Raw genomic sequence first — 271,781 nt, 5'->3', positions numbered from 1 at the left:
CCCTTCAGTTTTGTCTTCAGAAAGTGAAATGCATGCTCAATCGGATTCAGGTCAGGTGATTCACTTGGCCATTGCATAACATTCCACATCTTTCCCTTAATAAACTCTTTGGTTGCTTTTGCAGTAAGCTTTGGGTCATTGTCTATCTGCACTGTGAAGCGCTGTCCAATGAGTTCTGAAGCATTTTGCGTAATATGAGCAGATAATATTGCCCGAAACACTTCAGAATTCATCCTGCTGCTTTTGTCAGCAGTCACATCATCAATAAATACAAGAGAAGCAGTTCCAGCCACACATGCCCACTATGCCATGACACTACCACCACCATGCTTCACTGATGAGGTGTTGTGCTTAGGATCATGTTCCTTTCCTTCTCCATACTCTTCTCTTCCCATCACTCTGGTACAAGTTGATCTTGGTCTCATCTGTCCATAGGATGTTGTTCCAGAACTGTGAAGGCTTTTTTAGATGTTGTTTGGAAAACTCTAATCTGGCCTTCCTGTTTTTTAGGCTCCCCAATGGTTTCCATCTTGTGGTGAACCCTCTGTATTCACTCTGGTGAAGTCTTCTCTTGATTGTTGACTTTGACGCACATACACCTTCCTCCTGGAGAGTGTTCTTGATCTGGCCAACTGTTGTGAAGGGATTTTCTTCAGCAGGGAAATAATTCTTTGCTCATCCACCACAGTTGTTTTCCTTGGTCTTCTGAATCTTTTGGTGTTGCTGAACTCAACGGTGCATTCTAAACAGTTGTTTTGGCCATGCCTAATGTTTTGGCCATTTCTCTGATGGGTTTGTTTTGTTTTTTCAGCCTAATGATGGCTTGCTTTGGATCTTGAGAGTTGACGGCAACAGATTGCAAATAGCACACTTGAAATGAACTCTGGACCTTTTACCTGCTCATTGTAAGTGGGATAATGAGAGAATAACACACACCTGGACATGGAACAGCTGAGAAGCCAATTGTCCCATTACTTTTGGTCCCTTAACAAGTGGGAGGCACATATGCAAACTTTTGTAATTCCTACACCGTTCACCTGATATGGATGTTAATACCCTCAAATTAAAGCTGACAGTCTGCAGTTAAAACACATCTTGTTTGTTTCATTTCAAATCCGTTGTGGTGGTGTATAGAGCTAAAAATGTAAAAATTGTGTTGATGTCCCAATATTTATGGACCTGACTGTAGGGAGGCCACTGTGCTCTTGGGAACTTTCAGTTCTGCAGAAGTCTTTTTTTGTACCCTTCCCCAAATCTGTGCCTCCACACGATCTTGTCTTTGAGCTTTACAGGCAATCCTTTCCTTCTGAAGGCTTGGCTTTTCCTCTCATTGTCAGCTGTGAGACCTTATATAGACAGGGCTGTGTCTTTCCAAATCCTGTTCAATCAGCCGAATTTACCACAGGTGACTCCAATCATGGTGTAGAAACATTTCAGAAATTATCAACGCAAAATGGGAGGAGCCAGAGCTAAATTTTGGGTATCATAGCAGAGGGTCTGATGACTTATGTCCATGCAAAATGTATTATTTTTTTCTTTATTGAATGTGCATAAATGTCTAAAATACCATTTTCACATTATTTATTATTATCATTATTATTATTATGGGGTATTAAAGGAGTAGTCCAGTGGTGACTCAGTGGTGAGCAACTTATCCCCTATCCTAAGGATAGGGGATAAGTTTGAGATCGCGGGGGGTCCGACCGCTGGGGCCCCCTGCGATCTCCTGTACGCGGAAAGGGGGCATGTCGACCTCCGCATGAGGCGGCGGCCGACACGCCCCCTCAATACAATTCTATGGCAGAGCCAGAGCGCTGCCTTCGGCAATCTCCGGCTCTGCCATTGAGATGTATTGAGGGGGCGTGTCTGCCGCTGCTTCGTGCGGGGGTCGACACACGCTATCTGGCCGGAGAGCCGGGGCCCCGTACAGAGAGATCGCAGGGGGCCCCAGCAGTCGGACCCCCCGCGATCTCAAACTTATCCCCTATCCTTAGGATAGAGGATAAGTTTTTCACCACTGGACTACCCCTTTAAGTGCAAATTAATGAAGGAAAAAAAATACTTTTTAGATTTTAGCACAAAGCCTCACACATATAATTTGTATGTCACAAAGAAAATAAAGAAAATGTGTTTAAACATACATATTGCAATGTTTTTATATGATATTATATTTTCAGAGTGGACCTAGCATTGCAGAATTCATTAATTTTATAAGATCTATTTTTCGTGCTTTTGTGTTTTTGTTTTTTTTGTTTTTCTTATAAACAAGTTACTTTACTTGTAAACGTGCTGCGCCACATTCCCCCACCAGAAGTCCTCCAAGGAAAACACATCCATCATGCCATATATACATACAGGAAGAGGCCGCAGAGGCTCGTGACAGAGCTTGGTTCACGAATACAGAGCTTGGTTCACAAATACAGAGCTTGGTTCACGAATACAGAGCTTGGTTCACGAAACAAGAGAAAATAGACAAATATCAATATATACAGTCATTGTCCCCAGTATATACTGTCACTGGGCCAGGAGTAACAATCGGATAACTAAAGAGGGTTACACAGCTGACTGCTGAAATGTAAACTATACATAAATAATAGTCAGAACCAGGAACAAGGATACAGGAACCTATATACATCAAGTCTTCCTCCAATGCAAAGAGAACCAATCTATATACCGACCTATATTACTTGTCACGTTTGATTGGTAAAATTGTCACTTTGTCGTGGATTAAGCATGCTGATAAAACTTATAGTTTTCTTCCTTCTAGAGCAGTGGTCTCCAACCTGCGTACCTCCAGATGTTGCAAAACTACAACTCCCAGCATGCCCGGACAGCTGTTGGCTGTCCGGGCATGCTGGGAGTTGTAGTTTTGCAACATCTGGAGGTCTGCAGGTTGGAGACCACTGTTCTAGAGGAAAACAAATTTGCTTACTTACCAGAAATCTCATAGTAACCAAACCATGGTCTTCAATGAGTCAGTACCGCCTCCAAAAAATATTATGCTTTAAAGGGGTTATCCAGGAAAAAACTTTTTTTTATATATCAACTGGCTTCAGAAAGTTTAACAGGTTTGTAAATTACTATTAAAAAGCTTAATCCTTTCAGTACTTATGAGCTTCTGAAGTTAAGGTAGTTAAGGTTGTTCTTTTCCATCTAAGTGCTCTCTGATGACACATGTCTTGGGAACTGCCCAGTTTAGAAGCAAATCCCCATAGCAAACCTCTTCTAAACTGGGCGGTTCCCGAGGCACGTGTCATCAGAGAGCACTTAGACAGAAAAGAACAACCCTAACTTCAGAAGTGTCAGGATCCGGGTACTGTGAGGATACTGGTGGTGGATCGTCTGTGTCAGTGGGGTGATGACGTGGGCCGTACCAGGGGAACGGAGTCTAAGGGGTTACTGGTATTCACCAGAGTCCGCTGCAAAGTGGTATGGACTTGCTGCGGCAGGTAACCCCCAGGTCGTTCCACCCGATATCGACTCAACCCCGACTGACTGCTGAGATAGGTGTGGTACAAGGGATTAGGCAAGAGCAAGGTCGGACGTAGCAGAAGGTCAGGGCAAGCAGCTAGGATCGTAGTCAGGGGCAACGGCAGGAGGTCTGGAACACTGGCTTGGGACATACAAGGAACGCTTTCACTGGCACAATGGCAACAAGATCCGGCAAGGAAGGGAAGGGGAAGTGAGGTGATATAGAGTAGTGCACAGGTGATTTCACTAATTTGGGCTAGGCGCCAATCAGCGGCGCACTGGCCCTTTAAATCGCAGAGAGCCGGCGCGCGCGCCCCCTAGGGAGCGGGGCCGCGCGCGCCGGGACTGTACAGACGGGGAACGGGTCTGGTAAGCGGGCTGGGATGCGAACCACGAGCAGGCGTGTCCCGCATCGCGTATCGCATCCCTGCTGGGGACACTATCGCAGCACTCCCGGTCAGCGGGTCTGACCGGGACACTGCGAGCAGGTAAACGCTGCGAGCGCTCCGGGGAGGAGCGGGGACCCGGAGCGCTCAGCGTAACAAGAAGCTCATAAGTACTGAAAGGATTAAGATTTTTTAATAGAAGTAATTTACAAATCTGTTTAACTTTCTGGAGCCAGTTGATAAAAATATAAAAAAAAATTTTTTCCTGGAATACCCCTTAAGGACCCAGCCATTTTACACCTTAGGACCCGGCCATTTTTTGCACATCTGACCACTGTCACTTTAAACATTAATAACTCTGGAATGCTTTTAGTTATCATTCTGATTCCGAGATTGTTTTTTCATGACATATTCTACTTTAACTTAGTGGTAAATTTTTTTGGTAACTTGCATCCTTTCTTGGTGAAAAATCCCAAAATTTGATGAAAAATTTGAAAATTTTGCATTTTTCTAACTTTGAAGCTCTCTGCTTGTAATGAAAATGGATATTCCAAATATTATTTTATTTTATTCACATATACAATATGTCTACTTTATATTTGCATCATAAAATTGACGAGTTTTTACTTTTGGAAGACACCAGAGGGCTTCAAAGTTCAGCAGCAATTTTCCAATTTTTCACAAAATTTCCAAAATCACAATTTTTCAGGGACCAGTTCAGGTTTGAAGTGGATTTGAAGGGTCTTCATCTTAGAAATACCCCACAAATGACCCCATTATAAAAACTGCACCCCCCAAAATATTCAAAATGACATTCAGACAGCATTTTAACCCTTTAGGTGTTTCACAGGATAGCAGCAAAGTGAAGGAGAAAATTCACAATTTCCATTTTTTACACTCGCATGTTCTTGTAGACCCAATTTTTGAATTTTTACAAGGGGTAAAAGGAGAAAATGTATACTTCTATTTGTAGCCCAATTTCTCTCGACTAAGCACATACCTCATATGTCTATGTAAAGTGTTCGGCGGGCGCAGTAGAGGGCACAGAAGCGAAGGAGCGACAAGGGGATTTTGGAGCGTACGTTTTTCTGAAATGGTTTTTGGGGGGCATGTTGCATTTAGGAAGCCCCTATGGTGCCAGAACAGCAAAAAAAAAACACATGGCATACCATTTTGGAAACTAGACCCCTTGAGGAACGTAACAAGGAATAAAGTGAGCCTTAATATCCCACAGGTGTTTCACGACTTTTGCATATGTAAAAAATGTTTAAAAAATTTTCAATAAAATGTGTGCTTCCCCCCAAATTTCACATTTTTGCAAGGGTTAATAGCAGAAAATAGCCCCCAAAATTTGTAACCCCATCTCTTCTGAGTATGGAGGTACCCCATAAGTTGACATGAAGTGCACTATGGGCGAACTACAATGCTCAGAAGAGAAGGAGTCATATTTGGCTTTTTGAGAGCAAATTTTGCTCGTGGGCATGTCGCATTTAGGAAGCCCCTATGGTGCCAGGACAACAAAAAATACCCACATGCCATACCATTTTGGAAACTAGACCCCTTGAGGAACGTAACAAGGAATAAAGTGAGCCTTAATACCCCACAGGGGTTTCACGACTTTTGCATACGTAAAAAAAAATAAAAAAATTTCACTAAAATGTGTGTTTCCCCCCCAAATTTCACATTTTTGCAAGGGTTAATAGCAGAAAATACCCCCCAAAATTTGTAACCCCATCTCTTCCGAGTATGGAGGTACCCCATAAATTGACCTGAAGCGCACTACGGGCAAACTACAATGCTCAGAAGAGAAGGAGTCATATTTGGCTTTTTGAGAGCAAATTTTGCTCGGGGGCATGTCGCATTTAGGAAGCCCCTATGGTGCCAGGACAGCAAAATAACACCCACATGGCATACCATTTTGGAAACTAGACCCCTTGAGGAACGTAACAAGGGGTACAGTGAGCATTTACCCCCCACTGGTGTCTGTCAGATCTTTGGAACAGTAGGCTGTACAAAATTTTTAATTTGCGCAGCCCACTGTTCCAAAGATCTGTCAGACACCAGTGGGGTGTAAATTCTCACTGCACCCGTCATTACATTCCGTGAGGGGTGTAGTTTCCGAAATGGGGTCACATGTGGCTTTTTTTTTTTTTTTGCGTTTGTCAAAACCGCTGTAACAATCAGCCACCCCTGTGCAAATCACCTCAAATGTACATGGTGCACTCTCCCTTCTGAGCCTTGTTGTGCGCCCCCAGAGCACTTTGCGCCCACATATGGGGTATCTCCGTAGTCGGGAGAAGTTGCATTACAAATTGTGGGGGGCTTTTTTCCCTTTTACCTCTTGTCAAAATGAAAAGTATAGGACAACACCAGCATGTTAGTGTAAAAAAATTATTTTTTTTACACTAACATGCTGGTGTAGACCACAATTTCACCTTTTCATAAGGGGTGAAAGGAGAAAAAGCCCCCCAAAATTTGTTAGGCAATTTCTGCCGAGTACGGCGATACCCCATATGTGAGCCTAAACTGTTGCCTTGAAATACGACAGGGCTCCAAAGTGAGAGCGCCATGCGCATTTGAGGCCTGAATTAGGGTCTTGCATAGGGGTGGACATAGGGGTATTCTACGCCAGTGATTCCCAAACAGGGTGCCTCGAGCTGTTGCAAAACTCCCAGCATGCCTGGACAGTCAACGGCTGTCCGGCAATACTGGGAGTTGTTGTTTTGCAACAGCTGGAGGCTCCATTTTGAAAACAGTGGCGTACCAGACGTTTTTCATTTTCATTGGGGAGGGGAGGGGGGCTGTGTAGGGGTATGTGTATATAGTGTATATGTAGTGTTTTTTACTTTTTATTTTATTTTGTGTTAGTGTAGTGTAGTGTTTTTAGGGTACAGTCACACGGGCGGGGGGGTTACAGCGATTTTCCCGCTGCGAGTTTGAGCTGCCGCGCAAAATTAGCTGCATCGCAAACTGTAGCCTGATACTCGCTGTAAGCCCCATGCCCATGTGAATGTACCCTGTACATTCACAAGGGGGGGGACCTCCAGCTGTTGCAAAACTACAACTCCCAGCATGCACAGTCTATCAGTGCATGCTGGTAGTTATAGTTTTGCAACAGCTGGAGGCACACGGGTTGGGAAACACTGAGTTAGGAAACAATGTTTCCCAACCAGTGTGCCTCCTGTTGTTGCAAAACCACAACTCCCAAACATTCTCAGGCATGCTGGGAGTAGTAGTTCGGCAACATCTTTAGAGCCAGATGTTGCCGAACTACAACTCCCAGCATGCTTGGAGTTGTAGTTTGCAACATCTGGAGGACTACAGTTTGCAGACCACTAATACAGTGGTTCCCAATCTGTGCCCTTCCAGATGTTGCAAAACTACAACTCCCAGTATGCCAAAACTGTCCAGGCATGCTGGGAGTTGTAGTTCTGCAACATCTGAAGGGCCAGATGTTACAGAACTACAACTCCCAGCATGCCTGGACATTAAGGGCATGCTGAGGATGTGTAGTTTTGCAACATCTGGAAGGGCACAGTGGTCTCCAAACTGTGGACCTCCAGATGTTGCAAAACTGCAACTCCCAGGATGCCCAGGCGCCAAGGGCTGTCTGGGCATGCTGGGAGTTGTAGTATATAGGGTCCCAATACAGCAATGCATGTCGCTTTACGGCGACGTGCATTGCTGTAAAGGGCCCGACCGCGGCTGAAGATCTACTCACCTGTCGCCGCCGACGCTATCTTCCTCGCCGGGATCCGGGTCTTCAGGGACGAGGTAAGTACCGGGGCCGGTCCCCAGCACTCCCCCGTCCCCCGCCACGTCCTCCGGTCTTCCTCCCGTCCTCTCCGGACTTTCATGGGCCGGGCAGGACGGGAGGAAGTAACCGCCCCCCCTCCTGTGATTGGTCGGTTAACTAACCGACAGATCGCAGGGAATAGGAGGAGGTGGCCGGCTTGCCACCTCGCTCCTATACGTTAGCATGGTCCTGGCTGATCATGCGAAATTACCGGGCGGTCGGGTCCCAGAGACCCGATCAGCCCGGTATCGCCGCAGATCGCAAGGGCGATTTCCCTTGCGATTTGCGGCGATCGCCGACATGGGGGGCATACATGGCCCCCCTCGGCGTTTGCCCTGGATCCCTGCTGAAGGATTTCAGCAGGGATCCGCTTCCGATCTCCGCCGGGTGAGCGGCGGAGACCAGGAAAAGACATGATGTATGCATACGTCATGGGTCCTTAAGACCCAGGGTGTGAAGACGTATGCATACGTCATGGGTCCTGAAGAGGTTAAACTGCTTTCACCGCCATAGTCTGCAGCTACAGTGGCTTCCGATTAGTGATGCCATGTCTATTGAAATGTCTCCTCACATGACTATAGCAGCCAATCATGATGCATCCACAGGTTGGATCCAGGATTGTCAAAAGGAAATCAGCAGGTCATAATGGTATCAAAATTTCTAGTGCGGTTTTCCCAAATCACAGTAAAAATGACAAATTTTCACAGTAATTTGCACAACTGCTGCGAAATAGCACCCATGTTGCCACTATTTTCAGAAAATTTTGGCAGAACAGAAAATGTGTGAACACAGCCTCAGGAGAGGTGTATAATTACTATATATCCTGATCCCATAGTGATAACAGCAGCAGTATACAGATGTGGGAGGGGAGGGGTGTGTGAGCTAGCAGGAGGGAACTAGTATGTATAATGATGTCCCAGGAAGTCAGCTGTTCCAGGACTGACCAATTAAGCCATGTACCTTTCTGTGGGTCAGACTGGTGATCACATGACCAAATTAGAGTAATGAAGCGCATAGGTGCAGCTGTGCTAAAATGAAACAAAGTGCATTGTATAACTAGTGATGGTAAATGTCCATCATTCGTGCAAAAAAAACCTAAATAAAAAACCGGAGTACATCTTATAAAGGCTGCACATGATGAGAAAACAGTAGAGATGAGCGAACTTACAGTAAATTCAATTTGTCACGAACTTCTCGGCTCGGCAGTTGATGACTTATCCTGCGTAAATGAGTTCAGCCTTCAGGTGCTCCCGTGGGCTGGAAAAGGTGGATACAGTCCTAGGAGACTCTTTCCTAGGACTATATCCATCTTTTCCAGCCCACCGGAGCACCTGAATGCTGAACTAATTTATGCAGGAAAAGTCATCAACTGCCGAGTCGAGAAGTTCGTGACGAATCAAATTTACTGTAAGTTTGCTCATCTCTAGAAAACACATGACAACACTACACACAACCTGACAGGGGTGTCACTATTCTTGTTTTTGTAATTCCACTCCAGTAAAAGTCAATGGGGGAGATTAATCAAAACCTGTGCAGAGGAAGAGTGGTGCAGTTGCCCATAGCAACCAATCAGATTGCTTCTTTCATTTTCCACAGGCCTCTAAAGAGGCCTGTGGAAAATGAAAGAAGCAATCTGATTGGTTGCTATGGGCAACTGCACCACTCTTCCTCTGCACAGGTTTTGAGAAATCTCCCCCAATGAGAATTGTTGCCTGACTTTGGCTTTGGTCACATTTCACATATTCCACTTACAATAAAAGTTTGTGGGATGAATAAATCTGGACATAGGGAAAGTGTAAAAGCCTGATCCATTTTACTCTGCAGTAATGTGACTTCACGGTGTCGTTTAGCACCGGGTATTATGCAAGGCTGACTGCATTAAAAGCCGTGCGTCTATGTCGTTTCATGGTTTAAACATGAGCAGTCCATTTTATCCATTTACCAGGGAGCCATTTGCTATATGAGGACATCAATAATGCACATTTCTCAAGCAGTTTGCTGTGAACGAGAATATGGAAATGAGTGAAACATTTTGTTTTAATGTGTAAAAATAATAGTTATTGCTTTGGAATTTTTAGTAAGTAATTATCAGACGCAAACTGGAAAATGCCTGTTAAACAGATATTTCATGATGTGTAAACATTTTCCACCTGTGCCAGGGCTGACAAGATGGGCACGTTCATCTGTTTTGGCTGCTGCGCTCACTAAATCAGCATATTTAGGGAGCACCGATATGTCGGAGAACCTTTTTGTTGTTATCTTGATGTATTCCGATAACATACTGCAACAATATGATGTGGATGTGTGGATGGAGCATGATCTTTTGTTTTTGTGTTAGTATTTAAAGGATATGGGCATCTATGTAGTGAATTATTATTAGTGTTGATTTGTTTCCTGAATGCAAAATGAAGCATCTTTCTGCATAGTCGTCATTAAACATTTCCTGCCTTTTAGCTTCTACTCAAAGAAAGATAAGACAAATCTTTCAGACGAACATTTGCCCGATCCAGCCGGCGCTAGGACCGTTCGGAAATGGTCCTACTCATAGATGCCAATGCATTTCCTCACAGACATAGACATGTCTATTCTTTCACGCGCCACTTGAGAAACCTTGGCGTTGGTGCGCGGGCTCTGGTATGTCCTTCATATAAGGATACACTGGCGAATGTCTCAATTTTAACATCAGTGTTGAGGGATTAGCCAATGTCATTGTATACATCTACCACAGTAGTGCACCTAAATTTCTGTATTGTATTATTCTAATTGTTACACATCCACACCGTTCATCTGGTGTAGGATTCTATTGTGGCACTTGTAGTCCGCTGCAGGCATCCCCCATTGTATATATACTGGGGGAGCAGGATCTGCTCCCCCAGTATATATGCACAACTGCATTTGGGGTTGAGCACCTCCTGCCATTTGAGACCACGTCTTTGTTGTTGTTTATGTCTATTCTTTCTGCAGAAGCCGGAATCAGCATTTCTGCAGCAGAAACATCTGGCGCGAAAATTCTGCCGTATGCACAGTGCAGAAAAATCTGATTGAAATCAATTGGACTCTGCTTCAGTAGAATGTCTGTGCGAAATATTCCTTGCGGACATTTCGCACCAATTATGCAGTGTGAATGAACATACCCTTAGAGATAGCTCCGTGGGGGGGGGTTACACAGCAGTTCAGATTGTGGACTGTGGGAGGGGATCCTTGTAGGACAGCTCACACAGGCTGAAGATAGGAAGGAGTGCAGATACAAGGAAGTCTGTGAGAAATCATATGGGCTGTGTACAAGTGTAGAGAGAAAGCAGAACTCACACAGCAAACTGCAGAGGCTATACAAGAGAAATATTTTTTAAATAAACCTATTGAAAAAGTTAGAAAACCAGAATAAAAAGATTGTTTTTGAAAGTCGTCCATAGCCTTGAAGTTTAGGATACCTAGCAACCACCTCACTGCTGTGTGACTACTATACAAGTGCATGGGGTGATAATGGGAAGTTTTATTTTCTATAATAATATATTGCAGCTCTACGATACTCAAACATGTGATGGGTGTCTCACATTCATGGAACAGGAAGCATAACAAGTCTCCTGCTGCTTCACGAAGAAACCCAGCCAGACGAGAGGAACATGTGCGAAAAGATTGTGAGTCCAGGGGGAGATAGGGATTGGAGATAGCCGAGAAGTCCTTACTCTCATGTACTCGATCATAAAGATTTATTAACAATGAATCTAATTTCAGCATAACTGGTGGAACAATATAACAAGAGTTTTTATTATTCATATTGCAGCAAGCTGGCAGGGAACAATAGGTGGACCGCTAAGTCCATGCCAAGAGGAAGGAAACTACAGCAAGTGTCATTTCAACATATTAGCAAACAAGAACATTCTTTTGTTAAATAATTCTTTTAAGACAAATACAAAGTCTAATTGGGTGGATAAGATGATATAAAAACACGATACATACCACAACTCTCTTGTGCACTTTTTACTGAAGCTTACTGTATATACTCGAGTATAAGCCGACCTGAATATAAGCCGAGGCCCCTAATTTCACCCCAAAAACCCAGGAAAAGTTATTAACTCGACTATAAGCCTAGGGTGGGAAATACATCATCCCTCCCTGTCATCATCCAGACCCCCATCATCATCACCCTGTCATTATCACCCCCGTCATCATCACCCCCGTCATCATCACCCCGTCATCATCCAGACCCCCGTGATCATCACCCTGTCATCATCCCCCCTGTCATCATCCCCCCTGTCATCATCTAGACCCCCGTCATCATCACCCCCGTCATCATCCAGACCCCTGTCATCATCAGCCCGTCATCATCCCCCCCTGTCATCATCCCGACCCCTGTCAATCCCTTCATCAGAGGTCTTCAACCTGCGGACCTCCAGATGTTACAAAACTACAACTCCCAGCATGCCCGGACAGCCATCGGCTGGGAGTTGTAGTTTTGAAACATCTGGAAGTCCGCAGGTTGAAGACCACTGCAGCCTTCATCATCATCCAGATCCCCCTTTAAGTTTTCTACTCACCTCCCCTCGGTGGGAAGGAAGGGTGAGCTGGTCCGGGCCATCTATGCTGCAGGGACCGTCCGGTGGGGAGGGTTAGTCGTTCCGGGCTGTCCATTTTCACCGGGAGGCCCTCTTCTCCGCTCTGGGCCGGCCCTGGACTAGTGACGTTGCCTTGACAATGACGCACAGGGACGTTCATGCGCAGGTACATCTGCTCCGCATGGAAGTCCCTGTGCGTCGTCATCAAGACAACGTTACTAGGCCGGGGCCGGCCCAGAGCAGAGAAGAGGGCCTCCCGGTTAAAATGGACAGCCCGGAACAACTCACCCTCCCCACCGGACAGTCCCTGCAGCATAGATGGCCCAGACCAGCTCACTCTTCCTTCCCACCGAGGGGAGGTGAGTAGAAAACTTAAAGGTCTGGATGATGACGAAGGCCGCAGTGGTCTTCAACCTGCAGACCTCCAGATGTTTCAAAACTACAACTCCCAGCATGCCCGGACAGCCGATGGCTGTTCAGGCATGCTGGGAGTTGTAGTTTTGCAACATCTGGAGATCAGCAGGTTGAAGACCACTTAGAAAGGATTGACAGGCGGAGACTTCACCCGAGTATAAGCTAATCATGCTGAAAAACTCGGCTTATACTCGAGTATATACGGTAGTTTATTACTCGGTGGATGAACATTTCCTTAAATTTTTAAGGGAATGTATTGGCAGAAAAGTAACAATGAGTTGTCTGTAGTATAAAAGTTTCTGTGGTCCATGTGGTTGCTGTAAAGCAAACCTCTCAACTGCTGTTAAAGGGAACCAATCTTTAGATTTTTACCATAAAAAATGGGGACTACTTACGGGGCCGGCAGGGGAGAATTACTAACTTTACATCCTCACCATTCCTGTGGGCAGGGACATTCCCTAGTGATGGTGAGGAAGAAGTTTTTACCATATATATCGTGTTGCCACCATTATATATAGTAAAGTCTCATGATTGGTTCCCTTTAACAAAATGGAGTAGCAGCTCGGGCATAGATTCCCCTATAAGGCTGAGTGAACTTTGCAATAATGTACTCCATTCTTAATACACATCATTCTGTCAAAAAAAGGATGCAAAACATACCACAGCATACTACAGCAGCCCCATTATTAGCCTGAATATAGTCATCTAGTGTATGTGTTCTGGCCACTTTCCTGTAAACATTTATTTTGTGGTACTCAAGCATGGTCTCCTGAGAAAGCATGCGGTGGCTTTTGCTGTTATTGTTTTGCATTTCCATTGCATTTGTAAGATGCCCCAGTGTCTGCACAGCTACACTTAAAGGAATTGTTCGCCCAGTAACAGTTTTTTGAACTGCAGAGTTAGAAAGAATGCAGCTTTATGTTTCCCAGGCCACGTTAAAAAACTGTACTTGGCAGGAGAACCCCGTAAAATACAGTCATGGACGTAAAGAATTTTTTCAAGAAAACAAACTATTTCTCTCAGAAAAGGATTGCAGTAACAAACCCGTTCCAAAGATATTCAAGCTGTCCTGCAGGTTCAGGGAGCATCAGTGTCAGCGCAAACTATCCATCAATATTTAAATGAAATGAAACACTATGGCAGGAGACCCAGGAGGACCCCAATGCTGACACAGAGACATAAAAAAGCACGACTACATTTTGCCAAAATGAACTTCAGTAACCAAAATCCTTCTGGGAAAACATCTTGTGGACAGATGAGACCAAGATAGAGCTTTTTCTACTGTTTAGTGAAAATGGAATGAGGCCTACAAAGAAAAGAACACAGTACCTACAGTGAAATATGGTGGATGTTCAATGATGTTTTGGGGTTGTTTTGCTGCCTCTGGCACTGGGTGCCTTGAATGTGTGCAAGGCATCATGAAATCTGAATATTACCAACGAATTTTGGGTCGCACTGTACAGCCCAGTGTCAGAAAGCTGGGTTTGCGTCTGAGATCTTGGGTCTTCCAGCAGGACAATGACCCCAAACACATGTCAAAAAGCACCCAGAAATGGATGGCAACAAAGCGCTGGAGAGTTCTGAAGTGGCAGCAATGAGTCCACATCTAAATCCCATTGAACACCTGTGGAGAGATCTTAAAATTGCCATTGGGAAAAGGCGCCTTCCAATAAGAGAGACCTGGAGCAGTTTGCAAAGGAAGAGTGGTCCAACATTCCGGCTGAGAGGTGTAAGAAGCTTATTGATGGTTATAGGAAGCAACTGATTTCAGTTATTTTTTCCAAAGGGTGTGCAACCAAATATTAAGTTAAGGGTGCCAATAATTTTGTCCAGACCAATTTTGGAGTTTGGTGTGACATTATGTCCAATCTGCTTTTTTCCCTCCCTTTTTTGGTTTAGTTCCAATACACACAAAGGGAATAAACATGTGTATAGCAAAACATGTGTTACTGCAATCCTTTTCTGTGAGAAATCCTTCATTTTCTAGAAAAATTTCAGGGATGCCAACTTTTACGGCCATGATTGTATTTGCACATGCTCCTCTGCTTTACTCAATAAATCAGTTCAGCCCTGGCTATCAATCATGCTGGGATAGGTGGGGGTGGGGGGGGTGGGTGTCAGGGAGACTCGGCACCACCTCTCTGCCTCTTTGGGCCAGATGGCATGGACAGCAAATATGAAGGTAGATTGTATATTTGTACCCTACATGCTTTGCTTATCTGTCAGCCTTAAATTGGGTCTGTCAGCTAAACCATGTAGTGCAAAACACGGGCAGCATGAAATACACACAAACACCCGCACTAAAATGCACTAGGATTTACTATGAATTGTTAGAGCAATTCAGAGAAATCATAGTTTTATGATGAGCCACCAACTAGGTAAGCAGTGAGGGAGGGGACTCTCCGTACTTCTCCCCACCTCGCTCTGCTTGACTGACAGGTCTGGTGTATTCCGGAGAGATTTTTCAGTGACGTCCAAGGAGACAGGGGGCAGTGGTGGAGAGCTGCCTCCATGACTTTATGTTAAGTTCCTTGTCCATCCTTAAAACTATGATTTTGCTGTTGTTTTTTCTATGTAAATCGTAGTGTATGCGAAAACAAATATGATATGTCTCACCGACGTCAGTCTCCTACCTCATTCTAATGATCGGGGGGTCTGAACTCTTAGACACTGACCAAAATCATGTTTGGTCATAGATTTTTTTAAAGTGGTTACCCAACAGTGGTGGGGCAAGATAATGTGGCATTGTCTAATTCACTTGAATTGCTTCATAGGAACCCAGACAGGATTGACACATGTCATCTAACCACCCAGATTCCATGGACACTATTGACTGTGTCGTCTAGAGGGTTAAATAACTAGGATCAGCGATGTCTTCATTCTGGACTGCTATCAGTAGGTGTCATTCGTAGTTAGTAGCCGGCACCCACTGCATATGGAGTAGGCTCAGTTCCTGTATTCTGTCCATACACCTGGACTCAACATTTGCAATAAGGCAGAACTAAACTTGTTTATAGGGGTGGGAATTGGTGGGAAGAATTGAAGTGTCATTTATGTAATGTTTTTATGTATAAAAATAAAGATTTATATTAGAAAAAAGTTTTTATATGTTGTACATCGTGATAAAACAATAGTTTTTCTTATATACTTCTATAACCCCTTAAGGACTCTACCCATTTTGGCCTTAAGGACTCAGACAATTAAATTTTTACGTTTTCATTTTTTCCTCCTCGCCTTCTAAAAATCATAACTCTTTTATATTTTCATCCACAGACTAGTATGAGGGCTTGTTTTTTGCGCGACCAGTTGTCCTTTGTAATGACATCACTCATTATATCATAAAATGTATAGCGCAACCAAAAAACACTATTTTTGTGGGGAAATTAAAACGAAAAACGCAATTTTGCTAATTTTGGAAGGTTTCGTTTTCACGCCGTACAATTTATGGTAAAATTGACATGTGTTCTTTATTCTGAGGGTCAATACGATTAAAATGATACCCATTATTATATACTTTTATATTATTGTTGCGCTTAAAAAAATCACAAACTTTTTAACCAAATTAGTACGTTTATAATCCCTTTATTTTGATGACCTCTAACTTTTTTATTTTTCCGTATAAGCGGCGGTATGGGGGCTCATTTTTTGCGCCATGATCTGTACTTTTTTTTGATACCACATTTGCATATAAAAAACTTTTAATAAATTTTTTATAATTTTTTTTTTAATAAAATGTATTAAAAAAGTAGGAATTTTGGACTTTTTTTTTTTTTCCGTTCACGCCGTTCACCGTACGGGATCATTAACATTTTATTTTAATAGTTCGGACATTTACGCACGCGGCGATACCAAATATGTCTATAAAAAATGTTTTTTACGCTTTTTGGGGGTAAAATAGGAAAAAACTGACGTTTTACTTTTTTATTGGGGGAGGGGATTTTTCACTTTTTTTTTACTTTTACATTTTTTTTAATTTTTTTTTTACACTTGAATAGTCCCCATAGGGGACTATTCATAGCAATACCATGATTGCTAATACTGATCTGTTCTATGTATAGGACATAGAACAGATCAGTGTTATCGGCTATCTTCTGCTCTGGTCTGCTCGATCACAGACCAGAGCAGGAGACGCCGGGAGCCGCACGGAGGAAGGAGAGGGGACCTCCGTGCGGCGTTATGAATGATCGGATCCCCGCAGCAGTGCTGCGGGCGATCCGATCGTTCATTTAAATCGCGCACTGCCGCAGATGCCGGGATCTGTATTGATCCCGGCACCTGAGGGGTTAATGGCGGACGCCCGCGAGATCGCGAGCGTCGGCCATTGCCGGCGGGTCCCTGGCTGCGATCAGCAGCCGGGATCAGCCGCGCATGACACGGGCATCGCTCCGATGCCCGCGGTTATGCACAGGACGTAAATGTACGTCCTGGTGCGTTAAGTACCACCTCACCAGGACGTACATTTACGTCCTGCGTCCTTAAGGGGTTAAACATTTTTCACATTTTATTAAAGGAGTAGTCCAGCGCGTACTTTTTTCCTTTTATCCCGTCCGGGCTGCAAAATAAAAGAAAACACACTTTCTCTTACCTGCCAACTAGCCCCCGGAGCTCCGGTACACTCCGGTACAGGTGTTCGGTCCCAGGGCTGTATTATTCTTACTTCCTGTTAGCCCGGCACGTCACACGGAGCTTCAGCCTATCACCAGCCGTGGCGGGACATCACTGCGGCCGGTGATAGGCTGAAGCTCCGTGCGACGTGTCGGGCTAACAGGAAGTAAGAAGAATACAGCCCGGGGACCGAACACCTGTACCGGAGTGTACCGGAGCTTCGGGGGCTCGTTGGCAGGTAAGAGAAAGTGTGTTTTCTTTTATTTTGCAGCCCGGACGGGATAAAATGAAATAAGTGCGTGCCGGACTACTCCTTTAAAGAAAACTGCCTTTGAAAATCCCACCACTAGGGGTCCCCTTACCTTGTGGGACACTGATGAGTCCCACAGCAGCATAAGGGTGTCCAAGGGTCATGGACACGAGATGGATGATTGACAAGGCTGTAGGAGGAACACAGCTTACAGTAATACTGCTGTACCAGAGTTTTCTCAAACATGTGCCTCCAGCTGTTGCAAAACTAGAACTCAAAGCATGCCTGGACAATCAATGGATGTCTGGGCATGCTGAGAGTTGTAGTTTTGCAAAAGCTGTAAGCACACAGCTGAAGGCAACACTGCTGCAAAAAAGAGATCCAAACACTGTACCTCAAACTATTCCAAAACTACCAAGTCCCAGCATTACAGGACTGGCAAAGAATGATACACATGAATAGAAGGATGTAAGTTATACACTCACCATATTGTCTTTGGTGGTAGAGTACAGGCAATCTCTAATAATCATTGTGTGTGTGTGTGTGTGTGTGTGTGTGTGCTCTGTAACCCTTTCCTCTCTTGATTTATGCTGTACACCAGTGTTTTCCAACCAGGGTGCATCCAGCTGTGGCCAAACTACAACTCCCAAAATACCCAGACAGCCTTTGGCTGTCCGGGCATGCTGGGAGCTTACGTTTGTCCACAGCTGGAGGCACCCTGGTTGGAAAACACTGGTGTACAGCATAAATCAAGAGAGGAAAGGGTTACAGAGCAGGGCTGCCTAGCTCCAGAGAGCAGTAAGTCAGCAGAGTGAAGGAAGGGGAAGAGTCATTACAGTGCAGGGAAGAGAGGACACACACCCTCCCTTTGATAAGACAGTGAGCAATGTTAATATGCTATTTTTTAGTGAAATATGGGTGATAGAGACATAAAAATTACATTATCAGGATGAGGTAACATAAAAGTTAATTTTTATTTTTTTGTGGGAACTGACAGGTACACCTTAAGACGTCTTTTCCTCTAAACTAAATAACCCCAAGCTTGATAACCTTTCTTGGTCCTGTAATTCTTCCATACCATTAATTATATTTGCACAATCTCCAGTTCAGCCATGTTCTTCTTATATACAAATGCCCAAAACTGGACACAATACTCCATATGTGGTCTGACTAATGATTTATACAGAGGCAAAGCTATGTTTCTGTCCCGAGCCTCTATGTCTCTCTTGATACATCCCATGACTTTCTTATCCTTGGCAGCCGCTGCCTGGCACTGATCACTAAAGTTGAGTTTACTGTCCCCCAATACCCCCAAGTCCTTTCCTGAAGAAGTTATACCTAATGTTTTATTATTTAGCACATTATTGTACATTTTGTTTTTACGGCCCAAGTGCTTAAATGGGCACTCTCATTAAAACTAATTTTTGCTATTGTACTCCTTATGGTAAATAAAACATCTTTCTAATGTACTTTGTTTAAAAAAAAAATATGTTTTCTATGTTTTATTTGTGTTTGAAAAAGCTGCCACTAGGTGTCACCCTACATGTCCAGAGCACATTTTCCCCCATCTTTTGCACAGATGTTGGACTCCTGCTGACCTGGCAGAAGCCCAAAATCAGGAAATGCTGGGGAGGGGGGTGTTCAGCCTTAGCCAATCATAGCTCACCTCACACTGAACTGCTCTGGGCTGTGTGTAGCAGAGTGAGGGAGGAAGTTCTCCCCTGTATGGCTTCAGATGATGTCACACCTACTGGGGAACACCCCTTCCCAGTCTGTGAATATGACTGAGACTGAGCAGAAAATATAGAGCAATATCAAGGTAGAAAACTAAAACATAATAAAAATAAAGAACACAGTTCAGAAGCAAGATAGTCGGCACAACTACCCCTATTTAACCCTTTTGTGAATGGACTTGCTTCATTAACACTGTGCAGGTGTATGGTATCCCGTGCAGTTGCTAGATGAGAGTGAACACTGCTACCTCTCGGGTTCCAAGTCCCGTGAAATCAAACAGCTGTTACCCAGCACCACGCTGACTAGCTGCGTCCCTGGAAGACCGTCCGCTGTAACTCCCTTTTAATGCACCGAAGAAAATAAAAGAAATGTTTTACACTGCAACCCGGTGAGTGACGTCCCTTTTTTCTATTTCCAGTATATAATAAAAAATAAAGGCAGGGGGTGATTTATCATGATGGGGGGCAGTGAACTGGGAGGATTATAACATTTAAAAAGATCATTATAGGTACTCTTTAACTTTACATTTATCCACATAAAATTAAATTTGCCATGTCTGTGCCCAAGCCTCCAGCTTCCCCAGATCCCTCTGTAATATTATGTTGTCATCCTCTGTGGTGATCACCTTACCCAATTTAGCATCATCTGAAAATATAGAAATTCTACTCTGTAATCCCTCTACAAGGTGATTAAAGGAGTACTCCAGTGGATTTTTTTTTAAATCAACTGGCTCCAGAAAGTTAAACAGATTTGTAAATTACTTCTATTTAAAAATCTTAACTCTGTCAGTACTTATCAGCTGCTGTATGCTCTACAGGAAGTTGAGTTGTTATTTTCTGTCTGACCACAGTGCTCTCAGCTGACATTTCTGTCCGTGTAAGGAACTGTCCAGAGCAGGAGCAAATCTCCATAGCAAACCTCTCCCGCTCTAGACAATTCCTGACATGGAAAGAGGTGTCAGCAGAGAGCACTGTAGTCAGACAGAAAATAACTCCTCAACTTCCTCTGTAACATACAGCAGCTGATAAGGACTGAAAGGGTTAAGATTTTTATATAAAAGTAATTTACAAATCTATACAACTTTCTGGCATCAGTTGATTAGAAAAAAAAACCTTTAATAAACATATTGAAAAGTAGTGGACCCATTACTTACCCCTGCGGTACCCCACTTGTCACCCAACCATAGTAAGTTCCATTGATACTCACCCTCAGCTTTCTACCACTGAGCCAGTTGCTAAACCATTTACATATATCCTCACCTAGTCCCAACATCCTCAATGTACTAACCTTTTATGCTGACAGTATCAAATGCCTTAGAAAAGTCCAGATATATAACATCCACAGCTTCTCATAGAAGCTGATCAGATTAGCCTTACAGGACCGATCGCGTATAAACCCATGTTGGTGCTCAGAAGGTTGTTTTTTTCGTTAAGATATTCCAGAATAGCGTCTCAGAAAACCCTGAAATATTTTACCCACAACAGATGTTAAACTTACAGGCCTGTAGTTCCCAGGATAAATTTTTTTTAACCCTTTTTTATATATTGGTACCACATTAGTCAAGTGCCAGTCCTGTGGAACAATCCCTGCCAATATAGAATATTTAAATATTATAAATAAGGGTCTGTCTAGCAGGGTACTTAATTCCTGTTTTTTTATGTTACTAAGGCGGCTACGCACTTAGGCGATGCAAGGCGAGATTTACTGGAGAACCCAAAGAATCCCTCTATCATGCTCCACTCTCTTAAAGCTGCACTCCTATAATTTAACCCTATGCAAAATCAGCTCAGGGAGGGGGATACTTAAGAAAAAAAAAAAAACTTTACCTTCCTCGCTCCCGCACCCCTGCCGGAATCACAGGACTCGGTTTCTGGTGTCCCACTCTTCTGACTGTGGTGATGTGCCGTCACATGTCCCACCTGAACCGCTGATTCAATGGGCAGCCGTGTGACGTCACCTTCCCAAACCTGGATGGAAAAGAGGGTTTTCTTTTTTACTGTCCTCCTCCCCAAATGGATTTTACATTTTGCTAAATCACCCCTTCAACCATGCACAAGGCATAACACAGTGTACATGTTTTTCCCAGATGTTATACAATGAATTTGCCTACAGGTCTACAGGAAGGCATCAGAATGAGTTGTACCAAAGACCACAACATCTTGGAGGTCTACAGGAGGGCATCAGAATGAGTTGTACCAAAGACCACAACATCTTGGTGACAAACATATTGGTGCTACACCTGTACAGTATCATAAGAAGTCTCTAGATGACTGACTACCTTCATGAACTTTGTTCCCTCAGCTTATCAGTTTTTTTCTACAGCAAACGCAAATATTACACAGTAGTGATTCATCCGGCACAACCAGTTTGGTGGAATGTACAAAATCACTGCTTGTTTGCACAAGATGGCAGCATGGAAAAAGACAACAATATCAATGGTGACAGGGACCCAATGACAAGATTAATGTCAATCCTATCATAGAGATATTTTTAGATATTTAAAGGCTTGGCTATCAGAATGTTTTCTTAAATATACCAGTAATTTGCAAAATAAGCATATATATATATATATATATATATATATATATTCGTCCCTTTTAGCTAGTCGCTACAGGTCTCTCATCCTCAGCTAAGCCAGGGCACCCTGCTGTGTACTAAGGAGGGGCAAGCACCCCGAAACAGCTGTCTGCAGATGGGTCCTCTTCCCTTCTGGGGAGAACTCTGACTTGGCATAAATCCCAATCAGCTTCTGAGACTTTGTAACCAGAGCCAGAGCTGATCAGAGGGCATGCTACCGTATATGGTGGTGTGATGAGAAACTTTGCATACTTCATATATATATATATATATATATATATATATATATATATATATATATGTACACTGTGGTCCCTCACCTTACAATGGCCTTAACATACAATATTCTCAGCATACAGTGGTCTTTTCTGGACCACTGTAACTTGAAGATCTGTGAAACGTGTCAATGGCTGGAAGAACTGACCAATCAGAATTGACATTTTACTGGTAAAACCCCTGTATTACTGAAGTGCAGGCACTGACTGCTGTCTGGAAGTGACTCCCTACAGTACAGGGAGGTATTACATGTTCTGTTCTAGTCTTCACCTGTGCCAGGGTTAGCAGTTTGTGGTATGGGGTGTGAGATGCAGGGCAGATGGAATTACCCTAGGGGAAGATGGCATTAACCCCTTGTATTCGTGAAGCCAGGGCGTGGTTTATCTTCAATACCACCCGAAGGTATATCACTAGATCCTGGTCTAGGCACGGGGGGGAAATAATGACTCTGACGCCAAGTTACAGATAACGGCAGCTTTACTGAGGTTAAACAGATGGTAAAGTCTATACAGTTCAGCCAGGGCCCAAGGAGGTGACTAGTGACTCAGAGACCTTAAGGGCTTGCTGGGACTTGTAGTAGATGGGGTCAATTTAATGCAGGCCACGTTGACCTGACAAATGATGACTGTGACTGACAAGACTTGACTGATGACTGACAATACTGAGACTGTGGCTTACTTCTAGCTGCAGACTGGACTTGAAGCCTCCTATGACTCTGGACACACACATAGACTCGACTGCACTGGGCCTCAGCAGGAAGCAAGAGAGCAAGGAAAGAGCATGAGCTAGCTCCTCCCAGGGCTTATATGGGGAGACTAGCAGGGAGACCATAGGCCACCCTTTGGTCATCTAGTCCCTGATACCTCCTGGGTAACAATCACATGACATATCACATGTAGGGTTGCCACCCTGCCGGTATTTTACCGGCACAGCCGGTATTTGCATTCAGATTCCGGGCTGTGCCGGTAAGTTTGGATGAAAAATACCGGCCATGCAATGGCCGGTATTTTTCATTCACTCTCATCACACTAACCTTAAAAAAAAACTCCTGTTCTGTTCGGTGCCGGCACCGCTGAGCGGGAGTGCAGGCCGCACGCCTGCACCCCCGCTCAGCACAGCACCCTATCTGACTCTTAGGCTGTCCCAGTCACAGTCTAAAACTTTACCTGTGCAATGCTGTGCGGCCGGATCTGCGGAGGGACGTTGCGCAAGTGACGTCACTCCGCAGACCCGCGCAGGACGTCACGTCACTCGCCGAGACTGAGAGGAGACTGGAAAGGTGCTGCGGTAGTAGGTAAGTGTGTCTGTGTGTGTCTGTTACTTTGTGTGTGTCAGTGTTTGTGTGTCTGTCGGCCAGTGTTTGTGTGTGTCAGTGTGTGTGTGTCAGTGTTTGTGTGTCTGTGTGTGTGTCAGTGTGTCTGTCGGCCAGTGTTTGTGTGTGTCAGTGTGTGTGTGTCAGTGTTTGTGTGTCTGTGTGTGTGTCAGTGTGTCTGTCGGCCAGTGTTTGTGTGTGTGTGTGTCATTGTTTGTGTGTCTGTGTGTGTGTGTGAGTGTGTGTGTCTCTGAATAGCACCCCAACCACCCTAATTCCCCTGTGGCAATTCCCCCCCCCCCCCCACACCCCAATTCCATTCCAAGAGGGGGGGGGTAACTTACTATTCCTATGGGGAAGAGAGAGGGGGGGGGGGGGTAACTGCCTATTCCTATGGGGAAGAGGGGGGGGGGGGTAATTGCCTATACCTATGGGGAAGAGGGGGGGGGTAACTGCCTATACCTATGGGGAAGAGGGGGGGGTAGCTGCCTATACCTATGGGGAAGAGGGGGGGGGGGTAACTGTCTATAACTATGGGGAAGAGAGGGAGGGGGGTAACTGCCTATAACTATGGGGAAGAGGGGGGGGGTAACTGCCTATAACTATGGGGAAGAGAGGGAGGGGGTAACTGCCTATACCTATGGGGAATAGAGGGGGTGACTCTGCCTATAGGGAACGGGGGGGGGGGGGGGTGTAACTACCTATACTTATTGGGGGGGCTACCTAACTTTATACCTGGATGCCTAACTACTTACCTACATACCAGGCTATCTAACTATGTACCTGGCCTTCATACATGGCTGCCTAACTACCTAGCTAGCCCCCTACCTACCTGGCTTGTCACCTACCTATATATCTGGCTTCCTGATCTACCTACCTAGTTACCTATTTACCTGGCTACCTACCTACCTGCCCTTTTACTGTGCAGGACACCAAGGAGGGCATTATTACACTTTGTGGGCCTATAGATGGGAAGATTGTGTAGAGGAGGGGAGGGCACTGAATATATGCAGAGTCTGACTTGTTTTTCCTGCAGATATTAAGAGATCCACATGGCGGTCTTATCCGGACGGAGAAGAAAAGGAAAGAGGACGCTGCTGATCAGAAAATATGTAATTGTGAGTCCCAAAATGTAACTGTAATCACTTATATGGTATATACATCCTGTGTACAGCTGATATCTACCGCCATATGGTCCTGTATATAATCACTTATATGGTATATACATCCTGTGTATAGCTGATATCTACCGCCATATGGTCCTGTATATAATCACTTATATGGTATACACATCCTGTGTACAGCTGATATCTACCGCCATATGGTCCTGTATATAATCACTTATATGGTATACACATCCTTTATAGTATACTGGTCTGTATATAGTGGTTTTATTCAGTACAACATTTTCAGTTTTCCACCTACAGAGCTATATGAGGGCTTTATCGGTATCAATTTGGTTTTGATGATTTTTTCATCCTATTTTTTGTTGTTGGTAGTGTGTATACAGAGGAGCTGTTACAATGTTTGCATTTGCACTATTTGGTGAGGTTGTCAAATGTATTAATATTATGTTTATATTTGCTGGGTATCCCCTTAAATTTATTGCCTGTTGTTAAATAAATGTTATTTACAATTGTAAGTTTTATTCTCTAAATGTAATTTTTTTGTGCAATATAGGAAAGTTCCCCCCGCATTTATATTGTATCCATCCCATCCCCTGTGCCATTTCTTTACCCCCCCATCCCCCATGCCATTTCTTTACCCCCCCATGCCATTTCTTTACCCCCCCCCATCCCCCATGCCATTTCTTTACCCCCCCATCCCCCATGCCATTTCTTTACCCCCCCCATCCCCCATGCCATTTCTTTACCCCCCCCATCCCCCATGCCATTTCTTTACCCCCCCCATCCCCATGCCATTTCTTTACCCCCCCCATCCCCCATGACATTTCTTTACCCCCCACCCCCCATGACATTTCTTTACCCCCCATCCCCCATGACATTTCTTTACCCCCCATCCCCCATGACATTTCTTAAACCCCTGATCCCTCGTCCTCTGTGCAATAGGCCCATCCCCTTTTTTTTAGCTCCACCCCACATAGCCACACCCACGACCGGTATTTTTCTGAGGGAAAGGTGGCAACCCTAATCACATGACAACCTTCTTAAAGTTATAACACCTCTTTACACATTTTATAATACAACAATTGAGGACCCTGGATAGTGAGTGCAGCTCTGGACTGAGATCCTGAGTTACCCCTCTGATTTGGTACAGTAAAATTTAACAGTGGCTTACAGTACTGTAATGTCCCAGTACAGGATATACTCCTGTACAGTACTTAGGCCTGGCAGGTTGAGTCCCTCATTGTCCTAGGGGCTCTCCTGTAGCATCTCCCCCATAGTAGTAAGTCTAATGTTATGTATAGAGTTGTAAATATAGTGCACTAGCTTTTGCCCATGGCTTCACTCACGTTAAATTTGGGGTAACACAGATCTACTTTTTACGATCCTATAGTAATGAGGCCACTCTGGGTAAAGTCTACGGGCATCCAAACAACCCGAATTCTTTCAACTTTGATCGCCGCATCTAAAGAGTTAATGCCGGACATTTGCTGGAACGGCAATGTCCGGCATTAGCCACGGGTCCTGGCTGCTGATAGCTCCTGAGCTTGCTTCATAACCCTACCTTGCCACAGCGCCGGGTATAGGGGGCAAGGGGTTAATTCATACAAACTTTGCACCCCCGTTTCATGCCTTCAGTGGTGGAATTTTAGAAAACTTTAAAACACGTGTTTCTTTATCTCTAATTGTTAGCCTAAAAACAAAGTTTAATGCTTCTAGCTTAAAAAATGAAGGACTTCCAAACAAACTTTCAATCCCTTTCTTATTCCTCATCTTAAAAATAACACCTGTGAAAAAATTCAGCTTTCTAGGTCCAAGGGTTTAGGCCGGGCGTTGATGAGTCAGTGAGTCAGGCCTTCTCTTTTTATATCTATAGATAATGTTATGTATAGGTACCGTATTTTTCGCTCCATAAGATGCACTTGACCTTAAGACTCACCTAGGTTTTAGAGGAGGAGAACAAGAAAAAAAAATATTCTGAACCAAACCCCCTTGTGGCCAGCAGGACCCCCCTTGTAGCCAGCAGAACCCCCCTTGTGGCCAGCAGAACCCCCCTTGTGGCCAGCAGAACCCCCCTTGTAGTTGCTTACCGGTATATCACTACCGCTCCGCTGCCCTGTTCTGCCGTCCGCATAATGTAACGTTACGCTGGGCGCAGGGGAGTGACGTGTGAGTCACATGCTCCTCCATAAGACTCCATTATGCGGACAGGAGAACGGGACAGCGGCAGTGGAGTGAATCAGAGGCAGCGGGGCAGCAAATCACTACAGACCCAGGAGCAGGTAAGCTTAGCAGCCTCCCCTGCACTTCATTCGCACACACATTCGCTCCATAAGACGCACAGACATTTCCGTCCCACTTTTGGGGGAGAAAAAGTGCGTATTATGGAGCGAAAAATACGGTATATAAAGTATAAAGGACCTTTAAGGACCTTTGAGGTATCACCTGTTATGTTCATATGATGTATTATGTTACCCAGAGAGCACCAGTTGACCACCTGACCTGCAGCTTGACCTATGGGCTTCTTGCTCAGCCCCCCTTTATAAGAGGGGAGCCATTTCAATCTCTCTCTTTCTGCTGAGGAACAGCAAAGCACAGACATCACAGATCATGTGTCCAGTACACCTGGAGGCCATAAAGCCTGCACACCAGCCACATTGTCACTAAGTCAACTCATCTATTTCTGCTGTCTCTCCCAAAGTCTCTACCACTAGTCAGGTCAATTATAGTCAGTTATAGTCAATTATAGTCAGAGTGGCTGTATTGAAGTCTGACCCAAAAGTACTGCAAGTCCCAGCAAGCTGCAAGGCCCGTTCCGTGTTACTGGTCGACTCTCTGGCATTCTGGCCTAGCTGTAAAGACTTTAACAACTGTCTAACCTTAGTAAAGCTACCGTTAACCCTTACCTGGTCTTGGACTACTATTGCCCTGCCTAACCTTGGGATAGCGGTGCTACCGTTCGGGTGGTTATTAGAAAAACCACTCTGGTGTCACGAACATTAGGGGTTAATAACACCTTGCCCCTGGGCTATGCCATCTGCCCATCCACCTACACCCTTCACACCCCGTGGTCACATCACAACTTTGGCGTCACCACAGTACCATGTCATGCGGCATGTGGATATGATTTTACATTTTATTTATATGTTTTCTTATTACCTGACCTGCAGTCTGTGGACTGTGCAGGTGTTAGAATCGCCACGCAGCACACACCAAACCACACAACAGTGTAGCAGCGGCTGTGGCACTGTCTTCTGAGTCTGCTGGCGAAGTACCACCAAACCAGGACGTACATTTACGTCCGTGGTCGTTAAGGGGTTAAAGGGTTTGCGCCAAATTTTGCACCTTTATAAAAAGTTGCATTTTCATAAATTCCTGACCACTGCAAAAACCCAACTGAAAACACACATACTGCCGCCAAGGAAAGGAAAGTGTGTAAATGAAAAGGTGCAACAAAAGGTGCAAATAACGCACTGTGCCATAGTTTTGCGCCAAATAAACCCCAGAAAACAAGGGTAAAGTGCTTCATAATTACCCTCCCCCTACGCCTTATGCCAGTTTTGGAAAGTCTCTTACTCCAGATGTCTTTACAATGTAAAAAAGAGCAGATCCTACTTTTCTAAACCAAATGGTCTAGAGAATTCTTCCCATCCCAGGGGTTCTTATTTATGACAGGGTAAAGAATATTATTTGAAGCTGTCGTCTCTGACAATCCACTGTAAGTGAGAGATTCAAGGGATCGGTAACTGAGAAACATAGTATCATTGTCTTCTATGAAAAACTGGAGCTACCAGTTACTCTTCTATGGAAGATGGTGATAGATGTTGACTTCAGAGCCTGAGAGATATGTTATGTAGTGAGATACACCCTGTCCTTATGTCCCTAGCAGGTCTTTTCTTATGGAATCTGAACAATGTAGATACAGTATCAATCCCATAAAAGAGGTTTTACAACCTATGAAATTTGATACAATGAATTTCGAAAGTCTTTAGACACTTTCCCTTTTTTCATACTTTGTTATGTTGATGTCTTGTGCTAAGAAGCCCCCCCATCCAACTGCACCCAGTACCCCATAATGAGAATGTGGAAACTGTGCTTTTTATATTTATTTATATATATATATATATATATATATATATATATATATATATTTTTTTTTTTTTTTATTTAAACACAAGACTTCAATAACAAAATATGCTAAAAGGATCTGAAAACTAAATCTAAATACTTTAGCTGTCGGATGATCCCAGGGACCTATGTTTTAGGGTTGATAATCCCTTGGGAGGCCGGAAAGGATTTAAGAGAATTCTCTCATTTTAGCTTTTCCTAATTTGTGAATCAGAGGTACCGTGTTAGAGTCCTGTAGCCGAGACACCATCTATAACCTGTATTTTAGGGTTTTAGGAATTGTCCTCTCCCCAATTAAATCTGGGTAAGAGACTCCACCTCCTCCCGACGTGTCTCTTCTGAGATTCAGAATTTATGAATATATCAGAAAATCATATCATGGAAAAGTTATTGTACTGTACATAATGTGGTGCTGCCACACCAGTGCACAGATTGTGTTATCGCTCAGCCACATTCACTTCTCTTCAGACACAACTCTGGTATTGCACTTTTTTGGGAAAAAGCAGCCGTGTCATCTGTTCTCATCCTGTGCAACCTGTGGAGCACTTTTATCAATAGTAAGTTTACGATATATTATAGATTAATGTATGCAGAATAACTTTCCAATAGCATGTTATTAAAAAATATGCTTCTTTCTATTTAATTTTCCACTTTGAAAAATGACCACTAGGGGTCTCTCTACCAGTCCTTTTTTATAGATTTCAGACTCATGCTGAAGTCCTAAATCTCAGACTGCAGCCGGGACACAGACAAACTCAGCACTGCTCCCTGCCAGGGAGTTTGTCTGTGTCCCGGATGCAGTCTGAGATTTAGGACTCCAGCACGAGTCTGAAATCTATGAAAAAAGGACTGGTAGGGAGACCCGTAGTGGTCATTTTTCAAAGTGGAAAATTAAATAGAAATAAGCATTGTCACGATGCCGGCTGGCAGGTAGTGGATCCTCTGTGCCAGAGAGGGATTGGCGTGGACCGTGCTAGTGGACCGGTTCTAAGCCACTACTGGTTTTCACCAGAGCCCGCCGCAAAGCGGGATGGTCTTGCTGCGGCGGTAGTAACCAGGTCGTATCCACTAGCAACGGCTCACCTCTCTGGCTGCTGAAGATAGGCGCGGTACAAGGGAGTAGGCAGAAGCAAGGTCGGACGTAGCAGAAGGTCGGGGCAGGCAGCAAGGATCGTAGTCAGGGGCAACGGCAGAAGGTCTGGAAACACAGGCAAGGAACACACAAGGAACGCTTTCACTGGCACTAAGGCAACAAGATCCGGCAAGGGAGTGCAGGGGAAGTGAGGTGATATAGGGAAGTGCACAGGTGAACACACTAATTGGAACCACTGCGCCAATCAGCGGCGCAGTGGCCCTTTAAATCGCAGAGACCCGGCGCGCGCGCGCCCTAGGGAGCGGGGCCGCGCGCGCCGGGACAGAACAGACGGAGAGCGAGTCAGGTAGGGGAGCCGGGGTGCGCATCGCGAGCGGGCGCTACCCGCATCGCGAATCGCATCCCGGCTGGCAGCGGAATCGCAGCGCCCCGGGTCAGAGGACGTGACCGGAGCGCTGCAGCGGGGAGAGTGAAGCGAGCGCTCCGGGGAGGAGCGGGGACCCGGAGCGCTCGGCGTAACAGTACCCCCCCCCCCTTGGGTCTCCCCCTCTTCTTAGAGCCTGAGAACCTGAGGAGCAGACTTTTGTCCAGGATGTTGTCCTCAGGTTCCCAGGATCTCTCTTCAGGACCACAACCCTCCCAGTCCACTAAAAAAAAATTTTTTCCTCTGACCTTTTTGGCAGCTAAAATTTCTTTGACCGAGAAGATGTCCGAGGAGCCGGAAACAGGAGTGGGAGGAACAGATTTGGGGGAAAAACGGTTGAGGATGAGTGGTTTGAGAAGAGAGACGTGAAAGGCATTAGGGATACGAAGAGAAGGAGGAAGAAGAAGTTTATAAGAGACAGGATTAATTTGACACAAAATTTTGAAAGGACCAAGGTAGCGTGGTCCCAACTTGTAGCTAGGGACACGGAAGCGGACATATTTAGCGGAGAGCCATACCTTGTCTCCAGGGGAAAAAACGGGAGGAGCTCTTCTTTTCTTATCCGCGAACTTCTTCATGCGTGATGAAGCCTGTAAGAGAGAATTTTGGGTCTCTCTCCATATGATGGAAAGGTCACGAGAAATTTCATCCACAGCGGGCAGACCAGAGGGCAAGGGAGTAGGGAGGGGGGGAAGAGGGTGACGGCCGTACACCACGAAAAATGGGGATTTGGAGGAAGACTCAGAGACCCTGAAGTTATACGAGAATTCGGCCCATGGGAGGAGATCTGCCCAGTCATCCTGGCGGGAGGAAACAAAATGTCGCAAATAATCACCCAAGATCTGGTTAATTCTTTCTACTTGTCCATTGGACTGGGGATGATATGCAGAAGAAACATTTAATTTAATCTTGAGTTGTTTACAGAGAGCCCTCCAGAATTTAGACACGAATTGGACGCCTCTATCCGAGACAATCTGTGTAGGCAACCCGTGAAGACGAAAAATGTGTACAAAAAATTGTTTAGCCAACTGAGGCGCAGAAGGAAGACCAGGAAGAGGGATGAAATGTGCCATTTTGGAGAATCGACCAACGACCACCCAAATAACAGTGTTGCCACGGGAAGGGGGTAAATCAGTAATGAAATCCATACCAATCAGAGACCAAGGCTGTTCGGGGACAGGCAGAGGATGAAGAAAACCAGCGGGCTTCTGGCGAGGAGTCTTAGCCCGGGCACAGATAGTGCAGGCTCGCACAAAGTCCACAACATCCGTCTCCAGAGTCGGCCACCAATAGAAGCGAGAGATGAGTTGCACAGATTTCTTGATACCCGCATGACCTGCGAGATGGGAGGAGTGACCCCATTTGAGGATTCCGAGGCGTTGGCGAGGAGAAACAAAGGTCTTTCCTGGAGGAGTCTGCCTGATGGAGGCAGGAGAAGTGGAGATCAGGCAGTCAGGTGGAATGATGTGTTGCGGAGAGAGTTCAACTTCTGAGGCATCCGAGGAACGAGAGAGAGCATCGGCCCTAATGTTCTTATCGGCAGGACGAAAGTGAATCTCAAAATTAAATCGGGCAAAGAACAGAGACCACCGGGCCTGGCGAGGATTCAGCCGTTGGGCAGACTGGAGGTAGGAGAGGTTCTTGTGGTCGGTGTAGATAATAACAGGAGAACTTGATCCCTCCAGCAGATGCCTCCATTCCTCAAGTGCTAATTTAATGGCTAGAAGCTCTCGATCCCCGATGGAGTAGTTCCTCTCCGCTGGAGAGAAGGTCCTAGAGAAAAAACCACAAGTGACAGCATGCCCGGAAGAACTTTTTTGTAGAAGAACAGCTCCAGCTCCCACTGAGGAGGCATCAACCTCCAATAGGAAGGGTCTGGAAGGGTCAGGTCTGGAGAGGACGGGAGCCGAAGAAAAGGCAGACTTGAGTCGTTTAAAGGCGTCTTCTGCTTGAGGAGGCCAGGACTTGGGATCAGCATTTTTTTTGGTTAAAGCCACGATAGGAGCCACAATGGTAGAAAAATGTGGAATAAATTGCCTGTAATAATTGGCGAACCCCAAAAAGCGTTGGATAGCACGGAGTCCGGAGGGGCGTGGCCAATCTAAGACGGCAGAGAGTTTGTCTGGATCCATCTGTAGTCCCTGGCCAGAGACCAAATATCCTAGAAAAGGAAGAGATTGGCATTCAAACAGACATTTCTCAATTTTGGCATAGAGTTGGTTGTCACGAAGTCTCTGAAGAACCATACGGACATGCTGGCGGTGTTCTTCTAGATTGGCAGAAAAAATTAGGATATCGTCCAGATATACAACAACACAGGAGTATAACAGATCACGAAAAATTTCATTGACAAAGTCTTGGAAGACGGCAGGGGCGTTGCACAGGCCAAAGGGCATGACCAGATACTCAAAGTGTCCATCTCTGGTGTTAAATGCCGTTTTCCACTCGTCCCCCTCTCTGATGCGGATGAGGTTATAGGCGCCTCTTAAGTCCAATTTAGTAAAGATGTGGGCACCTTGGAGGCGATCAAAGAGTTCAGAGATGAGGGGTAAAGGGTAGCGGTTCTTAACCGTGATTTTATTAAGACCGCGGTAGTCAATGCAAGGACGTAGGGTGCCATCTTTTTTGGACACAAAGAAAAATCCGGCTCCGGCAGGAGAGGAGGATTTACGGATAAAGCCCTTTTTTAGATTCTCCTGGACGTATTCGGACATGGCAAGAGTCTCTGGGGCAGAGAGAGGATAAATTCTGCCCCGGGGTGGAGTAGTACCCGGGAGGAGGTCGATAGGGCAATCATAAGGCCTGTGAGGAGGTAGAGTCTCAGCTTGTTTTTTGCAGAAAACATCCGCGAAGTCCATATAGGCCTTGGGGAGACCGGTTACTGGAGGAACCACAGAGTTACGGCAAGGGTTACTGGGAACCGGTTTTAGACAGTTCTTGGAACAAGAGGACCCCCAACTCTTGATCTCCCCAGTGGACCAATCCAGGGTTGGGGAATGAAGTTGAAGCCAGGGAAGTCCAAGGAGAATTTCCGAGGTGCAATTGGGGAGGACCAAAAGTTCAATCCTCTCATGATGAGATCCGATGCTCATAAGAAGGGGCTCCGTGCGGAAACGTATGGTACAGTCCAATCTTTCATTATTTACACAATTGATGTAGAGGGGTCTGGCGAGACTGGTCACCGGGATGTTGAACCTGTTGACGAGAGAGGCCAAAATAAAATTTCCTGCAGATCCGGAGTCCAAGAAGGCCACAGCAGGGAAGGAGAAGGCAGAGGCAGACATCCGCACAGGCACAGTAAGACGTGGAGAAGCAGAGTAGACATCAAGGACTGTCTCACCTTTGTGCGGAGTCAGCGTACGTCTTTCCAGGCGGGGAGGACGGATAGGACAATCCCTCAGGAAGTGTTCGGTACTAGCACAGTACAGGCAGAGGTTCTCCATACGGCGTCGTGTCCTCTCTTGAGGTGTCAGGCGAGACCGGTCGACCTGCATAGCCTCCACGGCGGAAGGCACAGGAACAGATTGCAGGGGACCAGAGGAGAGAGGAGCCGAGGAGGAGAAACGCCTCGTGCGAACAGAGTCCATATCTTGGCGGAGTTCCTGACGCCTTTCGGAAAAACGCATGTCAATGCGAGTGGCTAGGTGAATAAGTTCATGTAGATTAGCAGGAATTTCTCGTGCGGCCAGAACATCTTTAATGTTGCTGGATAGGCCTTTTTTGAAGGTCGCGCAGAGGGCCTCATTATTCCAGGACAATTCTGAAGCAAGAGTACGGAATTGTACGGCATACTCGCCAACGGAAGAATTACCCTGGACCAGGTTCAACAGGGCAGTCTCAGCAGAAGAGGCTCGGGCAGGTTCCTCAAAGACACTTCGGATTTCCGAGAAGAAGGAGTGTACAGAGGCAGTGACGGGGTCATTGCGGTCCCAGAGCGGTGTGGCCCATGACAGGGCTTTTCCGGACAGAAGGCTGACTACGAAAGCCACCTTAGACCTTTCAGTGGGAAACAGGTCCGACATCATCTCCAGATGCAGGGAACATTGGGAAAGAAAGCCACGGCAAAACTTAGAGTCCCCATCAAATTTATCCGGCAAGGATAGGCGTAGCCCAGGAGCGGCCACTCGCTGCGGAGGAGGTGCAGGAGCTGGCGGCGGAGATGACTGCTGAAGCTGTGGTAGTAACTGTTGTAGCATAACGGTCAGTTGAGACAGCTGTTGGCCTTGTTGCGCTATCTGTTGTGACTGCTGGGCGACCACCGTGGTGAGGTCAGCGACAACTGGCAGAGGAACTTCAGCGGGATCCATGGCCGGATCTACTGTCACGATGCCGGCTGGCAGGTAGTGGATCCTCTGTGCCAGAGAGGGATTGGCGTGGACCGTGCTAGTGGACCGGTTCTAAGCCACTACTGGTTTTCACCAGAGCCCGCCGCAAAGCGGGATGGTCTTGCTGCGGCGGTAGTAACCAGGTCGTATCCACTAGCAACGGCTCACCTCTCTGGCTGCTGAAGATAGGCGCGGTACAAGGGAGTAGGCAGAAGCAAGGTCGGACGTAGCAGAAGGTCGGGGCAGGCAGCAAGGATCGTAGTCAGGGGCAACGGCAGAAGGTCTGGAAACACAGGCAAGGAACACACAAGGAACGCTTTCACTGGCACTAAGGCAACAAGATCCGGCAAGGGAGTGCAGGGGAAGTGAGGTGATATAGGGAAGTGCACAGGTGAACACACTAATTGGAACCACTGCGCCAATCAGCGGCGCAGTGGCCCTTTAAATCGCAGAGACCCGGCGCGCGCGCGCCCTAGGGAGCGGGGCCGCGCGCGCCGGGACAGAACAGACGGAGAGCGAGTCAGGTAGGGGAGCCGGGGTGCGCATCGCGAGCGGGCGCTACCCGCATCGCGAATCGCATCCCGGCTGGCAGCGGAATCGCAGCGCCCCGGGTCAGAGGACGTGACCGGAGCGCTGCAGCGGGGAGAGTGAAGCGAGCGCTCCGGGGAGGAGCGGGGACCCGGAGCGCTCGGCGTAACAAGCATATTTTTTAATAACATGCTATTGGAAAGTTATTCTGCATTCATTAATCTATAATATATCAAAAGTTTTTTTGATGAAAGGTACCCTTTAAATGTTTGAATGCTGATTCCCCTTAACCCCTGTACACATGTACACTTACTGTGGCTGAGCATGGATGTGTTCTAAATTGGGAGACAACTCCTTTAAAGCCATTTACGCACTACCTCACAACCCATTCACTGAAGATGTGTTCAGTGTAACAATGGCAGTGTTCTTCCATAATATATTAACCCCTTAAGGACCAGGCCAATTTTCACTGTAGGACCAGAGCGTTTTTTGCACATCTGACTAACTCTGGGATGCTTTTACCTTTTATTCTGATTCCGAGATAGTTTTTTCGTGACATATTCTACTTTATGCTACTGGAAAAATGTTGTCGATACTTGCATCATTTCTTGGTGAAAAATTCCAAAATTTGATGAAAAAATTGAAAATGTAGCATTTTTTTACTTTGAAGCTCTCTGCTTGTAAGGAAAATAGACATTCCAAATAAATTATATATTGATTCACATATACAATACAATACATATACAATTTATCAATTTTGCCTGTTGACAGTTTCTTTTTACCCTTTTTTTTTCACTTTGGTTTTCGTGGACATGCACCACATTTATCATTTGGTGCAAGTTGTTAGTAATTTTGGCTCAAATGTTGAAATCAGCCATTCACAGCGCCTTTTAGGCTAGGTTCAGACTACGGAATTTCCGCCAGAATTTTCGCTTTGAAATTTCCGGCAGAAATTCCGCTTACTATAATGCATAGTGTAGTGAATGGTTTTCCGTTCACAAATTCACACTTCGGAATTTGTGAAGCGGAAAATCCGGATGAAAAATCCACTAGAAAATTTCTGCCTGAAGAAAGGGGTTGCTCTTTCTTCAGGCGGAAATCCTAGCGGAACACATAGCGGTCTATAGGAGACTGCAGTGTCCGCGCGGTCCTAGCGTCGACTAATTCAGTCGGCGCAGGCGGAACTCGGAATCTTCAGGTGGAAATTTTCTGCCCGGAGATTCCGTAGTCTGAACCTAGCCTTACACAGAACTTACCGCCACAGAGGACGCGTATTTTACCCTGTAGAGCAGCCATTTCGGAGTCCCTCCTGCAGTATATCAGCAAGTGACCTGAGTTATTTTCTTTTGTGGGGTTTATAGTCACCATGTGAAATGGATTTTATTTTCAACTTGGGTAGTTTGTTTTTTTAACTTTAGTGCAGTGGTCTTCAACCTGCGAACCTCCAGATGTTGCAAAACTACAATTTCCAGCATGCCCGGACAGCCGTTGGCTGGCCAGGCATGCTGGGAGTTGTAGTTTTGCAACATCTGGAGGTCTGCAGGTTGGAGACCACTGCTTTAGTGCTTACCTTTCCTGAACCTGTGCGGCCATGTCCAATGCTGGCTCAATGGAGGGTGAAGGTTCCTCAGAGACAACTATGTCGCAGGATAGTATTGAGCAGCCCTGAAGGCGTCGATGCTTTCACAAAAAAAAATTTGTAATGTATTTTGACGCCTTTACATTTTCTGACATTGCTAAGTGTGTTTTCCATATGCAAAATTTCTTGGCGGGGATTTGCGCCAAAAAAACCCAGGATTTGCGCCAAAATTGCGACAAAGATCGATTGGAGCAAATGATGAATTACTGACTAAAGTTAAAATCACACACAGGACCGTGTGATTTTGAGAAAGTTGTAAAAATGACAGTGGAGAAGATGCACCAAACTTTAGCGCAAAAAGACACTGCGCCAAAGTATTGCGCCAAAGTTACATGAAAAAAACACATAAATCCTTTGATAAATACCCCCCAATATGTCTACTTTATGTTTGCATCATAAAGTTGCCATGTTTTTACATCAAAATTCAGCAGCAATTTTCAAATTTTTCACAAAATTTTCAAAATCGGAATTTTTCAAGGACCAGTTCAGGTATTGATTTGAAGGGCTTTCTTATTAGAAATACCGCATAAATGACCCCATTATAAAAACTGCACCCCTCAAAGTATTCAAAATGACATTCAGAAAGTTTGTTAACCCTTTAGGTGTTTCACAGGAATAGCAGCAAAGTGAAGGAGAAAATTCAAAATCTTCATTTTTTACACTCGCATGTTCTTGTAGACCCAGTTTTTGAAATTTTACAAGGGGTAAAAGGAAAAAACACCACTCAAAATTTGTAACCCAATTTCTCTCGAGTAAGGAAATACCTCATATGTGTATGTCAAGTGTTCGGTGGGTGCAGTAGAGGGCTCAGAAGGGAAGGAGTGACAATGGGATTTTGGAGAGTGAGTTTTTCTGAAATGGTTTTGTTGCCAGGACAGCAAAAAAAAAAAAACGCATGGCCTACTATTTTGGAAACTACACCCCTCAAGGAATGTAACAAGGGGCACAGTGAGCACTTTTCATTACATATGGATGTGTAAATTAGTTTGTTTGTTTTTTTCACTAAAATGCTGGTTTCCCCACAAATTTTACTTTTTAGCAAGGGATAATAGGAGAAAATGCCCCCCAAAATTTGTAACCCCATCTCTTCCGAGTATGGAAATATCTCATGTGTGGACGTCAAGTGCACTGCGGGCGCACTACAATGCTCAGGAGTCACATTTGCAAATTTTGCTGAAATTGGGGGGGCATGCCACATTTAGGAAGCCCCTATGGTGCCAGAACAGCAAAAAAAAACAAAACACATGGCATATTATTTTGCAAACTACACCCCTCAAGGCATGTAACAAGGGGTACAGTGAGTCTTCACCCCTTAACGACGAAGGACGTATATTTATGTCCTGCGCCGGCTCCCGCGATATGCCGCGGGGTGACGTGGTGACCCCATGTCATATCGGGTCGATCCCAGCAGCCATCAAAGGCCGGGACCCGTAGCTAATACAAGACATCACCGATCGGGGTGATGCCCTGTATTAACCCTTCAGACGCGGCGATCAAAGCTGACCGCAACGTCTGAAGCGAAAATGAAACTATCCCGGACACCTGAAGGGACCCTACCTGCCTCCTCGGTGTCCGATCGGCAAATGACTGCTCCATGCCTGAGATCCAGGCAGGAGCAGTCAAGCGCCGATAACACTGATCACAGGCGTGTTAATACATGCCAGTGATCTGTGTAAAAGATCAGTGTGTGCAGTGTTATAGGTCCCTATGGGAGCTATAACATTGCAAAAAAATGTATTAAAAAAAGTGTTAATAAAGATCATTTAACCCCTTCCCTAATAAAAGTTTGAATCACCCCCCTTTTCCCATAAAAAAAATAAAACAGTGTAAATAAAAATAAACATATGTGGTATCGCCGAGTGCGTAAATGTCCAAACTATAAAAATATATATCATTAATTAAACCACACGGTCAATGGCGTACACGTAAAAAAATTCCAAAGTGCAAAAAAGCGTATTTTTGGTCACTTTTTATACCATTAAAAAGTGATCAAAAAGTCCGATCAAAACAAAAATGGTACCGCTAAAAACTTCAGATTACAGCGCAAAAATTAGCCCTCATACTGCTCTGTATGTGAAAAAATAAAAAAGTTATAGGGGTCAGAAGAGGACAATTTTAAACGTATAAATTTTCCTGTATGTAGTTATGATTTTTTCCAGAAGTACGACAAATTTAAACCTATATAAGTAGGGTATCATTTTAACCGTATGGACCTACAGAATAATGATAAGGTGTCATTTTTACCAAAATATGCACTGCGTAGAAACAGAAGCCCCCAAAAGTTACAAAATGGCTTTTTTTTCTTCAATTTTGTCGCACAATGATTTTTTTTTTTTCATTTCACCGTGGATTTTTGGGTAAAATGACTAATGTCACTGCAAAGTAGAATTGGTGACGCAAAAAAATAAGCCATAATATGGATTTTTAGGTGGAAAATTGAAAAGGTTATGATTTTTAAAATGAAAGGAGGAAAAAATGAAAATGCAAAAACTGAAAAACCCTGAGTCCTTAACCCCTTAAGGACTCAGGGTTTTTCCGTTTTTGCACTTTTGTTTTTTCCTCCTTACCTTTTAAAAATCATAACCCTTTCAATTTCCCACCTAAAAATCCATATTATGGCTTATTTTTTGCGTCGCCAATTCTACTTTGCAGTGACATTAGTCATTTTACCCAAAAATGCACAGCGAAACGGAAAAAAAAATCATTGTGCGACAAAATCGAAAAAAACCCGCCATTTTGTAACTTCTGGGGCTTCCGTTTCTACTCAGTGCATAATTCGGTAAAAATTACACCTTATCATTATTCTGTAGGTCCATACGGTTAAAATGATACCCTACTTATATAGGTTTGATTTTGTCGCACTTCTGGAAAACTCATAACTACATGCAGGAAAATTTATACGTTTAAAAATGTCATCTTCTGACCCCTATAACTTTTTTATTTTTCCACGTACAGGGCGGTATGAGGACTCATTTTTTGCGCCGTGATCTGAAGTTTTTATCGGTATGATTTTTGTTTTCATCGGACTTTTTGATGACTTTTTATTCATTTTTTTAATGGTATAAAAAGTGACCAAAATACGCATTTTTGGACTTTGGAATTTTTTTGCGCGTACGCCATTGACCGTGCGGTTTAATTAATGATATATTTTTATAGTTCGGACATTTACGCACGCGGCGATACCACATATGTTTATTTTTTTTTACACTGTTTAATTTTTTTTATGGGAAAAGGGGGGTGATTCAAACTTTTATTAGGGAAGGGGTTAAATGACCTTTATTAACACTTTTTTTTTTAAATTTTTTGCAGTGTTATAGGTCCCATAGGGACCTATAACACTGCACACACTGATCTCCTATGCTGATCACTGGCGTGCATTAACACGCCTGTGATCAGCATTATCGGCGCTTGACTGCTCCTGCCTGGATCTCAGGCACGGAGCAGTCATTCGTCGATCGGACACCGAGGAGGCAGGTAAGAGCCCTCCCGGTGTCCGATCAGCTGTTCGGGACGCCGCGATTTCACCGCGGCGGTCCCGAACAGCCCGACTAAGCAGCTGGGATACTTTCAGTTTCACTTTAGAAGCGGCGGTCAGCTTTGACCGCCGCTTCTAAAGGGTTAATACCGCACATCGCCGCGATCGGCAATGTGTGGTATTAGCCGCGAGTCCCGGCCGTTGATGAGCGCCGGGACCGAAGCGATATGATGCAGGATCGCAGCGCGATCCCGCTTCATATCGCGGGAGCCGGCGCAGGACGTAAATATACGTCCTGCGTCATTAAGGGGTTAAAGGGGTTAACACCCCACAGGTGTTTAATAAATGTTCATTAAAGTGGGATGGGAAAAGGAAAAATTTGACTTTGTACACTATAATGCTGGGGTTACCCCAAATTTTTCATTTTCACAAGTGGTATTAGGAGAAAATGTCACCGTAAATTTGTAAATACATTTCTTTGGAGTATGGACATACCTCATATCTGGGTGTAAACAGCTCTGCGGGTGCACACTAGGTCACGGAGGAGCAGGAGGGCAGTCATGGGCATTGAGCTTCTGCATAGCTGCCTATGGAGCCAGAACAGCAGGACCCAACCTCAAGGAGTGTTACATGGGGTAAATTACTAAAGTGGGGTACAGTGGGACGTAAAATTATAAAACAGGATATGTTCCCAGAATGATGACCCAGAGCATAGCCAAAACTAAAAAATATGCCCACTCCAAACCCTATGCTCTGAATCATCATTCTGGGAATGTGACATGTGTGGCCATCCCTAACCTGTTGCCTCAAATGCGCACCCGCTCAGGTGGAGAGAGAGCGCTGCGCATTTGAGGCAACATAAAAAAGTCCCGATGATAGTGACTCATGACCCATTTTTGGAAAAAATACCCCCAGAGGTCTTATAAGGTTTTTCTTTTTTTTATAAAAGTTTTTGTGGCAATTTAGTGGTTTCAGGGGTTAAAATTTGGAATGTACTCTGGACTTGGTACATTGGGGTCAAATTATGGAAAATTTAAATGAAGAGGAAAAATGTAGTACTGAATGGAAGTGTGATACTCCCTGAAGCAATCCTTAATGCAGAAGCCTGGATGATCGGGGCAAGTGTCGCATTGAGTGATGGTATCCTTCCGAATCCCCCTCCTGTTACACACTCTGCATTTTTTCTGGGATCGTCCCTTCTTTCCAGTGTGGGGGACTTCACCTGGAAAGTGTTGGCCTGGGATGATCCTGGCACCTATAATTTCAGTTCCTTGGGAAGTCCGGCCTGCTCTTTTCCGGTCACCAAAGATCCGGACCTTTAGGACTTCTTCTTGGAACTGGAGGAATGTCCCTGTGTTGCCAGCGTACTGGGACAGTACAAAAGAGTTGTACATGGCAACCTGTATCAACTAGACCGCAACTTTTTTGTACCATACCAGTGTTTTCCACATGGCCATATATGGCTTGAGGACTTGATCAGAAAGATCAACTCCCCCCATATACTGATTGTAGTCCAGAATACAATCGGGCTTGAGGACCGGTGTTGTGGTACCTCGCACAGGGACAGGTGAGCTGCCGTTACCATGAATAGTGGTCAGCATAAGGACATCCCTCTTATCCTTATACCTGGGTAAAGGATGGGACTCACCCTTGGGCATAGGTTTCTTGATCAAATTTAGAGGGAGGCCTCTCTGGTTCTTCCGCATGCCCCACAAGCAGACGTGGATCTGGCGGCAAGGGATGTGAACAGAGGGATGCTGGTATAAAAGTTGTCCACCTACCCTTATCCAGCAATGGAAGTATGTAGTGTGTGTGCTTGGTGTGACTTTATATATAACGGTGTGTGTTTATAAATCACACTCCATTATATGGGGGGGGCGGGGGGGGGGGGGAACGCTGCGGCCACAAAAAAAGGAGGCAAATCGCAGCGCTCTGAACCCCAAATAAGGCCCGGGTCATGCTGAAAAAACTGTGGCGGACCCTTGAGGATCTATTTGGGGGGGCGAGGGGGATTTTTTTTCCCCCACTCATACCTTTCTCTTTATTGTATTCTCTCCCTGCACTACAGCGATGTCTTCTGTCCTGAGGGGCTCCGATCTTGGCAGGGCGGGGGGGGGGGGGGGGGGGGCCTGGCTCCTTCTTGCAGCCCTGACCTCTGACTGAACTCAGTAAGAGCATAGAGAAGAGGCTGCTATTGGACAGACAATAACAGCGCTCACCATGTATCTCTGGGTCATCTGGTCCCACGTGACCCGTATGACCCCAATCGCCGTAGATCGCCTGTGTGAATTCACTGGTGATCTGCGGCGATTGCCGACATGTGAGGGTCTGATGGGGGGGCCTGGGCATTTGCACGGGGTGCCTGCTGATAAATATCAGCAGTCATCCTGGTCCGGTCCCTGCCCAGCCGCGCGGCAGGAGCTGAAATTCCCATGAACGTACGTCCTTGGTCCTTAAGGGGTTAAAAAGTACCTGTCACCAAATAAACTGTTCTTAACTAACTTAGGCTATGTTCCCTAACTACTAACACCCCTCCAGCCCTTAACAAAAATTTCAGAGCTTTGAAAAGTCATGTATCTTACCTTTATTCTTGTAATTTCCCAGCAGGAGAAAGTGGGTGTTTCCCAGCAGGCATGACATCACTGAAGCCTTCTGGGGGACCACTTCCGCCCTCATATGGTTGCAGAGCTGTGATGAATAGAAGACCTCAGGCTCGCATGTTTTAGTCTGGGTTGCTATCAGTGATACTCTCCTGCAGCTTTCAGTCTGTGCAGAAAAAGAGAATCTGTGGAGCTTTCACTTTCTATGCAGCTGACAATCAAGCTCAGTGCAGTCAGAAGCACTTCCTGAGTTTGGACTCCTGTCAGGCCGGGAGGAGACCAAACTGTCACTGTATTAACCCCTTAAGGACCAGGCCATTTTACACCTCAGGACCAGAGCGTTTTTTGCACATCTGACCACTGTCACTTTAAACATTAATAACTCTGGAATGCTTTTAGTTATCATTCTGATTCCGAGATTGTTTTTTCGTGACATATTCTACTTTAACATAGCGGTAAAATTTTGTGGTAAATTGCATCCTTTCTTGGTGAAAAATCCCCAAATTTGATGAAAAATTTGAAAAATTTGTATTTTTCTAACTTTGAAGCTCTCTGCTTGTAAGGAAAATGGATATTCCAAATAAAAAAAATTTTGATTCACATATACAATATGTCTACTTTATGTTTGCATCATAAAATTGACGTGTTTTTACTTTTGGAAGACACCAGAGGGCTTCAAAGTTCAGCAGCAATTTTCCAATTTTTCTCAAAATTTTCAAACTCACTATTTTTCAGGGACCAGTTCAGGTTTGAAGTGGATTTGAAGGGTCTTCATATTAGAAATACCCCACAAATGACCCCATTATAAAAACTGCACCCCCCAAAGTATTCAAAATGACATTCAGTCAGCGTTTTAACCCTTTAGGTGTTTCACAGGAATAGCAACAAAGTGAAGGAGAAAATTCACAATCTTCATTTTTTACACTCGCATGTTCTTGTAGACCCAATTTTTTTATTTTTACAAGGAGTAAACGGAGAAAATGTATACTTGTATTTGTAGCCCAATTTCTCTCGAGTAAGCACATACCTCATATGTCTATGTAAATTGTTCGGCGGGCGCAGTAGAGGGCTCAGAAGCGAAGGAGAGACAAGGGGATTTTGGAGAGTACGTTTTTCTGAAATGGTTTTTGGGGGGCATGTTGCATTTAGGAAGCCCCTATGGTGCCAGAACAGCAAAAAACCCTCACATGCCATACCATTTTGGAAACTAGACCCCTTGAGGAACGTAACAAGAAATTAAGTGAGCCTTAATACCCCACAGGTGTTTCACGACTTTTGCATATGTAAAAAAAAAATTTTTTTTTTCACTAAAATGTGTGTTTCCCCCCAAATTTCACATTTTTGCAAGGGTTAATAGCAGAAAATACCCCCCAAAATTTGTAACCCCATCTCTTCTGAGTATGGAAATACCCCATGTGTGGACGTCAAGTGCTCTGCTGGCGCACTACAATGCTCAGAAGAGAAGGAGTGCTGTTGAGCTTTTGGGAAAAAAAAATGTTTGGAATGGAAGTCAGGGGCCATCTGCGTTTACAAAGCCCCCCGTGGTGCCAGAACAGTGGAACCCCCCACATGTGACCCTATTTTGGAAACTACACCCCTCACAGAATTTAATAAGGGGTGCAGTGAGTATTTACACCCCACTGGCGTTTGACAGATCTTTGGAACAGTGGGCTGTGCAAATGAAAAATAAAATTTTTCATTTTCACGGACCACTGTTGCAAAAATCTGTCAAACACCTGTGGGGCGTAAATGCTCACTGTACCCCTTATTACATTACGTGAGGGGTGTAGTTTCCAAAATGGGGTCACATGTGGGTATTTTTTGGGGGGGGGTTATGTCAGAACCGCTGTAAAATCAGCCACCCCTGTGCAAATCACCAATTTAGACCTCAAATGTACATAGTGCGCTCTCACTCCTGAGCCTTGTTGTGCGCCCGCAGAGCATTTTACACCCACATATGGGATATGTCCGTACTCAGGAGAAATTGCGTTACAAATTTTGGGTGTCTTTTTTTTCTTTTTAACGCTTGTGAAAATAAAAAGTAAAGGGCAACACCGGCATGTTAGTGTAATTTTTTTTATTTTTTTACACTAACAAGCTGGTGTAGCCCCAACTTTTCCTTTTCCTAAGGGGTAAAAGGAGAAAAAGCCCCCCAAAATTAGTAGTGCAATTTCTCCCGAGTACAGAAATACCCCATATGTGGCCCTAAACTGTTGCCTTGAAATACGACAGGGCTCCAAAGTGAGAGAGCGCCATGCGCATTTGAGGACTAAATTAGGGATTGCACAGGGGTGGACATAGGGGTATTATACGCCAGTGATTCCCAAACAGGGTGCCTCCAGCTGTTGCTAAATTCCCAGCATGCCTGGACAGTCAGTGGCTGTCCGGAAATGCTGGGAGTTGTTGTTTTGCAACAGCTGGAGGCTCCGTTTTGGAAACACTGCCATACAATACGTTTTTCATTTTTATTGGGGGGACAGTGTAAGGGGATGTATATGTAGTGTTTTACTCTTTATTAGGTGTTAGTGTAGTGTAGTGTTTTTAGGGTACATTCGCACTGGCGGGTTACGGTGAGTTTCTCGCTAGAAGTTTGAGATACGGCGAAAAATTTGCCGCAGCCCAAACTTGGAGCAGGAAACTTACTGTAAGCCTGCCCGTGTGAATGTACCCTGTACGTTCACATGGGGGGGGGGGCAAACCTCCAGCTGTTCCAAAACTACAACTCCCAGCATGTACTGACAGACCGTGCATGCTGGGAGTTGTACTTTTGCAACAGCTGGAGGCACACTGGTTGGAAAACCTTCAGTTAGGTTCTGTTACCTAACTCAGTATTTTCTAACCAGTGTGCCTCCAGCTGTTGCAAAACTACAACTCCCAGCATGTACTGATCGCCGAAGGGCATGCTGGGAGATGTAGTTATGCAATAGCTGGAGGTACGCAACTACAACTCCCAGCATGCCGAGACAGCTGATTGCTGTTTGGACATGCTGGGATTTGCAGTTTTGCATCTGTTGGACTACAGTTTTAGAGACCACTGCAAAGTGATCTCCAAACTGTGGACCTCCAGCTGTTGCAAAACTACAATTCCCAGCATGCCCTGACAGCAAACAGTTGTTTTAGCATGCTAGGAGTTGTAGTTTTGCAAGATCTGGAGGGCTACAGTTTAGGGACCACTATATAGTGGTCTCAAACTGTAGCCCTCCAGCTGTTGCAAAACTACATATTCCAGCATGCCCAAACAGCAGTCTGGGCATGCTGGGAGTTGTAGTTTTGCAACATCTGGAGGGCTACAGTTAGAGACCACTGTATAATGGTCTCAAACTGTACCCTCCAGATGTTGCTAGGCAACTCACCGGCTTCCGTCGGATCCAGCCGCACGTCATCGCCGCCCGCCGATCTCCGTCGCCTGCAGCCTCCGACGCCCGCCCGGATCGGTAAGTGGATCTTCGGCGCCGGTCCCCGTCGTTTCCCTGTCCTGCCCCGCCTATTGTGGGAGGGCAGGACGGGGAAAACGAAAGTAAACCCCCCCGCCCCCGATCTGCTATTGGTGGTCGCGTCTAGACCACCAATAGCAGGGATAGGAGGGGTGGCACCCGTGCCACCTCACTCCTATCGCTTCAGGGGGATCGTGGGTGTCTTAGACACCCGCGATCCCCCTTACATTGCGGGTCACCGGGTCACTATAGACCCGTAATGACCCGGAATCGCGCAAATCGCAAGTGTGAATTCACTTGCGATTTGCCGCGATCGCCGACATGGGGGGGTCTGATGACCCCCCTGGTCATTTGCACGGGATGCCTGCTGAATGATTTCAGCAGCCATCCCGCTCCGATCCCCGCCCGGCGCACGGCGGGGACTAAAACTGCCCATGACGTAAATGTACGTCCCTGGTCCTTAAGACCCAGGGTGTCGGGACGTACCGTTACGTCATGGGTCCTGTAGGGGTTAATTGTGGCAGGGAACAGAACAGAGCCACCTAGTCTATTTTTTATATTACATTTTAAACATATTTCTGTTGAAAATTTTTAAAGCAAGTGATTGGGAAAGTGTCTGCTAATTACACAAGGAACAATATATGAAAAGTTTTATTTGGTGACAGGTACTCTTTAATACTACCATAGGCAGAAGTCTAGGGTTGTTATTCCAGAAACCTAAATAGAGATGTGCTACAATGTCCGACATATCCTAAGAACCAAAGGGACCCTTTTTTTCCACCCTCACTTTATTAGAGATTTGAAAGCATATCCATATACTTTTTTTTTTGGGCCCACCAAGAGAAAAACTACTACAGATTGCTTCTGGACGGCAAACGTACATAGTTATGTAGTTATACAGGGATGGGTGATGGGGGGAGATTTATCAAAACCTGTCCAGAGGAAAAGTTGCCCAGTTGCCCATAGCAACCAATCAGTTCGCTTCTTTCATTTTGCAGAGGCCTTGTTAAAAATAAAAGAAGCGATCTGATTGGTTGCTATGGGCAACTGGGCAACTTTTCCTCTGGACAGGTTTTGATACATCTCCTCCGATGTCTTTACATAGCAGATTTTCCATTTAAAAGGCTAAGGAAGCTTTTGAGAGCTGTAATGCTGTCGTCACCCAGCTTTCCCAGTAACTGGTAGAAGTACTGGACCGAAAAGAATTTAGAAGTCAAGGTGCAATTTTATTTGAGGGAAACACTCTTTAACCATACATGTAAATCAGAACTTTTGTGGTATTTTCTTAGAGCTATTGCTCAGAAATTTCTAGCTTTAGTCACCATACCAGCTTTTAAAAGGTGCCTTCAGGCTACATATAACCAGTTAAACGTGTCTCTGTACTTGGAATACCTTTACTGTACTCATGTAATACTGTACTGCTGACACTCCCCATAAAGCGTTTACAATTCCAAGTATATCATTTGGTATTGCAAATTGAACTTACTAAGTAAAGTCTTAGGCTGTGTTCACACCTCGGAATGTCTGCACGGAAAATCTCGGTGAGGACGTTCTGCAGACTGTTATAGATGGCAATACATTGTAATACATTCCGTGCGGAGTCTGCAGAAAGAGTGGACAGGATCTTTCCTTTTGGGGCATGGAAATTGGAATTTCCGTGCCAGAAACATCTGGCGCGGATATCCCGCCGTGTGCACAGCGCAGCAGAGTCCCATTAAATACAATGGGACTCTGCTGTAGCGGAATCCGCACGGAGTACCCCTTTAACATCAAGTTTGTACATCATACCCATGTTTGTGTGGGCTTCCTAAATATAGAGGTAGGCCAACCAGCCTCACTTATAGGGTATTTGTAAAGCTCGGTTCACACTACGTTAATGCAGGTGTCTGCACTAATTCTTCCAGCAGAAAAAAACGCAAACTATCACAGAAACCGAGAATAAAAGAAAGGTATGGAGCAGCTCACAATTTAATTAGCCGAGGTATAAAATGGTTGAACATCTTCACCTTAGGTGTAAAGTAAATTTGTAAAAAAAAAAAAAAAAACAGAGGAGAATTAACCATTACCTCAAGGCCACTATCAGATAAACTGATACATGATGAATAAGAATGAACCGTGCTTCAAATGTAGGATGAAATCCTATAAAAGTTTATTAAAACACATATATCAATCATATAAAAATGGATATTTAATAATAATAATCCTCCTTTCACAGGGCCCTTGTGAGGAGGTATTAATATAACAAGTTGTAGAATCACACCACTGCAAAAAATGCAAAAAGAGAAAACTTTCAATAATCCGGCATCTGATAGTTCAGACTGGTATGGATTTAACACAGTCCGTGCATTAAGGCAAAATGGATTTGTATGTCCGAGTCCATATATTAAAAGTAGATGTATAATTACCAGCCAGAGGAAATTGTATAGATGAATTGGCTTCCAAAGAAACTATTGCCAGCCCACTATCCTTACTATTGACGTCAGACGCCAAGAAACTCGGTCCAGCTACCGCGGTCCAGCTACCGGGAATCTGCCAGCTGCTCTCTCCGACACTACAGCGGCATACATCGGGTCTGTAGCAGGCAGACCAGCCGCAGAAGTGTACGCCAGCGCCGGTATTCAGCGCACACAGACCCCGATCCATCTATGTAATTTCATCTGGCTTGTAATTATACATCTACTTTTAATATATGGACTCGTTGTACTTAGAAGTCCCAGCAAACCAGTGAGGAACCTGAACTACGGTCCTCTATGCAAAGACTGTTTTGTTACCTGCAGTTGCATAAAATATGCAGTAAAGTTTATTCCTGTTTTCATCAAATATCTGCTGTGGACATTTATTTTTTTCTCCCTACCGTTTCTGGGACGGTTGGCGGTAGGACCATTACTCTAAGGAAACCTCATCCTGGCATCACAACAACATAGGGTTAATACCAGCATACCCTACACTATTACCTGCACCATCCAGTCACCAAATGCTCTTCTGGCGTCTTACGAACAGGATACGGGTGTGTGCCTACAACTATTCAGCCACCATTATTGAAAGCAATAGTACTCCCTCTGTCAAGAACTGTGATATATGAACTGTTTAGAATTTTCGCATGCTGCGAATATATGTGCGCACGAAAGTGAACGGGACTTTGCTATTAACATTGTGTTTGTCCGGTGCGCAAGAAAAGTAAGGCAGGAGGCGAAGAACTCTGTGTGGTTGCATTCCCTACCTGAAAGGGTTAAAGTCAGCGCCGGGCCTTCCCGGGCGCAAACAGCCGCAGCTCCTCCCCCCGAAGCTTCCGCAGTCACGCCTCCAGTGCCGGCCGTCTGGAATGAAAAGTTCCTCTTGTGTTGCTGGGGGGAAAGATTTCTCTTCGGGCGCAGCGAAAATTTTAACGTACCGGCAGCTGCGCCCGCATCTATACACAGCATCCCCGCTGCAGAAGCTCAGCAAAAGCTGAAAGAAGGATCCGGGCAGCACAGCTGGTACAGTACACTGCAGCAGCACACCACACAAGTTGCCGCAACAAGCTACAGTCCTTTTTAAAGGGGCAGTGCACTATAAAAACGCAAGTGCCAGATCAACGCACTCAAGTTCCAGATCAGCGCCAGCAAGCTGCATTTAAAGTGCCAGCGCACCCAACCAAGTCTACAAAATGTCAGCACCTACAGCATCCTCACCCCCACTTAACCAACAGGATGGAGGTGGTCCGTCAACCCCGCCAGAGGGGTCACCACCGTCTGCACGAAGAGTGTTACCTGCTTCACCTCCAGCTCAGCGACTCAACTGTAGCCGCACCTGTCTTCCTGGGGAATCCAACGCTCCCTACCTACAATGGGGATCCCTTCACATTGCGGGACTTCAAGGAAAAGATACAGAGTCTCTTTGTCTTTTTTTTTTTCCCCCTAATCAGCAGGTGCAGTTACTCACAGGACAGCTACAGGGGTCTGCGTTGGAAGAGGTCTGCACCAGGCCAGCTGCCGACAAGGCTACCGTAGTGCAGATTTTTGAGGGACTCTACCAAATGTTCGAGTCTCACTCCCAGTCAGGATCCGGATACTGTGAGGATACTGGTGGTGGATCCTCTGTGTCAGTGGGGTGATGACGTGGGCCGTACCAGGGGAACGGAGTCTAAGGGGTTACTGGTTTTCACCAGAGCCCGCCGCAAAGCGGGATGGACTTGCAGCGGCAGGTAACCCCCAGGTCGTTCCACCAGATAGCGACTCAACCCCAACTGACGGCTGAGACAGGCTCGGTACAAGGGATTAGGCAAGAGAAAGGTCGGACGTAGCAGAAGGTCAGGGCAGGCAGCAAGGATCGTAGTCAGGGGCAACAGCAGGAGGTCTGGAACACTGGCTTGGGACATACAAGGAAACGTTTCACTGGCACAAGGCAACAAGATCCGGCAATGCTGGGAAGGGGAAGTGAGGTTATATAGAGAGGGCACAGGTGTGAGCACTAATTGGGCCAGGTGCCAATCAGTGGTGCACTGGCCCTTTAAATCGCAGAAAGCCGGCGCGCGCGTGCCCTAGGGAGCGGGGCTGCACTCGCCGCGACAGAGCCGTCGGGGAACAGGACGGGTGAGGAGACCGGGATGCAGGCCGCGAGCGGGCGCGTCCCGCTACGCGGGTCGCATATCCGACGGTAACATTAATGCAGCCAGCGCTCCCAGTCAGCGCGTCTGACCGGGACGCTGCAAGAAGGTGAACGCCGCGAGCGCTCCGGGGAGGAGCAGGGACCCGGAGCGCTCGGCGTAACACTCCCCATGTGAGGTACGCCTACGACTATACGAAAGACGTCAGAAACCAAGTGAGACCCTTCGGGCATATGCTGTGGCATTACAAAATGCCTTAGAAACTGTGCAGAAGTTAGATGGCATTACGCCCGAGCAGGGTAATAAGGTGCTCATGGACAGATTCATAGATAAGGCACAAAATAAATGGGACAAGGCCCAAATTAGGATGCTGGCGGTGCAGAACTCTGATATATCTTTCCCTGCCTTCAAGAGGTTAGCCATAAAAGTTATTGAGTCAGTTCCCAAAGCAGAAGAAGTTAGTGCCCCTTCAGCTGAGACACTAGGAGCCTCTGCCAGACTCTGCACAGCCCTTACTCCCTGTTGTTGCACCAGCACCTGCCTCTATAAGTCCTGCGCCCACAGAGCTACAAGGTGTACGACAGGATATTGACCAATTGACTAAAGTGGTTAAAGAACTGGCGAGCAGGTCTAGTCCACCCAGTCAAGAAAACTTCTCCATAGAAAACCTGCTCCCCGTCCTGCCAATCCACTGCATTACCCCCCTGTGAGGCCTCCAGGGCAGTGGCTCCCGGGTGCGGCTCACAAGGGGGGTGCCAAGGGCGGACTGACCTGCCGCAGCCGCCACCACTACTGAGGATCCGTGACACTCGTCCTAGATCCCCAGCTGACAGCGGTGCATTCTCCTGTATGCGCGGTACACGCACATACAGGAGAAGGCGTCCCCTCTGTGTGAGCCGCATCTGCAGCTACACAGAGGAGACGTGACCTCCGCCCCCACGCAGCACGCAGTACAGGCGCCGATGACGTCACTCATCGGCGGCTGTACTGTGGAGGGGAGAAGACGCGGGCCCCTGCTGAGGAGATCGCTGCATGGGATATCAGGTGAGCATCCTTTTTTTTATTTATTTTTCTCAACTCTGCATACACCTATGGGGAAGGGGAGGGGGGGGTTACTCTACATATACCTATAGGGGAGGGGGGGTTACTCTACATATACCTATGGGGGAGGGGGGTTACTCTACATATATACCTATAGGGGAGGAGGGGGGGTTACTCTACATATACCTATGGGGGAGGGGGGGGTACTCTACATTTACCTATAGGGGAGGAGGTGAGGGGGGGGGGTTACTCTACATATACCTATAGGGGAGGAGGGGGGTTACTCTACATATACCTATGGGGGAGGGGGGGGGGTTACTCTACATATACCTATAGGGGAGGAGGGGGGGTTACTCTACATATACCTATAGGGGGGGAAGGGGGGTTACTCTACATATACCTATGGGGAGGGGGGGTTACTCTACATATACCTATGAGGAAGGGGAGGGGGTTACTCTACATATACCTATAGGAGAGGGTTGGGGTTACTCTCTACATATACCTATGGGGAAGGGGAGGGGGGGTTACTCTACATATAGCTATGGGGAAGGGGGGGTTACTCTACATATGCCTAAGGGGAGGGGGGGTTACTCTACATATACCTATGGGGAAGTGGGGGGTTACTCTACATTTACCTATAGGGGAGGGGGGGGGTTACTCTACATATACCTATGGGGAAGGGGGGTTACTCTACATATACCTATAGGGGAGGGGGGTTACTCTACATATACCTATTGGGAAGGGGGGGGGTTACTCTACATATACCTATGGGGAAGGGGAGGGGGGTTACTCTACATATACCTATGGGGAAGGGGAGGGGTGTAGCTGCATATACATATGGGAAAGAGGGGGGGTGTAACTGCATATACCTATGGGAAAGGGGTGTAACTGCATATACCTATGGGAAAGGGGGGGGGTATCTGCATACACCTATGGGAAAGGGGGGGGGGTGTAACAGCATATACCTATGGGGAAGAGGGGGGGGGGTGTAGCTGCATACACATATGGGAAAGAGGGGGGTGTAACTGCATATACCTATGGGAAAGGGGGGGGTGTAACTGCATATACCTATGGGAAAGGGGGGGTGTAACTGCATATACCTATAGGAAAGGGGGGGGGGGTGTAACTGCATATACCTATGGGAAAGAGGGGGGGTGTAACTGCATATACCTATGGGAAAGAGGGGGGGGTGTAACTGCATATACCTATGGGAAAGAGGGGGGTGTAACTGCATATACCTATGGGAAAGAGGGGGGGGGTGCAACTGCATATACCTATGGGAAAGAGGGGGGGGGTGTAACTGCATATACCTATGGGAAAGGGGGGGTGTAACTGCATATACCTATAGGAAAGGGGGGGTGTAACTGCATATACCTATGGGAAAGGGGGGGTGTAACTGCATATACCTATGGGAAAGAGCGCGGAATGTAACTGCATATACCTATGGGAATGAGGCGGGGGGGTTTAACTGCATATACCTATGGGAAAGAGGGGGGGTGGGTGTAACTGCATATACCTATGGGAAAGAGGGGGGTGTACCTGCTCATACCTATGGGAAAGAGGGGGGGGGAGGTAACTCTGCCTATACCTATGGGGAAAGGGGAGGAAAGGGGGGGGGGGTAACTGCCTATACCAATGGGAAAGAGGGGGGTAACTCTGCCTATACCAATGGGGAAGAGGGGGGGTAACTCTGCCTATACCAATTGGGAAGAGGGGGGGAATCTGCCTATACCTATGGAAAAAAGGGGTTTAACTCTGCCTATACCTATGGGAAACGGGGGGAGTTTTTTTTTTTTAACTCTGCCTATAACTACGGGGAAAGGGGATGGGGGGACTCTGCTGCCTATACCTAAGGAGAAAGGGGGCTTAACTCTGTTCCTATACCTATTGGGAAGGGGGTTTAACTCTGCTGCCTATACCTAAAGGGAAGGTGGGCTACCTAACTTTATACCTGGATGCCTAACTACTTACTTACATACCCAGCTACCTAACTATGTACATACCTGGCCTTCATACATGGCTGCCTAACTATCTAGCTAGCCCCCTACCTACCTAACTTGTCACCTACCTACATATCTGGCTTCCTGATCTACCTACCTAGTTACCTATTTACCTGACTACCTACCTACCTGCCTGTTTACTGTGCAGGACACCAAGGAGGGCATTATTACAGTTTGTGGGCCTATAGATGGAAAGATTGTGTAGAGGAGGGAACTGGAAAAATGCGGAGTCTGACATGTTTTTCCTGCAGATGTTAAGAGATCCACATGGCGGTCTTATCCAGACGGAGAAGAAAAGGAAAGAGGACGCCGCTGATCAGAAAATACGTAATTGTGAGTCCCAAAATGTAACTGCAATCACTTATATGGTGTACAGATCCTGTGTACAGCTGATATCTACCGCCATATGGTCCTGTATATAATCACTTATACAGATCCTTTATAGTATACTGGTCTGTGTATAGTGGTTTTATTCAGTACAGTATGGCAGTATTATCCAGTTATTGTATGGTGGTATATATTTACTCCTTGTATACCAGTATTATTGGTCATGGAAATTTACCTACGTTAAAGTGTTTCTTATATATATATATATATATATATATATATATATATATATATATAAATTTTAGTTTGTGTGTGGGATTAAGGTGGAATAGGGGCGTGGCAGAAGATTGACGAGCTGCAGAGCCTAGTAGGGGCCCTTGCTTTTTTTTGGTCCGTGGGCCCTGAGTGTTGTCAGTCCGCTCCTGGGAGGGGGTGTAATTAAGGGGGGGGAGGGGGGGGTAAATAAAGGGGGGGGAGGGAGCGGGGTGTAATTAAGGGGGGGGGGGGTGCCAAATGCTCTAGGTACGCCCCTGCTCCAGGGACTCAAAGGCCCATCTGTAGCCATTGCAATAAATCCGGGCATTGGAAAAGTCAGTGCTGGGCTTTAAACGGGAATCCCCTGAGGTCGAGGACCGCCCCTCAGGAGCAACAACCTTAGGTCCAGAATCAACCGGCACCAACCAAAGTTCCAGTGGCCTCAGCAGCGGCCATTAATTTTGTTGTAAGTGTGTTCTGTCACTTTTGTCTGGAGTCCCCTCAGCCAGAGTCCCTCCATGATAATGGGCTCTCCTGAAGGGCTAACCCCTAGTCATCTCTTAATCTGGTGGTATTTAATGTATATATTTATAGATGTGATTAATATAGGATACCTATGTATAGGACCTCAGAGGTCACGTGCCTTTGATTTATGTTATGCTATGGTTTAACCCCTTAAGGACGCAGGACGTAAATGTACGTCCTGGTGCAGTGGTACTTAACGCACCAGGACGTACATTTACGTCCTGTGCATAACCGTGGGCATCGGAGCGATGCCCGTGTCATGCGCGGCTGATCCCGGCTGCTGATCGCAGCCAGGGACCCGCCGGCAATGACCGACGCCCGCGATCTCGCGGGCGTCTGCCATTAACCACTCAGGTGCCGGGATCAATACAGATTCCGGCATCTGCGGCAGTGCGCGATTTAAATGAACGATCGGATCGGGGATCCGATCATTCAGAACGCCGCACGGATGTCCCCTCACCTTCCTCCTTCCGGCTCCCGGCGTCTTCTGCTCTGGTCTGAGATCGAGCAGACCAGAACAGAAGATCGCCGATAACACTGATCTGTTCTATGTCCTATACATAGAACAGATCAGTATTAGCAATCATGGTATTGCTATGAATAGTCCCCTATGGGGACTATTCAAGTGTAAAAAAAAATGTAAAAAAATGTAAAAGTAAAAAAAATGTGAAAAATCCCCTCCCCCAATAGAAAAGTAAAACGTTCGTTTTTTCCTATTTTACCCCCAAAAAGCGTAAAAAATAAATAAATTTTATAGACATATTTGGTATTGCCGCGTGCGTAAATGTCCGAACTATTAAAATAAAATGTTAATGATCCTGTACGGTGAACGGCGTGAACGTAAAAAAAAAAAAAAGTCCAAAATTGCTACTTTTTTAATACATTTTATTAAAAAAAAATTATAAAAAATTTATAAAAAGTTTTTTATATGCAAATGTGGTATCAAAAAAAAAGTACAGATCATGGCGCAAAAAATGAGCCCTCATACCGCCGCTTATACGGAAAAATAAAAAGTTAGAGGTCATCAAAATAAAGGGATTATAAAAGTACTAATTTGGTTAAAAAGTTTGTGATTTTTTTAAGCATAACAATAATAGAAAAGTATATAATCATGGGTATCATTTTAATCGTATTGACCCTCAGAATAAAGAACACGTCATTTTTACTGTAAATTATATGGCGTGAAAACGAAACCTTCCAAAATTAGCAAAATTGCGTTTTTCTTTTTAATTTCCCCACAAAAATAGTGTTTTTTGGTTGCGCCATACATTTTATGATATAATGAGTGATGTCATTACAAAGGACAACTGGTTGCGCAAAAAAAAAAGCCCTCATACTAGTCTGTGGATGAAAATATAAAAGAGTTATGATAAGGGGTTAAGGACCTTTGGGTCATGTAATATACCCAGAGTTCCTGAGGTCAGGACTGACAGGTTTGGCTGTCCAATGAGCTTTGTAAATTATAAATTCTAAATTTTAAATTCTCCCTCCGGATTATCAGAGAAAGCACATCTCAGCACAAATCATCAATTCAAGCTAGGCCTGAAGCCTTATCTTCCGCAGCCACTAAACCGTGAGTTATCCAGCTCAAAACTACTAAAATCCTGTGTGACTACTGCAACTCAATTATCTTCGAAACCATACACATATGGGAAAGAGGGGGGTGTAACTGCATATACCTATGGGAAAGGGGGGGGTGTAACTGCATATACCTATGGGAAAGGGGGGGTGTAACTGCATATACCTATAGGAAAGGGGGGGGGGTGTAACTGCATATACCTATGGGAAAGAGGGGGGGTGTAACTGCATATACCTATGGGAAAGAGGGGGGGTGTAACTGCATATACCTATGGGAAAGAGGGGGGTGTAACTGCATATACCTATGGGAAAGAGGGGGGGTGCAACTGCATATACCTATGGGAAAGAGGGGGGGGGGTGTAACTGCATATACCTATGGGAAAGGGGGGGTGTAACTGCATATACCTATAGGAAAGGGGGGGTGTAACTGCATATACCTATGGGAAAGGGGGGGTGTAACTGCATATACCTATGGGAAAGAGCGCGGAATGTAACTGCATATACCTATGGGAATGAGGCGGGGGGGTTTAACTGCATATACCTATGGGAAAGAGGGGGGTGGGTGTAACTGCATATACCTATGGGAAAGAGGGGGGTGTACCTGCTCATACCTATGGGAAAGAGGGGGGGGGAGGTAACTCTGCCTATACCTATGGGGAAAGGGGAGGAAAGGGGGGGGGGGGGTAACTGCCTATACCAATGGGAAAGAGGGGGGTAACTCTGCCTATACCAATGGGGAAGAGGGGGGTAACTCTGCCTATACCAATTGGGAAGAGGGGGGGAATCTGCCTATACCTATGGAAAAAAGGGGTTTAACTCTGCCTATACCTATGGGAAACGGGGGGAGTTTTTTTTTTTAACTCTGCCTATAACTACGGGGAAAGGGGATGGGGGGACTCTGCTGCCTATACCTAAGGAGAAAGGGGGCTTAACTCTGTTCCTATACCTATTGGGAAGGGGGTTTAACTCTGCTGCCTATACCTAAAGGGAAGGTGGGCTACCTAACTTTATACCTGGATGCCTAACTACTTACTTACATACCCAGCTACCTAACTATGTACATACCTGGCCTTCATACATGGCTGCCTAACTATCTAGCTAGCCCCCTACCTACCTAACTTGTCACCTACCTACATATCTGGCTTCCTGATCTACCTACCTAGTTACCTATTTACCTGACTACCTACCTACCTGCCTGTTTACTGTGCAGGACACCAAGGAGGGCATTATTACAGTTTGTGGGCCTATAGATGGAAAGATTGTGTAGAGGAGGGAACTGGAAAAATGCGGAGTCTGACATGTTTTTCCTGCAGATGTTAAGAGATCCACATGGCGGTCTTATCCAGACGGAGAAGAAAAGGAAAGAGGACGCCGCTGATCAGAAAATACGTAATTGTGAGTCCCAAAATGTAACTGCAATCACTTATATGGTGTACAGATCCTGTGTACAGCTGATATCTACCGCCATATGGTCCTGTATATAATCACTTATACAGATCCTTTATAGTATACTGGTCTGTGTATAGTGGTTTTATTCAGTACAGTATGGCAGTATTATCCAGTTATTGTATGGTGGTATATATTTACTCCTTGTATACCAGTATTATTGGTCATGGAAATTTACCTACGTTAAAGTGTTTCTTATATATATATATATATATATATATAATATATATATATATATATATATATATAAATTTTAGTTTGTGTGTGGGATTAAGGTGGAATAGGGGCGTGGCAGAAGATTGACGAGCTGCAGAGCCTAGTAGGGGCCCTTGCTTTTTTTTGGTCCGTGGGCCCTGAGTGTTGTCAGTCCGCTCCTGGGAGGGGGTGTAATTAAGGGGGGGGGAGGGGGGGGTAAATAAAGGGGGGGAGGGAGCGGGGTGTAATTAAGGGGGGGGGGGGTGCCAAATGCTCTAGGTACGCCCCTGCTCCAGGGACTCAAAGGCCCATCTGTAGCCATTGCAATAAATCCGGGCATTGGAAAAGTCAGTGCTGGGCTTTAAACGGGAATCCCCTGAGGTCGAGGACCGCCCCTCAGGAGCAACAACCTTAGGTCCAGAATCAACCGGCACCAACCAAAGTTCCAGTGGCCTCAGCAGCGGCCATTAATTTTGTTGTAAGTGTGTTCTGTCACTTTTGTCTGGAGTCCCCTCAGCCAGAGTCCCTCCATGATAATGGGCTCTCCTGAAGGGCTAACCCCTAGTCATCTCTTAATCTGGTGGTATTTAATGTATATATTTATAGATGTGATTAATATAGGATACCTATGTATAGGACCTCAGAGGTCACGTGCCTTTGATTTATGTTATGCTATGGTTTAACCCCTTAAGGACGCAGGACGTAAATGTACGTCCTGGTGCAGTGGTACTTAACGCACCAGGACGTACATTTACGTCCTGTGCATAACCGTGGGCATCGGAGCGATGCCCGTGTCATGCGCGGCTGATCCCGGCTGCTGATCGCAGCCAGGGACCCGCCGGCAATGACCGACGCCCGCGATCTCGCGGGCGTCTGCCATTAACCACTCAGGTGCCGGGATCAATACAGATTCCGGCATCTGCGGCAGTGCGCGATTTAAATGAACGATCGGATCGGGGATCCGATCATTCAGAACGCCGCACGGATGTCCCCTCACCTTCCTCCTTCCGGCTCCCGGCGTCTTCTGCTCTGGTCTGAGATCGAGCAGACCAGAACAGAAGATCGCCGATAACACTGATCTGTTCTATGTCCTATACATAGAACAGATCAGTATTAGCAATCATGGTATTGCTATGAATAGTCCCCTATGGGGACTATTCAAGTGTAAAAAAAAATGTAAAAAAATGTAAAAGTAAAAAAAATGTGAAAAATCCCCTCCCCCAATAGAAAAGTAAAACGTTCGTTTTTTCCTATTTTACCCCCAAAAAGCGTAAAAAATAAATAAATTTTATAGACATATTTGGTATTGCCGCGTGCGTAAATGTCCGAACTATTAAAATAAAATGTTAATGATCCTGTACGGTGAACGGCGTGAACGTAAAAAAAAAAAAAGTCCAAAATTGCTACTTTTTTAATACATTTTATTAAAAAAAAATTATAAAAAATTTATAAAAAGTTTTTTATATGCAAATGTGGTATCAAAAAAAAAGTACAGATCATGGCGCAAAAAATGAGCCCTCATACCGCCGCTTATACGGAAAAATAAAAAGTTAGAGGTCATCAAAATAAAGGGATTATAAAAGTACTAATTTGGTTAAAAAGTTTGTGATTTTTTTAAGCATAACAATAATAGAAAAGTATATAATCATGGGTATCATTTTAATCGTATTGACCCTCAGAATAAAGAACACGTCATTTTTACTGTAAATTATATGGCGTGAAAACGAAACCTTCCAAAATTAGCAAAATTGCGTTTTTCTTTTTAATTTCCCCACAAAAATAGTGTTTTTTGGTTGCGCCATACATTTTATGATATAATGAGTGATGTCATTACAAAGGACAACTGGTTGCGCAAAAAAAAAAGCCCTCATACTAGTCTGTGGATGAAAATATAAAAGAGTTATGATAAGGGGTTAAGGACCTTTGGGTCATGTAATATACCCAGAGTTCCTGAGGTCAGGACTGACAGGTTTGGCTGTCCAATGAGCTTTGTAAATTATAAATTCTAAATTTTAAATTCTCCCTCCGGATTATCAGAGAAAGCACATCTCAGCACAAATCATCAATTCAAGCTAGGCCTGAAGCCTTATCTTCCGCAGCCACTAAACCGTGAGTTATCCAGCTCAAAACTACTAAAATCCTGTGTGACTACTGCAACTCAATTATCTTCGAAACCAGTAGCACAGTGGATAGCAAACCAAAGATCATTAAACTCAGCAGTCCCAGCAAACCTGTGAGGAACCTGAACTACGGTCCTCTATGCAAAGACTGTTTTGTTACCTACAGTTGCATAAAATATGCAGTAAAGTTTATTCCGGTTTTCATCAAATATCTGCTATGGACATTCAGTTATTTCTCCATACCGTTTCTGGGACGGTTGGCGGTAGGACCAATACTCTAAGGAAACCACATCCTGGAGTCACGACAACATAGGGTTATTACCAGCATACCCTACACTACTACCTGCACCACCTAGTCACCACAAATTTGACCTGGGCTCCTTGGCTGTGCAAAACCTACTGAAGCCTCCGAGCTTTTACTCGGGACTTGCGGCGATCTTGGCAAGTAAGCAAGCGGCAAGTTCTGAGTGGGTGCCTGGAGCGGGAATTCTAGATGCACCAATGATAATCCAGCCTGCAGTTCCACTTTTCAAAGGGAAAATGACAGGCTGTTCACCCACACTAAACCCAATATACTGGCGTTTCTATGCGCAATGGAGGCGGGGTGCCGTCTCGCCATGTTTTCCTGTCTCCTCAATATGCAGCGCTATGCTGCCCCTTTCTTACATAGCCTCACTACACCCAACTTGTGTAGCGAGGTAGCGGCACCTGCGCTCTGCTACGAGGGCAGAGCACTAACTTACCAGCAGTCTCTCGCGTCCTAGTGACATTAGAGTGAAGAAATTACCACATTTATTACAGTGGTGGGCATAGCAAGGCATATTGGGGAGGCAGGGGAGCATGGCGAGTCGGCTCCCCACCATCATTGCGCAGAGAAGCACTATAGAAATAGGGGCTTCAACGGTCAGAACTTTGGCACTACAATCAAAGTAAGTGACCCCTTGTTTTAATACTGTTCACCCACACTATAACCCAGTATATCAGGTTCGGTGCGGGTGAACAGACGGTCAGAACTGTGGCCACAACTGTAGGGGATAGAAATCCTTAATTATCGGGGATGCATCTCCCCACTTCCTACACTCATGGAAAACAGCCTAAGGCTAGGTTCAGACTACGGAATTTCCGCCTGCAATTTCGCTTTGAAATTGCAGGGGGAAATTCCACTTGCTAAAATGTATAGTGTAGTGAATGGTTTTCAGTTCACAAATTCACACTTCGGAATTTGTGAAGCGGAATTTGTGAACGGAAAATCCGCTTGGAAATTTCCGCCTGAAGAAAGGCGTTGCTCTTTCTTCAGGCGGAAATCCGCGCGGAACACATTGCAGTCTATTGGAGATAGATTGATTCAGTCAACGCTGGCCGCACTCAGAATCTCCGGGCGGAAATTTTCTGCCCGGAGATTCCGTAGACTGAACCTAGCCTAAGAGACATATGCGAAACATATGCGAGTGATTACAATCAGTGCAATATGGTAATACTATAGAAATAAGGGGAGAAAAAGAAAAATGGAAGCAATTAGAACAGATTGACAAACTACCAGCAGCCCGAGTGTTGTAATCAAGTGTTACGACATATACAGTAAATAACAGGAAACAATAACAAAAAGTATATATACTATAGAGCAGAGGTAAAAAAAAAAAAAAAAAGTCACACTCCAAACTACCGAAACTTCAAGGAGGAATGTGAATAAAATGACAAGCATTCAGATAACAGATGGGAGCTCCTGGTCTGGCAGCATGGGGGTCCCACCAGACTCTCACAATAGCTGTTCACTGCTGCAGGGTTTCCCCACCAGGGTGCCTCCAGCTGTTGCAAAACTACAACTCCCAGCATGCTAGGACAGCCGAAGGCTGTCCTAGCATGCTGGGAGTTGTAGTTTTGCAACAGCTGGAGGCACCTTGGTTGAGAAACACTGACTTGGACCAGTGTTTCCCAACCAGTGTGCCTCCAGCTGTTGCAAAACTACAACTCCCAGCATGCCCGGACAGCCTTTGGCTGTCCAGGCATGCTGGGAGTTGTAGTTTTGCAACAGCTGGAGGCACACTGGTTGGGAAACACTGACCTAGACTAAGTGAGTGTCACATTCACCAGCAGCACAGAGCACACAGCTGCAGGCTGCACCTCCTCCATGTGTGTGTACAGGGGCAGGGCCAAGGAGCAGGCTGCAGAGGAGGACTTCCCTAGGACTGTTGTAGTCTCTTTCCTCCCAGCCAGCTTACATCTCCTCTGCTCTCTCACATGGTCCTGGTGAACTGGCATGGACTGACTCAGGACTCCTTCACTTCTGGGACCTTCTACAAGCTGCCAACTTTAGTCTGCAAACTTTGACAGTAACCCCCCACCAGGAGTGACAGCTCAGTCCCTATGTCACCTCTTAAAGTCAGGACTTTGGGAAGTCCTTGTTGATCTCCAGGACATGAGCACTCGCAAGAGAACAGGCACCTGGCAGGACGAAGTAGCTAGGGGCTTCTCCAGACTCTTTTCCAGGACATCATCCCAGGAGAAGGAGGAGGAAGGGGCCAAAGACCAAGCTGAGGAGCAGGACAGGAGTGACAGGAGCTTGTCCAGGCTTTTCTTCAGGAGTTCATCCCAGGAAAAGAAGGATGGAAGTGACAGGACAGAACATGGAGAGGAGCAGGAGAGAAGTCACAGCCCCTCCAGGCTCTTCTTCAGGAAGATAACCCAGGAGAGCAAGGGGAGCAGTGACCATGCCTCCTCCTCCAAGGGCAATAGAGAGGAGCAGGACAGGTCCAGGGGCTTCTCCAGACTCTTCAGCAGGACCTCCTCTCAGGAGGAGGAAGGGGACAGCTCCAGGGGTGCAACTGAGGACCACAACAGGTACTACTCCACTATTGTTATCATAATATTATCATTGTTATCATAACAACTATTATGTTGTTGCTATTATTATGTTACATTATTATCACCAGCCTTAGTCACTATGTCATAGATATTGGTGCAGATTTCTTAGAATTATTTACATCAGGTTTAATCTGATTTCATTTATTTATATATATATATATATATATATATATATATATATATATATAATGATAGTGTTATATTGTAATTAAATAAAAAATGGTCTGAGGACACTAGGACCTCCTCTCCCAAGTGGTTAGGCGAGTGCTGATGTCAAGCAGCTCCCGAAAGGCCCGGGGCTCATTTTTATCTTTCCTCCATGTTTAAAGGGGTATTCCAGGAAAAAACTTTATTTTTTATATATCAACTGGCTCCAGAAAGTTAAACAGATTTGTAAATTAGTTCTATTAAAAAATCTTAATCCTTTCAATAATTATCAGCTGCTGAAGTTGAGTTGTTGTTTTCTGTCTGGCAACAGTTCTCTCTGCTGACATCTCTGTCTCGGGAACTGCACAGAGTAGAAGAGGTTTGCTATGGGGATTTGCTTCTAAACTGAGCGATTCCCAAGACACGTGTCCTCAGAGAGCACTTAGACAGAAAAGAATGACTCAACTTCAGCAGCTCATAAGTACTGAAAGGATTAAGATTTTTTTAAAGAAGTAATTTACAAATCAATTTAACTTTCTGGAGCCAGTTGAGATATATAAAAAAAAAAAAAGGTTTTTCCTGGATAACCACTTTAAGGGTAGGGTCACACATGCCGTATTTTGCTGCTGCACAATTTCTGAAGTCAGTGTCAATGGGTAGTAATATCAGCTGCATATTTTTGTACCTGTTGACTTCAATGGGTAGGAAAATACACATCCGACCCTATCCTTGCACTGCTTTTAAAGTCGCCATGCTGATTTGCATGACTATGTTACCCTACGGAAATTTATTAGGGGATCGCTCAAAGTCGTTAAAAAATAAAAAAAAGTGGTGGTGTTTTAAAATTTTTTTTTTTTTTATTTATTTTTACTTTCTATGAGGGCCAAAAGTTATTACAGCAGTGTAAGGACTACAACTACAACTCCCAGCATGTTTGACCAACCATTGGCTGTCCTGGCATCCTGGGAGTTGTAGTCTTGCAACAGCTGGAGGTCCACAGTTTGGAGACCAATCGTGATCTCCAGGGTGGCCATAAGTTACATTAAACTCTTTAGTGAAATAAAAAATGCACTGCATGCGACTTGTTTTGGTTTGTGCCCGTTTTGTGGCTTTTGTGGGTCCGTTAAGTAAAAGACAGCTTCTGTAGGACTTTAAAAACGGATGTACAAAATGACTCGGAATAGAAAAAATGCCACCAAAAATTAAATGAAAAACGCTCTTTTAAACCACCAGAGAAATACACTGCATGAGGCTAGGCTCACACCACTGCTATACATTTTCGCTGTTCTGCTCCGTCATAGAAGCAGAACATCAAAACACAGTAATAATGTCGAAATCTGACGCATGTGGAACATCCATGGCATCCAATGGATTCCATCGTGGTCAGTCTTGTTTCATGGTGTCCAGCATTTTACGGGACAAAATAGCGATCCCTGAGCCGACTATAGAGAGTTTCCCTCTAGGCCTGTATGGAAGTTTGGGGATGCTCCCATTGAGAATATTGGGAATGGCTATCCATGCAGTGCCGTAGTCCAATAATGTCATTGTGGCATCATAATCATTTGGTTGCACACTTGACGTATATACATTTATTTCACGTTTCTCTATCTCCCTTTTAGGATAAAGTTACCATGACAGGTCAGCCAACTTCTTAGTAATATGACTGTAGGGGGTCAGGAAGTCTTTAGGGATCACCGATTGTTCTCAGACTTGATCAGCTGATGGTTTTGGACAGGGCTCTACTTAATGAAGTTATATTGAGAAGTGTATATTTGACTTGTTTAGTTCTATAAAAAAAATAAAAATAAACAAATTATTAAAATAAAATACAACACATAGCGTTATATCTTTCAGCCCCCAAAAACCTATTCCGTAAATCAGTGGTCTCCAAACTGTGGACCTTCAGCTGTTGCAAAACTACAACTCCCAGCATGCCCGGACAGCCGTTGGCTGTCCGGGCATGCTGGGAGTTGTAGTTTTGCAACAGCTGAAGGTCCACAGTTTGGGCACCACTGCCCTAGATACTGAGTGCGATGATAGTACTGAGATAGTAGCATACTCCAGGTCATATAAACTGATAGGGCTATATTAGGCCATGTTCACACGGCAGAAATTTTGCAGAACAAGGGTAGACATTCTGCAAATAGCTGGTACCGGCTGACTTCGCCGAAAGAAATAGCATGTCAATACTTTCGGTGGAGGCCGTAATCGGGATTTCCTTGGCAGATGTTTCCACTGGAAATTCTGCCGCATGCACGGTGCAGCAGAACCCCATTGAAAACAACAGGACTCTGCAGCAACGGAATTTCCAAGCAGAAGATTTTCTGCCAGATTCTACTGGGAAATTTGGTCGTGTGAACACGGCCTTAGGTGACCCAAGCCACATTGTAACCGAGAGCCAATTTTGTTGATCAGCCATTATTTATAGAGCCTTTGGGTATGTCCATGCAGAATTTGCCACAGAAATCCTGATTCCGGCGTCATCAAAAACATTGAACCTGTGCAATGTTTTTGAGGATTCCGCTTGGAAATGCATTGCCGCATTTCCCAGCCGTCCTAGCACCGGCATGTTCTGCTGGTGCTCCGCTGTCTGTGGAATGTCCACATGGCAATATTCCGTGCGGACATTCCGCTGTGTGAACATAGCCTTTGCTGTAATGAGCTGCGCAGCCTCTATTACACCTGGAGATGTGCAGCCAATGGCCAAACCCATCGTCCTATTACACAGGGTGACAATGGCCTGTTTGGCTGATAATCGCCTCATGTAATAGGGTCCTTATATGGAAATTAATTAGACCAGGATTTTTGGAATAGAGTGGTATGGGTGGCAGATTTTATTGCAGAAATGTTTGCGACTGAAAATCTTTTCTTGGCGCAGATGGATTTTTATAATAGAATATACTGCATAAAGCTCACAATTTTCCTATGGTTTCTATTAAACTAATGTGGTAAGCTGGAAGGGTAGTGATATAGGGGTATTGCAAGGATGCTACAGGGTCTGGTGGTATTAACCCTTGATTTGTCGTGACGCCAGGTTGCGGTTGTTTTGTATAGAAGGCCCTGCCGACAACCGGTCCACAAACGGCAGGATAATAAACGGAATGTCCACAGCAGATTTTATGAGATAACTGGAACTTTTACTGAACTTCTTATGCCAACAGTCTTTACAATTAAACAGTTTCTCTTGAGGTAACCGGGATGCAGGTTCCTCACAGACTTTCCTGGGACTAATTGAGCAGGCCACTGTGCTACTAATTAAAGGATTTGAGTTGAATAGTAGTCACAAAGAATTTGTAGATGGAGCGTTATAACTCACTGTTTTAGTGGCTGCTGGATCTTTAGGCTTTGGCCTAGTTGAGATGAATAGAGAAATGCTGATTGTGCTTGCTTTGGATCTGGGAGATAAGAGAGTGAATTTAGTGACTACAGCCCCTTGTATACTAGGGGGGCTGGACTAATCCCATTGGTTGCAAAGCCTGTAGGTCCTGAACCCAGAGAACTCTGGGTACATCACATGACATTATCACATGACCTAGGAAGGTCCTATACATTTGTATTACCTCTATATACATATTGTACAATATACAGGAACACATTTATACAATGCGAACAAGGGGTAAGCCCTGCAGGAGAGCCCTGTGGAATGGAGGGACTCTAACTGAGGGGAATTAAGACAGGCACAAGACAAGGTCCTGTACCGGGACACCGCACTAACCTTTTGCAATGATTGCCATTAGGATAGTAAACAGACTGAAGATACTAGGACCAGGGGCTGATCTGTGCTTCAGGGCCCATTCCTTCCTATCACGTATACAATGTCATGGTGTACCGTCACACAGTGTCTGGCCTGTATACATTATAGCAGTAAAGTGTTAATTTGTATAGTAAGACGGCTCTCTCTACAATTGTTATAGTATTATGTAACATGTCACCACACCTCTGCACTGCCCTTTTGTAAGAACCCATGCATAAGAAGGTTTTACAGGTTTATGTAGTATGTATTTGTAATTTGGCGCTATGGGCTCGTACTGTACCGTACCCTGTGTGTGAGTGCTGTACCGTGCCCTGTGTGTGAGTGTCCTGTTATATCATGTTTATCAGATAACACATTGCTTCATGGGGAGTTCCTACAGTAGTGGTCTCCAAACTGTGGACCTCCAGCTACTCTGTAACTATAGGGGGTGCTGAGGTAGCAGTCGCATTGGGGCCCTGGTGCCTGACAGGACCCCAGACACCTCTGCCCCATAAGAAGACAGCAGTATTATAAATGGCAAATGGTACACATGGGGCCCTATTACACACTGGGTCCCAATAGCTACAAGTTGCGCCTCTGCCTCCGGATGTTGCAAAACAACAACTCCCAGCATGACCGAATACCCCTGGGCTGTCCCGGGCATGCTGGGAGCTGTAGTTTTGCAGCAGCTGGAGATCCACAATTTGGAGACAACGGGGGAGATTTATCAAAACCTGTCCAGAGGCAAAGTTGCTGAGTTGCCCATAGCAACCAATCAGATTGCTTCTGTCATTTGTTAAAAATGACAGAAGCGATCTGATTGGTTGCTATGGGCAACTTTTCCTCTGCACAGATTTTGATAAATCTCCCCCAACATCCCTACAGGACTGTAATACAAGCCTGCATGGACACCTTTTTGTCATGTCATTGTACAGAGTCCGCACTCAACAGTATCATGTGTATGAGCCCTTTATAGTTGTGTGTAGTGTTGCTCGCGAATATTCGCAATACGAATTTTATTCTCGAATATCGCATATTCGCGAATATTCGCGAATATAGCACTATATATTCGTAATTACGAAGATTTTTATTTATTTTTTTTATAATTTTTTTTTCCTTCAGTACACATAACAGTGATCATCCCTCTCTGCTTCCAGCTTGTGTAGTGTAAAGAAGGCTCTAATACTACTGTGTGAGACTGGCGTGCGAATTTTCGCATATGCGAATGCATGTGTTAATTTTTCGTGCACGCGAATAATTGCATATGCGAAAATAAAACACGAATATTCGCGAATATATGACGAATATTCGTCCATATATTCGCGAATTCGAATATGGCCTATGCCGCTCAACACTAGTTGTGTGTGCAGATGGGCCGCAGGGCCCTTTTGGGTGCTGGGATCTAGGTGCAAGTGTGTATTCTCTACACCCCTTTTAGCAGCTGCATTGCTCTGTATAGCAACGGCACTGAACAAATCACGGCTTTTATAATCAAACCATTATAATACCATCTCAGGAATGACTATAAGAGTACACAAAGCTGGCCGGGTTCAGTACTTCGCAGGGATCAGCTTTCAATTGCAACACATTGCTAGAGCCTAGAGTCCCTAGAGCAGTGTTTCCCATCCAGTGTGCCTCCAGCTGCTGCAAAACTACAACTCCCAGCATGCCCGGACAGCCGAAGGCTGTCCGGGCATGCTGGGATTTGTAGTTTTGCAACAGCTGGAGGCACACTAGTTGGGGAACACTACCTTAAAGGGTGTTAGCCATGAGTCATATGAGTGTCAAGACTAATCTCAGAGGTCCTGAGTCACTTCTAAGTGGACAGCAGGAAGTGAGACTATGGTTGATGATGAGTTTCCATCTTAAGGCTGCGCCACATAAAAAAAAAAAGACTAAAATAGCATTAACCAAAAAAAAGAATCACCCGTAAAAGAATTGCTGTCTGTCAGGTTGTAGAGACTTTCTCGGAGACCTTGTCTCTTAGCTTTCCTTGGCTAGATAATTGTAAGTCAGCGTTAGGCCAGGTTGCCCTTTCCCTTACAATACAGTTAAAGGGGTACTCCGGTGGAAACCTTCTTTTTTTAATTTTTTTTTTTTAATCAACTGGTGCCAGAAAGTTAAACAGATTTGTAAATTACTTCTATTAAAAAATCTTAATCCTTCCAGTACTTATTAGCTGCTGAATACTACAGAGGAAATTTGTTTTCTTTTTGGAACACAGAGCTCTCTGCTGACATCACGAGCACAGTGCTCTCTGCTGACATCTCTGTCCATTTTAAGAACTGTCCAGAGTAGGAGAAAATCCCCATAGCAAACATATGCTGCTCTGGACAGTTCCTAAAATGGACAGAGATGTCAGCAGAGAGCACTGTGTTCCAAAAAAAGAAAATAATTTTCTCAGTAGTGTTCAGCAGCTAATAAGTACTGGAAGGATTAAGATTTTTTTTAAATAGAAGTAATTTACAAATCTGTTTAACTTTCTGGCACCAATTCATTTAAAAAAAAAAAAAAAGTGTTTTCCACCAGAGTACCCATTTCATTTTGCTGTATGCAGAAACGTAGTGAACTACGCTATTGTGTAGGCCAAAAACTATGGGGGAGATTTATCAAAACCCGTGCTGAAGAAAAGTTGGTGAGTTGCCCATAGCAACCAATCAGATCGCTTCTTTCATTTTTCAGAGGCCTCTTCAAAAATGAAGAAGAAGCAATCTGGTTGCTATGGGCAACTCAACAACTTTTCCTATGGACAGGTTTTGATCTCTTTTTTTTATATATATATATATATATATATATATATATATATATATATATATATATATATAAATATATATATATTAATATCTTTCGGTCTGTTTTTGTTTATAATGTCAGTCAACGGGACACGGATGGCGAACAGCATCATTCGTTTTTAGCATTTGTTATTGAATACGTTTTTTTTCTCAGTGGCAGTTTTTCAAAATCACAGCATGCAGAGACTATGGCGTTTTTGTTTTTATTTTCATTTCCCATAGACAAACCGCCATTAAAACACAATGGGGTTTATTTACTAAGATTGGAGTGGAGTTTTCTTTGGGGGTTTTGATTTCTGGCAGGAATTTTCCCAAGGTATTTACTAAGGTTTCCCTACATGTTGCACTTTTCCCTACGTTTATTTTTTATTTTTATTTTTATAACTGTTGTGATCTGCAGGGTTTTCCTCAGCTCAAATCCCCAACATATTCTGGTGAAACCTTAGTAAATATGTTGGGATTTTTCAAAACTGTCGGGACACGCCCCTTTTGCCGGGACCACGCCCACTGTCTCCCATTGCCATGCCCCTTTTCGTTTTTTCTTGTAAGATGGAGGGTTTTTGTGTTTTTTTGGTCGTAAATTGTGTCGCATGGAACGTACGACACAATTTGGGTGCAAAACCCAACAAAAAAGAGTCGGGATCACGTTAGTAAATAAACCCCTATGTGGGTTTTACATCTGCAGGTTTTTTTTTTCTTGCCTTTTGTAAATTAAGGGTACAAAAGGGCTGGACACAGAAACAAGAAGAACTGCCAAAGAAATAAAAACACAGTTCCTACACAAAGGTAAAAACGCCAGACTAACACAGAAAACACAAAAATGCAGAATAACACAGGGGCAGTTTTTCTGGCATTTTTCCAGCCAATTTTTCCAGCCGAATTCTACCATGGAATTTTGCAAAATATAAGACTGATCTTTTATTATAGCAGAACGCAGAAATCCGAATTTGAATGGGACAGTGGAATCCCACTGAAATAAAGGTAAAGTGAATTCTGCACAGAAATTCTGCCGTCTGGACAGTGCAGAATGCTAATTTGCCACTTAGGAAAGTTAACAGGTTGGCGTTGTAGTGGGATTCATATTGGTTAACCAGCTTTGTAGCTTCGTTCTAGTTTTCCAACTTAGTAAATTAGTGAAGGGAAATTTCCACAATATCCACATCCCTGTCCACATGACTAGCTGATCGGTGGGGGTCTGACCGCCATGATCCCCCAGCCCCCACTGATCACATAAACCAAGACCCAACAGTCTCTACTATGTGATTGGATTCACACTAGTATAATACATACATTTTTTGTTGTTGTCCGTATAGGGCTGCAAGTCCCAGCCCAACCTCGGGTCTGATGACCAAAATGGACGGCTGTGAGATCGAGTCATCAGACTCACAAGTCATATAATACTGGTGTAAACCCAGTCCTATAGAAGTGTGGTGTCAGCGGGGTGCAATGCAGGGTAGCTGTTAAAACCCTAGGGGCAGATGTCTTGTCGTGATGCCAGGGTGTGGTTTAGCCTTAACCGCCCGAAGGTAATACCGCTGGTCCTGGGCTCGGCACAGGGGCAATGAAGACACCGACGCCAAGTTATGGACAATGGTAATTTTACTGAGGGTAGACAGATGACACAGTCTATGCAGTACAGCCAATATCCCAAGGAGGTGACCAGTGACACAGAGACCTCGCAGGCTTGCTGGGACTTGCAGTATGTAGAGACACTTTAGTGCAGGCCACGATGACTATATAGAAGACTTGACTTGACTGACTTGACAATTGACCTGAAGATGACTTTGAGCTTATTTGAGCTTACTTGTGGCTTCAGACTTCAATGCTCCGAACACACTCTGAGATGACTGCTCTGGACCTCAGCAGGAATAGCAATGAGCTAAGAGAGAGAGAGTGCAGCCCCCTCCCCTGGTTTTTATAGGGGGGCTGTATAAGGAGCCATAGGTCACTTGGGGGGTCACCTGGTCACTAGTGCCTCCTGGGTAACAATCACATGGTAACAGCTATTAAAGAAACAGTACATTTTATTATACAACCTATGTACATAAGGGATAACACATAAAGGGGGCAGTGGGGACATGGAGAGACTCTGCCTGACAGGGCAGGTGAAGTACAGGGACACACCATCCCGTACTGGGCCACCACAGAAGCATGCCTAAGTAATAACACATTGGCCCTGATTTACTAAGAGTTGAGTGTAGTTTTCTTTGTTGGTTTTAATTCCCTACAATTTCTTTCCACTGTATTTACTAAGGTTTCCCTACACTTTGCTTTCTTTACACATGCTCTGACCTGTAGGGTTTTCCTCAGCTGAAATCCACCACATTTTCTGTGGAAACCTTAGTAAATATGTTGGGTTTTTGTGAAAATGTCGGGGACATGCTCTTTTTCCCGACGGCCATGCCCCATTTTTGGGTTTTCTCAGTAAAATGGAGAGTTGGTCGGGTTTTTTTCATTTCTGGCACAATGAGACAGAATTTGTCGCAAACACAATTTACAATAGTAAATCAGAGCCTGAGTGTATCTGTTTGTTGCTGCCAGGATGCCACAACTGGTTTGCAGCTGTAGGAGCGCGAAGGTTGTGTTGATTTTTGCTAAGTGAAAACATGCAGGCTCGAGAGGAGAAACTCAGCAAAATTTATAACAAAGACTTATGAGAAAAAAAAATTCTTTCACATTTGAGATTAATTTCTTGTGGTCACGATTGCTGTCACTTGTGGGTCGCAATGCAACCCCATTCCCTTTTATATAGGGTCACAAAGTCACTTGATTCAGCGGCGCAACACTGTAATTTTTGCATGCTTGACAGATATCACCTTGTTCCCTTAGCACAATCTTAAAGGGCTAATCCCAAGGATAAATGTTATCCTTTATCCCCAGGATAAGGACTAACTAGATGATTGGAGGGCATCCGACAGATGGGACCCACACTGATCATGAGAGTGGTGGTCAAATGTCCTCCAAGTGAATGAAGCCATAATGCACATACCCATCAGCCACTTTATTCATTCTCTATGGGACTTCTTAACATTGCTGAGTTCAGTACATGCACACTGCCATTCCATTTACTTTGTGGACAGCAGACCTCCCTTCTTATGATCGGTGGGTGTCTCAGTTGGCCACCACCAGGACTCCCCTTGACTACGTACCCTGAAGTTTTAAACTATGATTACTCTGTAACCCCCAAGCATATCTAAAAAAATGAATAGTGTTCTGGCATTGCACTGCCTGAACCAATTTTATGCTGCCCTCAGTTTGGGCAGCATAAAACTGATAACAGGTTCCCTTTTAAAGGGTTATTTTTGGATTTTTTTTTATTGGACTATGCTACAGGGGCTGTAAAGTTAAAGTTCATAATATACTGTCTGTACCTATGTTTCATGGTGGTTTCGCAATATATTACCGCACCACATTCTGTGATTTTTTGCGCCAAGGTTTATTTTTAACAGCATACAAAATGAGTGTCGTCTCAGGTTTTCCCAGGTTGCAATGCAGCCCGAGACATAGCATCACTAGTCAGGTGATCAAAGGAAGCCTGTCTTTACTTCAATGGGTGGAGTGACTGCTGGGTGGGAGGAAGATCATTGTGCAAGTATTGTAGTTTTGCAACAGCTGGAAGCGCCCTGGTCAAAAAACACTGGTCTGTTGTATGAAAGGGATCAGAGGTGTGTTTTAATGGGCGGGTTGGCTGATGTGTGGGAGGGAGAAAAGAAATTATGGGATTTGTAGTTTAAGTGAACGAACTCCAACACGAAATAGCCAGTTCACAACATAGTCATTTAGCCCCCAGACAAGCGCGGATCCTTTCCGTTACTGCCTGGCAGGTATGTACTTAAAATCACCTTATGGTGGATTACCACTTTAAGGCTCTTTTGCAGTGTCAGACAGGGCTATACATCATTGGGCTTCCCAAAATATCTGTAAATGCTGTGACAGATGCTGCTTAACCATATGTAGACTTCCATGTTAAAAAGGTATACGGCACATTTTTTTTTTCTATTTGTTTTTATTTTTTATTTTTACTGAACTTGGACCTGTGGAATAGAGCAGAGGTCTGTGATATTTCATCAAGTTAATACGCAGAATCCTCAATGGAATCTACCTGAACGGAGGCCAGAAGGATGCTCTTTTTGCTTCTGCCAAGTAATGGGGGTCTATGGATACATTTGCCATATGCTTCAGAATTTGCTGTTTCCCAAATGGATATAACAAACATGATGTGAAAAGAGCCAAACATGGGAATAGTCCAGCGTTTAGTCATTCCGATGATATATGAGCCATATAGTAATGAACTGCTATTTCTGGATCCTCTAACGCAGTGGTCTCAAACTGTGGCCCTCCAGATGTTGCAAAACTTCAACTCCCAGCATGCCCGGACAGCCAACGGCTGTCCGGGCATGCTGGGAGTTGAAGTTTTGCAACATCTGGAGGGCCACAGTTTGAGACCCCATGTCCGTGTAGGTTCCTCAGAGGTTTACTTTGACTGTATACTATACTACAGATATCTTTTACATTGTAATACAGTGACCCCCCCGACTTATTATGGCCTCGACATATGATGCTGCTGTGTGTAGGGGCCATCATACAAACAGCTATCTGACAGCGCAGACAACTTCAGTAACTGACAGATAGTTGTATAATGTGCCCCGTGTGCCCCGTTCTGCCTCCTGTTACTCTCATGCTGTCCTGCTAACTCATACAGGCTTCCACTGTGAGCTCCAGCTGTTGCAAAACTATTACTCCCAGCATGCCCAGACAGTCAATGGCTGTACATGCATGCTGGGAGTTGTAGTTGTGCAACAGCTGGAGGCACCCTGGTTTGTTAAACACTCCCCATACACTCCACATACAATGGTCATCCCAGAACCAATTAGCAATTTCCCATAGAGATATGTATTCAACATACAATGGTTCCAAGGCCCCAGAACCAATTACCATTTTTACATAGACATATGTACTCGACATATGATGGTTTCAACATATGATGGTTCTCCTGGAACCAATTAATATCATATGTTGAGGGACCACTGTACTGACTCTATTCTCTATACAGTCCAATTATTCCTCTCCAAATGTGCACGTTTCCCGCTCGTTCTGACTATAAGCCCAAATCCCAATGAGAAGCAGAGATTTAAGATGGAAATTCACATCTGCATTTGGCAACTAAACACGAGCTGGGTGAAATACCTTCCTGGAAGGAAACAGAGCTCCGGGCATTGGACTGTCTGTCATCATGAATTACTCTGCATGACATGGCGCAGACCCCTCACGTTATATAATATATCGTACACAGGGAGGAAGTTAATGGCTTGTGAGATAATGTATATATCAGATTAATTTTTCAAAAGTTCATTCTTATTAATCAGGAATGTGCCACAAGCGTGGGCCAAGCCTTAAAATGAAATGCCACCATCTGATTTTAGACAGATTGATGGTCGATATATCTGGGGAGTTGATTTGCGGTTATTATCCTTCTTCTTCATGATAGTGGACAGACGTGTCGCCATGGAAGTCGAAGAACTATGGAGGCGACTTGCGGTATTCCTGATTTAGAGGAATTAGTGAATTACATTATAAACCAGTACTTGGGATGTTGGGGTTGTCTATTGCAGGAGGAAGATGTCTTAAAGGAGATCTCCGGCAAAAAATAGCATATCCCCTATGCACAGGATAGGGAATTAGTAGCTAGTCACGGGGGGTCAGACCACTAGGGCGATCACCAGGATGGGACCCAGCACTCAGTGAGAAGCGTGTGCTGCAACTGGCATGCGCTCCATTCATTCCTATGGGAGTGCCGAAAAGACCAGAGTACAGCTCTCAGGCATCATTGGCGCACAAATAGAAATTAATGGAGTATGTGCTGTCTACCGGTAGACAACATACTGTTAGGATTCGGCAGGCTGGATGTGGATCCTCTGTGTCAGCGAGGGATTGGCGTGGACCGTGTCGGTGGACCGGTTCTAGATTGCTACTGGTATTCACCAGAGCCCGCCGCAAAGCGGGATGGTCTTGCTGCGGCGGTAGCAACCAGGTCGTATCCACCGGCAACGGCTCAACCTCGCTGACTGCTGAGAAGGCGTGGGACAGAAGGACTAGGCAGAGGCAAGGTCAGACGTAGCAGAAGGTCGGGGCAGGCGGCAAGGTTCGTAGACAATGGCGATAGCAAGAGGTCAGGAACACTGGTAAGGCAAACACTGTAAACGCTTTCTCTGGCACAAGGCAACAAGATCCGGCAAGGAAGGGAAGGGGGAAGTGAGGTTATATAGACAGGTGCACAGGTGGACGCTAATCAGACTGATTGGGCCAGGCACCAATCATTGGTGCACTGGCCCTTTAAATCATAGAGAGCTGGCGCACGCGCGCCAGGACGTGACAGCCGGGGACCGGGACAGGTGAGTGACTTGGGATGCGATTCGCGAGCGGGCGCGTCCCGCTATGCGAATCGCATCCCCGTCGGCAGTGTCAGTGCAGCGCTCCCGGTCAGCGGGTCTGACCGGGGCGCTGCAGAGAGAGGAACGCCGCGAGCGCTCCGGGGAGGAGCAGGGACCCGGAGCGCTCGGCGTAACACATACACTCCTCGCTGAAAGCGCCGGCATCCTGTCCCAGTGATCAGGGGGGCGGACCATCGGTCGGACCCCCTGCAATTAGCTACTTATTCTCTATCCTGTGGATAAGGGATAAGTTAATTTTCGACAAAGTACGAAAGGAGCACTTAGCCGAGCACTTCTCTGGACTCGTTCTAGAGTTGGGGTCTGGGCATCCAGAACCTGACTGATCAAAAGTTTTGACATGTCTCTATTGCATGTAAAAAAAAAAAAAAAAATATTACATTTTTTATTTTAATTTTAAATGACGATATCACTTTAATCACTCACTATCACCTGTCAGTCTCCTGATGGTCCCGCAACACACCTTGGAACTGCCGACACACTTAAGTGTTACGGGACCTAGTTTGGAAAGCCCTGCCATAGATAACTAGTCATGCTGTCAGCAGAGAAGTGAATACATTTGTATCCAGTCCAGACAATGATCTGTGAGCGAAATAGCAGCTGCACAAATCTTTCTTCAACTTTGCTACAATGTGCCATTCTGCAGTACAGGATGTTCAGCTCACAGAGCATTGCCTGGCTTGGATATAGTTATATACATTTTTCTGTCTAGAGCAGGAAAAGCAATTTTTGAACGTAGCCAATTTTTCATTTGTTTTCTCCACCTCATGCTTCATTTCTAACATTCAGTTGTTCTTGAGCTAGTAGGCGGAAACTAGCTGCTATGATGGCTCCCATACACTGCACACACATAGAAAATGTGATCTTGTTCTCATATAGCCCTGTAGCACAGCTCTGAAGCAACAGCAGCATGGAGGACTTTATAGAGCAGTGTAAACTGGGAATTAAAGGGGTATTCCAGGAAAAAACTTTTATATATATATATATATATATATATATATATATATATATATCTCAACTGGCTCCAGAAAGTTAAACAGATTTGTAAATTACTTCTATTAAAAAATCTTGATCCTTTCAGTACTTATGAAATTCTGAAGTTAAGGTTGTTCATTTTTGTCTAAATCCTCTCTGATGACACCTGTCTCGGGAACCGCCCAGTTTAGAAGCAAATCCCCATAGCAAACCTCTTCTAAACTGGGTGTTTCCCGAGACAGGTGTCATCAGAGAGGATTTAGACAAAAAAAGAACAACCTTAACTTCAGAAGCTCATAAGTACTGAAAGGATTAAGATTTTTTAATAGAAGTAATTTACAAATCTGTTTAACTTTCTGGAGCCAGTTGATATATATAAAAAAGTTTTTCCTGGAGTACCCCCTTAATCAGTTGAGAGAGAGAAAACTTAGTAGAGCTTTCAGCAGCTTCCCTTTGTAGCTCTCTTTGCCTTTGTATCTGCAGCTAACTCCTCCTCTCCATAGACTTCAATGGGCATAATGTAACCTGTTCCCTCAGTATGCTAATATATATTTTACAACATTTCATATATTTACGTGTACTATTAATATTGTAGAAAAGTTAGTTACCATTTAAGGATTAATATTTTTTTTTACATATGTTAATATGGCTTGTAAAAATCTGTCCCATAGAAACAGCCCCATTCACGTGTATGAAACGGATTTTCAGTCACTGTGCATACAGAAAAAGCTGATCAGTATCAATTGTATACATAATGCCAGGAAAAGACAAGCACAGCACATAGAGCCCTCGTGTTCCTGGCACAGCTTGCAGGATCTGCGGAGCTGTAATCCTATGTTTGCGGTGCAGGATGAACTAACTCTGGGTTTGTTTTGGCTAATAATAGTAAATGATGGTTGTAAAGCTCCAGCTGTGCAGAATCTGCTTAAAAATAGCAATAGAAATCCAGCCCTCAAATAGCAATAATTAACACGAGCTAATGATACGGCAGCGGAATGATAAAACACACTGTACCGCCGCAGAAGTCAGCATTTAGCAAATTAGAGAAGGTGTTATTGTCAGGAGACTGCCATTCATCCACAGACCAGTCTTACTTGGTAAACCCTTATAGATGATGTTAACCCTTGCTCTTCTGCAAATGTTTGATGGCTTCTTCGCTCTGTTATTTCTCCATTACTGGGATTAAGCGCACCGCCATCTTTACCACAGGCAGTTGGATTATCTAAATGCTTTTAAATGCCTTAGATTTCTGTTTTCCTTAATATAAAATGTAAACAAATTCCTGTCAATTTAAAGGGGTACTCGGCCCTTAGACATCTTATCCCCTATCCAAAGTATAGGGGTTAAGATGTCTGATAGCGGGGGTCCCGCAGCTGAGACCCCGGTGACCTCTTTGCAGCACCTGACGTTCGTTTAGAACGATGGGTGCTGGCGGTCGTGACATCATGGTTACACCCTCTCGTAATATCATTCTACACCCCCTCAATGCAAGTCTAGGGGAGGGGGTGTAGCGGTCGCCACGCCCCCTCCCATAGACATGCATTGAGGGGGCATGGTCATGACGTTACAAGTGTTCGGAACAAAATATTCCGAAGGATGGGGCAGCAGAGTACCACTTTAAATTTAAATTCTATTTACCCATTTGCCAGTTATGTTTCTTTATCTGAATGGTAAGTAACATAAAATATGGCCACTGTGCTTTCATAGCGGTTGTGTCCTAGTGTCCCCATACTAGGCACATCTATTGTGTAGTTATACAATCATCCATCTTTAAAGGGGTACTCCACCCCTAGACATCTTATCCCCTATCCAAAGGATAGGGGATAAGATGTCTGATCGCGGGGGTCCTGCCGCTGGGGACCCCTGCAATATAGCATGCGGCACCCACCTGTTTCTGCTCCGGAAGCGCTGGAGGGTCTGAGTCCTGACCCCTGGAACGGAAGTCCATGACGTCACGTCTCTGCCCTCGTGTGACGTCACGCCCTGTCCCCTCAATGCAAGTCTATGGGAGGGGGCGCTTCCGGGGCAGAAACAGCTGGGTGCCTCATGGGTGGGTGGGACCCCGCGGTGGGACCCCCGCGATCAGACATCTTATCCCCTATCCTTTGGATAGGGGATAAGATGTCTAGGGGTGGAATACCCCTTTAAGGCCCCATTAACATTAGGTTTTTGGGGGGTATATGCCCAGATGCTGGCAAAATGTAATGCCAACATACATGTGGCATACTTGCTTCATGGTCCATTGACTTTATACGGCTGAATATAGTCTGCTTGTGACTTTTGGTGTGCTTGTGGTCAATTTTCTGAACATATATTTTTTGCGGGACTGAAGAATGTTATCCACCACAAAAAAGTCCCTAAAAAAAATAAAAAATTATGGGGGGGGGAGATTTATCAAAACCTGTCGACAGGAAAAGTTGATCAGTTGCCAATAGCAACCAATCAGATCGCTGCTTTCATTTTTAAAAAGGCAAATAATACAAAGGGTTGTGGGTGGCTCATGCTCTAAAATACAATGGCCCACATTTACTATTCTAAACCCGACTTGTATTGTCGGGTTTTTTTGACGCATCTTTGTCTGCTACATGTCGCAGACATCGTGCGCCAGTCTGCGACACGATGCAACATTTTTCCGACGGACCCAATGTGGATTCTCCCAAACCCGAAAAAGGGGCGTAACCCAACATTTCTGAGCTTTCCCACGTATTCATAAAGGTTTCCAACCCGAATTTGTTGAATTGTTGTGAGTTTTTTCCCGACAACTCAGAGGAGTTAGAAACCAAAACCAACAAAACCCACATGCGACAAACAAGATGCGACATAATAATAAATACCAGGGGAAAAAAGCAATCGGGTAAGAAAGCAAGGTAGACTTACAACCCGATTTTCTAAGTAAATGAGGGCCACTGTATACAGAGGTCGCTGTGTTGCACGATACCCTTCGTGCTAAAAAAAGAAAAGAGAATTTACACGACTGGATACAGCCCTCTAAGTATGCATATACTACTAAGTACTACTAAAATAATGAAATAACATAAATAAATATAAAAATAAATAAATATCTTTAAACAGGCCTCTGAAAAATGAAAGAAGTGATCTGATTGGTAGCTATGGGCAACTTATCAACTTTTCCTGTCGACATGTTTTGATAAATTTCCCCCCCATAGTTTTTTTTTTTTTTTCTAGGGACTTTTTTGTGGTGGATAACATTCTTCAGTCCCGCAAAAAATATATGTTCAGAAAATTGACCACAAGCACACCAGAAGTCACAAGCAGACTATATCCAGCCCAATAAAATCAATAATAGTATAACGCAGGCCCTGGGGTGCTCTTGCGCCTTTCATGTTTCGTTTTGAAGATAAAATTAGGAATGTATTAAAAAAGAGAGAAAAAGAATATTTTCTGTATAATTTCCCTTTACTTTCTTTTTTGCATCACAATGACACTCATGAGCCCACCCTCGGGGGAATGAATGTAACATTAGGGACTAGAATCATCTTCAAGCCAGGAATGATAGGAACCAGAAGTCACTATTGGAGTCAGTGCTGTTCTCTCTCATTCTGCCTCTATGTGGGTGTCCCAAAGGTTGCACCCCAATATCTTGTGAATATGCCATATGTGGTGAACCAGGAGAGTTGTGGTGTCTGGGGTGTTGCGGTGGTGTAAGTGCAGGGTCTGGTTGTATTAATCCTTAGATGTTGTGACGCCAGGAAGAGGTTTTCTTAGTGTTAATGGTCCTACCGCCAACCGTCCCAGAAACGGCAGGGAAAATAACGGAATTTCCACAGCAGACTTTATGAATAAACTGAAGAACTTTACTTGAAGATTTTATGCAACAGTTTCTATACATAACAGTCTCTTAAGAGGCAACCGGAATGTAGGTTCCTCACAGGTTGTGCTGGGACTTTGAAGCAATGAGCTTTGATGCAGGCCACTGTGCTACTAATTATAATATTCTAGCTGGTAGTAGTCACACAGGATTTGATAGATTGAGCTTGGTAACTCACGGTTTAGTGGCTGCTGGTTCTTTCAGGCTTTGGGTTAGATGAATTGAGATTAGTGCTGAGATACTTGTGCTTGCTTCCATGTACAGGTCCTAAGAGCGCAAATTTAGTGGCTACAGCCCTTTATATAATAGGAGGCTGGACTAAGCTCATTGGTCAGCAAACCTGTAAGTCCTGAACCCAGTGAACTCTGGGTACATCACATGACCCTGGAAGGTCCTTGAACAATAGTACAACCATAATTATCACCTACTAAGGTCCTATACATTTATAATACCTATATATGTACATTAAATAATATACAATTTATATCTGGCGACCAGGGGTAAGCCCTGCAGGAGAGCCCTATGGGAATGAAGGGACTCTGGCTGAGGGGACTTTAGACATGCAGAGGACCAGGTCCTGTACCGGGATACCACACATATTTAAATCCTTCTATAACAAAATAGTAAAATGCAGGGTAAATTTAAAATGTTTAATGTTACAGACCCCTTAAAAGGGTATAAGGGGAATATGTCCAAACATTTTCAAATTAATGGGTGGAAATACATTTACCCAAAAGACATAGACAATTAGTACAGTGGCCCCTCAAGTTACAATATTATTGGTTTCAGGACAACCGTTGTATGCTGAGACCATAACTCTATGGAAACCTGGTAATTGTTTCTAAAGCCCCAAAATGTCATCCAAAAATAGGGAAAAGCGAGGATTAAAGAAGAATAAGCAGATAAATAATACAGATAAAACAAGTCCTTACATATAAAAGTAAGAAAGAGCTGCTGGGAGCTGTAATCACTGTCTATGTAGAGGACAGGAGCTTCTTCAGGGTCCTGTAGTACACGCAGTGTCCTTATTAAAAAAAAAAAATAAAAAAAAATAAAATAAAATAAAAAAAAAAAGTAAGATGGAGCCGCCCTCACCTGGTGTCCACAGGAAAGTAGTGATACCTTCCTCTACTGTAGAGGGAGCTACCAGACAGCCAGTCAGTGCATGCACTCCAGTAATACAGTGGTTTTACCAGTTAAATGCCCATTCTGATTGGTGAGTTATTTCAGCCATTCACATGTTTCACAGATCTGGACTGTCTGTAGCATTGTATGTGGAGTCTGGTTTCAAGTTACAATGGTCCAGAAAAGACCACGGTATGTTGAAAATTTTGTAACCTGAGGCCATTGTAAGACTGGGTTCACTTATGTCCGGCATAGGTGATCTCAGCCTAGATCTTGACACAACTGATGCCACAACTGATGACAAGTTGTCATCAGCTGTATGGCATCCGTGGTCCATTGTTCCTTTATGGTGCCCTCTGGTGTGTCCAACCATCCGGCGTCCAAATTGAGATGCTAGATGATTGTGAACTGTCCCATTCAAATGAATGGGATCAGTTCTAGCATCAGTTTCCCTCTGGTGCACCCTGGAGGGAAACTGTGCCGGACAACTGATATATGTGAACCCCGCCTTAGTTGAGGGATCACTGCATACATAGTGATTCCTCCAAGTCAATCTAATGCCATGCACCAGGACACTGACTGGCAGTGCCACATTTGCTCATGGTTGTACTGTATATAGCCATTTTTGCCACACTGAAGTGGTAACCTTGTAAGGTTGTGACTTCTAAATCAGATGACGCCCAGTGATTCTGTATTCAGCGTAGGATGACGACGATATTGTCATATATTAGGAGTCAGGCTGCTGTTTTGTAAATAACCGGTAGTCCTTGTTTCATTCACAAATAAAGCATATACTGTGAGAGTATAGTGGTATAGACCAGATGAGACAAGATGTGGCCTCAGTATTGTTTCCCTTGCCCTATTAGATCAGCTGGTGCAGATTCATAAATTATTCCCTAAATCTAAGTATTTTATTATGTTTGTAAAAATAAACCCGAAGCCGATTTCTTTCAGGACATTGGGAGAGATTTATCGAAACCTGTGTTGAGGAAAAGCGGTGCAGTTGCCCCATGCCAACCAATCAGATTGCTGCTTTCATTTTTAAAAAGGCCTGTGAAAAATGAAAGAAGCGATCTGATTGGTTGCTATGGGCAGCTACACCACTCTTCCACTACACAGGTTTTAATAAATCTATACCATTGTGCATATAGAGATATGCCAAAGGGCTCCTGGAGCAAAGTAGGACATGTAGTTCTGATGCTTAACTCTATACATTCAGAGCGAGTGACGTTTTGCCGCCTTTCCCCATAAATGACTTGGAAATCTAAAGTAACCCATATACATGCAATAGATGGCAGCTGACAGCTATCTCTCCCAATCACTCATGAACGTTCATGAAAAATGCATTTATTTATTCTGAATGGAGAGAGGAGGGGTAAGCTGCTGGCAGACTCCTCTACTGGCATTGGGGAGTTGAAATTTCGAATACCCCCATACAAGCATGTGTAAACACGTCCTAGGCTGTTTTACAGAGGGGGGGGTCTAGCTAGGGCACCAGATTTTCCTAATGTTTTTCCAGCCTTAGGCCTTACTCTGTAGGCAGTGTTTCCGAATCAGGGTGCCTTAAGCTGTTGCGAAACTACAACTCACAGCATGCCCGGACAGCCAACGGCTGTCCGGGCATGCTGAGAGTTGTAGTTTTGCAACAGCTGGAGACACCCTTCATGGTCTCCTTCTTGTCGCCCAGGTTCCGGTCTCGAAAAATCCTATAGTGATCCGGATTCCGAAATCTAGCGTTTCCTCTTACAACTTCTATGACATTATGTGCCTATCACGGGGGCAGAAGAGGACAATACGTTTTTTACTCTACTATTTGTAGGTCATTTTTTAATAATCCTGATTTTTCTTTTTTTTCTTTTCTATTCCAGTTGGTATTTTAGGAGAATGACTTCATAAAAGATACACAAACTGTCAGTGGTTTATTCGGGATGAAATACTACTTGGAATTCCCAAATCTTTTCTTCTCCAGAGCTTTATGTTCCTTCTTGTCTATACATTGCTGAATCATGACTCTGCCTTACATTAAAGGAGTACTCCGGGATATAAAAATGTATCCCCTATCCCCTCCCTTCCCGGAGCACAATGAGAATGTAGGAAATATGCATAGGTCCAGTTGCAGGAACATGTCAGCTGCAAAGACGTATGCATATGTCCTGTAGCGGGAAGGGGTTAAAGGGGTACTCCACTGTAAAACATTTTTTTTTTTTTATCAACTTGTGTCAGAAAATTAAACAGATTTGTAAATTACTTCTATTAAAAAATCTTAATCCTTCCAGTACTTATCAGCTGCTGTATGATCCACAGGAAGTTGGACCACTGCTTCTCTCTGCTGACACCTCTGTCCATTTTAGGAACTGTTCAGAGTAGGAGAAAATCCCCTTAGCAAACCTATCCAGCTCTGGACAGTTCCTGACATGGACAGAGGTGTCAGCAGAGAGCACTGTGGTCAGACAGAAAGGAAATTCAAAAAGAAAAGAACTTCCTCTGTAGTATACAGCAGCTGATAAGTACTGGAAGGGTTAAGATTTTTTAATAGAAGTAATTTACAAATCTGTTTTAACTTTCTGGCACCAGTTGATTTAAAAAAAAAAAAAAAAAACGTTTTCCAGTTGAGTACCACTTTAAAGGGGTTGTCCCACGAAGCAAGGTTGGTAAAATCAGATGTGTAGCACATACATATATGAGAAGTAGGACAAATGTGCAGTTTTCAAGTAAAGTTACTTACATCCCTTTAGAGTTGTTCTCCCCCATTTATCTGATCACTTCCTGGTTTCGTCTCTGATCTGTGACCCTACTGTTGTGAGACAACAGAGTACAAACTTACCCACAATCCCCCTTGTTGTGCAGTGGAGACCAACTGACAATACCTTCAGGACACTGCAGTTGAACTGAGCATGTGCGACCCATCTAAGGGTGCATGCACACCACGTTTTTGCAATACAGTTCCCATATCAGGTTTTTGATGAAAAACTGATTCCTTAAAACCTGAGTAAACTGCATCAAAACGTGTGTACAATCTTTAACCCATATACGGTTTAAAACTGTATACGGTTTGAAAAATGATGTCCGGTTGCATCCGTTTTTTAAGAAAAAACTGTATACGTTTTTAACTTTTCACTCCATTTTGAATAAAGTTTCACTTGTTTGATTGAAGTTCCAAGAAAAAAAACTGTGCAAAGTAAAAAACAGGATGGTAAAACCCGGATGGAACCGTACGCTCATACAGTTCTGTACGGTTCCCATTGACTCCCATGTTAAAAAAAAGACAAAAAACATACGGACCAAAAAACGTGGTAGACTACGGACGTGGTAGACTACGGTTTTGGGTACGGGTAAAAACACGAACAAAACGGTACAGGATGCAAAATGGACTAAACCGGAGGATGCGTTTGACATACAGTTTACAATGTTAAGTCCATGCATACGGTTTTCTATACAGTTCCATACGTTTTTTTAACTTGAAACCGTATACGGGAACAGTATAGCAAAAACGTGGTGTGCATGCAGCCTTACTGGATCGTAACCAAGGGCAACAGTAGTCAAAACAATGCAGGGTGATGGGGGATTAGTAACCTTATATCTCTCAAACAGGACATTTTCAGAAATGCTTCTAGATTCAATATACAGTATGTCTATTCTTCATCAAGCTTCATCATTCATCAGTGCAGAATAAATAAGCATATCCCACATGTTTCGGCTCGTCACTTGGCCTTTGGCTGTCTGGGCATGCTGGGAGTTGTAGTTTTGCAACATCTGGAGGTCCGCAGGTTGAAGACCACTGATTTAGGCAATGCCCTGGCTGCAAATATTAAAAAACAAACTTTAATTCACCTTTGTCCTCCGTTCCCCCGTTGCTAAGGATCCGGCCTCACTGTTCTCCGCTGCTCTTGCTGCTTCCTGGTGTCGTGACGTCTCAGAGCTTTCAGCCTATCACCGGCCGCAGCGATGTCCCGTCTCTGCCTATGATAGGCTCAGCTCATTGTCATATAAGGAGTCGGGGGCTTCTTACATGACAGTGGGCTCATCCTATCATCGGCAGAGGCGGGACATCGCTGCGGCCGGTGATAGGCTGAAGGCTCTGTGATGTTCCCATCCCCAGGGCCGCAGCAAGAACAGCGGAGGGACCATGAGGCCGGTTCCTTAGCAACGCGGGAACGGAGGACGAAGGTAAGTTAAAGTTTGTTTTTTAATATTTGTAGCACAGGAATAGAAAGTACAGCGCTGCGGCTGATAATTATTTGGCAGGGGGGGGAGAGAAGCAGCGCTCGCGGGTGACATATGATTAGTCCCCCGATGTGGGGTGCAGCGCTGGACTGATAAACCGGCGGGGGAGGCAGAGCTGCGCCCATCACATGATAATGATGGGGGGAGTAAATACCGTTAAATGTTGTTCAATGTACATACGGTACCGTAATTAAAAAGCCCTACCCTGAAAATAAGCCGTAGTGTGTTTTTGGTGATAAAAATGAATATAAGACCCGGTCTTATTTTCTGAGAAACACGGGTAGTTGCAAAACAATATAAGGTTAGGTTCACACTGTGAAATTTTTGGCCAGAATTTCTGCTGGAGATGAAGCCAGCGGCACTAGGACCGCGCGGACTACATTGCCGTCCGCATAGATGGCAATGCATTTCTGAGAAGTTCTCCCAAAAGATCCACCCAGAAATGCATTGCAGTCTATAGGAGCAGCAATGCATTCTGCTCGGTCCTAGCGCCGCCGGCTCGATCGCCGGCAGAAATTCTGCCCAAAAATTTGCTTAGGAAATGCTGAATACATCAGGAGCAGCACACTATCCTGCTCTGACCTTTTGCTACAGTGTGTCAGTGTAGGTAATTTTTCTCAACCAAAGTGTTAGGTCACAGAGGATTGTATAGACTGAATGCACTTGTAGCATATCCTCAGCTGTGAGAAGCTTCTGCATATAAACTGGATTGTTCTCGTTCCATTACCGCAATCCTTTAAAGATTTATACAGAAATCTATTAGAAGATGACATAACTAAGAGGATGTCACACCAGCAGTGTAGGGACGTGTCCGCGTAGAGCCTGAGGTCAGACTTTGATGAGGAAATTCCATTGTTCTTTCTAGTTTATATCCTCTGTCCCTCAGGCAGGGTTCTCACATCGGGTCGGTGTCCTCCTGATCTCCATAATGAGGCCTGATTAACCGTACGGATCCCAGTACACACCTCACTTCCTCCATCAATTCCTTCACTCCCTTTCCTTCCCTTGGTCCTCATTCATGCCTTGTGTGTGCACTCCACCCAAATACACATCCCCGCTTCATTAAGCAAATGTGAAATACTTCCGCCCAACAAGACTGAAAGGAAACAATCTTTGTCATTTTTGTATGTATGATATAGTAAGGCTGCATTCACATCACGGTTTAGGAGTACAGTTGCCTGGTCCGGTGGGAGCATTTAAAAACTGACTGGTGCCGTATCCCCGCCGTACCCGCAGCGTACCCAATTCATCTCAGTGAGCCGGACGGAGTCAGCTAGTGACTCTGGTCGGCTCATTTTTGAACCGTATGATTTTTTATTGCCAGACAGAAAACCTTGGTCTGCTGTATTCAGTCCGGCATTAAATAGTTAAAAAAATGAGCCAAACAGAGTCACTAGCTGACTCCGTGCGGCTCATTGAAATGAATGGGGTCTGGTGGGGATACGGCAGCAGACAGTTTTTAAATTCTCCCACTGAATCTGGCTGCTGGAGGCACCCTGCTTGGGAAACACTTATCTAAAGAGTGCCCTAAACACATAATAATCGTGGTACAAGGCATGTACACCAATTATTTTGATGCAAATTGTGCCAGAAATATTTGCAATAGTTAAAGGGGTACTCCACTGCAAAAAAAAATGTTTTTTTAAATCAACTGGTGCCAGAAAGTTACAGATTTGTAAATTACTTCTATTAAAAAATCTTAATCCTTCCAGTACTTTTCAGCTGCTGTATGCTCCCCAGTAAATTCTTTTCTTTTTGAATTCCTTTTCTGCCTTACCACAGTGCTCTCTGCTGACACCTCTGTCGATTTTAGGAACTGTCCAGAGCAGAATAGGTTTGCTATGGGGATTTTCTGCTACTCCGGACAGTTCCTGACATGGACAGAGGTGTCAGCAGAGAGCACTGTGGTCATACAGAAAGGAAATTAAAAAAGAAAAGAACTTCCTTTGGAGCATACAGCAGGATTAAGAGTTTGGAAGGATTAAGATTTTTAAATAGAATAATTTACAGATCTGTTTAACTTTCTGGCACCAATTGGTTTAAAAAAAATTATTATTCTTTTTTTCAAGTAAGCCCAGAATGCGAGCATAAAAACCACTTCCCACCACTCCCTGGTGACTCCTGCTGCTGTGATCCTCTTCCTGATTCTGGGGCAACACTGCAGCTTAGCCAATCGTTGGCCTCTCCTCTTTCTGGTGCCTGGGCCCAATGTGTCATTGTGGTATGGCGGGGTGTGAGGTGCAGGGCAGATGTTGTTATCCTAGAGGCAGATGGCATTAACCCCTTGTGTATGTGTCGCCAGGGCGTGGTTTAGCCTAAAACCACCCGAACGTATGCCGCTGGATCCTGGGCTAGGCACAGGGCCAATGAAGACACCGATGCCAATTTACGGGCAACTGTAGCTTAACTGAGGGTAGCAAGTTGGAAAAGTCTATACAGTTCAGCCAGATCCCAAGGAGATGACCAGTGACTCGAGAGACCTTAAGGGCTTGCTGAGAGTTGTAGTAGGACTAGGCAATTTAGTGCAGGCCTCGTTGCTTGACAATTTGACAGAGACTGACTTGACTTGACTAATGCCAGACAAAGCTGCAGGTTTAGATTACTTGCACTTGACTGTGGCTGTAGACTTGACTTGAGGCCTCCAATATTCTGGACACACACACTAGGCACGACTTACCTCAGCAAAGACTTGGTGCAAAAAACACAGGCTAGCTCCTCTCAGGCTTTTATGGGGGAGACTAGCAGGGAGCCCATAGATCACTCTTGGGGTCAGCTGGTCCCTGGTACCTCCTGGGTAACAATCACATGATATAACTTGTTTAAGGTACAATACTCAGCATAATTCACAACATATTTACAATGGGGAAACACTGCAGGGGGCCCTTGGGACACGCAGGGACACTGCCTGACAGGGCAGGGAAGGTACGGGGTAACACCATCCTGTACTGGGCCACCACATCATATTGCTGCTCAGCCGATCACTGACTGAGTCACAACACCACTGCGGACAGCGATTTGCTGAGCTGCAGTTTTCTGTGTCGGACCCCAGAAGCAGGACGTGGACCACAGTAGGGACTGTGACATTGATAATAGAGAATATAGAAATGATAAGAAAAGTCTACTTTTTTCAAAAGTCTTCTCTATTATTACGACGTTTATCCCCAGACTCAGACAAAAACATGCAGGGGAGATTGTTGGTTTGCAATGGGGGCGTTGTACCTCCCCATATCGCCAAGGAAGGGGAGTGCATTGGCACAAGTGTTCGGCATACACCATTTTCTGAAGTCCTTGGGGGAGATTTATCAAAACCTGTGCAGAGGAAAAGTTGCCCAGTTACCCCTAGGAACCAATCAGATTTCTTCTTTTATTTTTGAAAAATGCTCTTGAGACATAAAAGAAGCGATCTGATTGGTTGCTATGGGCAACTTTTCCTCTGGACAGGTTTTGATAAATCTCCCCCCTTATCTTTCTATTAGGAGTTTAGGAGAAATGACTTGTACAATGTGGATTTTGGGAACATAGTGGGTGTATTGTGTGGCAGATTCTGGAAATGATTTAAAACAAAGGGATCTGTATGTTTTGTTGTTCTCTCTCTTTCTGCTTGTGAATCCATTTATTCATCGTCCAACACATCTGCAAGTGCAAGATCCCAGAACTGATGGATTAGCTGCGCCTCATCATACTATTGTGTAGCATTTTACATTATCATCATTGGCGACCTGATGTCACCAGTATAGTGTGTAATGGGGGGGGGGGGGATATACTATATTATTTAAAAAAAAACATAAGGATGTTTCTGAACCAGGGTACCTCCAGCTGTTGCAAAACTACAATTCCCAGCATGCCCGGACAGCCCAAAGCTGTCCGGGCATGCTGGGTTGCAACAGCTGGAGGAACCCTGGTTTAAAAACCCTGCGTTAGGGGGTGATGGTGTGGGGGCCCAGTATGGGAGGTGTTACCCTGTGCTCCTGCTGTCCTGTCAGGCAGCCTCCTTCAGTGTCCCCAAGGCCCCCTGCACTTGTTTCCCTGTTGTAAATATGTTTTACCATGTAAAGTGTTATAATGTTGCTTTGAGTTATACCATGCGAAAATATTTTATTTTTTAAATCAACTGGTGCCAGAAAGTTAAACAGATTTGGTAATTACTTCTATTTAAAAATCTTAACCCTTCCAGTACTTATCAGCTGTTGTATGCTCCACAGGAAGTTCTTTTCTTTTTGAATCTCTTTTCTGTCTGACCACAGTGCTCTCTGCTGACACCTCTGTCCATTTTAGGAACTGTCCGGAGCAGGATAGGTTTGCTATGGGGATTTGTTCCTGTTCTGGACAGTTCCTGACATGGACAGAGGTGTCAGCAGAGAGCACTGTGGTCAGACAGAAAGGAAATTCAAAAAGAATAGAACTTCCTCAGGAGCATACAGCAGCTGATAAGTACTGGAAGGGTTAATATGTTTAAATAGAAGTAATTTACAAATCTATTTAACTTTCTGGCACCAGTTGATTTAAAAAAAAAAAAAAAATTATAATAATAATAATGTTTTCAGTGGCGTACCCCTTTTTAATAAGAACTTTTATAGAAATCATGGCTTGTGAAAAAAGACCACTAGGGGTCCCCATACCATCCAGAACATAATCATGTCTGGCTACAGCATCATCTTTGATCCAGCTGAAGCCCAGGCTTGGACAAAGTCCAGTAAGTGAGGATGGGACTGGCACTACTCTTTCTTTCTTTCTTTCTTTCTTTCTTTCTTTCTTTTTTCTCAAACTAATGTTTATTGTTTTTTTCAAAAGTCGGATCAGGGCTGACTTAGCAGCTCGGCCGCCACAAGTAGTAAAATTAAAGGGATATTCCAGGAAAAAACTTTTTTTTTATATATCAACTGGCTCCAGAAAGTTAAACAAATTTGTAAATTACTTCTATTAAAAAAAATCTTAATGCTTTCAGTACTTATGAGCTTCTGAAGTTAAGGTTGTTATTTTCAGTCTAAGTGCTCTCCGATGACACGTGTCTTGGGAAACGCGCAGTTTAGAAGAGGTTTGCTATGGGGATTTGCTTCTAAACTTGGCGTTTCCCGAGACACGTGTCATCAGAGAGCACATAGACAGAAAAGAACAACCTTAACTTCAGAAGTTCATAAGTACTGAAAGGATTAAGATTTTTTAATAGAAGTAATTTACAAATCTGTTTAACTTTCTGGAGCCAGTTGATATATATAATAAAAGTTTTTTTCCTGGATAACCCCTTTAAGAATAATCTATTTACAAACAAGCAACGAAAGGAAAGTGAGTGGAGGGAGGAGAGAGAAGAACAAAAAGGGAGCAAATACAAAAGCAATAAAGAAAAATGCAGATCCAGTGTACAGCGATCCAAATATGGGTCAAGAGGAAATAATATCTGGTAACACCGACTAGGCATAGTGAAGGAAGGAGTAGAGGGAAGGGGGGAGTATGGGGATGGAGGACTAGCACTACTCTGTGCTCACTCCTGTTCTGTCTATCAGATTCCTGTCTAAAAACAGAGAAAAGATAGTTACAGAGCAGCCTGCAGTGATTGAGACTCAGAGAGGAAGTGAATGCAAGGTGAGTGAGGGCGGGCTCAGTGGTTGCCTCGGACACGCCCCTTTTGAGCAGTGGATGTCAGAATGAATGAGCAGCAGAAAGGAGGGATTTGTGAGCAAACATACGGAAGCTAGACCCACTGCATGACCCAGTGAGTACCATATAGCATATTTTATTCTGTTATATGGCAGGTACGCTTTAAAAAAATCTCCTGCCAAAAAATCTCATGTCTGCAACCAGCTTTAGTATCACCAGTGGTCTGCAACCTGTAGCTCTGCAGCTGTGGTAAGCCTAGAACTTCCTGCATGTCATAATGAATGCATGCTGGGAGTTGTAGTATTACTACAACTACAAAGGCCGCTGACCTAGACTGAAAAACTTGACCACGATGTCCCACATTGGAGAAGAGCTGTAATAAAGAACTTCATTCTAAGTGTCAGATAACGTGTTTTATTTTATGTATCCAGCGTAGGGGGAGGGCAGAGAGTATCTACGCGAGATGAAGGTTTTATGAGGCATCTTTATATGCCTCCTCCTCTTGGCTCTGCTCACGTCTTCTGTGTGGGACAGTTTACTGCTTGGCTGCTACGATATAAGGTTTGCTGGATGAGAATGATTTACAACAGTATTTCGCCACCAGTGTGCCTCCAGCTGTTGCGAAACTACAACTCCCAGCATGCCCGGACAGCCTTTGGCTGTCCGGGCATGCTGGGAATTGTAGTTTCGCAACAGCTGGAGGCACACTGGTTGGGAAACGCTGATTTAGAAGAAGGATAAGTGGTAATGTGATATATACGAGTTCACTCTAGACTAGGACTTACCTGGATTTCTCCTATATTCCTGTAATTCTCCTTCTATTATGAATTCCATACATTGGCAGCCAGCCATTCTTTTACTTTCCTTCTTCATATGGAGATACATCTGTCCATCCTCAGATTCTATTTACAGATGAGCGAATTTACAGTAAATTCGATTCGTCACGAACTTCTCGGCTCGGCAGTTGATGACTTATCCTGCATAAATTAGTTCAGCTTTCAGGTGCTCTGGTGGGCTGGAAAAGGTGGATACAGTCCTAGGAGAGAGTCTCTTAGGACTGTATCCACCTTTTCCAGCCCACCGGAGCACCTGAAAGCTGAACTAATTTATGCAGGATAAGTCATCAATTGCCGAGCCGAGAAGTTCGTGACGAATCCAATTTACTGTAAATTCGCTCATCTCTAATCCTATTCACTGCTGGCACATGGTAGTCAGTCCTTGTATCTACTATGAGAAATGAAGACGATGAGTTGATTATTTCTTTCATCCTGATTCCCAACCAGGTCAAAAATTGGACTGTATGTTGGCAACTTTAACGGGGTTATCCAGGAAAAAACTTTTTTATATATATCAACTGGCTAAAGAAAGTTAAACAGATTTGTAAATTACTTCTATTAAAAAATCTTAATTCTTTCAGTACTTATGAGCTTCTGAAGTTAAGGTTGTTCTTTTCTGTCTAAGTCCTCTCTGATGACACGTGTCTCGGGAACTGCCCAGTTTAGAAGCAAATCCCCATAGCAAACCTCTTCTAAACTGGGCGGTTCCCGAGACATGTGTCATCAGAGACCACTTAGACAGAAAAGAACAACCTTAACTTCAGAAGCTCATAAGTACTGAAAGGATTAAGATTTTTTAATAGAAGTAATTTACAAATCTTTTTAACTTTCTGGAGCCAGTTGAGATATATATATATATATATAAGTATTTTCCTGGATAACCCCTTTAATTATCTCCTTCTCTTTTCCTGCAGATTAATTCCTAGCTTATTCTAACATGGGAAACTTCATTTTAGCAAAGTTGAACAGAAGGGTGGGGTGACCAGTAGACAAGGTATTTTGTCCTGTCGCCCCACAACAATATAACTATGTGTGGAGTGGTACTGTAGGTCAGTGTTTCTCAAGCGCGGTCTTCAAGTACCCCCCAACAGGTCATGTTTTAAAGGGGTACTCCGCTGCTCAGCATTTGGAACAAACTGTTCCGAATGCTGGAGCAGGGAGCTTGTGATGTCATAGCCCCGCCCCCTCATGACATCACGTCCCACCCCCTGAATGCAAGTCTATGGGAGGGGGTGTGACAGCCGTAGCGATTCCTGTAGCGATCCACTGCTGAGGTTTACCTCTCCTGTAGTGCTGGCTCCTGCGCTCAGAATGATAAAGCCTGGCAGGGCGAGACTTTATCAATCGAGCGCAGAGCACACAGATCAATGTGGTTTTATGGAACCCCATTGATCTGTATTAGGAATCAAATGATTCCTCCTAAAAGTCCCCTAAGTCCTCCCATAGGCTTGCATTGAGGGGGCAGAGCGTGACGTCACACGGGGATGGAGCCGTGACGTCACTATGCTCCTTCCCCGTGATCGCCAGTAATCAGACCCGGAGCGAGTACGCTCCGGGGGCTGATTCTAACGGGGTGCAGCGTGGAAGATCACGGGGGGTAGGATAGGGGATAAGATGTCTTAGCGCCGGAGTACCCCTTTAAGTCTAGAATTTTGCAGAATAGATGTGTTTGATAAAACGTTGTTTTTAGAGAGCCAAAATGTTTGCAACTACAGTCAGATGCAACCTGTTTTGGGTTGAAGAATAGCATGAAATGCATTCTGCGTTCTTGAGAATCATACATTTTCCCCCCTCCGGTTTTGAAGATTGTTTGTTATGATGTTTGTGACTAGCAGGAAACCATTTGTGCCAGGTTTGTGAGCTCAGTTCTTAGTAATGCCTGGAGGAGAGGTGGGTCACTGTCCAAAGTGTTGGTGTTGGGTTTCTATTGTTGTTGTAATTTATTCTTCCTCTTACCAGACATTGAATTAACATCATCTGACTTGACTCTGGTTCCAGTTTTGTTCCCGACATCTCAATTGTTACAGATATAAATTTGGATTCAGAGGCTTATTTGTGATTAGATCCTTATGTCAAACCGAGCACACTATAGCAGTCTCTAGATACTACATCTGTGTTGGCAGATCCTGCAGATATTAATATAGCGTAGGTCCAACTGGTGACAAAAATATTTACATGTAAATTCAATCTGAGGTACAAGCCAGAATTTGCTAAATATTATAAAAATTATATCAGTAGGTTCTGCACGCACATGGGGAACAATTAAAGGAATTCTCCACTTTTGACAAGTCAGAACGGTGGGGACCAACAATGGCTGATCACCGGCCCTCAGTAGTGGAAAACTGTGGTGAAATATGATAGTAAGTGTTCAGTCCATCTAAGGCACCACCACAGGAAATCATAGGCATTACACTGTCCTCATTGAAATCAGTTTGCTGTGCTCACACAGTGTATTATGGTGCTAATTTGGTGCCAAAACCACGAGGAGAACCAACAAGGAAAAAATATTAAAATCTTTCCGTTAGGCTATGTTCACTCACTATAAGGCTATAGTCACTCAGTATAAGGATACATTCACTTACTGCTCTCTTTGCAATTGCTAATCAATGACTTACCAGATGTGCTCGATGGGAGACAAGTCCAGAGACACTTCAGACCATAGCAGCACATTAAAAGGGGTACTCCGGCCCTAGACATCTTATCCCCTAATCAAAGGATAGGGGATAAGATGTCTGATCACGGGGGTCCCCAGCAGGTCTCCCTGCTGCACTCGGCATTTGTTTAGCCGCAAGCTCAAAACATCACGGCCACGCCCCAACGTAATGCCGCGGCCGCGCCCCCTCAATGCAAGTCTATGGGAGGGGGCGTGTTGCCACGCCCCTCCCATAGACTTGCATTGAGGGGGAATGGCCATGACGTCACGAGCCTCCACCCCACATCACCAGTCATCCGACACGGAGCAAACTTCGCTCCGTGCACCAGATGTCTGGGGTGCTGCAGCTGAGATCGCTGATCAGACCTCTGCGATCAGACATCTTATCCCCTATCCTTTGGACAGGTGATAAGATGTCTAGGGGCGCAGTACCCCTTTAAGCCACACGAGCTACTCACAGTAGCAACATGAGACCTGGCTTTGGGGTGTTGTTTCCAACACAACAAATCTTGTTTTTGCTACTGTGAGCAACCTGTGTAGCCTAGGCATTCTACTATGGCTTGCAGTGTCTAAAGACTTGTCTTCCATCGAGCAAATCTAGGACGTCATTGGTCGTAAAATGGCGAAGGAAGCTGTCAAAAGGGGAACTTGATGATTTGCATGCCTTAGTGCATTTAGCATGGCATAACTTTCCTGATAACCTCATTGATAACATGTCATGGTGTGTAACTAAGAAAGGCAGGTAGGTAGTGGGGTCTTTCATTCTGCTTTCTGGCCCACTCCAGGTTTTTAGGTGAGCACAGAACAGCTGACAGATCATACCTGATCTTTAATACTATCTGAGAGACAGTCTGCCTTGAGAGGCTGTGTGAGGAACATGATCGGAAGTCCTGAGGTCTGCTAATGTCTTCTGGGGCAACTAAAAATTTTGGAAGATTACACAAGTAAAGTCTGTTTTGTCGGGTGCCTGCAAGTAAGCCATCTGTATAGTGGGGGCAAGTGAACATGTAAAGTAAGTGCTTAGACAACCAGGTTTTTGTCTTATTGCAGTGTGAATTTGGCATTACAGTGGGGATCAAAAGTTTGGGCACCCCAGGTAAAAATTTGTATTAAAGTGCATAAAGAAGCCAAGGAAAGATGGAAAAATCTCCAAAAGGCATCAAATTACAGATTAGACATTCTTATAATATGTCAACAAAAGTTAGATTTTATTTCCATCATTTACACTTTCAAAATAACAAAAAACTAAAAAATTGCGTCTGCAAAAGTTTGGGCACCCTGCAGAGTTAATATCTTGTACTGCCCAATTTGGCAAGTATCACAGCTTGTAAACGCTTTTTGTAGCCAGCCAAGAGTCTTTCAATTCTTGTTTGAGGTATCTTTGCCCATTCTTCCTTACAAAAGTCTTCTAGTTCTTTGAGATTTCTGGGCTGTCTGTCACGTATGGCTCTTTTAAGGTCTATCCATATATTTTCAATTATGTTGAGGTCAGGAGATTGTGAAGGCCATGGCAAAACCTTCAGTTTATGCTTCTTGATGTAATCCCCTGTGGATTTCGATGTGTGTTTTGGATCATTATCCATTTGTAGAAGCCATCCTCTCTTTAACTTCAGCTTTTTCACAGATGGCATCAAGTTAGCATCCAAAATTTGCTGAAATTTTATTGAATCCATTTTTCCTTCTACTCGCGAGATGTTCCCTGTACCACTGGCTGCACTACAACCCCAAAGCAAGATTTATCCACCCCCGTGCTTAACAGTTGGACAGAGGTTCTTTTCATTAAAATCTGTTCCCCTTCTTCTCCAAATGTACCTTTGCTCATTCCGGCCAAAAAGTTACATTTTAACCTCATCGGTCCGCAGAACTCATCGGTCCAAAATGCATCAGGCTTGTCTATATGTTCATTTTGCAAAGTTCAAACGCTGATTCTTGTGGTGAGGACGTAGAAGAGGTTTTCTTCTGATGACTTTTTTCCATGAAGACCATATTTGTACAAGTATCTCTTTATAGTGGAATAGTGTACCACAACTTCAATGTCTGCCAGATCTTTCTGGAGGGATTGTGCAGTCAAATATGGGTTTTGAATTGTTTTTCTCACAATCCTGCGAGTTGTTCTGTCTGATATTTTTCTTGGTCTTCCAGATCTTGCTTTAACTTCCACTGTTCCTGATGACTGCCATTTCTTAATTACATTCCGAACAGAGGATATTGACATCTGAAAACGTTTTGCTATCTTCTTATAGCCTTCTCCAGCTTTGTGAGCGTCAACTATTTTCAGTTTCAGATTTCTAGACAACTGCTTAGAAGAACCCATGGTGCTGATTGTTGGGGCAAGGTCAGATGAGTCTGGGCATTTAAAACCTTTGAGATTGACATCTCCTGGTCTTCCCAGATGATGATTGAGAACAATCCATGACACTGGCAGGTCTCAGCTTCGCAAAGGGGGCAGTGCATGCTATAAATTCTGCAGGGTGCCCAAACTTTTGCAGACACCAATTTTTTTCCCCTATTATTTTGAATGATGGAAATAAAATCTAACTTTTGTTGACATATTATAAGAATGTCTAATCTGTAATTTGATGCCTTTTTGAGATTTTTCTCTCTTTCCTTGGCCTCTTTATGCACATTAAAGGAGTAGTCCAGTGGTGACTCAGTGGTGAGCAACTTATCCCCTATCCTAAGGATAGGGGATAAGTTGCAGATTGCGGGGGGTCCGAACGCTGAGGACCCCTACGATCTCCTGTATGGAGCCCCGACAGCCCGCGGGAAGGGGGCGTGTCGACCTCCGCACGAGGCGGCGGCCGACACGCCCCCTCAATACAACTCTATGGCAGAGCCGAAGCGCTGCCTTCGGCAATCTCCCGCTCTGCCATTGAGATGTATTGAGGGGGCATGTCGGCCGCCGCTTCGTGCGGGGGTCGACACCCGCTATCTGGGCCGAGAGCCGGGTCCCCGTACAGAGAGATCGCAGGGGGCCCCAGCGGTCGGACCCCCCGCGATCTCAAACTTGTCCCCTATCCTTAGGATAGGGGATACGTTTTTCACCACTGGACTACCCCTTTAATACAAATTTTTACCTGGGGTGCCCAAACTTTTGATCCCCACTGTATATTTAGCTTTGGAAGCCCTGCATTTGAACTGTGTCACTGTCTCTGACTGAAGTTTATGCTGTTTGCCTATGTATATAAACTATACTAACAGTTAAAATCTGCATAAATGATTAATAAAACGTAGTTCAGATCCAATATGTTCATAAAACATAAAGCATGCCACATAGTGGGCCTGTGGTTTAGTGATAATGTATAAAATGTTAATGATTCATAACAGTAAAGAACATTTTCCCAGAACCATTTCTTCTAAGGACCCAGAGAGACTCACTTATGTGCCGCACATTGGGACTCCTGTCTGTAGTACCTTGTCACATATGACATGATTTGTCCTCTCCTTCTTACAAGCACTAAGTGCAGTGGCAGATCCTTGAAGGATGAGTATATTCTATAAATTCTATTCCAGTCTATTAAATATGAATGACCCCAAGACTCTACCTATGAGCTCCGGTTGTGATCAGATATCGCCATTACTCTCCGGTGGAAATTAAAAGCAGCTTAAAGCCGCCATTTATAATTCATGAGTAATAATTACAGTTTATTATAGAAATGATGTCCCGAACATCGCCCGTGATTACTTTCTTAAAAGCAAAGATTTTCTCTCTATTATCCTTACCCTGGAAATGTTGTGTACATAAATATTGAACCAGTCTAGTGTATAATGCTGTCTACCAAGTAAATAGCTGCCTGTTTAGACTATTGTGAGAAATATCGAAATATAGACTATAGAAAACTAGGCTGAAGACAATTAGGAAAAGAAAAAAAAATTACAATGTACATTGTGTTCCAGGTAAGTTTATTTACTCTGGGGTTATTGGAGGAAATGTAGAGACATCACTTGTCTTTGAAAATTATGTTTTGCAGTACTTGGTGCTTGGTTTTCCAAACATGACACTGTCCCTTTAAAAATTTTTTTTTTTTTTTTTTTTTTACATTTAAAGATTATGATTATGGGCAACATTTTTGCATGCTGTAAGATTAGTCACTTACTAATGTACAGTGGTCCCTCAACATACGATGGTAATCCGTTCCAAATGGAATTGTTGAAACCATTGTATGTTGAGGGATCCGTGCAATGAAAAGTATAGGACAGTGGTTTACGACCTGCGGACCTCCAGATGTTGCAAAACTACAACTCCCAGCATGCCCAGACAGCCGTTGGCTGTCCGGGCATGCTGGGAGTTGTAGTTTTGCAACATCTGGACGTCCGCAGGTTGAAGACCACTGGTATTGGAGGTTATACGCACGTGTCCCTGCCATCACCGCTGCCCTGGATGTCGCCCTCCATCACTGTCGCCGCGTCCCTGGGGTGTCCCCGACGCTCCGGCAAGGCCTATGCTTCCCCGGCATCGTCGCTCTCCATCGCCGCCATCACGTCGCTACGCACGCCGCTCCTACTGGATGACGGGACGGCGTGGGCAGCGACGTGATGACGACGATGGAGAGCGCCGACGATGCAGGGGATCCCGAAGAGGACGCACCGGAGCCCCGAGGACAGGTAAGGGATCGTCAGCGGACCACATGGGGCACCGTAAACTGCTATCCGGTGGCAGCTGAAGCAGTCTGCGCTGCCGGATAGCGGTTTATGCGATGGCCCCGACATACAAAAGCATCGTATGTTGATGCTGCCTTCAACATACGATGGCCTCTGAGAGGCCATCGTATGTTGAAATGATCGTATGTCGGGGCCATTGTAGGTCGAGGGGTCACTGTACTGCCTTTAGCTGAAATTACTAAGAAAGTCTCACATGAGTAACACAACCAGGCTCCTCGAGTGTATCTCTTGCTTACGTGATGTCCCTATCCTGCACACTGAACATATAGTTGTCTACCCTTCTGGTTTCCCGCTGCCGATGTATAGGATGTCACACATTACATGTCTTATGTCCACTGCACCCTGCCTCTTCTCTACCCGCCCTGTTGATTGTGTTGCCAATGCTGGGCAGCAGCTTTAGTCAGCAATGAAACAGAGCTGTGTCTGGTAGAATTGTGCTGTGCGTGAAGATGTTATTGCACTGGAGTACACAGGCAGTTATTTAAAAGGGTACTCCGGTGAAAAACTATTATCATTATTATTTTTTTTAATCAACTGGTGCCAGAAAGTTAAACAGATTTGTAAATTACTTCTATTTTAAAATCTTAACCCTTCCAGTACTTATCAGCTGCTGTATGCTCCACAGGAAGTTCTTTTCTTTTTAAATTTCTTTTCAGTCTGACCACAGTGCTCTCTGCTGACACCTCTGTCTGTCTCAGGAACTGTCCAGAGCAGGATATTTTTCCTATGGCGATTTGCTCCTGCTCTTGACAGTTCCTGAGACAGACAGAGGTGTCAGCAGAGAGCGCTGTGGTCAGACAGAAAATAAATTTAAAAATAAAAGAACTTCCTGTGGAGCATACAGCAGCTGATAAGTACTGGAAGGGTTAAGATTTTTAAATAGAAGTAATTTACAAATCTGTTTTAACGTTCTGGCACCAGAGTACCCCTTTAAGGGTACCTGTCATCACTTTAATGCTGTGTGAACAACATGTCATTGGAGTGGTCCCCAGCAGCTTCTTCCTGCCCCTTTAGCCTTGGTTGACAGATCTTTTCCTGCTTGGGTATAGTGAAAGATCAAGTTTGGCAGGGTGGAGAAAAGCCACCAGAGACCACCCTGATGACTCATTGCTCGAGCAGCATGAAAGTGTCGACAGGTTGTTTTTAATAGAGATGTGGTGCTCGGGGATGAAGGGAGAACAGGGGTGTTGCAATGTAGTGTTGCTGGGTACAGGATTAACTCTTGATTGTCGTGTCGCCAGGGTGAGGGCTTCCTCTAGTTAGAAATGTCCTACCGCCACCCGTCCCAAGAACGATAGGGAGAAATAAAGGATTGTCCACAGCCGGATTTATAATAAACTTGAAATAACTTTACTGCAGATTTTATGCTCGATGAATAATAAGCAGTCATTTGCAGAGGACCGGGACTTAGGCTCCTCACAGGTTGTCTGGGACTTTGCAGCTAAAAAGCTTTGATGTTTGCTGTACGCTGTTCCACTGAATTTAGGGGTATGTTTAGGTTCAGTAGTCACATAGGATTTGTAGGATGGAGTTGGATTAACTCACTGTTTAGAATGCGGCTGAAGTGGAAGGCTTCAGGCCTAGCTTGTCTTGTAGCTGATAACAGATCTGCTTTCTTTCATATCCAGGATACAAGAGAGAGATGTTGCTTGCTTTGCAACCAGGAACTAAGAGAGAGATTATTGGATACAGCGCCCTTATATACAGAAGGGGCAGGATCAAAGCTTATTGGTCCCCAAACCTGTCGGTCCTAAACCAGGGCACTATGGTACATCACATGACCTATCACATGACTCAAAAGGTCCTTAAACCTAGCATAACACAATCATCTATACATATCATGTGACCAAAGGTCCTGTACATAAATTACACTATAAAATATATTAAATATATACATTTCTGAATGGAATTAGGAGACGACTAGGGGTGAACCCACCAGGAAAGCCCTACCAGCATGGAGGAACTCTGACTGTGGGGACTTACGACAAAGGTACGGGGCCAAGTCCAGTACCAGGACACCACAGAGACAATGGGGAAGATTTAACAAAACCTGTGAAGAGGAAAAGTGGAGCAGTTGCCCATAGCAACCAATCAGATTGCTTTTTCCATTTTTAAATAGACCTCTGAAAAATGAAAGAAGTAATGTGAAATCTCCCCCATTGTCTCTAAAAAGGGAGGAGAATTATGGGAACTGTAGGTCTAAAAGATAATCCTACCCAAAGAAAGCCCTGGATGCCCTTCAAAACAATGTTACAGCACAGAGCTGTCCAAGATAATAAAAATGATAATAAAAATGAGCAATAGCAACTTTTAGTACTTAAGGTACTTTTCTATATCTTTCATCGGTTCGGCAAACCCCTTTAATAAGATATTTTGTTTAAACAGAGAGTTGTAAATTCCTCTGCAGTCGCACCCACAGTGAGCTGCTTAATCGAATTGGACAACATTGGACAAATTAACATTCAGCAAAAAAAAGTTCATTAAACAGGCTGGGGCAATCGCACAAGCGGAAATTCAGAAGTGTGAATGGGAGTGTGGAATCCCATAGAAGTCTGTGGGCTTTAACTTGAGGGAGAATTCCGCAAGCAGAAATTCTGCCATGTGAATAGATCCTAAGTGGAGAGCGATAAAGAGCGTCTCTGTAAGACTGATACAGACATACATTATACAGAGAGTCCACAGACAGTCCAATGTGTTGCTTAATTTCTCCTAAGGAGGCGCTGCACAAGATTTAAACACTATGGGGGAGATTTATCAAAACCTGTCCAGAGGTAAAGTTGCTGAGTTCCCCATAGCAACCAATCAGATTCCTTCTTTCATTTTTCAGAAGCCTTTTCAAAAATGAAAGAACCTATCGGATTGGTTGCTATGGGCAATCCAGCAACTTTTCCTCTGGGCAGATTTTATTTATTTATTTTTAATATATTTTTATTGAACAAATTTTCAAAACAATAAACAGAACATAAGAAATAATGTGGATTCACAGGAATCCGCAAGATACTATTACTAATGATGCTATGGTGAAGGATGTTTTGTAAAGCCATGGCTGAGCCGGTCTATAGCTGATATCCAAATGTTAACATAATAAAAGCAAACAGGCCACTGTTCTTGCACATAGGCCCTCTTTTGTTGGCATCTGCCCCTAGGTTCGCTACAGTGATATCATGACTAGGGGATCATCAACATCCGCTGGACCCAACTACCCTTCCCCTTCAAAAAACCACACTTACTACCGACTTGGTAAAAAAGGCCAAACCGGCCACTTTAAATAACAAAAAACAACTTTAATAACCTTTATAAATATACAGGAGAACATGACCTGTCCAATAATTTATCAAACACAAAATATTGCAAATCCTTATTGTCAGCACCTAGCCAGAGGGGGACTTGGAGGCATAATTTTCCTTCCTCGGGTCTCCTACTTTGCCCTAGGACGTCCCTCACCTGACCCCAGGGCACCACTTTCAGAGACCACTTCTCCTTTTGGGCCTCTCCCGCAGGGGTTCACCACACCAGGCTGGGTACCGCCCCCAGCCCCACATCCCATTCACCGACCAACTCTCTCCAAGTACCACCAAGTCCCCCTCTAGCTCCTTCCACAAACGACCGCTTGTGACACCTTACAAGCGGCCGTCCACCCACAACTGCACGGCACTCTCCACCACCTAACGTATCTCCCAGGTCCACAAGTCCATCCCAATGGGATTCAGGTGAACCCCCTTCAGGCCCCAAAAACTCGGCGGAAGCAACCTCCAACTCCTGATGCCTAACAACCACACCCCCATTCTGGGCCACAAAGCGGGGGTTAACCTTTGCCCTGGCCTTTTTCAGACTACGCACTGACCGAGCATGCCTCCACTACAACCTCACTACAATATCTGACCAAATTACCAAGATACCTGGAAAAGATGACAAAATCCTCAGCAAATAAAGTTTGACATCCCTCATCAATGAATGTGCCATACGACCTCCAAGGTCATTGCCCCCGACATGGAGCACTAGCACATCCAAGTCCCCCTCTAGCTCCTGCCACAAACGACCGCTTGTGACACCTTACAAGCGGCCGTCCACCCACAACTGCATGGCACATCCAGGGCCCGATCCAATGCTACGTATGACTGTATGAAGGGTAGAGATGTCGCGAATTGTTCGCCAGCGAACAGTTCCCGGCGAATTTCGCATGTTCGCGTTCACATCGCCGGGCGAACATATGTGAAGTTCGATCCGCCCCCTATACTTTAACATTGCAGTAAACTTTGACCCTGTGAGTCAGCAGAAACATTACAGCCAATCAGCATCAGTCCCTCCCTTCCAGACCCTCCTACCTCTTGCACGGACGCTATTTTAGCCTCATTCAGCATGCTGCAGGCTTAGGAAGTGGAGGGTTAGAGAAGCTGCTCTTGCTGTATAGGGAAAGCTATAGCTAGGTTGCTGCTAGGTGGTGTATTCAGGGTCCAGTTTACTCCTAAAGCACTAGTGTAACATCTGCTTTAAGGACGGCACCCAAAAAAGCCCTTTTTAGGGCTGAAAGATATCAGTCCTGGTTGGGAGGGAACCGCTGGTTAAAAGGGGTACTCCAGAATCAAACTTAAGTTCCTTCAAGCAACTAACTACTACAGTATTCAAAGGGCTGAAAGATATCAGTCCGTGTTTTTTGCAACAGTCGTAGGCACCCTGGTTGGGGACCGCTGCATAAAAGGGAAACTCCGCTGGCAAGTTTTTTTGCTCATTGTTACACTAGTGCAAATCACATTAGGTGTGACAGTTGTGCAAATTAAAAAAAACCATTTTTGGCTGTTAAATAAAATCAGTCGTCACTGTTAGTTCACGTCACAATTGCCATTTTTCTTGCCTGCAGGGCAAATTGTGTCACCCTAGTACAAATCACATTAGGTGTGACACTTGTGCAAATTTAACCAAAAAAATGACAGGCAGAGGAAGGCCACCCCGCAGGGGCCGACGTGGTGCTGGGATTCCCTTTGACCCTAGAATGGCCAGTGTTCAGAGGCCACGTACCCTGAACCCCCAAAGTTCTGAGGACTTAGTTGACTGGCTATCACAAGACACCCAATCTACTACTAAAGCTTACACTCAGAACATTGACACACAGTCCTTCTCCTCCTCTAGCTTAGCTTTGGGCACCTCTCATGCTACCACTTGCCCGCCTGCCGCCAACACCAACACTAGCACCACAGCAGCTTTACTTGATGCGTCAGAGGAGTTATTTACACATCAGTTTGAAGACATGAGGGATGCACAACCATTATTGGCAGAGGATGTAGTTAACAGGGATATGTCTCAGTCAGGCAGCATTACACACATGGACGTACGGTGTGATAATGATGTTGTACCCGCTGCTGCTTCCTTTCTTGAGGTGTCAGATAGCGGTGAAGGTGTTGATGATGATGATGATGTGTCCGTGGATGCCACGTGGGTGCCCACTAGAAGAGAAGAAGAGGGGGAAAGTTCAGATGGGGAGACAGAGAGCAGGAGGAGATGAGTTGGAAGCAGGGGGAGGTCGTCGCAAGGAGCTAGTGGCACAGTCAGCCAGCATGCATCGGCACCTGGGGTCAGCCAGACGGGACGCCAATCAACGCATGCTGTTGCTACCACCAGAATGCCTTCATCGCAGAGCTCAGCAGTGTGGCATTTTTTGTGTGTCTGCCTCTGACAACAGCGAGGCCATTTGCAACCTGTGCCAGAAGAAACTGAGTCGTGGGAAGTCCTACACCTACCTAGGCACAACTGCTTTGCGAAGGCACATGATGTCACATCACAAACGCCTATGGGATCAACACGTCAGTACAAGCAGCACACAAAGTCAAAGCAGCCATCCTCCTCCTGGTCCAGCATCTTCAGCCAGGTCAACCACTGCTGCCCTCCTTGCTCCCTCTCAACCATCCGCCTCTCCGTCTCTCGCCTTGAGCAGTTCCTGCTCATCTGCCCACAGTCAGGTGTCTGTCAAGGAGATGTTTGAGCGCTAGAAGACAATGTCTCAAAGTCGCCCCCTAGCCCGGCGTCTGACAGCTGGCTTGTCGGAACTGCTAGCCCACCAGCTGAGACCTTAAAAAATTTGTAGCCATTGGGACACCGCAGTGGAAGGTACCCGGACGAAATTTTTTTGCACAAAAGGCAATTCCCAACCTTTACTCCATTGTGCAAAAGGAAATTATGGCATGTCTGGCACACAGTGTAGGGGCAAGGGTTCATCTGACCTCTGATACCTGGTCTGCATGGTCAGGGCAGGTATATCACCTACACTGCTCATTGGGTAAACCTGGTGACGGCTGCCAAGCATGGAATGCGTGGCTCTGCAGAGGAGTTGGTGACACCGCCATGACTTGCAGGCAGGCCTGCTGCCACCTCCTCTACTCCTCCCACTCCATCCTCTTCCATAACATCCTCGGCCGAGTCCTCTTCCACTGCGGCGTCTTGCTCCACATCACCGGCACCCCTCCCCCCCCCAGCTCCCCAGGTGCTATTCCACATCCCGGATACGGCAGTGTCACACTATCTTGGGGTTGACTTGCCTCAAAGCGGAGAGTCACACCACACCAGCGCTCCTGTCGGCCCTGAACGTACAGGTGGACCAGTGGCTGACTCCGCACCAACTGTAGATCGGCAAGGTGGTTTGTGACAACAGAACAAATTTGTTGGCGGCATTGAGGTTGGGCAAGTTGACACATGTGTCGTGCATGGCACATGTGTGTAATCTGATTGTACAACGCTTTGTGCTCAAGTACCCAGGCTTACAGGATATCCTGAAGCAGTCCAGGAAGGTGTGTGGCCATTTCAGGCATTCCTACATGGCCATGGCGCACTTGTCAGATATCCAGCGGTGAAACATGCCAGTGAGGCGCTTGATTTGCGACAGCCCGTCACATTGGAATTCAACACTCCTAATGTTCGACCGCCTGCTCCAACAAGAAAAAGCCATCAACGAATATTTGTATGACTGGGGTGCTAGGACATCACTGCGGAGCTGGGAATTTTTTTGCCACGTTACTGGAGGCTCATGCGCAATGCCTGTAGGCTCATGCGTCCTTTTGAGGAGGTGACAAACCTGGTCAGTCGCACCGAAGGCACCATCAGCGACATCATACCGTTTGTTTTCTTCCTGAAGAGTGCCCTGCGAAGAGTGCTGGATCAGGCAGTAGATGAGCATGAAGAGGAAGAGTTGTGGACACCATCACCACCAGAAACAGCCTTATCAGCATCGCTTGCTGGACCTGCGGCAATGCTGGAAGAGGATTGTGAGGAAGAGGAGTCAGAGGAGGAATGTGGCTTTGAAGAGGAGGAGGAGGAAGACCAACCACAGCAGGCATCCCAGGGTGCTCCTTGTCACCTATCTGGTTCCCGTGGTGTTGTAAGTGGCTGTGGGGAAGAAGATTATACCTTCCCTGACATCACTGAGGACAAGGAACGGGACATGAGTAGCTCGGCATCCGTCCTTGTGCAAATGGGGTCTTTCATACTGTCGTGCCTGTTGAAGGACCCTCGTATAAAAAGGATGAAGGAGAACGACCTGTACTGGGTGTCCACGCTACTAGACCCCCGGTATAAACATAAAGTGCCTGACATGTTACCGCAATACAGCAAGGCAGAAAGGATTCAGCAGGTCCAAAATAAATTAAGAAGTATGCTGTACACAGCGTATAAGGGTCATGTCACAGCACAACAGGGATCTAACAGGGGAAGAGGTGAAAGTAATCCTCCTCCTCCTCCCACGAACACGCCGGCAAGGACAGGAAGCTGTACAGACATGCTGTTGATGGAGGACATGCAGAGCTTTTTAAGTCCTACGCATCGCCACAGCCCTTCGGGGTCCACCCTCAGAGAACGACTTGACCGACAGGTAGCAGACTACCTGGCCTTAACCGCAGATATCGACACTCTGAGGAGCGATGAACCCCTTGACTACTGGGTGTGACGGCTTGAAGAGGAGTCGCCTTGGTCAAAAAAGTCTGGATTACCTCACCTTTCTTAAGATGAATGAGGGATGGATCCCAAAGGGACTGACAATGGGCGCTACATTTGACTGAACAAGGCCTGATCAGATGAGCTGCCTTGGCCTAAAAATGGTCCACACGCTGCTGTATTTGAACTCTGAATGCCGGATGACTTGCGTGACTTATCCGCCACCAACTAGGGTTCAAGCTGCAATGTTTTAGGGCACTTTCTGCCTGGCAAAACAAACAGAAATTTTTCAGGCCGCTGCTACAGCAGCGGCTGCGACAATACCTAATTTTCCAGCCAGGTGTACATGCCTAATTTTTCGGGCCTCTGTTGCTGCACTTGTTATGGTGCTGCAATTTTTCTGGCTGCTGCTACAGCTGCGGCTGCGACAATACCCAATTTTTCATCCATGTGTACATGCCTAATTTTTCTGGCCTCTGCTGCTGCACTTGTTATGGTGCTGCAATTTTTATGGCCGCTGCTACAGCTGCGACAATACCAAATTTTCCAGCCCGGTGTACATGCCTAATTTTTCTGGCCTCTGCTACTGCACTTTTTTCTGGTGCTGCAATTTTTCTGGCTGCTGCTAGAGATGCGACAATACCCAATTTTTCAGGTACTCTCTCCTTACATCTCTGTCCATTTTTTCAACCATGGATATTAGATGTATGCTAATGGTAGCATGGTGGCTCAGAGGTTAGCACTGCTGTCTTGCAGCGCTGGGGCCTTGTTCAAATCCCACTATGTGCTGCCTAAAGGGGAGCTCTAACTATGTGCTGCCTAACATGGGGGAATCTATGTGCTGCCTAAAGGGGGAATCTAACTATGTGATGCCTAAAGGGGGGATCTAACTATGTGCTGCCTAAAGGGAGGCTCTAACTATGTGCTGCCTAATATGGGGGAATCTATGTGCTGTCTAAAGGGGGGAATCTAAATATGTGATGCCTAAAGGGGGGGCTCTATGTGCTGCCTAAAGGGGGCTAAAGCACATTATTCCAAACCATTAAGGAATAATAGGTGATTTATGCCCTTTATGGATTAAAACCAGACTCTGCATCAACTATGTAATTTTCCATGGGAGTTTTGCCATGGATCCCATTCCGGCATGCCACAGTCCAGGTGTTAGTCCCCTTGAAACAACTTTTAAATCGCTATTGTGGCCAGAAAGGGTCCCTGTGGGTTTTAAAATTCGCCTGCCCATTGAAGTCAATGGCGGTTCGCCTCGTTCGCCGGTTCGCAAACTTTTGCGGTCGTTCGCGAACCGAAAATTTTATGTTCGCGACATCACTAATGAAGGGGAGCACACCCCTACCACTAGCTGGCTGAGCTACTGCAGCCCCGACACCCGCAGCCAGCTCAGTCCTCCCAAATCCCAAACTGCTGCCGAAGACCCCAACCTGGCCGCAGCCCTATCCTGCAATAAACCTTTTACATCCTGCAGCAAAGCCTGTAAACCCTCCCACAAACCTGCCCCCTCCCCCCTACCCTGAAACAGGAACTGGTGGTCCACTCACCAAGCCTCTCTGGCCAGATGCATCAGCGGCTGTAGCTTCCAGCGATCCGTGATGCCTCCACTCAGCAGACTCCCTCCTGGGTGAAGAATCTTGACCCGAAGACCCCACCAGCCCTGGCTCCACCTCACCACGGGCCACAGACTGCGCCCCTGCTCGATCCAGATGGCCTTGGGGCAGGAGAAATGGCTCCCCCCTCCTCGCCGTCACTAGACTGTAGACTGCAGAGCTCAGTTCAGCAGCACGAGGGGGCAGGCCCCGCCTCGCCCCTGCAACATCCTCTTGACTCCGGCCACTACTCCCCCGACTGGGGCCGGCCGCACACTGACTCGCCGTCTACTCCACCCGGTGCCCTCTGTGGAGATTCCTCCCTGTCCCCGTACCTCCATCCTGGAACTGCCGACTGGAAGAGGAGGGGCTCTCATGGTGGCGGTGGGTGCGTGGAACTGCTTCTGGGCTGAGCCGCTCAGCCAGGCGCTTGAACGCGTGGCCTCCGATCCACTTGGGGCCCTGCCAGCAGGAGAGGTCAGCAGCTGTCCTTCAAGCCATCCAGGTGCCCAAAGCAAGGCCTCTTCCCTGATCCACCGCAGCAGCTCCTCAAGCGCATCAGACATATTGCAGGTAAGCAGACACAATTTCTTCTCTTGCTGGGCTCTCCTCACGCACTGCACCCCCTCACCTTATGCCCCTTCCTTATATAAACTTCCCCACAGGCCCCCTCCCACTGGCTGACCTGACCTCCCCTTCACCCCAAACTCACTTGCTATGCTCCTGCTCTGCCCCCTGTCATGGACCCCCTCTGTTCCCATGCTGTTCACTCCAGGTCTGTCTCAAGAGTCTTTCAGTCCAATAGACAGAAATGACATCACAAACCTTTCTGTCAGTAAGCTGCGGTGATATCATAAGGGTCAACAGTGTCAATTCTGTGACATACCAAGTGGGTTAAAGGGGTACTCCACTGCCCCAGCGTTTGATGTCATGACCACGCCCCTCGTGACGTCACATCACGCCCCCTCAGTACAAGTCTTTGGCAGGGGGCGGGGCAGCCACCACGCACCCTCATAGGATTGCATTGAAGGGGCGTGGTGTGACATCACAAGGGGCGTGTCCGTGACATAACGACCCCCGCAGCCCTCACCCAGCGTTTGGAACAAAATGTTCAGAATGCTAGGGCAGTGGAGTACTCCTTTAAAGGAAGGAAACCTGCTGTGACTTCACAGTGAGTTTCAGACAGGTAATCTGCTATGACTGTAATATCTGTATCACTCAGGTAATGTACTGTGACCTCACAGTCAATTATAGTCATATTGTGATGTCAAGTATTTTAGCAGTAGCTGTGACATCAAAACTTTTAACATGTCACAATGTAGTGGGAAGCCCCCCCCCCCCCCTCAAATGTCTTCCCATAGCTTCCTGAACACTTGTGAGCTTTATTAGTATAGGAAGCAGGACTTCGGAGGTTACACCTATTTATTTATTTAGGTTTTAACAGGTCGATTTCCTAAATGGAAAACAAAATCCAATGGCAGTACAACATATAAAATAATTTCTCTGTAACGCTTACATAAGTTTCAGAAAAATAATTACAACTTTTTCATGTGTGTGTTGAGGAAATGTGGTCAAACCACATTCAAGGTAATATATACAATAGAGAACAACAATGTTACACAAGTATACCAGAAAAAAACCTTTTACCTGGAGCAACCATTTGAATAGTTACTTGGCGATTCACAGGCCCTTAGATTCTATACTTTATGTTTATGTTCAGCATTCATGACATGGGTGCGTCAGGAAATCGGGCACCTTCACTCCAGAAGGAGAAATGTTATCCAAGATGAAAAGCAGATGTGAAGGTTCGCAAAATCTCTTTAATTCCGAGTGACATTTCCACGTAAAATGCCAGAAGACTGTGTACCATCCTGGCACAAAAACTGTTTCTTTCCGTTGCCCTTGGATACATTGTAGCTAAGCACCGTGCACTTGTTACAGCTTGTTTCTAAATGCTCATGTTCCATGAAACAGATTATTGAGATTAACTGGTATATTTAATTAAATGTATCGGTCATCTAGAAAAAAGGAAGATATGGGGAGAATAGTAAAAAAATAAAGATGTTTGAAGATAAAAAGAAAATCTTTGTAATAACTCCCTCACAGATAGAAGCTCACCTGTACTTCTCATAGGTGTTGTCTCCAACTTCCTTAAAGGGGTACTCTGCCCCTAGACATCGTATCCCTTATCCAAAGGAATGGGAATAAGATGTCTGATTGCGGGGGTCCTGCCGCTGGGGACCCCCACGATCTTGGCTGCGGCACCCAAGACATCCGATGCACGGAGTGAACTTTGCTCCGTGCCGGATGACTGGTGAAGCAGGGCGGAGGCTCTTGATGTCACGGCCATCACACCCCCTCCCATAGACTTGCATTCATGGGGCATCACCAGCGGGGCTCGGACGTGACATCACGAGCCTCTGGCGCTGAATCCGACGCTCTAAACGAACGCCGGGTGCAGCACTGAGATCGCGGGGGTCCCCAGGAGCGGGACTCCCGCGAATAGACATCTTATCTCCTATCCTTTGGATAAGGTGAAAATATGTATAGGGGCGGAGTACCCCTTTAAGAACCCCGTACACATTAGTCAAAAGATGGCAGCACCCACTGACTTGGGCTGGTCCAGCTCACTGTCAAATGAGCATGGGGGTCTTCTGATTCTCCCCTCACAGGTCAAGTTGGGGTAGAGAAGGATTGGGCATGTTGGAGTTCAACTGCCCGAGTATTATGTTCACAGATAAATGTTGCACTACTAAAGGAGTCTGGCAGCAGCTTACCCCTTCTCTCTCCATTGCGATGGGACTTTTTTTTTTTTATCCTCCTTTTTGAATTTGGATATTTTTTTTTTCTAATTTAAAGATGGTTTTTGTTTTTAGGTGTTTTTGCAGTAATATACAAATATGCAATTTGCAACAGTCCAAGACATGGCAACATACTGGCTATTTGACAAAAAAGGGTTTAAAATAATCCTTTGCACTGCATTTTATGAGCGCTATAAATTTATTAACAAAGGAAAAGTTACCCAATTGCCATTTTTCAGAGGCCTTGTTAAAAATGAAAGAAGCAATCTGATTGGTTACTATGGGCAACTGGGCAACTTTTTCCTCTGGACAGGTTTTGATAAATCTCCCCCATGTGAACTGCTTTCATGTTTTCCCATTGAATTCAAGGAAAATCAATGGAAAAAGGACAGCCATGATGTAAAATGGAGTCCAAAAAAAAATATAAAAATAGCTTATGAGCTTTTGTAATGATATTCAGCATTTTATGGAAAAACTTTTTCACTTAGTTGTTTTAAGCCAAAGCCTGAAAAAAAGGAATAGGAAATCTAAAGGAAATACTTTTACTTCTTCTTGCTCGATCTATTTCTAGATTTGACTCAAAACTTTTCATAAAAAACTGCAGTGACAAAAAAATGCAAAGCCGCTCTCGCACCACCTTTTCAGGAGCCTCTCCATTCAAGTCAGTGCTTCACTCCAACTAGGAATCTTGGCAACTAACTGAGAAGTATGCTAAGCCAGATAGAAGTCTCTCCACTTTTCTTTAGATTAAACACTAGCTGAGTACCCGGCGTTGCCCGGTTTTTCCTTCCTAATCCTTGTTGGGGAGGAAAATAAACAAAGGAGGAAGCTTTTGACTTCATATCCCGACCTCCTATCCCTTCCTCCTATCCCTTCCTCCTATCCCTTCCTCCTATCCCGTCCTCCTATCCCTTCCTCCTATCCCATCCTCCTATCCCTTCCTCCTATCCCGTCCTCCTATCCCTTCCTCCTATCCCTTCCTCCTATCCCTTCCTCCTATCCCATCCTCCTATCCCTTCCTCCTCTCTCGACCTCCTATCCCATCCTCCTATCCCTTCCTCCTATCCCGTCCTCCTATCCCTTCCTCCTATCCCTTCCTCCTATCCCATCCTCCTATCCCTTCCTCCTATCCCGTCCTCCTATCCCTTCCTCCTATCCCATCCTCCTTTCCCTTCCTCCTATCCCTTCCTCCTATCCCATCCTCCTATCCCTTCCTCCTATCCCGTCCTCCTATCCCTTCCTCCTATCCCGTCGTCCTATCCCGTCCTCCTATCCCGTCGTCCTATCCCGTCCTCCTATCCCGTCCTCCTATCCCGACCTCCTATCCTGTCCCGTAATATGTGACCAGGTATTGAAATATCTCCAGCTGTATGGAAGTTATGTGGGAACATACATTTCCCATTGATTTGCATGGGACTTTAAACAAAAACCCCGACCCTCACAAATGGGGGTAGTTAAGGGTTAAATTAACTATCCTATATTTTAAGTGGACATATAAGTAACATGTGACCAAGTATTATCAAAATATCTCCAGCCGTTTGGAAGTTAAGCAGCAACATATATTTCCCATAGACTTGTATGGGACTTTAAACAAAACCCTGCCCCTGGCAAATGGGGGTGAGTAAGGGTTAAATCACCTATCCTATGTTTGTTGCTGACATATAAGTAACATGTGGCCAAGTTTCATGTTAATATCTTTAGCAGTTTGTACGTGATGCTGGAACATACACACATACATACATACATACACACATACATATATACACACACACACACACACACATACATATATACACACACACACACACACATACATATATACACACACACACACACACATACATATATACATACACACACATACATACACACACACATACATATATACATACACACATACATACACACACATACATATACACACACATACATATATACATACACACACATATACACACACATATACACACACATACATACACACACATATACACACACATACATATATACATACACACACATACATACACACACACATACATACACACACACATATACACACACATACATACACACACACATATACACACACATATACATACACACACATATACACACACATATACACACACATACATATATACATACACACACATATACACACACATACATATATACATACACACACATACATACACACATATACACACACATACATACACACACACATATACACACACATATACACACACATTGGCCCTCATTTACTAAGAATGGAGTATTTATTCTGGAGTGATTTCAATATCACTTGTCTTTTTTTTCAGGCTTATTTACTATTCTGTCGCACATGTTGGTTATTTTTGTGTCGCACATTTTTTTGTGTCGCACTAGTCAATTGTGTCGCACAAACTCCGAGCTAATGCAATTAGGTGTGAGACAAAATGGTTTAGACTTCTTTGTTTAAAAATGTTTCCATGAATCAAAAGTATTCATGTGTTATTATTCTTCAAACATTACAACAATTGTCCTTGTTTATCAGCTTGGGTGTTAAATTAATTTAAACCTAATATTGCAAAAAAGAAAAAAAAATTAAACATTAACTATCACAAAAGCATTCAATATTTTATTCAAAAAGTTGAACTGTATAAAATGTTTTCAGGTTATAAAACAAGTTACTTTCACAAAAAACACAATGGCAAACCGTCCCTTGTTAGAAATCGCTCCATTTTTGGCATTTCACTCGGCCTCTTGGCTGTCAGTTATTGTGTGATCCAAACTCACACTTTTTCTCGAGTGATTTTGGAAGTACTCCGAGTATTTTTTGTTTTTTGTCGATAAAACGCCCGTTTTTGCATAAAACACAACCATTTCAGAGTGAAAAAAAAACATTCCGAGTGTTTTCTAAAGTGTCGGTTGTGCGACTAAAATTTGGTCGCGTAAATCGTCGCACAGACGTTGCGACTAAAATTTAGGCGCAATAACCGAGAAAAAGAGTTGGGGTATATATATATATATATATATATATATATATATATATATATATATATATATATAATATGTATATATATACACACACACAAGAAAAAAGAAAGATAGCCAGAACAACAGCCTAATACACGGGTGCACACTGCTGTGGCAGATACAGAGTATACAAAAAAGAAGATTGCAGCAGCACACATTGGTCAAAAAATTGAGGCTCTTAGCGCACTTTTTGATCAAAACGTGTCCCCCATCCACCACTGGGAGGTGGCCTCATTTAGGATGGGACCCTAGCACAAATTCTGAGCCTAACGCTCAACTATCCACTCGCCTCTGCTGGACATTTTTTGACCAATGTGTGCTGCTGCAAATCCTCTTTTTTTGTATAATATATATATATATATATATATATATATATATATATATATATAAAAGCAAAAGGAGAGCAGCACATCCCCAGTATAAAGTGCACGGGTGCAGCGTAGAGCCCAGGTTCAGGGATCCATAGAATAGTAGCAAATAGGCAGCAGCAACTCCATAAAGTGCAAAAAAGTGAATTTTATTCACACAACATGAGGCGACGTTTCGGTTTGCTCACCAAACCATTTTCAAGCCTTGAAAATGGTTTGGTGAGCAAACCGAAACGTCGCCTCACGTTGTGTGAATAAAATTCACTTTTTTGCACTTTATGGAGTTGCTGCTGCCTATTTGCTACTATATATATATATGTGTGTGTGTGTGTGTGTAGATTATCCCTTTAGTCCTATCAAACCTTTAGGCCTCTCACTAGTAACCCAGCATAACCTGCTCTGTACTGACAAGGGGCAATAAGCCCAAAACAGCTATCTGCAGATTACTTTTCTTCCCATCTGGAGAGATCTCTGGCTTGGCGTACATTCCCAGTCAGTTTCCAAGACACCTAGTTGGAGAGAAATATTGACTTATAGGGGAAGCCTCCTGAAAAAGTAGCATGAGAGCTGCTTTGCTTATGCTTTCTCCCCAGAATTCCCAGTGGAGCATCAATGGCGTATATGACCTTCTCCTTAAAGAGTACCTCTCATGATCTTGTTAAACTTTATAATCCTCCCAGTTCACTGCCCCCATCATGATAAAACTTTATCATTATTATTTTTTATTATTTTTTAGTTTTCTACCATGATATTGCTCTGTATTTTCTGCTCAGTCTCAATCAGATTCATAGACTGGGAAGGGGTATTCCCCAGCAGGTGTGACATCATCTGAAGCCATCACAGGGGAGAACTTCCTCCCTCACTCTGCTACACACAGCCCAGAGCAGTTCAGTATGAGATGAGCTATGATTGGCTAAGGCTGCACACATCCTCCTCAGCATTCCAGACTGCATTTCCTGATTTTGGACTTCTGCCAGGCCAGCAGGAGTCCAAAGTCTGTGCAAGAGAAGGGGGGAAATGTGCTCTGGACAAGTAGGAAGACACCTAGTGGCAGCTTTTTAAAACAAAAATAAGATTTAAAAAACTTCATTTTTTTTAAACAAAATACATTAGAAAGATTTTTTATTTACCATAAGAAGTGCAACAGCAAAAATTAGTTTTAGTGAGAGTGCACTCTCATTAAAGGGGGACTCCCATGCCCCAGCATTCTAAACATTTTGTTCAGAATGCTTGGAGCGGGTGGCCGTGATCGTGACGTCACGGCCATGCCCCATGTGATCTCGCACCACGCCCCCTCCATTCATGTCTATGGGAGGGGACATGTCAGCCATCACGCCCCCTTCCTAAGACATGAATGGAGGGGGCATGGCGTGACATCATGACCACTGCCGCCGGAACCCAGCTTTTGTTTAGAACGCCGGGTTCTGCGGGAGATTGCGGGGGGCCACAACGGTAGGAGTACCCCTTTAAGGAAAAACATTACCCCTTTATTCCCAGTTTAAAAAAAAAAAAAACACTGTCTGACAGCCTAATGACAGCACCTGTAGACATATAACTTCCTCACAAACAAAAGTTGGCCATAGGCTTGAGATAGCTTTTGGCAGAGCCCATGTACAGTGAATAGGTATCTCTCCTGGCCCTCCCCATACACACTCTGCAGAGTCCCGACAGCTTCCATTTTGGAGCCCCACAATATTTTGAGAACCAAATTTCAAATCTATACAACGCGATCCATAATATCAGGATGCGATGGTAGCATGCTGACCCAGCGACAGATGGAAACTTTTGTTATTTGAATGGTATGTGTAGTATGTAGTGTACTATGTGTAGTGTTATTGGGCACACACTTGTTTATTGCTTTACATTCCATCATTTAATAGCTTTATAATAATTATGATAAGTTTCTTAGAATGTTAACAAAAACTAGAAAAGATATTCTCCAGGCTAGAAACGTAGGAGCGGCCAGTGATAAAACTTGTTTGTATATTGGGAGAAACCAGCTTGAGTTTTAATGAGGGCAGATGAGGTTATCAGGGGATTAATCCTGCCATTCCATTGTGTTCTATTGGATTCCACAGCAGGATCCATACTAGGTAAGGCCGATGTCCAGGGTTTACAAAGCACAGCGGCCCTGGAATCAGTAACAGTTCATTTGTGAGAAGAATATATATCATTTTAAGCTCAACATAGAATGAATAACAAATACAAATAGGAAAACAGTGTAAAGTGATGGGAGCTGAGCAGCAGTATGCAGACATGGCCACTATACGGTGAATGGAGACAACTGCTTACATCCCTGTTCCCACCATAGATCTGTAGCCTTGGACACAGCAGTCATGCAGAATGGCTTTATGTCCATTGAAATCCATGGCGCATTGATCACAACTTTCTTACATAGTATTACATAAGTATGGAAACATTCCAAAGCCTATGTGTAAGTGACCATCTTTTGTACACACTTTATACATATTTGTACAGAGTTCAAGAATTGTTGTAATAGAACTGCAGATATTTTTAAACAGACAATATTCCCATAAAAAGAGCAAACACACCCCTGCAAACACTGCTATAGTGCTGTATACACAGTGCCAGGGCGCACCAAAAATAGTGTCAGAGTCCTCCATGAACAACCTGCAAGGGAGAGCCACCTGAGTCTCATCTGCAGTACCAGCCTGAGAGTGCCCCCAACTGCAGTACCAGCCTGAGAGTGCCCCCATCTGCAGTACCAGCCTGAGAGTGTCCCCATCTGCAGTACCAGCCTGAGAGTGCCCCCATCTGCAGTACCAGCCTGAGAGTGCCCCCAACTGCAGTACCAGCCTGAGTGAACCCAACTGCAGTACCAGCCTGAGAGTGCCCCCAACTGCAGTACCAGCCTGAGAGTGCCCCCATCTGCAGTACCAGCCTGAGAGTGCCCCCATCTGCTGTACCAGCCTGAGAGTGCCCCCATCTGCAGTACCAGCCTGAGAGTGCCCCCAACTGCAGTACCAGCCTGAGAGTGCCCCCAACTGCAGTACCAGCCTGAGAGTGCCCCCAACTGCAGTACCAGCCTGAGAGTGTCCTCATCTGCAGTACCAGCCTGAGAGTGCCCCCATCTGCAGTACCGGCCTGAGAGTGCCCCCATCTGCAGTACCAGCCTGAGAGTGTCCCCATCTGCAGCAACAGGCTGAGAGTGCCCCCATCTACAATACCAGCCTGAGAGTGCCCCCATCTGCAGCAACAGGCTGAGAGTGCCCCCATCTACAATACCAGCCTGAAAGTGCCCCCATCTGCAGTACCAGCCTGCGAGTGCCCCCAACTTCAGTACCAGCCTGAGAGTGCCCCCATCTGCAGTACCAGCCTGAGAGTGCCCCCATCTGCAGTACCAGCCTGAGAGTGTCCCCATCTGCAGCAACAGGCTGAGAGTACCTCCATCTACAATACCAGCCTGAGAGTGTTCCCATCTGCAGTATCAGCCTGAGAGTGCCCCCATCTGCAGTACCAGCCTGAGAGTGTCCCCATCTGCAGTACCAGCCTGAGAGTGTCCCCATCTGCAGCAGCAGGCTGAGAGTGCCCCCATCTACAATATCAGCCTGAGAGTGTCCCCATCTGCACTACCAGCCTGAGAGTGCCCCCATCTGCAGTACCAGCCTGAGAGTGCCCCCAACTGCAGTACCAGCCTGAGAGTGCCCCCAACTGCAGTACCAGCCTGAGAGTGCCCCCAACTGCAGTACCAGCCTGAGAGTGCCCCCATCTGCAGTACCAGCCTGAGAGTGCCCCCAACTGCAGTACCAGCCTGAGAGTGCCCCCAACTGCAGTACCAACCTGAGAGTGCCCCCATCTGCAGTACCAGCCTGAGAGTGTTCCCATCTGCAGCAGCAGGCTGAGAGTACCTCCATCTACAATACCAGCCTGAAAGAGTCCACATCTTCACTACCAGCCTGAGAGTGCCCCCATCTGCAGTATCAGCCTGAGAGTGCCCCCATCTGCAGTACCAGTCCAGATCATACTTTGTATTGTGCTTACACCTTCCCATTGACTTATCTAAGTAACATAACCTAAATTGTGTTATTTAAAAGGAACCTATCATCAGTTTCATGCTGACCGAACGGGGGGGGGGGGGGGAGGGGGGGGGGGTTGTGTGCGCTTCCCAAGGGGGGTTGGGATCAGTTAGGCCCCTATAATGGATTGCACCTTTATCTGACCTTATATATGTGGGCGGTGTGGTTTTCACTGTTCCTCAATATTTATGATGTAGTCTGAATAGAAGTGTTTAGCCAACACCTATTGGTTGTGTATAGAATAACAATGTACCCCAATGTGTTTCGACCGACCTGCATTTACATTATAGATAGACATTGATAAGCTGCATTTCTAATCAAATGCCCTTGTTTTCCAGACATGAAGACAATCACAGTAATCTCACATCAGACAACCATGAAGAGCTTATATCCACTGAACCTGAACAGGTGGGTTAAAATAGAAAAATGGCATTGGCTTTATATATATATATATTTATTTTGCAGAAAGTTGCATCTTTTTTATATTTGCTAAAGTACAGTTTCTATGTTGTTATAGGGCATCACTGAGTGTAGCAGGGGCAGCTTTCAATGCTTTATATAGAATATAGCAGAAATACGCTGTTGCGAGCAGACACACAGCGATTTGCAAGTCTGTATTAAACTGCGCACGCATGCGCAGTTTACTTTCAGACATCACGGCTGCTCTCGGCCTAGCTCAGGGAGCAGGGGGAGCGACCTGTGCACCCATTTTAATACAGAATCATCGATCCTTGTGTGTCTACTCGTAGCAGCAGAATGCTGCTACAAGCAGATGCACAGGACACATGGGCACGGCAGGGAGCTTACTCTAGTGACAGTCATTGGGGCATCAGCAGCATGAAATACATTGCGGATGCGCTATGTGGGACCCTGCCCTTAATGGAGAACTCCGGCAACAGTAAACTTATCCCCTATCCACAAGATAGGGGACAAGTAGCTGATCTCTGGGATGGGACCCCGGCTATCTCAGTGAGGAGCGCGTGCCGTCTACTGGTAGTTGGCACACTCTCCATTCATTTTTATGAGAGAGCGGATGACGCCCGAGTGCTGTACTCAACTCTTTTTGGCACTCCTAAATAAATAAATGATGTGTGCCGCCTGCAGCATTCGCTCCTCGCTGAGCACCAGGTGCCATCTCTTTGATCGCGATGGGTCCACGCGGTCAGACCCCCTGAAATCAGCTACTTATCCCCTATTCTGTGGATAGGGGATCATTTTTTTTTGCCAGATTTCTCCTTTGACATAATCAAGAGAAATGGGAGGAGCCAGCGCTAAATATCAAGTGCCATAGCAAAGAGTGGGAATGCGAGTGTCCATGTGAAATTTTATTTTTTAATTTTAATACATACAATAATTTCAAAAATGTATACAATTCAGAAATGCTGACATTTTCATTATGAGGTATCAAGTGCAGAATAATGGGGAATCATAAGAAAATGTGCATAAAAGTGAAAGGGTCTGAATCCATTGTATGTCATTCCTTCCTGTACTTGTGACACTAATCTTGTTACTTCCTTTCATGTAGAGATGTGTAGGCTGTGAATGTATTACTGTTTACAAGGACCCTAGTAGTCATGTAATAGCATAAGAGTCATAGTCTAAGAATTTCCAGCAATATTCATGGTCTGGAGCAGCCTGCGGAGAAGCCTTCCTGGGATGTTGCTCTGTGAAGTGGAAACATGGCCCATTTATACACGCAGCATTATGGTCAGCTGATGCTGGTTCCCACAGTGTACACACCGCACAATGAGGTGCGCACATTACACATGATCAATGGTGCACGTCTATGGCTTTGTTTTTGTGTTATAAAGCCAGATACTTAGGACTGTTTTAGTAGCATTATATTTTTATTAATGGTTAACGATTTCACTGAATATTATGGAAAGTATCCTATGTTCACAGCATTGCCAGCACATCGTTGTGTTAGGGAGGTAACCCTTACCATCCTGTTTGTGTTTCTCATAATTCACCCTTACTTGTCTTTGCCTGTGCCCGTTTGTTGTTTAGCATTATGTTATGAGGACTTCAGCAAATGTGTTGGTTTTAGTGAGTCAGATGTTGCTGTTTGGACGGAAATGGGTCTTCCTGGTTTCCTCTGGTCACTGTGACCTGCGTTAAGCCTGGTGATTCCTCTCAAATTGACTAGTGCACCCCTATACTAGTTTAGTTGGTCAGCAGGCTGTGGTTGAGGGTAGATTTCTCTGAGACTTATAGCAGCATGGAAGGATAGGCAGAAAGCAACCTGTCCCTTTGTCTTAGCCTGACATGGAAGAAACTCTTGCAGGGGGGGGGCATGTCACTGTTTTTTACGGTCAAAAAGTAAAAGTTGCAAAGCTAAAGGGGTTTATCAGCATTGATAATTACAGCAGAGTGACCCAGTGGTTAGTTCTGTGGTGTGTTTTTGGATACAACTGTGATGTCCCAGTACAGGTACACGTTCCTGTACTACCTGTTAGCCCTGTCAGGTTGAGTCCCTCAGTGACCTGGGGGCTCCCCTGCAGGTACTCCCCTTGTTCTCCTGTTAATTTATTAAATGTGGTGTATGTACCTTTAAGAGCATAGACAGGATCCTTGTGTCTAGGGAGTATACAGGACCTTTGGAGGTCTCAAGAACCGGTGAGTAATCCTGTCACATGTTATGTTATGCAGTTATATGATTTGTTGTAACATGTACTCCCAGAGAGCACCAGCTTAGCCTATGACCCACAACTTGACCAATGGGCTTTAGTCCAGGCCCCCACTATATAAAGGGGTGGCCATTACAGTTCAGTCTCTTTAGAGATAAGCTCTTTCCTCAGACTCTTCTGAGAGTAACATCAAAGTCTTTGCTGCGGCAGCAAGCACCAGAGGCCTTAGAGTCAAGTGTTCAGCATCTGGAGTACCACAAAGCTACAACTCTCCAGTAAGTCTACAAGTCTATGTCTGCTGTCACTACAAGTAGTCAAGTCCTGCACATTGTCGAGTCAAGTCTAATTACAAGTCAAAGTCAAGTTTTTTACAAGTATTGGTCCAGCAAGCTGCAAGGTCCTGGTCACCTCCCTGGGAATTCTGTCCATAACTGTGAAGATAATTACACCTGTCTTCTATTCAGTAAAGCCTCAGTTTACCCATAACTGGTTGTGGACTCTTTATTCACTTATAGCCCTTGGGATAACGGAGAATCCAGGCTTGTGGTTCCGGTACCTGAACACCACACTGGCGTCACGAACACATAGGGGTTAATACCATCCGACCCCCGGGGTTAATAACATTTGATCCCACCACTCTCACCGCAACACTCGTGGTCCCGCCCTTCACCGCGGCGGTGCACCACACAACAGTAATGTGGAGGTTGTGCATCAAAGTGGAAAGGGCACAAGAACATAAAATGTTATACGTATTATACGTATTTTTTTTTGTTTTCTTTTGTTCTCTGGATAAAATTTACCAGTATAAACCACACAGATTTTTAGATTAACGTTGGCAATCCAGAAGAATAGGATGCCAATGTGTACCACAGTGTGTCCCTGTTGGACCCATATACAGTGGGGATCAAAAGTTTGGGCACCCCAGGTAAAAATTTTTATTAATGTGCATAAAGAAGCCAGGGAAAGATGGAAAAATCTCCAAAAGGCATCAAATTAAAGATTAGACATTCTTATAATATGTCAACAAAAGTTAGATTTTATTTCCATCATTTACACTTTCAAAATAACAGAAAACAAAAAAAGGGCGCCTGCAAAAGTTTGGGCACCCTGCAGAATTAATAGCATAGCATAGCAGAATTTGCAAAGCTGAGACCTGCTAGTGTCATGGATTGTTCTCAATCATCATCTGGGAAGACCAGGTGATGTCAATCTCAAAGGTTTTAAATGCCCAGACTCATCTGACCTTGCCCCAACAATCAGCACCATGGGTTCTTCTAAGCAGTTGTCTAGAAATCTGAAAGTGAAAATAGTTGACGCTCACAAAGCTGGAGAAGGCTATAAGAAGATAGCAAAACATTTTCAGGTGTCAATTTCAGTTAAAGTTAAAGAGAGGATGGCTTCTACAAATGGATAATGATCCTAAACACACCTTGAAATCCACAGGGGATTACATCAAGAGGTGAAAACTGAAGGTTTTGCCATGGCCTTCACAATCTCCTGACCTCAACATAATTGAAAATCTATGGATAGACCTTAAAAGAGCAGTGCATGACAGACAGCCCAGAAATCTCAAAGAACTGGAAGACTTTTGTAAGGAAGAATGGGCAAATATACCTCAAACAAGAATTGAAAGACTTTTGGCTGGCTACAAAAAGCGTTCACAAGCTGTAATACTTGCCAAAGGGGGCAGTACAAGATATTAACTCTGCAGGGTGCCCAAACTTTTGCAGACGTCATTTTTTTGTTTTCTGTTATTTTGAAAGTGTAAATGATGGAAATAAAATCTAACTTTTGTTGACATATTATAAGAATGTCTTATCTGTAATTTGATGCCTTTTGGAGATTTTTCCATCTTTCCTTGGCTTCTTTATGCACATTAATACAAATTTTTACCTGGGGTGCCGAAACTTTTGATCCCCACTGTATTTCAATATGCAGAGCATAGTCTGAAAGTTAGAATGTTCAGCACATTATGAACATAAAAATAGTTTATTTTTGATTTTGTGGGACTTAAAGGCGTGGTCAATGCTTTTAGTCCTACAAAGAAAAAATTGTTGTGCACAACTCCTAACACAACATTGTAAGTAAGAGGCAGAAGAAGATTGTCCGGCACAAAGCCCATATAGAAAGTGGATGCTTTATAGAATAAAAACCGGTGCAGGATAGCAGGTCATCACAAAGTGGCGCGTTTCGACCTCACGCAGGAGGCCTTGCTCACGCCACTCCGTGCTCTTCGGCAATAGGGAGCTGTTGAGTTGGTGCATAACATTGTAAGTAAGGAACAGGTTGGAAACAGTATCATGAACTCTGAGAAGTATGAAACAAAAATGGTTGCGACGGAGGCAAAAAGTAGAAGCACTTTATGTAAAGATCCAGCAGTGATTAAAGGTTTAGTCAACTTAGTGTATACGGTATCATCCAGCAATGGCCTCTACTTCTTGTAATTGTAGGCTGTCCTTGTTTAGTGTTCTTTGATTGTCCTAGAACAAAGAAAAACAAGATATAGTTCATACGACTACCAATAGAACAATATATGGAGGGTTGATGGGGTGGGCGCTATCAACAGCTGATGGGTAGCGTAGCACACACCTGATGGTAGCGCTCATGATCTCAAGTAGTTCAGTTTTGGAAAGGTGCCAGTAGTGTCTTTTATAAATTTTCAGTTGACCATCTAGTGCAGTGTTTCCCAACCAGGGCGCCTCCAGCTGTTGCAAAACTACAACTCACAGCATGCCTGGACAGCCGAAGGCTGTCCAGGCATGCTGGGAGTTGTAGTTTTGCAACAGCTGGAGGCGCCCTAGCTTGGAAGCACTCATCTAGTTAATTTGGTGAGAAGGCGAAGCGGCTTTGAATTAAAGGGGTACTCCGGTATAAAACTTATTTTTCTTTTTATAATCAACTGGTGCCAGAGAGTTAAACAGATTTGTGAATGACTTCTATTAAAAAATCTCAATCCTTCCAGTAGTTATTAGCTGCTGAATACTACAGAGGAAATTATTTTCTTTTTGGGACACAGAGCTCTCTGCTGAATCATGAGCACAGTGCTCTCTGGTGACACCTCTGTCCATTTTGAGAACTGTCCAGAGTAGGAGAAAATCCCCATAGCAAACATATGCTGCTCTGGACAGTTCCTAAAATGGACAGAGATGTCAGCAGAGAGCACTGTGCTCGTGATGTCAGCAGAGAGCACTGTGTTCCAAAAAGAAAATAATTTCCTCTGCAGTATTCAGCAGCTAATAAGTACTGGAAGGATTAAGATTTTTTTTTATTAAAAGTAATTTACAAATCTGTTCAACTTTCTGACACCAGTTGATTTAAAGAAAAGAAAAAAAAAGTTTTCCACCGGAGTACCCCTTTAAGCTGCACCTGTCTGAGAATGAGGTTGAAAAATATTGGTATCAATACCAGCTTCCCTCATAGTACCTAGAATCCACTCTCTTATGGGGTTAACTGAGGCTTTGTGAGAGGGAGTTCTAGAGTTAATAAAGAGACACGTGATCTTCCCTGTGTCAGGGGCTGGTAGATTCAAAAGGGACTGTACGGGATCATCCTAACAAATACCATATAAATATCTAATAATTTCCAGTTCCATGGGAGCCTATTCAAAGCAAGCTGTTGAGTTCTGGCCTTCAGGGTCAGGTGGGAACTAGAGATGAGCGAACTTACAGTAAATTCGATTCGTCACGAACTTCTCGGCTCGGCAGTTGATGGCTTTTCCTGCATAAATGAGTTCAGCTTTCAGGTGCTCCTGTGGGCTGGAAAAGGTGGCTACAGTCCTAGGAGACTCTTTCCTAGGACTGTATCCACCTTTTCCAGCCCACTGGAGCACCTGAAGGCTGAACTAATTTACGCAGGATAAGACATCAACTGCCGAGCCGAGAAGTTCGTGACGAATCGGATTTACTGTAAGTTCACTCATCTCTAGTGGGAACCTTGGGGCATTGTAACCAGCCAAGGGTCATAAATGAAAGCCCGTGAGCTCAGCAGTCCTCTCTGCCATAGCTAGGGATAGGAGTAGAAATGGGAAGACCTGGGGAAAAAGAAAACCATGGGAAAAAAGAAACTTTTCAGTTTTTTTGTGTTTATCCAGAAAAATTTAACAAAAAGGAAGTAATGAATATGTTCTTTCATAATGCTAAATAATCTGTTTATTACATTATATTCAAACTAAATAACATAAGACCTTCATGAAAGACATTTTCTGCTAGATGCATTGAGTAGGGTTAACTTGGAGGCTAATATGGCTTTTGGGTGCTGGGGGGGGGGGGCAACGCTCGCTCCTGTTCCAGTTTGGTAAGCATAAGTAGTAGGGGGCTGACGACATCCGCGATCTGAAATTATATTCTTAAGGGTAACATAGAGGAGTGCAGGGTCGATTGCATGTCTGGGATCTAAAGGACCTGAAGCCTAGCTGAGCGAATTCTGTGACCTCTGGATGTGGAGCGAGTAACCCTATCATTGTCCCAGTCTACCTCAGAATGTACCTCAGAAATAAATCCAAAAGGAATTGGTGATAATAACCTCTCAGGAATAGAGACTAATGCCTCAAGGTGACTGTTAGAGGTCAACGCTTCCATTTGGCTGCTGAAGGCAAACACCATATTGGAGGAGGAGTAAAAGCTCCTAAATAAAGTGTTAAATTGTGCAGTTTCCCGTAGGTACTTGCTATCTGGGGCTTTTATTAATGCTGCCCAAGACCCCTGTGCCCATTTTGGTATGTCTCAGGCAAGACTGTATTGTCTTTAATGGCTGCCTGGCTAGGCTTTTGACTGGTATCGGACATGTGTCTTCTTCCATCGCGAGAGCTGCCGCAGTGATGCTGGCACTGCCTATACACATCAGCTGTTGGCTGCCTCCTGCAGAACAAATTGGCCACAGTTTGGTCGATCAAGGTCCTATATGTATCTTACCCTATTATTGTTGCACCACTTCTGTTTTTCTAATCTTTCCTTCCAGAACTGTCAGTTCTTAACTTGTTTTCTAAGAAAATGAATTCTTGAGTTTTTTTTCCTGCATATTTCCACATCATCTGGAGGGCTTGTTTTGTCGGAAAACATGCAGGCTTCAGCCCAAGATTTCCACTGGTTAATATGTTCCATTACCTCCAGAGATAGCTGCTTGTGTCTGGCACATTATCTGTGTACTTGTATCACCCCAGTAATACTATATACAGTAGCAAATGATGGGTCTTATTACGTGGGGAATCACTAAGTGCATTACAGAACTGTCTTGTTGGTGATCCATACACAAATGAGCTGCAGTCATCTCTTGTTCCTCGCTCGCGTACAGTTCCTGGAAATCTATTCTCATATCCCCAAGGGTGCAGGACATGTTGGCAGATGCTTGGACAGAGGGAATGTGTTCCACGTTTCCACATATTTGTGGGTATATAATGGTGACATGAATCTAATCTATTGCTGAAAATGTCGCTCTAACTCTGCAGACCCTTTTATTGATTATATAACATTACTGCCCATTGTAATGTTCTCATCAGACTTGTACTCTTCATAGTGGAAGTGTTCCCGTAATAACCCCCAGGATTGTGAGAGTTCTTAAAGGGAACTCTTTATTATTAAATTGCTATTTCAATATTCACAATATATTAGGAAATGGCTTATTCTGCAGTTCCCTATAAGTCAGTACAATAGCTTTAAACCAAAGCTGAGTTTCTCCAAGAATTAAATATTGATGGACCATCTTCGGGAAGTGTATGATCAGCCGGGGTACACACCCCACGACCCCTGTGATTAAAATAAATGGGTAACCTCTTTTCTACACATGGTTTATGGAGGTTTATTGGCTTGACTATATGTGTGGCTGTACTTTTTATTGTTGCTTAGTCCTGCTCACCTAAATGGAGGCATCTGATGGATGAGCCCTGAAGCGCTTATCCCCAAACAAAAATACTGCTGACATGGCGCCTCGGGATGGTTTCTTCTACCCTCGTCGATGGGAACATGGTTTTATCCCATCGACGGGAGGCGAAGAACCCATCCCAAGACACCATGTCAGCAGTACTTTTGTTTGGGGATAAGCGCTTCAGGGTTCCCCCACCAGATGCCTCCATTACTACTACCGCCATCTTAGATTACAAATTTTACAGTTGGGCAGCAATGGGAACTTTTTGAAGCCTTTTCATTGCTCCTACACATGCAATACAGTGTTGTGCCTGCTGTTCAACACAAATAGGTGAGTGGATATCGACAACTCTCACCTTTCTTACACCTGATTTAAAGGGGTATTCCAGCTTTATACATCTTATCTCCTAAGATGTATGATTGCAGGGGACCCCTGCGAACTCAGTGCAGCCCCCGGCATTCTGGTCTGGGTGCTGCCTCCGCACCACGCCACTCCATTCATCTATAGACATGAATGGATGGGCGTGGTGTGATGTCACTAGAGGGCGTGGCTGTGATGTCACATCTCCGTCTTGGAGGCAGAACTCAGCACAGAATTCCAGGGGCTGCACCGAGATCGCGGGGGGTCCCCAGCGGCAGGACCCCTGTGATCATACATCTTATATGATGTATAAAGCCGGAATACCCCTTTTAAAATGTTACTCTGGTAACGGCACTTAGATATCGCCTATAAATGTTCCCCCCCACTGCATGTGCATATTCTTCTCACGTAAATGGGACAGATCGGCAGTACAAGGCACAACATCTAATCAGTACTGGCCCTTAAGATAGACCATTGATCTTTAAAGGCTATACATTTTTATTATTATTGCATTGGGCATTTTATGGTGTTGAAGAAAACAAAACAAAAAATCCACTATGATTAAATTAAAAGGTTTTGCTCAGTTTCTCTTCTGAAGCCTGTATGTGTGCATATATACAGTGGAGTAAACAAGTATATTTTCTCTGTTACCTTTGTCAATGAGCTTAACTCCTTTTACTTAAATAAGACTGAGCAGTAATACCAGACTAAACCAATGGAAGAGAGGGGCACTGTTTCCTGAAGGAGTAGCACAGACAAGTGGCTCCCAGAAAGCCATATGATTCCTATTCTCCTGTCCCTTCCCTGTTATCAGATTGCTCCCACTCATAAACCTCGGGATTACATGTACTACTTATTTCTCTTGTATTTTGGATGAGTCATGAATATTTCATCATTTTTAATAACCGACAAGATGATCCTTATGTATCCCATCTGCAGCACTTTCCTGTAGTTTGGTAAAGGATTTAGTAGACATGGTACAACTGTAGCAATGAAACATGAAGCTTTTCTACTGATAGTCTTATTGGCTTATGTGCTGAGATGTTTAGATGTCTTATCTTGTACATGGATTTCAAGGTCTTTTTTAGATTCTTTGAAGAAAGTGAGGATTTAGAACTCGGTCTGGTCATGACCCAATACTGTGCGGGCCGAGTAGCATTTAAGTAGATCTCATTTTCTCAGGGTCAAGTGCATCCTTGCCTTGGAGTTGCTCCAAATCGGTGTTAACTCAGGTCAGAGTTATTGTTTCCCTATGTGATGTGATTAAACGGATGTATCCCACACCAAAGCATTACTGGGAATTAATGAGCCAGTTTTCCATTTGCGGACAACATTGGCACGCGTGCCGCAATGCATCATAACGTCTCAGTTTCAAGTCTGGCAAGGTCACTGGTGGAGCATGTGAGTCATGGGTACATAGGGGATATTGACTGATTCTTGTAAAATACCTCAGCCCCTCCCTGGTAAACAAGGAGATCACATCTCTGTAAGGCTGGTATTATGTAGGCGTAGTATGTGTAATTGCCCCTTTTAGTCTCAGTGTCAGAAGATTGATACATTTGTAATGGTGTTTCATAAAAAGGTGTCTTGAACTGTGGAGTTGACCATCCATCGATTTATGCCAGATGTCCTCCAGTTTCTATTCCTGTAACCCATGTGCTTTCGATGAACTGAATTAAGATTACCATAGAACTCCATGATTTCCAAGGGGTTTTCCATGTTAAAAAAAAAGAACAGATAATCAATAGCTGATCAGCAGAGTGTCAAGGTCTACAGGATTGCATTGTATAGTGGTGGCACCATGGTTGTACAGAACAGCTGTTCGGCAGGAGTGCCAAGTGTCAGCATCCTACCAATCAGATGTTAATGGTCAATCATGTGGAAAGACCATTAATGTTCATAATATTTTCTTCTCTTACCACTTATTAAGTCAACATCATTAATCTGCTGGTGTCCTACTGCGAGAGCAGTGTATTGTACAATTGATAAAGCTCCTAGGTCTCATGTCATAGGGTCCTAGGTGACAGAGGAGTGGACATTGTGGCTTTCATGGGTTTAAAATGGCAAACTTATTTTAAAGGTGCTTGGCAAAGTAATCAACACAAGTTAACAAGGGAACATGCAGTTCTAGTAAAGCTTCACTTGTTGGATTTCCCCGAGCCAGTGACTGCTTAAGATGGCTTACACTACAGTATTACTGTAATTGATAGAGCCTCCATTAACATTGCTCCTAGAGAAGGAAAACTTAGCCACAAGATAGGTGATAACTAGTTGATCAATGGGGGTCCAACCTCTGGGACACTTTGATCATAGGAATGGAGGTCCCCAGTACCCTGAGGGAATGAGAGCTGAAGTGTGTATGCTCAACCATTGCACACTTCACTGTCTTTGGGACTTCCAAGCACAGTGCTTGATGATGTTTGGAAATCCTATAATGACTGCATGGAGCAGCGGCCAAGCATGTGTGCGGCCACTCCATTTACTCTGGGGACATCGGACCTTCATTCCTGAAATCAGGAGGGGTCCCCATTAGTCAGACCCCCACCAATTAGCCAGTTATTCTGTGTATAAGTGATAACTTTTCATTTTTGGGTAGCCCCTATACACTTAAAGTGGTACTCTGGTGGAAAACTGTTTTTTTTTTTTTAACTGGTGCCAGAAAGTTAAACAGATTTGTCAATTACTTCTATTTAAAATACTATTTTAATCCTTCCAGTACTTATCAGCTACTGTATGCTCCAAAGGAAGTTCTTTTCTTTTTGAATTTCTTTTCAGTCTGACCACAGTGCTCTCTATCACCACAGTCCATATCAGGAACTGTCAAGAGTAGGGGAAGTTTGCTATGGAGATTTGCTCCTGCTCTGGACAGTTCCTAACACAGACAGAGGTGTCAGCAGAGAGCACTGTGGTCAGACTGAAAATAAATTCAAAAATAAAAGAACTTCCTCTAGAGCATAGAGCAGCTGATAAGAACTGGAAGGATTAAGATTTTTAAATAGAAGTAATTTACAAATCTGGTGCCAGTTGATTTAAAAGAAAAATTGTTTTCCACCGGAGTACCCCTTTAAGGATTAGGCTAATTTGGAAACTACCTATGTCCCCAATAATATGATTTTTTTTCAAACTTCTATTGCTGTACTCTAAACCCTTGTGATCAGCGGTTATTGTAAGTTGTTAGTGAGTATTCCTTTTCCCTGGGCATTTCCAATTCCAAGTACTCCAGAGAAACTCTACTCTAAGATTTATAGAGATGCACCCGAACATTTATTACTCCCATTTAACATACAGCAGACACCTCTTTCTGCATCACATGACTCTTACGACTTGATTGGTGTTTTTCCTTGACTTCCCCAGTAAATTCTACTTTTGATGCCCACACTTTGATTTTCAAGTTTTTACTGTTTACTTAACCAGCTCCTTGGATCGCAATTACCATTAATTAAGAATCTGCAGAAATGGTTCAGGCATCATTAACAACGGCGATTTGTGATTGCGGAATAATCTAATTACATTCAATCACTTTGTTAAATCACTTTATTACTTCTGCCTCTTGTAAGTGCTCTACATAAAATCTGAACATTTGCAAATGTACTTAAAATGACATGTGGAAAACACAAAAACAGTTCCAGAATATGGTCCCTGATGGTATTCTGAAACACCTTACGAAACCTGTGCTTCTCCTGAGTCCTAATGTAAGACAGACCTAATTACTTACAGGGAGTACAGTGGTCCCTCAAGTTACAATATTAATTGGTTCCAGGACGACCATTGTATGTTGAGACCATAACTCTATGGAAACCTGGTACCGTATTTATCGGCGTATAACACGCACTTTTTAGGCAAAAATTTTTAGCCTAAAATCTATGTGCGTGTTATACGCCGATACACCCCCAGGAAAGGCAGGGGGAGAGAGGCCGTCGCTGCCCGCTTCTCTCCCCCTGCCTTTCCTGGGGTCTAGAGCCATGCTGCTGGCCCTTCTCTCCCCCTGGCTATCGGCGCCGCTGCACGTTCTGTCCCCCTGAGTATCGGTGCCGGCGCCCCATTGCCGGCGCCGATAGCCAGGGGGAGAGAAGCGGCGCCAACAGCCAGGGGGAGAGAAGGGGCAGCGGCACCCATTGCCGGCGCCGCTGCCCCGTTGCCTCCCCCCATCCCCGGTGGCATAATTACCTGTTGCCGGGGTCCGCGCTGCTTCAGGCCTCCGGCGTGCGTCCCCTGCGTCGTTGCTATGCGCTGCACGGCGCGGCATATGACGTCAGTGCGCCGCGCCGTGCAGTGCATAGCAACGACGCAGGGGACGCACACCGGAGGCCTGAAGCAGCGCGGACCCGACCCCAGCAACAGGTAATTGTGCAACCGGGGATGGGGGGAGGCAACGGGGCAGCGGCGCCGGCAATGGGTGCCGCTGCCCCTTCTCTCCCCCTGGCTGTCGGCGCCGCTGCCCCATTGCCGGCGCCGCTTCTCTCCCCCTGGCTATCGGCACCGGCAATGGGGAGCCGGCACCGATAGTCAGGGGGAGAGAACGGGCAGCGGCGCCGATAGCCAGGGGGAGAGAAGGACCGGCAGCAGGGCTCTAGACCCCAGGAAAGGCAGGGGGAGAGAAGCGGCGACCTCTCTTCCCCTGCCTTTCCTGGGGGTGTTTCGGGGTATACACGCGCACACACGCACCCTCATTTTACCATGGATATTTGGGAAAAAAACTTTTTTTACCCAAATATCCTTGGTAAAATGAGGGTGCGTGTTATAGGCCGGTGTGTGGTATACCCCGATAAATACGGTAATTGGTTCTAAAGGCACCAAAATGTCATCAAAAATTGGAAAAAGTGAGAATTAAAGAAAAATAAGTAGATAACTAATACAGATAAAGAAAATCCTTACATATAAAAGTAAGAAACATCTGCTGGGAGCTGTAAATCACTGTCTATGTCAGTGTTTCCCAAGCAGGGTGCCTTGGCTGTCCGGGCAATCTGGGAGTTGTAGTTTTGCAACAGCTGGGGGCACCCTGCTTGGGAAACACTAGTCTATGTAGAGGACAGGAGCTTCTTCAGGGTCCTGTACAGTACACGCAATGTCCTTAAAAAATGGTGTCACCTGGTGTCCAAAGGAGCAGCTAACCCTGGCACAGGTAAAGAGTACAGTACAATACCTCCCTGTACTGTAGGGGGCGCTATCAGACACCAGTCAGTGCATGCACTTCAGTAATACAGGGGTTTTACTAGTGAAATGCCCATTCTGATTGGTCGGTTCTTCCAGCCATGACATGTTTCACAGATCTGGAATGTCTGTACATTGTATGTTGAGTCTGGTTTCAACTTACAATGGTCCAGAAAAGACCATTGTATGTTGAAACTATTGTATGTTGAGGTAATTGTAAGTTGAGGGATCACTGTAATTTTATAAAAATGACTGTGTGAACTGCTGCCACAATATTGGAGGTACGCTTAAAACAGTGTTGTTGTTTTTTTTTTTATATGAAGGGGCACTAACCCCTGCTGTGCCAGTGAGGATAGAAATGCAGAATATGAGAGCTGAGAATAAACAATGAAAATGTTTATTGTTTTCTAAACATTGCAGCTATTTGACTTTTAGGTAAAGGGGTCATTCAGGTATAGAAAAACGGAGCGGAAAACAGCACCACACCTGTCCTCAGATTGTGTGTGGTATCGAAGCTCAGTTTCATTGAAGTATTGTAATACCACAAGTTGTAATACCACACACAACCTGAGGACAGGTGTGGCGCTGTTTTTTTAAAACAAATTAGCTCTGTGTTTCTATTCCTAGTTAACCCCTTTAACCCCTTGAGGACAGAGCCATTTTTCATTTTTGCACTTTAGTTTTTTCCTTCTCTCCTTCTAAAAATCATAACTTTTTCAATTTTCCACCTACAGACACTATTTGTAAAACTGACACCTTAGATGTGATACCCAACTTATATAGGTTTTATTTTGTTTTACTTGTTTTAAAAAATTATAACTTTTTGTACGAAAATTAAAATGTTTAAAATTGTCCTCTCCTGACCCCTATAACTTTTACATTTTGGGGCTATATGAGGGATAATTTTTGGTGCCGTGGTCTGATGTTTTTATTGGTACCATTTTTTTTTTTTTTTTTTTTATGGCACTTTTTATAAAAAAATGTTAGGGTATGCAAAGTGACCAAAAATATGCAATTTTGGACTTTGGAATTTTTTTTTACGTGTAAGCCATTGACACTGCGGTTTAATTAGCATTATGTTTTTATAGTTCGGACATTTACGTATGCGGCGATACCACAAATGTTTATGTTTATTTTTGTTTACATAGATTTTTTTTTCAATGGGAAAAGGTGGGTGATTTAAACTTTTATTAAGGAAGGAGTTAATTGACACTATTTTAGTCCCCATAGGGGACTATAACACGCAATCCTTGGATTGCATACACTGATCAATGCTATGCCATAATATGGCATTAATCAGTGTTATCTGTGCTCAATTGCTCCAGCCTGCATGGCTGGGAGCATTGAGCCACAGATCGGATGGCGAGGAGGCACGTAAGCACCCTCCCGCCATCCTCTCAGCTGATCGGGACATGGCTGTTTTACTGCGATGGTCCCGATCAGCTCCGCTGAGCTGCCAGGATCATTTTAGTTTAGTTTTTGGTGCCGCAATCAACTTTGAGGGGTACTCCGGTGGAATTTTTTTTTTATCAACTGGTGGCAGAAAGTTAAACAAATTTGTAAATTACTTCTATTTAAAAATCTTAATCCTTCCAGTACTTATCAGCTATTGTATGCTCCAGAGGAAGTTCTTTTCTTTTTGAATTTCCTTTCTGTCTGACCACAGTGCTCTCTGTTGACACCTCTGTCCATGTCAGGAGCTGTCCAGAGCAGGGGCCAATTCCTTAGCACATCTCTCCTGCTCTGGACAGTTCCTTACATGGACAGAGGTGTCAGCAGAGAGCACTGTGGTCTGACAGAAAAGAAATTCTAAGAAAAAAGAACTTCCTCTGGAGCATACAGCAGCTGATAAGTACTGGAAGGATTAAGATTTTTAAATTGAAGTAATTTACAAATCTATGTAACTTTCTGGCACCAGATGATTTAAAAAAAATGGTTTCCACTGGAGTACCTCTTTAAACCTTTAATCCTTATAGTCTTTAGGAAGTGTTTGCATATTACATTTCCCACAAAGATCAGGAGTGGCCAGGGAGTTGCACACAGGGCTTGATCAGTGTGTATAGTATTCCTAGCCTGTTTATTGGGCCCCAAGCAGTACAGTAGAGTTCTAGTTGTCATTAATTCTTCTGTCGTTTAATAATGATAACTCTGCTTATTCTGTCAAAGTCTACACAGCTACTACAAGTGAGCTACACTTATACTGTTTCATAAAGTTGACAGTATAAAAACTGGAATGTTATAAGGATAATAACTTAAACAGAAATAAGAAAAACTTTTTTTAACAAAACTAATTAAAATTTTCTATTAAAACATTACATTTAAAGTTGGAATTATTAAATGTTAATTTGGCATAAAAGTAACATTTTCAATTTTAGTGGCATAAAGTTCAAAGGTTAATTTGGGAAAGCTTATATATCTTGAGAAAGGTATATAAGGTTATGTTGTCAGAGTACAAGGAGTAACCCAACCCAAAGCAAAAAAAAAAAAAAAAAAAAAACACGAAAGGTTAAATCTATAAAAGAAAAAACCGTATATATGAACCTATCAGTCATCACATTCATGGTTCTTTCATCAGTGAAATGCAGAAACAAGTTCTGGAGAACACATAAAACTGGTCCCTACAAGCATGGGTTATAGATCAATAAAACTTTTAAAACGGACATACCTGGCATTTTTATTGGCTGTAAGACTGGACTAGATGACACAGTAACATCATTTTCTTGATAGATTCCCCTGAACACAATGTACACGGCACTGGTAAGATTATTCCAAGAAATCATCTTTATTAGAAAATGCTACATTTGGAAGAGCTCTGGATTTTTATTGGTTTATCTGTTTGTACAGAAAGAAAAAAACAAAGAACAAACCTTGAGATTCATATTATAGAAAATCTCATTCTGTTGGGTAAATATATAGTGCAAGGATTATAAAGACAACTTATTAAAAAATACATGGTTTATATGCATATTAAACAGGGTACGCTTTCAGTGCTTTCAGCACATCAGGGTCCCTATACAGCCATTGATCCCAATGCCGGTGCAGTTCCACTCCTTAACACATTACTGTGTGCTGGCATCGATCAATGATCCCAATGGCTGCCCTTATTTCAGTATGCTGCATGCAGTCTCTGGAGCCCGGATATTGCTGGGCAGCCAAAACGAAATCATCCTCTATAAAACAACAGTTTGTATTGCCAAGAAATCTATGTTTAGAAACTATTTGGTCCTCCTAAGACTTGGAGCTCCAGACAGTTGCCTAGTTAACCTGTTTCCTTCAGGACACTAGCCTTGTTATAATCCTTAGCTCAGCAATGTTTGGAATGCCCATAGAGAATAAATGGTGTGTTGGCCACACATGGGCGCTGCCACTTTGTTAATTCAGATGACAGTTATCTTCAGCTAGTTGTTCCAAATCCTGTAGACAGGGCTGCCATCAGAAACTTTGGGGTCCCTTACACAGCTTGTAGTCTGCAGTGACTAAATAATACCACCATACTGTAAGGAAATAAAAGCCACTATACACAGGCCAGTATCACTAACAACACCACAATACAAGGGACATATACAGTAATTCTGCCACACCAAGACCACTGCCATTACCCCTGACTAACACTGCTATATTGTTATTGAATAAAAACCACTATACAAAAGGTCAAAAACCCCTATATAAGAGTAGATCTGAGCTGTACACAGGGGCTGCAGACCAAATAAGTCATTGTAGTTACATAATCACAGGGGCGTCTTCTCATGATCGCAGTCCTTCATTTTTCTCTTTCTTCTCCATCTGTCCTGGGTCATCATGAAGATATCTCCCGATCACAACTCGTCTTCAACGAATCTGCCAGACAAACATTGTAGGATTCTTGCCACAGCAAAGTGCTCAACTCTATACAAACCCCCTATATGTATTACACTGCCTCATATAGTAGCCTCTTCTGTGCTCCTATCTAATATTAGGCCCCAACATTGTCCTCATACATTATAATGCCCCTGTACATTTTAATGCCCCCATACATTGCTCTGATACATTATAATGCCCCCTCACATTGCCCCCATATAATATAATGCCCGCGTACATTGTCCTCATATATAGTAATGACCCTTCACATTGCCCCCATATATAATAATGTCTCCGTACACATCCCCCATACATAATAATGCCCCCACACATTAACCCTACACATAATAATGCCCCCCATATATAATCATGCCCTCTCACATTGCCCCCATATAAGTAATGCCCCCTCACATTGCCCCCATATAATGTAATGCCCCCTCACATGACCCCCTAATATAATAATGCCCCCTCATATGACTCCCATATATAGTAATGCCCCCTCACATGGCCCCCATACAAAATAATGCCCCCTCACATGGCCCCCATACATAATAATGCCCCCTCACATGGCCCCCATACAAAATAATGCCCCCTCACGTGGCCCCCATACATAATAATGCCCCCTCACATGGCCCCCATACATAATAATTCCCCCATACATAATAATGCCCCGTTACGTGGCCCCCATATATAGTAATGCCCCCTCACAATGCCCACATATATGGGGGCAATGTGAGGGGGGCATTACTTATATGGGGGCATTACTATATATGTGGGACATGTGAGGGGGCATTATTATGTATGGGGGACATGTGAGGGGGCATTACTTATATGGGGCCATGTGAGGGGGCATTACTTATATGGGGGCCGTGTGAGGGGGGCATTACTTATGAGTAATGCCTCCGTCACTTTGCCCCCATATAAGTAATGCCCCCTCACTTTGTCTCTATATAAGTAATGGTGGCCCTGCCTGTAGATAGGGAATAACTTTGCATCTTGGGAAAACCCATTTAAGTATAATACATAGCTATACAGAACTCTTCAAGAAAGCCATAATTCCTTTTGAGAACCTAAAATGGCCACATGTAGACAGTTGTCTTATGGTCTATTATAGAGATCTTCAGATAGACAAGTTGCTGTGTAGACCCTTAACAATGCTCCGGTGTGGATATCCACCAACTCCAATATAGACATCTAATACGAAAAAACAAGAGCTATATTGGATTTCATCTTTTGAACAAATATTCAGACACTCACTGTTAGATGATTCATTCTTGTTTTCTTTTATTTCGTCTGTTCTGTAAAATTCAAAGCTTGTAAGATAGTAATAGGCTTACATCCATACTGGTAGAGGTGTTATTCACACTAGTTGGGAGCCATCAGGGTCTGATGTGACGTTTCGGGGGAACGCCCCCTTACTCATGCGCATGTATTAGATACTATAGAGATCTGCCCAGCTCAGGAGTTCAATCCTTTTTTTTTTTCTATAATAAATATATTGTCACCTATAAGGCTAGGCTCCTGCGCTGCCTCCGGTCCTCTCTCTGTGTGTCCACTAGTGTTGCTTGTCATCCTGAGAGCATGTCGCAGGGTTTGTCAACACTGTATGACAAAGCCAGCCCATCCTATTAGGAGGTGGGTGCGCTGGACCAATGAGTTGCAGCACCAGCGCTCACACCTGCCAGCAGTGGGAGATCTAAATAGGCAGCTCACTTGCTGAGTTGGCTGTGATCATAGTTTTCTTCTGTCACTCACATTCCTTTCTTCTTTAGTGTTTGTACCTCACCTTTTGCCTGTTTCCTGACCATTATATTGCCTTCTGATTTTGTACTTCTCTGCCCTCCTGGTTTGACCATTATTTTCTCTGACCATTGCTTGTTCTGATTTTGTTTTGTACCCTGCTGCCCTCTTGGTTTTTGAATCTCTAACTTGTCCCTGTGTAACTCCTTGTCTGCTGATTTGGTACCTTTCTGCCAGTATGTTGCTAACCTTCCCTTGATGCCCCATTCAAGTAGTCCAGTTTAGGGTGAGCTTATATCTGAACTGATCCCTATCCAAGGTGACAAATATATATATTTCACTATACAAGGAATTTATAGGAAAGAATCCAAACAGCAATAGCAAACATACTGGTTTAAATAACAGGAAGAAGGAAAATGTATTTATGCTAATTATTGCAGAACAAACTATTAAACAACTCCCTGAGAGAATGTCATGTCATTTTCCCAAAATATTTCCTATTTAAAATGTAAATATCATAGCATATTTTGAATGATTCTACTTTCTCTCTTTCCTGTTTCTTCCTATGCTCCAAATACGTTTAGGTGTATTGGCTTCCATCAATTTGCTGTGTGTGTGAATATGCCATAAATGACATTATATGTGGGTCTTCTATTGATCATGTTCCTAGTATAGTTATGGCAATGTCACCTATAGCAACTGCCTTCCCGAGGGTCATACTTATGGCTTCACTTACTCAGATGCCTTCAAGTCTTAATGATAGTGCAGTAACTACTCACTTAGGCTCATTGCAAATGTTAGGAGTAGTAGTAGTGCAGATGCATGCTCATATTGCTAACAAACAAAACCACATATGCTGGCCAATACAATTGTACAGACACATTCAGACAGAAAAGACAGACAGAAGAGCAAGCTAGCGGCAAACAAAGAGTAACAAACTAGGTGCTGGCTATACACCCCAAACTGGACAGCACAGATACACTGGTAAAATCAATATCACCAGCAAAGAGGGAATTGGTTCTTGAAATAACCTTGGGGAGGCACAATCCACACCAACAAGCCAGATATACCTAAAGCCTGGCATAGATTCATTCTTATGGCAAAAATAAAACCACAAAACAAATGAATTAAATATTTGGTATTTGAAAAAATATGCAGTGATCCCTCAACTTACAATGGCCTCAACATACAATAGTTTCAACATACAATGGTCCAGAAAAGACCATTGTAAGTTGAAACCAGACTCAACATACAATGTACAGACAGTCCAGATCTGTGATACCTGTCAATGGCCGGAAGATCTGACCAATCAGAATGGGCAATTTACTGGTAAAACACCAGTATTACTGAAGCGCATGCACTGACTGATGTCTGGGACTCCCCCTACAGTACAGGGAGGTATTACATGTTCTGTACACTTACCTGTATCAGGGTTAGCTGTTCCTTTGGACACCAGGTAAGGGCGGCTCCATGTTACTTTTTTAGGACATTGCATGTACCGTACAGGACCCTGAAGAAGCTCCTGTCCTCTACATAGACCAGTCTTTTCCAAGCAGGGTGCCCCCAGCTGTTGCAAAACTACAACTCCCAGCATGCCCGGACAGCCTTTGGCTGTCCGGGCATGCTGGGAGTTGTAGTTTTGCTACAGCTGGAGGCTCCCTGCTTGGGAAACACTGACATAGACAGTGATTTACAGCTCCCAGCAGATCTTTCTTACTTTTATATGTAAGGATTTGCTTTATATGTATTATTTATCTGCTTATTTTTCTTTAATTCTCACTTTTTCCTATTTTCGGATGACATTTTGGATCTTGAGAACCAATTACCAGGTTTCCATAGAGTTATGGTCTCAACATACAATGGTTTCAACATACAATGGTCGTCCCAGAACCAATTAATATTGTAACTTGAGGGACCACAGTATAATATTGATGTTTTCAGGAAAAATTGGTATACTTTGCCACTAGTTTTATTCTCTTTCTATTTATAGAAAATAGTAGTAATATGTCTAAACAATAAACAGTTACGGTATATAAAAAAAATTTACATTTATTTCTGTATTTTTCCATAGGTTACACTGGAACCCAATTTCGTACCTATACTACATAACATTTCAGAACCTGGGGAGGAAAAGGATGAAGAATTGACTCATAATTCCAAAGTACTTGACAGTGAGAAACAATCCAGGGAGAACTTTTTTCATTTTTTAGGGAGCCTTTTTCATTTCTCGCCAAAGTCGCCTCTGGGAAATTCCAAACCGGGTGCTGATGTCAAAGAGCCTTGCAAGGAACCTGAAGAAGCACAAGTTAAAAATAACCTGGATAAAGAGGACATAAGTCAGGAATCGAGGCTAGATGATCACAGTGGAATCGAAGAGGCTTCAGAGCAAAGCACAACATGGCATGAGCAAGAAAACCCTGGGGTCAGTGGAGATGAAACCCCCAAAGATGAAGCCCCCGACACTCTAATGTAAGTACCAGTGATGGAGACTATAATGCCATATGTCTATATTGATTGCTATCTGACTGGTGGTGGAGCAATAAATGTATAGAGAGAGCATGGCATTAGTGCCACATAAGAATGTTATAGGGTATCTATCACTTCTGGCACTTCTGTGTCATAGCAACAAGTCCGGGGTTTTGATGAGTAGGGGTCTGAGTGCTGATAGCCTTTTGATGAGTAGGGGTCTGAGTGCTGATAGCCTTACTGATCGTAGAAGGATTGGCCATAAGTGCTCAGTACCACACTGCTTTGCCAGCAGGATATGTATTTGTAGAAAGTCTATGGACTACATATATATAGTTTTGGTCTGTGGTGTTTTTGGGGCCAGTGCCAAAATGCCTCATACACTGGGTAAGCCGTTTCTTTTGACTTCTTTATAGCACTTGAAAATTGCCATAATAATAGCATGTACAAAATAACACTAAAAAAACACAACCAAGAACACATATCTTTTAGTTTTTCATTCTGTCTAAAAGCCAGAACAAAGTTCAAGGTTTGGTGTTACCTGGTTTCCGTGGTCAGCATTTTGCTCCTCTCCAGCATACAGATTTCTGTGCTAAGGTCCCTATATCCCGCACTCCTGGTCATCTTAGGTTTAGGGTCCTGTCGGTCCCCACCTCAGCTGTGGTGTGTTTACTTGGCTCTTTCTGTAATGTTTATCTTTCTTTTCTTGGTCCTTCTTTGTCTTGTCCTAGTTTTTTCCCTCTCTTTGTGTTTGTTATATCCGGAAATGCGTTTTATGTCCCTTACCTGAAGCTGACTCAGCACTTTTTACCCGCTCCTATCTTGCAGTGTGGCCCACCCTAGTTCTTTCCTCTGTAGCCTTTACATCTACGACCTGGCAAGTACTAAGGCCTATCCATCATGCTCTGTCTCTGGTTAGAGAATTAAGTCTGCTTTGGTTATAATGCATTGCATATTCTGTTTCTACATTATATTGACACGTTATATCACCCGTTTTATATCTAGGCCTTGCAAGGCCATTATTGTCATTATATTGTGAATTCGGGTAGAAAAACAGACATGGTGCACATCTAAAATCTTGTATAATGATCTGATTGCTTCTCAGCATAATATCAAAAACTAACAGGTTGTTAGTATACATTTTTGATCAAAAAGTACAAGCCCACTCACCACGTCAATGCCACCTATTCAGAGTGGGTCCCTAACGTCCCTAGCATAAAATGGCGTAGCACCGGGCGGCGACCACCACTGCCGCAACACCAATGCCCACAGGGGGGAACGACCCACCGGCAGAGCGGCCCCAATGCAACTCAAACCAGTCTATGGGCCGCACCTCCCCGCAGACACCCCGCGCCACGGCAGCAACGGACACCGCACAGCACCACACCAGTGTGAACAAGGTGGAACACTCTTCCCCACCCCCTTAGCCCAACCCTATATAGGTGGTAATTAGCCACACAAGGGCCATTTCATTCCTGGCAGCCTCCCAGTCTGACTGGGAGAGCAAGGTAAGTGAGCCATTACACCTTGTTCACACTGGTGTGGTGCTGTGCGGTGTCCGTTGCTGCCGTGGCGCTGTGTCTGCGGGCGGGTGCGGCCCATAGACTGGTTTGAGTGGCATTGGGGCCGCTCTGCCAGTGGGTCGCTCCCTCCCCCGTGGGCACTGGAGTCGCGGTGGTGGTGGTCGCTGCCCAGTGCTACGCCATTTTATGCTAGGGACGTTAGGGACCCACTCTGAATAGGTGGCCTTGACGTGGCGAGTGGGCTTGTACTTTTTGATCAAAAATGTATACTAACAACCTGTTAGTTTTTGATATTATGCTGAGAAGCAATCAGATCATTATACAAGATTGTAGATGTTCACCATGTCTGTTTTTCTACCCGAATTCACATTGTCATTATATTTCTTGCTCTTTTATGTCTATGTAATTCATGGGTCTGTTCAATAAACTTCCTTTGAATTTAAAAAAGCCAGAACAAAATCACCATGGGGGAAATTTCTCAAAATCTGTCCAGAGTAACAGTTGCTGAATTGCCCATAGCAACCAATGAGATTGCTTCATTCATTTTGTTAGAGGGCTTTTCAGAAATAAAGGAAGCAATCTAATTGGTTGCTATGGGCAACTCAGCAACTTTTTCTTCTAGACAGGTTTTGTGTAGAATTCCAACATTTTTAGCTTATTACTGAGCAGCGTCACGCAGGTAGTTCGTGGAACACATGGTGTGGGGTGCACTCACACTTACTCTCCACTCACACTTACTCTCACCATGCACACAGATTGCAGATGTGCATAAATCACACCAGTAACAAAGTCTACGCACCCGTTTACACTACAGAATGGGGGGCTGCTTGGAATCGGAACTTATTTCCTGCAGAATTTTACCACAGACATAAGCATCTGGAAAAAAGTTCCAGTGAATATGTTTATTCTTTTGGTGCAATCCAGAATTTTCATGGAAGTTCTGCAGTGTGAACTGTGCAGCAGAATGCCATTAAAATCTAATTCTGGGCAGAATTGCCATAGTGGGAACGGGCCCTTACAAAGGCTGTAGTTCTTTTAGGGCATACAAGTACCAAACTTAATAAACAAATTTTAGGGTTCATTCAACAGGCGGAATGTCCACTTAAAGCAGGCGGCGCCGTAATCATCGGCGGTAGGACCGTTCAGACATGCGCCATCTCATTCTTTGGGCGGGCGTCCATTCCACTGGCGGAATTCCGCTCCAGAGATTCTGCGGTATGGACAGCAGAATCCTATTGAAAACATTGACTAAATGTCTGCAGTGTGAACAAGCCCTTAAGTTTTAATATAATAAAGTGCAGTGCTTACAAAAAGAAAGTCATAAAAGAAACAAAATAAAATGACATGCAAACATGCAATACAGTTATAAGATAAAAAGGAGAAAATAAGCAGAAAATACCAAACACAAATGTAGCTACTTTTGCTTTCCCAGGGGTATTGGATTAATATTGGATCACAGCTTAGTCAGAATGATCCCCGCACTGAGAACTATTGACTCGGCAACATATTTATATACCTGAGGTCGAATATTCAGATCTGCATATTTATCCATTATATAGATCCGTAAGTAGTTTTTGGCCATTAGAATGATAAATGGTGTCTTACAGGAGGAGGATGACAGCCAGGGACGGGCAGATGACAGCCAGGGACGGGCAGATGACAGCCAGGGACGGGCAGATGACAGCCAGGGACGGGCAGATGACAGGCAGATGACAGCCAGGGACGGGCAGATGACAGCCAGGGACGGGCAGATGACAGGCAGGGACGGGCAGATGACAGCCAGGGACGGGCAGATGACAGCCAGGGACGGGCAGATGATAACCAGGGACGGGCAGATGACAGCCAGGCAGGGGCAGATGACGGTGAAGAAGAGGCAGATAACAGCCAGGGACAGGTAGATGTTCTGCAAATTCTTTGCTTAAAGTAAAACTACAACTCCCAGGAGGCCCGGACAGCCATAGGCTGTCTGGACATGCTAAGAGTTGTAGTTTTGCCACAGCTGGAGGCACCCTGGTTGAAAAACCTTGACTTGGAGATTGCTTCCACAGACACCAACATGTTAGATGCGACAGCCCAGTTGTCACTTTAAAATAGTTTGCCTCCATGGATGAAGGGTTTTATTTGAGAAATTAAAGGGTTATCTAGGAAAAAACTTTTTTTATATGTCAACTGGCTCCAGAAAGTTAAACAGATTTGTAAATTACTTCTATTAAAAAATCTTAATCCTTTCAGTACTTATGAGCTTCCGAAGTTAAGGTTGTTCTTTTCTGTCTAAGTGCTCTCTGATGACACGTGTCTTGGGAACTGCCCAGTTTAGAAGCAAATCCCCATGGCAAACCTCTTCTAAACTGGGTGGTTCCCGAGACAGGTGTCATCAGAGAGCACTTAGACAGAAAAGAACAACCTTAACTTCAGAAGCTCATAAGTACTGAAAGGATTAAGATTTTTTAATAGAAGTAATTTACAAATCTGTTTAACTTTCTGGAGCCAGTTGATACATAAAAAAAAAGTTTTTTCCTGGATAACTCCTTTAACTTTAGGTGTTTTTGGGACATAGACAGATTTCTTCTTTTTCCTTACAGGCAAATTTGATCTTTCGGAGTGTTTATTTAACAGTGAATACAATGGTGTAACGCTTGTCTGCATTTATATTATATAACTGCAGAGGTGACATAATATTACATATTGAGCTGCTGAATCCCTTCCAGTGGGTGTGTGAAAGTGTCTCCTCATTGTGTGCGATTCTATTGTTCTTGTTTCCGTCTGGGGATAGGATTGTCATTGCATATAATTTGTCTAATTTCTTGCCAGAAGTATGATTTCTGCTTTAAATTATTGCATTTGTATACAATTGTATATTGTATATTTGTGTTTCAAAATCTGCTCGTGAATGATGGCGTCTTTTTTTTGCTGTCCAGAAATTCTAGGCATTGTAGTTTTACAACAGCTGGAGGCACCCTGGTTGGAAAACACTGACTTTTGTAATTTTTTTTGTGTGTATTTTGTGACACATTTCATGAAAAAGTAGCATGCGCTATTTACCCTACATTTTGTTTTAATGGCTTTTTATTTTTGTAAAGGCCTCTGAAACATGAAAGAAGCGATGTGATTGGTTGCTATGGGCAATTGGTGGACTTTTCCTCTCCACAGGTTTTGATAAATTTCCTCCTTTAGGGGGATGCCAACTAGTGGGTGGTGCAGACTTACACTATGTTCACACAGTAAAACCTACAAAATACAATACTGCAACAGACCGCAAGATAGATGAACATACAAAGCCTTTATTAATACATGGCTAAGAACACACATACATGGCTAAGAAAGAAAGAGATGAGGAAAACTGACAAAAATGGACGTCATCGGAAGCTGTACTTATCATGATAGAATAATATCAATTACAACCCCAAGAGTACAGTGGTATTGTACATGAAGAAGGCATACATGGAGTCCCAGATGTTGTACTGCAAAATTAAATAAAGTGCATGTGCAAAATATAAAGTGCAATAGCATTTAAACATGAAGCACTACACAGGATACCCACATAATAAAGTCCAAGGGCGACCAGGAGAGTTCCACCCCTACGTCTGTTTCGAAACCAAGTCCTTCTTCCTTCACCCCCGGAAGAAGGAATTAATAAAATTGATCCATCACCACCTTTCAATACACACCACTTGCATAATGCCTCTAGCGTCGACTAGTGTTGAGCGGCATAGGCCATATTCGAATTCGCGAATATTCGCGAATATATGGACGAATATTCGTCATATATTCGCGAATATTCGCATATTCGTTATATCCTCGTTTTATTTTCGCGTATGCGAAAATACACGCATGCGAAAATTAACAACAGGAAAATTCGCATATGCGAAAATTAGCATATACTAAATTTTCGCATATGCGAATTTTCGCACGCCAGTCTAACACAGTAGTATTACAGCCTTCTTTACACCACACAAGCTGGAAGCAGAGAGGGGTGATCACTGTGATGTGTACTGTGAAAAAAAAAAAAAAAAAAAAAAAACGAATATTCGTAATTACGAATATATAGCGCTATATTCGCGAAATTCGCGAATTCGCGAATATGCGATATTCGCGAATAATATTCGAATTGCGAATATTCGCGAGCAACACTAGCGTCGACCTGTCTCAGTCAAGACAAGTCCAGCGAGGCCAAGGAATGCAAACACAGAGTAATATGCCCCTACACTAGAATGCCTCTATAGTGCACCAACAGAGTAGAATGCCCCTACAGTGCACCAATAGAGTAGAATGCCCCTATAGTGCACCAACAGAGAGTAGTATGCCCCTATAGTGCACCAACAGAGTAGAATGCCTCTATAGTGCACCAACAGAGTAGAATGCCCCTATAGTGCACCAACAGAGTAGAATGCCTCTATAGTGCACCAACAGAGTAGAATGCCCCTACAGTGCACCAATAGAGTAGAATGCCCCTATAGTGCACCAACAGAGTAGAATGCCCCTATAGTGCACCAACACAGAGTAGCATGCCCCCATAGTGCACCAACAGAGTAGAATGCCCCTATAGTGCACCAACACAGAGTAGTATGCCCCTATAGTGCACCAACAGAGTAGAATGCCTCTATAGTGCACCAACAGAGTAGAATGCCCCTACAGTGCACCAATAGAGTAGAATGCCCCTATACTGCACCAACAGAGTAGAATGCCCCTATAGTGCACCAACACAGAGTAGTATGCCCCTATAGTGCACCAACACAGAGTAGAATGCCCCTATAGTGCACCAACAGAGTAGAATGCCCCTATAGTGCACCAACACAAAGTAGTATGCCCCTATAGTGCACCAACAGAGTAGAATGCCCCTATAGTGCACCAACACAAAGTAGTATGCCCCTATAGTGCACCAACAGAGTAGAATGCCTCTATAGTGCACCAACACAGAATAGAATGCCCCTATAGTGCACCAACACAAAGTAGTATGCCCCTATAGTGCACCAACAGAGTAGAATGCCCCTATAGTGCACCAACACAAAGTAGTATGCCCCTATAGTGCACCAACACAGAGTAGTATGCCCCTATAGTGCACCAACACAGAGTAGTATGCCCCTATAGTGCACCAACACAGAGTAGTATGCCCCTATAGTGCACCAACAGAGTAGAATGCCCCTATAGTGCACCAACAGAGTAGTTTGCCACTATACTGCACTCTCACACACAGTGGAATTCACTCAATAGACGTGAAGTTAATACTAAGCGGAATTTTGGACACAGGAATAATGTAGACTAAGGGAAATAGTTTGTACCCTACATGAATAAAGACCATCAAACTAAATTACCATAGAGGCATGCAGATGCTATGCAATGTTAGCAGGCAAGGGGATAGGGCATTTGCTCAAACGTCATTAAAAGAAGATGGGGGAGGGGGACAAATACCTGGTCCTCTTTTCTTGGGTGGCAAAACCATAACCGTGGACCCTTTCTCTGCACCCCCTTGTATGCTATTCATTTCAGAATTTTTGTTCAATTTAGGATGAGCATAGGTCAAAAAATTAGGGAACTCCATTTCTAACAGTTTGTTATTATATTGGCTTTACTACATCTTTACAATATAAGAAACTTTCCTTACCAGTATGTTCTATGCAATGGTCATAAATAAGAGTACTGTTCTACATGTATCTCAACAAATATATGGAGATACTTAGCATTGTAAAAAGTAGCTCCAGGGTCCTGGGTCCAAATCCAACCAACATATACGTTGAGTTTGTACGTTTCCCCATGTTTGCGGGGTTTCCTTTGGGTTCCATACTGATAGGTTCATTGATTCCTTATGAAATTGTCTCAAGTGTGCAGTTGAGAATAACTTATCTGAGACAAGGACTGGTGTGAATGGTGACAATCTTTTTCAGAATATGTTGACGCTCTATATATGTTATGGGAAATAAATAATGAAGCCATTTTTATTACATATAAAGATATTTCCGTTATGGCCCAGGTTTACTGTCTCTTCGGTGCAGCTCAGTCTTTGTTATATGATTCCTCAATCTTTAGTTCATGGTTAATGGATCATATTTTATTAGATAACAATAACATTTAAAATTCAGACAGAATATGATGCTGAAAGCCATAATCCTTGTGGTAAATAACATTAAAATGTTAATTCAATAGAAATTGATCTACCCAAGGCAAAATAGAAGGTAAAAACTGTTATGGGGCATAATAAAGGCTATGATGGGTAATGTCTATTCAGTACAGTCAGCAGATTGGGAGGTATACGAGACGTTAGGAGATGCTGTTCATACGACATCTCCGCCAAGTTGGACCTTGTTTCTGTGATCTCAGACCTGGAAGTGTCCAGCAAATAGCGATTTTCAGAATACCCTGAAGTTTTACCTTTCTAAGAGTTGGAAAGCCACATATTTTGCAGAAATGCCTTAGACAGTGAATTCTTTAGACTTTTAGCTTATCCTTACCTGAAAAAAAACATCTACAGATGTAACCGAGCTACCCTACTGGGTCATATTGTCATTGATGGGATGTGTTAGAGTCTTTTTAGATGGGCAGACCTCCGGAGACCAATATGGAGCCTTTCTATGGGGCCCGTTTGTTGGCTGATCACTGGCTCTTTTACAGGCGGTAATAATCTGCCCATTCATCTGATAATCATCCCATGTAATATGTCCATTATCTATGCTTTATAAACCTACGGTACGTCATGGTTTTTACCTCACTTGGTTATAATGAGAAATACACAATGAAAAGTAAATTGTTAGCAGACAGAGCAGAAAATGTATGTGGAATCCCCACCAATGGCTCCTATGAGACCTGTTGTAGGAATCCAGACTTGTAATAATATTCCGCTTCAGTGGTGCCTGCCCGGGATAGCGAATTCGCAATAGTTGGAAAAACACAGACAGAGTCAGTGATCCTGCAACGCGGTTTCTCCTCCAGCATAGAGAGAATACCTGCTGGAAGTCAGTGTCCAGTTTATTTATACAGACAACAAACGAAGGGTTTTCAATAGCCAGTCCCACAGTATCAAATGTCAAATCTACAGCCACTGTATCTAAGGTCACTCCCACAGTGGACACAGACAAGTTACAATATGGTCATTCAGACTACTACACTGTGCATTGAGGCTTAAATGTCACTGACCACCATCACATCTCCAGCTATGCTAATAGTCAATAACAACAAACCACATTATATTGCACTATATGACGCTCACCATGAAGGCAATGTGACAAACCAGAAAATATTTCCACTACAGGCCTACACCGATAACCCCAGATAAGGTGAATAACATTGATTGTCTTGTCACAATGGCCTCTGTCAAGGAATGTGATATATTAGTCAGCAAGTGAACAGTAAGTTCCTGAAGAAGATTTTTGGATCAAGAGTAAGCGTAAGCATCTGAGCAACTATGATGGGGTGCAAACTGTGATGGCTAGACGATGGGGTCAGAGCCTCTCAAAAATGGCAGGTCCTGTGCAGGTCCTGGTATAGAATAGTTAGTACCTATCAAAAGTGCTCTAAGGATGGACAGCCAGTAGACGAAGAACAGGGTCGTGGGCATGTAAGGATTATCGGTGTGCATTGGGAGTGAAGGTCCATCTGGTTTGATCCAATAGGAGAGAGAGTTTAGCATAAATTTCTGAAAAGTTAATGCTGGCTATTATAGAAATGTGTCAGAACATAAAGGGCAATGCAGCTACAGTATCTCTGTTTGGGGCTATGGGAGTATGTGGCAACAGACTGCCCTCACTGGTCTCTGCCCACCACCAAGAGTGCCTACAAATGGGCAGCTGAGTATTGAGCATTACATTAGCATACTTTGTGGGTCAGGACAATACAAAGGTTACCATAAACTTACCGGAGTAGTTAAAATCTTTCTATAAAAAAAATACTTCTGATAAAACAGGTTAAATCTAGTTTAATATTTCAACCTCTAGGCATCATTGTTTCTTAAAAAATGTATAGTATTCTGTTTCCTTATGCAAGAGTTTTTTTTATTTATATCCATCCTGCTCTTCCATTCCTGTTGCATCTCTTGTTCTCAACACCCAGTAGCAAAGGGAATGGGACCTGACGGGAATGGGTCCTATCTCTACAGGGGCCCCTTAGCAGCTGCAGTGGCTGCCTAAATGGTTTGCACAACACATGGTGGGTAGATTTCCCTTACTGATATGAAAAATCTTCTCCTTTTCCTTGCAGCATTTTTCTGCTCTAAAACTTACAATCCTTTTTTTTTGTGGCCTATGGAGATTTATGATCTGGGTCATCTGCCAAATTGGTGGTTGACCCTTGACTAAACTCTGAGTGCTTGTAACCTTGTACTCCATCTTTGGTCTGTGGCTTACCACTCTACATCTTGGCATTGTAAACTACTTTTATCCCCTGGTCAGCCACCCACATTGCTGTTAAATAGATTCTACAACCATGTTCAGTACATTCTTGTTTGTTTAATAAAAAAAATTGTTAAAGAGATGTTCATGAAATAAAAAACAAAATATTTGAAATAATAAACTGTAAATCCAATAAGAAAGACTAAATACGTGAGCACTCACCACTTCTTTGGGCTTCCAGTAATTCTTTTACTCTATTACCATTAGCAGGGAGGCTGGCGTGGACTAGTGGGAGCGCTCAGAGCTCACCCGCAAGTACACACCAGCCTCCCCCTGATTGTAATGGAGTAAAAGAATTACTGGAAGCCCAAAGAAGTGGTGAGTGCTCACGTATTTAGTCTTTCTTATTGAAGATTTTTTGTACCTTTATTATATTAAGTAGAGCACGCTAGCTTGGTGTGGCCCAGTGTACATAGCTCTGGTCTCTGTGTTCGTTGATAGCCCCTGCCCTGGATTCAGCAATCCATCTCAATTAGCCTTGTGCTCTTAACCCCTTACCTTCTTGTGATCTGATCTCATCTGAATCTCAAAGACAAAGAGTAATGTAAGCATACAGTGAACTATCTCAAATTGGACACTTTAATATCTAGATAGTCTGATAATCCGGCATTTGTATCAAACACTGAATGGCAACATAATGTTGGAAGTCACAAAACCAGAAGCAGCAGAACATATAGGAATATTCTTCTAATGAGAAGAAATAAAAATAAGTATATTATGCGTAAAAAATTGCATTTTGGACATTGTTCCTGAAGATTTGTTTGCTTTTCAATGGCCGTTTGTTAATGTTTGATAATCCAGCATTGTCCAATCTCATTGATGCCTCAGTTTTCTTATAAAAATAGTCCTATACATAAAGAAATACAATTGACTTTAACAGAATTTTTTGTGTTTTACTGGATAAAGCCAAATAAGCATACATGTTTTTTTTCTAATATGTTTATTTTCTGATTGTGATTATTTTTACTTGTTTTTTTGTAAATAATTAAGGGGGCAGCCATATTGCCTGAACTCTCTGCACAGCATTTAGAGAGCAGCTTTACAGCAGACCCATTAACATAGGAAACAATAGACTGGAACTGATACTGTTGACCTTTTTGAGATTGTTTTAAGTTATTTTATGTGACCTGTGCAGAAAGGGGGAGGACAGGAGCTGTGACAATGACCTAGTGTAAATGGCCTGATCCTGTCTTACCTTTATAATTGTGTCACCTTTTTCTGTATTGACTGTGATGATAGGAAAGACACTGCTGAAAAATTATCTGTACAGAATAGGAAGTGTCAGCTTACTATTAGTGTAACCACCAGACTTACAGTGTGCCGACCTCTGCAGGCTGTAGAGTGAACACCACTGGCGGACCAGCCCAGACTCACGTTCCAGAAAGAATACTTGTAGACAGATCTTGGCCAGGATCCTCCGACCAGGTGCAGACTATTGATGAGGTGTCTGTCACTGAGCAAACTGAAGTCTATGCTGCTATGTAACTTCAATTTTTAGCATTATATCATAACAGAGAAACCTATTTGTAATTTAGAAATATTTCAAAAGGTTTTTTTAATAGCTAAAAATAAACGGGGTTCCCCTTTAGAAACCAATCTAATTGCATCTTTTATTTTACTGAGGACTGTTTAAAATAAATAAATAAATAGTTTTAATGAGAGTGCCCATTTAAATGGGCACTGTCACCAACTTTATTTTTTGATATGTTGTAGTACTTATGTACTACAACATATCTCTAATATACTTTTATAATTTTTTTTTCATTAAAAAGGTTTAATTTACATTTAAAAAACGGCTACTGAAAAAGGACTGATTTTGGAGTGGCAATCAGTCCTTTTTCAGTTAGGCTGCACTCCTCCCTGCCTGTCAATCAGACAGGCGGGAGCGAGCGCATTGGCTCCCCGGCCACACTCCTCCCGCACATCGCCGCCGCCTCGTTGCCGCCGCTGTCCCTGCACGCCCGCTGCCGGACTCTGCAGTAACTGCAAGTGTAATGAGGGAACGGGGTATGCTTGGGGGGGAGGGAACGGGCCAGTGCCGTAGCGGGGGGGGGGGGGGGGTGTAACGGGCTAGCAAAAAAAATAAAATAGGATGGTGGGAGCTACCCTTTAATGAATGATAGATAGATGGTAGGGGTGGGCGATATGAATTTTTCCCCATACCGCAATACCGGTTGGGCCCCTCCCCCTTGGAGCTGTTCTGCTCCCCCCCAATTAATTATCAGCCCAGCGGGGTACTACTCACATATGTCACCCGCAAGCACTGCCCTCCTCCTCTTTGTTGGGGGCCGCCGGCGCTGGAACTCTATACTGTACGCTAGTGGTCTCCAACCTGCGGACCTCCAGCTGTTGCAAAACTACAACTCAACAGCATGCCCAGACAGCCGGAGGTCCGCAGGTTTGAGACCACTGCTGTACGCCGTATCCCTATGCCGGGGCTGCGAAAGATAAAGAAAATAAACTTTAACTTACCTACGTCGGCCTTACGCTGGGGACGGGAACATTGGACAGCCGTCAACCTATCACCGGCCGCAGCTATGTCCCGCCCCGGCCAGTGATAGGCTGAGCCCACTGTCATGTAAGGAGCTCTGGCCGGCTTCTTACATGACAGTGCGTTTAACCTATCACTGGCTGGGGCGGGACATCGCTGCGGCCGGTGATAGGCTGACGGCTGTCCAATGTTCCCGTCCCAAGGAACAGCGTGAGGCCTACCTATGTAAGTTAAAGTTTTATTTTCTTTATCTTTCGCATCCCGGGCATAGGGATACAGCGTACAGGAGTGGTCTCCAACCTGCGAACCTCCAGCTGTTGCAAAACTACAACTCCCAGCATGCCCGGACAGCCGCTGGCTGTCCGGGCATGCTGGGAGTTGTAGTTTTGCAACATCTGTAGGTCCGCAGGTTGCAGACCACTGGCGTACAGTATGGAGTTCCAGGAGGGCAATGCTTGACATATGTGAGTAGTACCCCGCTGGGCTGATAATTAATTGGGGGGGAGCAGAACAGCGCTGGCGGGTAACATGATTTGGTGGGGGGGAGCAGAACAGCGCTGGCGGGTCACATGATTTTGGGGGGGGGGAGGGGTTGGTGAAAGAAATACCGTTATACAGTGACCCCCCGACCTACGATGGCCCCGACATATGATCAAATCGACATACATGTCAGCATCGACATACGATACTTTTTTATGTCGGGGCCATCGCATTAACTGCTATCCGGCAGCGCCAAATGCTTAAGCTGCTGCCGGATAGCAGCTTAATGTTCCCCGTGTGGTGCGATAAGTATTACTTACCCCTCCAGGGTGCCCTCCGGGTCCAGCGCTGGTCTTCCGGTGTCTTCTCGGCCCTCTCTGATGACGTCAATACGCTGCTGCGCACGTCATCCAATAGGAATGGCGTACGCAGTGGCGTAATGATGTCGCTACGCAGGCCCAGTAAGGCCTTGCGGAAGAAAGCAGAGGACCGGAGAAGACAGCAGAGGACCGGAGAAGACAGCGGAGAGCCCAGCGGAGGCCCGGGGACACCATCTCGAGCGGCGGGGACAGGTGAGTACAGCTTCCTATACTTTACATTGCACGAATCCCTCATCATACGATGGATTCGACAAACGATGGCTCGTTTGGAACGAATTACCATCGTATGTTGAGGGACCACTGTATACCGTGGAACCGCCAAAAGTTACAAAAATACCGTGATACACATATTTGGTCATACCGCCCAGCTCAGATAGAGAGAGATTTTCAAGTTTACTTAGACATTGTTTTATTTCTACCTTCTCTGGCACCTAAAACGTTAACCTGAGCTTTTCTCAGGCGGCTCGGAGTGTTCCTGGCAGCGCCGTGGGGCATGCACTTTCCATAATATCACATGATGGAAATATTTCCTAAGGTGCACAGAGAGCATTGTTATCGAGCTGATCTCTGTGCATCCTTTAATAACATTGTACATTTTTTGGGATTACAATTCATGGATATGATTTCACTGAGAATATTAAGAGCCTGCATATTGTGGTCCCTAAGTGCAAGCGGCGTGTGACTAACTTGTTTATTTCACATTTTACTGTTTAAACAAGAATGAGAATAACAAGACGGCCAAATTGAACACTTCCTGACACCAGGCAACAAAGATGTAGAATTCTAGGTGTCAGAATATTTTTTAATCATCTGACACCTAGAATTCAATGTCTTTGCCGGGTGTCAGTAAAATGTAAAATACAAGGATACTGATCCGTAGCTCTCGACTGACATCATTAGCGCAAGGGAGAAAGCTAAACATTGTCACCAATATTCTGACACTGTTACTGCTAAACCCAGGACCTGTCAGTCAAATCCAAGTGCTAAAAACTTTCCATAGCTATTTAATTATGGTTTTAATAACAAAAAATGGAACTGAAAGTACTATTAGATGAGGCTGAAAGTGATAATTTGATCACAGACGATGAATACAAATATCTTCATAACTCAAAAACAAACAATAGCCACAAAATGCATAAAAAATTGAATCCAATGCCAGGCCGTCCAATTGTATCGGGGAATGATCATCTTAACCAGGAAATAACCCAGTACATATTGGAACATATGACCAGAACAACAAGGAAGTAATGAGCATGCTACAAAAGTACTGGCCAGTTCTGTTGGCAGATCCCGACATAAAGGAAGTCGTCACAGAAAGGCCCTCCATTACTTATAGGAGAGGTAAGAACCTAAAAGAGTAAAAAAAAATCATTAACTTGAAGAACAGAAGGAAATGTGGTTAAAGCCGTCCATAATGGGGTCATACCCCTGTGGAAAGTGTTATTTTTGCAAGTATATGTCTAAGATAAAGGACTTTGTAAACCCCATAGATGGTCGAAATTGTACCATAAGGGAGTTCATAAACTGTCAAACAACAGGCATAATATATGTGGCCCAATGTAAACGTTCTAGGATTTATGTTGGCAAGACAGTTCAACTACGCTGAAGGATACCTAAACATCGAAGTGTAATTGACACTAAAGGGAATACCCCGTTAGCACAGCATATAGCAGAAAAACATAGAGGAGAGCCATCCACTCAAATTTTGGGGAATAATGAAAGTCCACTATGGTCCCAAAGAAGGCAATCTAGATGCAAAATGATTGTGTGAGGAAGCGAAAAGGATACGTAGGCTAAAAAGTCTAAGCCCGCACGGGTTGAATGAAGGATTTACCTTTTCGGCTTTCCTGTAAAGTAACATCAAATAACCTTGCCGTATATGAAAATACGTAAACAGTAATCTGATTTATAAGGAGCAACACGGCCTGCAAAAAGAAAAGTGACGAAAACATGGCATGTTGAAACAGAATCTTATTTAATAGTATCAAATAGTTAACAACAAAGATGTAAAGAAATCATATTTAAGACGGGCAATGGAATAAGAACAATAATAATATAAAAAAATAACATCTAAAGCAGAAGAAATGAGGTTAAAGACCACTAATATAAATCATATACAAAAATGACATCATAGATAACCAAAGAACTAAGGTTAATAATTGATGACAAAAGAGAAATAGAGCATAGACACCACTGTTGGAAAGAGGGGAAATATAGAATAAAAGCCTCATAAATAAAATAGATACAATATTATTGTCTGCTTTAAATAGAATAAATCAGTAAGAACTTCATACTGTGAATAACTTATAATGTATCAATGTAAAATAACAACATCCAAAATCATACTAAGAAAGAATAAAGCAAAAGCCTTGCGCATGGGTACAATCCACACTATTGCTCCGGAGCTCAAGAAACTAAGATTTTGCGCAGACAAATCGGCGCATCGGGACCTGCGCAATGGAAACAAAATAAAGAAGCTTAAAGAAGGAAAGTGTAGGCGCAGGTTTAAATGCACATGTCATCAAGTCCGGTCCTGCACAGGGACCCGACAGCAAAAAGAAAACAAAAAGTTCCCACATCGGGAACGGCAGAAACGTCATGATGCCCGGACCCAATGAAAGGCAGTTTGAGTCCTAGTAGTATGTGATTGGTGCAGGTAAGTAGCGATCTATAGGTAGACACACCTGTCAATCCTAAAAAGTTGAAGGTGAAATGAAACAGTTTGATTGGTTGAAAGAGATTCAACAAGCCACGTCATCACAGAAGGTTATAAAACCTCCAGCACGGCGTTCTGACACTCACTTGCCTACTACCTCTTGAGAAAGCCACAGCATGCGGTGAAACATGTTGAGGGAGGTAGAGTGTTAAGTTTTAAAAAGCAGGACTCACACAGGCTAGTCACTGTGGTCTGCAGCCACAGAGCCTTCAGAATATATAGAAGGATCTGAGTAGCCTTCATACAAAAAGTCATGTATTAGGGATTGTGAGAGACTGAGATTTTTACCCATTGTGTGTAGAAATAAAGTTATAAACCAATTTTAGCTTATGGGAAATAAAGGGAAATTATTGGAACACCTGGATGGTGATCTATTGGTGAATATAAAGCTAAACATTGTCACCAATATTCTGACACTGTTACTCCTAAACCCAGGACCTGTCAATCAAATCCAGGTGCTGAAAACTTTCCATAGCTATTTAATAATGTTTTTAATGATGCAGTGGCTCCAAAATACTGTCACGGAATTTGCACGTCTCGCATAGTATTATGGTCAGTATTTTTTTTTATCAAAAACCAGGAGTGGGTCCAAAACAAAGAAAAGGTGCAAATCTTTCTGTCTGATGTTCTAAATAATTTAAGCTGTTGACAGTGACAGTGGTAAAACTATGTTGGGTGCAGAACACTCCTATAGATTAATGGGAGCCCAGCTGAACATTTTCCAAATAAGTTATAGCTACACAGTAATATAGAAACACTAGATGGATATATGTCAAGTCATTGCACATGAAACTTGACGAAAGCTTGTTCAGCTGCAAATGTTAGTAGAGCATATATGGTAGAGCTGCATGTTTGGGATAAGAAATCTCAAAGCATTACTGTAATTTTGAAAGACTTGTCATGCTGAGCTGAGACCCCTACGATCTGTACATAAGGTTGGGTGAAACCACCATTGCAGGTGATGGGCTTCATAGACAGTAATGGAGCTTATCTTCTGCAAGGAGTCAAAACAACTGCCAAGCCGGGAAGTGAAGCTGACTGACGTGCTATATCTACAAATCGGTGGAGGTCTCAGCCCTGAGACCCCAACCAATCAAAACTTTTAATGCGTCTGCATTAAAAAGTCAAAAGTTTTTATATAGGAGAGTAAGTAAGTTAATATTGCACTGGGAATGGCACCCTGAGATTCCACTGGGCTTCTAGACAGAGATTAGTGATGTCCCTACACACACAAACACACACACACACACATATATATATATATATATATATATATATATATATATATATATATATATATATATATTTATTTATAAAACTTATTATGGCTTTGAGGCCCCCGAATTGCATTGTGCTTGTGTACAAACTTTTTGCGTTCAAACGCTTCTATGTCCCTATCACATCTTTTGTGCTGTCATTTAAATTATTTCCATCTGCCGCACATTACCTTGTCTAAACATGGGATGTGTGGAATACAGTGGGTTAAATAGGCTGAAGGAATGATGTGGCCCAGCCACACAATTGATTGAGCCTTGTGGGAGGCTCAGCAAATAAGAGCTGATCACTCAGATTAATGCTTATGTCCACCTGCAGTCAGTCCATCTAAAGGGGCTCAAAGTGATGTAGGTGTTCTGACTCAACTAGTTCTGTCCAAAACTGTACCAATGGCCTGAGAACGTATGTGTATTCATTTTAAGGCAAAGTTAATTTCAAAGTTATGACATCATGTATGGCTACGGGTAAATGGATGATACTTGGTAATAACTAAAGTGGCACAAAACTCTCTATGCGACTTTTTAACAATTAGTGTAAAACAAAACAAAAATGTCAAATTTAACTTTCAATGAAAACAGATTTTACACAGAGAGAACAAATGTAGAATGCTCTCTGCTGCTTTACTACAATTATTATATATGTGTGCTCCTACTTCTATCTGTGTTGGTCACTGATTAGTGTCCCTCACAGAGATCTTCACCTAACAACTGCTGTCTCTAAAATTGCTGCCAAAGCTATGTGCACAGACTTTTATAGTGGTTTTGACAACACCCCTGATTGGCTAGGAGAGCTGTTTGAAAAGCATTATGGGATTTTATGTCATCCTTCCTCCTTCTCCTTTCTGCCATGTGACTTCTGTTACTTTACCAGGTTGTGCCGAAATAAACTGCCCAAAGTTCGAGTTCTAGTTGAACAGTTGAGGCAAAGTTCTAATCCAAATCCGAATTCTACAGGTTTGCTAGACCTTAGCAAGACAAGATCTATAAATTTGATCAAAAACACAAAGACTAAGTTCACAAATAAGAAAGCCAAAATGACGATCTGTATGTGAATTTATCCTCTTAATGTAATGTACATTAACATCTTGTTAATAATACATGGAACCTCCTCTGTGTTATATTTACCAAACCTATTGATCGTATAAAAATAGGACAGTTTTAGAACACTTACATTAAACATTTAAGAGCTTTTCTTTTCTGGTTCCTCAAGCGCAGGTGAATATTCATCCAATAAGAGATTTATCACTTCAATATCTGCTTAAAGTGAGTTTCCACTTTTTTCACACCTTGTCATTGTAGTACCAACATTTTTTGAAAATTAATTTCATATTAAATCTTTATGGGGATCTGTGTTATTTTTGTTTAATACAGAGCTGTAAATCCACTTTGTTTATAAGGTTAAATGATAAAATCTGATGACCTGCAGCCACCACTATGGACTTACTGCATACTGTGTTATTATGGATGTCAGTGCATAAATAAGCTGTAAGCTCCTAAGCTAAAAAAAAAGATGGATACGGGTGGACAGTAAACTCTACTTTAATGATCAGTGCCAGGCAGCAGCTGCAAAATGCTAACAATGTCATGGGATGTATCAAGAGAGGCACAGAGGCCCGTGACAAGGACACAGTTCTACCACTGTATAAATCACTAGTCAGACCATATATGGAGTATTGGGTGAACTGGAGAGGGTGCAGAGGAGGGCAACAAAGATAATTAATGTTATGGGAGGATTACAGGACCAGGACAGGTTATCAAGCTTGGGGTTATTTAGTATGGAGAAAAGACGTCTTAGGGGCGATCCGATAACAATGTGAAAATATATGAATGGAGAGTATAGAGATCTAGTGATATTTTTATACCTAGGCCGGTGACCATGACAAGTGGGCATCCCCTATGTCTAGAGGGAAGAAGGTTTCACCATAATCACAGACAGAGATTCTTTACTGTAAGAGCAGTGAGACTATGGAACTCTCGGCCACATGATGTAGTTATGTCTGACTCAATAAACAAGTTCAAGGGGGGCCTGGATGTTTTCTAGAGAGTAATAACATTAGATACTAGATTTATGTGGATAGAATGTTGATCCAGAGATTTATTCTGATCGCCATATTGGGGTCGGGAAGGAATATTTCCTCTTTCATGGGGCAATTGGCATCAGCCTCATTGAGGGGGGGGGGTTACCTTCCTCTGGATCAACAAAGTAGGGTTTTAGGTTGAACTTGATGGACTCTTGTCTTTTTTCGACCTTACAAACTATGTTACTAAGTAAGCTCCCCCTAGTGGTGACAGCTGTGACTATCTATCTAATATAGAAACAGAGCAGCGCAACTTGGAGTAGAATTCATACAGGGTGCACACTGTGGTTAGGCTCAAGTCTGCTAACCCCTCAAGATATCCACCAGAAAAAGATGCAGAGAAGCACTCCCAGAAAGTAGTTGAATCTATGGTTTTATTCAACAATAAATGATGGGCGACATTTTGGCCATCTTACATGGCCATTGTCAAGCTTGCAAGATGGCCGAAATGTCGCCCATCATGTGGTCTGGAATAAATGATGGTCGATATCTATCTATCCATCCATCTGGTATAGTTCTACAGCTGTCACAATGAGGGGCATTTATCAACCCTTTTACCTGAGTTTTTCTGTGTAAATTTGTTGCAAAAAAAGTCGCTACTGCGACACCGTGACTTTTCATGCGACAATCATCTATGCGAGCAAGAAGAGCAAGTTTTGTTTTTTTGACTACGGTACACGGGTTTGAAAACTTTACTTGGTTTAGTCAGGTATTTATTAACTGCGACAGTCGCAGCTGCGCAATAAAATGTCGCAACGGCCGTAATAATTGACTAAATTTACTCCAGCTCCAACATGGAGCAGGAAAAGCTACTGCCGCCCGGGCTCCGACATACTTTCTCCCCACTACCCTCATTTCGCTACAGGGACACTGCAGTGATTTATATCCCCCCCCCCCCCCCCCTCTAACCTGCCAGCGCCACACAACTCCCATCTGTCTTCTAACTGTTGCAAGACTACAAGTCCCAGCATGCCCTTACAGTGAGGACACGCTGGGAGTTGTAGTCCTGTAGCAGCGGGAGCTGAGCGGCGCGGGCAGGAGACAAGGTGGGGGATATCAGTGTCCCTGTGAGGGTAGCGGGGAGGCCATATGAGGAGCCCGGGCGGCTGCACTGTAATGTCAGCCCGGGCTCCTTACATATACCGGCGCCGCAGACTCCTAAATCCCCTGCTGTCATTTCACATTTCCCGCTGGGTCCTGTGATTGGCCAGGACCAGCAGCCAATCACAGGACCCGACCGGAACAGTGACATGATTAGGGGATATAGGAGTCTGTCAGGGGGGGGGGGTCTGTCAGCATACACCCCCCCCTCCCCCCACCGGCCTACACCTGCGATGTGCCCGACCGTAACCCGCCCCCCCCTTCACCTGCGCTGTGCCCATCCACCTTAACCCCCCCGGCCTTCACCTGCACTGTGCCTGGCCTCTGCTCCCATGTCTTCGGTTGCACCGGCCTCCGCTCCCACGTCCCTCCGTCAGTGACGTCACTCGCAGGGCGCCCGGAGAGAAGGATCGCTGCGCTGGATGGGTGAGTGTGTGTGTCTGTCTCTATCTCTGTCTGTGTGTCTCTGTCTGTGTGTGTGACTCTGTGAGTGTTTGTGTGTGTGACTGTCTGTGTGTGACTCTGTGTGTGTGTGTCCGGGCTCCCTTTGCAGGACTACAACTCGCAGCATGCCCTTACTGTAAGGACATGCTCGGAGTTGTAGTTGTGCAGTGCAGGCGAATGACAAGCTTGTCCCCTGCCCCCAGCTGTAGGACTACAACTCCCAGCATGTCCTTACTGTAAGGGCATGCTGGGAGTTGTAGTCCTGCAGCTGGGGGCAGGGGACAAGCTTGTCACTTGCCCACACATCTCCTGCACCACACAAGTACAACTCCCAGCATTTCCTTACTGTAAGGGCATGCTGGGAGTTGTAGTTCTGCTGCTGGGGGCAGGGGACAAGCTTGTCACTTGCCCCCACATCTTCTGCACCACACAACTACAACTCCCAGCATGTCCTTACTGTAAGGGCATGCTGGGAGTTGTAGTCGTGCGGGGCAGGAGATGTGCGAGCAGGTGATAATAAATGTACTAACCCATTTTTATTATTTTTTTTATACTCATTTCAGATCCGTGTATCCTGTGGACTCCTTCGGATTCGGTGGACTACTTCGATGACCAGCGTTTTTCTTTGTTTGATTTTGATAAAATGGTTAACGAGGGCTTGTGCGGGAGTGTTTTGTGTAATATTTTTTTTTTAAACCTGTTGTGTTTTTTCCTTACTTTACTTGACAGGCTTAGTTGTGGAAGCTGTCTTATAGACGGAGTCCATTACTGAGCTGGGCTTAGCGTTAGCCACAAAAACAGCTACCGCTAACCCCCAATTATTACCCTGGTACCCAACGTCACAAGGGTGCCGGGAAGAGTCGGTACCAACAGGCCCGGAGCGTCAAAAATGGTGCTCCCTGGCCTAGGCGGTAACAGGCTGGCGTTATTTAGGCTGGGGAGGGCCAGTAACAATGGTCCTCGCCCACCCTGGTAATGTCAGGCTGTTACTGTTTGGTTTGTATTTGGCTTAGAATAAAAATAGGGGGGACCCTATGCGTTTATTTTTATTTTTTTATAAATTAAATGTTTAAAAAAAAACACATAGGGTCCCCCCTATTTTTATTCTCAGCCAAATACCAACCAAACAGTAACAGACTGACGTTACCAGGATGGGCGAGGACCATTGTTACTGGCCCTCCCCAGCCTGTTACCGACTAGGCCCAGGAGCGCCATTTTTGACACTCCGGGCCTGTTGGTATCGTCTCTTCCCGGCACCCCTGTGGTGTTGGGTACCAGCGTAATAATTGTGGCTAACGCTAAGCTCGGCTTAGTAATGGACTCCGTCTGTAAGACAGCTTCCACTACTAAGCCTGTCCAGTAAGTAAAAAAAAAAAAAAACAGGTTTAAAAAAAAATTTATTACAAAAAAACACTCCCCCACAAGCCCTCGTTAACCATTTTATTAACATCAAGCAAAGAAAAACTCTGGTCGTCGAAGTAGTCCACTGAATCCGAAGGAGTCCACAGGATACACTGATCTGTAGAAGTAACAAAAAAAAATTAGCAAGTACATTTAGGGAGAAAAAACGGTGTTAAAAAAATGTACATATAAATGTAAAATATATATATACACACACACACATTTTTTTTTCAAAGCTGCATAGTGGTGTTCTGTAGTCATTATTTGGTTTTTGCTTATGTGTTCTAAAAAAATGGTATTTAAAAGTGATTTCTTGGTTTTTGCTTATGTGAGCCAAATTTATCAACCCCCTGTGATAGTATGATAAATATGTCACACAAAAGCAAAAAAATTGCAAGAAAAAAATGACTACAGAACTTGCTTACCAAAGCAACGATGATAAATGTCCCCGAATATCTATACTGGATGTGACTTAAACAAAACTGGTTAAACTGGTAATTTCTGGGATATCTAGCAAGCAAGCGTTCCATGAAGAGGCACTATTCAAGGGCTGGATAGACTATTAATAGAAACCATATATCTGTCACTGTGAGCTTGACATGGCCAAGATCATTGCACTTGATGACACCTCACACTTGGCAGCATCTGCGTACGTAGTCAGACATGAGACTGATCTGCCGTGCACACCGAATGGAACATGCAGTAATTCATCTTGCAGGTACTTATGTTTTTCTTTTTGATTTTTTTTGTAAAATAACTCATAAATCACACAGCCAATAACATGTATTGTGAACATGTAAAATGCCCATGGCTTTACTTAATATAGTGTGAAATTATTAATTTATAGAATACAAATCTTCATTACTGACTCCATACAAACTAGGGATAGATCCCTTCGAAGAGGATCTTAAAACAAAACCTCTTTCGAATCTTTTTTGGTGCAATTATTGCTGCCTATCAAGTTGCAGGTCAGGATTATGTCGGTGTGCAGTCCTTAGTATGTATAGAATTGTGACAGTCACTTATCTTCTTCTAAAACTAAATGGTTCTCGCCATGAAAAAGAAAGGTATTCCTGTACTAAAGCGCATATTAGGAATGCCTGGGCAAAAGGACTACTGAGGTCAACCTGGGATGAAGGAATACATTATTTTATATGTTAAATAATAAGAATTTAATCAATAAGAAGAATAAAGGCTTGCTCACACGGCAAATAAAATACTGCCTCAAAATTTGCATGCAAATCTTTAAATGGGAAAAATCAGCAAAATTTTGCCAAAAGGTAATATTTTACTATTTTTTTCATGCTGAAAAATCTGCAACATGGTCTTTTAAAATTGAACAGATTCTTCAGCATGGTGTAAACATCAACATTGAAGTCAATGGGAGATGGATTTACATGATAACCTAAATTACTTCTATAAAAAAAATCTTAATCCTTCCAGTACTTATTAGCTGCTGAATATTACAGAGGGAATTATTTTCTTTTTGGAACACAGTGCTCTCTGCTGACATCACGAGCACAGTGCTCTATGATGACATCTCTGTCCATTTTAGGAACTGTCCAGAGCAGCATATGTTTGCTATGGGGATTTTCTCCTACTCTGGACAGTTCTTAAAATGGACAGAGATGTCAACAGAGAGCTCTGTGTTCCAAAAAGAAAATAATTTCCTCTGTAGTATTCAGCAGCTAATAAGTACTGGAAGGATTAAGATTGTTTAATAGAAATCCTTTACAAATCTGTTTAACTTTCTGGCACCAGCTGATTTAAAAAAATAAATAAATAAGTTTTGCTATACACATGTTAATTCCGTTTGTGTGTATTTGAACTAAACCAAAAAAGGGAGGAAAAAAAGCAAATTGGACATAATATGACACCAAACTCCAAAAATGGGCTGGACAAAATTATTGGCACCCTTTCAAAATTGTGGAAAAAGAAGATTTTTTCAAGCATGTGATGCTCCTTTAAACTCACCTAGGGCAAGTAACAGGTGTGGGCAATATAAAGATCACACCTGAAAGCAGATAAAAAGGAGAGAAGTTCACTTAGTCTTTGCATTGTGTGTCTGTGTGTGCCACACTAAACATGGACAACAGAAAGAGGAGAAGAGAACGGTCTGAGGACTTGAGAACCAAAATTGTGGAAAAATATCAACAATCTCAAGGTTACACGTCCATCTCCAGAGATCTAGATTTGCCTTTATCCACAGTGCGCAACATTATCAAGAAGTTTGCAACCCATGGCACTGTAGCTAATCTCCCTGGGCGTGGACGGAAGAGAAAAATTGATGAAAGGTGTCAATGCAGGATAGTCCGGATGGTGGATAAGCAGCTCCAAACAAGTTCCTGCAGGCTCAAGGAGCATCAGTGTCAGTGCAAACTATTCGTCGATATTTAAATGAAATGAAATGCTATGGCAGGAGACCCAGGAGGACCCCACTGCTGAAACAGAGACAAAAAAAAGCACGACTACATTTTGCAAAAATGAACTTGAGTAACCAAAATCCTTCTGGGAAAACATCTTGTGGACAGATGAGACAAAGATAGAGCTTTTTGGTAGAGCGCATCATTCTACTGTTTACCGAAAATGTAATGAGTCCTACAAAGAAAAGAACACAGTACCTACAGTGAAATATGGTGGATGTTCAATGATGATTTGGGGTTGTTTTGCTGCCTCTGGCACTGGGTGCCTTGAATGTGTACAAGGCATCATGAAATCTGAGGATTACCTACGGATTTTGGGTCGTACTGTACAGCCCAGTGTCAGAAAGTTGGATTTGCGTCCGAGATCTTGGGTCTTCCAGCAGGACAATGACCCCAAACATACATCAAAAAACACCCAGAAATGGATGACACCAAAGCGCTGGAGAGTTCTGAAGTGGCAGCAATGAGTCCAGATCTAAATCCCATTGAACCCCTGTGGAGAGATCTTAAAATTGCTGTTGGAGAAAGGCGCCTTCCAATAAGAGAGACCTGGAGCAGTTTGCAAAGTAAGAGTGGTCCAATATTCCGGCTGAGAGGTGTAAGAAGCTTATTGATGGTTATAGGAAGCAACTGATTTCAGTTATTTTTTCTAAAGGGTGTGCAACCAAATATTAAGTTAAGGGTGCCAATAATTTTGTCCAGACCATTTTTGGAGTTTGGTGTGACATTATGTCCAATTTGCTTTTTTTTCTCCCTTTTTTGGTTTAGTTCCAATACACACAATGGAATAAACATGTGTATAGCAAAACATGTGTTACTGCAATCCTTTTCTGTGAGAAATACTCGAAAAATTTCAGGGGTGCCAACATTTACGGCCATGAATGTATATTTTTTTATAAAAACGTGTAACATGTTTGCTGTTTTTATAATTATTTTGTTACTATCTGCTTTAAAAAAATCTTAGAATATTTTTGACACGGTCCACTAGAACAGACACAATGCTGCCTGCTGTTTTGACATTTCTGTTTTCTGTAGTCCACATGTTAGATTTGCGCATCTTATTATTATTGGAGGGTTGTGTATTTATCCTTATGTCACTCCCTGGTCTCTGGGGGAGGGGACTGTTCACTGTTTCTGAAGACTGTTATAATCTATGACCTTTTTTGTCAATTGACTCCTATTCTTTGCAGCAGCCATAAACCACACACACACCCTGTTGTACTATCTATAGAAACAATACACAACAGAAATGGCTTCAATTTGGGCATCCTTAGAGAAAAATAAAACATTCTTTTTCGTCTACAGACATTAAAAACCTTAAACAGTCTCTTAAAGGCTATGCTCACATGCAGTGCTATTTTGTTCAGCAGAATGAAAGACACCATGCTGGAAACCAGGCACAAAAGCATCCGATGGACCACATAGACTTAAATGAAACATAGAAACATAGAATGTGTCTGCCGACACATTCTATGTTTCATTTAAAGGGGTTATCCAGGAAAAAACTTTATTTTTTATGTATCAACTGGCTCCAGAAAGTTAAACATATTTGTAAATTACTTCTATTAAAATATCTTAATCCTTTCAGTACTTATGAGCTTCTGAAGTTAAGGTTGTTCTTTTCTCTCTAAGTGCTCTCTGATGACTCGTGTCTCAGGAACTGCCCAGTTTCCAGTTTAGAAGCAAATCCCCATAGCAAACCTCTTCTAAACTGGGCGGTTCCCGAGACAGGTGTCATTAGAGAGCACTTAGACAGAAAATAACAACCTTAACTTCAGAAGCTCATAAGTACTGAAAGGATTAAGATTTTTTAATAGAAGTAATTTACAAATCTGTTTAACTTTCTGGAGCCAGTTGATATATATAAAAAAATGTTTTTCCTGGATAACCCCTTTAAGTCTATGTGGTCCAGCAGATGCTGTTTGCGCCGGTCATGAGCGGGATCCACCAGCTCTTTTTTTTCTTCTCCACCAATGGAGCAGATAAGCAAAAAAAAATAATTCTAGTGTGAACCCAACATAAGAGCATTTACCGGTATTGAGGTTGTTGTGCTATCCCATGGTGTGCATGGTTCAGTACTGCTGCAATCTCACTCCTTCTGGTGATTCACTAATATAATATGCCATGCAGTGACCAGTTACAGCTCCATTATCAGTCTCTCCTTTTTACAACTCCATTATATCAGTCTCTCCTCAGTTACAGGCTCAGTTATATCAGTCTCTCCTCAGTTACAGGCTCCGTTATATCAGTCTCTCCTCAGTTACAGGCTCAGTTATATCAGTCACTCCTCAGTTACAGGCTCCGTTATATCAGTCTTTCCTCAGTTACAGGCTCCGTTATATCAGTCTCTCCTCAGTTACAGCTCTGTTATATCAGTCTCTCCTCAGTTACAGCTCTGTTATATCAGTCTCTCCTCAGTTACAGCTCTGTTATATCAGTCTCTCAGTTACAGCTCCTTTTATCAGTCTCTCCTCAGTTACAGCTCCGTTATATCAGTCTCTCCTCAGTTACAGCTCTGTTATATCAGTCTCTCCTCAGTTACAGCTCCGTTATATCAGTCACTCAGTTACAGCTCCGTTATATCAGTCTCTCCTCAGTTACAGCTCCGTTATATCAGTCTCTCCTCAGTTACAGCTCTGTTATATCAGTCTCTCCTCAGTAACAGCTCCGTTATATCAGTCTCTCCTCAGTTACAGCTCCGTTATATCAGTCTCTCCTCAGTAACAGCTCCGTTATATCAGTCTCTTCTCAGTTACAGCTCCGTTATATCAGTCTCTCCTCAGTTACAGCTCCGTTATATCAGTCTCTCCTCAGTTACAGGCTCCGTTATATCAGTCTCTCCTCAGTTACAGGCTCCGTTATATCAGTCTCTCCTCAGTAACAGCTCCATTATATCAGTCTCTCCTCAGTTACAGGCTCCGTTATATCAGTCTCTCCTCAGTTACAGGCTCCGTTATATCAGTCTCTCCTCAGTTACAGCTCCGTTATATCAGTCTCTCCTCAGTTACAGCTCCGTTATATCAGTCTCTCCTCAGTAACAGCTCCGTTATATCAGTCTCTCCTCAGTTACAGCTCCATTATATCAGTCTCTCCTCAGTTACAGCTCCATTATATCAGTCTCTCCTCAGTTACAGGCTCCGTTATATCAGTCTCTCCTCAGTTACAGGCTCCGTTATATCAGTCTCTCCTCAGTTACAGCTCTGTTATATCAGTCTCTCCTCAGTTACAGCTCTGTTATATCAGTCTCTCCTCAGTTACAGCTCTGTTATATCAGTCTCTCCTCAGTTACAGCTCTGTTTTATCAGTCTCTCAGTTACAGCTCCGTTTTATCAGTCTCTCCTCAGTTACAGCTCTGTTATATCAGTCTCTCCTCAGTTACAGGCTCCGTTATATCAGTCACTTCTCAGTTACAGCTCCGTTTTATCAGTCTCTCCTCAGTTACAGCTCCGTTATATCAGTCTCTCCTCAGTTACAGCTCTGTTATATCAGTCTCTCCTCAGTTACAGCTCCGTTATATCAGTCTCTCCTGAGTTACAGCTCTGTTATATCAGTCACTTCTCAGTTACAGCTCCGTTATATCAGTCTCTCCTGAGTTACAGCTCTATTATCAGTCACTTCTCAGTTACAGCTCCGTTATATCAGTCTCTCCTCAGTTACAGCTCTGTTAAATCAGTCTCTCCTCAGTTACAGCTCCGTTATATCAGTCTCTCCTCAGTTACAGCTCTGTTATATCAGTCTCTCCTCAGTTACAGCTCAGTTATATCAGTCTCTCCTTGGTTACAGGCTCCGTTATATCAGTCTCTCCTCAGTTACAGCTCTGTTAAATCAGTCTCTCCTCAGTTACAGCTCTGTTATATCAGTCTCTCCTCAGTTACAGCTCCGTTATATCAGTCTCTCCTCAGTTACAGCTCTGTTATATCAGTCTCTCCTCAGTTACAGCTCCGTTATATCAGTCTCTCCTTGGCTACAGCTCTGTTATATCAGTCTCTCCTCAGTTACAGCTCCGTTATATCAGTCTCTACTCAGTTACAGCTCCGTTATATCAGTCTCTCCTGAGTTACAGCTCTGTTATATCAGTCACTTCTCAGTTACAGCTCCGTTATATCAGTCTCTCCTCAGTTACAGCTCTGTTAAATCAGTCTCTCCTCAGTTACAGCTTCGTTTTATCAGTCTCTCCTCAGTTACAGCTCCGTTATATCAGTCTCTCCTCAGTTACAGCTCCGTTATATCAGTCTCTCCTCAGTTACAGCTCCGTTTTATCAGTCTCTCCTCAGTTACAGCTCCGTTTTATCAGTCTCTCCTCAGTTACAGAATCAAAGGCGAATGACCAGGGAGTCAGGAGTTTGTCTGGCGCAGAGAGGAACCATCAGACAGCCAAGTAAAATCAATGGATTTATTAGATGCAACGCGTTTCGCTGCGCATGCGCAGCTTCATCAGGCATGACAAGGGGAGGCTGGTAACAGGTATATATACCTCCAGGAATTAACCATTAGAGTGCTTTTTGAAAAGAGTTGTTACATAGAATTACATATCCATATGACAATGTATGAAAAAAAAATATATAAATAAATATAAACAGAAATCACAAAAATAGTAATAAGACAGCAATATGAAAGCACAATGCAATCCTATAAACATATGTATATAAATATATATAATATAATATAATTATAATTATCGCATGTGGTGTGAATGTAACACCATAAGCGACTCAAGAAGTCGCACCGCTTAATCGCCGGTGCGGCATTCAACAACACAAGTTGGATATTATTTCAAAAAATGTATATGATATAAAAAGTTATGTCTATTGATTCAAGAGATAGAAAAATTATTATTTAATTGTATATCGCTGCCTTATTAAAAAATTAAAAATAAATGACAGTGCGATAAACCAAATCGCAACTGACCAAAAGGAAATGTATGAACACTACTTAGAAAATAAGATGAACTCAATTAACTAGTGCGGTATTGAATACAGCAACCGGCGAAAACGCAGGGTGTGAATATTCATACAAAAATCCAAATTAACAAACAGTAAATAAATTAAGAATACAAAAAGTATTTATATGTAGAGTAACAGTTACAGCTCCGTTATATCAGTCTCTCCTCAGTTACAGCTCCATTATATCAGTCTCTCCTCAGTTACAGCTCCGTTATATCAGTCTCTCCTCAGTTACAGCTCCGTTATATCAGTCTCTCCTCAGTTACAGCTCCGTTATATCAGTCTCTCCTCAGTTACAGCTCCGTTATATCAGTCTCTCCTCAGTTACAGCTCCGTTATATCAGTCTCTCCTCAGTAACAGCTCCGTTATATCAGTCTCTCCTCAGTTACAGGCTCCGTTATATCAGTCTCTCCTCAGTTACAGCTCCGTTTTATCAGTCTCTCCTCAGTTACAGCTCCGTTATATCAGTCTCTCCTCAGTTACAGCTCCGTTATATCAGTCTCTCCTCAGTTACAGCTCCGTTATATCAGTCTCTCCTCAGTTACAGCTCCGTTATATCAGTCTCTCCTCAGTTACAGCTCCGTTATATCAGTCTCTCCTCAGTTACAGCTCCGTTATATCAGTCTCTCCTCAGTAACAGCTCCGTTATATCAGTCTCTCCTCAGTTACAGGCTCCGTTATATCAGTCTCTCCTCAGTTACAGCTCCGTTATATCAGTCTCTCCTCAGTTACAGCTCCGTTATATCAGTCTCTCCTCAGTTACAGCTCCGTTATATCAGTCTCTCCTCAGTTACAGCTCCGTTTTATCAGTCTCTCCTCAGTTACAGCTCCGTTATATCAGTCTCTCCTCAGTTACAGCTCCGTTTTATCAGTCTCTCCTCAGTTACAGCTCCATTATATCAGTCTCTCCTCAGTTACAGGCTCCGTTATAACATTCTCTCTTCTCTGTTACAGTTACTTTATATCAGTCTCCCCTTAATTCCTTCTCTGTTATATCACCCCCTCCTCAGTTACAGCTCCTTCATATCAGTCTCTCTTCAGTCACCCAACAAATAATAAAACAAAGCACAGTCAGAATGTGTTCAAAGTAAGAAAGTAGTCCAATGGTATATAACAGACATAATATAGTACCAAAGAGAGATAAAAAAAAAACACCAAAATGAACATTAAAGTAAAATATCTAAACTTTATTTCATATCACAAAAAATACTGTAATAAAACAAAGAAGCATAGAACAAAAGGAAGATTTTATCAAATTTTTTTTTTATAACTGCCAGGCTGGGCTCTCACGGGTTCCAATGATCTCTGGTTTTGGCAGTGTTCCTTATACAAAATGAATGGAACATTAGCCATGCACTTACTCTGTGTTCCATTCATTTGGGGAACAGTTTTCCCCCATTCTGTAGAACATTTGGAGTCCCAGAGGTTGGACCCCTATCACCTGTAACCTGTTATCTGTGGATAGGGTATAATTTTGGAGTTGGGAAAACACTTTAATAACCTCTACATTCTAAGTGGAGGGATTCCATATCAGACTCTCACATATTTTCTGACCTGTCTTTAGGATAAATTTGAAAATAACTAATGGAATAATACCCCTTTAAACTGTTGTTTTGTCGGCTTGGTTTAATGATAGCTGAGCCTGGTTTACTCGGAGCAGGATACCAATCCCTATCAAATAGAAGGTAGAAATATTTAACCACAACATAACCCTGATCACCTTGACCCAATTTTGCTGCCATTACCATCTCATAAACAGAAATTAGCTGAGATCACATGATCGCCCTTGTGATTTCATCTAGAACTCTGCTTTATGTGACTCAACGTTCCCCAAAAATGTTAATGGTTTTCTGTTGTTGTACTTTTTTATGGGAAACCACTAGGTTTTCATTGCATTTGCTGTTGGCAAACAGAAAAAAAGGAATAAAACAGTGTATTACTGAGGCCAAATGCCTCGAGTGTATATGACTAGACCTCTGGCAATTATCCCTTCATATTATTTTCTGTGTGGTCTAAAAAGCTGTAAAATATATTCCTAGTTTACACTATAAAGGCTTGTATATATTGTAGATTTATGGCTCCTCGGAGCAGAACTATAAAGGCTCCCTGTGTGTTGCCACATAGGCTTTGTTGAAAGTATATACAAAGATACTATCCACCAGAAGTAAAGTTTTTGACTTGAGATTATGACTTAATTATTTTCTGTCTCATTGATGTTGAATCTAACAGAAAGAACTCTGTGGCCGACATTTATCATTGTCTTTACACTGTTATTCGTGTCTAGAAAAGGTGTAAAAAAGGCGCAAGCAGGGTTTATTTGCACCTTTTGGTTTACACATTTCTGCTGATTTGGAGTTGCAATCCACTGATTTTGGCAATACACATGATATGGTTGTTTTTTGGGTTTTATGAATTGTGGCCGGCATTTATCATTGTAGGTGTAAATGAAGCATTTTTCTACACTTTTTTTTGTGTGTGCTGGTAATGTGTATCGAAGCATTTGATACATTTTGTGCAGGTCACATTTTCTGAAATTTCTCTCTTTACATATACCAAAAAGCTAAGATAAGTCTGGGCTGGTGTAGTTTTAGAGACTTTTCAGTGGCTTTGCGCCCTTTTTGCACCTTTTCACAAAAATGCGCAGTTCATAAAACCCTTCCATATCATGTGTATTGCCAAAATCTGTGGATTGTAACTGGAAACCAGCAGAAATGTGTAAACCAAAAGGCGCTAAAAAGGTGCAAATAAACCCTGCTTGCGTCTTTTTTGCACCTTCTCTAGAAACAAAAAACATTCTAAAGACAATAATAAATGTCGGCCTGTGTCTTTTTGTGAAAAGGTGCAAAAAAAGGAGCAAAGCCACTGAAAAGTCTCTAAAACTACACCAGCCCAGACTTAGCTCAGCTTTTTGGTGTATGTGAGGAGAGAAATTTCAGAAAATGTGACCTGCGCAAAATATGTCAAATGCTCTGTGACCATTTAATAAATGTGGTGCTCTCACACATTATCAGCACACAAAAAAGGTGTAGAAAAATGATTCACTTACACCTACAATGCCAACCTATGTCTATGTAGACAATAGAGGGCACATGCATCTTAAGGCACCATTTAAAATGGGCATATAAATTTACTGTAATTTCGCTCATCTCTAATTGTTAGGTATAAGCCCAAAATACAAATTCTGCTCCTATTTTCCATTTAAAGAGTTTTTCAAAAATGTTAACAGTGAATATATGGCGGGGGGGGGGGGGGGGGGGGTTCATGGGTTAAAAAAAAAAAGTGTGCTTCCCTGTACCTGTGCCCTGCCACTGCCACACCAAAAAGCTGGTGCCCATTCCTCACCCCTGCTTCCTTTTTGAAGACGTCCTCCTTCAGAAACATTCACACTCCTGCAGTAATGTCCTATGTCCTGCTTGAGCCAGTGGTTGGCTGTGCAGGTGCCAACACAACACGTCATCAGGAGAAAAGGAAGTAATTGTGAAGACTGGGCAACAGCAGCATGGGTGTGACAGCTGTGGAGGACCAGGAGAGGTGAGTATATGATGTCTTTTATTTCAACACCCACCCTAATATTTTTTCAACTGCTTTAATAATTCTTGTTTTAGGCAATTTTTTAAGTATTCTTTACTATGGCCATCTTTAACATCCATTTTAATATTTCCACAGACTAAATGGACATGCCCAGGATGCCCCCTCAATAACATATGGCACCTACCGAGGATCTAGGAGGATTAGAAAGCTTCTGAAGAGACGTCCCGATGTAAATTCCCCAATTCTAGAAAAAGAAGAGACCCCCGAAACCTCTTCTGTTGGAGATGCTACTACAGAAAGTTGTCTGATGTTACATCAGAGCGTACAAATGGAACTAGTCCCAGGTCAAAATTACCAGGATGAAATTCCTTCTTCAAAGATTAATATAAATATAGAATCAAAACATGAACCCCCTTACCAAAATCCAAAACTGTATAATGATGACAATTTAACCCAAAAAGCAGAGGACTTAAAACTTTCAAGTGATCCAGAAATAGAAGTTAAAGACAGTCTAATAGGCTCAAATATTGTAGATGTTGATATTGAGAAGAGCTCAGAAATAGTAGAGGGACAACAACCAAACATTGATAAATTTGTAATAGAGGTCCCACAACTAAATTTTAAAGAATCCTCAGAAAGTTTACTGCCAAACACTAGAGAAAGCATAGAGGAATTACAACATATTGTTGGAGAAAGCTTAAATATAAATTTTTCATGTCATAGCCAAAATTCGAAGAACTTAGAGCCAAATAATAATGAACGGGCTACAGATGCTGAACCAAAGACAGTGGACATTTTAGATTCTGTTACACATGTGCAACCAAATACCAATGAGGTCTCAAAGCAGCCAGAAGATCTTCAGCCAAATTATAAAGAGAGTATAAGCTTTCCAGAAATTCTGCAAGCAAGTATTGATTACGATTCAAAGAGTGATACGGACCTATGTCCAGAGGTAGAGGGAAACGTCAACATATTACCTAATACAGAAGAAAATATAGAGCATGTGAATGCAAATACTGCCATTTCAAGTTTTAAAACATATGAGACCTTTTCGGCAATGGATGGAAATTTACAGTCCGAAGCCAAAGATGCATTAATGAGAACAAAAGAATTAGAAGAAAGTTCTAAAGAAAAAAAAAACTTTCCAGTTGATTTGGGCATTTGTGTAACTGTCAACACGCAAAGTGCATTACAACAGTCTGATCCAAAGGTAGTTCTGGTTTCAGAGGAAAATAGTCAGCAAGCAGTTGAAGTCAATTCTCATTTTGAAGAGAAACCACTCAAAGATTTTTGTGACAGTTCACACATAGCTACACACAATAATACAGACAAGTCAAGTGACAAAAACTATGAAGACTTTGCCTCACCAACTTCTGATTGTTTGCAAGCTTCTGTAGAAAGAAAGTCTAACATTATAGATTTCCAGTCAAATGCACTGTTGGTCTCAAGCAATACAGTAGATGTAGTAGCTAGTAGAATGGATAAATTAATAATGGAGGAACAACTACAATTTCAGGGAGAGGAAGACTCAAAACTACCAAACCGAGAGATCAACTGTACATCTGTTGGTAAAATTCTGTCAGAATCAAAAGACACTCCAGATTTACATTTAACACCGAGTGAGACTTTTGGAACATCTAAAGATCTGCAACAAGAAAATGGTCTACAAAATGGTAAGGTATTTCTACAGACTGAGCCTCAGCCAAATATTAAAGAAATGTCCAATATATTTTCAGGAAAACAATTAGAATCAGAAGATGTCCCAAATGTAGATCTACAGCTCAATGACACTTTTAGAAATTCTGAAGATCTGAAACAAGCTGAACATATAGAACATCCACAGACCAATGCAGAAAGTAATCTACAAAATTATGAACAATTAGATAAGACTGAGCAACAGCCAAATAGTATTAAAGTATTCTTCCAATCAAATGATTTGAGCAATTCATTTTTAGAAAAAACCCTGTCAGAGTCAAAAGGCATCCCGCATTTAGATTTGCACCTTAGTGCGACATCCATGACTTCTAAAGATCTGAAAGAAATTGTTAATATAGAACATTTACAGGCAAATGCTAAAATTCCGGAAAATAATCTACAAAATAATGAAGATTTGCCAAAGACTGAGCAACAGCCAAATATCAAAATGTCCTCCCAGTTAAAAGATACATATTTAGTAAAAACTCCATTAGAGTCAAAAGACATCTCCGATTTAGATTTGCAGAGTGGGATGTCCAGAACTTCTAAAGATCTGAAACAAATTGTTAATATAGAACATTTACAGACAAATGGCGAGACTATTCCAGACCTTTATCCACAGAAAGATGGAAAATTGCTGCAGTCCACTTCTGAAGTAACTTTCCAGTTAACGGAAAGTTCTAGTGAATCATCAGATGGTATAGTAGCAGAAGTGGAAGAAACATCAGAGGTCAATTTGTGTCTCGATCCAAATTCCGAGATTAGTATTCCCAAAATTAGCAGTGACGCTTTGGTCCACAAAGTATACAAATCTCTGAGTGGTGAGGGGTTACCAGAGAGTAGCCATAGGAAGGGTTTGGACAATGAGAATAATGCTCATGTTGACAAACCTGATGGAGCAAAGGAGGAACAAAACATAAAATCTGCAATTTTTTATGATACTCTTGATAACATGACTGTTCCACAAAGCTGTGTGAATGATATTTCATCCTTTCGTGATCACGGAGCAGTAACATCCAGGAATATTTCTTTTGATAATGGCATCGAGTGTCGCTCTCCGTCTCCGCCAACAATGTCAGACTCTTCATCATACGCCGACTGCAGTGATGTTCAGTTTGATAGTCCAAATGATTCGGGCATTGTGTCATTACAAGCTTATACACCAGATGAACACTTCCTATTTAAGACTCTTCCCTCTGAAATACTCATTAAAAATACTCCTGAAACACTTGAAGTTGACCAAAAAAGTGAAGAAGCTTCAGTGCAAAAACTTGATATTAGTGTCAATGTACCAAATGTACCAGTACTGCAAAATAAAGAACCAGTAATAAACATGCATAATGTTTCTGAAGAAGAGCCCAAATCTCTTGCAGATGGATGTGCACCTAACTTAGCCAGTAATGTCTCAAGTAACATTTTGACTCCAGATAAGCAGATCAACTTGAAATCAGATGTTTGCTTAGCTAAGGTGTCTTTGAAAACCGTAAACATTGAAGAAGTCAAAATATCACCCTATGTTTTGTGTTCTGACATCATATCTGTGGCTAAACTTGAAAGCCCAACTTTTACTAAAGAAGTTATTTGTATACCAAATGTGTCACCTACCCCAACAGACATAGAAAATATATTTCAGGTTTTCCATTCTGTTGAAAATGATAAGGACTTTGTTACAAACAGACAGATACCCAATGATAAGGGGGGATATCTTGCTATAAATAATTGTGAAAAACATCTGGAAAATTGTTATTTGGAAACTGATGGATTGCCTTTATTGAAAAAGGACAAAATTGTAGATTCCGATAATAATGACAATAGCGACAGTATTTCACAAAATAGATGTATTGAAAATCAATCCCTAAAAATAACAAATAAATCACCAGATGTGTTAAAACAAAATTTAAAAAATAACAATATGAATGTCAGCACAAGTGACATCATAAATACTACCCTCCAGGTACATAAATCTGAAAAATTGGCAAATGAGACCTTGATGTCTAGTGAGTCATTGAAGGAACTTGGTGGATCACTTTCAGAATTAAATCCAGATTTACTGCTACATTCATCATTACTTCATGATGTTACCGACACAAAAGAAATAATCTCTTCAGGTTCTACAACAGAAAAAATGATCCCAGCAAACAAACAACATTTGGAGTCATCTGACGAATTGTTTGAACAAAAAGCCAATGAGATTATACTCAGCGTGTTGCATTCTGCCATTGATGAACTTCATCATATCAATATAATGTCCATTAATAACAACACCCTAACAGATATAAAACACATAAAGGAGAATCTAAGTGAGAACCAGAGAAATCTAGAAGACCGTCCTGCAAAAGTACTAGTTGAGTGCCAAGGGAAACCTTCTGACCGTATAGTCATTGGAGACACAGATCTCATTATGTCCATGGCAGTGGGAATAGTAAATGAAGTTCTATCTTCTTCTAAACAGCTTGTGGTTTCTAGTATCATTCCAGATGCCTTAAGTAAAGACATTACCACAAATAAAGATACTAAGCAAAAACCACCAAGGGATTTTAATGATTTATCTTTGGATAATCAGAGTGATAAAGCTGAGGATGCAACAAACTCGAACCATCTTCTTTCTCCACCGAACTATGACAACGTAGTCCATCTTCCTTCTTTTGAAATTAATTCTAATGTTCTTCACGTAGAAACTGGAGCAGCTCAAAATGGTGAATCTTTACAGTTAATGGAACCTAAGTCTTTAACTGAGAAAGGTTCATTAGTCACTGAAGAGGTTTGTGAAAATGGTACGGATAGGACTATAGAAAACAGTGTTTTAACAAAGACAGAAAATGAAGAACCTCTCAACTTTTCTAGAGACTCAGTTAAAGCAGATACAGACAACTTAATGAATGAAAATTATAACAATAAAGATGTTGCTCTGGATGACATGTATTGTGCCAGACAAATGGAATCTATATCTTTCGGGACTGAGGGATCGATGGAAGACTTCATTTATAATCACATACGTGAAGAAACCAGCAACACTTCAGAGTTCTCAGACTTACTACAGTTTTCAGTGTATAATAGCCGCTATGTTGAAATAAGTGAAAGTGATGATGAGTCAACAGATGAGGAAAAGGATAATAGCAGTGAACAAGCCTCCGGCAATGATTCATTTCTCTCGGTGCAGTCAAGACGTGTCAGGATTTATCCTTTTTCTCTGTCACCAATATATGAAGATGATAGTGCTTGTGAGGACACCTTGTCCAACAGCAGTTCACCAAGATTTAATGAGGGAGCAATGTCAAGTAACAGTGGTCATGACCACACGTCCATCTTATCTCTGTTGCAGTCTGTGTCCGATCGCTTGAAAGAGTCTGACTTGGCGGAGACATCCCACAAAGAAAGATTTTTAACTCTTAATAATGAAGTATACATTGGCAATGACAAGGTTAATAATGAGGGATCAGGGGAACCCGAAGACACCATCTCCCCTTCAAAGACAAGCCTTGATGGACCTTCAACTCTTGAAGAAGAAAAAGCCTCTTTAGGGAAAAGGTCTGGATTATTCATAACAAAATCATTAGCAGACAAGCCCAATCCAATTGCAGGACGCCATTCCTTTCTTCTAAATTTGACATCACACTCTAACATCTATGGAGCGAAACCCAATGTAGAAAGCAATCCTGTCCCATCTGTTATGAGTGAAACATTTGTGTCACCGATACCCAGATCCAATCCAGATCTAAGCCCGGATGTTTCTCCAAGTATGGCTGCCATGAATTTACTTTCTCCAGAACCTGTCCTGCCCATTCAAAGGTCTACTCTAGAGGACAAGCCACGTATGTCTTCTAATAGTGTTTTCTATCAGTATTTTAATTCTGCTCGAAACTATGTATCCGATGCAGAGGATAAGGAAAGCCCTCATGAAAAACTGGAAGAATCAAAGAAAACAGCAGAACTTGATATGGTAAGAAATGTTTTTGCCTATGTCTGTAATGCTTGAGGTCATGTGAAAACCCTTACTATCTATAGACTGTAATATGTGAAAGCAATTTAATGTATCTGTAAGACACATGTATCTGTAAGACAATGTAGAAGACTTTTAATTTTCTATACAATATGTCTAAGCTGCTCCAAGGGATTGGGCCCTGCTTGGGGGTTTAGGAAATAGAAGCTGCTGTTGAATGTTTTTGCTGGCTATTAAGTTATACCAAATAATAGATAAACATTTTTTATCTACAATGGATTGGTAAGTTAAAATGATAGATGAATGTACACATATGTTATTTAAAAAACATCTGCCCCATAAGGGGCTGCCAGACTTCCTGGAAAAACAATAGGGTTAAGATATAAATCCATGCTGAAGGTTGTTTCCACCAAAGTTCTGCCAAGCTCCATAGGTTGAATCAGTAGAATGCACTAATCTATGTTGCAAATCACTGAGTAACTGGAGCTATTTTTATTAAGAACTAGGGGGGAGATTTATCAAGACCTGTCCAGAGGAAAAGTTGCTGAGTTGCCCATAGCAACCAATCAGATCGCTTCTTTCATTATTTAAAAGGCGACTGCAAAATGAAAGAAGTGATCTGATTGGTTGCTATGGGCAACTCAGCAACTTTTCCTGTGGACAGGTTTTGATAAATATCCTCCTAGGTGAGTACCCAGTGTTGCTTGGGCAACAATCATATATAAAGCTGCTTCACCAGCCAAATATTCTGGGAAAGCTGAGGAAGTCCTATGAACCTTGCACTGTGTACTATGTGCCACCCTGCTTTCACAGTCTGCTGAAGAGAATATTTGTCTGGTAAAGCAGCCCTGTTGGAGCTCTTCAGGAGACTGGAAAAGCTGGGAGGCACACAGTACACTGTGCAAGGCTCACATTACTTCTGCAGTTTTCCCAGTCTGCTAAAAAGAATGTTTGGTAAAGCAGCAATACTGGAGCTCTTCAGGAAACTGGGAAAGCTCAGTGGCATGCATACTGCGTGCCACCCTGCTTTTCCAGTTTCCTAAAGGCCCAGCAGTGATAGGGTCCCAGCGTCCTCCATCCTCCCTGGACTTCAGCACTGCCATGCCCTCTTCCTGCCCCCTTACTAATGTGTTCTCTCCTCTCTCCACACTAACTGTTGTCTGCACCTGCCTGCCAGACAGTTAAATCATGCTTTCCCATCATGTTGGTCTGGTGACAAGATGTTTAAAACTTTAAGGCAATCTTATCAGCCTGAGAGTAACATGTACATGGGATGTACTGGAAGTCCCATAGACTTGCATGAGACCTCCTGATGGCGATACTCTCGGGATGCAGAGATAGTCTGTACAGAATTATGTATTTGACATATAAGAAACGTTTGCGGGGTTTAATGGAAATATCTTCAGTCGTTCTGAAGTAATGCTAGAACATATAAGTACACATATATACACACATTTATTGACTTTGGACATCCTTAAAGGGGTACTCCGCCCCTGGCATCTTATCCCCTATCCAAAGGATAGGGGATAAGATGTTAGATCGCCGCATTCCCGCTGCTGGGGACCCCGGGGATCGCCGCTGCGGCACCCCGCCATCATTACTGCACAGAGCGAGTTCACTCTGTGCGTAATGACGGGCGATACAGGGGCCGGAGCAGCGTGACGTCATGGCTCCGCCCTTCGTGACATCACGGGCCGTCCCCTTAATGCAAGTCTATGGCAGGGGGCGTGACGACCGCCACGCCCCCTTCCAATAGACTTGTATTGACGGGGCGGGCCTTGACGTCACGAGGGGCGGAGCCATGACGTAACGATGCTCCGGCCCCTGTATTGCCCGTCATTATGTGTAGAGCGAACTCGCTCTGCGCAGTAATGATAGCGGGGTGCTGCAGCAGCGATCCCCGGGGTCCCCAGCAGCGGGACCCCGGCGATCTAACATCTTATCCCCTATCCTTTGGATAGGGGATAAGATGTCTAGGGGTGGAGTACCCCTTTAAATTGTACTACATTTTTCTTTTGACATATAAGTAACACATGGGAAGGTCTCCAGGAAGTTATGCTGGAACATACAGATATACATTGGGGCAAATATCTTGCCTTATTGCAAATGTCTCACCAACAGCAGATGCCACCAAGTTTTCTGGCTTTGTATGGACAGCTGATAAAAGAAAAGAGGAAAAATTTTAAAACAAATGCACCCTACGGTGCTGAAGGAAATTACGGAATTTCGGCATAATTTCTGTGTTCTCAGAACACAGATCTCTTCCAAAGGGATTCCACCATGGAATTCCGCAAAATATAAGACTGATGTTATATTTCTGAGGAATGTGTAAAGCAAAATTTTCCCTGCTGAATTATTCTGGGGAATTCCTCGCTGAAATTCCGCCATGTGAACCTACCGTTAATGCAAGTAAAAACTGTGATGCATGGTCATATGGAAACTGCTGTCACGATGCCGGCTGGCAGGAGGTGGATCCTCTGTGCCAGAGAGGATTGGCGTGGACCGTGCTAGTGGACCGGTTCTAAGTTACTACTGGTGTTCACCAGAGCCCGCCGCAAAGCGGGATGGTCTTGCTGCGGCGGTAGTAACCAGGTCGTATCCACTAGCAACGGCTCAACCTCTCTGACTGCTGAAGATAGGCGCGGTACAAGGGAGTAGACAAAAGCAAGGTCGGACGTAGCAGAAGGTCGGGGCAGGCAGCAAGGATCGTAGTCAGGGGCAACGGCAGGAGGTCTGGAACACAGGCTAGGAACACACAAGGGAACGCTTTCACTAGGCACAAGGGCAACAAGATCCGGCGAGGGAGTGCAGGGGAAGTGAGGTATACATAGGGAGTGCACAGGTGAAGACACTAATTGGAACCACTGCGCCAATCAGTGGCGCAGTGGCCCTTTAAATCGCAGAGACCTGGCGCGCGCGCGCCCTAGGGAGCGGGGCCGCGCGCGCCGGGACAGGACCGAGGGAGAGCGAGTCAGGTACTGAAGCCGGGGTGCGCATCGCGAGCGGGCGCCACCCGCATCGCGAATCGCATCCCGGCTGGAGGCGGTATCGCAGCGCACCCGGTCAGTGGATCTGACCGGGGCGCTGCCGTAGCGAGGATGTTGCGAGCGCTCCGGGGAGGAGCGGGGACCCGGAGCGCTCGGCGTAACAACTGCATCGGCTGCACATGAATCCCGCCTGAGACCCTATTACTGTTCTATACCGGATACTCATTTCTACATCTGTTTTGGAATCCAAGAATTGACTTAGTTTATGCTGAATCTTCAAAAACACTTTATTTATTTCTTTTTTTGTAATTTCAGGATCTAGCTGATTTGGACCCTTTGAAGTTCAACCCAAGGCCAGGAAAGGTATGTTGTGCATTGCTCTATATGAACAGTTGTAGTTTTGCAACATCTGGCGATTCACAGTTTGGAACCCACAAGTCTTTCCTCATTACCAGTCAAAGCTGGTAGCACTGAATATAATACAATTTAAAGGAGTAGCTGATCGCGGGGGGTCCGACTGCTGGGGCCTCCCGTAATCTCCAGGACGGAGCCCCGGCGCTCTCATTGAGGAGCGTGTGTCTTCTACCGGTAGACAACACATGCTTCCATTCCTTTCTTTTGGAGTGCCGATGATGCCTGAGAGCTGTACTCGGGTCTTTTTAGCGCTTTATAGAAATGAATAGTGTGTGCCGGCTGCAGCACAAGCTCCTCACTGGGTGCTAGGTCCCGTCCCGGTGATCGCGAGGGGGCCCCAGCGGTTGGACCCCCCGTGATCAGCTACTTATCCCCTAACCTGTGGATAAGTTAGTTATCGCTGGAGATCTTCTTTAAACAGTACCTGTCCTTTTTTCTAATCCTAATAGGTTTAATTATATTGCACCATTTCAACTATAATATGTTGTTACCAATGTTTTTTCAGGACATTTATACAACTCCGCTATAACAAAATAATACATTTGTCTTCTTCATCAATGTAGTAATGCATATAAAACATTATTATGTAATTCTACAGCTACAGGAAAGAGATTTTTAGAGGTGTCCGTGAAAGACAGATCAACATCCAGTAAGAGAATATAGCATGAAACAAAGTAGCAAAGAACTCAGTAGATATCACATTTATGTGTTTTGTCATTGACGTAACTAAAGTGAAATTTTATTGTATAGCGTTTCTGGGCTCCAGGTACCAGCAGGCAATACTTTTTATGACATGTTTGTGCCAGACATGAAAAGACAAACCTGGTCTACCACTTAAAAGAGCAAACAACACGAACATTTGACATTTCTTTGAAGGGTTCTGAAAGGTTTTTACTTAGACACATATGTTATTGTTATTGTTGTTTGACTCTCGGGAAATTAGTTTCTTATGTTTGGTGTTAAGCATTTCTTTTGACTGAGCCATCAGCTAAGTCTGAAGTCTTACGGCCCAATAATGTTCCATGGACCAAGGTCATTTATTTACAGAGGAATGGCCGGTGACCCAAAAATTTTATAAGGGCTTGCACCCCCGCACCATTTCCAGGCTCTGCTTATAATGAAGCAACACAAATGGTGGTATTTCACGCACTGCATAATATTTTGCATCAAGGCATAGTTCACACCAAGCAGTCCTGAGAAGAATAGATAGTAGTTCTTTTCTAAAACAAGTTAGGGAGAGGGTGATTAAAGGGGTACAACTTTCTGGACACTAGGGGATAAGTGTCTGATTGCAGACTGATCACCCGTTGTGGATACGTGAGTAGCCGGGGCCCGTACAGGAGCTATTTTTTCATCCTCAGCCAGTGATTGGCTGAGCGAGCCCACACTTGCGTTGGAGTGCTACAAGGACACCCTGTACAGGAGTAGGCCACTTTCACACTACAGGTATCATCCTGCTTTTTTACTGCCGTTATTTTACAATAACGGATGAAAAAAAATGGATGCAATAACTGGTAATAACGGATGATAACTGATGACCATCATCCGCTATTTTTAATGGGCTTTTTCTTAAAAAACCTGATGTTGTCCGTCTGTTATCATCCGTTATTACCAGTTACATCCGGGTTTTTTTAATCAGGTTTTTAACCCTTTTTTGTAAAGCTGTACTGAGCATGCTCAGTACAAAAAATGGATGATAACGGATTTTTTTTTAATATCCGTTTCCCATAGACTTCAATGTTAAATTTTAACGGCCGTTTTTTCACCATTATTTTTGCTGGACCAAAAATTAGTGCATGCACCGTCTTTTGTGCCGGCAAAAATAACGGACGTTAGTAAAAACGGACATACGTGATGCAAAAGGATGGTCAAAAAAATCCTGTTGACATGAATGGGATTTTTTGACGGCTGTTTTCAGGACTTTTTGCTGGGTGTAATAACAGAGGTTTTTACAGGATGATACCTGTAGTGTGAAAGGGGCAGTAGCCGGACCACCGTGATCAGACACTGTGGATAGGGGAAAAGTGGCTTGAAGTTCAGTCCCCTGGCCTACCCCTAAAGAAAAAAACAACTTTTACATTCCTCTCTCCTGGGCCACAGCTAGAACAGAGCCCCCCCCCCCCAAAAAAAAAAAAATCAGCTGCTTATCCCCTATCCCATAGGGGATAAGTTAATTCTGGCTGGAGTAACCCTTAAAGCTTCTGCCAACATCTTCTGCATCTTCTAAGACTGGAAAACCCTTCAATAGGTTATATGTATGAAAGTGTGATCTAAAGAACAGTTATCACATTTATTAGATACATTACGATACAGTCGGTCTTAAAATGATTTCTACAGCTGTCCTTTTATATATAACTCCTATTCTTTATCCATAACATATGAAATGAATTACCACACCATCCATAGGGCAGATCGCATGATGCGCACACATTAACGTGACTGGCAGAAGGATCCTGCGGTCATAGTAGTTAGTATGGCCCATTAGTATAAGTAGAGCAGACAAATACATCATGCAGCAGAAGTGTCCTCATTTACCTAATCTTACATTATTGATTGTCTTTTTTTTTCTCGAATTTGCCTTTAACTAATTTAAAAGCTTATTGTTTCATTGCTGGCACACTGCATACTAATGGAACCTTTTCAGTGTCAGGGGCGCTAGAGGTTCATTACAAAGCACCAACATAATTAACTTGTTCTGTTAAACGCTCATCATCAACAAATTACTTTGCAAAACAAGTGAAGCTCATCTAAAGGTTCAAGAAGTCGCCTCTGTGATCTTAACACAACATGCCAAATTAACATTTTATTAGTAAACTACAAAGGAGCTGTACTAATGTGCCACCGGCTGCTAATAAATAATCCTAATTGATTCCAGGCTGATTTATCTGTTTCCAGTGCACGAGGCAGGGACGGAGGGGGCGATCTGTGAGGTTTCTATGCGAATAGCTGAATTGTATTAAAAAGGAAGCATTCTCATTAAAAGAGGCTGTCCAGTTTACAGTATCCAGTTTTAAATACCCTATTAGTGAAGTTAATAGAGGGGGGTCCACTGTTCAGGATCCTTGTCCAGGATAGAGTCATGACCATAAATTTTGTTACCCCTGATATTTGTCAAGAAAATTAAGTATTTCTCACAGAAAAGGATTGCAGTAACACATGTTTTGCTATACACATGTGTGTATTGGAACTAAACAAAAAAAGTGAGGAAAGAAACTAATTGGACATAATGTCACACCAAACACCAAAAATGGGCTGGACAAAATTATTGGCGTCCTTTCAAAATTGTGGGTAAAAAAACATAACATTTCAAGCATGTGATGCTCCTTTAAACTCACCTGGGGCAAGTAACAGTTGTGGACAATATAAAAATCACCCCTGAAAGCAGATAAAAAGGAGAGAAGTTCACTTAGTCTTTGTATTGTGTGTCTGTGTGTGCCACACTAAGCATGGACAACAGAAAGAGGAGAAGAGAACTGTCTGAGGACTTGAGAACCAAAATTGTGGAAAAATATCAATAATCTCAAGGTTACAAGTCCATCTCTAGATTTATCTTTGTCCACAGTGCACAACATTATCAAGAAGTTTGCAACCCATGGCACTGTAGCTAACCTCCCTGGGCATGGACGGAAAAGAAAAATTTATGAAATGAAAGGTGTCAACGCAGGATAGTCCGGATGGTGGATAAGCAGTCCCAAACAAGTTCCAAAGATATTCAAGCTGTCCTGCAGGCTCAGGGAGCATCAGTGTCAGTGTGAACTATCCATCGACATTTAAATGAAATGAAACACTATGGCAGGAGACCAAGGAGGACCCCACTGCTGACACAGAGACATAAAAAAGCAAGACTACATTTTGCCAAAATGAACTTGAGTAAGCCAAAATCCTTCTGGGAAAACATCTTGTGGACAGATGAGACCAAGATAGAGCTTTTTGGTAAAGCACATCATTCTACTGTTTACTGAAAACGGAATGAGGCCTACAAAGAAAAGAACACAGTACCTACAGTGAAATATGGTGGAGGTTCAATGATGTTTTAAGGTTGTTATGTTGCCTCTGGCACTGGGTGCCTTTAATGTGTGCAAGGCATCGTGAAATCTGAGGATTACCAATGGATTTTGGGTCGCACTGTACAGCCCATATCAACAAAGCACAGAAAAAACTTTTCGGGAGCGGTCCAAGAATTTTTCACCAAAAAACGCAGACTTAAAAAAGCAGAGTGTGAACCAGAACTTAAACTTAGTGAGTGGTTCTTGACAAACCACTCACAATCTTAAAACGCCTTTTTCACTATCCCCTGTGGTTCCTTGTCCGCAATCCACTTCGGTCAGTGCAGAAGCCCCTCCGAATACAGCAATGGGAAAAGAGAAAAAAAAAACTCAAAATAGGAGAGCAGACATGTTTCACTATAAAGTGCATACATAAAATACGATATTCCAAATGCACTTACTTCACTGAGGAGGGTTCTTACGTCCTAAACCCTCCTCAATCCGGCATGCCTTCAAACACTAGGTCTGAACACCGTTTTTTTATACTAAAACATGCATAAAAAATATAGATTGCTGGACACGAGCAGTGCGGGAGAGATGGAAGGTGCAGTGGCGTGGGGGGGGATGGGCAACGGACCGTATCGCGCTGTGACGAAGGGCCTGACGAAGCGCGTCACAGCGCGATACGGTCCGTTGCCCATCCCCCCCACGCCACTGCACCTTCCAGCTCTCCCGCATTGCTCGTGTCCAGCAATCTATATGTCTTCAGAGGATTGATGAAATAAAAGCCTGAAGATTTCAAGACGCAACCTACCTGGTGAGTGCTTCGTTTGTTCTCTATTACACATTATAAAGAGCATCTTTCACTCTGGAGGACTTGCCATGTAGGGCCCTGTGTAGGGCTCCTGGACTATTTTCTTAATCCCACTCCCCCTGAACATGTGTTCTGCTCCTGCAATGTGTGTGTCCAATCTCATCTGCTCCTGCAACATGTGTATCCAATCTCGTCCGCTCCCGCCACAGGTGTGTCCAATCCCTTCCGCTCACACAAACATTCTGTCACAGATTTTAGAGATAGCAAAGAAATTATGCAAATGTTATGGCTATATTCGGTGGATTTTCACTTCAAAAGATGCGATTTGCCAGAGTGCGTGGAATTAATGGGATCCACGGTATATTGTGTGACTGCCTACTCCTGTCTGCAACAGACCGAATACCACCCGCGCCTGCAAGTATTTTATCCCGTTTCACTCCTCTACTGCAGAGTCCTCTACGCAGACAACACATTGATTTAGAAGGTCCTTGTGCACTGCCTAATTTCTCCTGTAATGGCGCTGCAGGAAATTTTAATACTTACTGCGTGATTTCCCCACAGATTACAGTTGATCACCTGGGGGTTCCAGCAGCAGAACACTGTGAGATGAAACTATGCGTGCCTTAACAGAACGTAGGTGTGACTAACGAAAAGGCAGTGTGGTTTAAGCATGACAAAGTGCGCCAAAGTTAAGCCACCAAAAAAATGGTCTTAACTTAGACTTTACAGTCTATAAATACACCAGATTTTCTAATACCCTGAGCCAATATCATGTCTCACATATATCTGATGATCTGGCTAGGTTTCCCTTGGTACAGTCGAAGGGAAACATGATCCCACTCATCCCTTTCATTTGAATAGGACAGTTCAGATTAATTGCCTCAATCAAGACACCAGATCACTGCGCACGCCAGACAGGGGTATGCGTCTTGCAGGGTTCTTGCATCTGTCCTGCAGGTATAACTGGGCAGCGGATCCATACACAACTGTTGCACTTTGCCATCAGTTGTGGCCAGACACTGATTGCCCAAATTGCCCGACATACACTGTCTCTGAATAAGACTATTTTTATCTGTCCTTATGTGATCAGATTGTCAAGGGGTCCCTATAAAAGCAGATATTGCCAATCAATGATCAGTCTATGGAGTGCTTTGTATATTCCAGCTTGTCTTCGCCTGAACATCAAATAAGTTTTTCCAAATCCTGTTTTAAATTGGTGGGTATTAATGGGTTGTCTTATCTCAAAAGCCCATTTTTATCTTGCCTTTTGTAGTAAAAATTATAAAGTTCTATGGAATCTGTTGGCGCTCTATAAATAAGTATTGTTATTAGTATTATTATTGTTGTTGTTGTTATTAACAATAATAATAATAAGACATTAAAGGGAGGGGGTAGTCGCCTACAGATAGCCCCAACAAATAGTGGATCTTGCTCTGGTTGACCTAGTTACATAGTTACATATGTTGATTTCAGTGTCTGCACATTTATACTATATTTTCCCTGCTACAGCAACCTCATGGGATAGAAGCAGTCAGCTGCAACTTCCACCAGCAAAATCAGTTGTGGCCATCTTTTCATATTAAAAAGGTTATTGCTGATGAGATAGACCATTTAGCATAGAATTATGGGTGCGTTCTGCTGGTTTTTGTTTTATTTTTAAATTAAAGTAAACATTTGAAACATAATGACAACAACCAGAACCATACCTACTGTTTACTTTGGAGAGTAGAAGCATACTGCTATAGACAAAATCTCCTGGTAGATGGATGCGTTGACCCTGGACTTAAAGAAGTTATCCACCATAAGATGATTTTAGTACGTACCTGCCAGACAGTAATGGACATACTTAGGAAGGATCTGCGCTTGTCTTGGGGCTAAATGGCTAGGTTGTGAGATTACCATAATACTTTTTGTGAACTGGTATTTCCTGTTTTCTTCTTTGCCTACAAGTCCCATAATTTCATTTTCCTCCCTCCCGCACTTCAGCCACCCCACCCATTGAAACATAAATGGTTGCATCCATTCAAAAGACCTGTGGTTTTCAATCAGGGTGCCTACAGCTTTTGCGTTAGTTGCAGATTGATCTCTCACCCACCAAGCGATCCCTCCACCCTTTGAAGCAGACAGGCTCCCTGTCATCAGCTGACTAGTGAGTCAGGTCTCGGCCACATTGCAACCTGGGAAAAATCAGAGATAACAGTAATTTTGTACGCTGTTAAAAATAAATATTGGGGTTAAAAACCATCACACACAGGTACAGACACTATATTATGAACTACATTAACTTTACAGCCCCTTTAGCATAGTCAAATAAAAAAAAAAATCCACTCAGTGGACCAACACCAGCAGATTACATGGCTCCCCAAATCATAGTACTTGGAGAGGGGGGGGGGGGGGGGCTTTATGGTTTTCATGAGCTGTAAACCATAATCATAATCATCACAATATCACAATTATGACAGATCGCAGCATGAGCTATCTTGCTTTTCAAGTAATGAGTCTCTCTCTATTATTAATTTCACCTTTTAAATTGCATTACTGAAATAAAGGAACTTCAAATTTTTCGAGTTTCACCTGTATATTTTTATTCAATTTTCTTAGGATAAGACAAATTATATTATTAGTAATTAAAAATTTGTAACTGATGCCAAAAAAGCTTTTATTTTAAAGGTTTTTTTTTTTCCGCCTTTTCTTTTTCTTCCTTCTTTTTATTCCTTCCCTCTCTGTTTGCCTTCTCATTATTTACATGTGCATTTGTTTCCTGTTCACAATGTATGCATCCTTTTAGAAGCTATGGGTTATATATTTTGCCTACACCTTAAGGACCAAGGGCATACCTGTACGCCCTGATTCTGCTCCCCGGCTATCAGCCACCAGAACCCATGTCTAATGCCGGACATCACCGATCTAACCCTTAGACGCGGCAATCAAAGTTGATTGCCGCGTCTAAAACGAAATTGCAGCGTCCCGAACAGCTGAGAGGATGGGGGAGGGTCCCTACCTGCCTCCATCTCTGTCCGATCGACGATATGCTGCTCCATGCCTGGAGAAGCAGAGCAAAGATAACACTGATCAATGCTATATATATATATATATATATATATATATATATATATATATATATAATATAAACAAAAATAAACATATGTGGTATCGGCACATGTGTAAGTGTCCAAACTATAAAAACATAACATTAATTAAACCACATGCTCAATGGCGTATACGTAAATAATGTTTGCATAATTTTGGTCATTTTGTATACCCTAAAAAAAACTAATAAAAAGTGATCAAAAATAAAAAGTGATCAAAAATGGCACTGATAAAAACTTCAGATCACGGTGCAAAAATTGAGCCCTTACACATCCCCATGTGTGGAAAAATAGTAGTTATAGGGTTCAAAAGATGACAATTTTAAACATACAAATTTTTGGTGCATGTAGTTCTCATTTTTTTAAGTAGTAAAATAAAATAAAAACTATAGCAATTTTGTGGTGAAATGATTTGATGTCATTACAAAGTAAAATTGGTGGCGCAAAGAAAAAAAAAACCTCATATCGGTCTGTAGGTGGAAAATTGAAAGTGTTATGATTATTAAAAGGTGAGGAGGAAAAAGAAAAGTGCGAAAATGAAAAATGGCCAGGTCCTTAAGGGGTTAAATACGGCCGATTTTTGAGTTTTTCTTTTTGCCTAATCTTTAATTTTAAGTGGGATGGGACACATATGATCTTGTTGCTGTCATTACTATTGTTGATTTGAGTTATTATGCTGTAACAGATTCTTCATATTTGTCTTATATACAGTACGCTGCTTTACTTTTTCTAGTGGGCCTTGCTTCTGCTAATGTTTTGTTTTCTTTTTCTATTTTAAAAATAAGTCATTAGATTTAATAATTTTTTTTTCTATATAAAAAAAAAAAGCCTATGATGGCAATAAAATAAAAAAAATACATTATTTTCACTTGTCTTCTGCTTTTTTAGTCCTATCTGGTTCATCCTGGTGCCTCTTTACTTTCCCTGATGATGCGCTCTCCCTGCTCTCCTGATGATGTTCTGTACACACTGTACTGTATTTTGTTATTTTATAACTATAGCGGGTTGTATTCTTTTATCCAAAAAGAAAACATTTAACTATTAAGTTCCCACTAAGCCAGATGACACTTCTTTTTTTATATTAGCCATCCAAAATCCTGGTCGAAGTATATTCATTGTAATGTAAAGTAATATCCATGGTATATTTTCTTGAAATAGAGATGGTATATTTTCTTGAAATAGAGATGTCAGAACCTATGAGAATTGTGTAAAGTCTAAAGAATGCGGAGTTTTGAATCATGAAGTACTTATAGGAAACAATTTTATAAGGTCGGAGAATAAAGCTGAATACGTGCATGAAATCGATGATGTCTTATGCTTCCTCCTCATACGAGGCCAACAATATATCATGTATGGGGGAATGCCTGGAAGACCCCTGATGGCTTATGTCCTAGGAAAGAAGAATTTTCGACTCCCGTCAGTTCCATAGAGTTTGAATGTAGCAGAAGAGCACATGCTTAACCGCCAACTCTTTCTGGCAGTGGCCTTGCGGAGAATAGTGGACAAGTGTCTCTCATTCTATTTGTTAGTGGGTGTTCTAGTGGTCAGACCCGTACAGGTTTTATCATTTATCTCACTATGCAGTGGATAGGTGATAAACTGTTCTGCCCAAAAGACCCCTTTATCAAAGGTGAAGAAACTATTTATGAAAAAAAGTATATTTTTCTTATACCTTGTATCAAAAAATGCACACGATTTGCTAATTCATAATGTGTTAACTAAATGCAGGTGATCCTTACTGACATAATAGATCTGGAGAACAAGATTGAGCTTAAGGCTGACATTTTGGATGCCACATCTTGGTCGTTTCCTAATGGAGTAAACATTCGGGTCATCAGAGGATGGTAAGAAAACACATTTTTATTAATAAAGTATCTGTTTTCATCATGCTTATGCATAGGCAACATATTATACATACAACCTGAAGGTCCAAAAATGACTGTCTTGTATAAGGCCTCAGTATACCTGCAGTATAGAAAATCACTCCAATTTAGTCAAATGGTTACTGTCAGATTAAAATACGTATTATATGTTGTACATCTTGGCAAAACATTAGCCTTTCTAATATACTTCACAAGGAAATTTTATTTCCTTTTTATAGAAATCATGGCTTTGTCCAAGCTGAAGCACAGCATGGACAAAGTCCGGTAAGTGAGGGTGGGCTAGGACTCTCCCATATGCTCTCTCCTATCTGACAGTGCTCCTCTGTCCTCTCTCCTGTCTGATAGTACTCCTATGTGCTCTCTCTTGTCTGATAGTACTCTTCCGTGCTCTCTCCTGTCCTATCAGACAGAGGAGTGCTAGCCCACTCTCACTTACTGGACTTTGTTTATGCCTGTGCTTCAGCTTAGACAAAGCCATGATTTTATAAGCCATGATGTCTATGAAAAGGAAATCAAATTTTCTTATGAAGTATATTAGCAAGGTTAATGAAATACTGTAGTGGAATATAACTTATCCTCTATACGAAGGATATGGGATATGTTATAGATCGCAATCTCCTGTATGGGGCTGCGGCAGTCCTCAGGAAGCGCTGTGCTGTTCCCCGCAGGAAGCCGCAGCAGACAGGCCCCCTCCATGTAGCTCTATGGGATTTCGGCTGCCACGTCATGTGGAGGACGGAATGCCCCCTTCCTGTGGACTGCCACGGCCCTGTACAGGAGATCACGGTGTGTCCCAGCGGTCAGACCACCTGCGATCTATAACTTAGTTATAATCCACTACAGTATTCCTTTAATGTTTTGCCAAGCTGTACAACATATAAACATTTTTTGTATCTGACAATGCCCATTTAAAAAAAAGCTTCACCTTTAACAGCATTTCCACTTTCCATATACAATTAATCTATTTAAAGGTGGCTTTACAGGTAGCATTTGAAATAACAAAACAAAAAACATGTTTTTAATTTTCTTTTACGTGCATTGTTTGGCAGCCAGATATTTTAATAGTAGGAAAGTCTATATGGTAATGTGAAACTAAAACAATGTTTTCTTTGTAGCTTTAAGTGTCATTTTGTTTAGCCTTTCTTTTGGTCTTTGGCATTTTATTTACCAGAATAGTAGATATAGCACTTTTTTTTCTTCCATTTTCCTCAGAGGCTTCTGTATGGGGGTTTGAAAATTGCTGGAAAAAGGCATTGTTAAAACTAGCAAAATCCTAAAATGCCACTAAAATCCATTCAAGAAACTCAGTGACTATTTGTAGTCTGCTCCAATAGCAACCAGAATTATTGTAAATAGGCTTTGGGCTATATACCGTATATACTCGAGTATTAGCCATTCCGAATATAAGCTGAGGCCCCTAATTTCACCCCAAAAACCTAGGAAAAGTTATTGACTTGACTATAAGCCTAGGGTGGGAAATGCATCTTCCCCCCCCATGTCATCATCCCCCCCCCCCCTGTCATCATCCAGACTCCCCATCATTAACACCCCAGTCATCCTCACCCTGTCACTATCACCCCGTCATCATCCCCCTCGTCATCATCCCCCCCTTCATCATCACTGCCTGTCAATCCCTTCGTCATCATCCAGACCCCCCTTTTGTTTTCTACTCACCTCCCCAATTGTTGCTTTCTCGGTGGGAAGGAAGGGTGAGCTGGTCACAGCCTTCCATCTTCGGCCATCTATGCTGCAAGGACCGTCCGGTGGGGAGGGTTAGTCGTTCCAGGCTGTCCATCTTCACCGGGAAGCCCTCTTTTCCGGGCCGGCCACGGACTAGTGACGTTGCCTTGACGACAACGCGCAGGGACGTCCGTGCACAGCAGACGTCCGTGACGTCCCTGCGCATGAACATCCCTGAGCGGTGGTGTCAATGCAGCGTCACTAGTTCGGGGCCGGCCCAGAGCGAAGAAGAGGGCCTCCCGGTGAAGATGGACAGCCTGGAACGACTAACCCTCCCCACCGGACGGTCCCTGAAGCTGGATGGCCTGGCCCATCCCCTCACAGCTAAGTTGGGAGCGTTTTTTTGTTCACTCGAGTATAAGAAGAGGAGAGCATTTTCAGCACGAAAAATTGTGATGAAAAACTTGGCTTATGCTAGAGTATATACGGTATGTATTTCATACAGCCTTTACAACACAGACACACACACAAAATAACTGTACTTTTCATAAACATTTTTAATCCATTATTGAGTTTGTCACACATTGGAAAGGTAACTCTATTATGGTATATTAATGTAATAATTAAGATATTTTTATAACAAATTCTATTGTGACCACTGTGGTCATATTTAGCATCATTTCTCAATTCCTGAAATGGTAAATTCAAAGCGGCAGCTGATATTGTGCCTTGTGAAACATTAAGCCTTCACCATGGGCATATATCTAGGGCAGTAAGTGGTTGTCATGTGTGAAATATTTGACATTCCCCCTTGAGATGCTTCTTACTGTACTTAGTGTATATAGCCGGGCTTTTGGGTGACCACTCCATCTTTTTCTAATACTGTTTGGAATGTGTTTATTACATGCAAGTATTCTTGGGAATTTATGACTTTGCTTTTGAGAGGAAATTGTTTATTTTCAGTTCTGGCCGTGTTTACAAACGAGAGAATAATAACCGCTTAGAAAAGAGAGAGCAACAGAGATATGTGCAAAGACAGACTGTCTGTCCATGTGTAGAAAGAAAATACAAAATAAATTCAGGTCCTTGAGCCAGTGTAAACTACTAGTGTAATCCAGGAAATGTATTGTTATGTATTGTATATTTATCTTTATACATTTATCTTTCCCCCATATTATGACTCCATACAAGGTATAAATACTGTAAATGATAGCCCCACTACGGGCTTCAAGTTGTCTTACATCCACGTTAAGATTATTTTTAATGGTTCAGGGTTAATAATAGTTATGTAATGAGTGAAAAAGGTTGGCAATGTAGCCCCTCAGGTAGAGGGGGCCAAGTTTAAGTTATACTGAGCCCCAGAAATGACTAAATTACATATGCAATAGATCTATTCGACAATCAGGAGAACTACCCAGAAATGAAGATTGAAAAAAGAAATAGCGTGAATGGTGAAATGAAGAGCTACATACTACTTAATGGACACAGGTGGCCCTCCCTAGAGCCAAGAGATTTGCTTTATGCACTTCTGGGCTTTAGCTAGTATTGGGGTACCCCTATTCTCAGTTTCATATGTCACATATGGGCAGGGAAAAGGTGAAGTCCTTCACTCGCCCACAACCGCTATCCCAGCGTATCCGCTCTCACTGACAGATCCACAACCACTAAGACGGTCCCTGCCTATCTATGTGCTGGGACTTTAGAGTGAAAAGAACAAACTACAGTAAACTCAGTGGCGCAGTGAGACAGAGATCACACAGAGCCAGGGAGTGAAGTGTTTAAAGGGGTACTCCGGTGGAAAACTTATTTTTTCTTTTTTTTTTTTTTAAATCAACTGGTGCCAGAAAGTTAAACAGATTTGTAAATTGCTTCTATAAAAAAAATCTTAATTCTTCCAGTACTTATTTGCTGCTGAATACTACAGAGGAAATTATTTTCTTTTTGGAACACCATGCTCTCTGCTGCCATCACGAGCACAATGCTCTCTGCTGACATCTCTGTCCATTTTAGGAACTGTCCAGAGCAGCAAATGTTTGCTATGGGGATTTTCTCCTACTCTGGACAGTTCTTAAAATGGACAGAGATGTCAGCAGAGAGCACTGTGCTCATAATTCAGCGGAGAGCTCTGTATTCCAAAAAGAAAATAATTTCCTCTGTAGTATTCAGCAGCTAATAAGTACCGGAAGGATTAAGATTTTTTAATAGAAGTAATTTACAAATCTGTTTAACTTAAAAAAAATAAAAAATAAAGTTGAACTTAAAACAAAAAAAAGTTTTGCACCCCTTTAAGCGCCTGTTTCTCCAATTTATATCTAGGAATAATGGGAGTCTGACCACTTAGACAAATTAATACTTTTGACGTCTCTGCGAGGCTTGACAAAGATCGAAACATTGCTGTTTTATGTATATATTATTCGAATAAATGGATGTTGGAATGCTCTTCTCTTATGTACTGTGTCTCTGCGACATGTTTTTTTGTAATGACAGGGACACTAAATAAAGAGAGTAGATCAAAATAATGACAAAATACTTTCCAAATGTGAACCCTGCCTAATACTGATCCAGTTATACCGGTGGTAAAATAAATGATTCCACCTATATATCCTCTTATCCTATTGACTAGACAGATGACTTCATTACCTGTCATTAATGGTTTACACAATGATGGCATTATTGTGGGACATGGATGGATGAAATAGTATATGGGAAATGTATGTTGTAAGTTTGCCAAGACAAGTACAAAATCCTTTGCAAAATAGGTTTGGGTCCATTTATACAAATTTATGTCAAGAAAGCTCATCGTATATTCATCTTCACACATTCATAAATCGGCATAAGCTTTCCCACAATTCTCTGGGGCATTCCTATAATTAACTTATTATTAAAGTATTCTACAAAATCCCCTTAGAATGTATGATGAGAGTGAAGATTCCTGTATGGCTAGATTATTTCCATTTCTTTTTATACTATGTGTGTATGTATATATATATATATATATATATATATATATATATATATATATATATATATATATATAGCATATGTCTTGTAGTAATGAGGTAAGAATCATTTCCAGATGGTTATAATGATACCGTAGTAAATTTACTTCCGCTGCATGTCTATGTTTCCCTGCCTGTGTTCTCCTATTACAGTATTTCTTTCTCGATCACAGCTGGATTCTATATGAAAACCCACATTTCGAAGGTCAAGCACATGTCCTTGAAGAAGGGGAAGCTGTGTTACGGCACCTTTGGGACCTTCCAGGAGCCGATGCTAAGCTGGAGAAAATCACCATAGGCTCAGTGAAGAGAGTAGTGAAGGTATGTACAGTAATAGTCTGTGGTCACGCCCCATTCATCAGGGTAAATTGACAGTATAAATGGTATGGTAGGTTATTATGTGTCATTAAGGTTTGTCAGAGCAGCAGAAGGCTATAGTTAGTAGATGTCAGATTTTTTTTCTTACTAAGTTATTCTTAAAGGAAAACTGTCAGCCTGTTCACCCACACTAGACCCACTATACACTGGGTTATAATGTGTGTGAACAGGAGTCCGACTAGGGGATCAATTACTTAAATACATTCAGTAGGTCCTGAGATATGCGCCCCAGAAGATCCTCTGCTAAATTCAGCGATTCATGAACAGGGGGCGGGGCTTCACCTGCTCAATTTACTTATTCATTGGAATATGTTGTGAAGTGGAGTCACAGACAATGAATATGTAAATTGAATGGACGGAGCCCCGTCCACTATATATTATAGTGATTTCCGTGCAGCACAGTATGTTTAGAACTTTAGGTTTCCTTGGCCGGAGACGTGATGTCACGCCATGCCCCATCCATTTATGCCACCTATAGACACGAATGGAGGGGGCGTGGTGTGATGTCATGAATGGACGTGCCGTGACATCACGTCTCCGGCCGCGGAAACCCAGCATTCTAAACATACTGTTGAATGCAGGGTGCTGCACGGAAATCGCAGGGGTCTGAGCAGTGGGACTACCGTGGTCAGACATCTTATTCCCTACCCTTTGGATAGGGGTAAGATGTTTATGGGCGGAGTACCCCTTTAATGGCAAATACCGATAACAATGGACACTATTGAATTTACTAGACTGTCAAAGGACTGGTGACTCCTTTAGAGGCTTCAGGATATTTTAATCCGTTTATCCCACAGATTTTAGCCGGATCTGTTGATATCATTCTAACCAATAGTATTGTTTTCCCCAAGTTGCGGCTGGCATTTCTTATTTTCATTCCTCATTCCTCTATCTGTCCAAGTTGAACAGACATGTTTATTGTGGGAGAGAAATCATCTAACCAGCACTTCTTTACCCCCCAGAGGAATTAACTTATAGTTTATATATTACCGTATATACTTGAGTATAAGCCGACCTGAATATAAGCCGAGGGCCCTAATTTCACCCCAAAAACCCAGGAAAAGTTATTGACTCGACTATAAGCCTAGGGTGGGAAATACATCATCCCCCATGTCATCATCTAGACCCCCGTCATTAACACCCCCGTCCTCATCACCCTGTCATCATCCAGACCCCCGTCATCATCACTCCATCATCATCCCCCCCCCCTTCATCATCACCGCCTGTCAATCCCTTCAATCATCGCCATCGGCTGTCCAGGCATGCTGGGAGTTGTAGTTTTGAAACATCTGGAGGTCCGCAGGTTGAAGACCACTGCGGCCTTCGTCATCATCCAGACCCCCCCCCCCCCCCCTTTTAGTTTTCTACTCACCTCCCCTTGGTGGGAAGAAAGGGTGAGCTGGTCTGGGCCATCTGTGCTGCAGGGATCGTCCGGTGGGGAGGGTTAGTCGTTCCGGGCTGTCCATCTTCACCGGGAGGCCCTCTTCTCCACTCCGGCCCGGACTAGTGACGTTGCCTTGACGACGAAGCACAGGGACGTTCATGCGCATGGACGTCCCTGTGCGTCGTCGTCAAGGCAACGACACTAGTCCGGGGCCGGGCCCGGAGCGTAGAAGAGGGCCTCCCGTTGAAGATGGACAGCCCGGAAAGACTAACCCTCCCCACCGGACGATCCCTGCAGCATAGATGGCCCAGACCAGCTCACCCTTCCTTCCCACCAAGGGGAGGGGAGTAGAAAACTAAAGGGGGGGTCTGGATGATGACGAAGGCCGCAGTCGATGGCTGTCCGGGCATGCTGGGAGTTGTAGTTTTGCAACATCTGGAGGTCCGCAGGTTGAAGATCACTGAAAGGGATTGACAGGCAGAGAGTTCACTCGAATATAAGCCGAGGGGGACATTTTCAGCCTTATACTCGAGTATATACGGTAAGTAATTGGCTTCACATCCATTTGTCTTCAGTATGACCTTTGTGGCTTTGTTGGATAAGCGGCCCATTATGGTGTATAAGCGGACGCCAACTGGAGGACCCTCTGAAACAGTTAGACTGTAAAGTGATCTGCATATTTACGCGGTTTGTATTTCAGGCGTACAGAAGATAACAATTGTTGTGTAGCACCACTAGATAACTTCTGTACTTTGAGCGACCTATTCACAGAACAATCAATACGATAAGGTCCAAGGCATTAAAATTTGTTTGAAAATGTAACTTTTATTGACCTTTTTCTTCATAAAATTTAAAATACAACAGCAAAACTAACAGCAATGTGTCTGCAAAACTTTTACAAGACAGTAATGCTATTTTTCCTTCCTTATGTTTGGCCAAAAAATGTATTCTAGTTTTGCTGCTGTGTTGCAATTTTTATGGAGAAGAAATTCAATAAATGTGTGGTGTTCCGGTACCGTATTGCATCCAGTACCCAGTGCAGAGGTCCCCAAAGTCAGAGTAATTGCGTTCAGGTAGGGTTCCTCAGGTGGGACAGCCCCTATTCGCCTCTCCTTAAGTCTAACTTTAATATTAATAAATGTATATATTAATAATTATAGCTATATTGTATAGGAATGTATAGTACTTACCTTGTTCAGCATCGCAGGACCTTCGGTCATGTGACCAAGTTAGTAACCTCTATGGTATGTTGCAGGACCTTAGGAGGTCCTTGGGTCACGTGTTACCCACAAATCTCTGTAATGGTGATTGACATCCGTTTGGACCAAATAGCGTTAGTCCAGTCCCTGCCCATATAAGGGAGCTGCGTCCAATTATCGCTCTCTTGGGTTGCTGCTCTCGTGGATGCCGGACTAACAGGACGGTGCTACGCAACTTTCAAAGATACGCTAGGCCTCAAAACCTATGGCCTCAGCAGAACCAAAAATCATGAGTTTTACTCTAATTCCTGCTAATGCTAGTGTGACTACTGGACCGCAACTAATTCCCCTAAATCCAGTGGAACAGCGTAATAGATCAAAAGACTCATAAAGCTAAAGTCCCAACCATTGTCAATCTCCAAAGGAAACTGTTGTTATGATAAGAGACTGTTATGTTAATGAAGTGTACAGAAAATCTTTAGTAAAGTTAACGCAGTTTACAGAAACTCACCGGTTGTGGATAATCTATTATCTACCTCAAACCTATTATCATCTACCTCCCTATCATTCCTGGGAAGGGCAGTGGTAGGAGAAGCTTTATAAAGGAGCCCACACCCTGGCATCACGAATAGCAAGGGTTAACAAGCACCCTTTGATACCCGCATAGCTACACTCCCCATACCCTATACCCCTTAGGCTATCACAAATGTTACATTTTAAAACGTACTAATTCCGGTGCCATGGACCTTCTCGTATTGTATCTGAAGCGTATATAGGTGTGTTGTGGCATGTCCCTCAGGTTCTGGTTAGTAGAGGAGAAGTGAATATCGAAATCCCAAAGCCTTGGCCACGGTATTTATATACAAAGCTGGTGCAGAGAGTTTAGTCACTGCCCTGGATGAAGTAAAACCTGGGTAAAAACCTTGGTCTGGCAGAGCTCCAAAAAAGACAATGAAATAATACCCTTCCTTCCTAAAACATACCTTTTAGGCTTAGAACATTAATATAAGTTGGTATGCACTGACTAGTACTTTGTGTTCTTTGTATCACTCGGATATGGTATCATGATAAATGTAACTTCAAATAAAACATTATCTACATTATGTCTCCCTGAGGGACTATAGTGACATAGCATTAGTGCCCGGGCCATCAGATACTCCAAGGACGCATTGAGCTGATGGCAGTGCTATAATAGAGGTTAATATAGAGCCACATGTAGGTTATGGATGAGTTTCCTCTGAATAATATTCTGCCTTGAGCTTGTCTTCCAGTTGTGTGAACTCCACTTTGATCTACACGCTTTCTCCCTGCGTTAGATCCACAGTTCAGGCATTTGCCTTTAGACATTATAGCAAATATGTTATAAAAAAAAAAAAAAAACTGAAACTGAATTAAAATACAGGAACAGTATGGAGGATTTTCAACTAAGGGAAAGGGGGTGGGGGTGGGGGGGGGGGGGGGGAGAACTGTTACACAGGGCATCTAAAACCTATTGGGCCACCAGAGAGCAGGACCCCCCAACACAAGTTAGGATTGGACTGGATGACCTTCAGCTCTGCCATCAGCCATTAGAGATCAGCCATCCAGAACGAGGTCCAGTCAGATGATCTTGCTATCTGTAATAGGATGTGTATGGGGGGATGCCCAGTGTATGCTACAGAATGTAAAGACAATTATTAGTATTCTCTAATGTTAGACTACAGGACTCCAATAGGTAAAGTGTTATCTTATCACTAATGTAGAGAAAACTTTACCTGTTGGACATATGGAATGAGTTATTTGGGTGTCTTATGGATCTGCACAACACGTCTTCACCATACAAGCATGCACAAGAGCCTTAAGGGTTATTGCACACTGGCTTGGGGTCTACTGTATATTACAGATAGATATATATATATATATATATATATATATATATATATATATCTATTACATCTCATGTACAGAGTTGTAAAGCCTTTATGCACTGCAGAACAGGTCATGTCGGACGCCATCTTCCCTAGATGAGGTGCTTTTGGATGAAAATATCTCTCTATATACTGAACCAAAAGAAACATGCCTTCATTTTATTTTTGTGCTGGATCTGTATGGAATTAGGCTGAAAATAAATGTCAGAAGAAGTTATAGGCCTATGGAGATGCAATAGAGAGACCATGCACCTCTATAAAAGCGCTACTATGGCTTAGAAACGAAATAAAAACCCTGTAATAATTGTCACTTACAAATTTTACCTACAACCTCTTGAATTTCCAGTTAAAGATGGTCCAGCCTTAGACCTTATTTTCTTTAGTAGTGACACCAGCCCCTCGGCCGCTGGTCCTTGTAACGTACTGTATCTTAATTTCTAATAAATTTTTTTTATAAATCGGGTGATTTTTCCTTGCCTATAGTGCAGACAATACATTTTAATAGATGGTTAAAATGAGTAAAACCAAGGCCTAAAGACAAAGGTCAATCCTCTATCTGGCTTGGATGTGATGATCCACAGTACGTGAACACCTATCCTCTGGTATAATTCACTTTGTGGCCTAGTCCTAGCAACCGGATAAACACATATAAATGCAAATGAGCCCCATTCATTAATATGCTCCTCTCTTGCTTATGAGTTTGGTTGTCAGGTTGTCAAGGTTACCACTGAGGTAAATTCCTCCCGGTCAGTGTGCTGGTTGCTCTCCTCTGAGGTTTACCTCAATGTCACCCTGTGAATGTGCGCAATTTATCATCACAATCAGAGGTGTAGCGCTTGGAAGTGAGTAGAATACTCTTGTGGTATACCTTAATAGTTCTTTCACATTAACCTGCTTCACGCGGAGCTCTCCAGTCTCTCGGCGGACAGAAAACGCTTTTATTAATGATTCATGTTCTCACCCAACATTCTCCATATTGTCATGTAGTATAATTATTCCCGTACTTTACGTCATTTCTTCATAGATTGTGCTTTCTTCAATGTGTAATGTACCATGGTGTCTATTAGAGATGAGCGAACTTACAGTAAATTCGATTCGTCACGAACTTCTCGGCTCGGCAGTTGATGATTTATCCTGCATAAATTAGTTCAGCTTTCAGGTGCTCCGGTGGGCTGGAAAAGGTGGATACAGTCCTAGGAAAGAGTCTCCTAGGACTGTATCCACCTTTTCCAGCCCATCGGAGCACCTGAAAGCTGAACTAAATTACGCAGGAAAATTCATCAACTGCCGAGCTGAGAAGTTTGTGACAAATCGAATTTACTGTAAGTTCGCTCAGCTCTAGTGTCTATATATAACAAAGGCCTCTGTTTCTTTTCTATAGGATTATCTTCCGGAGGTTGTTATATCCTCCCTGCAGGATGTGTCTGACTCTCCTATATACATACGTACAGAAGTGCCCTCATTGGAAAATTTAGTTGGCAAACACCCCCGTTCCATTGCAGTTAATTCAGGAGTGTAAGTGCTTCTACATCCAATCTTTATTATCCATAATTAATGTAGTTACTAGATATTACGTAGTATTCTATGGGAAATATATCTGGTCACCACATTTGCAGTGTCCTCATGGAGCCTAGTAACCTAAAGAGGCTCTACTGTCTATTGACAGTTTAGATTGTGCTGTTCCTCTGTTATTCCTCCTGAAAATATAAGAATAAATTACGAGCTAGGTGATACCATTTCCCTTGTCATTAGGGGATGTCACTTTATAGCAGTGGTCTTCAAACTGTGGCCCTCCAGATGTGCAAAACTACAATTCCCAGCATGCCCGGACAGCCGTTGGCTGCCCGGGTATGCTGGGAGTTGTAGTTTTGCAACATCTGGAGGGCCACAGTTTGAAGACCGCTGCTTTATAGTCTCACAATGTCCAGTCAATGCTGATGGGTTCAGTATGTGTAGAGACACAGCCTGCAAGTGGAATGGGAACATCCAGTTTAAAGGGGTACTCCGGTGAAAACCTTTTTTCTTTTAAATCAACTGGTGGCAGAAAGTTAAACATATTTGTAAATTACTTCTATTAAAAAATCTTAATCCTTCCAGTACTTATTAGCTGCTGAATTCTACAGAGGAAATTCCTTTCTTTTTGGAACACTGATGACATCATGAACACAGTGCTCTCTGCTGACATCTCTGTCCATTTTAGCAACCATGCACAGCAGATGTATGCTAAGGGCAGCTTGGTGGCTTAGTGGTTAGCACTGCTGCCTTGCAGTGCTGGGGACTTGGGTTCAAATCCCACTAAGGACAACAATAAATAAAGCATTATTATCATTATTATTATTATAATGTCAGCAGAGAGAACTGTGGTCGTGATGTCATCAGAGAGCATTCCAAAAAGAAAATAATTTCCTCTGTAGTATTCAGCAGCTAATAAGTACAGGAAGGATTAAGATTTTTTAATAGAAGTAATTTACAAATATGTTTAACTTTCTGCCACCAGTTGATTTAAAAGAAAAAAGATTTTCACCGGAGTACCCCTTTAAGTTTATTCATACATTTCCAGACAGACAACTATACATTTCTCCTGTAGCAGCCTCTATATATAGTGATTTATATAAACCCCTGTTCTTCTGGGTCTGCAATAGTGACCTCCTTCTTGTCCTAAGCGGGGACCCACTTCCCATAAGATGTCTATATACTTTTAGAGGACATTAGGGTATGGGATGTCTACATGAAAAAAAAAACCATTAGCGTTTTGATGCGCAGGATTTGATGCTGCAGATTTGAAGTTGTGTTCAGTCAGTTAGTTTACGCAGAAAATTGCAGCATAAAATTGGCAGCTTCAAATCCTGCACATCAAATATGCGCAGGATACTGTACATGTGAATGCACCATGTGAATAGACCCTTAGGATGTATTCACAGGTACAATAACCTGCGCAGATTTGATGTAAAGGACTTGAAGTTGCAGATTTGAAGCTGTGTTCAGTCAATTAGTTTACACTGGAATCAGCAGCATAAAATCTGCAGCTTCAAATCCTGCACATCAAATATGCACAGGATACTTTACATGTGAATAAAGCCTTAGGGTAGCGTCACACACAGTGCATCTTCAGCGTATTTGCCACTGCGGATGTGCTGCCGGCAGCCACAGAGTGACTGTGGAGTGGGAGTAGCTCTGTGTGTCTGCCCGCAGTGGTGGATTTTCCATTGGCAGTCACGAGCTGACACACAGATCTACCCAGCCGCAGCAAGGAGCTCACTCTGCAGTCACTCTGGCTACCGGCAGCGCATCCACAGTTTCAAAGACGCTGCGGATACGCTGTGTGTGACTCTACCCTTAATATACATAAAATTACTAATGAATCACCTGTCATGATAAATAAGGCTAGTTGGCCACCCTGAAGCGAGCACATTGACACCTCTTAGAGCATGAAGGGCTGTAAAATCCAGATAACCAGAAGGACCTGTCTTACGCTGAATGCAGTTCATCTGCCAACATTACCGCACCTATCATCCCGATTTTATAGCTTTAATAATTTTATAAAGTGCTATAAAACCACTGACATTGGATGAAGCCCATCAATCCCTCTCTCCGCACACCTTAGTAAGTATCCTTCCACCATAGGGAGTAACCTTTTCACCTTATAGGGAGTAGCCATATTTATTGCCTTTATTGCACTTTGTCTATTTTTACTTTAATTGTATATGTAAAAAGAAAACAATATAGGTTTATATAGAACTGTAAGGTGTGTACTTATAATATTTAAAGAAAAAAAGTATATGCAAAACAGCACTCAGAGCACCTTTTCATGGAGTCATGGGACATGATGTGGAATGTATGCCAAGCCAGAATTCCCTCCAGAAAGAAACCAATCTGCAGACAGCTGTTCTGGGGTTATTGCTAGAGATGAGCGAACTTACAGTAAATTCGATTCGTCACGAACTTCTCGGCTCGGCAGTTGATGACTTATCCTGCATAAATTAGTTCAGCCTTCAGGTGCTCCGGTGGGCTGGAAAAGGTGGATACAGTCCTAGGAAAGAGTCTCCTAGGACTGTATCCACCTTTTCCAGCCCATCGGAGCACCTGAAAGCTGAACTAATTTATGCAGGAAAAGTCATCAACTGCCGAGCCGAGAAGTTCGTGACGAATCGAATTTACTGTAAGTTCCCTCATCTCTAGTTATTGCCCCTCAGTAGAGAGCAGGGTGCTGGCTGAATTGTGGTCTGTGGTTGTGGGTCCATAGGGGCAATGTTTCTCCTTGAGTAGAATATCATAAAGATGTGTGGGGACTTATAGGCCATTAAAGGGGTACTCCGGTGAAAAACTTTTTTTTTTTTTAATCAACTGGTGCCAGAAAGTTAAACAGATTTGTAAATTACTTCTATAAAAAAATCGTAATCCTTCCTGTACTTATTAGCTGCTGAATACTACAGTGGAAATTATTTTCCGTTTGAAACACAGAGCTCTCTGCTGACATCACGAGCACAGTGCTCTCTGCTGACATCTCTGTCCATTTTAAGAACTGCTCAGAGTAAAAGGAAATCCCCATAGCAAACATATGCTGTTCTGGGCAGTTCCTAAAATGGACAGAGATGTCAGCAGAGAGCACTGTGCTCGTGATGTCAGCAGACAGCTCTGTGTTTCAAAAAGAAAAGAATTTCCGCTGTAGTATTCAGCAGCTAATAAGTACAGGAAGGATTAAGATTTTTTTAATAGAAGTAATTTACAAATCTGTTTAACTTTCTGGCACCAGTTGATTTAAAAAATTAAAAAAAAGTTTTTCACCGGAGAACCCCTTTAATGCTGCACTGGGAATTCTGGGGAGATGTAAGGATATGTAAAGCTGCTCTCACGCCACCTTTTTCAGGTAGCTTTCCCTTAAGGGGGTACTCCATTGGCCACTGAAAGTTAATATTCCGAACGCTGTTTTCACGCTGCGGCGGTCAGCCACACCCCTCGTGACATCACGACCATGTCCCCTCAATGCAAGTCTATGGGAGGGCCTTCATGCCCCTCCCATATACTTGCATTGAGGGGGCGTGGTCATTATGTCACGAGGGGTGTGGCTGACCCCCGCAGCGTGAAAACAGCATTCCGAATATTAACTTTCAGTGGCCAGTGGAGTACCCCCTTTAAAGTCACTGTTGTAAGATTTAAGTATACGTCTTCTCTCTACAGATGGCTGGCATACACAGAACTTCAATATAGTGGAACAGTCACCGTGTTGGAAGAAGGCTGCGAGCTGCCCCTCATTCAGGACAGTGGCTTAAAATCTATGCGGCCCTTAAAAATGGTGAAACTTCATTTCTCTCCTATTTGGTTCTACTGGGGAAAATCATATGGACTGTCTTGGTGCAGAATTTCCATTTTATGACCAGCAGATAAGCAGAGTTTATGGTATTTGGCAGCTGTTTATCATTCTTTGGGAATACACATGGTTGCTTCACCACTGAATGTCTTCTAGCTAGCAGTAACGGAGGGCAACTGCCCCTTTTGCCCTCCCTATAATCCTATTATGTCATCTGCTCTTTTATTCCATACTGTAACAATGCATACAAATGAAGAAACTTTGCTAACAGTTCTTCAATAAAATATTTAGGGTCCATTCACGTTGAGGAAATTCAGCAAGGATCTGCATGGAGCAGAAATGATCGGGATTTGGGGCATATGCCAGCAGTAATGTGCTTCAGATGTAAGCGCTGTCCTGTGGACGGATGAGACTTCTCTGGCAGATTTTGCTGGAAGATTGCAGGAGAAATCCAGCCGAAAATAACTTATCCCGTATCCCTGGAACAGAACCCCGGTACACAGCACACGCTCCATTCATTTCTATGGGCGCTCTTATAGAAATGAATGGAGCGCGTACCGTTTACAGCATGCGCTCCCCACTGAGAGCTGGGGTCCTGTTCCAAGGGGGAGTCCCAGCGGTCAGATTCCCTGCTATCAGCTACTTTTCCCCTATCTTGTAAATAGAGGATAGGGTAGTTTGGCTGGAGTTCTCCTTTAAATGCCTCTGCAGCAAAACTTCCGTTGTGAACAAAGCAGCAGAACTCCTATTGAAATCAACAGGAAGCGTCTGCAAGCGGATATTCTGCGCGGAATCTCCATAGTGTGAACAAGGCCTTACTGTTTTCTACATACAGCTCCTTTGCTGACCTATGTGTCTCCATACTAACAAGCAAAAAAATAAAGAAAAAAAAACTACTGCTTCTATGCAGGGTTAATAGATTGTACACACAGATGTAAAAAAAAGCATTTACTTAAGTATCCCTTTAAAGAACACGTTCAGCTCTGCTACATCTACGGTTTTATTTCGAATTAGGGCTAATGGACAGTGTTCTTCGGCAGAGCTCCGGATTGATTCTTTCCTATTATGCATTGAGTAAAGTCTAAAATAACAATTCTCTAGGAATTAGTTACATCACTAAAACGTGGAAAGGCGGTGAGGTCATCGATCCCTCGCCATTATCGGATTAGCGCATTAAAACGACTGCCTCAGTTAATGTCTTGTGATTTCTGGTGTAGCAGAACCTGCTTCTAGACCGTATGATTGGATTCTGAGCAGTTGGGATGTTGAGAGTTGTAGTCCGTATGGCTGGGCGACCCTATACTTTCCCCCCGGGGCACTCCTGGCTTGCAGTGGCAGCACTTTGTTACTTTATTATCTGAAGTCTAATTGTGTGGAAGGAACAAATGTCGAGTTAATTTTTTTTTCCATTTGTTTCAGGGAGGATTAAAAGTACAGCTGCCCAGTGATCCGAAGGTAAGTGATACCATTGCCATAGTTACTACTTGGAATTTCTTATTTCCGCAGTGCGTCTCATTGTACACCGAAAATCTGCTTAAATAATCGTCTCCTTTACAGATAATTCTATACGAGAAACCGCACTTCCAGGGGTGGTCAGGAGAGATTACAGAGCACGTCAGCAGCCTGCGGACCCTCGCCTGTGATGGGGATAACAGCGGGGGTCGTGATATTGGCTCCATACAAGTCACTGGTGGAATGTAAGATCTCAGGCTTCAAGACGTAGCAGGTCTAGTTTTGATAATATAAGCCATTGGTCTCCAAAGGATGGACCTGCTGGGATGGGGGATAGTAATTTATCCCTTATCCTGTGGATAGGGGTTAAAGGGGTACTCCGGTGCTAAGACATCGCGGGGGTCCCGCCGCTGGGGACCCATTAGAATCAGCACCCGGAGCGTGCTCGCTCTGGGTCTGATTACTGGCGATCACAGGGACGGAGCATAGTGATGTCACGGCTCCGCCCCGTGTGAGGTCCCGCTCCGCCCCCTCAATGCAAGCCTATGGAGGGGGCGTGACAGCTGTCACGCCCCCTCCAATAGGCTTACATTGAGGGGGCGGATCATGACTTCACATGGGGGAAGATCACGGCGGTCCCCACCGGCGGGACTCCCGTGATCAGGCATCTTGTCCCCTATAATTTGGATAGGGGATAAGATGTCTTAGCGCCGGAGTGCCCCTTTAAGTTACCTTTTATTGCATAACCCTTTTAAATTATCGCCAAAAGTGCACTTTTTAAATCAAAGGTTTGGCCAATGAAGTCTATGGAAACGTTGGTATATGCATTGTGAAGTTTTATGGTTACAGTGCATCACAGACAGGTTATCCTAGTCCTACAGCGCCATCTGTTTTATTCTGACAAAGCTACATCTATGTGTTTCATTACCGTAACTGGGTCCTGTGATCACCACTCAGACTCACAGAAAAACACAACGTTTGAGGGGTGCCCCGATGGAAAACAAATGTTTTCAACTGGTACCAGAAAGTTAAACAGATTTGTAAATGACTTCTGTTTAAAAATCTTAACCCTTCCAATATCAGCTGCTGTATACTCCAGAGGAAGTTGTGTAGTTCTTTCCATTCTGACCACAGTGCTCTCTCTTGACACCTTGACAACCAGGTTGCCTCCAGCTGTTGCAAAACTACAATTACCAGCAACTACCGAGCATGCTGGTAGTTGTAGTTTTTCAATAGTTGGGAGCACTCTGTTTGAGAAACAATGCTTTTTACATTACAGCTGATCGCTGATCGCTGGATATCCTGGCAGGGGGCCTTTTTGAGTTCAGCCCATTTTTAAGGAGTTCTTAGTAGGAATTGTTCAAAGTGGAGAAACCCTTTAAGTACTATTAGTTAAACGAAGTCATGGCTTATGGTTTTAAAGGACAACTGCAACATTATTACACTTATCCCCTATCTACAGAATAGGGGATAAGTGTTTGATTGCGGGGGTCCGACCACTGGGACCCCCCATGATCTCCTGGACGGGGCTCCTGCATTAGCGCTCAGTGAGAGTGCTAATCCGTGTAGCGTTGACCTAGAGAGGTCGACGGTTACACCCTCTCCCCATACAGTTCTATGGGAGAGGCAGGGAAGCACAAACTACATGGAGGAGGCATGTCGGCCGCGGCGTCATGCTGTGGGCGGCATGCCTCCTGCACGGAAGAGCCGTGGCAGAGCTGTGGCCCTGTGCAGGAGATCGCTGGGGGTCCCAGCATTCGGGCCCCCTGCGATCAAACAAGTATCCCCTATCCTGCTGATAGGGGATAAGTGGTTTTCGGCCATAGATGGCCTTTAAGGTTTTCTTTCAGGTGCACCTGTATATGTGTGTATATGTGTGTGTATACAAATATATATATATATATATATATATATATATATATATATATATCTATATGCATTTTTTTTTGTCATTATTATTATTTATTTTTTAACATATTTATTTATATTTTAATTTCTATAATTTTCTCTGATTTCCAGATGGGTTGGGTATGAAAATGAGAGATATAAAGGACATCAGTATCTCCTAGAAGAGGGGGATTATGAAGACTGGCATGCTTGGGGTGGATATAACAATATCTTTCAGTCAATACGATATCTCCAGGCGGTAAGTAATCTAATGTAAAGATTATGTGCGCTTGTGTTTTATACTAGGCCACTGTTACCCATTCCATCTGGTAGTACATTGATATGATAAACCTATACAAATGGACATATGTCATACATGAGTATATATCTTACTGCAGTAAAATAATATGAAGTATGGACTTACTGTAGTTGTTGGGCCATGTCTATCTAAACATTTAAAGGGGTTATCCAGGAAAAAAAAAAAAAATTTATATATATGAACTGGCTCCAGAAATTTAAACAGATTTGTAAATTACTTCTATTAAAAAATCTTAATCCTTTCAGTACTTATGAGCTGATGAAGTTGAGTTGTTCTTTTCTGTCTAAGTGCTCTCTGATGACACGTGTCTCGGGAACCGCCCAGTTTAGAAGCAAATCCCCATAGCAAACCTCTTCTACTCTGTGCAGTTCCCCAGACAAGCAGAGATGTCAGCAGAGAGCACTGTTGCCAGACAGGAAACATCAACTCGTCTTCAGCAGCTAACAGCTGTCCGGGCATGCTGGGAGTTGTAGTTTCGCAACATTTGAAGAGCTACAGTTTGGAGTCAACAGCCTTATGCCATGAAAAGCCTGTACATTGTACAGAGATCATCTACGGAAGGTAAAAATGTATTAGGTGAAGTTGTAATATGTAATTTAAGGGGTGTTCCAGGGAAGAAAACTTTTAAATGGTCGGGGTGTCTATTAAAAAAAAAAAAAAGAAAAGCAGCATACTTACCTGCCTAATCCCTGATCTATCATGTTGTAAACCAGTCACCAGGAGCAGTCAAGGACCCGGGCAACATCACAGAGACATACACTGAGGTTTAGTTTCTGCCTGATTCCTTATGAATCTGAAAAAATGTGTCCCATTGCTTGTTATAGGTACAGAAGTGTTCTACCCTAGAAATATTGTTAATAATTCTATATACAATCCCTCCCCCCCAATGTAGTCTGTATGTGAACATATAGTGGCACCATTCTGGGGAGAACAGCTTCAGCTCATCTGTTCTAGAGCATGGAACTTCTTATACCTCCATAAGTTAGTCTTTAGGATAAGAACTCCATGTTTATTGTAGCCAAAATTCAGTAAAAAGCAAAAATCCTGCAGTGAATAAAAAAGGATAAAGATAAAGTTCTAAACTAACACCATATAGGGAAGCCCTTCCATTTCTGGGTCAAGTTTTATAAGTACTATACCAAACCTTGAGTCTTTTAGAGAGACTGAGTCTCTCCGGGATCACCGGATATAAACCCCCTCATCTTTGAACCTCCCTTTTAGTGTATATGGTAAAACATCACATTTAATTGTGGTAGGCCACAGGGGTGCGATGTGAGGTGTATGGGGCAGATGTTGTAGCCCAGGGGCAGATGGTGTTAACCCCTAAATGTTTGTGATGCCAGGGCGTGGTTTTACCAAGAATCACCCGAACTGTAGCACAGCTAGTCCTAGTTAGGCAGGGCAAATAAAGTCCAAGGCCAGGTCTGGGTTAACGGTAGCTTTACTGAGGTAGACAGATGGCTAGGCCAGGATCCCAGAGAGGTGACCAGTAACACGGAGGGGACCTTGCAGGTTTCTGGGACTTGCAGTGACTTTGACAGACTTTAGGACAGCCACGTTGCCTATAATATACTTGACTGAAGATAGTGACAGCAGACAGAGATGACTTGACTTACTGGCTTGTGGCTGTAATTTAGGCTTGAGGCCTCCAGATGTACCGGACACTGGCCCTGAGACGTCTGGATTGGACTTTACCTCAGGATCTAAGAGAGAGATTGTAGTACCTCCCCCTCTTATAAAGGGGGGCTGAGCAAGGAGCCCATAGGCTAGCTGCGGGTCATCTGGTCACCTAGTGCTCTCTGGGTAACAAAATATGTGACTTTAACATGTGACAACCATTATCATGTGATCAATAACCATGGGACCATGGCAAAGGTCCTTTACACATAATATACAATGATACAGTTTATAGAGGTACAGTGCAGGTGAGCCCTGGGGACGTGCAGGGACTCAAGCTGATAGGACTGTGAGATCACGTACTGGGACATCACATATTGATATGCAAAAAAGTTGGTTCCACAAATAGTTAAAACCACAGATCACAGTCCACCGATCACTAACTTGCTCTCTGTCGAGAGTCTTGATAATAGGCTCTAAGAAATGGACTGGGATACTGATTATTCCAATATGCATTTGCCTCTACACCCCTGATGACATGGCTTGTGCCACGAAACATGTAGGGGAGGCAAAAGGTTCATATTTTAATCCTCAGTATCCCAGTCCATTTCTTAGCCTATTATCAAGACTCTCGACTGATAGCAAGTTACAGTGATCGGTGGCTTGTGATCTGTGATTTTAACTATTTGTGGAATCAATTTTAATGCATATCAATAAATGTGATGTTTTACAATATACACTAGTAGGGCGGTTCAAAGATAAAGGGTTTTTCACCCCATGATCCCGGAAAGAGTCAGTCTCTCTGTGAGATTCAGGGTTTGGTATAGAAGTTAATTTACCCCAATCCTACCCTGCGGCGCGGCTGTGTTCATTTAAGTTATAATGGACATCTTAATGGAACAAGTAACTGTTTACTACAGGTCCTCAAAGTCACCATACAGACAGGTCACTAACACGGTTTCATTATAAAGTTCAACAATTCAGAATGTTAAAACTAAAATGTCATCTATTACTGCGGTGTTGCTCATTTAGTTACATTTTAACTCTGGTAGGTGAACTTGAGATAAGAGGTGCCCGCTGGCATGATTGATATATGCCTGTGCATTCCACTTGGATTAATCAGTGATGCCATTTAGGAACTACACATGACTGGCAGCCTGCTTTATTTTCCAACTCCACCTGGTTTACAAATAGGAAAACCACAGCTAAGTGCATGAAGCACGATGCTAGGAAATGATGCTGCACACAGGCAGGGAAAGGCTGGCATAGGACCGGGCACAATGTGTTATATTACTTTGCATTATTCGATTTACCTACTTGTGCAGGTAGTGTGGTTGGTCCACTACAGTGTAAGAGAAGACTCAGTTTGACATTGCAGAAGTTTGAATATTTTTAAAATCTATATCGTCTACCCTAAAATTGGCTGCAAAATCATATGCATGATACCCTGCTAGGCCTCAAAAAACACCACAAGGCTCCCTCAGTGGTGCACCCCCCGACATACCCCAGGATTATACTCACTCCATGATATGTTTTACAGATAGACCTGTCACCATTTGTATCAATGTACAGATACATGTCACTGTATACATGCTGATACCCTCATTTATTATTCTGTACTACAGGACTTTTTAGAATCATCTGTCACCTTGTACGAAACCGAGGACGAAGATGGCAAACAACTAAATCTTTTCAATCAAGCAATTCCTGATCTGGAACTGGTGGGATACAGCCAAAGAATGCAGGGTATCCATGTGAAAAAGGGAGTGTGAGTAGATCGTCTGCCACCAGCTGGTATACAGATTTAGTAAAGAAGGGAATATAGATAGATAGATATGAGATTAGATTGATATGAGATTAGATCGATGGATAGATAGAGATAGATATGAGATTATATAGATATGAGATAGATAGATAGATAGATATGAGATAGATAGGAGATAGATAGATATGAGATAGATAGATAGATATGAGATAGATAGATAGATATGAGATAGATAGATAGATATGAGATAGATATGAGATAGATAGATAGATATGAGATAGATAGATAGATAGATATGAGATAGATAGATAGATATGAGATAGATATGAGATATGAGATAGATATGAGATAGATAGATATGAGATAGATAGATATGAGATAGATAGATAGATATGAGATAGATAGATATGAGATAGATAGATAAGTAGATATATATGAGATAGATAGATAAGTAGATAGATATGAGATAGATAGATAGATATGAGATAGATAGATAGATATGAGATAAAAGATAGATAGATATGAGATAAAAGATAGCTAGATATGAGATAGATAGATAGATATGAGATAAAAGATAGATAGATATGAGATTAGATAGATATGAGATAGATATGAGATAGATAGATAGATATGAGAGAGATAGATAGATATGAGAGATAGAGATAGATAGATATGAGATATGAGATAGATAGATATTAGATAGATATGAGATAGATATGAGATAGATGGATATGAGATAGATGGATATGAGATAGATAGATATGAGATAGATAGATATGAGATAGATAGATATGAGATAGATAGATATGAGATAGATAGATAGATAGATATGAGATAGATAGGAGATAGATAGATATGAGATAAATAGATAGATATGAGATAGATAGATAGATATGAGATAGATAGATAGATATGAGATAGATAGATAGATAGATATGAGATAGATAGATAGATAGATATGAGATAGATAGGAGATAGATAGATAGATATGAGATAGATAGATATGAGATAGATAGATATGAGATAGATAGATAGATATGAGATAGATAGATAGATATGAGATAGATAGATAGATATGAGATAGATAGATAGATAGATATGAGATAGATAGATAGATATGAGATAGATAGATAGATAGATATGAGATAGATAGATAGATAGATATGAGATAGATAAGTATATAGATATGAGATAGATAGATAAGTATATAGATATGAGATAAAAGATAGATAGATATGAGATAAAAGATAGATAGATATGAGATTAGATAGATAGATATGAGACTAGATAGATAGATACATATGAGATTAGATAGATAGGTAGATTGATAAATAGATACATATATATGAGAGAGAGATAGATGAATGAGCCTACACATAGAATATTCCCAAACCCAGGGGCATAACTATAGTGGGTGCAGAGGTAGCAGTTGCACCAGGGCCCTTGTGCCCAGGGGCACCTCTATAAGAAAACATCAGTATTATAATGGGCACATGGTAGACATGGAGCCCTGTGACAGATTTTGAATTGGGGCCGAGAAGCTCCAAGTTACATCTCTGCCCAAACTCCACTATAAACATGCATGTCCAAAACAATCAAGCATGCTTATGTCAATAGAAAAAATAATGTTATTCTCTAGTGCAAAGAGTTAAAGAGGTGTGAACAAAATCCTTGAGTGCTGAGGGCTGGAACACCTCCTCGGTCCCCCTTCTGCCCCAATGAATGATCTCGGAATTGAATGTAAAGTAATAGAAAGCATCAGTCCTATAGTCCTGCGAGTAGCAGTACTGATGTGAATTGGCAGCTAGTATCTAAACATTAATAAATACTCAATACCAAGTATCTCCCCCATTTTGTGTAAATATATCCCAATATATGTCATTTTTAGGCCTTAGAAAGCCTCCAGTGTTGTAGATAGTTATTCCCAGTTGATCTCTGTGTGGTTGAGTTTATAGAGGATTCCCTATTAATGAAGCTTGGCTAATTAGCGCTAGTAAAATTAACGGGACCTAATTGGAAAAGGAGATGCGCACGCTGGGAGATTAAACCGTGGAGCCGCCACAATTAAACACAACTTCTTAGGAAACCAGTGTAAATCGCTGTTATCTTGCCCTGTGGTCATGGAAGAAGCTTTGCTTGGATGCACTTCGGGTTCATGTTTAGACAAGCTAAAGCAAAAACTGTGACTGTGTATTGAATTCATTGATTTCTCCTTCACATACACAAAACTATTAAAGGGGTATTCTGGCTTTATACATCTTATCCCCTATCCAAAGGACAGGGGATAAGATGTATGGGCACTGCCTCTGAGACGTGATGTCACGGCCATGCCCCCTCCATTCATGTCTATGGGAGGGGGCGTGACGGCCGTCACGCCCCCTCCCATAGACATGAATGGTGGGGCCATGGCCGTGACGTCACGTCTCGGTCTCTGAGGCAGAGCCCAGCACAGAATGCCGGGGGCAGCACCGAAATCGTGGGATCATACTGTCCTTTGGATAGGGGATAAGATGTATAAAGCCGGAATACCCCTTTTAGAATCAAGTAAAATATGAAACAGTTACTGTGAATCCTTGTGTGATCTACAAAGCCGTGACCATGTGGCCTGGTATGGTGCACATGGAGTCCTGGTCAGTGACTGGTGCCACTGTAAACTGCTGCATAAAAACAATGCCGTATGACCGTATGTGTCCATCACGCCATGTGGAATTTGTAGAAAAATGGTGCGACATGCTCCAAAATGTTGAACCATAGACCTCCACGTCATCATACAGGCTCTCAGGGCCTAAAGCACCAACGTTTTGTGAAGAACGCTCTACAGAGATTAACTTTATTGGGGATAAAGAAATTGTCCTTCTTATTATTTATGTTATTATTATTAGTTTTTTTTTCTGATGGTGTTTTTTCGTCATAGGTGGGTGGCGTACCAGCAGAAGCATTTCTGTGGAGAACAATATATACTGGAAAAAGGCAGATACAAAACATATCTAGACTGGGGAGGCAGCAACAATACAATCTTGTCTATTAGACCAGTTCTTCTGGTGAGTTCCCTTTATTATTAGCAGTGTACACTGAATACAAACATCATACCCAAAGTGTCAAGACTGGAGTTAAAACCAGCTAAAATGCACACACATACATCTAGTGGGGGGCTCAAATGTGCTTAGAGCTTTTACAGTATAAGAGAGGTTCAATGGCATAACATAAGTAAAGCCTCCTGTAAGGGTTTAAAAGTAAAGGTGAGCGTCACAAGTTGAACATGTTTTCAGAAAGCCTCTCTAGAGCATCCATTTATATCAGCCATATTGAGCCATAACATCACAGTAGAAGTAGATATCCAAGAAGACAGGGGCGTAGCAGTCGCACTTGGTCCTGGTGCTTAAGGGGTCCCCAAAGCACATCTTCCCCATAAGAAAGCAGTATAATAATTGGCATATGGGGCCCTGTTGCAGATTTTGCACCAGGGCCCCGAAGCTTGTAGCCTCTGCAAGAAGAGACACATTTTTGTAAGCTTAGTAGAACTGTAGCCTATAGTTGCTTTTTTTTCTCAAAGTTTTATAAGTTCGGTATCACCAATTACATAACCAAATGCAAAGTAACTGCAAGACCACGATCATATGCAGTGTTTCACCTATTAGAAATCCGTCATAAAGACTAAGGGGGAATTGAGACTGAGATCTCATACACTGTCTGTGAAAGCCTTGTGGCATAAGATGTGGCAAATAATTAAGAGGCAAGACTCTTATTAAAATTAGGACATCTCTTGCACCAGACCTTGGTAGATTTGTGGCATAAATTATCCCAATTTTTGGCATAAGTTACAGCATGTTAAATCTGCCTGGCTGTGGGAGGCCACGGCCCCTCCGGCTATGCCCCATACATTTTTTGGGTGTAGACAGTGGAAAAAAAGGCACAATTTTTGTTGCGGTTGTATAATTTTATGATTGTGATTGTATCATTTTTGGTAAATTTTGAACCTTCTTTCTGTCTTTTTACCCCTTAAGGACGCAGCCCTTTTTCGCAATTATGACCACTTTATGGTCACTTTACGAATTTATAACGCGAAAACGCTTTTACCGAATATTCTGATTCTGAGAGAGTTTTTTCGTGACATATTCTACTTTATTTTGTTGGTAAATTTTTGGCGTTAATTGCATCCTTTTTTGGTGAAATCCCCAAATTTCATGAAAATTCTGAAAATTTTGCATTTTTCTAACTTTGAAGCTCTCTAATTGTAAGGAAAATGGATATTCCCAATAAATTTTATTTTTCTTCACAAATACAATATGTCCACTTTATGTTGGCATCATAAAATGGACATACTTTTGCTTTTTTTAAAAATTAGAGGGCTTCAAAGTAGAGCAGCAATTTTCAAAAATGTCATGAAAATTGCTAAATCTGAAGGGACAGATGTTACAGAACTACAACTCCCAGCATGCCTGGGCAGTCGAGGCATGCTGGGAGTTGTAGTTTTGCAACATCTGGAGGGCTACTGTTTGGGCACCACTGTAACAGTGGTCTCCAAACTGTGACCCTCCAGATGTTGCAAAACTACAACTCCCAGCATGCCCAGACAGCCTTTGGCTGTCTGGGCATGCTGGGAGTTGCAGTTTGGCCCACCTAGTGGTTGCCACAGTAAAGATCGATTTACTTTCACTTTCAATTCCCCCCCCCCCCCCCCCAATGTCGATTCCCTACCTGAGCAAAGATCCAGCAATCTCCAGCGAAGATCCTAGGTCCCCAGGCATCTTCTCCTGCAGGTACGGCCTCCATCTTCTTCCCGTAGCCCCTCGACATCCAGGGGCGGGCAGAATGGGGGTTGCCATGGCAACCCCCTGTCCTGCGCTACCATTGGTCAGAACTCCGTTCTGAGTAATGGCAGGGGATAGGAGGAGATCGCACCTTTGCGACCTCAATCCTATCCTTTAGGCTGATCGGGGCTGTTGCTGACAGCTCCGATCAGCCCTATTTTCCGGGTGATCGGGTCACCAGAGACCCGATCAGCCCGTAATTGGAGAAAATCGCATGTCTGAATTGACATGCGATTTTCTCCGATCGCCGACATGGGGGGCTATCAGGACCCCCCTGGGCGATGTGCCAGGGTGCCTGCTGAATGATTTCAGCAGGCATCCGGCTCCGGTCCCCAACCGGTTAGCGGTGGGGACCGGATTTCCCACGGGCATATGGATACGCCCTCGGTCCTTAAGGACTCGGAATGCAGGGTGTATGCATACGCCCTGTGTCCTGAAGAGGTTAATTTATTAGTCAAGCTTATCAAGGTTGTGTGCTGTGTTTGTGCCATGCTCGGCACTTTTTCATATTGTCAAGCGTAGTGGGTGTGGTCTGCATGCTACTGATGGCAACTTTAAAAGTTGCAGTTTTTTTTTTTTATAGGAAACCTATACCCCATTTTTTATTTAAAACAAAAGTTATGAAGTGGTGCGTGACTTTCTGTAAGTAAGTTGAAGAGTAGTAGAAAAGTCAGTGACAAAAAAGAAATAAAAATAAAATAAAAGTTTAAAGTGGTACTCCACTGGAGCCGACACCGGCTGCTTGTGATGTAGTAGCCCCATCCCCTCATGATGTCATGCCCGCCCCCTCACACCCCTCCCATAGACTTGCATTGAGGGGGTGGGACATCATGAGGCGTGGGACTATGACGTCATGAGCTCCCGGCGACGGCTCCAGCATTTGGAACAGTTTGTTCCAAACGCTGAGCAGCGGAGTGCCCCTTTAAGTATAAACTGTGGGAGAAGGGCACCCAAATGCTCTTTGGGAAAACCAGGAAAAGTAGAAAATAAATAACTCCGTAATGGATACACCTGGCTACTGCTATATACGTGAGCTGGTTCTATACCGATATCATGGAGTGGATGCTGGATGTGTGTTGTGCCTGGGCTGCATATACGTACAATTGGTGGTGTTCAACGTTTCAATAGACAAGTCCAAAGAAAATAAATAACTGTTTGTCGTCTCTGTGTTAAATTTTTATGGTGTCTATTAATTTAGTTGGGGGTAAAAAAAAGTATATTCTAAGTTCACTAATATTACATGCTGGATGGTTACTATATATACTGTGTGTGTATATAATATAATAGAACAGTCTTGTCCAAAAACATACTGAGATAAGGTTCATTCATTTCCAGGAACCACTCGGACGGAATGACATGAAACATTTGGTAAGTTATATTTTCTCATTTTCTCTCATAAAAATAAATAAATTCATAAATTAAATAAATATTTGAAGCATTGAGTGTTAAAGTATGAAGGGTTTAGTCTCTGCTCACATTAGTGTTGATCTCATATATAACAAAATTAGTCATCATTAGAAATCAATCAAAATACCTGACTTTTTTTTTTTTTGCTTGATATTCAGAATACCATTACTTCTTTATTCTAAATATTACTTCTTTATTCTAACCCCTTTATTTTCTAATATTTAAGAAGTAAGAAAATCATGCATTTGCACCAATATCTTCAGGCTGTGCTCCACATGTGATCTAAATAATACTAAGTAAACTGTGTCCATTGTGGTAAATGGCACAGCAGGATTAAATGAACTTTTCTTGCCTAAGGCTTGGTTTCCAAGTAGGTTTTTGGAAAGCTGCAATGGTAGTTATGCCAAAGTGGAAACACAGCCTAATAAAATTTAAAGGGGTTACTCGCCTAAGATCCCGGTCTTTTCAAAGGTGATCACTGGGTCTCAAACTACTGTAACCCCCAGGTGGTTAGCTGTTATTGCTGGAGAAGCAGGCAATGCTTCAACATTTTACTGTGGATTTTACTTTGGGGAAAAGTACTACAGAAAAGTCCATGGATGACTAGGTAACACGTAGTCAAAGCACGTTCTCTATAGCAAAAGCTGTTGCTTTCTGCTCTAATAGAGGGGATCCCATGTGTAGTCTTCTCTTGATAATGTCTGCATGCCCTAGTAGGAGTCCCCAATATGGAATTAAAATGTTTATACTAGACAGTCCTAAAACCATTACGCTTAACATGGTGATGCATGTGAATAATATTATATGTATGACAGTTTGGGTGGGGATTAGCAATCCTACTGCAGATAGGACAAGAGGGGGGAGGCTCCTGCTTCAGCCAGTTGTCTTATAGCCAGACACAGGATAGTGAAGAGAATGGGCATGGATGATCTCCCAGGACAAAATTAAAAAGTTTCTGTTCCTTTAAAGAGACTTAGGTCCCTGGGTCCATGTTCAGAAGTCCAGCACTCAGGCTATAATTCAAGCCTAACAGGCTAGAAGAGGGCATGGTGAGCATAACTGTAAGCTGTCACGTCATGCCCCATTCAATCTTCTTTTTTAGCTCTATGCAACATACGCATATAGCTGAAGAGAACAGCATTGAAATGCTGTTATCCTGACCTGTCAGGTCCTGGGGCTGGTGTGTAAGGCCTCGGGGACCTGGGAGGTTCTCTTTAATATGATAAATATACATTTTATACATCAATTTTGAATTGTTTGCAGTGGTCTAGAGAGAAGAATAAAATGATAAAATATATGTTTTTACACCCATGTGTGGTTGGTGCTGATGAATGTTGCAACACGCTGTCCGTGACGCCAGGATAGCGTTAACCACCATGCTCCAAGGATTACACAGTTATCCTGAGCCAAGCACTGGGGACAATAATCACCACAATGCAGGGTTATGGAAAACTATATTTTACTCCATTGATACAGGAACCGTTCACACAGTAGTGTAAAGTTCACAGAAGTTGTCTGCAGGGATCACAGTTGCATCAGGGCACTATGGGGAAGATTTACCAAAACCTGTCCAGAGGAAAAGTCGACCAGTTGCCCATAGCAACCAATCATCTTGCTTCTTTCATTTTTAACAAGGCCTATGCAAAATGAAAGAAGCAATCTGATTGGTTGCTATGGGCAACTGGGCAACTTTTCCTTTGTTTTGAATAATCTCCCCCTATGTGACTTGTAGTCCTTGCTGATAAAGTAGCTTCTTGATTGCTTAAAATGGTTTAAACTGGACTGTCTTGAATTATGTACCTTCTAGGAGACTTGGGAGCTGACACCCACTAGCTTTGGGCTATGATCACACTTTCGGAATGTCTGCAGGGAAAATCAGACTTTCTGTAAAGAGTTTGGGAAGTCTGTACAGGAATGCATTCAATGCAGTTGTTACGCCGAGCGCTCCGGGTCCCCGCTCCTCCCCGGAGCGCTCGCTACACTTCCCTCACTGCAGCGCCCCGGTCGGTTCCACGGACCCGGGGCGCTGCGTTACCACCTCCGGCCGGGATGCGATTCGCGATGCGGGTAGCGCCCGCTCGCGATGCGCACCCCGGCTCCCGTACCTTACTCGCTCCCCGTCAGTTCTGTCCCGGCGCGCGCGGCCCCGCTCCCTAGGGCGCGCGCGCGCCGGGTCTTTGCGATTTAAAGGGCCACTGCACCGCTGATTGGTGCAGTGGTTCCAATTAGTGTTTACACCTGTGCACTTCCCTATATCACCTCACTTCCCCTTCACTCCCTCGCCGGATCTTGTTGCCCTAGTGCCAGTGAAAGCGTTCCTTGTGTGTTCCTTGCCTGTGATTCCAGACCTTCTGCCGTTGCCCCTGACTACGATCCTTGCTGCCTGCCCCGACCTTCTGCTACGTCCGACCTTGCTTCTGTCTACTCCCTTGTACCGCGCCTATCTTCAGCAGCCAGAGAGGTTGAGCCGTTGCTAGGGGATACGACCTGGTCACTACCGCCGCAGCAAGACCATCCCGCTTTGCGGCGGGCTCTGGTGAAAACCAGTAGTGACTTAGAACCGATCCTCTAGCACGGTCCACGCCAATCCCTCTCTGGCACAGAGGATCCACTACCTGCCAGCCGGCATCGTGACAGTAGATCCGGCCATGGATCCCGCTGAAGTTCCTCTGCCAGTTGTCGCTGACCTCACCACGGTGGTCGCCCAGCAGTCACAACAGATTGCGCAACAAGGCCAACAGCTGTCTCAACTGACTGTTATGCTACAACAGTTACTACCACAGCTCCAGCAATCATCTCCTCCGCCAGCTCCTGTACCTCCTCCGCAGCGAGTGGCCGCTTCTGGAATACGACTATCCTTGCCGGATAAATTTGATGGGGACTCTAAGTTTTGCCGTGGCTTTCTTTCCCAATGTTCATTACACTTGGAGATGATGTCGGACCAGTTCCCCACTGAAAGGTCTAAGGTGGCTTTCGTAGTCAGCCTGCTGTCTGGAAAAGCCCTGGCTTGGGCCACACCGCTCTGGGACCGCAATGACCCCGTCACTGCCTCTGTACACTCCTTCTTCTCGGAAATTCGAAGTGTCTTTGAGGAACCTGCCCGAGCCTCTTCTGCTGAGACTGCCCTGTTGAACCTGGTCCAGGGTAATTCTTCCGTTGGCGAGTATGCCGTACAGTTCCGTACCCTTGCTTCAGAATTATCCTGGAATAATGAGGCACTCTGCGCGACCTTTAAAAAAGGCCTATCCAGCAACATTAAAGATGTTCTGGCCGCACGAGAAATCCCTGCTAACCTACATGAACTCATCCATCTTGCCACTCGCATTGACATGCGTTTTTCCGAACGGCGTCAGGAGCTCCGCCAGGATATGGACTCTGTTCGCACGAGGCGTTTCTTCTCCCCGGCTCCTCTCTCCTCTGGTCCCCTGCAATCTGTTCCTGTGCCTCCCGCCGTGGAGGCTATGCAGGTCGACCGGTCTCGCCTGACACCCCAAGAGAGGACACGACGCCGCATGGAGAATCTCTGCCTGTACTGTGCTAGTACCGAACACTTCCTGAAGGATTGTCCTATCCGTCCTCCCCGCCTGGAAAGACGTCCGCTGACTCCGCACAAAAGTGAGACAGTCCTTGATGTCTACTCTGCTTCTCCACGTCTTACTGTGCCTGTGCGGATGTCTGCCTCTGCCTTCTCCTTCTCTGCTGTGGCCTTCTTGGACTCTGGATCTGCAGGAAATTTCATCTTAGCCTCTCTCGTCAACAGGTTCAACATCCCGGTGACCAGTCTCGCCAGACCCCTCTACATCAATTGTGTAAACAATGAAAGATTGGACTGTACTATACGTTTCCGCACGGAGCCCCTTCTAATGTGCATCGGATCTCATCACGAGAGGATTGAACTGTTGGTCCTCCCCAATTGCACTTCTGAAATCCTTCTTGGACTTCCCTGGCTTCAACTCCATTCCCCAATCCTGGATTGGTCCACTGGGGAGATCAAGAGTTGGGGGCCCTCTTGTTCCAAGGACTGCTTAAAACCGGTTCCCAGTAAACCTTGCCGTGTCCCTGTGCTTCCTCATGTAACCGGTCTCCCTAAGGCCTATATGGACTTTGCGGACGTTTTTTGCAAAAAACAAGCTGAGACTCTACCTCCTCACAGGCCTTATGATTGTCCCATTGACCTCCTCCCGGGCACTACTCCACCCCGGGGCAGAATCTATCCTCTGTCCGTCCCAGAGACTCTTGCCATGTCTGAATACGTCCAAGAAAATTTAAAAAAGGGCTTTATCCGTAAATCCTCCTCTCCTGCCGGAGCCGGATTTTTCTTTGTGTCCAAAAAAGATGGCTCTCTACGTCCTTGCATTGACTACCGCGGTCTTAATAAAATCACGGTTAAGAACCGCTACCCCCTACCCCTCATCTCTGAACTCTTTGATCGTCTCCAAGGTGCCCATATTTTTACCAAACTGGACTTAAGAGGTGCTTATAATCTCATCCGCATCAGAGAGGGGGATGAATGGAAAACGGCATTTAACACCAGAGATGGACACTTTGAGTATCTGGTCATGCCCTTTGGTCTATGCAACGCCCCTGCCGTCTTCCAAGACTTTGTTAATGAAATTTTTCGTGATCTACTATACTCCTGTGTTGTTGTATATCTGGACGATATCCTGATTTTTTCTGCCAATCTTGAAGAACACCGCCAGCATGTCCGTATGGTTCTTCAGAGACTTCGTGATAATCAACTCTATGCCAAAATAGAGAAATGTCTGTTTGAATGCCAATCTCTTCCTTTTCTAGGATACTTGGTCTCTGGCCAGGGACTACAAATGGACCCAGATAAACTCTCTGCCGTCTTAGATTGGCCACGCCCCTCCGGACTCCGTGCCATCCAACGTTTTTTGGGGTTCGCCAATTATTACAGGCAATTTATTCCACATTTTTCTACCATTGTGGCTCCTATTGTGGCTTTAACAAAAAAAAATGCCGATCCCAAGTCTTGGCCTCCTCAAGCGGAAGACGCCTTTAAACGACTCAAGTCTGCCTTTTCTTCGGCTCCCGTGCTCTCCAGACCTGACCCATCTAAACCCTTCCTATTGGAGGTTGATGCCTCCTCAGTGGGAGCTGGAGCTGTCCTTCTACAAAAAAACTCTTCCGGGCATGCTGTTACTTGTGGTTTTTTTTCCAGGACCTTCTCTCCGGCGGAGAGGAACTACTCCATCGGGGATCGAGAGCTTCTAGCCATTAAATTAGCACTTGAGGAATGGAGGCATCTGCTGGAGGGATCAAGATTTCCAGTTATTATTTACACCGATCACAAGAACCTCTCCTACCTCCAGTCTGCCCAACGGCTGAATCCTCGTCAGGCCAGGTGGTCTCTGTTCTTTGCCCGATTTAATTTTGAAATTCACTTTCGGCCTGCTGATAAAAACATTAGGGCCGATGCTCTCTCTCGTTCCTCAGATGCCTCTGAAATTGAACTCTCTCCTCAACACATCATTCCTCCTGACTGCCTGATTTCCACTTCTCCAGCCTCCATCAGGCAAACTCCTCCAGGAAAGACCTTTGTTTCTCCACGCCAACGCCTTGGGATCCTCAAATGGGGTCACTCCTCCCATCTCGCAGGTCATGCGGGCATCAAGAAATCTGTGCAACTCATCTCTCGCTTCTATTGGTGGCCGACTCTAGAGACTGATGTGGTGGACTTTGTGCGAGCCTGCACTATCTGTGCCCGGGATAAGACTCCTCGCCAGAAGCCCGCTGGTTTTCTTCATCCTCTACCTGTCCCCGAACAACCTTGGTCTCTGATTGGTATGGATTTTATTACTGACTTACCCCCATCCCATGGCAACACTGTTATTTGGGTGGTCGTTGATCGATTCTCCAAAATGGCACATTTCATCCCTCTTCCTGGTCTTCCTTCAGCGCCTCAGTTGGCTAAACAATTTTTTGTACACATTTTTCGTCTTCACGGGTTGCCTACACAGATCGTCTCGGATAGAGGCGTCCAATTTGTGTCTAAATTCTGGAGGGCTCTCTGTAAACAACTCAAGATTAAATTAAATTTTTCTTCTGCATACCATCCTCAATCCAATGGACAAGTAGAGAGAATTAACCAGATTTTGGGTGACTATTTACGACATTTTGTTTCCTCCCGCCAGGATGACTGGGCAGATCTTCTACCTTGGGCCGAATTCTCGTATAATTTCAGAATCTCTGAATCTTCCTCCAAATCTCCGTTTTTCGTGGTGTACGGCCGTCACCCTCTTCCCCCCCTCCCTACCCCCTTGCCCTCTGGTCTGCCCGCTGTGGATGAAATTTCTCGTGATCTTTCCACCATATGGAAAGAGACCCAAAATTCTCTCTTACAGGCTTCTTCTCGCATGAAGAGATTCGCAGATAAGAAAAGAAGAGCTCCTCCCATTTTTTCCCCTGGAGACAAGGTATGGCTCTCCGCTAAATATGTCCGTTTCCGTGTCCCGAGCTATAAGTTGGGACCACGCTATCTTGGTCCTTTTAAAGTTTTGTGTCAAATTAATCCTGTCTCTTACAAACTTCTTCTTCCTCCTTCTCTTCGTATCCCTAATGCCTTTCACGTCTCTCTTCTTAAACCTCTCATCCTCAACCGTTTTTCTCCTAAATCTGTTCCTCCCACTCCTGTTTCCGGCTCCTCGGACATCTTCTCTGTCAAAGAGATTTTGGCCTCTAAAAAGGTCAGGGGAAGAACTTTTTTTTTAGTGGATTGGGAGGGTTGTGGTCCAGAAGAGAGGTCCTGGGAACCTGAGGACAATATCCTGGACAAAAGTCTGATCCTCAGGTTCTCAGGCCCCAAGAAGAGGGGGAGACCCAAGGGGGGGGGTACTGTTACGCCGAGCGCTCCGGGTCCCCGCTCCTCCCCGGAGCGCTCGCTACACTTCCCTCACTGCAGCGCCCCGGTCGGTTCCACGGACCCGGGGCGCTGCGTTACCACCTCCGGCCGGGATGCGATTCGCGATGCGGGTAGCGCCCGCTCGCGATGCGCACCCCGGCTCCCGTACCTTACTCGCTCCCCGTCAGTTCTGTCCCGGCGCGCGCGGCCCCGCTCCCTAGGGCGCGCGCGCGCCGGGTCTTTGCGATTTAAAGGGCCACTGCACCGCTGATTGGTGCAGTGGTTCCAATTAGTGTTTACACCTGTGCACTTCCCTATATCACCTCACTTCCCCTTCACTCCCTCGCCGGATCTTGTTGCCCTAGTGCCAGTGAAAGCGTTCCTTGTGTGTTCCTTGCCTGTGATTCCAGACCTTCTGCCGTTGCCCCTGACTACGATCCTTGCTGCCTGCCCCGACCTTCTGCTACGTCCGACCTTGCTTCTGTCTACTCCCTTGTACCGCGCCTATCTTCAGCAGCCAGAGAGGTTGAGCCGTTGCTAGGGGATACGACCTGGTCACTACCGCCGCAGCAAGACCATCCCGCTTTGCGGCGGGCTCTGGTGAAAACCAGTAGTGACTTAGAACCGATCCTCTAGCACGGTCCACGCCAATCCCTCTCTGGCACAGAGGATCCACTACCTGCCAGCCGGCATCGTGACAGCAGTGTCCGCACAAAGTGTGAACAGGTTCATTCTTTGTGTGGACAAAGGAAAACGGAATTTCCGTCCGTGTTCACTGCGCAGCAGAATCCTGTTGAAATCAACGGGACTAGGCTGCTATGAAATCTTCAGCAGAATTCCAATGTGAAATTCTGGCTGGACATTCCGCATGTGTGAACATGGCCTTACTCTTCACCTAGGAATCCTGTAGTAGGGCTAACCACCAGACCGGACCTATTTGGAACTTGACTTGCCTAAACTTGAATTGGACTGTACAAGGTCTGATCAGCTGGATCCTAGGAAGGTTGCTGTCGCTCTGGAATATTTTAGTACTGCAACTGGATCTTCTTGGGCCTGTGGTGAGGTACAGGTCTACAGCAGAGGTCTAATGGTCACCTCCACTCTCTTCTCAACTCTCTCCATGACTGAACTAACTCCACCCTGTCAAGCAGACTTTGGGGAGGCAGGGCCACAGCTCTGGTTGGCTAGAAGCAAGCATGTGATCCCTTAAGCATCCTCCTGCACAAACAGGTTAACCCCTTAGGACATAGCATTATATAAGTGCATTGACAATATAATACAATACATTAAATCATACATTAAACCTGGGTAGTGGGCCCGGAGCAGACACGCTATGTGACCTCCTTCTGACTGGACAGGAGGACAGGTGTGTTCCGCACAGGGACACCACACTTGTGCAGTCAGAGTGGTGGGAAGACTTTCCATAATGTATGATTTATGCTTCTATTTACTGAACGTAACAGGTTGGTCATTAAATGTGGATATGCAGGGCCTGGTTCTGCCCCTATTTACCATATATTGGGGTATATATTGTTGTCTGGAATCTTCTCTTTACAAAGTATTTGCTTTGCAAATATTAACTTTTAGATACAATAGCATGTATGCGTGTTGGCTCAAGAAGTTGATTGTCTTGTTTGAGACTTGTTTTTTAAAGCTTATAATAATAATCCAACTAGACATACAAGAAATAAACAGATTGAAGATGGATAAACTGTGTGTTATCTGGGTACGATCTCTATGTACCTCTGGTACAAAATAACATCACATTGTCCTTCTTAAATTACTTTCCTCGTATATCATTGCTCTGTATGCCTGTTTTTTGCATGGCTTTATAAAGTTTTTAGTAATTTGAATTACATCTTAAAAATCAATTATCCCTGTCCTCCTAATACATTGCTTCCCCTACCGATATTGTCTGATATCTCTTTGTTTTCTGATATCTCTTTGGGTGGCAGCCATTTTGTTAGCGCAACCAATGTTAATAAAAGTTAGATCACTATGCAGGAGTAAGAACTAGTGCAAACAAGAATTCTATGTGCAACTCCTGGTTTTGATGCCCTACTTCGGTATTACCATCACCTGTGCTCTTATCTGCTTGGCAGACGAAGCCCAGGAGAAACCCCAACTAGGGGGATGGTAGCTGTGAACTGGCTGGGTCTTGGTCACAGGCTCAAGTGGTTCCGCTGGTGCTACCACATTTCTTAGAGATTATGCAAAGTGTGGGGGGCATACTGATGGTGTAGATTTTGCAGGGGAAATTCCTGGTAAAGATGTCAGGCATGGTGATATTTGGGATGATGAGTGATGTGTGGATTGAAACACTAGACAGAAAAGGGTTAATTTTCTCTCTCTTCATTTACTCGATTTAGCCAGAAGGTAGTTCACACTCTTATAATATGGCAACAATAGATTTCAAATTTTTTGGCAGTAGGTACCAAGAGCAGAGGCTGCCATACATCTGCTTAGTTCCTTAGCAAATTACAATCACAATCCACTTACTCTGCTTCACCAAAGTAGTTGGGTCACCTGTAGTAACATAGTAACATGTTCATAAGGTTGAAAAAAGACCAGAGTCCATCAAGTTCAACCTATAACCCTAATGAGTCCCTAATGGGTTGATCCAGAGGAAGGCAAAAAACCCTCATACTAGAGGTAAAAATTCCTTCCCGACTCCAAGTAATAGTACTCCTGTCATTCTGCATTTTCCAAAACTGTGGGGTGAAAGCACTTAAAGCGCTGCTCCCTCAGCCCCTGGATTGACTAGGCCTGGCCTGAAGCCCAAGAGGTCATAGATGGCAGTGTGGAACTTGAATACATTCCTCTCGCTAGATTTAAAAAAATGTAGTCCTCTTGAATACTGGTCAGGAAATATGTAAAATACATAATCCCATCCCGGATTTTGCTTCCCCATGTGCATTACCTTTACCCTAAATTTATCAGTGTTGAACCTCATCTGCCACTTCCCAGCCTAAACCTCCAACCTATACAGATCCATTTGTAACAGTGCACTGTCCTCTATAGTGTTTACCGCTTTACAGAGTTTAGTATCATCTGCAAAGATTGCTACTTTACTATACAATCCCTCCACAAGGTCATTAATGAATATATTAAATGGGACAGGACCCAAGACTGACCCCTGTGGTACCCCACTAGTAACAATCACCCAATCAGAATAAGTACCATTAATAACCACCCTCTGTTTTCTTTCACTGAGCCAGTTACTTACCCTCTTACACACATTCTCCCCCAACCCAATCCTTTTCATTTTATGCACCAATCATTTATGTGGCACCGTATGAAATGCATTAGAAAAATCCTGATATATGACATCCAGCGATTGCCCCTGGTCCAGTCTGGAGCTCACCTCCTCATAAAGCCTGATCAGGTTAGTTTGACAGGACCGATCCCTCATAAAGCCATGCTGATATGGAGTTATACATTTATCAAGATTTTCCAAAATAGCATCTCTTAGAAACCCCTCAAACAATTTACATACAACGGAGGTTAAACTAACAGGCCTATAATTCCCTTTTTAAATATTGGCACCACATTTTCTATGTGCCAATCCTGGGGAACCATCCCTGTCACTATAAAGTCCTTGAATATTAAAAATAGGGGTCTATCTATTACATTACTTAATTCCTTTAGAACACGGGGGTGAATGTCATCTGGACCTGGTGATTTGTCTATTTTTATTTTTTGTAGGCAGCACTGTACTTCTTCCTGGGTTAGACAGGTGACCTGTACTGGGGAGTTTTTCTTATCTCGCTGTATTTCACCTGGCATTTCATTTTCCTCGGTGAACACAGTGGAGAAGAATTTGTTTAATATATTTGCTTTTTCCTGATCCCCGTTTATAATTTCTTCCTCATCATTTTTTTTAAGGGCCTACACTTTCATTTTTGACCTTTTTGCTATTTATATAGTTAAAGAACATTTGGGGGTTATTTTTAGTCTCTTTGACAATGAGTCTTTCTGTCTCTATTTTTGGGGCTTTTATCTGTTTTTTTTACATCCTTTACATTTTTCTCTATAGCTTATTAATGCTTCATCACTGCCGTCCTGTTTTAGTAGTTTAAATGCTTTACTTTTGTCCTTTATTGCTCCCTTTACATTTTTATTCATCCACATTGGTTTTCTTTTATTTCTGACCCTTTTATTCCCATAAGGTATAGACATCTTACAGTGAGAATTCAAAATATTCTTAAAAGTCTCCCATTTAGTGTCAGTATTCTTGTTTTTGAGGACATTATCCCATTTTATAGTGTTAAGGGCTTCTCTGTGTTGATCAAACTTTGCTTTCCTGAAGTTCATTGTTTCAAGATATTAACTCTGCAGGGTACCCAAACTTTTGCAGACGCCATTTTTTGGTTTTCTGTTATTTTGAAAGTGTAAATGATGGAAATAAAATCTAACTTTTGTTGACATATTATAAGAATGTCTAATCTGTAATTTGATGCCTTTTTGGAGATTTTTTCATCTTTTCTTGGCTTCTTTATGCACATTAATACAAATTTTTACCTGGGGTGCCCAAACTTTTGATCCCCACTGTATAATGTATTATATTATGATCCCTATTTCCTAGGTGTCCTTCTACTTGTACATTAGTTACTCTGTCAGGTCTGTTGGTTAATATTAAGTCTAGCAGAGCGCCCCCTCTGGTCGGGCTCTGCACCATTTGGGACAGATAATTGTCTTTAGCTATAGTCAGAAACCTGTTTCCTTTATGAGATTCACAGGTCTCAGTCTACCGGTTTATATCAGGATAGTTAAAGTCCCCCATTATTATCACATCATTCTGATTTGCTGCCTTGTTTATTTGCCTCAGTTATTGATCTTCTGCCTCTTCCTTTATGTTTGGTGGCTTATAGCAAACTCCTATTAGGATTTTATCATTTTTATCTCCATATATTTCTACCCATAATGACTCCACATTATCGTTTCCCTCCCACATATCCTCCCGTAGTGCGGCCTTCAGACTGGACTTTACATAAAGACAAACTCCTCCCCCTTTCCATTTTGTCCGATCCTTCCTGAATAGACTATAACCCTATATGTTGGCCGCCCAGTCACAGCTATTGTCCAACCAAGTCTCTGTTATATCCACTATGTCATAATCCTCCTCAGACATTATCAACTCCAACTTCGTCAGTTTTATTGGACAGACTTCTGGCATTAGTCAACATGCAATTCAATGGTGTATGTTTTTTTTCCCCTATGAAGCCTATCCCTATTAACTATTCTAACCCCTCCCCAACCAAAACATTGGACATGCATTTGGTTGATGACCTAATATTAGATTTTCGACCTATTCTATTATTGGAATTCTCTATTAAATGAAACGTAGATGATAAGCTGAGTCCTACTAATCCTATAATCACATTTTTCAAAATTCTCACAGTTTCATGTTTTGGCTTATTGCAGATTAAAGCTTATACAAGTGCCGAATTCCAGGGAGAGACTATGGATTTCACACAGGGCGTATCCGACTTTACATCCTTTTTGCCCATGTCTTTCAAGGTCTTAAGAGGATGGTAAGAAGCACATTTATGTCTAAACACTATATTATGAGCCCCTGGGAAGAGGACATACATATGTAATATTCAATGATTCTGTAGCTAAAGAAATCTACAGTAATATGCTTAAATTACCAATTGCTATTTAAACAAATCGTGTTCTTGAAGTCTATCTTCAATCACTAGCAGCTGTATACTTTTATATTAAGGTTCCACAGAAATGGAGCAGAACATTAAATTACAGCGCCTGTCATGTTACCTTGGCGTGATGTTTTTGTGTAGTAACGTATTGAGAATTGCTTTAGCTTTTAGGTAATGTGCAAATCCTATTAGTTTAGTTTATGTTACATTATTACCCTAGTGGAAGTGAAGCTTTGCTTACAGTAAACCATACTACATTTCTAACCAACGATAACCTCTTTCTATGAGGACATTTGTGGGGGTTAAAGGGGTTATCCCCTGTCCTCAGGATAGAAGATTACTAACTGATCATTGGGGGGGTGTTGACCACAATACAAAAAGAATTTCTGATCGTGCTCTTCCATAAAACTAGCCTTTTTTGGTATGCCTTAAAATGTGTATCTCACACTGCAACACTACTGTGAATCCCCCATCACGTGAGTCTCAACACGTTGCATGTACCCATTGACTTCAGTGGGTAGGATAATACGCAGCAAAGAACAGGATATAGCCAGCTCCACAAAAAATTAAAATCCCAAATCTTTACTTCAAATTGATTAAAACATGGCACACAGACACAAAAAATTATGCTCTAGTGAGATTTAAAAAAAAAAAAAAAAAAAGATGCCAACGCATTTCAAACCCTTACGTTCTTAATCATGGCATAAGTGGTTGCTACCAGCTAAAGCTGGTAGCAACCACTTATGCCATAATTAAGAACCTAAGGGTTTGAAACGTGTTGGCGTCTTTTTTATTTCCCTAGAGCGCTATTTTTTTTTTTTTGTGTATGTGTTTGTGTGCCATGTTTTAATCAATTTTAAGTAAAGATTTGGAACTTTAAGTTTTTGTGGAGCTGGATATATCCTGTTCTTTGCTGCGTATTCTCCTACCCACTGAAGTCAATGGGTACATGCACGTGAAACTCGTTAAGACTCACGTGATGGGGCATTCACAGTAGTATTGCAGTTAAGAAACACATTTTAATGCAGACCAAATCCTGTTCTTTGCTGTGAACCTGAACCGAGGATGTGGCTTGGCGTCCAGTCCTGTGCTCCCTGCAATTAAAGGTGTTTCCATAAACTACAAGAATGGTGACCTGGTGTAAATCATCTGTGTATATAGAAGAATACGCAGCTGCATCAAATACACTAAGTGTGACCCTACCCTAATGCATACCAAATAAGGGCACGTTTTATGGGCAAGCTGGATTGAAAATTCTTTTTGTATTATGGCACTTGAAGCAAGTTCCTGGCCTGGCGCGGATCCGAGCACTCCACGCGGAGCGAAGGTGAGCGGTATAATTTTCGTTGTTTACTTTGACCTCTGGGACCCTTATCGATTACAAGAATGGAGGTCAACTGCCCACCAAGTGAATGGCTTGAAAACCCCATGTTGTTCCGGTTGGTTGGGTCACAGGCTGCTCTCGGACCCCCCCCCCCTCATCCGACTCTACACTATACTTTGCATACGTTGTCTTTCTGTATTGACCAATTCTGATTTATTTTGCCAATCCATTATCTCTTCCAGCTGGCTGCTGTGCTACAAAGCTGACACTTGTGACAATCTGTGTGTGTTAGAAGAGGGGCTTTTTCCAGACTTGGCTTCATGTGGATGCCCTACAGCTGAGATCAAATACATCAAGCCAATAGATTATGTAAGACGTTGTTGGCATCTGTTCTCTCAGTTTGCAAAGTTCAATATAAAATGTAATTTTCCTAATGTCAGTAGTCAGTCAGTGGTAGTCCCATGTTCTTCTGATGACTTGCCTTAAATTATTCATTAGTACAAATGACAATATGCATATGTGCGTTAAGGAAGCCAGTGATTTTCCATTAACTTCCACTACCAGAGTGAATTGCTCTTGATGCACTTGTAACCGTATATTTGTATACATTGCGCATTTCTAATATATTTAGCATTTCAAACTATTGCCATTTTTAAAGGGGTATTCCATGAAAAAACTTTTTTTTATATATATATCAACTGGCTCCAGAAAGTTAAACAGATTTGTAAATTACTTCTATTAAAAAATCTTAATCCTTTCAATAATTATCAACTGCTGAAGTTGAGTTGTTGTTTTCTATCTGGCAACAGTGTGCAGTTCCCGAGACAAGCAGAGATGTCAGCAGAGAGCAAAGTAGAAGAGGTTTGCTATGGGGATTTGCTTCTAAACTGGGCGGTTCCCGAGACAGGTGTCATCAGAGAGCACTTAGACAGAAAAAAAACAGCTCAATTTCAGCAGCTCATAAGTACTGAAAGGATTAAGATTTTTTAATAGAAGTAATTTACAAATCTGTTTACCTTTCTGGAGCCAGTTGATATATAGAAAAAAGTTTTTTCCTAGATAACCCCTTTAAGTTGTCTGTTTGCTGTCAGTGAATAGGACCACTTGTTTTGATAGTCAGAGGCTGAAAATTGGTACAGACCTAATGCTTCCCAGAGTTCAAAGTTAGTTATTAGCCATAAGCGAACTTCCCAAAACTAATTTCAGGAGGATTCGTTGCAGATCAGACTTCATTTGATGCCATAAACATCAAAATGAGGCATAAAGCATCGCTTCTTACCTCTGGGCTGGTATTCAGGAGAACACCTGCAAAATAGAGGACCAAAAAAAAGCATATGTGTGTGTACTATGTACAGATCCAAAAATCATATGGCAAAATTGCATAAAACCAGAAAACTCCTTAAAGGGGTACTGCATGATGTCACAGCCACGCCCCTTCAATGCAAGTCTATGGGAGTGGCTGTGATGTCACGGGCAGGGCGTGACGAGCCTCTGCCCTGCATCGCCAGTCATCCGGCATGGAGCAAAGTTCGCTCCATGCACCGGATGTCTGGGGTGCCGAAGACAAGTTCGTGGGGTCCCCAGCAGTGGGACCCCCACAATCAGACAGCTGATCCCCTATCCTTTTATAATGTAGTTTGTAGTAGTTCCATCATATACTTCCAAGACATTCCTAGTCATGCTTAGCATATTTTGGAGAAATGTCCTACTCAGTAGCTTATTCTGCATCCATCAGTGAAACCTCAGATTGCTTATGACTATTTTTTTTATTTTTTAGAAAAGCCCAGAAAGTACCTTGATGGAATTGTAGACAGCAGGGGTCATGGTGTGCTTCGGTGTTTCCCAACCAGTGTGCCTCCAGCTGTTGCAAAACTACAACACCCAGCATGCTCGGACAGCCCACGGCTGTCCGGGCATGCTGGGAGTTGTAGTTTTGCAACAGCTGGAGGCACACTGGTTGGGAAACACTGGTGTACTTGGTCCCTATGGCCAGTTCTTATTTCAACAGTAAAGGCCAGCGCAAGTGCTTGAATCATCCTTTAGCGGTCACCCTACTTTTTAAGGCTATGGAATGATATTTCCACCTCTTCATACACAGATACTGTATACACACTCTTCCCTTCCGGATTGACTTGTTTTACACCAATTCACTATTTTATAATGATAATACATCTAATTATCCCTATAGTATAATGAAATTATCTAATTATCCCTGTAAAATATTACAAGTTCGATTTTTCTTGCCGATTCTAGGTCTTTGCCGAACCTTCAATAAGTCTCTTTGCCCTGGACTCGTGTGAAGGAAGACAATTGCACTTTGAAGAGGCTGTAACCTCAATCCTTAACAAGGACCTTCACTTTTATGTCCAATCTGTATGGGTCAGGGGAGGACTGTAAGTATCAGTAATCTCTCTACTTGTTCTTTTTTTTGCCTTAAACTCACTGGCTTTGAATGAATATCCCTGCCAAAAGAATGTTAGTCGGTAGGAATACTAAGTAGCCAATGTCCGAGCAGGAATAAGACCTTGTTATTGCTCCAGTATCATCTGATTCCGCCTTCATGTTGAAGCATTAGTGTTGCATTTCATTATAACTCGGGATGTAGCACACCGCCAGTAAATTTGCATTAGTAGAGTAGCTTGGTTTTTGAATGGAATAAAAAGTATAGGTTGTGCATTTCTTACTATAATAGCCTATCTGAAGACTATGGAGGTAAAATGGTGATGCTTCAGCATTGATGGCAAAATCTTCCAATATATGGCATAGTAGGCATCCGCAGATCTAGGTTTTAGGTCACCAGCATGTGCCTTTCAATGGCTTCTAGATAAGTATCATAAGTACAGGACTGGTGCAAGGATTTTTGCCACCCTAGGCGGATGCTAATTTTGCAGCCCATTGACCCCGCCCTTTGACCTGCCCCACCTTACTACTGGGGTGACACACTGTATAAATCCTCCTCATGTAATCTCCTTACTACTGGGGTGTCACACTGTAACAAACCTCCTCCTCATGTAATCACCTTACTACTGGGGTGACACACTGTAACAAACCCCCTCCTCATGTAATCTCCTTACTACTGGGGTGACAGACTGTAACACACCTTCTCCGCATGTAATCTCCTTACTACTGGGGTGACACACTGTAACAAACCCCCTCCTCATGTAATCACCTTACTACTGGGGTGACACACTGTATAAATCCTCCTCATGGAATATCCTTACTACTGTGGTGACACACGTAACAAACCCCCTCCTCATGTAATCTCCTTACTACTGGGGTGACAGACTGTATAAATCCTCCTCATGTAATCACCTTACTACTGGGGTGACACACTGTAACAAACCCCCTCCTCATGTAATCTCCTTACTACTGGGGTGACACATTGTAAAAAAAAACCCTCCTCATGTAATCTCCTTACTACTGGGGTGACACACTGTATACATTCTCCTCATGTAATCACCTTACTACTGGGGTGACACACTGTAACAAACCTCCTCCTCATATAATCTCCTTACTACTGGGGTGACACACTGTAACAAACCCCCTCCTCATGTAATCTCCTTACTACTGGGGTGACACACTGTATAAATCCTCCTCATGTAATCACCTTACTACTGGGGTGACACACTGTAACAAACCTCCTCCTCATGTAATCTCCTTACTACTGGGGTGACACACTGTATAAATCCTCCTCATGGAATCTCCTTACTACTGGGGTGACACACTGTAACAAACCCCCTCCTTATATAATCTCCTTACTACTGGGGTGACACACTGTAACAAACCTCCATCTCATGTAATGTCCTTACTACTGGGGTGACACACTGTATAAAACCTCCTCCTCATGTAATCTCCTTACTACTGGGGTGACACACTGTATAAAACCTCCTCCTCATGTTATCACCTTACTACTGGGGTGACACACTGTAACAAACCTCCTCCTCATGTAATCTCCTTACTACTGGGGTGACACACTGTAACAAACCTCCTCCTCATGTAATCACCTTATTACTGGGTTGACACACTGTATAAAACCTCCTCCTCATGTAATCTCCTTACTACTGGGGTGACACACTGTATAAATCATCCTCATGGAATCTCCTTACTACTGGGGTGACACACTGTAACAAACCCCCTCCTTATATAATCTCCTTACTACTGGGGTGACACACTGTAACAAACCTCCATCTCATGTAATGTCCTTACTACTGGGGTGACACACTGTATAAAACCTCCTCCTCATGTAATCTCCTTACTACTGGGGTGACACACTGTATAAAACCTCCTCCTCATGTTATCACCTTACTACTGGGGTGACACACTGTAACAAACCTCCTCCTCATGTAATCTCCTTACTACTGGGGTGACACACTGTAACAAACCTCCTCCTCATGTAATCACCTTATTACTGGGTTGACACACTGTATAAAACCTCCTCCTCATGGAATCTCCTTACTACTGGGGTGACACGCTGTAACAAACCCCCTCCTCATGTTATCTCCTTACTACTGGGGTGACACACTGTAACAAACCCCCTCCTCATGTAATCTCCTTACTACTGGGGTGACACACTGTAACAAACCCCCTCCTCATGTAATCTCCTTACTACTGGGGTGACGGGGGTGCGATGGTGGTGCTGGCTGGGCGGGTGCTTTGGATGAGCGGCAGAGGCTTCGGATGCTGGCCGGTTACTAATTTACTTGCAGCAGGCAGAGCGGCGCCCTCATCAAGAAGGTACTCTAGGCAGCTGCCTATTTTGCCTATAGGCACAACCGGCCCTGCAAGTATCTTCTCAGCTTTCCTGTCACCAGCAACATTAGGAAATGATAAATGGGCTTGTAAGTCTCAAACAATACGATAAGCATGGTAGGTTCTCAAATGCTTCCTAACAACTAATATACACTCAAACACGGAGTATGATGAAGGGAAGCATTCTCATATATGAAGAAGGAATGTAAAGTGCAAACAATAACTGACTGTGGCCACCAACACTATTATGGGGGCACTGGGGCACCTGACAACTGGGCAGAGAATTGTGGACCAGAGATATCAATCTGCCTTTGCCCTCTTGAAGATCAATTAACTCCACAAAGTTTATCTCGTACTGAAACGTTGTCCACTCCCTGTCTGTGTTATTGTTACAACCAGATTGCAAAGTAAAACAGTTTTCTTGTTCTTTTGTTTGAGCTGAAGATACATTTCATTCTTACGGGTTTGTTGTGGGTGGAACTGTTGACTGACAAAGTCATCCCTGATCTGCATGTTGCACCCAGCTAAGACCTAGTTCATATATATATATATATATATATGCAGTGCTCCCTCAAGTTACAATATTAATTGGTTCCAGGACGACCATTGTATGTTGAAATCATCGTATGTTGAGACCATAACTCTATGGAAACCTGGTAATTGGTTCTGAAGCCCAAAAATGTCATCCAAAAATAGGAAAAAGTGAAGAATGAAGATAAATATTAGATAACTAATACAGATAAAGCAAATCCTTACATATTAAATAAAGAAAGATCTGCTGGGAGCTGTAAATAACTGTCTATTTCAGTGTTTCCCAAAGAGAGTGCCTCTAGTTGTTGCAAAACTACAACTCCCAGCATGCCTGGACAGCCTTCGGCTGTCCGGGCATGCTGGGAGTTGTAGTTTTGCAATAGCTGGAGGCCCCCTCTTTGGGAAGCACTGGTCTATGTAGAGGACAGGAGCTTCTTCAGGGTCCTGTACAGAACACGCAATGTACTAAAAATAGTAAAATGGACCCACACCTGGTGTCCAAAGAAGCAGCTAACCATGGCACAGGTAAAGAGAACAGAACATGTAATACCTCCCTGTACTGTAGGGGTCTCTACCTGACACCAGTCAGTGCATACACTTCAGTTATACAGGGGTTTTACCAGTGAATGTCCATTCTGATTGGTCAGTTCTTCCGGCCATTGACATGTTTCGCAGATTCCATAGCATTGTATGTTGAGTCTGGTTTCAAGTTACAATCGTCCAGAAAAGACCATTGTATGTTGAAACTAATGTATGTTGAGGCCATTGTAAGTTGAGGGATCACTGTATGTGTGTATATATATATATATATATATATATATATCAGGGCCTTCTGTCGCAGAGTCTGGGCTGTTGCACAAAGGACACCAACAGATCCCAATGGGGTCCATTGGATTTCGGTCTGCTTATTTACAGGATTTGGTCAGATAAAAAAAAAACTGCTTGTCTTAGCCCTGTTGAAATGTACTTGTTGGTTATAGCTCAGGACAACGTTCATTTATCCATACCAACATACTAGGACAGGCTCAGTCAACCCTAACCATCTACAAATTGTTTGGAATAGTACACAACAGTAAGAACCCTAAGATCCTGCATCAAAGGGCAACACATCATATTTAACCAATGCTTGGTTAAGTGATAAGATTTTCACACGCCCTTTATGAATTTGTCTTCTGTGGATTGTACATCATAATAAAGGGGTACTCTGCTGCCCCAGCGTTTGGAAGATTTTGTTCCGAACGCTTGAAGCGGGTGGCAGGGGTCCTGACGTCACGGCCATGCCCCCTCAATGCAAGCCTATGAGAGGGGGCGTGGCAGCCACCACGCCCCCTCTCATAGGCTTGTATTGAGGGGGCGTGGCCGTGACGTCAGGACCCCTGCCACCCGCTCCAAGCGTTCGGAACAAAATAGACTTGCATTGAGGGGGCGTGATGTGACGCCATGAGGGGGCGTGGCCGTGATGTCACATTCTAATCGAACGCCAGGTGCTGCACAGAGATCGTGAGGGGTCCCAGCTGTAGGACCCCCGTGATCAGACATCTTATGCCCTATACTTTGGATAGGTGATAAGATTTCTAGGGGAGGAATACCCCTTTAAGCCAATGCTTGGCTACAGGATAGGATTCTCACATGCCATATATGAATTTGTCTTTTGGAGGGATTCGCATTAAGGGTGAGCAGGCTACATGTGGCCCCAGGACCACCAGAAAGGTAATTCTTGGTTAAATAATGAATTCAAAATCTATGCATAAACTTGTTACATTTGGACTCCCATGGATATATTCAATAAGCTATTAATATACATTGTATCTGCCGATTGCTCCTGTGTAACATACTGTAGGTTCATCGTAAACCTCAGTTGAACTCCTGCTTGTATGATAGGAAACTGCAAATATTGTGTGTGTGACAGCAACTAGTTCTGCTAGCCTTTTACCTTTTAAATCAAGGAAAATTCCCCTTAGGCCAGGACTGGAGTTGCCCTCAAAATAATAGTGTTTGGCCATTTTTTCCAGCAATCTGACAGGTGCTGAGTGCAGGATGTTAAAACCCAAAGACATAACAAAAATGGGGTGAAAGTACAGTGAGGGAAAAAAACAGTAAATCCATTAGAGAGTCCTCATCATCTGTGGCAGTATTATTAGAATCACTCCTTCTGGGTGGGCGCAGTGTAATATTGGAGTAATGTGGTGGTGCGTCCCTGTCGTCACTCTTCATATCTCTCTATGACGCATAGTGAACGGTCTTTGTCTGCTGATGGGCTGTAGTGAAGGATTTTCATTTCCTTGTAAATTTCTTAGACTTCTAATCCAATTGCTCGCACTCATAGTTGGGATTCTGATATCACAAGTGCATTAGGGAATAGCTGAATGTGCAGATCTCTCATATTTACTGTAAGTATAGTCTGCCTTTAACCCTGTGCATTTCAAATATCAGTATACTAGGGCTGGTTTAGGAGTGTAAGTCTAACACTGAATGTGTAAGGGCCTCCCCATCTACCATGTGCCATTGGTGCTGCTCTCTGGTTCACACTAGTGTAATATACATGTATTTGCATGATGCATTTTATGGCCTTGAACGAGAACTCCAGCCAAATGAAATTACCTTTATATAGAGGCACATACCTTGTTTCTTTCAGCTTTTTCTCCAGTAGTTCATATCACAGAGGATGACTGTCATGTACACTTTTCTGGGTGTAGACCACTCATCACTTTACAATATCACACTCCCTTCTCTTCAGCTGTTAGATTAGAGAGCCAGAGGCTTTAGTGTGTGATGAGCTGTGATTGGCTGAGGCACACGCACCTCCCTCATCTATATTCACTGCTTCTCTAACCATGTGACCTGCTCTGCTCTCTGCTTTAGCAGCTCACACAGGGAATAAGTGCAGGGGCTCATGGTCTGTGTAGTTTATTGCAGATTTCAGCTTCCTGCAAAAACCAGGAAGTACATAGATTTTCAAAGACTGTTTATGGGGGCAATGGGGGTCGGGGTCAGATTTTGAAACAAATCAGCTGAGATGCCATGGCATTGATATACCATGGTAAGAATATCTATGTAACTTAATTAAGTTTTTATTTTTGCCACTTTTGGCTGGATGTCTCTTTAAGTCTCAACCAGTAATGCATTTAGGTTATGTGCTGCCCTAGGCCTGACTAAACTCATGCACCCCCATAATATAAATGTTCCGGTCACTACATATTATGACCACACCTTTTTCTGTTTAAGACCCACCCCTTCCTCTTTAATGCAACCTTTCGTCCATATGCTCCACCTTTTCCTCTTGGGGAAAAGCGTGTCCGAAGTTTGTGGCAGCTGCCAAAGAATTATAATGAAGATAATCCTGCCCCCAAGCCTCTACCCCCTGAGAAAGTGCCACCAACCACGGTTCTGAAGACCTGTGGTTAGGACAGGATTTGTGGCAACAATATGGGTGCAAATACACGTCCGTATTACACTAGTATAAACCCAGTTATTGTATGGCAGAGGGGCCATATGGTGTACTCGGACAACGGGGCCATGTGCAGCTCCTATTGTAACACCCCCTGGGCTAATGTGTAATATTTCTTGAGTAAATGGTCAATTGACAATGTTTTGAATTGTTTTGATGGTAATAATGTATTGCCCTCAGGAGGAATCTTCCCTGATTTCCCCTTACAAGGTGCAGCTCTTGCAGAACTATTTGTTATATTTGCAGTGGCCTTCTGTCACACACACTGTTTCCTTGTCACTCGATTACATGTTCCTTTCCACCTTTAAATTAAACAATTTGTGAAAGGAAATGTTCAGAATCTCTATTGCATATATTTGCACACACCTGTTTGCACATTCTTGGATGTGTCACTTGCTGGGATTATTCTTGTGTCTTGTGGTGAACTTTGCTGAATTGTTGTATGGCAGCCTCTACCCCATTCATTCTCAATTCCTTAGGAGCCTTAAGTGTCACTTAAAAAAACACTTTTTTTTTAACATACACTGCTCAAAAAAATAAAGGGAACACTAAGATAACACATTCTAGATCTGAATGAATGAACTAATCGTATGAAATACTTTCATCTTTACATAGTTGAATGTGCTGACAACAAAATCACCCAAAAATATCAATGGGAATCAAATTTATCAACCCATGGAGGTCTGGATATGGAGTCACACTCAAAATCAAAGTGGAAAACCCCACTACAGGCTGATCCAACATTGATGTAATGTCCTTAAAACAAGTCAAAATTAGGTTCAGTAGTGTGTGTGGCCTCCACGTGCCCGTATGACCTCCCTACAATGCCTGGGCATACTCCTGATGAGGTGGTGGATCATCTCCTGATGGATGTCCTCCCATACCTGGACTAAAGCATTCGCCAACTCCTGGACAGTCTGTGGTGCAACGTGGCGTTGGTGGATGGAGCGAGACATGATGTCCCAGATCTGCTCAATTGGATTCAAGTTTGGGGAACGGGCGGGCCAGTCCATAGCATCAATGCCTTCCTCTCGCAGGAACTGCTGACACACTCCAGCCACATGAGGTCGAGCATTGTCTTGCATAAGGAGAATCCCAGGGCCAACTGCACCAGCATATGGTCTCAAATGGGGCCTTAGGATCTAATTTCTGTACCTAATGGCAGTCAGGGTACCTCTGGCAAGCACATGGAGGGCTGTGCGGCCCCCAAAGAAATGCCACCCCACACCATTACTGACTCACCGCCAAACCAGTCATGCTTGAGGATGTTGCAGGCAGCAGAACGTTCTCCACGGCTTCTCCAGACTCTGTCACATGTGTTCAGTGTGAACCTGCTTTAATCTGTGAAGAGCACAGGGTGCCATTGGCGAATTTGCCAATCTTGGTGTTCTCCGGCAAATGCCAAACGTCCTGCACCGTGTTGGGCTGTAAGCACAACCCCCACCTGTGGATGTCGGGCCCTCATACAACCTATCTGACCGTTTGAGTGGACAATTGCACATTTGTGGCCTGCTGGAGGTAATTTTGCAGGGCTCTGGCAGTGCTCCTCCTTGCACAAAGGTGGAGGTAGCAGTCCTGATGCTGGGTTGTTGCCCTCCTACAGCCTCCACCACATCTCCTGATGTACTGGCCTGTCTTCTGTTAGTGCCTCCATTCTCTGGACACTACGCTGACAGACACCGCAAACTTTCTTGCCAGAGCTGATGATGTGTCATGGATTTGACATCCTGGATGAGCTGCACTACTTGAGCCACTTGTGTGTGTTGTAGACTTCGTCTCATGCTGCCACTAGAGTGAAAGCACCGCCAGCATTCAAAAGTGACCAAAACATCAGCCAGGAAGCATAGGAACTGAGAAGTGGTCTGTGGTCACCACCTGCAGAACCACTCCTTTATCAGGGGGGGGGGTGTCTTGCGAATTGCCTATAATTTCCACCTGTTGTCTGTTCCATTTGCACAACAGCATGTGAAATTGATTGTCAATCAGTGTTGCTTCCTGAGTGGACAGTGTGATTTCACAGAAGTGTGATTGACTTGGAGTTACACTGTGTTGTTTAAGTGTTCCCTTTATTTTTTTGAGCAGTGTATATATATCAAAGTGTATTAAATGTATTCATCTATAGTCACCTTATCTGGTATAGATTGCAGTATATCATAACCTGTCGTGCCTACGGAACTCATAAGACATTGGGGGAGATTTATCAAAACCTGTGCAAAGGAAAAGTTGCCCAGTTGCCCATAACAACCAATCAGATCGCTTCTTTCATTTTGCAGAGGCTTTGTTTAAAATGAAAGAAGCGAGCTGATTGGTTGCTATGGGCAACTTGGCAACTTTCCCTCTGCACAGGTTTTGATAAATCTCCCCCATCATGCCCACGGAATTTTTTGCCCATGGCATGCTTTTTTTGATAAAATATAACAGTTGTCTTCCCCTCTAAGCATTACCTCTAAAGGATGATAAATCTTTAATACAAATTCAACATACTGTGGCGTGCAGAATGTCTGTGGCTTATAAATATGTGCCTTCATGCAGACAAATAAGCTTAAAACCCATTTTTTGTATTGGCAAGTGATTGTCCCATACCCTATAACAGTGGTCTCCAAAGTGTTGACTTCCAGTTGTTTCAAACTAAAACTACAACTTCCAGAATGCCCAGACAGCCAATGGCTGTCTGGGCATGCTGGGAGTTGTAGTTTTGCAACAACTGAAGGTCCACACTTTGGAGACCATTTGCTATAATATGGAGGCGCCAAAAGTAGCAGTTACTGTTGCATAGCATTGAAAGCTACATAACCATGGCCCCGTATAGGCACAAGCCATGTGCCATTCAGTTATCTCAGGCAATATACTATAAACGACATATCATACTGTATTCCCGTATCGTACAAGAGTCTATACTTCTACCAAGTCTGGAAGAAATAAGTCTTAGCAATCAATAGAATGTTATTGGAAACCTACAAAGGAAATGTTGAGATAAATGGATCAATTCAACTCACCGTGCTAGAGTGTGGATGGCTCCTAAAAGACTGGCAACACCTTTCCGTCCCTGAATTCTTTCCATAACTATATATATATATTTAAATAATTAGTTTTGTATTTTCCATGCATTATGATATCACCACCACTTTTTGTATAACTTCTGTGCTGTAACTTCACTGTTTAGATTTTCCCGGTTCTGTGACATCACTGTGTGCATTATGTCTGTGCTAGACCTTTCCATATTAGATTATCCCTGTTCTGTGACATCACTGTATGCATCATCTCTGTGCTACCCTGTTTCCCCGAAAATAAACCCTACCCCGAAAGTAAGCCCAAACAGGATTATCAGGATGGGCTGCAATATAAGCCCTACCCTGAAAATAAGACCTAGGCCAGGGGTAATCAACTGGCAGACCGCGGTCCAGATCCGGACCTTATCCGCCAGTAATGCCCACAGACTTCCCAAGCCCCCCCCCCCGGCTGGTCCCGCAGCAAGTTACCGTAACTGAGCCGGGGCAGGGACGCTGTCGCTTTAAAATCTCCGCGCCCCCGGCTGCTAAGCAACAGAAGGAGATCCCGTCGCCGCCGAGAGCTGCAGCTTCCGTACAGTACAAGTTGTGGACGCTACCGTATGAAGGTAGGGAAGTGCTGGTCCCAGCTGGGGATGAAATGTGTACCATAGATTATTATGGCAGAGGGGTGTGGGCACTGTAGGAGTGTGGAGGATGATGGGGGAAGGGGAGGATGGGGGGCTGTAGCAGTGTGGAGGATGGGGGGCTGTTTGTGTGGAGGATGGGGGGCTGTAGGAGTGTGGAGGATGGGGGGCTGCAGGAGTGTGGAGGATGGGGGCTGCAGGAATGTGGAGGATGGGGGGCTGCGGGAGGATGGGGGCTGCAGCAGTGTGGAATTTGGGGGGGTGCGGCATCCTCCACACTGCTACAGCCCTCCATCCTCCACACTGCTACAGCCCCCATCCTCCACACTGCTACAGCCCCCCCCCATGTTGTTCAAGGTACATACCGTAAATAAATAAGCCCTACCCTGAAAATAAGCCCTAGTGTGTTTTTGTGACTAAAATTAATATAAGACCCTGTCTTATTTTCGGAGAAACACGGTATACCTTTCCTTATTAGATTATCCATGTTCTGTGACATCACTGTATGCATTATCTCTGTGCTATACCTTTCCTTATTAGATTATCCATGTTCTGTGACATCACTGTGTGCATTATGTCTGTGCTAAACCCTGTACTATATCTGTTCGGTGACATCACTCTACGCGTTCTCTATACTATACCTTTCCTCATTGGATTATTCATGTTCTGTGACATAACTATGTGTGTTTTGTCTGTGCTAGACCTTTCCTCATTGGATTATCCCTGTTCTGTAACATCATTATGTGCATTATCTCTGTGCTAGACCCTTTATTAGATTACCCCTGTTCTGTGACCTCACTGTGTACCCACTGTTTTCGCATCCTACTTCACCTGAGTAGAACTATGCCTGTTCTGTGACATTATTGTGTACTTCATCCCACTATAGTAACATATTTGCGCGCTTGATTCCTGTACTGTGACTTTATTTCATTCCTTTACTATTTATTAAAGTTATGCTGTCACATCACACACTCAGTACTCTGGCATCTCTGTGTGCATTATCCCTGTACTTTCACTTCACTTTGTGCATTCTGTCTGTGCATCAGGGAGGCCAAAACAATCATACGTTTTTCACCAAGATGGTTCCTAGTGAAACAAGGCACTGTTCAAAGTTACTTGATATGTCTCTAGAATGACATTTGTGATTTAACACTTCTTTGTTATATAGAATCATGCAATACTTGGGCCTGTGTAGATTTGTCATGTACCATAATAATAAAACCAGCCGCCTAATCACACATGGGATCGCTCTGCTGCTCCTGATTGGTGGGCTACACCTGTTTCACCGGCACCACCGGTCCTACTTGGAGCCACCAGCCGTAGAATGTGGTTACACTCGTTTTCTAGAAGCTAGATTGCCGATAGCCAATGTAATGTTTTTTTTTTTTTTTTTTTTTTTTTATAAAGATGTCTGCAGAACAAAGGATTGTTGTTTTACATCCATTTTTCATTGGCATAGATAATGTATATTGTTGTATTTTCTTTATTTTAATCACTGTGGTATTTATCAAAGTAGCCTGGGGGAACCTTAAGAGTGCTAGCAACGCTGCAAGTCTGGAAAAGGGTGGTGTTAATGCTCTAGTGTGTGACTTCTCGAATGTCCCCACCATATAGACCGAAGTGGAAGATCTATGGTGCAAGTTCATTCGAAAATTAGAAAGTATCGCACAAACTACCTTTTAACTTTACACCTAAATTTTGTACTGTTACAAGCAGGGAAATTATTGTGTGGCTTATGGTCACTTTTGTAAAAGCTATTTACCAAGCTGCGCCTAGGGGGTGCAACTAGGGGACGCCTCACAATTTGAGAAGCACTGGTGTTACCAAGTCAGGGCACTATCCGTTTACAAGATCAGTAATGCTAATGGAATCTTTGTTATCCCCTTTTTGCCAGCCCCATGTAAATTAAATGGACAGGTTGGGAAGGGGAGCCTATGAGGTACTAGCCTCCCTGCCTTCCATGGAAGATCCCGCCTTAGGAAGGCTATACTAGTAGTATGAATGAATATATATATTGTGATGACTCACTCTTGCAAATAGATGCGGCTGCAGTATAGAGGCAAGGAAGCAGTATTTTCCAAATCAAAGTTCAGTGTTTTATTCACACTTGTCACACAGCAAACAGTCTTTAAATGCAGAACAAAGGAAAACGTAACAAAAGTCCACCTGTATTCCTTAGGTGTTTGCTCACACCTCAGACCATGCCATGCGGCATCAAGCAAGTCTTATCCAGGCCTCCAGGCTGTTCACCAGCTTCCAACCTTGGAGCAAATGTGGGGAAGAACTCCACTCTCAGCTCTCTCTGGCAGTGTGAGCTGCAACTAGCAAATCCCCCTCAGCTGGTGAAACAGGTTGCCTTTAAGGCCAACAAAAGGTGGCCTGGATTGTGGGGAATGACCCCCACCCTGCACTTGGTCATTCCCATTAAGATCCGTCTCGGATTGGCCTTCGAGCCATACTATGGCCATAGTGTCAGTCGGCATCGCAGCACAGACACTGAATGAATACCGGCTCTTACTTCACCAAAGCCAGGAGCCTTGGTGACACATAACACCCATCAACCATGATACCTTTCACTTTCTATATATAGAATAACATTGTAGGAAAGAAAGTAAAAGAGAGAATAAAAAAAAAGTTAAAAATGTTTTAAAAAATATAAAGAAAGCCAACCCTTATAAAATTCACACAACACCCTTTCCCATCTTTTTTTTACATTCGTAAATGTCCAGTCTATTAAAGTGTTATTGATCTAATACTGTAAATGGGTATAAAATTCCAAATGATAGATTTGCTAACGTGTGATCATGTCAAATCAACCCGCCCCACCAAAAAAATAAAAAATCATTAAATAAATATGAAATAAAACGTGATTAAAAAGTCACATGAAACCTAAATTGGTACCAATTGAAAAAAAAAAGTTATGGCTCTTGGAACCAGCAGACAAAATTTGTCCCATCTTAACTGGGTTAATACTGTAAGGAATACAGGACAGACTAATGGCAGCTATAACTATTGCACTTGTTTTGGGGTTAGAAGTGCTTCTAATCTTAAATGGCATGTCTGCAGTGGATAACTCTTACACGTTCCATTAACAGTAAAGTGATCACAATGTATGTATCTGGGGTCAGCTATAATCTGTAGGAAAATTTTAAGTAATCCATCCAGCGCCACCACAGGGGAAATTAAATGGGCACTGTCACCAACTTTATTTTTTGATATGTTGTAGTACTTATGTACTACAACATATCTCTAATATACTTTTATTTTAATTTTTTTTCATTAAAAAGGTTTAATTTACATTTAAAAACCTGCTACTGAAAAAGGACTGATTTTGGAGTGGCAATCAGTCCTTTTTCAGTTAGGCTGCACTAGCTCCCTGCCTGTCAATCAGACAGGCGGGAGCAAGCGTATTGGCTCCCCAGCCACTGGCTGGGAGGCCACTCCTCCCGCACATCGCCGCCGCCTTGTTGCCGCCGCTGTCCCTGCACGCCCGCTGCCGGACTCTGCAGTAACTGCAAGTGTAATGAGGGAACGGGGTATGCGGGGCGGGGCAGGGGTGGGGGGGAGGAGAGAACGGGCTAGTGCCGTAGCGGGGGGGGGGGGGGGAAACGGGCTAGCAATAAAAATAGCATGGTGGGAGCTACCCTTTAAGCATTACACTGTATCCATTCAAATGAAGTGAATAGTACAGGACAGGGCAGGTCCTCCAGATTAAGAGATGCTCTTTGTAATCGCATTTCACATTGTCTAAAAGATGAGGATCCTGAACAGGTCCAACTATTAACTCATCTATTCCGTTATACAGTAGGATATATGAAAATGAGAGTTCTAGACAACACCTTTAAAATATGTTATAGTATTTCAATAATTAAGATAATCCACTACTAAACACCATTAAAATTACTTTCCTTTGGGGAAAGTTCGTTGATTTACATGGCTGGGCAGGCTGGGTATTTGGCTAGCTGTGCAGCAGGGCAATGGGAGAGTGCAAGGCTTCATGGGAATTGAAGTCTTTGGACCGTGCTTAGCCAGGAAGCTCCCCTTATTAGAGGGTTTAGAATTGGGGTCTCCAGGGTGTCCAGGACTGGGGATTTGCAATGAATTGACTGAGGAAGGCATGGGAAAGTGATACCTGCAGTATTAAAGTTTTTTTTTTTTTTACATGTAATATGCTGGTTTACCCAATTTGAAATCCAACCTGTTCACTATCTTACAGAAACTAAGATATTTTTAGTTTTTCAATATAAAAGAGGTTGTGCAGATCCAGTGCTTGTACTTATAGCGATCAAGTACCTGGGACCACTAAAGGAGAGATGTACTATTACATGGCTTATCTAGTAATACTTTATATCAGTGTTTCCCAACCAGGGTGCCTCCAGCTGTCTCAAAACTACAACTCCCAGCACAATGGTTGGAAAACACTGCTCCATATAGTTGGTCTAGGGCCAGCAAAGTTAGAGAAGCTTCTATTTAGCAGCTCTATGCTATGGTTCAATTTCTCAGGTCCCAAGCAGAGGACTTTCCTATTTGATGTCCATATACCCAAATGGGGAACATGGAAAAGGATTGTCTTTGTGACATTGGTCCCTGAACATAGAGTACAATCTCTGGTCACATTCTGTCCTGATTTTAGTATCTTAGTTATAGTGTAAACCCAGAGATCCCCTTTAAATATTCCTGAGCGGTTGAATACATGTACCGTATTTTTCGTCATATAAGACGCTCTGACATATAAGACGCACCCAATTTTAAAGCATAAAAATCTAGAGAATAAAGATTCCGAACCAAATACAAGTGTAAAGTATAGGACAGTGATCTTCAACCTGCGGACCTTCAGAAGTTGCAAAACTACAACTCCCAGCATGCCAGGACAGCCGTTGGCTTTCCGGGCATGCTGGGAGTTGTAGTTTTACAACATCTGGAGGTCCGCAGGTTGAAGACCACTGGTATAGGAGGTAATACTCACGTGTCCCCGCCGCTCCGGACCCGTCACCGCTGCCCTGGATATCGCCCTCCATCGCTGTCCCCGGGGTGTACCCGTCGCTCCGGAACGTCTCTCCTGCCCGGTATCCTCACTCTCCGTTGCCGCCATCACGTCGCTATGCACGCCGCTCCTATTGGATGACGGGACGGCGTGCGTGACGACGTGATGATGACGAAGGAGAGCGCCGGCCATGCAGGGGATCCCGGCACGGAGCAGACACCAAGGAGGCAGGTAAGGTCCCTCCCGGTGTCTTGTAAGCTGTTCGGGACGCCGCGATTTCACCGCTGCGGTCCCAAACAGCCCGACTGAGCAGCCGGGTTAGTGTCACTTTCGCTTCAGACGCGGCGGTCAGCTTTGATCGCCGCGTCTGAAGGGTTAAAACAGGGCATCACCGCGATCGGTGAGGTCCTGTAATTAGTCGCGGGTCCCGGCCGTTGATGGCCGCAGGGACTGCCGGTTCTATTTGCCGTATAAGACGCACCAACTTCCCCCCCCCCCCCCCAGTTTTGGGGAAGAAAAAGTGCGTCTTATACGGCGAAAAATACGGTATTTGTCCACAAGCTGTTATTGGAGTGGATTATTTTAATGAACACTGTACGATATTGAGGTTTCAGATAACATTTGTAGCTTGTTGATAAACGATTCTCTGACAGTAAAATTGAAGCCGTCAAATCCTGTGGCCTTAATTTATTTTTACAGTGAAAAATAAGTAAAATCAGCACGCCGCATAACAGTGTGTCAGGACGCATTTATCTGAAGTGACAGCAGATTAAACGCATTACAGAAATTTATGGCTAATAGAAAACAAACTAAACTGAAGAGATGCACACGAGATTGTATGTCAATGGAAATTATACAAATTATTATTAATTTTCAAACCTTCTCTTGTTTAGTTATGATTATGGTTCAACTTAAAACATTCAACACTGGTAAATAAAATGAAAACTGCAGACACTGGATTAGCACTCCATTAGAAAGTACCGTATATACTCGAAATGCCCCCCTCGGCTTATACTCGAGTGAACTCTCCGCCTGTCAATCCCTTCATCAGTGGTCTTCAACCTGCAGACCTCCAGATGTTGCAAAACTACAACTCCCAGCAAGCCCGGACAGCCATCGGCTGTCCGGGCATGATGGGAGTTGTAGTTTTGAAACCTCTGGAGGTCCGCAGGTTGAAGACCACTGCGGCCTTCGTCATCATCCAGCCCCCACCCCCTCCTTTTGTTTTGTACTCACCTCCCCTTGGCGGGAAGTTAGGGTGAGCTGGTCCGGGCCGTCTATGCTGCAGGAACCGTCCGGTGGGGATGGTTAGTCGTTGTGGACTGTCCATTTTCACCAGGGGGCCTCTTCTCCGCGCTTCGGGCCCGGCCCCGGAGTAGTGACAATGCCTTGACGACGACGCACAGGGACGTTCATGCGCAACGTCCCTGTGCGTCGTCAAGGCAACGTCACTACTCTGGGCCCGAAGCGTGGAGAAGAGGCCCCCCTGGAAAATCGACAGCCCACAACGACTAACCATCCCCACCGGACGGTCCGTGCAGCATAGATGGCCCGGACCAGCTCACCCTAACTTCCCATTGAGGGGAGGAGAGTACACAACAAAAGGTCGGCGGGGGGGGGGGGCTGGATGATGACGAAGGCCGCAGTGGTCTTCTACCTGCAGACCTCCAGAGGTTTCAAAACTACAGCCGATGGCTGTCCGGGAATGCTGGGAGTTCTAGTTTTGCAACATCTGGAGGTCCGCAGGTTGAAGACCACTGATGAAGGGATTGACAGGCGGTGATGATGAAGGGGGGTGAGATGATGACTGGGGTCTGGATGATGACGGGGGTCTCGATGATTACATGGGGGGATGATGTATTTCCCACTCTAGGCTTATAGTCGAGTCAATAACTTTTCCTGGGTTTTTGGGGTAAAATTAGGGGCCTTGGCTTATATTTGGGTCGGCTTATACTCGAGTATAAATGGTATGTGTATTTTGTCATCCTCAGTATTGTACAAAGGTTTTCCTGCAAACTACTATAAGAGCTGGTTGGCACCAACTTTAGAGACATAATATGTTGGTAATACAGCCGAAGGTACACAGGGTAAAGAAACATTGTGAAGATCTGTAAGGGTAATGGCACATCAACTGCTGTGGGGCCTGATGGTGCCCATTGTTTAGTGGTGGCAAACAGGGAAATTGTCCGGGTCCTCTGTTTGCATGAACAAAACATCACTCATCTTGATTTCCATGGCTTAGTTACATCACTAAGAGGTGCCACTTACAAAAATGGCACCTCTTTTATAAGTGGCACCTCTTAAATAGAAAAAAAAAAGATAAAAAAAACAATAGGGGACATTTAATTAGCTGCTCCAGCAGTCTAGACCCCCTTTTTGTGCTGATATTAAAGGATTTATGTTGCTTGCACGAGGGGGCATGAAGGAAGCTGAAAAGGGGGCTAGGCCTTGCATGAAGGGGAAGTTTTGAGGGTACGCCCTCCTCATATGCGACTTTAGGGCTGACTTGAGACACCTAAAGTTGCAGAAATAAACACCATATTTCTGTGAGCTGGGGCAATTGCAGCCAGGAAGCCATCTTATTTACTAAGAGTCGTGCACCTTAGTAAATCCACTGGACAGAAAATGGGTGAAGCTTAATTTATGGTGTGGTGCACCAAAATCCCAATATATGAGGAAAAATGATAAAGTGCCATAGCGTCTTCATGAAGCAGTTGAAGGAGAATTCCCAAAAACGTAATCAAATTTAGTTTTCCTTTAAATTTCTTAGTAGCAGCAGTTCTTTGTTTGGCTAGATGGCAAATGGACATATGTCCATGAATAAATGTAGTTTTTGTGACCACACATGTCAAAATCTTGACTATAATAGGCACAAAAGAAAAAACTGAGAGGGAAGGACAGAGCCTCATGTTATCCTGTGAGTAATGTGTAGACCCTCGCAGGTGAGACCCCTAATATCTGCTGGACTCTTACCTGATTTAGTGCTAGTGATATAACATATCAACCCAAAACTGGGAGAAATTCTGAGATGAGGTGCTGACCGTAGGATGTGTCCCGTCAAAGAACCCATAACATAAGAGAGGAATCAGCAAAAATGAGACCCACTGCACCGACGCTGCTTAAAAGGGAATATAATCTGATGAAGGGAGATCAAACTTCTGAAACATGTTATTGCTCTGCACATTTTATTATTTTTATCTACATGTCAATATAGTTGACTGAAGAGGTAAGAAGAATCCTTTCAAGCAGCACCTGCACAGTGCCTCATAATGCTACTTTTTCTATTATTTATAATTGTGGCCAGGTTAAAGGGATACTCCACTGCCCCGGCATTCGGAACATTTGACTTGCATTGAGGGGGCATGGTGTGACGTCAGGACCCCCGCAGCCCGCATCCAGCGTTTGGAACAGTGGGGCAGTGGAGTACCCCTTTAACTTTTCAGGAACACACTATTTTCACACATGCAATATTCCTGCATCCTGCTGTTCTTGTGCCATTCCACTACTGTAGGCTTTCTTTTATAGTCAGAGGCTTGGCACAGGTTTCCTTACTGTGGCCCCTGGTAGGTGGGCCCCAAGCAGTGCACATCATGATATAGATCCTATGTATTTCATTCATGGTCGGGCACTGGCAGGGACCAATAAAAAGTTAGTTTTACACCACTTGTCTGTAATAAATATACAGTGGTCCCTCAACATACGATGGTAATCCGTTCCAAACGGACCATCGTTTGTTGAAACCATCGTATGTTGAGGGATCCATGCAATGTAAAGTATAGGACAGTGGTCTACAACCTGCGGACCTCCAGATGTTGCAAAACTACAACACCCAGCATGCCCGGACAGCCGTTGGCTGCCCGGGCATGCTGGGTGTTGTAGTTTTGCAACATCTGGAGGTCTGCAGGTTGTAGACCACTGTTAGAGGAAGTTGTACTTACCTGTCCCCGCTGCTCCGGACCGTCACCGCTCGTCACCACTGCCCTGGATGTCGCCTTCCATCGCTGCCGCCGCATCCCCGAGTTGTCCCCGACACTTCGGCAAGGCCTCTGCTTCCCCGGCATCCTCACTCTCCGTCGCCGCCATCACGTCACTATGCACGCCGCTCCTATTGGATGACAGGACGGCGTGCGCAGCGGCGTGATGATGTCGATGGAGAGCGCCAACGATGGAGGAGATCCCGAAGAGGACGCGCTGGAGCCCCGAGGACAGGTAAATGATCGTCCGCGGACCACACGGGGCACCGTAAACGGCTATCCGGTGGCAGCTGAAGCAGTCTGTGCTGCCGGATAGCCGTTTATGCGATGGCCCCGACATACAAAAGCATCGTATGTTGATGCTGCCTCTGAGAGGCCATCGTATGTTGAAATGATCGTATGTCGGGGCCATCATAGGTCGAGGGGTTACTGTACAGCAAAACTTTTGGGCTAAGAAGAGGAATACAAATAGAGATACCAGCTGTCATTCTGGCACACTGAGCCAATCACATTACAGTGCCAATCCCGGTGACCCCATTTAGAAGCTGAGCTACTTCAGATCAGAGCAGCGTGGTTATTTTTGGTGTCACTCGGCTCTTTTAAAAACAGATATAAGTGATCAACAGCTCAAGAGGACGACTCCAGAACCCATATAACTGTATACTGTTAGCCAGGGATTATTTGTGCTTATGGGAACCTGCCATACATCATAGCAAAGTATAAATTTCAGGATAAAATTCAGATTATTTTTCTTTAGAGATTTTGCATAAACTTCTGAGGACAATTGTCCGTACACCTGATCATTGTGTTCCAGAACATTGTGAGCAGTAGAAACTCGGGCATGTTAAAGGGGTACTCCGGTGAAAACCTTTTTTCTTTTAAATCAACTGGTAGCAGAAAGTTAAACATATTTGTAAATTACTTCTATTAAAAAAATCTTAATCCTTCCTGTACTTATTAGCTGCTGAATACTACAGAGGAAATTCTTTTCTTTTTGGAATGCTCTCTGATGACATCACGAGCACAGTTCTCTCTGCTGATGTTATAATAATAATAACGCTTTATTTATTGTTGTCCTTAGTGGGATTTGAACCCAAGTCCCCAGCACTGCAAGGCAGCAGAGCTAACCACTGAGCCACCATGCTGCCCTTAGCATACTTCTGCTATGCATGGTTGCTAAAATGGACAGAGATGTCAGCAGAGAGCACTGTGCTCGTGATGTCATCAGTGTTCCAAAAAGAAAGGGATTTCCTCTGTAGCACTCAGCAGCTAATAAGTACTGGAAGGATTAAGATTTTTTTATAGAAGTCATTTACAAATATGTTTAACTTTCTGCCACCAGTTGATTTAAAAAAAAAAAAGGTTTTCACCGGAGTATCCCTTTAACACTGTATTGTTATAGGAGTAGATCCCCTCGACGTGTGACCTTATCCATTCTATACTAGATTCCCATTTTTTAATTGTATTATTATGTCTGTACCAAACTGTTTAGAAAAGCATTGAGAGAATATGATGATTTACCTGCAGTCCTATGTAAAGACACAGAAAACTCAATTTGATAGCTTGGCTTCATCTGAATAATATATGTTGCTTGTCTAATGATTTAATATGCAACCTTGATATAAAACGTCCGGGATTCTTATAAGAATTGTTACAACGTGCGGAGGAACATATGTACCTGTCAAGTGGAGGAGAAAGCGCTGACTGTTCCATATCTATTTCTGCCTGCTCCTCTGGAGAGTAAATGCCCTAAGAGAATAAATCAGGGAGAGACCAATGACAAACATATGCTGCAGATTATGAGACAAGGGCTATGGAAGAACGCATAATAAAATAATGTTTCTGCTGAAAGGCATCTTTCCTAAAGTTTCACCACATGCTTGTAATGTAATCCTGTCCTGATATGAGATGCGGCACCTTGTCTGCAGCTGATCTGGATAATTCGGAGAGTATAATATTACACTGAAAAGCATAAACCAGAACACATAAGCATGGGCGCATGGTCCCAAACAAGTTAAAGGGGTATTCCAGGCAAAAACTTTTTTATATATATCAACTGGCTCCGGAAAGTTGAACAGATTTGTAAATTACTTCTATTAAAAAATCTTAATCCTTCCAATAGTTATTAGCTTCTGAAGTTGAGTTGCTGTTTACTGTCTAACTGCTTTCTGATGACTCACGTCCCGGGAGCTGTGCAGTTCCTATGGGGATATTCTCCCATCATGCACAGCTCCCGGGACGTGACATCATCATTGAGCAGTTAGACAGAAAACTTCAGAAGCTAATAACTATTGGAAGGATTAAGATTTTTTAATAGAAGTAATTTACAAATCTGTTTAACTTTCCGGAGCCAGTTGATATATATATATATAAAAAAAAAGTTTTTGCCTGGAATACCCCTTTAAGGGGTTTCCATGAAGAGACATTGGGGGGTATTTATCAATTTTGCCTGTTGACAGTTTCTTTTTACCCTTTTTTTTTTTTCACTTTGGTTCTCGTGGACATGCACCAAATTTATCATTTGGTGCAAGTTGTTAGTAATTTTGGCGCAAATGTTGAAATCAGCTGTTCACAGCGCCTTTTACACAGAACTTACCGCCACAGAGGACGCGTATTTTACCCTGTAGAGCAGCCATTTCGGAGCCCCTCCTGCAGTATATCAGCAAGCGACATGAGTTATTTTCTTTTGTGGGGTTTATAGTCACCATGTGAAATGGATTTTATTTTCAACTTGAGTATTTTTTTTGTTTTTTGTTACTTTAGTGCAGTGGTCTTCAACCTGCGAACCTCCAGATGTTGCAAAACTACAATTCCCAGCATGCCCGGACAGCCGTTGGCTGTCCGGGCACGCTGGGAGTTGTAGTTTTGCAACATCTGGAGGTCCGCAGGTTGGAGACCATTGCTTTAGTGCTTACCTTTCCTGAACCTGTGCGGCCATGTCCAATGCTGGCTCAGCGGAGGGTGAAGGTTCCTCAGAGACAACTATGTCGCAGGATAGTATTGAGCAGCCCTGGAGGCGTCGCTGCTTTCACCAAAAAATTTTTTTAATGTATTTTGACACCTTTACATTTTCTGACATTGCTAAGTGTGTTTTCTATGTGCAAAATTTCTTGACGGGGATTTGCGCAAAAAAAAAAAAACGGGATTTGCACCAAAATTTGGCGCAAATGATGAATTACTGACTAAAGTTAAAATCACACACAGGACCGTATGATTTTGAGAAAGTTCTAAAAATGACTGTGGAGAAGATGCGCCAAACTTTGGTGCAAAAAGACACTGCGCCAAAGTATTGCGCCAAAGTTACGTGAAAAAAGACACATAAATCCTTTGATAAATACCCCCCATTGACCATATATTTCTAACATTATGCTGGTGATGTCTTATCACCAGGGGCTAGGGGGTTCAACAGCTGGAGGGCCACAGGTTGGAGAAACACTGATGGGATTGAGAGTTTAGACCACCACTGATGAGTTTTGCCTGTATGTAGGGCAAAGACTTCTGATTTATCTTGGTTTTGTATACAAATAATAGATGTAAACCATTACAGGAGATATAGCTGTAATCCCCCAGCTTTGCATGGATGCTGAAAAGCACAAATATCTAATTTAAAAGGTAGAGTTACATCTCTTTTTTTTTTTTTCAAGCCCCATGAATTAGGAATTAGCCCCGTACCTGTCAGATCCCACAAAACATAATAATATGTAACTCAGTACCTAATCCTGACCATGTACATCTAATTTTTATGCCTTTATCAACTATATTTATTATAAAAATCCCTCTTTACATTAGCTCACAGTGTTAGAAATCCTTTCAGGGGAAGGGGGCGCGTCCCTTCCTTGTGGTGGTTGGAGGTGATTGGTGTGTGGTGGGAGGGGGCGTGTCCCTCCTTGTGGTAGGAGGTGATTAGTGTCTCTGCTCATGGAGCCTTGTCCATCACTCATCTCTTGTCCATTACTCATGGACAAGCTGCTGCAGGAATGGTTAGTGTCCCAGTAGGTATGGGGACCTCTAGTGGTGGGAGTTTCAGGAGCCGTCTTCTTGATTAAAAATTCAAAACATTTTAAACAACCTAATTACAAAAGGTCTTTAATTTTCATCAGCAACAACATATAAACAGTGCCCATTTAAGAATGGTAGCAGTAAATCTCAATATATATTTTTAAACAAGTGATATTGGGGGAGATTTATGAAAACCTGTGTAGAGGAAGAGTAGTGCAGTTGCCCATAGCAACCAATCACATCGCTTCTTTTATTTTTAAAGAGGCCTGTGAAAAATTAAAAATAAGCGCTCTGATTGGTTGCTATGGACAAATGCACCACTCTTCTTCTACTCAGGTTTTGATACATTTACCCCATTGTGTCTACTTTTTGTTCTAAAGTTTCAGCTTTTAGTCTGTTTAAAGGCTTGTAGATGTCACAGTATTTTTCTCTTTCCCATCCATTCTCAGATGGATTGCATTTGAAGGCGCCAATTTTCTCGGAAGACAAATGCTACTGGATCCTCAGCAAATTCTTAACTGGTCACAGTTCAGTGGGTGGAAAGCTATTGGGTCCTTACGTCCTCTCAAACAGGTAACACAAGCTGTAAACTGCTCCCATTGATCATTCCTCGTTGACAGTCCATCAATAAACAAGTCATAAAGATAAAAGGCAAACAGGCTGAAAAGTTTGGTTCCTTGAGCCAACCAAAGGCCACAGTTATTAGCGCCTGTCCATCAGGTTACATTATCTGATTTTCTAGGCTACATAAGTGGAGCTTGCGTAACATTGACATTCCAGGAAATAATATCCCCCTCCTCCCCCCCCCCCCCACTGAGCGGTGGTGACAAAAAGTGAGTTCCAACAGTGATGTAAATGACAGTCACATAAATGAGAGAAAAACACATACTTAAAGGGGTATTCCAGGCAAAACCTTTTTTTTATATATATCAACTGGCTCCGGAAAGATAAAAAGATTTTGTAAATTACTTCTATTAAAAAATCTTAATCCTTCCAATAGTTATTAGCTTCTGAAGTTTTCTGTCTAACTGCTCAATGATTATGTCACGTCATGTCACGGGACATGAGTCATCAGAGAGCAGTTAGACAGAAAACAACAACTCAACTTCAGAAGCTAATAACTATTGGAAGGATTAAGATTTTTTTAATAGAAGTAATTTACAAATCTGTTTAACTTTCCGGAGCCAGTTGATATATAAAAAAAAGTTTTGGCCTGGAATACCACTTTAAAATACAAGAGAATTTGTAGTTGCATACAGATACACACAGCCTCATCCGTAAACACCAGACATACATACATACATAAACAGACAAACATTTACAACATGCATGAAGATACTCAAACATACAGTGTAAAAGTTTTAGGCCAGTGTGAGAAGAATGCTGCGTGCTTTAAAATAGAAGCCTAGTACCCTTGCACACAGTTCTTGAAGGAACTCCCGTGCATTCCCACACCGCATAACACTCAGCTACCCCAGCCCTCTACTCTTGATATGCTCAGCAAAAACAGCCCTGAACCTGATTTTCACTAAAATTCATTGTACCCAACGACTGGTGCGCGGCAAAGCTCATTGGGTGAAGTCTGACGATAGAGTCATGCTGCGCAGCCTCTAGTGTCCAATGCTTCATGCCCCCCTCTTCTTCTTGAAGATCCACCATATATTGTCTTAGGCCCCTTTCACACTGCCGTTTCTCCTAGTCACCAGAACGGCCATTAAAGTCTCTCTTTTTTTTTCCTTGTGTGACTTTAATGGCTGGTCCTGACGGCTCCCATATACTAATATGGGGGCTGTCGGGGGCCAGTTTTTTTTTACGAAAATAGCGGGAGAAAAAGACAAGTGCAAGCAGTATTTTGTTTTTTCCACTATTCTCCCTGGCTCCCCTGATGGCCGTCACACTACCGTGTCATAACGTTAGTGTGAATGTAGCCTAATTCAAGTCTATAGTGCCCGACAGTGCCCTCTGCACACATACTGGCATATACTGTACTGCATGACTTATCTAACCTTGCTTTTTCAGGTTCCTGAATGGCATATCTGCTTATAGCTGTGTAGGACAGTCAGACCCTGTAATGGTTATAGGATCATGAGTCATTGCAGGGTCTGACTGTCACACACAACTTTCCCAGGCTCATAAATTGCATATCTGCTTAGTAGAGAAGCCACATGGCCTCCATTACTAGCCCAGAATGTTTGCAGGATCAGGTGGGATTGGACACACATGTTGCGGGAGTGGGACACATACGTAGCGAGAGCGAACGGTAATGGTCAAAAATCCATAGGGAGCTGGCAGAAGCGTGATTAAAAAAAAGAGTCCTGAAAAAGGCTCTACCCTAGGGAACAGATATGGAGAAAAGTGTAGTGGAGGAGAAAAAAGGTGTTCTTGTTGAGCCCTGCTGTCTGGTTACACAAGAATTCTTAGCCACCACAGTTTCACAGGGCAGTTTGTCAGTTTATTTTAAGAGGTAAAAGAATGGACAACACGTTTTGGTGCTCACATACACCTTCCTCAGATCCAACATAAAAGCGCTGGCATCCTGGCTGGGCACCAGCTGTAGTTCAGTGCCCAGGAGCTCCAAGTTACACCTATGTTTCTGTTTAACTATGAAAGATTGTCCTGTACTTGTAAAAGAATATTGTTACTTATACCTGCTTTATCTCTGCAGCCTTCAGTATATTTTATGGTTAGGAACAGGGACAACGATAAGTACCTGACCGTCAGCGGGAAACTAGCAGATTCAAGAGCAACATTTGTCACTATATCGCCAAGGAACGGGCAGAACACACAGATCTGGTACTTCTGCAGAGGATTCCTAAAGTCCAAGGTACACAATAACCTAATCCACTGGTGTGAATATAGAATACATGTGATAAGCTGAATTATCTGTTTGATATAGTGAAAAGCTTCATAGACCATAATATTCACCTATCCCCATTGAAAACAATAACTGAGCCATATTGCAGTAACACCTTAAGGATCTATTCACACGTACAGTATTCTGCGCAGATTTGATGCGCAGGATTTGAAGCTGTGTTCAGACATTCAGTTTGCATTGAGATCTGCAGAAGAAAATCCTGCGCATCAAATCTGCACAGAATACTGTACGTGTGGGGTATCATCTGTACCATCAAGGGGTATTCCGGGAATCAACATTTTTCTTTTGTTTTTAAGTGAACCAGGGTGATTAAAAAAAAAAAAAAAATCATTCATACTCACCTGCCCCATTCCCCTCAGCTGCTATTCTGATGTTTTTTTTAATTTATATATTTTTTCACTTTTTCAGGCAAATGATTTATGTTTGGATGTCATCGGAGGCAAAAATATCCCAGGGTCAAAGGTGTCATTGTGGGCAGAACATGGAAAAACACGACAGAAGTGGAAGGTCAATAAGGACGGGACGATTTCTTCACATATAAGTGATGACCTCGTTCTTGATCTCAGAGGTAAGAGATACAGGGATTGTTTAGGGTGCCCTTTCCTGGGGTCAGAGCATCTATTCAGCATCTGATGCCTTTGTTTGTTCTGCTTTGTAGGTGTGGATACAAAAGACTATTTCCAGATTAGGTTGTGTACACACAGCTCTGATTATTAGCCCCGTTTTAATTAAGTTTTTTAACGTGTCGAGTGAGGCCTCGTTCAAATTGCCACCGGTCTCTGCTATTCGGAGTTCCATCGGCAATCTGGCCAGAAGGACAGGAGTTCTAGCTCTATTTTTTTTTTCTCCGCTAAAATCCTGTAAAATTATCGGGTCGATCGGACCCTTAACGGGTCGGATGCAAACAGCCGTGTGAACACAGCCTAACAGTATTAGGGTGTCCACGGTAACACAGAGTTTTAGGAGATGAGAGGAAACCAGTGATAGATAGAACCAAGGATTTTTTTCAGCCATGGATTTTACAATCCACAAGGAAATCTCAATTTTTCCTGAACTCATTCATATATTCCTTGGTGGATTCCACCGATTTTGGCAGCTCCTCTAAGAATTTAATGTCTTTAGGGACAACCTGACAGTCCTGTCAGGGAAAACAAGGATTCCATAGGTTGGATGTAAACCTGTCCGGTGCTCATGGCTACTTAGTGGCAATGTCACGCTACTACAACTAGTGAATGTGATCGCGTTGCAACCTGCAAGTTACTACAGCCAGGACAGTCGGTCATCCTTGTGATGTTATGTTGGGCGTCTACAAGTCATCCCATACCCCTAGACATCCCTATATTGATATTTTGCTGCTTCTTTGGCAGTGCCACCAATAACACCCATGATTTCTTTGTTTACATAGGTGGAAATTACTACGATCATAACTATACAGTGGTCAACAAGTTCCAAGAAAATGTTCTGACGCAGAAATGGGACATTGAGATACTATGACACTTCCAAGAAAAAAAAACGCTCAAAATGGCGTCTGTGCATCCTTCCAGTCCTGCTGTGGAATATGGAAACTACTGAAGTCATGTCACTGGATTGCTGCTCTGCACATATGCCTGGCCGGTGGCCAAGAAAGCATGGCTCATGTTCTTCAGAAGATTGGTTTTCCATCTGCTCCGAGCCCCTCTGAGCTTGGTGGCACCAGGAAAAAACTGAAAACAGACTTTGGTCTTGTGCCATCGAATGGGGAACATATGAACACTTGTGTCTGGAAAATGTTTCCATTACCTCTGTCACTCTGGACTGAACTATCTCCAAGTTTATATACAGGACTGTACCGTCCCCTGTTCCTGAACTTTGTTTATAAGCTACATCTAGGCACATTCATAACTGGAGTCTATGGAGTCTAGTCTTCACTCCATACTTGGTATCTCTTAACTGGCTATAGCACAAGCACTTGACAAGATTGGTCGAGTTTATGGCATCTTAAGGTGTGGAAATACATAACATTTCTAGCAAACCTACCTGCACAAAAAAGCAGGTTTATAAATTAGGGTAGGCAATTTTGACCGCAGCATTGGTCAGGTGACCAAAAATTGCTTTGTCGTACCGTATAGCATTAATGCATTTCTTGTGACTGTCAGGTGAAAGACGCTTGTGGTTTATAAGAGGACCCTGTTCAGTTACCTTAGCCCCAACACAAGTGCGATTACTGGTTGCATGACCCCGGTTGCGGCAAGAATTGCTGCGTAGCGCCAGCCTTAGTTGACAGCACAAGCACTGCTATATCTGTACATTTCTCTGGGTATGTAAATACACTCTAGGTCTGTTGCACAGTATATGATATATAATCTACATTTAAGTATGGCGTAGACATGCAAGATAAATGGCACATGAAGTGATCTATACGTCACACCTCCCTAGAAATTGGGAATTTGAGGGGAGATTCATCAAAACCTGTGCAGAGAAAAATTCAAATTTTTTGCTGGGAGTTGTAGTCTTGCAACAGCTGGAGGCACCCTGGTTGGAAAACACTATTGATTATCTTATCTATCTGGTTTAATAGAAGATTCTGTTGTAGTTGTAGATTAGGGATCGACCGATTATCGGTTTGGCCGATACAATCGGATGATATTCACGATTTTGGACGTTATCGGTATCGGCAATTACCGAAATATTGGTATAAATTATCAGCTATCGGCCCGAAAGGCCACAGATTATCGGTATCGGCCGATCCCTACTTTAGATTATTATCTCTAGCTGGTTTAATAGAAGATTCTTACAGAGTAGTGTTTTCCAAACAAGGTACCTCCAGCTGTTGCAAAACCACAACTCCCAGCATGCCCGGACAGCCAAAGGCTGTCCGGGCATGCTGGGAGTTGTAGTCTTGCAGCAGCTGGAGGCACCCTGGTTGGAAAACACTACTATTGATGATCTTATCTAGCTGGTTTAATAGAAGATTCTTACAGAGTAGTGTTTCCCAAACAGGGCACCTCCGGCTTTTGCAAAACTACAACTCGGAGGCTGTCCGGGCATGCTGGGAGTTGTAGTTTTGCAATAGCTGGAGGCACCCTGGTTGGAAAACACTACTAAAGATTAGGGATCGACCGATTATCGGTTTGGCCGATACTATTTTGGACGTTACCGGTATCGGCAATTACCGGAATATCGGTACAAGTTATCGGCCTGAAAGGCCACAGATTATCGTTATTGGCCTTAAAAAAATGGATATCAGTCGATCCCTACTATAGATGATCTTCTCTAGCTGATTTAATAGAAGATTCTTACAGAGTAGTGTTTCCCAAACAAGGTACCTCCAGCATTTGCAAAACTACAACTCCCAGCATCCCCGGACAGCCAAAGGCTGTCCGGGCATGCTGGGAGTTGTAGTCTTGCAACAGCTGGAGGCACCCTGGTTGGAAAACACTACTATTGATGATCTTCTCTAGCTAGTTTAATAGAAGATTCTTACAGAGTAGTGTTTCCCAAACAGGGTACCTCCAGCTGTTGCAAAACTACAACTCCCAGGCTGTCCGGGCATGCTGGGAGTTGTATTCTTGCAACAGCTGGAGGCACCCTGGTTGGAAAACACTGCTATAGAGAATACAATTTCTGTAATTCTTGTACACATATAGGCAAGATTATCATAAATTAGATGCAAATTGCTAAACTATAAGGACTGTATTCTCATACACATATGATGTACATATGTACATGCTATGTATATGTATATGCTCTGCATGAGGGTGCAGGTAGTTGTGTATATAAAGTGTTCAGGAACGAGATATTTATATAACACTGTAAGTAATGTTGTGTATATGTCTAATCCAGATCAGATGACTCTATAGAATGTGTATGTATATATATAATTATTATTATTATTATGCAGATATATGAGAAGAGGGGATGTAAAAATCAGGTATAGAATTGAATGGTCATGTGAACCGGATGAGTGCCTTTATTTGTAATATCATGTCGATACTGATGGTGATTTCTATATATTTGGAATAAAAATGTATTCGATCTGAATGGCGTTTACCTCAGGTTTGGTTCGGTATAGAAGTATAGGACCTGCACTCCATGCTTGACCATAACTTTAGTCCGCACAGACACATGGGGGAGATTTATCAAAACCTGTCCAGAGGTAAAGTTGCCCAGTTGCCCATAGCAACCAATCAGATCGCTTCTTTCATTTCTGAAAAGGTCTGTGAAAAATGAAAGCAGCGATCAGCAAATTTTCCTCTGGACAGGTTTTGATAAATCTCCCCCATAGAGGGAGATTTATCATTGTTTTTAGAGCATTTTTTTTGTCTATGTTTTGGCGCAGTTCAGGCGCAAGTAGCATATTTAGCGACTTTTATGCGCCTTTTGATATAGACAGTTTGACTCTTTTTGCCTACCCGCAGAACTTTTTCTTTTTGCCCATGCAGTGGTCACGTATTTATCATTTGCAACTTTTGTCAAAAGTGGCTATTTTGTGCGCAAAGATACTTTTTTTTAGGCGCAAAGCTACACCCCCTACCAGTAGGCGTGAGAATAATTTCTACCTTCCACAATTCAACCTTTAACCTCTTGTGGACGACAGCGTCCCACTCCTGAGTGCGGGTCATAGGCTGGGTCCACACTACGTTTTGTCCCATACGGGAGCGCATACGGCAGGAGGGAGCTAAAAGCTCGCGCTCCCGTATGTGACCGTATGCGTTCCCGTATGCCATTCACTTCAATGAGCCGACCGGAGTGAAACGTTCGGTCGGCTCATTTTTGCGCCGTATGCGCTTTTACAACCGGACCTAAAACCGTGGTTGACCTACGGGAGCGCATACGGGAGCGCATACGGTCACATACGGGAGCGCGAGGTTTTAGCTCCCCCCTGCCGTATGCGCTCCCGTATGGGACAAAACGTAGTGTGGACCCAGCCTTAGCTGGGTGGTCCTAGTGCTATCTGCCACCAGGACCCATCTCTAATGCCAGACATCACAATCACGGTGATGCCCGGCTTTAACCCCTTAGACATCGCAATCAAATTTGATTGTAGCATCTAAAATGCAAGTAAAGATGTCCCGGCAACTCTGTGAAAATAAGTAAAAACACCTAACCTGCCAAATTCAGGACCCGGGAAAGTGTCTACTTCCCTCCCTCACAAGCGTCTAGAAAAAGTGTATGTAGTAGAGCTTTTCCCACCACAGCAGAGCTGCGCAAAATTCATCATCCTGCTGCACCTTCTTGATAAATAAGATGCACGCTAGTCAAACCCACCACCCAAATAAACGTGGGAAAAGAGCTCTACCGTAGACATTCTTTCATAAATCTGGGCCATAGTGTTCATGCACGGGGCCTGTCGGGTCTCCTGTAAATCAAGAATGATCAAGCTACATATTTGGGGGGAAAAGAATATTGGGGCGGAAAAAAAGCCTTATGGTGAAGTGCATATAACACACCGCTAATATTTCACAAAAATAACACAAGCTATTCATGAATCATGGGCACACTACTAGTAGAATTCCTACTGTGGTCTTTTTTTTTTTTTTTTTTTTTAAATAAACTAAGGGCCCGTGCGCACTACGGAATTTCTGCCCGGAAAAATTCCAGGCTGAGATTGCTGTGACTGCGAAGAAATGTGCCATACCCATTGACGGCAATGGGTATGGTAAATTTCATATACGAAAACTTTATTTTTCAGTTATTATGACGGACCACTACTGAATGTTCAATGTCGCTCCCAAGGGACAAAAGGTTTCATTGGATCATCACACCATTGGTTGGACTACATTTGCTGCTGTAAATGTATGAATGCCGAACAGGGGTGCATTAGGAACTAAAATAAAGATCTATAAGTGGCCCCATGTTGCTGGTGGCTCCAAATTTGTAGAAGGCTGGGCCAGAAAAAGTGGACAGGGTTGGTAAACATTAGCCATAGCCACATCTAATTATGTGAAGTATAATACAGACCTCCAGTATAGGAGTCCTAGTGTAACACAGACCTGAAATTCTGCCCCCCAGTATTATACAGATCCAAGTATCCGAACTCTAGTATGATACAGGCTTCTAGGATCAAACCTGATGTATAATAGAGACCCCAGCATCATTCCCCCAGTATCATACAGACACCAATATCACACACTGGCCAGCCCGCTTCCACGTCAGCCAAAGTGCCTCAGACTTAGCAGTCAGGCCACGGAGGAATGGGGTTGGCCAGCAAGTGAGGAATCCTGGATAGTGGAAGTTCTACTCTCCGCACTCACTAGTGGTCAGAGGAGGACAGGCCCACATGTGGTGGAGGCCACCGGTTCCACGTTTTATTGGTTGTGTTGCGCATGCACCGAGCGGACCAGCTGATGCTAAATTTGTCTCGCTCTGTGGCCATCTAAATTAGGTCTTCCTGTAAAATGCATCTTGGATATAGTGGTGGGCCCTATGTGAATTGTGGGGGTGCGTGTGGCCAAATATTAAGACCAATTATAAATTAGAAAAAGGCCCAGCACCACCCAAGTTGCTGCTGAAAGGTGAATTTATTGACATAACTGATATTGCAGGACGCCTTTCTCTGCTGCTTTCCTGTAAAATACCACTGAATGGAGCACAAGGAGTGTCTTATACATTAGAACTACAGAAAAGCAGGACATCAGCCTAAGGCCTTATTCATACTTTGGCATGAAAACAGATGAAATATGGAGCATGATATAGATTTTTTTTTTACACAATTTTTGTTCTGAATTGTGTGCATTTTTGTTCCATATTTTATTAGTTGTCAGTTTTTATCTACTATTGTTCTTTTATTTTTAAGGTTAACAATCTACTGACATCTCTGGGTTAGTACCATTATGGTTCTATTGGAACATTCTGTGTATCTTACATGGAAAAAAAAAAATCTGCAAAAGCACATTTGTGACGTGATCCTTGACCCGACATGACCTGCGGATTTCTGAAGTCTACCCCATGGAAAATTGAACATGTTGGGTATCGGTTAGGCCCCCCCTTAAATACTAGAATGAATTGGCGGCAATATACCACTAATATATGTGAATTTTGGAGCACATTACAAAAATAGAAATGCCACATTTCTAAGAATACTAATGCAATTATAGTGAAAAGTCCCATTCCATAGTGTATAGAATCAATGGGCCTGCATGCAGTCCATCCCCAAGTATAGGCCCTAATATCATTTGTTTAGTTACTATCTTCAAGAGCTCTTAACAGTTCCTGGAATATGTGATGAATTGAGTTAGGAAATGCCGAGGGGATGGAGATCAACACATAGGAACAGAGCTGAGGGCTGCACTGAATTCCATGACATAATAAAGGAAGGAAGCCGCTCGCTGGCAGCCTCCTCTGTGAATGCACATTTTCAGCGCAGAAAATTGGCTGAAGTTTGCCTACTATGTCCTTGTACCTCACTTCAAGCGGGTCAGTATTACATTACCATTTCATTGTTCCATCTATTACTGCCAACATTCTATGGAAGCTAAAGAACAAACAAAATCCAGCTCACTCTATTCTCCCTGCTAGGACCGCGCAGCAATGCGTTATCTCATAGACAGCAATACATTCTGTGCGGAGTCTGCAGAAAGAATGGACAGGTTCCTTATTTCTACGGCCAGCGGAATTGGAATCTCTGCACCAGAAACATCTGGCATGAAGATTCCGTTGTGTGCACAGTGCAGCAGAATCTCTGTGCGAAATTACAATGCGGAATTCTGCACGGAAATTCCGATGTTTGAACATAGCCTAATAGATTTGGTGCATTTTGTTACATATGGAAGGCTCTTTTGTTATACCTCATAGTTG

General features: G+C 43.4%; 1 protein-coding gene and 1 long non-coding RNA gene across 3 annotated transcripts; one reads left to right on the top strand and one right to left on the bottom strand.

Moving 5' to 3' along the window:
* The first annotated feature begins 62,495 nt into the window (after positions 1–62,495).
* CRYBG3 (crystallin beta-gamma domain containing 3) lies at positions 62,496–266,788 on the top strand. The gene is made up of 22 exons (XM_056559317.1): positions 62,496–63,057; positions 120,182–120,251; positions 141,489–141,886; positions 175,183–180,682; positions 183,985–184,032; positions 193,701–193,816; positions 198,708–198,855; positions 204,784–204,917; positions 208,581–208,695; positions 210,130–210,165; positions 210,268–210,407; positions 212,182–212,308; positions 215,611–215,753; positions 218,665–218,791; positions 221,897–221,929; positions 234,255–234,364; positions 236,054–236,180; positions 238,065–238,204; positions 261,580–261,703; positions 263,796–263,954; positions 264,414–264,573; positions 265,411–266,788. Exons 1-22 carry the CDS (start codon positions 62,636–62,638, stop codon positions 265,497–265,499), a joined length of 8,466 nt encoding a protein of 2,821 aa, XP_056415292.1. The 5' UTR covers positions 62,496–62,635; the 3' UTR covers positions 265,500–266,788.
* LOC130357022 (uncharacterized) lies at positions 64,121–85,003 on the bottom strand. Of its 2 annotated transcripts, none has more exons than XR_008889069.1 (3): positions 84,956–85,003; positions 66,944–67,075; positions 64,121–65,015 (listed from the first exon to the last, which is right to left on the bottom strand). It is a non-coding gene; the product is annotated as an uncharacterized LOC130357022 (long non-coding RNA). The 2 variants fall into 2 exon arrangements; XR_008889068.1 differs by having other exon boundaries at positions 84,857–84,988.
* Positions 266,789–271,781: the final 4,993 nt, after the last annotated feature.

This window comes from Hyla sarda, chromosome 2 (genome assembly GCF_029499605.1).
Source record: "Hyla sarda isolate aHylSar1 chromosome 2, aHylSar1.hap1, whole genome shotgun sequence".
Taxonomy (NCBI): Eukaryota; Metazoa; Chordata; class Amphibia; order Anura; family Hylidae; genus Hyla; species Hyla sarda.
The sequence above is the reverse complement of the archived record's forward strand: the minus strand, read 5'-3'. Positions and strand labels throughout refer to the sequence as shown.

Bases quoted from the DNA above. Each gene is read 5' to 3' on its own strand.
- CRYBG3 (XM_056559317.1), top strand. From the start codon at position 62,636: ATGAGCACTCGCAAGAGAACAGGCACCTGGCAGGACGAAGTAGCTAGG. The intron at 208,696-210,129 runs GTGAAACTTCAT...CATTTGTTTCAG, and splicing joins CTATGCGGCCCTTAAAAATG to GGAGGATTAAAAGTACAGCT. The intron at 234,365-236,053 runs GTAAGAAGCACA...TATCTCTTCCAG, and splicing joins TTCAAGGTCTTAAGAGGATG to CTGGCTGCTGTGCTACAAAG.